Source organism: Fringilla coelebs, assembly GCF_963513975.1.
Source record: "Fringilla coelebs genome assembly, chromosome: 8".
Taxonomy (NCBI): domain Eukaryota; kingdom Metazoa; phylum Chordata; class Aves; order Passeriformes; family Fringillidae; genus Fringilla; species Fringilla coelebs.
Window position 1 is genome coordinate 36,744,103 of NC_140066.1, and position 213,165 is coordinate 36,957,267.

The window sequence follows — 213,165 nt, forward strand, 5'->3', positions numbered from 1 at the left end:
GCAGCAGGAGTGGCCCAGCTGGGCTGTGTGACTCAGGAGGTGAAGCAGTCTCAGGCTGAGCCCGTCCCTGCCCTGGCTGCAGCCACTGCAGTCTGTGTCACGGGGGTCCCTCGGGGTCACACCCCACCCTGTGACAGCTCCATGTGCCTTCCCCTGGTGTCACAGCTTTGAGAGCCAACTGCCACCTCCCCCAGGTGACACACTGGGGACAAAATGGGGCTTCTCCCCTACACCCTCCAGGGCCTGGGTGCCTTCCCCCTATTCCTGCCAGGACAAGAGATCTGGTACCACAGAGGGGCAAATCTTGAGAGCTGAAGAGCACTTCTGCCCAGAGAATGTGATTTAGATTAACTATTTTTAGCTGGATCTAGTGGGAGTTGAAGAAGGAGAGTGTCTTCCAGGAGATGCAGAATACCACGCTATATCGGGCGCCAAAATCGGAGCAGATGCTTCCAATTACACTTAATTCACCTCAATTATAGAAAAAGTAAAAAAGAAAAATTACATTTACACTAAGAATATCCTTCCTCTGAAGTTACAAGCATTTGGCACTGCAGACTGTCCGCATTGGAGAGCAGGGACGCTGTGACACAATCAGCCTGGGAGCAGCTTGGGACCCTCTGCAGACCCCTGCTGCTGCTGCTGCCCCAGGGACACGGCGCTGGCTACAGCAGGGTTCACTTCACACTCCTCTTTGGGACAGTTTATCCAGTGGCTGTTTCCTGGCATCAACCAGCTTTGTGGAGTATTAGATGTATTAGTACATCTGGAAAAGGTATTTTGTTAGAGTTCACACAGTAAATTGGTATGGTCTCATCCAGAGCATATGATGTGTCCGGTGACAACACCTTGTCAGCCTGTCCAGGTGACTAATGCTTGGAATCATAGCCCAGCTGGACTCTCCACCGTCACAGCAAACAGGAACAGTCTGCAATGTGCTTGAGACTGGGAGATGCTCCAGAGTGCCCCTGTTTCACACATGCATATCGTGCCTGGAGAAGAAGAGCTCTGCCAGCTTCCTGGTGGTGCACCCCAGGTGGGCAGAGCAGCTCCTGCTGGCACACTGTGACTGGTCTTGGATGGCACTTCCTCAGGGCCAAGCCATAAGTCACTTTTTCCTCTGGCTTTTCTCTCTGACAAGCTGTTTGCTGCAGTCATGCTGCCCTATTTATCAGCTGAAGGCAGAACATCAAAGCCTGGGGTTTGCACCCCCTCCTCACTCCTCAGGGAGGGCAGGCAGCTCCAGCCCAGGCACCAGGGTGCCCCTGGTCAGCTCTGGGCTCTGCTGCAGCCAGAGGCTGCCAGGCACAAAGGGTCCCTGGCCCAGCCCTGTGTCCCAGCAGATCCCTGTTCCCCCGGGCTCTTCCAGCTCTCCCCTGGGCCCAGACTGCCCTGGGCCCCCATCCCCGGGCTGCAGCTGGACAGCTTCTTGACATTTTGTCAGACTTAAGGGGGAGAAAAAGTCGTTCAGTCAGTGCTGATTTCCTAATTCAGTGTAACCTTTTCATATCCAGGCTAAGGACAGCTTGACATTTCCTCTGCATCCCAGAGAGAGGCTACAAAGCCTCTCAGCTCTGCTCCTGATGCTGCTGTCCATCTCTGCAACACATTGTGCATTGTCAAACATTTGGAAAATATTAAACTAATTTTTACAGCCTTTGTTCACCCACTTGAGTCACTGTCATGGAAAATATGCAGGGCATTCCACTCTGCTCTGCCCACTCCTCCCCAAAATCCTCCAATTTACAGCTTCCCTGGGAGGGTGGGCAGGCCCTGGCACAGGGTGCCCAGAGCAGCTGGGGCTGCCCCTGGATCCCTGGCAGTGCCCAAGGCCAGGCTGGACACTGGGGCTGGGAGCACCTGGGACAGGGGAAGGTGTCCCTGCCATGGCAGGGTGGCACTGGGTGGGCTTTAGGGTCCCTTCCAACCTAAACAGTTCTGGGGTTCTGTGATTTTCTCTAAAACATCAACAAAACCTTTTCAAGAGAGAAAGCAGGAAAGATTCATGTTATCGTTAGAGCACCTTAAGCACCCAGAGGAGCTCAGGTCCACTTAGATATCATTGTGCAAGCTCTACAGAAGGGGAAGGGAAAGCTGTCTTTCAATCATGGAAAAACACCAAACCTTGGCTCCCTTTTCCCAACTTCTCCTGCTGCCTGAGCACCCTCCAGCAGCTTAACTCATGGCCAGTGACTGCTTTGTCCTCACCTCTGCTCAAAGGCAAATGTTATTTAACATGGCAGAGAAGCCTTTGAAAAGAACATTTTGGATGAATTAGTGTTTCATTTCTATGCCTGATTTCTTGTCCCTAGATAATGTAATGGGAACAAGCTTCTGCCAGGCTCCCCCATGTATCCTTTATGGGATTGTGGGAACTTTTAAAGCCTCCCTTCATCTGAAAGTTCTGCAGGTGGTGTTGCTCCAAAAAGCAAAGGTATCTGTCACCTTGAATTAAATCACCATGTGGGAGATTAAAGAACAACTTTCTTTCCATGTTTCTCACACCCCTTTTTGTTCCAGAATCAGCCCGTGTCCTGTTCCCAACTAAGTAGATTTTTTTTCCCAAACCTTATAATTTGCAGAAACTTTGCAGGCTGATTGTCCCTCAAACTGGCTGGAGTTGTTTCTCTTTTAATAACCATTTTTCAAGCTGCCAGCAGCTCTTAAAAGTAGTTTTGGATTAAAAAGGAAGGAAGACATCCCAGGACTTCATGTTTCTAATTATGCTCCCAGAGAGCCTTGAAATGACTTTCATGAATTGTACCCAAAGCAGCCAAGTCTCTTGCTGCTCACCATGTTTCTGTCCTGATACAAATCTATTCCCTTTAATGGGACTATTACTGTTTTTAAAAGGCTTACATAAGTGTAAGCCAGTGGGTGGTCTCCAGCTCACACCTCTTCCCTGGTTTCAAACAGCTCCTGAAGAACAAAACCAAGTTAGTTAAAATAAGGCCAAAAGGGTTTCTTCACAAGTAGAAATAAGGGCAGTAGATGCCCACCCATCGTCCATCCTTGGTCCCCAGGATGAGATGAGCTCCAAAAGTGTTGAGAGCCCTGAGCTTTCCAAAGCCAAACACTCCTGGTGGGCCCAAGATTCCCATTTTCTGCAGGTCCTGGGTCTGTCCACTGCCTGGAAAGGGAAGTGAAATCACATTGGCCATGCCAGGCTGGAGCCCAGTGTTCCTGGGCAAACCCACAGGAGCCAGCTGGGTCAGTTTGGGGAAAAAGTTATTCCTAAATAATTGTCTGTATTTACAATTAAGGGAATTGTGTCCTTACAACAACTTTTCTATTAAAGACTGGATTAAAAAAAAAGGCAGTTTGCACTTAACCACATCCAGGTCTTGTCCATTCTTGTACTTCTCTGTGGCCCTCACCAGTAACAGGGGAAGTTCAGTTAGTCCATGTTGAAGACTGATGCCAACTCACCAGGTAGCCTACAAATATGATGTCTTGCGGAAGGGAAGCATTGGATATTACTCTCAGATTCACTTTCCTCTACTAGGCTTCTTGGCAAAAGTAGAAACAGGATCATGAGAACATTTTTCATCTACTTACCTGTCTCTTAACAGCTACTGAAAAAGAAAAATAAAGCTGTTTCTTTAAAGATGCAAACAATTTTGGCTATGAAAGGGGCATTAAACAATACGGGTTCATAAAGAAATTGAAATACAGCTCTGCAAATAAACTCATGGCGAGGTGTCTCTGTGGATGGCTTCTGGGGAGCGAGGGGCAGAAAGGAAGTGCTCACTGAAAATAATTTGAGTCTTGCCTCGAAGTTACTGCAGTTCCTGTTCCTGGCTTCCTGCTTTCATGTTCTAGGGCAGAAGAAATGCAAGAGTGGTGCCTGCATCCCTGCATCTGCCTGTTCCTCTTTGGGCAGTCCCTGCACCTGAGCTCTGGGAGCTGCCAGAGCTGGAGGAGCCGTGGACATCTTGTGAACAGGTAATGTGCTCTGTTCCTACTTCAGGAGATGAACAATCTTCTAAAAGCCATTTTCAAGGGTTTGTGTGAGGTGGAAGGCCCTGCTACCACCGGGCTGTGCTCAGCACTCACTGCAGGGTGAGTGGGGCTGGCTTTGGGAGCTGGGCTTTGCCTCAGGACTTGTCTGATCCCCAGTGACCGTGCCTGCTTCTGGGGAAAAGCTCTCCTTAAACCTGCTCAGAGCAGGAGACACAGAGGAGAAAAGGTGACTCTTTAGAGGAGTTGGGACTCAGTGTGAGATGCTTTTGTTTTGGCATGTTCCCTTGTTCCCTATCAATACAGCCATATGGAAATTCCCAGCTGGAAGTGCTGTACCTGACCTGGACTGTGCACCTGGCCAGGAGCTGCCACAGGATGGCAATTCTCAGCTCTCATGCTTGCTTGCTGAAACACAAACATGTTGCTGTGACAGTGGAGTTGGGTTCAGCTTGGCTTTGAAGGAGCCCAAAATCACATTGCAAAGGGAGATGCTGCTCCCAGCACCAGTGCTCCGGGTGCTGCCATCCCACCAGGGCCAGAGGCTTCCCACACGGCAGGGACATGGCAGGGACATGGCAGGACACCTGGGACAGAGGCACGGAGGAGTCAGTCCAGGTGGTGCCAAAGGAGCAGCCCTGGGGTACCAGTGCAGAGGGAGCAGAGACTGCCTGAGCAGGGCTGGGAGCCAGGGGGGCTCTGAGCAGGGCTGGGAGCCAGGGGGGCTCTGAGCAGGGCTGGGAGCCAGGGGGGCTCTGAGCAGGGCTGGGAGCCAGGGGGGCTCTGAGCAGGGCTGGGAGCCAGGGGGGCTCTGAGCAGGGCTGGGAGGGAGCTGAGCAGTCACTGCACTGCAGCAAATCCCACATCTGGTTCAGCTCCAGAGCTCTCCCCAGCGAAGGTGAAGAGTGGCAGCCACTGAGATCCACTAGTGAGGTTCCTGCCCTCTGACGAGTTTCCCTTTGGCTGGAAAAATCTAAGCTATTAAATAGAAGTTGTAATTGACACAGGGCTCCTGGCTGTGCACAAACAATAACCTTGCGTCTGTGTGCAGGTGTAGGGCGAACAAAACCCTCCCGTGGCGTTAATGTTTGCACATAGGGGACTGTAAGGAAAACCCCACACTGACTAAAGACACAGGGATTCAGGACTAGAGCAAATAGCTGTGAAGGCTGATTGAAGCAATCCACTGTCTCCACCATAGGCTGCATAGAAGTTCATCTTTGGCTCACTGTGAACTTTGTACTTTAAATAAAGCGGCACAGTTGAACCCAAACAATTCATGGGCATTTGTTGTCAGGATCATTGTAATTCTCTTCTTTTTAAAATTTTCAGGGGATCCTTGCTGTCTAGCTGTGGTTCCCAGCACAAGCAAGGTCTGCAATCTGAGGTTTTGGGTCTAAGACAGCAGCTGCCATCTGGGGTTCTCCTCCAGGGCACATTGCTCACTCAGTGCCCTGGCTATGGTGGATCCTCCTGTGGCCATTCACAGTTCCTTCCATGTGGTTCAACAGGTGTGTGTGGCTTCAGCATCATCCTCAGCTTCATCCTTGCCTTCATCCTTGGCTGTGCCTTCAGCTCAGTCATCTCTGGAAGACCTGCTTCCTCGCAGCTGCCCAGCTCCCCACTATTAACAGGATTTAGCTAATTAGCTGTGAGCAGGGCTGTTCTCCCTCACCAATGTAAAGCGTTTACTATTTTTATCTGACTCTGGATGGTTTTGGTTCCTAGGGGATTAAGGTCACAGGGCACATATTTATTCAGATGCTGGAATTCTTACATCGTTTTTCCATTACTCAGTTGGGAAGGAGGAGCCTCAGCCTTCAACTCCCTCTTCCTCCCCTCTGGCTGCTCACCCTCCCTGCCTCCCTCCCTGCTCTGCATGGGAAGCCATTTCCTCTGAAGCAAGAACGTTCTCTACTTTCACTAGTGGTGCAGAAACCAAACAGCTTATTTTTAAACACAAGTGGTGTCCAAGAGAGTGACAGAGCCATGCAGCTTACAGTGCCTGTTGTTTATCTGCAGCAGGAGTTTATTCTAACGCATTTTTGAAGCTATTGCTTCCATATGTTGCTGAAAAGAAGGATTCTGCCTTTCAGGACAACGCTGTTTTCCTTCAGGAAAGCTCTCCCTGGGTTCAGCCCCAAAAACCCTCCACACCCTGAACTCGCTCTGCTCACGGTATTTCAGCGATCCCAATGCTTCAAAGCACAGTCTGAAAACCTTCCTGATCCACACACACCTGGTTAGCTGGGTCCCACAGCACCTTCAGCTCCACTGCTGGAAAGGAAGTTTCCATCAGCAGTTTTAACACCAGTGCAATCAGAGCATCATTTCAGAAGCTGCCCCTGCATGGCTACAGCCATTTCAGGACTGGCTCCCTGCTGGTGCCTTGTGCAGCTCAGGAGGGGCTGACTGCTCTGGTGCAGAAATCACAAGTGCTACAAGGCATTTTCCTCCAGTGTGCAGTATTTAACCATCTAGGGGATATGACAGTACCCCAGTGAGGAAGGCTCAGCTTTAGAACTGCACCTTCTGCAAAAACACTGGGATTCCTGGTGAGCCTCCAATCCTGTAGGAATTTCTGCAAGAATCTCAAGCTGGTCCTCATAGTTTTGCTTTCTGCTCTTAAGTTAAAGCTTTACAGGTTGCCACCTATTTTCCAGATGAGCAAAGCTATTGATCATGACCTTCCCTGCCCATCCACTGATCTGCTGCTGTGCAGTGGAGGACCCTGCAAGGAACATGGGAATCCTGGCTTGATCGAGGCTCCCCAAAGACTCTGGTGGAGTGGGGGGGCCATGCTCCTGAACCCTGGTCAGACATGCCCTAGGACTCACCTTTAGGTAAAATTTCCCACAGGCTGATGGCTCTGGGCTCAGGAAAGTTGTGTTGCTGTAGCTCAGGCAAGATACATGTCTTTTGTAACACATCTTTGGCTGAGGATCTGAATCTCACCGGGTTTTGGTTTAGTCCTGATTTTCTGTTCATGCTGAGCTCATCTTTTACGGTAAAATATTTTACAAATTATGGCCCATTTTCTCCCATCTTCCCACATTGTAAAGGCCAGGTTGCACAGGGCTTGGAGCAACCTGGCCTAGGGGAAGGCGAGAGGACAGAATGAGATGAGTTTCAAGGTCTCTTCCAACTCAAACCATTCTGTGATTCTATGAAATAGAAATGGTTTTATGAAAGCACACAGGTTGTTGGTCTTTAAAGCCAGCATCAGCTCTGAGTCTTCTTTCTATCTCCTTCACACTGTAAAATATGCTACAAGATGAAAATGACTGGGAAAAGAAGGCAGAGAAATATGGTACACATTTAACAATAATATTTCTATATAGAATTCCATAGTGTATTGAATCTATTTAATGAGTTTTCTAGATTAAGTAGAAGTCTGGGGAATTTTTATTATAATGCCATATCCCACAAAAATATCTATGGTCCTGGGAGAACAGACACCATGTTAATCTATTTCTTTAATGTTAGGTGATTAAGTAATACCCTTTCTGCAGCAATGATATTGACACTGTTACTCCTTGTGTAATTTAGTTTGAAAGTTCTGTTCCTCCAGGCCCTCTGCATCCCAGCCTCAGGGCAGAGTAAAAAGGGTTGAAGTGCCAGTGGCCGTGCAACCTCCAGGCTGTATACCAAATTCAGGGTATTCCCCATTCTAAACTACATCTGGATATTTATGTTTTTATCTATTTTGTATGTGAGCAGCTCAGGGAGGGATGAAGAAGCTTCATGGGTAGCAGCTCCTGCTCTGTCAGCGTGCTGCTGTGAGAGGCTGAGGCTCCCTGGTTCTGCTGGGGCTGTGGGCAGGCACACCCCAGGACCCAGCCTCCCTCCAGGGGCTCCCAGAGCCCAGCAGGACTCACTCCTGCTGCCCTGCCTCTTCCTCAGTGTCCCACCCCTGTGCTTTACCCACAGAGCCTGAGGTTTCTTAACAGGTGTGAGGAAAATCAAATTTCTAAGAAAAGCTGGATGCAGAAAAAGAACTGGAGTCATTATGCTGGGTTGGGAAGCCTATGGAGACAGCAGGTTTGGTCTAATCACACAGACAGACACCCAAATTACACCATAGCTCTTGTTCAAAAGAAACCAAATTCTGAGAAACAGTAAGTTTCAATTATAAATTAGTTGCATCTACGCGTGAAGGATTTGCTTATGAGATTGGAAATGTCCTTGTCGTGACCTTGTGAAAGTCTGGGGAAGGGGCCAGGGCAGCTGCACAGATCCCTCAGCAAGCACTGCTGCCACCAGCAGCACCAAACCATGTCCTGGTGCCCCTGTGCAGCACCTGCAGGGTGTCATCCCCTGTCCCTGCAGGGTGTCATCCCCTGTCCCTGCAGGGTGTCATCCCCTGTCCCTGCTCAGTGCAATCCCTGTCCCTGCAGGGTGTCATCCCCTGTCCCTGCAGGGTGTCATGCCTGTCCCTGGCCAGTCCCTTGGTGGCACTGGGACCCCTCGGTGGCACTGGGACCCCTCGGTGGCACTGGGACCCTCGGTGGCACTGGGACCCCTCGGTGGCACTGGGACCCTCGGTGGCACTGGGACCCCTCGGTGGCACTGGGACCCTCGGTGGCACTGGGACCCCTCGGTGGCACCATCCCCAGTAGCTCCTGCCCTGGTGCCTCCCTTTGGCACACAGCAGGGTCACAAAGTGGCCAGCCCCGCTGACAGCTGGGCACCAAGATGCCTGAGAGTCCTCCACAGACATCCAAAATCAATTTAGTAATTTAAGATGGCCAAAGGAGGTTTAATTCTTCTTATCATGAAAATTAACAGCCTTCTGGGAAGATGGTTTTAAATTTTTTCATGAGGAAATTGCTCAGCATAAATCCTTAATTCCCTTAGTGTGCCACCATGCATCTCACAGACCTCCATGGTTTTCAAGGTTTTTTCTTTATTTTTAGGGACTTGTTTGTTCTACCAGATATAAATGGGCAATACAACAAATCCATATTTTCAAAAAATAGTTTATAAATATTGTGTACCTGCTGAGTGAATATATTCATTCTTAATAAGCTTTGCTTTCTCCTGTGACTTTTTCCCACACTAATCCCATGACACTGTGGTCTTGGTGGCTTTTTCTTACTGCTTTATATGAAAGTGAGGTGTTGATACCGTGGAGTAGAACTGAGCATTTCTTAACATTCCCTAAAGTCCCTCTTTGTCCACTTTCTGGTAGAATCAGCTGAAAGTCCTCAACTTTTCTTTTTACACTCTTTTCCGTCTTTACAAGAGATGGAGGGAATGGTCAGCTCACACCTTGTCTCACAGGCTGTTACTGAGCTCTGGGAAATTGTTTTGCAGGAGAATGACCAATGGTTCGCTGTTTAGATATCCTGCTTTCTCCAATCTTTTCCATATATTTATAAAATTTTCCATTTCACACCTTTCTATACATAGAGCTTTTTTGCAACAAAGACTAAACTTTAGCCAAGAGCAAAAGGAGACAGCACATCCCCAGCTGGCAGAGGCCCAAATCCAACTGTATTAAGTTTTGAACGCTCTCAGCAGAAAATCAGGGTCAGCACCTAGTGACACTCCCCAGCTCACTGCTGTCCCTGCTGTCACTAGGAAAGCTGAGCTTGAAGCACTCAGGGGAGCTGAAACCCACCATGGCAGCACCACATTTATTGTTTTGGAATAAATTACTACTCAATCCATATTTCTATGGAACAAGTAAATGGTGTTGCAGCTTTCCAGCAGCCCAGGCCCAACCCTTCCCAATTGCTGCTGCTTGGAACGTGGCTTCCTGCCACGAGGGTGACCAGTGCTGGGAATGGCACATGTGATTTCCCAGGCACTGTCCTCCTACCTGACACTGCTTCTGGAGGGTGATGGCCTTCTGAGAGCTCCTCCAGGAGCAGCTGTGCCTCATTTATGGAAGAAAGACCCCAAACCAAAGTCTATACAATGCTTTAGGATTTCTCAAGAAGTGTTTGCAAGGTGTGACTCTTTATGAGCTGTAAAAAGTAAATATTTGGATAATATTTAGCAGACCAGACGGATCTATCTGGGGCTAAATCCTCGTAAGGGAAAGAGCTGTGAGAAGAGAATAAATACGAGAAACACAAAGAGTAGGAAGGATGTACAAAAAAATCTTTTATTCAGCAAAATGTTCAAAAACAGGAGCAGCAAACAGTTTGGGGGCAGGGCTGTTGCTTGGCTTCTACAATAATACTTTTTTTGGCTGAAGTTTAAAAGCTCAAAACTCCCCGTTAATCTTTATTTGGCGAGTGACAGACACAGAAAGAACTATGTTAAACATGTAGGTTTCGTGTTGCTGTTAGAAGAATTCCAGTAAGTTTCATTTGGATGTGTGTGCTACAACACTAACCCATCTCAAACGCGTGTAGATTTTGTTTTGCTGTTAGAGGAATCCCGGTAAGTTTCATTTGTAAATGTGTTGGAGAACACAACAAAGGCAGCCAGAGACTAGGGACCCACCAGAAATTGATGAGAGCCCTGCGATGCTGTGAGAACAGCTGTGGGATGCCCCAGAGGAAACACAGCAGCACAAAGGCAGACTAAGCTCTCCTGGATGCCGTGGTTAGTCCAGGCTCAGGGGCCTTACGTGAGGCTCCAGGAAATGCAGGAACAGCCACACCACTGCCTGTGCCCCACAGCCTGGCTCCATATCCCACTGCGGGCAACCCACTGCGCCAGTAACCTCCCAGTGCTCATCCAGTGACTGCTTGGCTGGAAATACGTTTTAAAGGATGAAAAGCACTCACTTATTCGCCTCATCCCCCTCCCTGACATCGGCTGCTGGCAAAGTCTGCAGGGCATCCGTGTGCCTCGGGGTGCCCGTGCCCAGTGACAGCGGCCACGGCTGCCAGAGCTGGGCAGTGAGGAGTGCCTCACCGTGACAGGGACCTGCTCCACTGCTGGGGAGGAACTGGGGCCACACTAAAATCATCCCTGACCGGCAATGGCCTTTTGGCAACTCCTCTGCAACTGCCTGGGCTTGAGAGTGAGGAATGTGTGTCACGGCTGCTGCGCAAACACCACACACCCAGGCACGAGGGGACGCGGCAGCGCGGGGCTGCTCTGCGCTATCCCGAAACGCTCGGAAGGGAAGAATGGGGAAGGTGACATTACTGTCCCTGTTGTGCACCAAATCTTCACTGAAAAGGTGGTCAGGCATCAGCAGGGGCTGCCCAGGGAGGGTTGGAGTGCCCATCCCTGGAGGTGTCCAAGAAATCTCAGGAGGTGACCCTCAGAGCTCTGGGCTGAGGACACGATGGAGATGGGGCACAGCTGGGACTCCATGGGCTGGGAGGGCTTTGCCAGCCTCAGGGATTCTGTTATTCTATGAATACAGCTGACATAGTTGAAGATGATTATCAGTGTGAACTTTTCTTATTGCTCAAGACACTTTGGACACAGGTCCTTTAGCAAGCTCTATGTTGCTCAGAGAAGTCATCCCATTGATCTGATGCCAGCAATGCCTCCCTGAGAGCCCCTGGGTTATTGCTGGGTGTCTGTCTCTGTCTCTTTCATTACTATAGAGATGCCCACAAGCTGTCCAGGCACCACCTTCCTGGGGATTACATTCTGGTTCTCACAGAGTGCTCGGTGGTACAGGAGAGTGGACTCCTGAGATACTGTGGAGATGCTGCAGAGGCAGTGCAGATTCCTGCTGTTACTGGAGGGGATTTGTGAATGCTCAGTTTTATTCCTATGTGCACCATTCCTTTTCCTTAGGATCCCTTTTCCTGTGTACTTTGTCACTGAGGGTGACAAACACTGACACAGCTGCCCAGGGCAGTGAAGGTGCAAACTTCACCGTTTGCCCTTTCCCCACCTGCCCCAATGTTGTTAGCAGTGGGATGAGAGCTGCTCCCCTGGCCTCACCTCACTGCAGGAGCTGCACGAGGCACCCACTGGGCTGCCCCTGCCAAAGAATAGCAGCAGCAGCATCTCACTTCTTGAGCAGCTGGAAGAAATAGAGCCTCAGCCTGAAGACACCAGCCTGTGATGTCCTTTCTGCCCTGATTTACTCCTGTATGCTCAGCATAAAGTAAATAATATCCTACCCACTGCAAAACTCACAGAATGGTCAGAAGGGACCACCCCTTGCCATGGGCACCTTCACCAGACCAGGCTGTTCAGTGCTCCACCCAACCTGGCCATGAACATTTCCAGGGATGGGGCAGCCACAATCTCTTTGGACAATCTGCTCCTCAAAGTATGCATTGTCCCTCCTGTCTCACCCTGGCTGTAAACACAGAACAGAAACATCCAAATAGTTTCAAGCACACTGGGAAACACTGTGGTGCACCTGAAAATTGTTTTTGAATAAAAAATTCAATATTTTATTTACTTGTTTTAAAGCAGTGTTTTCAGTGCATAGCATGGACTGGTGCTTGTTGGGGCAAGGAGCATCCACTCCAGGAAATACAAAGAATCTTCTTATCTGTGTCACAGACCTGATCAAATGCAGCATTTTGAAAAAGTTTTAAATAAAAGAAATGGCATTTGTAATGTTTATAGAGAACAGTCCATGTCTGTCAGAAGTTACTTTTCCTTGTTGCCTCCCTCATGGCTTGGAGTGTGAGCAGAAACCACTGGTCTCTGCCATCCTCCAGAGACAAAACAGGCAGCACGGGTGTGCTGGGCTGTGAACAGCTCCACTGTGCATCACCTGGAATTTCTGTGTTAAACTCATCAGTTGCAGCTGCCCAGAATCACAGCAAAAGGCTTTAAATACAAATGGCACTGCAGCTGTGGGACACTGAGATGGGAGTTTCACCCTGAGGGAAAATCTTGACAGCTCATAGGACCAATCATTAGTGATGGTTAAAGATATTTAGGATCCATATCTAAGCCAAACCTGCAGAACATTTCCCCCTCACTGTTGAAAAGCTCCTTAGTAAAAACTAACCTGATTCTTGAGCTCTCTTGTTCAATCTTAGCATTCAAGGCAGGCACCAAGACTGGAAACACTCAGACTACACTGTCTGGGTTTTAAGTACTGGGAAAGGAGTGTCAGGGAACTTGAGGCAGCCTTAGCTAGCAGTGGTGTTCCCCCTACAGTAACACACCGATCAGCTCCCACCGGCCTCCCACCTCTGGGTGGGGAGGAAGGGAAATATCTGACCTGCATCTGACCCTTGAGCCTGTGGGACTCAGTTCAGGGTCAGAGCTGGGAATGCTGGAGCTGGTGCAGACACAGCTGGAGGCAGCCACAGCCCCTGCTCACTGAACAGATGCGAAGTGGCATTTTCATCCTACTCCCATTTTCCCACTGTTATACTGTGCCATCCCCTCTGAGAGTTATCCTTTGCAGCAGATGAAAGAAAGCATCAACTCTGCAGCACCCACTGAGGTTTAACATTCGCGTCAGGACACAGAACTCAGCCCTCACCTTTTATGAGTGCTTTACTCACTGCTCGTTTCCCCATTGCCACGGGCAAACTTTCATATTCAAACGGATTTGCCCAGTTATTTTGCTCCCACATAGCGCAGGTACAGATCTTGTTCATCCAAATTTAACAAGTACCAAAGTATCAGCCCTGCACAATTTGCCTTGCAAACCAGCTCATGTCCCCTCTAGCCCTCCCCTTTATCTTCCATCATGTTTGCACTGGCTCCTGTGGCAGCCCAGGCCGCATGTCTGGGCAGGTCCTGTCCCCTTGGCTTCTCCGTGGGCATGTGGGATGTTCTGTCTGCCCTGTGCTTCCCTACAGCGGCTGCTCTCTGGTACCACTGCACCTCACTCGCTGTTCAGCGTTCCTTGCTTTTGGAAACAGCTTCCGTGATAATCCCTCATCGGACCAAGCAGGCTCTTGGGAACTCATTTGAACACGCTTTGTGTGTGCTGTGATTCTTTATGTTCCTGTTTCTAAGCTTTTACCCACTCCTCTCTGTGCAGAAGGAGTGGGGCTCACAGCCATCAGCCCGGGCTGGTCGGACACTGCTCGACTTGTGTGCAGCTGTGATGCTCTCACACTGCAGAGCTTCCTCTGGCACAACAAGTGGCAAAGTCCCTGCACAGCGCAGCAGCGATTCCTCACTGGGTTCTTCTCATTCTAGTTTCCTGTTCTTGAGCACTGCCAAACTTTTCACCTGGATGCCATAGGGCTTGGGATCCCTTTCCAGCTGGCGTAATCTGACACCGCTCCCTCCAGCATACCCTGGCTTTGATGTAATCGTTGTTGGCCGAACGCTGTAAGACTGTGCCAAAACCACAACAGCAGCAAAAGTTTCCTTTCCCGTTTTATTTTCTTTTTCCCTGTCTGTGGATATATCAAGGTACACCAGGGAGGTGTATTGGATCGGCTCGCTTTCAGCAGCTCTGATGGCTGCATCCATGTAAGATCACTGTATCTGCAATGCAACTTTATGCAGCTGTCTCAGGAGCTGCGCAAAACCTTAGAGAAGACTTTCCAGAGAAGTCCAGCACTGTTCTGTGTTTCCGCATTGCATCTGTGTGCCACAGTTCAGCACACAGAGGAGGTCAGCAAGTATCCCATGGATGAAGCAGAATTCCAGAATTTCAATATCCTTTTCATTTAATTGTATATTTAATTTGCACCTTCCGACAAGGAAGGCCGGTGCAGCGGATCTGGCAGAGCTTTTGCCATTCCAGTCGCATCCCTGCCTGATAGTTTGCCACAGAGGAGACTGGAGAGGACTGTCCCCTCAGCTCAGCGTCGCTGGCGCCCTGCCCAGGTTCCCCAGCTCGGGCACGGGGCTTCCATGCCTTGTGCCCCTGTCCCCGAGCAGCCGACACACGGACCGCCACGGGGGATGTTTCATGCACAGCAGCAGTGACTGAGCTGTCATTTCTCGGGTTTCCCTGGCAAAGTTACCGGGCAGGTTTCTTCCGCAGCGAGGGTTGGCGTGAGCTGAGGAAGACTCTGGGGCGCCCGCGGGCTCTGCCCGGACACCAGTCCTCCGCGGGGTGCTCGCTCCCGGGGCGAGCGGCGGGATGCTCGTCCAGCATCACCAACCATTTCGCCGTCCCCTTGCGACAGAGCCCTATCGCGACACGCGCCGGGCCCCTCCGGCCCCGGTACCGCTTCCCGCGAGCCGCGCTCGGGCGGTGGCACCGCCGGGGCCAAAGGCGGCTTATCTCATTCCATCCCCGGGGACAGACCCCGGTTGCCGAAGGGGCCGCCGGGCCTGGGGAGCCGCTCCTCGCGGGCGGCAGCGCCCGCCCCGCCTCGTTCCGAGCCCGGCAGCGGGCGGGCAGCCCCGCTGCGCGCAGGTGGGGCAGCATCGGCCGCGCCGGGTCCCCGGGGAGCGGCCCCCTCCGAGCAGCGCCCGCCGTGTCCCCCGGGCCGCGCTCCCCGCCGCGGGCACGGCCGGGCCGCGGGACGGCGCCGCCGGGCGTGCGCGCGCCCGCCGCGGCTGGCGTTGCCCTTTTAAGAGCGGCGCGAGGCGGCGGTGACGTCGCGCGCGCAGAACGCTAGCCCGGCGCGCCCGCCCGCCCGCACAGCCGGGAGCGGCGGCGGCACCGCGGAGCCCCCGGACCCGCCCCGGCCCCGCCGAGCCCCGCACGGCCCGCACCGCACCGCCCCGCCGGCACCGCTGCCCTGCCATGCGCCGCGGCCCGGCGCCAGCCTCCGCCGGCGGGAGCCGTCCCGGCAGCAACAGCAGCAGCAGCAGCGCGGCGGCGGGCGAGCGCTGAGCCGCGGCCCCGCAGGGCGCGGATGTTCGCGGGCTGCCCGCGCCGGGAGCTCTCGCTGCGCTGACGGGGCGGGCCCGGCGCCCCGCTCGCCGCAGCGCCCCGCGCCCGCCCCCGGGCTCCCCGCAGCGCCGCCGCTCCCGGCCGCGCTTCCGCCCGCGCCATGGCGGGGAAGGCGGCCGCGGCCGGCGCCGGGGTGCTCCTGGTCACCGCCAACGTCGGGTCCCTCTTTGACGACGTAAGTACCGCGGGCACCGGGGCGAGCGGGTCTTCGCGGGCCGCCGGTCGCAGCGCCGCCCGCCCCCCGTGCTGCTGCCCCGACCGCGGGTGCCGGCGGCGCTGGGGGCCCGGCGGCCGTCCGGCCGAGCCCCGGCGCCTCCCCGGGGTGGGACGGCTCTGGCGGAGCCCGGGGCGGCGGCACAGCCGGGGGAGCGCCGGGGGAAGGGGGCGCCGCTGCCGTGTCCCCGTCCCCAGGGTGGTCGCCGTGTGACACCGTCCGCAGCGCCCGGGCGCCCCTCGGGGGCGCGGCACAGCCCCCGAAGCGCCTTGCCCGCCTCCGGGCGCTCTTCCCTGGCCACCGGGCAGAGTGGGGCACGAAAATGTAGCGTAATTTCTGCTCGGCGTAGTGAGCGGTCAGAGCTCCGGAACGTTTCTCATCGCTGCAGATAAGGCGAGAGCCGCAGCTGGCACGGGCGAGCCGGGGGAGGAACGCTCGGCTCGGTGCGTGAATGAAGGCAGATACTGATGACCGTCGCTGGGCTCCCGCGCCCCGGACGCTGCCCCCGAGGCTGCTGGAGCCGGTAGCAAAGCCCACCTGTGCCCGAGCAGTGCGGACACGTCCCACAGAGCAAGGGGAGCATTTCCAGAGCTTTGCTCGTTATAAAGTAATGCACCTCTGGCAGAGAATTGGGTCCAGGCTTGCACTGTGTGTTAGGAGGGGCTTTGCTCTAAGCATGATGCACAGAGCCCCGAGGTGCAGTAACCCAGAGAGTTTTTTTGGTCTGGTCTTCTAAGTCCACTTTGCTTTTTTGTCACTTTAAAGGCTGTTCTGGCGTTCACACTTTGATTGTAACTGCTGTAGTCAAAGGATGCAGTTCACGTTTTCTTCAACTTAAGTGGACTTTTACTGTTATCACTACAGTTAGTTTTTCACTTAAGTGTGCCGCTTTGTATTAAAATAACGTTGTGAAAATGTTCATTTCCTTGTGATTGCCATGGTTGTGGCCTTGGGCATACCCAGCATCTGTGTGTGAATGATGCCCGTGTGTTCAGTAGGGTTTCAGCAGGTGGTTCCTGCCTTTTTCCTACTCCATGGCTGGAGCTGAGGGGTGACACCTCTGTGCTTGCTGTCCATGAGCCCTGTGACTCCCTGTGCTCCTGTGCCTTGGCAAGAGCCAGCATCTGAAGCAGAGTCCCTGTAGAATCCCCGGCTGTCAGACCCAGCCCTTTCCTGCCTGTTCCTGGCGGGCACTCGGGCTCCAGGCGCTCCTGGAGCGTGCTCGCTGTGCCACAGGGAACACACTTCAGTTCTAGCCAGCAACTGCCTTGCCATGAGAAACTGAGTTTTCTGCAGCAGCGAAACTGGGCTTGTTTGGATCAGTTCCACTGCAGGGTGGGACATGGAAAGACTGCTGTGAACGTCTGTGGTTGTGGTCCTGGTGTGTGGCTGTTGGAGTTGGGACTGGTGGCTGCCTGGCCGGGCTTCTGGAGTTACATTAGTGCAGTTTGGGTGCAGGAAAGGTGACATGAACTGGGTCTGGGGACTTGGCTCTCAAGTTATGTGTGGGAGCTGTCAGTGGCTGCTTCTGCTTGCTGGGCCCTTCCCGTGCAGTCGAGGAATATGTGTCTCTGCTGTGACCTGGAATGGTTTCAGTCCTGAACAAGGACTTGCTTTGACGGACTGCGCCAGAGCTGGGCTAGAAAACCACTTCCCATTCCTTTAACTCATGTTTTCTATTTCTGATTTCAGTGGGTGATATGTATTTTAATTGAAGTAAGTCAGATGTAGCCTGAGCTCCAGGCCGTGTACCAGCATGTGCTGTCACAGGGCAGTGCAGGGCGCTGGCAGATGGGGTGGCCAGGCCAGGCACCCCCACTCACACACTCCTGCTGGCCCTGTGCTGGGCTCCCATCTGCAGTGGCCAGAGCCCTCTGGGAAGCATGCCTTTGGAGCTCCGGGGCAGGTGCCCTTGTGCCAGGCTGCTGGGGGCAGGCTGGGTCTGGGCAGGGGGCTCTGGTGCTGGGGGGCCCTGCAGGGGGGGCTTCCTGCCCCCTCCCACCCAGCAGACCCCTGATGGCTCTGGGCTGCTCTGTCTCCCTGTGCACCCTGAGTGGGGCTGTGTGGCAGAGCACGGTTTGCACTTCAGGTGTGTTTTGTGTGAGCACTGTTTCCTTGTGCGTGCAAATGCTCTTGAGGCCAGCGTTTCATAGCTCAGAACACCTTCGGTAGGCAGGTTGGCCAGGGTGGGACAGTTCTTCCTAGTTCAGTGGTGTTGCTGACCTGCCTGTACTTTTGCAAAGAGGGGGAAATTGCTTTTTTTGCTCTCCAGTTGCCAGAAGCAGGTCAGGATAACATATGAGTTTGCTCCCGCCAGCCATCCCCATCCACTAATTACCTGTTGCAGTGGTGACCTGGGAGCTCATGAATAAATATGTGAAAGTGAAGAGGGACTGAGCTGGGTTAATTTCATTCCTCTAGCAGTTTTATTGCTTCGTTAAAAATATTAATGGAATATTAGATTTTAAAATATTCTTCCAAGTTACATGAACATGTGCATTTCATGAATATGAATGTGTATGATTTTTGGTATCTTTGTGTTTACTTAAGCATTTAATGCTTTTCTTGCTGTAGAATAATTTCCTGGTTTTATCACAGTATACACAGTAACAAAAGATGGAGTTCAGGCCACCCCTGAGTCACTCTTTATCTTTTCCCCCTCCTCAGATGCCCCTGACTATGGCAGGGGAATTCAATTAGATGATCTTTAAAAGTCCCTTCCAACCCAAACCTGTGATCTATCCTCTCCCTCCCTGATTTCTTGCTTCCTCTGTCTGCATTGACAAAATTTCACATGTACCTTGTGAGCTGAGTGCTGTGGTGGGCACAGAATCCATTTGCCTGGCACTGCGCTGCCTTTGTTGTACAGGGGTTTAATTTATGTCCTGTCCTTTTTTCCAATCTGGTATATCCCCTTCATTCTGTTCAGGTGCTTCTAAAAGCTCAGTGCTGCCTCTGCTGTGGCAGACCCCGGAGAGGGCTGTGAGCAGCAGGTGAATGGAGAAAGCTGCCCTCAGCACGGGGTCAGTGCAGCACAGGAGCTGCGGCTGCCTCTGCTGCAGGGGGGCAGCTGGACACCTCTGCAGTTGTGGTGTTGTGGCTGCCCCAGGAGTTTTGTTACTGCGTGCTGTGTGTTTGTCTGGGTGCAGCCACAAACCCTGGAAAACCACCTTGGTGCTCACACCTGAGAATCATCTCTTGTTCCAGGTCAGTTTCAGGTGTTTTGACAATCTGTGTAGGTTGTCTCCATGCAGGTCTTTAGGGAAAGGATTTCCAAGATGCCCAGCAGACTTAGCTGTACAGGTTCTGACATTTCTCCCCAGGTTGGAAAATAGTTCATTTGTTCCAGTTGTTTTTGAAATTGCAGTGTGTGAGCCTAAATCAGGTCAGAGCTTGTGAAACCCTTCGATCTTCATGCACTGGATGTATGTAATCCTTAAATTCTCAGGACAGGTTTAGTCAGAATAGATGTGCAATGATGACAAGGTAGGTAAAAATTAACCAGAACATGTTATTTTATTAGCTTAAAAGAGAAGGAGGGGAGAAGTGTGCCAGGGAATTGCTGTATGGTGCTGATACCCAGAATTCTGAATGACTGACAGCATTACTGCCCTACCTGTGCCCCTGTTTTCTTTGTTTGTGGAACACTGGCCTTCATGTGACAGTGCCATGGTAGGGCTATAAGCTTTGACATTCCAAGGTGGCCTTCACCTATCCACAACTGGGTGAAAGTGTTCCTTTTTCATACAGTACACAAAGTGGGCAGGGATGGAACTTCCTGTTTCAAGTCCCGTTTGTAGTATTATTATAAATAAACTTACTCTTTAATTCTGAGGATGAACTTGAAGTATTCTTTACTTCTGTTAAAAGCCAAAGTCTATCAATTGAATTTGAAGTAGAAATAGTTCCCATAATAATTTTTCAAAACAGCCTGACCTTCTGATGAGTGGTGATCACAGCGTCATGTCTGATCCTAATTTTCTGATACACATTATCATGTCTGATACACATTATCATATCTGATCCTAATTTTCTAATTCTGAAGCAGTGGGTGTAGGTTTGTTTTGGTATTGGACATCTGTGTATTTAGTATTAGCTGATAACTATAAAAGGTTTTTTGGCTTTCTTTTTTTTTTTAAATTTCTTTCCCCCATGAATAATTATTTGAAATTTGTGGAACGTTTCAAATGTGGTAGGATGGGAAATGTATTTGTTTGGTTTTGATTTCTAAATAAGCATTAAGAGTAGCATGTTGCAATTCAAGGCAACCTCTCTTCAAACTCCAGCTGTGAGATTGATTGAAAGGTAATGTTTGATTCATTGTGACTTTTTTGAAGAAACTTGTTATTCCACTGCTGGGAAACACTTGTCCCATCCTTAGGGTCAGGTTGGGCAGCGTTGGTGTTGTCTGGAGTGAAGATGAGAGTAGCCCAAGCTGTGCAGGTTAGGGTGATGTTTCTCTGGGATGCTTCGGTGTGGGGGCGTCCCCGCAGGTGGGCTGGGCTGGCAGCTGGTGGGGAGGGACAGAGGAGCCTGGGCTCCTGTTCTGGCCAGGTGAGGGCAAGAGCAGCAGAGCTGAGGAGAGGGGAGACGCTGGCCTGGCTCTGCCACTGGGTCCGTGCTCCTTGCTGTGCTGCCCAGTTTGGGGGAGCTGGGGCTGTGGCCAGGTGGCTCTGGCAGGCTGGAGACTGGCAGGGTTGAGCCTGGCACTGAGCACTTTGGCTGGCTTACAAGGGCCCCAGATTTGGGGAGTTATTGTCTTGCTCTCCTTGTTGCTGCAAAATTGGGTGCTCACAGCTCAGACTTGCATTTGAGGGCTATGTAGTTTTTGAACAATAACAGAAGGCCAACAGAAAAGTATTTTTCAGTGTTCTCTATGATGGGAACTGTAGAAATAAGTGATCTCCAGCTTCCCTTTCTCTGATTCTGCACTCTTTGCTTTCTAGTTTCTGGTTGTTCCGGTCTGCTTTCTGGGTTTGTTTTTTTTTTGTTGTTGTTGTTGTGGGAGTCGCCCTGTTAATTTCTTAAATATTGTTGCTGCCTTCTGTTTGTTTGGTTTTCTGTGGCAGACTCTCAAGTGGTTTTCTTTCAGTTTCTTCCATACTCATGTTTATGTTGTATTTTAGGAGGCTATCTTGTTTTACTCCTTCCTAAACTCCCTGTGCAGCAGGTGGAACTTTGAGGTAGACGTGGCTGCAGAATAGCCCTGGCTTTGCGTGCCCTTTAGGTGCTGTGGAAGGGGATTTTGGTTTGGCAATCCTTCCTGCTGCTTGTGCTCTGCACTGGGGATGAGCTGAGGGTGTGCGTGGGCTGTGCGGTGCAGCTGCAGCAGCAGCAGTGCCCAAGCTGCTGGGCTGTGCTACACAGGTGCTTTTTCCAGGTGTCTGGGCACAAGGAGCAAGTGCTGGTACCTGGAACAGCTGTGGGCTGGTGGGGGTGGTGCCTGTTAGAACCCCTCTGTTGTGGGTCTTTGGAGGGTGATTCCCTCTCAGCTGTGCAGTTCCACAAGGCCAATGTCAGTCCCTCGCCGCCTGCTTTGGAGGAGCTGAATGCTTGTCCTGATTTCCAGCTCCCTGAGTGCCAGCTCCCGGAGGAGCCAGCTCTTGGCATCCCGAGGACAGGCTAAGGACTCCTGTCAGTGTGCTGGGGGTCACTGGTAACCACTCGGAGCATCCCCAGCTCATGCCATGGTCCAGGGTGCGTGTCCTGCTCACCAGCAGCCCCTGGGGTGTACTCAGAGTGACAGCTGAGTATGAGCTGCAGAGAAAAGTCCTCTTTAAAGTATAAATGAGGAGCAAGACCCGAAGCAGACATGCAAGAAAGCAGGGACAGGTTATTGTGCATCCACATACTTGTAAAATTTAAAGCTCTAATTTGCTGAAGATAACTGGAGCAGTAACAGTACTGGTAGCACAGAGGGTGGAGGTTTCCTCCAAGGTGGGGTTTTTCTTTAGCAAAAATCCAGCAATTTTTTCTTTTTAGCAGATAGTTTTACAATTCTCTGAGCAAAAGAGTTTCCATTAAGAGCTGGTACAGTGTCTAGCCTTCCTTAAGAAAGATGCTCAGAGGTTTATCTTCTAGACAATCTTTTTTTTTTTCCCTTTTGATTAAGTGTTATCACTGACAACAAGAGCACATGGAACACCAGGAGGTAATAGTGGCAAAGCACATTATAATTACACCTTTATTTTAATGCAGTTTTATAGCAGTAGAGTTGGCGCTTTGCAGCTTGTCAGGCTTCCCCAAATCATCAGTGTATCAGTGTGAGGTTTTAAAAGGACTTAGTTCCTATTTTATTTCATATTTGAAAATGAAATTATGCAGTGTGGGTAGGATACCATAGGAAGAAAGCTTTACACACAGGTCTGATAGTTTTTTAGCTAGGACAAGTGCTATGGCATATTTAAAAGCTTTTGTTACTGTTTGAAAGTTCTCATCATCAATTTTTCTACCACAAAATTTGACTTCAAAGACACAGAATATGAGTCAAACCCTCAGATTTTATGATTTACATAAAAAGCTGATCTGGTTTTTACTTACTATTTCTCTCTTTCCCCTTTTCTATTATTTACTTAGTCATACCGTTTATATGTTCTACCCCCATGAATGTGTTTCCTCTTTTTACCTCAGACGCTTTCTTTCCCTTTCTGGTACCATGTGTACTCACCTCCTTCTGAAAGCTCTTCCCTTATGATTTCAAGTGAGTCCCTTGAAGGAGTGTTTTTGATTTGTAGTTTTGTTGGTGCCTCGTACGCCATCAGGAAGGTGAGTGTGGCTGCTCTGAGTACTCTTTTCTCTGCTGAAGAGGGGATCCCACCAGGTTAAACCCAGTTTCCTCCACTATGGGCATGCCATGCCCTGGCATCCCAGTGGGAAGAGGAAATCCAGTGACTGAGCTACCTTGGAAGGCAGACTGGCCATTTAAGTGTGGCTCTGGAAGGTTTCTCTTCCACCACCCTGCAGATCAGCCACTTTGGCTGCTACTTTGCCTTCTTCTCTGCCCCTTAAATCTTACCTTAAATTGGAAGGAAAAAAAAGGAAAAAAGCAGCCAGGTGTGATTGCAAGCCAGTTGTGTGCTTTTATTATGTGGAAGCTCCCAAAATGTATCTGTGTTAGTGCAGGTTAATACTTTATTTGATATTCTCTAACCATCTTTCTCTCTCTTTGTGGAGAACAGGAGGTGGTCATGGGAAAACCGGACCTTCTGACTTCAGTGGCTGCTTGAATGGCCTGTCAGAGTCCTTTAGCATTCTTTTGGCATCTTTATTACTGAAGTGGCATCTTCCCTTGCTGAAATTTCCATGGAAATATGTTATTTTTCATAACGTGGAGTAGGTCACATTAAGCACAATAACCATCATTCTGGGGAAGAGTGATTGTTAAAAGTAAAATGTTACTTTGGCTTCTTTTCTTCCAATGGTGTGTAGTAGTTATTCAACACTCTTAACACTACTATCAGTATTAGTACATCATTTTTAAATGTAAATATTTTATTTAATCACTTTAATTTCTAACACTTTTCCTGTTATCGGCAAAACTTGAAGTTAAAGCACGTATTGAAGCAAACAAAAGTGTTCGTTGTTCCTATATGATGTTTGAAGTCAGATATAATTGATGGTTTTCATTAATGTCTTCAAGTTGTTAAGCACTCATCTTCATGAGTCAGTCAGCTGTATCAAATGATATCCTTGAAAGCAGAATGTTAACGCTAAGGAAAGCAATTTACCTGTGGTGTTGTCACAGGTTTTGTTCTCTGGTGGCACCTTAGGGTCGGTTCCAGCCACTCTTGGGGGTGTGACTGTCACTGACACCTGGTTGTTTGTTACCCTGCAGCACAGCTGAGCCCTCTGGGCTGTGCTTCATGGGACCATGGCTCAGGGATGTGGCTGCAAGTGCCAGGGTGCAACATGGAGAGCTTTCCTTTCGCTTGTGGTTGTGACTGTAAGGATTTTCCCTTCAGGTTTTGGTTTGTCTGCAGTAAAACTGTAAGGATTTTCCCTTCAGGTTTTGGTTTGTCTGCAGTAAAACAGCTTCTGATCTTTTCTTGTGCTGTTTCCCAAGCTAGTGGAAAGCTCTCCCGCCTGTATTCCTTGCCTGCTGTCCCTGCCTCTTTTGTCTCTTCTTTTCCCTGGTTTCACCTTTGTTTCCTTTCTAATACTGTTCACATCCAGAAGCTCTGGTCCGGAGAGGCTTTAGTGTCACACAGAATTGCAGCAGAGCCAGAAAGAAGGCGATGGGTGACGTGGGGTGCCTGCCCTGGGCAGAGGCTGGCCAGGGGCTCTGCTCAGCCAGAGCTTTTGGATAACGTGTGGCTAAAGGAGAAGAAGTCCTGACCTCTCACACACAAGCTTTTTTCTAAGACAAACACACGTTTTTGCCTTTGCCTGCTTCCTGCATCCATGCTGGAGGCTGCAGTCAGCTGGCCAGCTCTGGGCCATGCGTGGCCTGGCCTGCTCCTTGCAGGTCACTGAGAGCTCCAGAGGCACTGGACACGTGGCATTTGCTCATATCCGGCTTGTGCTCAGTCTTTGAAAGCCAGAAGGGAAAAGTGTTGATTGGGGCGGATTTGCATCTGGAAGCCATGCACTGTTCCTCTTAGAGATGCCCAGGGACACTGTACTGAATGGTGCTGGAATGAGGTGGTTTGGAGGTTTTCCCTTGCAACACAAAATGTCACATTAAATTAGGCTCAAATTTGGAATCCATGGTGTTGGACTGCAGCACCCGTGGCTGCAGATCACAGTATGGGAGACCAGTAGCTACCACAGTTCAGACAGTGACTGTGTGCCTGTGTTGTGCAGCAGCTGCCCTGGACTGTCCAACCCTCAAAACAGCCTGGAGAAAAAAATAGCTGCCTTCAGGGCAAAAGGGGTGTTCCAGGAGGAGCGTGGTTAATGGTGGGAATGCTGGGCTAGGCTCTGGAAATCAGGGCTCAGTTTGCATTCAGCCACGAGCATCCTGTGTGACCCAGAGCAGGCGGCAGCGCATCCCCTGACAGAAGCATTCCTGTGCCTGGGACAGACTGCGGCCACGGCGTCTCGGCCCTCCTGCCCAAGAGCGGAGGGTTTTGGAAGGATGCTCTGGAGGTTCTGATGTTGAAGCTAGAGCAGTGGAGGGCTGTGATGGCAGGTGAGCATGGCTCTGCAGACGGAGCAGGTGTGCAAACGAGGAGCTGGACTGTGTGGGCCATGGAAGAGAGCCATGGCAATGGCTTGTTCCTTCAGCTTTAGCTCGGGAAAGGCAGAAGAGCACCTCATGTGGACTGCAGCACAGCCTGTGTGGGCATGCACCACCCTGGGTTGCTGGAGAAGCTCCTGGCCAAACAAAGGCTCAGATAATCTGAGCTGTGCAAGCCTTATGCTTAACCAGAGGTTCTTGGCTTGCACAAGCTCAAAGCAAAACCAGCTCTCTTTAGTTACGGGAGTAAGTACAAGCAGGGAGAGCTGCTCCGTGTGAGTCTGTGCTTTGGTGAGGCTGGCAGACAGTGTTTACAGGATGTGGAGTACATCACCTTCTCTAGAACATTCACCCTTGGTGCAAGGCCTCGCTCTGGGTACCATGGGAACACACAGGATCCAAAACCTGTTTGTTGTACTTTGCCTGAGGTGGAGCTGCCTCTACATGTTCACTCCTCACTTCCCATTTTCCACTGCATTCTTGAAAAGAAATTTTTTTTTAAATTGTCTTGGAATGCTTGAATGTGTTGGCAAGGCTCTGCATATTAATGGCTGGGCTCTTTGGAGCACCTCTGTGCTGGGCTGGTGGCACTGTTGGCATTGCAGTGGGTGAACAGTAGAGCTACACAGACATTGGGAGTGGGACCTAATTCTGAATTATTTCATTAAAGCTTTTAAAGTGATGTGGTGGGAGCTTGTTTTGAAGCTTTTTGTTTTCTTGGTGTGGCAAACTCTCTAAATTTAGAGGCTTTACTAATCCTTTTGGAAAAGCAAAGCTAGTTTTCCTGTAGGAACAGCTCAGAACTCTATGCTGAACTCTGTGTGTCAAGTGAATATAAAACGAAATGCTACAAAAATCACTTGAAAATCTGTACTCATCAAATACCATCAGCCAGCATTGGCTCTGTTTTAATTACTTCAGAGTTTTTATTTAAGGACAGATTTTGTGTTTTTCTCAGACTCTCTGGGCGGAGAAGACCTTTCCGTGCGCTCTTGGGCTGACAGCTGTCATTGGGTCCAGCACTGCAGCAGATTTGCACAAGGAAGGTTCCCTTTAACAAAAGCATTGGCTCTTTGTGTCCCTCACCTGACCATTCAAAATGTTTTTAAAAAGCATCTGTTCAAAGTGAAAGTGTTGATCTACAATTCCTATTGTGCTTTTTATTGGAGGAAGAAGTTGAAAAACTGTTTGGGTATTTTTGATATTTATTTTTAACTTCAAATGCTGCCATGCACATGAAGAAGCCAAGAACTGGGTGGGACTGTATGATAGGACCAACCCACGCACTTCAGAGAACTGGATGTGACCCAAAAATCCTCTGCTAAAACAAGTTTATTTTCATGAACTGGCAGTGTTGTTTTTCTGGGCTGGGAGGACAGGCTTGATTCTGGCTCCACTGCTCACCAGACTCTGAAGCCAGTTCTCATTTTTCTTGTTGGACAGCCTTCTAGCAAAGAGGAAAAAACCCTTTTCAGCTGTCCTTACTAAATATTAAAGTATTTATTTATTACCGTTGTGCACCTTTTACTTATCTCAGAAAGATCTGTAGTTCCTTTCCCACTTTTTTGCCAATTATATGAATGCTGTGTATATCTGCTTGTCCTTGTAGGCTGTTACTATCGTTGTAGTGTCACTGAGGTGTGTGAACAGATAGCTGTCTCCCAGGATGGATGAAGACGCAGCTGTATCAGCCAGGTGAAGGGAGACATCCTTGATAAGCAGGTGAATTTCAGTGCAAGACTTGCTTGTGGTTCTTAAAAATAATGAACTGAGTGTTGTATAAGGAAAGTGCATATTGAACAGATAAGGGTAGAAACTGCTGTATTCGGAACAGTGCAGGAAAGGTCCATAAGGACATGCCGGAGAGCTGTGGTACCTCCATCGCTGGAGGTCCTTGGGAGCCATCTGGACAGGGCCCTGAGCCCCTGACTCTTGGGAGACTTTGCTGGAGCAGGCAGTGGATCTCCAGAACTCCAGCACATTCTGTGACTCTGTAGCCAGACATAATACATTTTTCACTTGGTTTTATCTTTGTTGCTGATGCCATTGCCCATTGCCTTCCAGCACTTGCTAGAGATGACAGCATAGTTCTCTGTCCAACATCTTGTGGCAAATCCTCATTCCCTTTTTATCTGCATTTCTGTTATGGATGTAGACCATTTCCAGATGTTTGTGGAGTGACTGGTTCAGGAGCTAGAACATGTGCATGTTTTCCTAAAAATTGGAGGAAAACCATTCATGTTGTCTGTCAGCTTATAAAGTCTCTAAATATTGGGAAAGCTTCCTCATGCTCTCTTGGTGTGTGGGAACTGGAATCTCCAAGTCAGGCTTGCAGCTCTGATAGGTTTTGTTTGCTTTTCTGTTGACATTACAGTAGCAAATAAATACGCTGCTCCCAGTTACTTCAGAAGTGGGAAAGAGCCGGAAGAAGGTCCCAAGTGCCTGGGACCGTAAGGGCAGTGGATCCAAAGGGTTTACTGGCAGCTGATGTGGTATTTACCCCAAAATGAAGCTGCAGCAGAGGAACGTGCTGGGAAGTGATTCAAAAGCAGAGAAACTGCTATGGTTGTATGTTTCTTTTCTACCTACTCCTGTTCTTGCAGCATTGCTGGTTTTTACCTGAAGTATGATTGGTCCAAACAACTGTGCTGAGAGCTGGGAAAAGACGTCATAGGACAGAAAGTAAAAAGAAATGTATGGATTTATGTTCTTGTTCAATCCCCATGTCATGTACAGCACAGAGACCCGCCGTTTATTTTGGAGTGATTCACCTGGTACAGCCCGAGCTTCTGCGAGCCCTGTGAAGCTGTCCGGGGCTCGGCAGGACCGGGCTCGCCCGCTGCGCTGCGGCGGCAGTGCCGCCTCCCCCGGCAGCGGGGCAGGTCCGGAGCCTGCCCCGTGCCGGGAGCTCCACACCTGAGCTCACAGCTGCCTCCCGCTGGCTCGGCGCTCCGGGGCCGGGCTCCCGCCGCGGGGCTCCGGGGCCGGGCTCCCGCCGCGGGGCTCCGGGGCCGGGCTCCCGCCGCGGGGCTCCGGGGCCGGGCTGCCGCCGCGGGGCTCCGGGGCGGTTCGTGGGCAGCGAGTGGGGACAGCCCGAGGGGACAGTCCCGGCCGAGCAGGGACAGCACACGAAGATGGGGCAGGGTCACGGTGCTCCGGGAGTCACGGAAGCAGGCGGGGCTGGTAGCGTCTCTTGAGGCCGTGGTTATGGGTTATCGGCAGTGTTGTCTTTCCATCCCCCCGTCCCTTCTCTGCCAACAGAAAGCAGCTTTGCAGCTGTGTGAGCTCTTTATTGGAGGAGTGTCTGTCTCACCTGCTGCTCGAGGTGGTGGGCATGCGTTTATCCTGAACGCCTATGCAGGGTCATGTCCTAGAAACTGAGAGACCCATCTGTGCCTCTCACCATAAACACACTGCTCGGTTTTGAATGGTTTGTGACTTTTAGGTTCACCTCTGTAGTGGGATCCAGAAATGGGCACAAGGACTGGAGCAGGAGAGGATGGACAGGGCTCTTATCAGAATCACAGCCATCTCCCTGGGATGTCACACAAATACTGAAATATTAACGTATATCCTGCATGAGACAGTTGTTTAAAAAAAGTTTTAAAAAATGGCAAACAAATAAAACCCAAGAAAAAAACTCAAGCAAATTCCCAAACCCCCAAACCCTCAGACAGTTAAAAGTGAATGTTATGTAGCCTCATACTTGGCAGGAACGTTGTTACTGTTTTTACTTCCAAATACAAGAATAAGCCCATGGTGAATCTCAGCTTCAGTGAAAAGCTGGCTTTGCTGAGGAATCTGGAGATGCTTGGGTCATGTTACCGTGTTCCTTAGAGCTCCTCAGAGCTTTTGTTGAGAATTGGAGAGTATGTTAGACAGCTCTTTAACTATGTTTGCATGAAATGTGCACATGCCGTCGCTTTCGTGCATCACACTGTCCTAGAGGGAGATACTTGCAGCTGCTCAGCTTTTCCAGAAGGTTCAGTAGTATTTTAATTAATTGAAAAATGTGAGGCGTTGTCCTGAGATCTTGGCAGAACTGAAACTTCACAGCACTTCTTACAAAGCCTCTTAATTAAATCCATGAACCTAAATGCTTTAAGAAAATTGAAGTTCTCATTAAATGGCCATATAAAAAAGTTGGGAAGCTTACAAAGTTGTTTGTTAAAGTAGAAATTTCCAGTGTTTCTGAAATGTGACATGCACAAAGTCAGATTATTAGACTATTCCATGTGTTCTCTTAAGTTTTTCATGCTTTTTCTTGCTTAAAATGGGTATTTTTCCCTTAAGTACATGTTTTAACGAATAGAATAGGAGGTGTATGGTGTCAGTGCTTGTAGAGGACAGGTGCTTACAGCCTTCCTAGGCTGTTTGCCTGATGTTTCAGGACTGCGTATCCCTTTCTGTTGTGTGCCCACCCTGAGGTACATCACTGTAAGTATAATCCTGTGTCCTGTAAAATATCTGTGGGATTGTGCAAGTGTTTCTTCTGTAGAGCATAAGCAAATCATAATGTGAAAATTCAGTAGGTGGATTTGCCAAAACCCCGTCTGAAACTGGGGGCTTTACTTAATTTGACTTTTTTGAGTGTCTCTAAGCACTAGCTGTGACTTGTCATAGGAGACAAATGGGTGCTTTTTCCAAATAATTTAAGTAACCGTGAATTCAAATGGCATTCTTCAATGCATTTTGGAAATAGATGTTAGATCTCTGAGAAGAGAGAGTACGAGCTGCATTCTTCCCAAAGCACTCAGTTCTGTGTGTCAGGGCAGATGCTGGTTTGAGTATTGTGCGTGCAGTTCTGTGTGTCAGGGCAGATGCTGGTTTGAGTATTGTGTTTGCAGTGCTGAGCCCTTTGGTTCAAAGCCCTGCTCACAGCTCAGCCTGCTCTGGGGTTCCTGGCCTTTTTGTGGAGCAGTGGCCCTTGATGTTCCTGGGGGGTGCGGCCCTGCTGGGCTCGTCCCAAAGGGGGAGCTGGGTGGATCTTTGCCCCACTTCTCGTCACATTTTCCCTCTGATCCCTGAACCAAGGGCAGGCAAATTGGCCTTTGTAATAAAGTAAGCTTATGGTAAGTCATAAAAAATAGCTGGAAAGGCTGCTCGCCTTCTAGCTTAAGGTGATTGATAGAGCTATTGAAACAGTCTGGACAGTTTCCTAAGAGCTCTCTGTTCAGAAAACCCTGAGTTGCAGGGTGTTTTGGGCTGGGACTGGCGTGGGGTGGGCTGCAGTGGCCTGAGATGTGCAGGAGGAGCCCTGACCCAGCACTGCTCTCTCCCTCACACCACTGTCTGTCCATCGGTGCCTTGTGCCACAGCACCATCCCCTCAGGTGTGCTCCAGCTGCACTGCTCGCCAGAGGTTAGAAATGCAGTTAGCTAGTTGTGTGATGGGTGTTTTTTTTTCTTTGTTTGTTCACTGGGGTTTTTTTGTGGTGGTGGTTTTTTAATGGTTTTGTTTTGGGGGTTTTGGTTTTGTGATATTTTTTTAATTTGTTTGTTTAATATATTTTGAAAGGAACTGATTTCTGACAATGATCTTGAAGGAAATGTGATGTGAACAGGTTGCAATAAATACTGCCCCAGTGAACTGTACCTGAAATGAGTTATTAGAGTGGTGGTAAATCTCTTTGGTCTTTTTAATCCTCTCCTAGGTTTGGAAGGGTAACCCAGGCGCCATGGTAATGAGTTTTCTTGGAGCACTGTTCTCTCTTCTGTCTTGTACCTTTCTCCTCTTTTTATCATTACCTGTGCTTCAAAGATGGATAAAAATTGAAGTTCTCGTGTCTAAAGCCATGTTGCATAAATACTTCTGTATGTATATACAGAAATCTTGTATATAGCAAGATGTATTGGCTGTTTAGGGATCTCAAACAGGAGCAACAGGTGAACTGAGCTCAGGTAGTATTTATGATTAATTAATGTTATGGTGCCTGGAGAGCCCTAAGTGCAATTGGCAGTATAAATGCATTGTAAATGATAGTGTGTACTGAGAAGACAAGGTCTCAATATGGGAAGACAAACTGTTTTTAAAACCTCCCTAAAATTCAGTGCCTGGTACAGATCCTGGACTACAGCAAGTATCTTACCTTGTGGAAAAATAGAAAGCAAATGCCAAAGGACATGGTTTTAACAGAGATTATTTAAATGCCTGGGGCACCTGACAAACAGTGGCTGCTGTGTGAGCAGAGCTGGAGGTGCCTGTTGCTGGGAGTGTGGGCTGGGTTTAGACAGCCTGCTCTACAGCTTTGCTGCTCCTTCTCATCAGATGCTGCATATGCTTAAATATTGTAAGTAGGAATAGTGGTGAGATTACTTCAGGGAATGTTGCACCATCAGCGAAGTGGCCATGCTCCGCACGCTGTTTGTTTGGCACATTAATTCATTAATTGATTAGTTATTTAACTGGTTCCCCCCGTTAGTTCCCGTGCTGTTGGGTAGCTCAGTACTGGAGAGGCTGCTTGGTGCTGGGCACACTCTGCAGAGGAGATCAGCACACAGCTGGGTTTACTGTGGAAGTGAAGGATGGCAAGAACCTGTTCTGGAAAAGCCAGTGTTCCTCATGGGACACTGGAAATGTCTGTGATGGGGGGTTTTGACCCAGTAGGTGTGGTGAAAATTGAGAGACACAGTTCTATGAAGTGTCCACTCTCCAGACTGCCTGACATTTATTTCTTTGATAATTTGCAGAGCACAAACCAAGGTAGGGAGCAAAACTGGCCTGCTTTCATTGAGCAGTTCTTCAGATCTTCGCTGGAATTTATCACTGCATCTTGTTTACTTCTTTGAGTGTTCTTTGCAAACACAGCAGTGTCAGATTTGGCCTTAAAAAAAGGAGGCAATGTGCAATTTCTGTTCTACCTAATTTTGTTTAATTGAATATTTTTTGAAATGTGTCTGCCATCCTTGCTTGCCAAGGCCCCCTGAAATCTCTAGCCACAAGAAGCTCTGCTTGCCATCCATGAACTGGATTTTCTTTCTCAAGTTGCTGTTCTGTTTTTAAACTCCGCACAGACATTCCCAGCAGTTGGGTTTGTGAGAGCAGCCTCTGTGAGTGGATGTGCCTGTGAGCAGAGTGTGAGCCCAGAGCTCTGCTGCTCCTTTGGAGCACTGCAGATAACACGGAAATGAAAACATTCCAAATTCTGGATTTTTACCAAGTAACTGTGAATTTTTGTAGTTCAGCAATGTTTAGGACTAGCATGTCTAGAATAGACCTTTTTTAATTTGTTACAGAATATGTAATTTTCAAGATAAACCAAGTTTAATAGTCTGCTAGTTCTGAAACCTGATGAATAGAAAAAGGTAAAAACCCCAAGCACAATTGCTGTATTCTTCCTTTAGAATGATTTTTATTAGTTGATATGTTGCAGCAATGTGTTTCTCTTATACTGATGTCAGTCCTTCCTACCTGTCAGGGAGAGGAACCGTCACATCTTTATATTTAGTGAGCAAAAAGGTTAAAGTGCACTTCTCAATTCATGGATTTTCCTCATGTGTTGAACCTGGTCTTCATTGTTTTAGAGCTGCTGAATCTCCCAGTTGAACAGATGGCTGTGTCCCAAGGCTGGGCCAGAGGCGGGCGATGCAGGTGTTCCATGTTTCTGGTTGGATTCCCAGCAATGGGTGGAAGGAAGGAGCAGTGTGCTGCACCACTAGGACACAGCCCTGTGAGTGCTCGTGTGACCCTGGCATTTGTGTGCCAGGACTGTGTTTGAGGGGTCTGGCCTCAGCTTAGGGTGTCTCCAGACATGGGTCCAGGTGCTCACCTGGCTGATTCCTGAGAGCATCGTAACTTGGTACTTGGAGGGTTAGGTGTGAACTTGTAATGACGGTCTTAATAAAAATGATGTGAAATTATTTATCCAAGTTTTGACCTTAATGTGGCTGCTTCAGTTTCTTGCATAAATTAGTGTGTTTTCATTAAATATCACACAAAAATTGTAATTGTGTGCAAGGAAACAGAGGAGTGGAAAGATGGCAGGACTAGTATCTGTAGTATTTGTTCTTACTTTCTTACTAGTTTATCAGTTCTGTTAGTTTTTGTTTGTTTGTTTGTTTGTTTTTAATAACTTGGCTGATTAGTAGGATGCTGTTACTTCCACTGATTTTTTTTTTTTTTATGGGAGATTTCATAGGGTTTATCTATGTAAGTAACTTCATTGACTCCACAAGCCTCTTGGTGCAAAGAAAACAAAAAGGATTTTCCACAAATACAAGCAATAAAGCCAAAATAGCTGTATTCAAAATGAAACAGCTGAGGATTGGGTTGGAGGATAAGGTGTGTATTATTCAGGAAGGAAGTAGGAAGCATTGGAGTGAAGCTGTGTGTGAATTCTCTCACTCTTCTGTATAAGGATAACCCTCAAAGGTGATGTTTTCCTATATCTGCAAATATTTATTACATTAGATGGATTGATGTTCTAAGCAAAGTAAAGCCCTTGATGAAATTTAGTTTAAGTTTCCATATGGAAACTATGTCAAATATAATCAAAGCAGACAGGCAAACTGTTAATAACTGTGCTTAGCAAATCTTTTAAGGTTTTGATGAGACCTTTATGTGTTAAGGATTAATAGGCTTTTTTTCAGATACTCACTGAAATGAATTTTTATTCTCAAATTGTAGTAACTACTGGAAAAGTGATTGTGTGAAAATGATGTTGCTGTGTCATTGGCTGTAAAGGACTGGCCATGTGTGTTTCAAACTCTGCCATTCCATTCCCACGCTCCTTGGGATCCTCTCTCGTGATGTTCTGTGTCACAGTGCAAATAATGTGGATTTCCAGCTGATCCTCAAGCACAAACACTGTGACTGCAGTTAACAGCTGCCTGAAAGTGTTACTGGATTTTAATTTTTTTTTCCCTGAACCATCTCCTTGGACAGCTTTCTGAAAATTGATAAACCAAGTTTTACACTCCAGTGCAATATTTTTATTATATTTTGTTTGCCTTCATCAAGTATTGTGCATGGATGTATATAAACTGAGGGCACTGTGTCTTCAGGTTAAGGCTGTAATGATGGAAACATATATGTGCCTCTCAGGTAAAACAGAGATGGAAAGAGTAACCAGAAGGCTGGGTTTTGAGTGACAGGGTGCAGGGTTTACTAACTCTTACAGTGGAGCTAGCAGGATAAAAACTGCCATTCTGTTTTTTTTTTTTTTCATCTTTCATAAAGGTTCTTTTGTGCCAAGGGGCTGAAATTCTGATAAATCCTTTGGAAAACGGTTTCAGCAGCAGCTGTCTGTGAGACATGCTGCATCTTAAGAGGTGAATTCTGCAGTGAAATTATTCTGAGCCAAAGTTCCAGGTAAAGGCTTTTTGGCCAGTGGTGTATGTTTGGGGTGCGCATTGTGCAGTAGAGTTTTGTTGGGCAGGAGACAGCCTCTGTCGTTCAAAGCTTGGACATGATACGATTGCTGCTTTTTTTCTCTTCCAGCCTTCTCTGGCTTCTCCCTTCTGTGTATAGCTTTGCAAACACATCAGGGCTGTGCTCTGCAAGTGGATCCTTTTATTTTCCCTTGGTCGAAGCACAACAACCAAGATGGCACAAACAAAATGGGTGCAGCTCTCTGAAACTCTTCCCAAGCTTCACCCTTAAGATGCAGATTTCCATAGCAGTGAGGGAGGAGATTGGGACCAGAGCTTTTACTGAGGCTCTGGTGAGGGCGTTGGACAGGTGAATGTTGCTCCTTTCAAGCACATAGCCCTGGGAAAGCTCCCACGGAGAAGCTTTCTCGGTGCTGATGAAGGGAAGAGCAGATTCCACTTGTCCTACAGGCTGTTCCCAGTGTTCCTGACCTGCCTGTCTCTCAGATGCCTGGCCAGCATGTTTTATTCATGTGTTTGGGGGCTAAGCTCGATTCCAGGTGTGCCAGCAGACAGGTTTTGCTCTTCAGTGTTCCCTTGATTTGCAGCAGAGCCTGTGGGTTGCTTTATGCATCATCTTAATTCTTATCTCACCTAATTAACTCCCAGGCACTGCAGGAGCCCTTGGGGTTAATGATGCTTCCAGCTCTCCTGGCATCTGCTTTCTCTCAACAATCTAATCTGCTGAGAATAGAAATATTTAATTTAAAAGTTCTACAGCCAGTGTATGGGAATGTAGGTGAAATTTATCAGAGGCCAGCTGTGATGTTGTGGTTCCTTTTGAACTATGAAAGCTATTGCAGAATGTTTGTATGTACTGACAGGAATGAGAAATGGGCGGGGGAAGGAGAGAAAGAGAGAGAGACTGCCTGTTTTAAATTATTCAAGAATGAGAACCTCACAGAAACAGAGCTGCTGGATTTTTAGAATCTACAGAAACTCCTGTTAGTTGGTATAATGTATGAGATTGATTTGAAGATGTCCATTAAGTATGGATTTAATAACTGGTTCTGGCTGCTGAGTTTAAGACAATCTTGGCTCTCTACCTGTTGGGGTTGGTGGCACTGTTCCTGTGGGCAGTGTGGAAACCATTGGGAAACCAAGGGAAGAAACAATACTGGCAGGTGTGCCCTGTGTGAGGATGTTACCTGTTCTCCTGTGCACAGGGAACAGATCCTGGGGAGCAGCAAGCAGGTGTGACCCTGCTTTACAGTGTCAGACTGACTTGCACCCTTGTATTCAGTCAGAGAGTCACAGGATGGCTTGGGATGGAAGTGACCTCAAAGCTCATCTCATTCCAGCCCCCGCCATGGCAGGGACACCTCCCCCTGTCCCAGGTGCTCCCAGCCCCAATGTCCAACCTGTCCTTGGGCACTGCCAGGGATCCAGGGGCAGCCACAGCTGCTCTGGGCACCCTGTGCCAGGGCCTCTCCATTCCTTTGGATGAGGAAATGTACAGTAAACTTTTTAAGCTGGAGAAATTAATTTAAATTACTGCCACTCTTGCTACTGATGTACATCCTTAAAACTGGACTGATTAAGAGTCTTATGAAATCAATGAGTTTATTAAAACCAGGTCCAGTAAATGGAGATAATATACTTTCTTCTCTAAAATACAGGGCTTGGATGGAGAGTGTCTCTGTCACCAGCTGTGTGAGGACATGTAGAGGGATCTGACTTGGGATATCCAGCACTCAACTGCTGACAGTCATGGGTTTGAGGAGAGTGGTTTGACTTTGTATTCTTTGCTTTTCATACTAAGGATGTTCTTGGGGAATTTGGTGGTTTCTTATTTTAAAACCACCCTGTTGCCTGATCTTTTAATATCTCTTACTGATGGCTGGAATATCAAGCTTCCTGCAAGGCTGTGCAGAGAATGTATTCATCTGGTATGATATTTTGTTAAGTCCTCTATGCAGGGATATTTCTTTTCTCTTTTTGTCTAGGTATCTTCTTTCGTACATGTCCTCATTTTTACACTGTACCATCCTTTTTCTTAACATTTTTCCTGCTGATCACATATCAGTAGAGCAACAGAACTGTAATTTTCAATCCCTGGTACTAAAATAAGACAAATCTTTCCGAAACATACCAATGACATTTTCTTCTCGGACTTTGAAAGATTCAAAGCAGGCTCAGCTTTGCATCATGAGGAACACTATGGCTTGTTGGATTTTCTGGGAGCCTATTGGCAGTGTCAGGAGGGCTGTGTGCCTGCAATGTTCCTGGCTTTGAAGAATTGCTGTTTGATGGTAAGATAGAAAATGGAATGAGTTCTTAATAGTTGTCTCATCCATAAGGATTAATTGTTCATAAGCAAGGTCATGTGCGAATGAATTGGTGCTTAAATGATGCTTTATGGAATACTGTGGAATATAAGGCAGTGGTTTCTGTGGATGCTTGCTCTAAAGAGGGAGTCTCCTCCCCTCTGGCAGTGCTGTCAGGCAGCCAGGCTGATAGTCAGGGGTGAGGGTCACCAGCCCCTCTTGGGGCACCTCTTGCAGCTGTGCTGACCGTGGGAGTGAGCCTGGCTGCAGCCGTGATCTTATCCTCATCAGGAGGTTATTTGGGAGCTCCGTGCAGCCACGGTGATGTGGAGTGATCTGTGGGGATTGCGTGGTGCCATCTCTGTGGTAACCACAGCTCCGCCTCACATGGAAAAGGGATTTTTAGAAAGTAAAGTATTTTTAGCTTCCCTGACTGAGCTGCAGCAGCTGGGAAGATGGAGGGGCCAAACCAGCATAGGCAAAATCTTTTCAGGGTTTACCTACTCTGGATTTGAGCACACTGGATGCCAGCCCTGCCAGTGCCTTCCATCCCTCCCCAGGCTCTGGGTGTGCTGGGTCCCAGCAGCACTGCAATGGCTCTGCCTCTGGCCAGCTGTGCAGGACATCAGCTTTGTGCTGGCTTTAGCTGTGGTGGAGCTCAGGTTTGTGTATAGCAGGATCAGAAGCTGTTGGGACACGAGCTGCCTGCTGGGTGTTGACATCGGAAGGCTGGTTCTCTGCTATTAATAAATCTGAGGAGAAGACTTTTTAACCTTGAGCTCAGACTCTCAATGTAGTAATAAACTCCAGATCTGCCTCTGTTACATTTATGTCTTCCTCTTGCTCTTGTACAAAAGATGAGTGAGGGAGATGCTGCTGCACGTACCAGGGAACAAATAAATCATCCCTAACTAGGGTGTACAGCAGTGCCAGTACCAGAGACTGGGACAGAGCTGAGGGCAGTATGGGAGGGAATGGCCTCCTCCAGGAGGTGCCTGGGCTCATCTGGCAGCAGCTGGCATTTGGCTGTGCTTTGCACTGTGAGGTCTGTGTAGTGTCTGCCTGCTGTTCCAGGGCGGCTCTGTGTCCCTGGAGCCCAGGCTGGGGTGGCTGCACATCCCAGGGCACGTGGGCAGCTCTCATGGCACCTGGGCAGCAGCCCTGAGGGACATCGGGGTGACTCCACGCAGTGTGCAGGTGGTCATCTGGTCAGCATCTGGACAAACCAGTTCAAAAGTTTAGTGTTTCCACAGTTAGGAAGCCCAGGCAGATATTGTCTGTTTTCCCTGTAGAATTCCTCTAGATACAGGGCACAGGTGGGGATAAGCTGCCTGGTGCTAGCTCACAGAGTGGGATTTGGGACTTAGAGAAAATTTAAGCATTTCATGAGATATGAAGTAAGTGGGGAAGTGTTTGGGGGTTAATGCTCTCTAAGGGAACACAGAAGCTGTATTTCATGGCTTGCATTTCCCTGTTTTCCTGGATGGAGCAAGTTGGAATGCACTGCACTGCTCTCCTGCTGGTCTGCAGCCTGACAAAGCTGTTTGCTTGGGAACAGCAAGCCTGACATTCAGCATCTGTTCGAGCTTTGCCTTGGGCACTGTTGAGGTCTGCGCTAAGTATGTTCTGTCTCTGCGGGAAATAATGTATCTTGGATAATACAGGCTGAAGTGCAGCCTGTATTTTGAAAATACTTCAAAAGCTCCAAAATGGACTTGGAGACCAATTCCTGAGTATTTTTATTGATGTTTAAAAATTCTTTTAATTGGTATATTTACTTTATTTCCTGTGGTGGAAATGTCTGTTTAATGCATTAAGTCACACAAGATATGACACTTCAGTTTAAAACGCTACATCTTTGCACTTTTATACCATTTGGTAGCAGTAGTTTTGGAAAGAATCTGTTGATTTTGAACAGCAGTGTTCAGACTATCTCGAGTTTGGTCTTGAGGGCTAAATACCTGTCTTAAAGGCTGAAGTGCATCACTCCTGGTGGTTTCCTTCAGCCGGCTCACTCCTGTCAACAGTAAGGGGAAGAAATCAGGATTTTTTCCTTGTTTTGTCAACAAGAAATTGATAGGAAGGGATGTTTTGGGATGTGAGAGCCTTCTGAAAGGGAGGTAAGGTGTCCTGCTATTAAGTGTTCTAACGTATTTACAGTAGATGCAAGATTTGGTCAGTGTGGGAACAATGATGCCTTTCTTTCTCACTGTTCCTTTCTGGTAATAGTTGGTGTGTTCAACAGACCCACTGAAGAGCTCTGAATAGCAGGCACTTGCCTTCAACAATACACTTCTGTTTTGGCAGCCTAGGGCTGCTTCCAGGATGACCTCTGATGGAATTAGAAGGTATTTCCTGAGTAACCTTGACTCTGAATTTTCAGGCTACTGAGTGGTTTTGTCTCTAGTTTTGTGGTTGTGTTGGAACTGCAAATGAAGAATTAAAAAAAAAAATTAATCCAAAATTATCCAAGTTTTCTAGGGAACTCCATAAAAATACTAATGAAGCTGAGGGTTTTGTAATTAAAAAATGAAAATATTTCCTTTTGTAAATATGGAATGATACTTTTAGACCATTCTTGATTATTATACAGCTATAATACTTCAGCTGTATAATAATCCAACCTGAAATGGCAGATAATTGGAGGTAAAATGGATTTAATTAACTTTTGACCCTATCAACTTGTTTGGCTTTTAAAAGTCAGTGAAGTCTTCACCTTGATATTGGCAGTGCTAGTTTTAGTGCACACTTGTTTCTGCTGCTGTTCGCTGTAAACTGCACGTTTGTGCTGTCTCCCTGCTGTATAATTAACTCCCAGCAGCACCGTGGGTTGTCCGGCTGTTACAGCAAGAGGTGTCACTCAGTGCCAGAGTTTGCACCTCAAGGACTTTAATTCCTCCTAGCAGACAGAGAGATAGATATGCAGGTATATAGGCATAGTGTTGCTTTGGGGTCAGTGAATTTGCAGCCTGTAGCTGGAATCCAGCCTGCTTAGAGCTGGTGGCTGCCCTGAGCACCATTTCTACCAGCCTGTAGCAAGGTACTCTTGGTTAATGTAATGGGTGTGCTATGGCCTTGTCTGGGGTTTGAGAATCTGCCCATGTACACTCCTGTTATTGGGTTGTAAATGTAATTACAGCTTAGTCACAGCTGAAGTGGAGAACCAAGCTGAGCATGTGTAATCTGGGTCACTTCATTAGCAGCCCATCTGTGTGGGATGGTGCCAGGGAGAAGCCCAGTCTGAGGGATGCTCAGGGAACCCCAACTGGGATTTGGCTGTGAATCTGTTGTTTTTCATCCGGAATGCTTTCTGGCTGCAAAGATGCACAGAAGGGTGTGTGGAAAGTTGCTGATCAGAGCTGTGCTGTCCCACTGCAAATGGGGCCTCTTCAAAGGTCTGCCCTGGCTGCAGCCCCCACGGCTGGGGCCTGGCTGTGGGACAGGGCCAGCAGCTCCCCACACCAACCAGGGACAGGGCCAGCATCTCCCCACACCAACCATGGACAGGGCCAGCATCTCCCCACACCAACCATGGACAGGGCCAGGGCCAGCAGCTCCCCACACCAACCAGGGACAGGGCCAGGGCCAGCAGCTCCCCACACCAACCAGGGACAGGGACAGGGCCAGCAGCTCCCCACACCAACCATGGACAGGGACAGGGCCAGCAGCTCCCCACACCAACCATGGACAGGGCCAGCAGCTCCCCACACCAACCATGGACAGGGCCAGCAGCTCCCCACACCAACCATGGACAGGGCCAGGGCCAGCAGCTCCCCACACCAACCATGGACAGGGACAGGGCCAGCAGCTCCCCACACCAACCATGGACAGGGCCAGCAGCTCCCCACACCAGCCATGGACAGGGCCAGGGCCAGCAGCTCCCCACACCAGCCATGGACAGGGCCAGGGCCAGCAGCTCCCCACACCAACCATGGACAGGGACAGGGCCAGCAGCTCCCCACACCAACCATGGACAGGGCCAGCAGCTCCCCACACCATCCATGGACAGGGCCAGGGCCAGCAGCTCCCCACACCAACCATGGACAGGGCCAGGGCCAGCAGCTCCCCACACCAACCATGGACAGGGCCAGGGCCAGCAGCTCCCCACACCAACCATGGACAGGGCCAGGGCCAGCAGCTCCCCACAGCAACCAGGGACAGGGCCAGGGCCAGCAGCTCCCCACACCAACCATGGACAGGGCCAGCAGCTCCCCACACCAACCATGGACAGGGCCAGGGCCAGCAGCTCCCCACACCAACCATGGACAGGGCCAGGGCCAGCAGCTCCCCACACCAACCAGGGACAGGGCCAGGGCCAGCAGCTCCCCACACCAACCAGGGACAGGGCCAGGGCCAGCAGCTCCCCACACCAACCAGGGACAGGGCCAGCAGCTCCCCACACCAACCAGGGACAGGGCCAGCAGCTCCCCACACCAACCATGGACAGGGCCAGCAGCTCCCCACACCAACCATGGACAGGGACAGGGCCAGCAGCTCCCCACACCAACCAGGGACAGGGCCAGCAGCTCCCCACACCAACCATGGACAGGGCCAGTGCCAGCAGCTCCCCACAGCAACCAGGGACGGGGACAGGGCCAGCAGCTCCCCACACCAACCAGGGACAGGGCCAGCAGTTCCCCACACAAACCAGGGACAGGGACAGGGTCAGCAGCTCCCCACACAAACCAGGGGTGCTGCTGGCCCTGCTCTGGGGTGAGGGAGGCACCAACACACTGCTGTAAGGAAGGGGCTGCAAATGCCCAAGGTACTGCTCCCTGGAGAGATAGATGCCTTGCTCCACAAGGACCTCCTCATTCCTGTCACATGCCCTAACTCCAGGTTGGGGGCTGTGGCTGGTGGCTCTGCAGCAGCCCCTGGCAGCTTCAGGCACCAGTCAGATGAGGAGACTCCAGCCCAAGGGAGGCTGCAGTCTCCAGAGCCCCTCTGAGCCTCAGGAGCGGTCACAGCTTCGTCATTTACTGTGCTTTGCACTCTAATCTCTATGAACTGTGAAATGATCACCATGGCTAATATACTCTTGTAATTAAAGACTGGAAATTGGAGAATGGGGGGAACATTCTGGAGTTTTAACATGGTTCAGACATTTGGTGTGCCTTTAAGATCTCTGACAGGCCGGTTATGGTTGAAAACAAAAGTAGGTCTATTTTGCATGTATTAAGCTGTGCCCTGTCACTCTTAACTATCTGTTCTCAAAATAGAAAAAGTGGCAAAGCAGGTGAGCTCACACTGAGTGTACTTGTCACACGAGGACACCTGTGCTGGCAGCTCGTGGGGAAAACTGAGCTCCTGAGCCCCAGAAAAAGAAGTATAAAAAGCTTGATGTTTTGCTGTGGAATTTGGGAGGAAGTTTCAAGCTTCTGTTTTGATGTGACTCTGGTGACTTCTGAAGTTGGACAATGTATGGGGATGGATGTAGCTAATCCCAGTATATCAAACCTTTTTAGTTTCGAGTAGAAATATAAACCAGGTATTTGACAGCCTGTACATACCAGATACTAAGAGTGCATTAATAAGTAATTCCAGTTAGTTTTATTAACCTGTAACTGCAGTTGAGTAAATTTTGTGTTACTATGGAAAATATCTGGGTGAAAACTTAAGAGGGAAACAAAATCCAGTTGGGCATGTAAGAAGGCTTATAAGCACAGGATGGGAAGAGAATTTTCACTTGTTCAGTTGTTTTCTTAAAATACTGAGTGAAGTGCCCTCACTTGTACTTGCTTTATGAATAAACAAAATATTCTAGCAGTCGAGTAAAGGTCTTAGCTTTTCTGAGGGAGGAAATTCCATTTCTCATGTGGATCTGAAGTTTAAGTCAGCATTCAGGTCACCTATTAAAACTCCTCCTTGTGCCTTTGTGTGTCAGAGGGGCTTTTGGGAGGACACTGGGTGCAGCCAGGCTGTGACCCGTGTGGGGTGACCCATGTGAGGAGACACTGGTGACCTGTGTGGGGTGACACCAGTGACCTGCAGTGGGGCCACTGAGGTGGGTGGCTGTGAGTGTGTTCGCAAATAGCAACTGCTGTGCTCTTCCAGGAGGGCTGGTGAGAGACCAAGTTTTTAGTGCTGAGCTGCTCTGAAACATGAAATCTGTTTCAAGGATGGAAATAGTTGCTATTGTTTAAACTAAATTAATGTGATGGTGAATTATTTGCTGTAGATTTTGACAGTTTCCATAACTCTTTTCCTGTGGAATGGGCTGTAGATTTTGTTGGTGTCACAAGGTAGAGAACAGTTTGTCAATGTAGAAAAATGTGGCACACAGAAAAAAACACAGTATAGGAAGTCTGATGCACAGAGTTGCTGGAGGGTGGTGGTTCCTGAACAGCAGCCTCCCTTCTCCCTCTCATGCTTGCCTGCAGGCTCTCTCTGCTGGGAGGCAGCAGCTCCAGTCTGAGGACTGTGGGGCAGTTTCCAACCCAGGGGAATGGCAATTGTGTTGATAATCCTAATTCTCAATCCTGAATTTAAGGACAGTTTTACCCTTGCTTTTTTAATAAAGTTCACATATTTCAGTATAAATATATGTTTCTGGAGCTCTCCTATAAAGCATGTAAAAACAGGTTCAGCTGTCCTTTTGAGTGTGTCCCCAAATCTGCAGCATTATTCTGAAATGCATCCTTGTGCCCTGGTAGCCAGTGATGAGTCCCTTGCAGTTTCATCTCTTTTAGGTGATCAGAGGAAAACTCAAGGTGGCTTTCCTCACTGTAACCCACAACTCATTTGGGATGTTTAAAATACAAAAAAAATTTCATGGAGAAAAAGTCAATAAAGTTATCCTTACTTTTTCTCAGAGTTTAATTGAAGCCTGAAGCCCATTTTCCTAAACAGGAAAAGAGCCATTCCAGCGCCATGAGGAATGTTGATACTAGGTGAAGTGCACTTCCTTGTGACAGAGAAAAATAGAGGTGTTACCTCACTGCAAACAGGATATCTCTGAATAGTTAGGTTTAAATATACAATATTTTCCATAGTGCCTTTGGATTTCTGGAGCCATGGACACGGAATGAATTTTGGCTGCAGTAGTGTTACTGCTGGCTGGTAGCTGGGGGGTTTCCACTGGTACTTCACGATGCCACACATTTGGTTTCAGTGCTTGATCAAGCCTGGTTGAATAAATGTGTCCACAATATGTTTGTGGAAATGGTTTTTGTGCTTGGCTTTTTAATTTCTCATACATAGAATAGGGTTGACTGACCCCTTAGCAGCAGCAGTGTGACCATGCCAGCTGCCGGATGTTCCAGGGGAGTGCAACTGCCCACCAGCGTGGAGTGACCTCCCCTCCAGGGCCCTTCCTTGTGGCAGACTCACCCTTACTTCTAATTACTGAGGGGGGTTGGAGGTGGAAAGTAAGTTTTTCAATTGAGAATGTCTTCTCTGTGTTCCCTCCAAAGTCTCTCTTGTCAGCAGCAGTGGACGGTGAATGTTGTGTAGCAAAAGGGAGTGATTTTCTCTAAGACACTTTTCCTTCTGATAAGCAGGTCCCAGAGTACGTGCTCTTGCAGTGCTTGACTTGCATTTTAATTTTCAAACAGGTGCTTATTCGAATCCAGTGTGGCAGACTGTGTATGTACAGTAGGTTGGGAAGAGTTCAGCAGTTCTGGGGAAATGTATGCATCAATTCTCTTGCTGCAGTCTTGTCTCTTATCTGAGCAAGACATGGTTACAAATGAGAAAAAACATTCCGGAGATGTAACTTCTAAATTGGAAGTCTCTCTTTCTGGCTATATCTTGTGATAAATTTTGTAGATGGGTGTAGAAGAGCAAAGTGCTATTTAATGAGTTGGGGGAAAACACTTCTAGGTGTTTCGCATGTATATATTTTTTTTTGTTCCTTTACCTGTGGGTTTGTATATTGCTAAGCCTTGTCATTTTTGTTCTGCTCTTTTTATCTGTGAAGGTTTCTGCCAGCAGCAACTTCCCCATGAGTGTAAGAATCTCTTCACGAGTCCCACAAGAGTGGTTCTCCCAGCCCCAGTGCAGACAATGTTTTTCTGGCTCCTCAAGTTCAGGCTCAGTCGTGACGTTGCTCATCCTCTGCCCAGACCGATGGTCAGCCCTGCTGCTTGCCTTGCTCAGGTTGTTGCTTTGCACCTGGTTACTGTAAAAGTCTTTCCCCACCTTCTGTGTCACATTTATCTGGGCTGTGCTCACACACAGATCCTGTCTGGCCTGCCACATTCAGTCTGTCACAGGTCCTTTGCTCCTTGGCATGTCTCTTCGTTTAGTTCACATTCTATTATTTTGAGGATAAGCTCCCTAACTTCATGTAAAGCCCCGTGGCTTGCTCAGCCTTGCCAAGACATTTTGTGTCAATAGTGGGAAACTGTACTTCTGGTTGCTTGGTTTGTTTATTTGTTTTTGGCCAAAACTTCCTGTCTTGATTGCTCTCACACTGGATTTGCCAGGAGATGTTTTTGCTCTATTGCAGGACAAAGCTGTGTGGAAATCTACAAAACTTTGAGGGGGACAGTGTAAAAATTTGAGAGGTGTTGAACAGCCTGTGTGCTCGAACAACTGCTTTCTGGGCTGGCTTCTAGCCTGCTGAGCTCCATGTACTCTTACAGTCTGCACAGCTGATATAATTTTAACATATATTTGCATATATAAAAAACACTTATATGTGTTTATACTTAAAGAATACATTGGGGCCTAGGCTGCAGTGCCTGTTGTGGGTGTAGTGCCTGGCACACTGGGTACCACTGTGGGGCTGGCACCCCTCCTTGCTGTAATTCGGGGTGTCACAAGGACAGGGGGGCTGAGGTAGCTTGTGCTGGAGTGAAAGCTCCAATGGAAGATGCAAATAGGAACGAACTGCCAGGTATTTACCTGTGAAATGCAACATGAGAACCTGAGTCACACTGAGGGGGGATGGTGAAGGTGCCATCAGATGGGGAGCAGATCACAGGAGCCTTTGAGGAAAGGTGCCCTACGGCTCTAAGTTGGGCGGCAAAACTCGCTGCTCACCCTCTGCCTGAGCAGTGAAGCTTTGTTGTCCCAACCACTGTGATGCTTCACATTTCTGCCATTATGTATGGAACTGCAATTTATTCTTGTTTGTCCAGCTCACTGCCCTGCTTTACCCTTTGCTTGTGTGAAACTAGTGCTGCTTAATATCAAGCACAGATACAAAAGATGTTTTGTAAAGCACAGCAAATAAATTTGCTTTTGTCTTTTACAAGAATGACACTTTGAAAAGTAATTTTTCAGCACCTGAGTCCTTTGGAGCTGGTTGCAGCTGTGCAGTCTGTCGGATCACTGCTCATGCAGTGAACAGAATTTCCTTCTCACACCTGGGGTTGGAGTTTGAGGTGTTTCTGTCCTTGTCATGGCATGATCAGGGGCAGCATTGCAGGAGCTGCCAACTCCAAGCCTGGTACTAAAACTGTGGCAACAAACCTGAAATCAGGATATTTGACGTCTTACTCATTTGCTTCTGGTTGTTATACCTTAAAGAATGATTGACTCATGTATTCAAGTTCATATAGCCACAGAGAGAGAAATTGTGAGAAGTCACATTATTCATAGGAATGACATCTGAGGTACTCACCTGGCCATTGGAGTTTTCTTTAAAAATAATCTAAAAAGGTCTAAGTCACAAACACAAAGCACAAGTTTTGAGTGCTGAGGCAGTCAAAGCAGCTGTAGGAGCTGACTACACAGGCTATATACTCCAGTAAATGCCTGGGAAGGGCTGCATGGCAGGAGCCTCAGTTCCCGCAATGATCTCCTGCTTGGCAGGTACTTGGTTACCTTCAGCAGGTGTATTCTGAAAATGTGGTCTCATTTCAGCACTCTTCACTTGCTGCCTGATGTGATCCTTCTCTTTCACCAGTGTTTGGTGAGAAGCTGCAGAAAGGTGGTTTGAGCCCTAATTCTGCCACACCTAAGCTTGAGGTTAGCTGTAGGGCAGGAATCCTTCAGCTCAGTTGCCGTTTTTGTTTTGCAGAGTTATATTGAAAATTGTGAAAATAACACACATTACCCTTTGTTAATATCTTTCCCTGTTTTCAGTTAGTTTCAAACAAAAAGCCTCTTGCCTAAAGCCTGGAAAATTGTGCAGGAAACGCAGATAGGAAGTGATGGAAGCCCAGCAGCTGTTCCAAAGCTTGCTATGACAGCTTTTCTCTTGGCAAAAGACTTGTGGTAACAGCTACCATTTTGGTTTTCAGCAGCCCCTTTGCAGCCAGGAGGGTTTAGATATTAAATACCTTTTGCATCACTTACCACTGATCACACTGGTTTGACAGTAACTTAATGAATCAATTAATCTGTTCACAACTGTAAATGCATATTAGAAGTAAACCTTTATTCAGGTGGAGCTGGGAATGTGTGTGCCCTGAGAGCCATGAGAGCTTTGGTGCTCCCCTCTGGGCTGTTACATCCACAGTGATGCTGGGGGAAATGATCCTGGTGGAATGTACTGTCCCGCCGAGTGTAACAGGCTTGGAGGAGCTTGATTGGGAGACAAATGGAAATCGGATAAATATGTATTGACACTTAATGTGACAAGAGGGATAAATGTAGAAAAGCTGTCTGTAGGGGCAGGAACAGGTAGCACAGCATTTGAGCTGTGCTGGGAGTGCTGCCTCTCATGTCAAACTGTGCGTGTGTTCCACAGCATAGGGGCTCCTTTGGCCATATGCACCAGGACCAGGGAACAAAGTAAGCTTTGCTTTCTGACTTCTGGTTGTACTTGAATAACCTTTATTGCACTTCTTGGGCAAAAGCAACGATTTTTGGACTGAGTCTTCAATTTGAGTTTGTTGCCATTTGTTTTACACAAGAAATGTACTCTGTTTTGTTTTCCTTGTTCAGGGATCTTGGCACATACAGCTGAGGTGTGGGAGCTCAGAAGTCTGTGCAGGAGAGGAGGTCGCTGCAGCCAGAGACAGGATAGTCTGGAGGCAGCAGTGGGGATGGTGCCTGCAGTGGGAGCTGGTGAGAGCCCAGGCTTGGTACCTCTGGAAGTCCCAGTGTGGGAGCTGGTGCATTGGCAAGCTCCAGCATCCTCCTTTCCCAGCCAGATGTTTGAGTGGAAATGATCAAAGGGGTGCAGCAGCTCCCAGTTTGGGTTACACTGCTGCTCACTGGTGCCTTGTGTCATGAGAACAGCACAATGGTTTGAAGACAGAGGTGGAATTAGATGTTCGTGTTGCAGGTTCTCACATGGGGTTGGGCTCACAAACTCCTGAGGCTGTGTTTGGGATGTTATGAATAAGGTTTCGCTTTCCCAGGGAAAGCTGTGAGTGGCTGGGCTGAGGAGCTGTGGGGCTGGGGCAATCAATAGAGAAGGAGCACCAGGTAGGGTATGCTGGGTTCTGTGCCGTGTGGGATACCTCTCAGAGTAAAACAACGTGTAGGCTTTTAGTGCTGAGCAAATTCTACGTGCTTAGAAACATAATGGTTGCATTCGCTTGAGAATTTTAACATGAGGAGGAGCAGTCAGGATCCTGTGAGGTTGGAGTGCTGGCAGGGTGTCTTTCTGATCTGTGCATGCTTTTGTTGCTTTAGGTCTTTTTAAAATTTATTTTCAGCAATGGTGGATGTTTTTTTTCCTGCAAACTCAAGAGAAGCTGTGATCTCACTATTGGTTATTCTGCAGGTTTTGTGTTAGCAGAGTGTGTTCATCCAACACTGCACACTGACACTCCTCACTGCTGTTGTCTGCCTGATGTTTCCTTCCTTCAGAGTCTATATTTAGTGTTAAACAGCATTCACTGTGGCACAGGGCTACAGGCAGTTTGCTTTCAAGACAAAGGAAATGGTTCTCTTTAAGGATAAGAGTGAACAAGGGGCAGGATTTCCTGTGGAAACGCACCCACAGGAGAGTTGACTTTTACTTTGAAGTTAATGGCAAAAAAGGCAAAGTGAAACCCTGAAGAGTTTATGTGCACAGAAACAATATTTCTTTTTTTTACCTGATGAAGGAAGCCTGAGTACAGGGAGGGGTGGGGAAGGGTCTGAGCAGGGGGCTGCAGGTCTGCATCCTCGGGGATGCTCCAGCCCCTGGACATGTCCCTGAGAGCCTGCAGTGGGGACCTGCAGAGTGGACAGAGACCCCAGCGGCTGCCACCCTGTTCGCCCCATTTCAGGTCACATGGAGCACCTGTGGCAGGGGTCACCGAGCCTGTTGGCTGCTGTGTTTGCAGCCCTCAGTCCTCATCCAGGACTGGCTGGTGCTGCAGAGGGGCCGGAGGGCCCCTGGAGGGAGCAGAGCGGACATGGAGCACGTCCTGGCATGGAGCTGCCTCTGCCCTGTGTGGGCACGGAGGGACTAGTGCCTACCCGGGTTGAGGGGCAGTGGGGCAGAGCTTGGGCCGACACACAGCTGGGGCCTTTCTCCTGCTTTAGCTTCCAGGGGGAGCTGAAACTCACAAAAGCAGTGGGAGAAGGAGGATTGCTCCATGACAGCAGCGAGTTTCACTTCTGCCTCTCCCCCACAATGAGGGAAGCTCTGTGCACGTAGCCCACCAGCTAGAGGGGCTGGGGATTGACAGCTGCTTGCTGTGGTTGTCCCTTTCCAAGGTGAGGTAGGTGTGCTTTCAGGGGTGCTGCCCACCCTGCTCCTGGGCAGTATTGGACACGTGTCCTTCACAGGAGTGCTGAGCTGCTGCCCATCAGTGCTCAGTGCAGTGAGGGGTTTCTGGAATTCCAGAACTGCCATCAGTGCTGCCTTTTTTACACTGTACTAACCTCATATGAATTAATATAATGTTGCACAAATCGGTTTGGAATGTATTTTTTGTTTCATGTGTTTACTCTTTATTTTCCCTTTTCATGAAAGCTGCTAAAATTCCATTGTACGTTATAAAATGCATTTTTTTCTGAGGGGTGGGGGAATAGGAAAACATTCTGTTTCAAAACATACTGTATTTGGGATTTTTGCTTGTTTTTCCACTGTAACAAAAGGATTGAGCCCTGGTGTATTACTGGAAGGTGTATTCTGACCGAAATCAGATATACTGACTGTACATCCAATTTTTATGTGTAGAAGCCCAAGGATCTTACAACTGTGAATGGATCAATATAACAACAGGCTCTTTTCTGTAACTGGGGCCCAAACACAACTCCTAAGATTTATATACTCGAATAAATATGTGGCAATGTCAGCATTCCAGACATCTAAAAATCACTGTTTCAGTATTGCTTGTTAGATAGGTTTCCAAATTAATATAAATGTCAGATTTAAAGTACATCTGTTTTAAAAGCAGTAGTAAAGTATCTGTGTATTTCATTTAAGATTTTACTTCTGCTGGAGCCGGCTGGATGAAACACTTTGAGAAGGGCTGCACACATCTCTGCCAATTTATTTCTTTCTAAGCTTGCCTCTCTGCCAGATGTATTATGGCTTTCTGTGAAAACTTAAGGGAATACTGAGGATGGTTATTTCCAGTTGCATATATCAGTTCTGGTGCTTTGTCTTACTTGAAACTACGTCATCAGTGTTTTATTAATTGAGTGAAGCTGTTTTCCTTTCAGGACTTTGTTTCTCTAAATTGTTTCTTCTGAGTTGTCCATGGTTTTGAAGATTCCTATTTCTCCTTGTATGCTTTATTTTTACCATAAAGAATTATCTAGATAGTTTCTTCATAAATTTTTGCTCTTATAGCAATTGCATGTTAAGTGCAAATGTAGCACCTAAACCTTGTTCTGGGCTATCCCAAGGGTGTAGGAGGGAAAAGGGTTTGGCTCCCGAATAACCAAGATGTCAGTAATAATATATATGGGACAATGGAGGCTTCCTGTGTTCAGTTGGTTTGTTGGTGGGTGGTTTCCCCCCATCCTTCCTGTGCAAAGCAAACCTGAAACCTTTGCTTTAGCTCGAGCACACCTGGTTGTGACACACAGCAGTGGAGGAGGCTGCTTCAGTGTCACCTGTCAGGAGAAGAGTTCAAGTCCCTTCACCTAAGCAGAGCAAGCTGGGACCATGCTGCTCTTCTGCGTGCTGCTGTCCTGGTATCGCATGTGCAGCCTGCCCTCAGCTCCCCAGAGCTGTCTGCCACCAGTCCCTGACGGGCAGCATCGGCAGAGACTCCCTTCCCTCTGTCAGGAGCAATGCAGTGGGGACAACATGTAGTGCCCAGCACTCAGCTGCCTCCTGACCCCCGGCATGGCCAGGTGTGCTCACCAGGTGTGTTCCCTCGGGACTGGGCACCCAGAGCTCTGTGCCATGGCATGGCCAGGTGTGCTCACCAGGTGTGTTCCCTCGGGACTGGGCACCCAGAGCTCTGTGCCATGGCATGGCCAGGTGTGCTCACCAGGTGTGTTCCCTCGGGACTGGGCACCCAGAGCTCTGTGCCATGGCATGGCCAGGTGTGCTCACCAGGTGTGTTCCCTCGGGACTGGGCACCCAGAGCTCTGTGCTGTTGGAGCCCTTGGCCCTCCATCCTTGCAGTATGTGCTGGGGCCGCGTGTGGCTCATGGACCCCTGACAGGTGGGTTTGGGGCTTTGAGCTCTGGCTGGAGACTGTGGGACTCCAGATCACTCCTGATGATTCCAGAGCTCCTTCCCAGCATGAGATGCTTTGTCTAAGCTGAGCATTTTGCCATGTGTTTGTGGGAGCCTTGTTGGCAGAGGATGTTATCCCATAGGAGAATGCCATCAGTTCCAAACCACCTCTGCTGGGCTCACCCTCAGCATCACCAAAACAAGGTTGGTGTTTTCATGTGGCAATTCTGCATAAAGCTGAAAATAAGCTTTGTGGACTATTGGGCCATTGGTCAAAGATGCATTTATTACAGAAATTTGCATAGCAGCTAGGAGGAAGAAAAAACCCCAATCCTGAAAACCTATTCTCTAGATAAAATTAAAATAAATTTCCAAGTATCTCCCTTAGCACTTTGTTTTTGAAATAGCATGTACACCTGTCATTGTCTTCTCTGCTATCAAATACATATATTAGATCACTCTGTATCCCAAGAGTGTGTTGAACTCCCCTGGGATTCATCTGCTGGTAAATTCCCAGCTGTCTTGCGACTGTGGTATGTAGTGTGAGGGCTCTTTTTTTCTAATAGAATATAGGGTGTGTTGGAGCTACCTCACTGACAGCTTGCACTCTCCTGGCATGTTCCTCCTGACACTGATTCTGCAGCCATTCTGGGAAAGGCTAGGACTTTCATCCCTAGCAGAGCAGTGCTTCATCACATGGCATTTGGCACATAAATAAGGATATATACCTTCTTGAGGAAAGAGCATTTATTACTCAGAAGAATTGATAGACACTGCTTCACAGCAGGCCATGCAACTCATGACCTTTAGCTCTTGAGCTTTAGGTCACAGAAGTTACTGTCTGCAAACATGAGCACTTAGATAAAATTACATTATTATTTTTATTTTTCTACAGAGCATATTGTACCTTATTGATTTAAGGCAATTTTTTCTGCAGGTCTCCTGCTCTGCAGTTACTCCCTGAGCTGCTGGGCTCAGATGCCCAGAGCTGTCGGTGTGTCAGGCGAGGAGCACATGTCTGTATGGAATGACTGACCTGTGGTGCTATCACCAGTCTGTTTACTTGTTGTGGAGAAGGCTCTGTGAGTCTGGGGATGTTCTGCTTCACGGTGCCAATACAGCACGGCTGTGGAAAGCCCTGCAGCTGACACAGACCACTGGATTAATAACACATGTGGGATGTTTTCAAGCCTTCATAAAACTCAGCCCACAGGAAGAACCGTTTGGATCACTGGCCTTCAGTTTCCGGGAGATGAGAGTCTGGGTGGCGCTGCTCCCCTGTGTGTGTTTCTGTACCGTGCAGATTTAAAAGAACAGTTGTAGCTATCCCCCTGCTCAGCCTGGGGGAGTTTTAAAGATTTCACTTCAAACAAATACAGAAAGAAACCCCACAAATACACAGGACAGGCCATGGTGGTGGTTGTAGGTGTGAATTTTGCCAGAGATCTATTTTATCTATCCACATGCAAAAGCAGATTAATTTGATTTAAACTCTTTCCATTTTCCCTGTGTCATTCCAAAAGCAGGATACAAACCAGTGGAAAACCAGTGTATTAATGTCTTTGATCTTGCTATTTGCTAACAATTATGGTTTGTGTGGTGTTGGATTAACTCTTGTTAATGCTCTTAACACGTTGATTATTCAAATATCCAGGAGCTTTCAAGCTTTCAGTAAGATGTCAGTAATAGAAGTTAAATTGGAAGTACATGGGCAGTTCACTGGGGTCAGGAGATTGAAGATTCTGGACTTCTCTTATTCCTGTACTTGTGCCTGTCGGGGTTTATCCAGTGTGTGGGCTGTGGAGAGCAGTCAGCCCATAGAGGCTGTGCCCTGGCCCTGCTCCTGTTTTGTTGTGTGCCCGGGGACAAACCAGGCTGAGCTTGCTGGGTGCCTAAGGATAAACGGTGTCTGTGTGCTGCATACCTGCAGAAAACATAGATAAACACTGTTCAGCTTCATGTTTTAAAGGTGTGTCTGTATGTGTGTTAGACCTATGTAACCAGGTGGTCGCTGCTATCAGATCCACTGAGTTACTTTCTACACCAACAGTTCTGAAGATCTGGAGCTTTTGTGTTGCTCCATCTCAGTATAATCTAATGTAATGCTTAAGAAAATTACCTGTTTTGTAGACTCTACTGAAAATGTGTATCTTCAATTAATTGTTCTGTGGGAATGTTACAACTGAAAGTTGAGCTCCATTAGTGCTTAGAGAAGTGTTTTTCTTTTGTTCTGTGATGCTGGATTAGCCAAGAAAGCAAAAGACTTGGGACAGACATTAATACTTTGTTTGGAATATTGTAGAATCACAGATGGATTGGGTGGGAAGGGGCCTTGAAGATAATTTCATTCCACCTATCTGCCATGGGCAGGGACACCTTCCACCAGACGGGGGTCTCCAAGCCCTGTCCAACCTGGCCTTGGACACCTGATGCTGGCTCTAAAGCTCCAAAGCCACAAGGTACTTGGAGTGCAGTTTTCATCTTTCTACTTGGGAGTTATATTGTGTTACAAACTTGGGTATTGTATGCAATTGATGAACTTCCTGAGATTTAGTTGTTCTTATGAATGGCAGATTGCTTTTAGTCACTGCCCTGAATCATCATGTATTAGATGCAAACATTATTTATGCTGAATTAGGTGACAGTTTCAAATTTGTCATGTAAACTTCACTTTTTCCATTGGTAATGAGTAGTTTTCTGATTTTATTTTTTTCTTTCCTGATTTCTTTGAGGGATATTTTTGAGTTGACCTTGTTCCTTTGTCGCTAGAGTTTAGGTGGGCTCCCGAATAGCCTCACTGAGAACCTGAGACAGAGCTGCCCTTTGGGGCAGCAAAGAAAATGCACGATCCTTTTGAACAAGCAGCATGTTTGTGGTGTTCCCTGCTCGCTGTCCTGCCTGCAGGGAGCAGCTGTTCACCTTCCTGGCACCCTCAGGTCACCCTCTCCTGGCACCTGCGTCCACTGGGCTCAAGCTGCAGGAGACTCTCTACATCCCAGCCCCGAAATTAAACTAAACTGTCAATGCTTTTACTGACACAGATGTTCTTTATTAAAAGGCATTTGTTGTTCTAACTCATTTTTTCACTTACATGGCCAGTGGAGTTTGTTTTACATGGGTTCAGTAAATGGCCCTGGGCTCATGGGCTCTGTCCTATCCAGGGGTTGCTTTAAGTGCTGTTGCGGCATTGGCCTCATCAGCTGAAGAACTAGAGCTTGTTCCAGCTGCTGCTCATAAGCTGTCTGCCCCCAGCCTTGCTTTTGGGGGCATCTGTGTGATTCTTTGGTTGTTTTAGAGTCTTATAACCTGTAAGATTGGTCAGTGGGTTGGTTCTTGAGGGTTTGAAAGATCTTGTCCAGATGGGAGTACTGACAGGACATGCTACCATTATTATGTAGACAGTAAAGACAGGTGGCTTTTTTCCCCTCCCCGTCCTGTGTTGTTTGAGGAGCAACTACTTATGATTGTGGTATGAACTATGATATGTTTTACATACACACTCGGATCTATGTATATCTTTACATCCAGATATTTTGAAGCGGTAGGGACTTGCTTCTCCTCACCCTTGCTTCTCTTATATTATTCCTTACATTTCCCTCAGATGTGGCCGGTGTAGTTAATTAATAGATCACTGTTTGCTGTTCCCGTTTTAGGCTGCGTTTCCTGTGCTTCTGTGCTCAGAATTCAGCATCCCTGGCCGGGCAGGGCTGCCTCTTGGTCTCTTACAGTCTGGGACAGGTGCTTTCGGTTGTTTCAAGGGGTGTTGGTTCCTCCTGTGTAGGCAGACACCAGTTCATAGACAGCTTTGGCTGTTCAGAAACAGAGAGCCTCCGAAACAAGGCAGCATGTGCTGAGTCTGTTTCTCTCAGCGCGTGCTGTGTTGTGCCAGGGGGCTCAGGCCCCTCTGTCCCCGCGGGTCCCGTCCCGCGGTCCCCGCTGCCGGCAGAGCCGCTTGGGCCGTGTTCGCTGCCGTAGTGCGCAGGAGCCGGCCCCGCGTCGGCTGCTCTTTGTATTCCCAGCGAGCATTGTCTTGGTCGAGAGGCGCTCACGGGAAGGGAGATCAGCCGGAAAGGTCAGCAGCGAGGGATTGGTGTTTGCAGCAGCTGCGGCCGTGCAGCGCGGTCAGGCAGGGAGAGGGAGCTCGTTCCCGGAGCTGCTCCGGACCGGGCCTCGCACGCCAGAGCGGGCCTGGGGCCGCCCGGCTCTGTCCGAGGCTGTCGTGGTGATGCCCTGGCCGCTGTCACCCTCCCCGGCAGGGGCAGGGGCTGTGCCTGCGGACGCGTCCGGCCCGCGGGCATTGTCCGTGCTCCTCCTGCTGTTCCTGGTGATGTCTCCCTGCCCTGGCCGCTGTCACCCTCCCCGGCAGGGGCTGTTCCTGCGGACATGTCCGGCCCTCGGGCACCGGCCGTGCTCCTGCTGCTCGCCCTCGCGGCCGTGCCGTGCAGCCCCTGTCCCCTGTCCCAGGAGGAGTGGCAGCAGCGCCTTCCCCATCCTCGCCGCTCAGGCCCTTCTTTAGAACCCCGGGTTACCTGCTGGCTTTTTTTCTCCGTTTCTCCTGGTTCGGCGTCCCACGAGCCGCTGCGTTGCTCAGCCTGGGAGTAAATTTGCCATAAACTCCTGGGTGACAGAGGCGTGTGTCCAACCCCTGTTTTACAGTCTGTGTTAATTGGGCTGTGTTGTGTTTTTTTCCCCTCACCTGTTCCTTGATCCTAGTGACTGTCACTGGGCTGTAACAGCCCCAGGATGGGACTGTTCTTTTTCTGCTGCTCCTTGGGAAAGCTGCGGGCTTTCGGAGATGCAGAACTAAGGGACATTGCAGTTGTGTTTGTAAGTTGTTTGTGCAAATGCATGGAACAAAAACACAGAGTTTAAGTAGAAGTTTGGATTTTGAAAAATCTGCATTTTTCTTTCAGTGTTTTTTCTTAGACTCGTAATTCTAGTTTTCCTGTTTGGTCTTGGTTGGTTTGCCTACATGGGCTCTGAAATATTGTGAACTCATAATGTGAACAGAACATGCAGATTATCATCTTTTTGTTTGTCATTTAAGAGTGTAAAGTGGGTACAAAACACCACATTAATAGAACCCAGCTGATGGGGGGGGGAGGCGGGTTACCAGTATCATCTGTGTAATTCAAGAGAGCATAGCAACAGCTGTGCTTACAAGTCTATTTGAAAATTAAAAAAATATTTAAATCCAGTGCATCTTTGAATATAAATGTCTAAAGGGTGCCAGTAAATTTACAAAGGCAATATAAGAGATAAAAAATATTGATCAAAAATTCACCATATAAGTAATTCTGTTGAAACAACTGTAATGGTCAGCCATGTTGGTGGATTCAAAAGAAGTTTTTGAGTAAGCCTATTGCTGGTCAAACAGAACTTGATCAAAGGGTTTGCTTTTCATCAAGTAGGTAGAAAACCAATTATAGTAAAGGCAGGGGAAAATAGCCTGTAGTTTATATTTATCTTCATGTGTCTTGAAGTAATAAGTGAAAAGGCTCTGGGTCTTGCCTGGGACTGCACCCTAGGAGTCTGTGACCGCAGCAGGGCCCCTGTGGTGCTATGGGATGCCAGGAGACTTCTGGAACTCAGACAGGGTTCCAGTGATCCCTCAGCCCCACGTGGGGCTCTTGGGGCTGTTTCAGTCAGGCATGTAAAAATTTGGGCTGATTGTGCCTCGTGTGTTCAGGCAGTGTGCAGAGTCCAAGTGGCCAGTTGTCCTCTGACTCATTTTGGAACTTGGTTTTCACAAAGTGAGTCAAGATTTTTTTCCTTTTAGCTTAAAAAATGAACCTATTCTTTGCTAAAAATAAACTTCACAAAATAGAACCTGCTTTCTATAATTCATTGGCTTTCTTCCATTTCCCTCTGTACAAAGCTGAAAAGAAATTTTCCAAGCTGTTAATTTAGTTTCATTTAGTTCTTTTGCTTTTTTCCTTTTGAATGAAAGGTTCCTTACTCTGTCTAAATATATATTCTCTTTCTTTTTCTTTTGAAACGACTCCTTCCCCATTGGGGTATATTTTTGCAATAGGCTTAAAGCTTTCCTGTTGGCTGTTGAGCGTAAATTTGTAGGAAATAGAAGTACTGGGGGGAAGAGAGACTACTTGTATGTTCGATTTGAAAAGCCACTTGTTTTTTGGGCTATTACCAGCTCATGTGGTGTTCATGTGTTCACAAGCTGGCTGTTTTTTCTTGTAAACCTTACCATTACAGTGACCAGTGTGACATAAATAGACTTCAAGTGGAAACTCGTCATGAAAAGGGATAGTTTTAGTGGGATTTGAAATTCCAGGAAAACGTCAAAACTGCTTTTAATTGAGGGGAGCAGTGCATGCAGGATGCATGTCCTGGTTTTTTAATATGGATCCCATGTGGTGTTGCTGTCTGGAAGTTGTGCTTGTTTGAGGCGAAGGGTTTCTATTTGCGGCTCAGTGGAGTCAAAATGTGTGCCTGAAGGGTGGGATGAAACCAGAGCCTGTGCTCCTCCAGGCACAGGGGCATTTGTTGAGCTCTGCCTGCAGAGTTTGGTGGTTTGAGGAGCAGCCTGCGGGTAAATGACCCTGAGCAATCTGTGCTGGCCAGCCTTGTGTTCCTGGGCAGGAGGGTGTGCACCGGGCAGGGCGCCCTGGAGCCCCGAGCTGCAAGGGCAAGGGAGGATGGAGGGAGAGGGAGAGCCCTGGGCCCTTGGGGGGGACACCTGGTGCAGAGACCTTTCGATGGCAAGAGAGCTGGAGAGGGACTTTGGACAGGGGATGGAGGGACAGGGCACAAGGAATGCTTTCCACTGCCAGTAGCCAGAAAGGGAGTGATAAAATGGGGTTTGGATTAGTGACCCGGGAGAAATTGGTTCATCAGTGAATGGGTATGAAAGGATTTAGCATCAAAGAGGACAGGGAAAAGATTAATTTCCATTATGTTACAAAAAGAATGAGATAATTTAATGAAGGACAGAGTGCAGAGAGAAAGGATAGGAAGAAGTCCAAAGTCTGTGGAAGTCATGAAATATAATGTGCCTATTTTTAGTCAGAAAAATAAGAGGAAGATAAATGATCTTTCTACTTGATTCTTATCTCCAGTCCTTCAAAAGTTCAAATTGTTTCATTTATGTGAGGTGGCTGGAGAGGAGTCCGAGGTGAGGGCTAGGTTACAGAATTGTACCACAGAGTGGTGAAAGTGGAAAGAAAAGATGTGGTGGTGCCAGAGGAGGGACTGCTGGAGGAGGGCACAGCAGTGGGAGACAGGGCTGGCACGGGCTGGGCACACGGCCAGGGCGAGCCACAGCCAGAGACAGGGCTGGCATGGGCTGGGTGAGGAGTCTGTGCTGGCAGCCCCAGACACCTCCTCAGCACCCTCTTTCTTGGAGCTGGTTACAGGAACTTAGTGGGCACCTTCCAGTGCTGCTTCTCCTGCTCCAGTTTTTGTTTTGAAGTTGTATCCAGCTCTTTGAAAATAGCACATTTGATGGGAGAACAGAGCAGAAGGTTGGTGCCTGTGTGTTTGCCTCTGGGCAGTTGGTGTCAGAGCTGTTTGTCGGGGATGAGCTGTCTCTCTGTTTCTAGTTTGATACATTTTGCTGCCTCCCGCCGATTCTGGATTTTCCTGCCACTGCTGTGACAAGGAAGTCTGATTTGTATTGTTATTCCTTGCTAGGATGCAAAAATTATCCAGAAATCTTGTTGTTGAAGATAAAGCTCAACAAATCATTTCTCTCCCTCTGAGATCCCTTTTCAGCCCTCTGAGGCTGGGATCTGTTGCTGAAAAGACAGAACTTAGCACTTAACTGCAGTTTTGCTGTTTCAGTTTTTGTAATTTCTGGAGCAATCTGAAAATGCTTCTCCCAGTTTGTCCTTAGCAGGAGGTCTGATGGGATGGAGCATCCTCAAAAGCACTGTCATTCCTCTGAACCAGCTTGTGTGAAGTAGCTCTGGGTTAGTGGAAGCTCAGTCGCAGCATCTGGGTGTGGGCAGGCTGGTGAAGTTTCTGATCCCCAGGTGATCAATATGCCCTTCTAACAGGACATAGTTGAAGTGTGCCGTTGCCTGATAAACGTGTGGGTACGAATGCTGTGCACTCATACACAAAATGCACCTTTTTGGTGAGAATTAGAGGGGACTTGGGAATGAAAGGGCGAGGCCTGTCCCGTGGCATTATGGAGAAACATCCTTGTGTTTGTACTTTTTGCTTTAATTGTGAAAAAAAGCTCCCTTCTTGAATGCACTGAGGAAAGCAATAATATCAAGATATTGTTGTAAAAATTTTAATTTCTTGTAATTAATTTTTCCCTTTTATTTTTCAGCCAGAAAATTTACAGAAGAATTGGCTTCGAGAATTTTATCAGGTATGGTAAAGTTTATTTTCTCATGGAGTTTTGTGCATCTCTTTTAATTGACCTAATTAGTAATGTCAGGATCTTTTGCTCTGTGAAGTGAAATTACTATTTTATAGTGGTTTTATTTTATAGTAAAAGACAAGCCTGAAAATATGTGTCTTCCTGGATTTCTAAGTAATCACTATAAAAATTCAGCATATAAGCACAATTTGTTCTCGTCAACAGTTCTCTGCCTAAAAAATAGATTCAGGTTTTATAAAATTGACTTCAGTTTGGCATGAAATGGTCTTTTAAGTCTACTGAATAAGATAGATAATTGAGTACTTAAAAAAAAAAATCTGTTGGGTAGTCCAGTTTACCTTAAAATTAAAATATGACAGTTTTGGGCATTGGTTTGCAATAAATGAGTCCTCTCTGCTCTTCCTTAACAATTTTCTTGTTTGGTAATGTGGAAGTGTTGACACTGAAGCCATATTATAAAATGTGCTGTAACCTTCTAGTGTGAGGGGGTTTTAAAGTATGAAAGCCCCTCTCACACACTGTGTTATTGTAGTAGACGCTTAACTTGAAGTCTTTGTGCAGAAATGTGATGATAAGCAACAGGAAATGAGCACTGCTGGGGCATGGAGGTGTCATCCCTGGGCAGCAGCTGAGAGCTGCTGTCACTGTCGAAAGAACTGAGGCAGTCTGGAGTCCCACAGTGGTTTGCATTGGAAGGGCCTCAAGGGACCTGAAAGATGCACTCCCTGCCAGGGGCAGGACACCTTTGGCTAGAGCACGTTGTTCTTGACCTGGCCATGGAAAAGTGCCACCTGGTACTGAAGGGCCACGGCACTCCTTTATCCTGTCCTACATCTCTCACAGAAAAATAGTTAAACAATAGAATTGTGCTGTTCAAATTGTACAGTGAAACTGTGTGCAGAAAATATGATTAGCAGAATTTCATCTTTTCCTTTTGTAATTGAAAGTATCCCACGAGTCTTAACATTCTCAGGTTGCCAGTGCAGTCTGTGACCGTTATTACGTTGATGTAAAATACTGCAATTCACTTTTACTGGCAAATGTAAGAGATCTGCAAAAATCCAAGGTGAAGTAACCACTCTTACATTCTTTAGTATCTGCCAGCTTCATATTCATCTCTTTATTTTTCTTCTTCCACCTTGGTTGATCGCTGCTGTATGTACATGGTGCTTGCACTACGCAAGCATCTCAGCTAGTTCTGATTCCAACCCTCCGCAGCTTCAGGAAAAACTCTTCCTGTGCAGGAAATACAAATAAACAGGGAGAACTCTTTATTTTTGGGTGGTTTTTTTTTTTAGATGGCTGCATACTTTCCATCACCACGTGACTGATTTACATATCTTTATCAAGGAAACTCCTTCTATGTTCATTTGTTTTCTGAAGTGGGATGAGCGCTGCAGAAACACTTCTGAACAGTTTGTGGAAAACAGGAAGAGGCGGGGAAAAGAACGAGCTGCTGGTATCTCAGGGCAGGGACCACTGACACGTGACTGAACGTGGTCCGTCTTTGGCCCAGTAAATATTGTGTGTACAGAATTCCAAAGAGGAATACAATTATCCATTAATACTCCATTATGCCAGTCTACTGCAGGGTCCAGACAAGGGAAAGTGTTGGTGAGGTAGACCCAAGCCCATCCCTCAGCTGGAAGTGTTCTGCTCTGTTCCCTCTCCCTCTCCATACCTCTGTCCCTGCAGTCTGAGAACTGTATTTTTAAAAATAAAAAGAAAGGAAAAGTAGACAAAGGACAAAGCAGTGCTGCCCATGGCTGCTGCTGGCTTTGTCCTGCTTCCCCTCTGGGTCTCAGCAGCAGGCTGGCTGCTCACACCACACTCTCCAGCACAGTAGGAAGTGCAACAAAACCTGACAAAAAGCTCCTTAGGGAAGAGACCAACATGTATGTACCAAAAGTCACTTAGCACCATTCTGGCTTTGGCTTCAGAGAGACCCAACAAATGTGAAGCCTCAGAGAGATTATTGTGTTTAATTCCACACGCTCTGTGCGAAACCTCTGTGAACTGAGGTTCAGCAGCAGCACTGGAAAATGACTCTTCGTGCCTCTTTGTAAACTTGAAACCAGATAAACCGCAGACGGCAGTTTTTTCCATTCTTCTGAGGAATTCAATTTGCATATGCAGTTGTGTCATGGCGGTTTGCATAACTTCTGAGGATGAGGTCCTTGTGTAAGCAGTCAAAATGTTCTCCACAGAAAAGGAAGAACCATTACCTCTCTAAGTTTAAAATGTTTCTAGAAATAAAACCTGTAATGTCTTTGAACTGATATCAAAGAGCATATTGGTTAAAGAGCATTTTGTGAACTTGTTTATAAATTCCAGTAAATTAAAATAAGGGATTTTATTTGCTGTCATGGGTGAATACAAGTTGCTTATGTGTTACCATTGGCTTACATGCTATACGCATTTCCAAGGACATGGTAGCATACAGAGGGTTAAAATAAGATTCAAATCACGTGTTCAATTTTCTAAACTTCTGCCATTGACCTACAAATATCCTATCCTACATCATTAACATGAAAAATGTGGCAGATCTAATGCTGGTAAATGAAAAAGTTTCTCTAAGAAATGCAAACGGGAAAAAAGATATCTTCAAAGACCCTTTCCAGGCTAGTTTTAGCAGCAGCTCCTGGCATAGCTCAGAGAGCAGCATACTGGCACTGTGCTGTGTGACTGTGGGCTCAGGGTGACAGCATCAGGGTGTCTGTGTGCTCTGGCATGGCGCAGCACATGCTGTTCTCTGCTTGGCTTGGTGAGCTGGAGAGATGGGTGCACGTTTGGTCAACATCAGCGGGATCGGTCAGGGGGAGGGTCAGGGGGACAGTCAGGGGGATCGGTCAGGGGGAGGGTCAGGGGGACAGTCAGGGGGATCGGTCACTGGGACAGTCAGGGGGATCAGTCAGGGGGATGGTCAGTGGGACAGTCAGGGGGATCGGTCACTGGGACAGTCAGGGGGATTGGTCAGTGGGACAGTCAGTGGGAGGGTCAGGGGGATCGGTCACTGGGACAGTCAGGGGGATCGGTCAGGGGGATCAGTCACTGGGACAGTCAGCGGGATCAGTCAGTGGGACGGTCAGTAGGACAGTCAGTGGGATCAGTCAGTGGGATGGTCAGTGGGGCAGTCAGCGGGATCAGTCATTGGGACAGTCAGCGGGATCAGTCAGTGGGAGGGTCAGGGGGATCGGTCACTGGGACAGTCAGGGGGATTGGTCAGGGGGATCGGTCAGTGGGACAGTCAGCGGGATCAGTCAGCAGGATGGTCAGTGGGACAGTCAGGGGGATTGGTCAGGGGGATCGGTCAGTGGGACAGTCAGCGGGATCAGTCAGCAGGATGGTCAGTGGGACAGTCAGGGGGATTGGTCAGGGGGATCGGTCAGTGGGACAGTCAGCGGGATCAGTCAGCAGGATGGTCAGTGGGACAGTCAGGGGGATCAGTCAGTGGGACAGTCAGCGGGATCAGTCAGCAGGATGGTCAGTGGGACAGTCAGCGGGATCAATTCAGGAGCTGGAGCTAGTGAAAATCTGCATTGATTTTAGTAACTATCGTTTTGTGTCACATTTGTGGCACATGGTCATTTTAGATGCAAGCTTGGAGCCAGAGGGTTTTTTCCCCTAATGCCATTTTCCACGTTGCCTGATGTGTTTGAGAGTATTTTGAGCTTTTATTTGTAGTAATACAGAAGTTAAAAGTTTACCTAATAGCTAAAGGTCATCTTGGTATAGCTGCATGGGAACTTCATGTGTTACCCTTCAGAGAGAAGGAAGAAAAACAAACAAAAAAGGCCCAAACCAACCAAACAAAAATATCACAAACCCCAAATCACAACATAACCGCACCCAGCCGCTAAAAGGTTGTTTAATTATTTTAGTCGACCTAATGCTGCTTTTTTAACTAGAGGGAGCGATTAAAGGTTTTTTTTAATTAGAGGGGGTGAAAAAACTCTGTTGCAGCTCTTCCAAGCTGAGGTCTTGGCCCTTTTCCAGAGGATGTTTTACTCAGGTGGGGGCTCTTTGGGCTGTTTGGTGTTGGTTTGAATCCATGGGCTGTGCCAAGGGTAGGGGGCTGCGGGCCTGGGCTGCTGGCTGTGTGCGGCTGAGTGCTGCAGACCTCTGCGTGCCTGTCCCCAGGAGGAGCCTCTTCTTCAGGCTTAGAGAAATTGAAAAGACTTGAAGTGCTTTAAGACCACACATGCTAAATTGTATTTCACAGCTCATATCTTGCTGTCTTTTTTTAAGCAATCCTATTTGCGTGCTATCAAGGCTCGAGCTCCTCTTTTGCTTTGCTTTGGTTGAGGTCTGACCCTGGTGCCCTTGCCCCTGTGCCCCTCTCCAAGGGGCCTGGCCAGCAGCGTGGGGCTGTGTCCTGTCCTGGCTGTTGCCACAGTTCCAGCACAGCGTGGCCCACCCTTCCCATCCCCTGCCCAAACAGGCAAACACCTGTAGCAGGGAGAAGATATCAAGCTTGTACGTTTTACCGGTTCTGTGTTCATACTCAGCTATGCTGGAGCATCTTGCTTGCTTACCCACATCCCCCTGGTTGTGGCTTCCTTTACGCTATTTTTGCATATCCCAAATTGAAAATAATGCCAAACTTTGTAAACACACTGTGCTGCTGTGGATGCAAATTCATAATTTATGTGGTCTCATGCATGATCTTTAACCTCTGGCAACTGGGAGTTTTCAACTCTGAAGTATTCATTACTCATTATTATGTACTGTTTGTTCTTCCATAAGAGTAGAAAACTAGTAAAAGGTAATGAAGCAGAGCCAATTTGCTTTTAGTTGGAGGGTACTTATTATATGAGAGGATGTAACTAATATTCAGGTATGTTCTAGTGGCGTAACCTGCAAGGACTGCCACAAGGACCTCACTGCTATTAAGCCAATGCTGTTTCCCCATCAAAAATGACATAATTTAATTTTTTTTTTCTTTTTAATGCCCACTATGATTTCAAGTTCTTAAGGATGTTTATACAAACAAAAAAACCTGTGTCCTGCATCTTCAGAGCCTGGAAGTGTTTTCTGTTGCTGCTTCAGCACAGTAGAGTTGTTCTGCAGTATTGTCTCACTGCAGGACTCCCTGTTCAAGGCTCCCTGTGACTGATGGTTCCTAAATCTTACTTTAAATAGTTTTTGTCTTACCAGTTTATATTTTCATGGGCTGTAGAAGAAGAGCTCTTACTGAAGCAAACTCTCAACAGTTAAAATGAGTCACAGGATGCTCAGCAGGTTTCCTGCTGCATGTGCTGCCCTGAAACAGTGACAGCAGGTGTGTTGGCTTTACAGGATTAAATAGTTACACTGCTTTCTGATCATGGTGTCTTCATAGAGCTCTCCATGTAGATAAGATCAGGACTTGGAATCCAGAACTGCTTGGGAGCAATGGAGAATTGGGATGGCCTGATGTTAGGGTCCACAGATGAGGTCTGTTCCAGAGCTCTGCTTCATTGGCTGTGTTTGGTTAGTATTGCTCTCCAGACAGCCAACAAAATGAACCAGACAGGTTCAATCAAACTTAGTGTTGATTGTCATTCGCTGCTGCTGGCTGTGATGGCAGCCTGCTGCCAGTGGTCCCTTGGGCAGCACCTTGGGAAGAGAGGAACACCTGTACAGGGGCATCTCAGCAACTGTGTCTTAGTTGTTTGTAAATCTATGATAGGAAATATATATCAGAGGAAAAGCATGTTCCAGTTTGGTATAATTTCTTGCATTTCAGATATGGTTTTAGATACTTGCTTCTTAACCCACCACCCCCCCCCACCTTCTTTCCCCCCAATTAAACTTACTCTTGGGTCCTGCTCTGGCTCATTCTCCATCCCTACCAATGGTGGCATGCTTTAAAGCAAGTTGCTGATGTGCCTGTTGGCAGGAACCAGCATTAATGATCTAATGGAAGTGCTCAATCATCATCAAACACCTGAGTGGAAGTATTTACTTTTTCCCTTTATCCAGTAACACTGCTAGCAGCAGCTCACCTCAGAATGCTTCACCAAGCAGGTCAGTGCCAAGATGTTTCAATGACCAGGAAGCTGAGGCGCAGAGGAAGTGGCTGTTGGAAGTGACTCAGAAACCCAAGGCAGGACATTCCCTTCTATCTGCAGGGGTGACCTGGTGAGGGCTGGCAGCGCTGTAGCTCACTGTGTGACCGGGATGTGGCAGCACACCGGGTTCTCTTGGCTTTGGCGTGCACGAGCCACTGCCAGGCTCTCCCGCACTGGCTCTGGCTGGAGTCCCGCTGCCCTCTCCTTCTGGAGTCCCCTGGCCCACCGGCAGGGGCTGTGCTGGGCACTGATGGAGAGCAGTGTGCCAGGAGTGTCCCTGAGGAGGGACATGCTGCCAGTGCTGCTGACTCTTGCTGGCACTGGCCCTGCTGTGCTCTGAGGAGCCAGGGCAGGTCTGGCACTGACACCTGTGGATGCCCGTGGGCTCTCCCTTCGGCTGTCCCCGAGCTGGGCCGCTCTGCTGCTGTCACAGGAAGGTGCCAGTTCAAAGCAGGGACCTGTCGCTGCCTCTGGCTCAATGGAACCTGCTGCAGTTCAGATTTTGCTGATCTTTAATTCATTGTCTTTGAGCTGAATTGTCTAATTAGGTTATTTGTGTAGTCAGGAGTGAAGGATTTTGCACTCTGTCATGACATCAAATGGCAGTTTCTCTCCACTGTTGTTTAAAAGACACATCCACAATTTTGAGGTGTCCCCTCCCTGGAAGTGTTCACGGCCAGCTTGGGCAGGGCATGGAGCAGCCTGCTCGAGTGGAAGGTTTCTCTGCCAATGGGGTGAAATGAGATAAGCTTTAAGGTCTCTTTCAACTCAAACCGTTCTGTGATTCCATGATTCCTAAAGGCCTTTTAACAGTGATATTAGTCACTGTTGATTTAAATAATTAAAAGCAGGACTGCAGAAGTTTACCATGTCTGTGCCTTTTCAGAGTCACAGGGCTCCAGCAGCAGGACTATGAGCAGAAAGGGGGAGCAGTGCCTTTTTCCCAGCTGTGTGTGTTGAGGTTAGAGCTCTGCAGTGTGAGCGGGGCAGACACTGTGACCCCGAGGGCAGAGCACCCTGAGCCCTGCCCAGGAGCTGGTTTCTGCTGCTGCTGCAGGGGGCTGCAGCAGCCCCCCACTCCCCCTGCCAAGGCTGCACGGACAGCATGGCCCCTGCTGGCTGGGGCAGCCCAGTGCCACCCATGAGAAATGAGGGAATCCCAGTCTGGAGTTTAACAGTTCTCTCCACGTATGCTTGCACGGGCACGTCATTGATTGTTTCGAACTGTTCCCTTTTAAAATGGAAGTTGTTCTGGAGCTTGTGTCCATTAATTCACAATAAGGCATGGAATACAAGGTATAGAGATTCAATATTAACAGACGCATTTTGGATGTGCTGTTTGCAGTTCTGAATAGAGGCAAAGCAGAGAAAATTCCGTAGTACAGAGTAACACGGAATGCATGTTCCAAACAGCAGCAAATTTATAAACTATATTTGATTTGAGGTATGAGGAAAGACAGATATTCTAGGGTTTTGGTATGGTAATTGCATCCTAGTGCTGACTATGTAGTATCGAAGATGTTTGCAGTGTTCAAGACTAACACCTGGAATAGCGTGACGGATTTCCATGTCCCCAGGGTTAACAGGTGTGTATGTGCATCTGTTATTTAAATATTTTTGTAAATAAGATACTCCATAAATAAAAATATCAATCACAACTGCTAAAGTGCTGCTAAACAGTACTGAGAAATTTTGTAAAAGTTGAAAAAAAATCCAGTCTAGCAAATGAATTGTTTGAACTCTTCTGCCTCCCAGACAAGGAAAGGTTTGGATCATCTTAATCATGTCAAGTCATCTTTGAGGGGAGTTGGAAAACTTTATTTACATTTTAAATATAAATACTAAAATATATTTAAAATATATATACAGCCCAGGAACTAAATCATAGTTTAAAAAAGGAAATATTATTTAAGAATATTTGAGGTCATAATTGTCTATTATGCATCTTTTATGTGGATAGCAAATGACGCTCCCCTTGCTGCTTGCTGTGCCAGTGACCTCTCAGGTAGTCCCCCCTGAGCACCCACATCCGTGTCATTCTTGCTGTGTGCTGAGCTGTGACACAGCTGCGCTGAGCGTTAACACTCGCTTTCCTCTCTGTTCCAGGTTGTCCATGCACACAAGCCCCATTTCATGGCTTTACACTGTCAAGAATTCGGAGGGAAAAACTATGAAGCTTCAATGTCCCATGTGGACAAGTTCGTGAAGTAAGTGGCGGAGGCCATAGCCTGGCCGCTCGAGCCGGGGACAAGGGCAGGAGCGGTCAGTCAGCGGTGGAACGTGCCGGCATTATTTATCCCGGTTTAATTGATCCCGGTTTAATTGATCCCGGTTTAATTGATCGGGCTGGGAGGGAACGCGGGCAGCGCCCGCGAGCCGCGGCCGCGCGCGCCCTCTGCTGGCGGCGGCGGGCGCTGCGGGCTCGGGGTCGCGCTCGGGGTCGCGCTCGGGGTCGCGCTCGGGCTGCGGCACCGGCAGCGCAAATCCCCCAAATTCCCCGAGTGTTGTCGGCACCACGGACCCGCGCCCTTCCCAACCTCGTCCAAATGGCCCTGGGAAGATCGCGATCCACGCAGAAGGTGCGGCTGCTGAGGGCAGCTCTGGAGCGGGCAGGCTGGTGTCAGGGGACAGCCGTGTCCCTGAAATTCCCCCCAGAGGAAGAGGAAGGCCCTGGGTTCCTTTGGGTGATGCTGGGGATGTCACAGCACAGAGCAGTGCTGAGGCAAGGCGGTACATTTGTATCTCCCTTTACATGTTCAGTCTTTTCTTTCTCTTTCAGAGAACTGTTATCAAGTGATGCGATGAAAGACTACAACAGAGCTCGAGTTTACCTGGATGAGAACTATAAATCACAGGAACATTTCACGGTAAATTTCTCTATTTCATGAGTGTAGTTTAGCCGAAGGTGAATTTCTTCTGTTTGGGATTTTTGGCCCATGTGGGACTGTGAGCTGTTTCCATCCTGCTGATGATTATGTTTTTCCTATTACTGTACTTTACTACTAAGAGTGTTTATTCTGTGGCATGTGTACCTGCTGATTTCACAGAGGGGCATCTATGTAAAATGAGCAGAATATCAGTGTGCAGAGTGTCTTTTGTTCAAAAGGTTGTCTAAGGTCTTTTTTCCTCCAACACTAACTTTGGTGGCTCAGAATCACCTTCCGTTTCAGAGCCTGGCAGTGGGCCGTGGGAGGTGGTGCCAGCACTGAGTGTGGTGAGCTGGTGATGAGCTTGGCAAGGGTTCCAGGCTTGTGTAAGGGATCTCCAGAGCTGGCTCACAGCCTCACTGGCCTGAGGCATGGTGGCAGCAGCCAGAGCACAAGTTTGCATTAGCACACGAGTGGTGTTGGGGTACATGTGAAGTGATGTGTGCAGGGCTGCCTTTCCTGCAGAGCAGAAAGGCTTCTGTGCTTGTTGCCAGGGCTGTGCATTGTGCCAGCATGTCTGCTGTGTGTCCAAGAGATTACTGCTAGGCTGTACAGGAGAAACCAACCCTTTGGACATCTCCCTTCTTCGCAGGGCAGAAGCTTCCTTCTTGTCCAGTATGCTGCTCAGAGGCAGTGGTGGCTCGGAGGAGCCCGGCTGGAGACCTGGTGCTGCCCAGCAGCCAAAGACAGCAGCTGGGACAGTTCAGACAATAAAAAAAACAGGTACCCAGCACACACACACAAACCCCAGCTTGGAGGCATGCAAGCTCAGGGAATAAGAACCTGGAAAGGTTTCTATTTCTTCATTTTTTTACTAACTCTGGCTAGAAGCCCAGCTAAGATGAAACTGGAGGAGCGGAATCAGTGGGTTTTTTTCTCTTGCTCATTGGAGAAGATAAAAACAAGATTATCAGCTTTACTGAGCCTTAGAGCGACAAACCATTAGCGTGTCACTAATGTTGAAACTGTACTCTGCAAACGATCAGAAAGTGCTAGTAGGTAAAAGCAGTAGGACAGAGCTGCATGGAGTCACTCACAGGTGTGAGCTGCATCCAGATGATCCCACACACTGGTGGAGACCCTGTGGGGCTCCTGCAGCGCAGATCTGATGTGGGCAGGGGAGCTGCAAGAGGCTCTGCATTTGCCTCATGTGCCTTCAGCCAGGTGAGTTCCAGAGCTCCCTTCCAGCCAAGACTTTTCTGTGATACAGGAAAAAGGGTTAATCATCTGTAATCTTAATTTGGAAAACAGCATAGAAGATGAATGCAATCCATAACAAAATACAACTTTTTTGTGTTTAAGAATAGTCACATTCCTCATAGTATTGAAGTTATTTTATTTAGCATGAGGTACATTGATTGGATTTGATGGCATTCCTGTGGTGGATAAAAAGGCTCTTAGAGAGGTTGAACAGGAATCCCAGTCAGAGCACGTGCTGTTTGTTTCTCTGTGAAGAATCCTGTATTTTGCAATGTCCCCAGTTCAAGAACTAATGTGGTTTCTTGTTTCACATACCAGCATTATTTTCTAGGCACTGTGTTTCTTGCAGTATTCCCCAACCACCTTTGTATTTCTCCCTTTCTTGTCATAAATATTACTTTGATTTTTTTTTCCCTAATCCTTCATTTACTGAAGCTGGGCCTTCTGAGGGAAAAAAAAAGTTCTGTCAACATATTGATTCAATAAAGGGGAAAAGAAAAAAAAGACAGCTAGTACCAATGTTATTTTCCATGGAAATTGTGTAACCAAAAACATGTTCTTATTATTTGGTTAAATTACCCTCTGTTGAAGTGGTGACTATAAAGATACAAAATGGGTTTACAGAAGTGTTTGATGTGTACTCCACATGATAGCTGTTTGTAACTTTAAGAACCTTTTAGAGCTGAATCTGCTTAGTGTGGAAAAGGCAGAACCCAAAGGAAGAGCAATTATTCAATGATGTTTTGTGTTACTATCACTGGGAGGAAATGCTGCATGCTAGAGGAGTGTTTTATACCTTCATTGTTAGACTGTAGTAGTAGTGGCTTGGAACCAAAGCCCAAAAACCTAGAAAGGAGAGAGGGTGCACTTTCACGTTGAGCTCCTTAGCCTTCTGACTTCTTATAGTCTGAATGCTCCCAGTCTGCATTCACAGATCCTGGCACTGGTGTCAGGAATGAAAGATTCATAGAAATGGTTTTTCACACTTGATTTGAACTGGCAGATCTCCAGCTCCTCTGCTCAGTGTGTGTGTATGTGTGACTGTGTGAGCAGGAGTTTCACGTGTGGTGTGTCCATTTAGGGTAAAGTTTTGGTCTTATCTCCAGTGTGGTTTGCCCTGTACGATGTCACGTGTCTCTGTGTTTCCTTGTTAGTTCTATTTGATTGCAAAGTTCTGTAACTTCTGTGGGCTTTTTTCCATCCCTTCTAAGGCACAGACTTGGCAGCAGATGGTAGCTTTGTATTATTACCTCTCTGAAATAGAAATGTTTATCATATATTGTTGTATAATGCTATTTGCTTTAAAAAGGGAGAAGCCCAAGTAGTTACAGTTTGGCTAACCTTTATCCCTGCTCCCGCTGCTCTCACATCCCCTTTTTTACCAGTTTTGGCATCACTTCCTCTCTAAGGCTCTCCTCGGCTTGGCTCCTGCAGAACTAAACCAGATTTTGCTGCCCACAGTTACTCAGCTTGGCTGCGATAGGAGTGGCAGCAAGATCTGAGACAACACTGGCAGCAGCCTCTGTCTCCAGCTCACAGCAGCACAGGTGCAAATTCCACATGAGAAATAAGAAACCAGGGTAATAATGAGGTGTCTCTAGTAGAGCCACTTGGTTTTAAAAACTAATAATCTACATTGTATGAAGGATCAAAATGGATCGTTTTGCATCATCCCAGACATAAATCTTAATACCAGGATTTGTCATTTATGGTCACATATACCAAATCTGGTGTACAAGCAGTTGGTTTTAGGTCTGGGGAGTAGGGTAGGTGCTGTGATGGGGGAGAGAGTTGTGTTTGTTCTGCTAGGAATGCTAGGGTGAGACTGTGTGGGATTTTCTTGCACTCAAAACTTATTAAACACATGCCCAGAATAGATCCCAGACCAGTGAGTGCAAGGCTGGGGAAGGTGCTGGGGTAGCAGGTCCCTGTCCTGGGGAAGGGGTCAGCCCGCAGGGTCAGGCTGGGAGTGGCAGCCTGGGGCAGTGACTCCTGGCCCTAGGCTTTCATTAGGGCCAGGCCTTGGGAGCAGCAGGGGTGTCACAGGGTGCACAGGGATGAGGTGGTTCGTGTCACACTTGGGAGAGGCACAGCTCTCTCAGATTTAAAAATGATAAAATGACCTGAAGATGAATCTCTTGGCAGAGAGCTGCTGCATTAGAGCTGATGCCTGTCAGCGCTGGGAAGGGGGCAGTGCTGGAGCTCAGAGCTTCCAGCAGTTATGGATGAGGATGGTGGGTGACAGCCTCTGCTGGGCTGACAATGGCTTCCCAGAAATTTCAGATTACCTGAACTGGCAGCTGTGCTGCTGTTTCAGTTCTGACTGGAAATACCAATAGCAGTCGAGTGTGGATAAACTGGTTCATGTGCTAAATTTCAGACACTCAAATAACTTGGCAAATCTTTGTGAAACACAGCCTCCTGTAAATCCCTGTTTGAAAGTATGGTGCTTTCTTTTGTTGTATAAAACGTTACGTAGGGGGTAGGTCTTGATATCTGTTGAAGAATGTACAATTAATGAAGACAGATATAAGAACACTGAAATAGGTAAAAATCTGAGAAGCTAAAAAATTCGGTACATTGTGTTTTTTATTTATGACTATACTGAATAGACTTCACTTGTAGTAAAACAGGTGTCTGCAGTTCCATTGATTTTACCGAACATCCCTTTATTTACATTCTCTGTTAATTTTATTGTGCTTAGTATATTTCATGTAAGGGGTAAATTATAAATCTTGCCATTTTTCTATGTGAAGAATTACTCAAAAATAGTTGGGTGTGTTGAACTTTTGCGTGTCAATACTTCTGAATAACCCAAGTTAATGGTAAATAAGGTGTTTTTTTCTGGAATAAGAAAATGTATTGAAGGTAAATATCAGTCAGAAATACATTGATGTTTTCATCAAATCCATAACTATTTTTATATGAAAACACATCCAGTATAATCAGTGACATTTTTATTCTAATGGGATCAAGTCTAGTTTTATTTTGTGCTGTGTATGTATTGATTTCTGGAGTACTCAGTTAAGGTTTTACCTTCTCAGCAAATCCTTGGCTTCCTTTTCATTGTTCAGAGAAGGCAGAGGAAACTCCTATGTATCTTAAAGCCTTCTTGCTGTGTTGGATGTGTGGTTTCTGTAGGTTGGGAGAGAATCTTTCCTGGAGTACATCAGGCAAACCAGACCTCCAAGGGCAAGCTGACCACCAGCTCCTGCCCGGAGTGTTCAGGGAGCATTTTGGGAACTGTGTGGTTGGCACAGCCCTTAGCTGATGGGCAGAAGCATCTGTACAGTGGGGTAATTGCTTTACTTCCCAGTATAGGTGTATTTTAAAAAAATAAACAGAGTCCTCCATTGTCTGTGTGCCTGCCCAGGCCCACAGGTGGCCTTGCCATGAACAAATAGAATAAATAGCCACTAGAATAAATAGCCACTGGGCTGTACATGTGATATGCTCAAGCTCCAGCCTCCTCCTCCTGGTAATGGTGCCGTGCACTGCAATTAGTTCATTGCATAGCAGGGTTACATTGAAATTAAAAGAAACAAAACAAAACCTATCCTTTCAAAACCATCGTTTCTGACATTAGAGAGATGTGTTTAAACAACACCAGAGCCTCAAGGTGCAAGCAGAATTTTATTAATACCAATGGATTGAAGGGAGAGAGGTTGTTGTGCTTGCACAGCTCCTCATGTTTGTGAGATAATGACTGAAATGAAACTTCCCTGCAATAACCACCTGGGGGGTGGACAAAGTGAGTTATAAATAAAGAATACAGTGGTAACTGGCATTTTGCTGACGAGCTTTCTTCTCACACCCCTGCACTTCTGTTACTGCGGCAGAGAGGTTTGGGATGCTGAAGGTGGCAGAGGCAGCAGTCAGTCAACGCCCATGTGGTCTCCTGCCATCGCACCCCTCTCCATGGGCACGGATCCTGGGGCATGTGGGGAGCTGAATGTCCCTCTGGCCGTGTGCACTGGCACTTGGTGGTGCCCCTGTCCGAGCCGTGTCCCTGCAGCCATGGGCTGCATCGCTGTCCCAGGGCAGAAGGGGCTCAGTGGTGGCCCCAGGCCACGGAGCAGCCAGTGCTCCTCACTGGGGGTGGCTGGCACCAGACTGTGGGAACAGTGAGGATAGAGCAAGTCCAGGCTTTGCCAGAGTGTGCGGGAAAAGGTTGCGCTTTTTTTTTTCCCCCTGGATGGTTTTTAATTCACGCACTTTGTACTGGTATTTTTTTAAAATGTAAAATGGCTCTCACTCCAGGGTAGATAATGCGCTGGTAGCTTGCAGCAGCATCCAGGGCAGACCTTTGCTTCAGTCACTATCCCTAACAGCAATAACCTGAGCCAGCATGACAGGGGGCTCCAGTGGGGAGCAGTGGTCCTGAGAATACAGATGGGCTACATGTTATTCACGTGTGTTATTGTACCTTAAAATTATATCTGCTCGTTACTGAGAGAATAGTAAAGTTAATTTTTGTTAGATTAATGATACTTGAGTAATATTTTTGGTTGAGCTGAGTTCAAATAATTGGCCATTAATTGAAAAAGGAAATTGAAATTAATTTATCTTACACATAAATCCTGTCGTAGTTATTAATGCATCTTAGAAAATATCGTCCTGTTCCCAGAAATGGATGGTGTACACTGATTCTCCTGAGCTTATTAGCTCTGTCAATTTAGAGTTTGGTTAAGTAAAAAAGATGATTTAGGAAGAGAGCTGTAATTGAATTGAATATTGAGGGAATTCACATGGTGATGAGTTCTCAGCCCACTTCTTCATTAGCAGTGTTACAGGAATGTTGAGGCTTGGCAGAAAGGCAGAATTTCCCCAGGAGATGGAGCTGGAGCTCCAGGCTGCAGCGCCCAGCTGCGGACGCTGGACATCCTGCAGGAGTCCCCGGAGCCTTGCACTGCGGCTGGGGACACGCCGGGGACACATTGCCACCGGCCTGGGAGGGCACGCTGGGGACATGCACACACACACAGGGTGTCTTTCAGGGGCCACACTCTGGCCCTGGGGAGGCTGGAGAAGGGGCTCTGCTGCTGCTGGGATGTCAGTCACAGTCTAAGATTGGTCACTGCTGAACAGGAGACTTTAGAGTGTGTTTTCTTGCTTCTCGATTACTGTAGTCTTGAAGTGAATTTTCTTTTATTACTCACATGAGCCTGTTTCCATCTTATCCTTTCTTCCTCCCTCTCCTTTCTATTGAAAGATAATTTGTATACCAGTGTTTATTTTTATACTGTTATCTGTAAAAATTGTGCCAGGCCAGAGAAGTAGGAATGTGTCTGAGTGGGTGGCAGCAGCACTGCTTGGCAAGATGTGATGCTCTCTGGAGGGAGGGTTGGAGGCCGCGCTGTTCTGTAAGTGCGGGTGATGCCACAGGAGCTACGAGTGTCATTCAGACTCTCTTCTCAATTAACTCCTCTGAGGTTCATCCAGGGAACAATGTTCTGGGATAGAGAAAAGTCCAGACTCCTTTCTAAGAGGCACATATGAGAAACCTGCAAGTGTTCTGTCATCATCAGTCTCCCACGTGCTCCTGAGCAAATGCTCCCCTCTGTCTCGCTGTTGGTTTTTTTTTCCCTAAGTGATAGGTTAGTATAAATATTTTTAAACAAATCTGACTCTGCCAGTCCTTTGGGATTTTTTTGTTGGTACTCAAGCACGTGGAAGCATGTGTAAGGCTAGTGGCAGCGAGAGGGTGCCCAGGTGCAGGGCTGTGTGGCAGCCTTGGGCAAGAGCTGGCAGCAGAGCACTGGTGGTGTGCAAGTGCTGGCTACTTGGATACTTGTGTGATCTTTACTTTCTCCTAGCTCCGCTTCCTAGGAGAATAAAAGGAATAAAACCGTTTGAAAAACATGTTAGTATTCCTTATAAAGGCCCTAAAATGACAGAAGCACATCTCCAGCCATGTGCTTGCATGCACAGAAGTGCTTCTAGTGAGGTGTGTGTGGTAGAAAAATGGAAAAATGAGAATTTTAATCCTGTTTGTAGGGAAAATGCAAAGCAGGATGGAGCCTCGTGGTGGCAGTGCCTGCCAGGGATCAGAGCTGGTACTGCACTTGGTAGAGACTCGTTCTGCACATGTTCCAGCAGTTCTTACCTCACTGTGTCCATCCTCATCGTGTTCATCATTTTCATTGTAACTCAGAATCCTTTCCTTTTACAGCCTCCTGCTTTTTCAGGAGTTTTACTGAAAAACACGGTGGGAGCTTCTTGAAATGTGCATCATGAAGTTTGACCTCTTCATTAGCTTCTATCTTCTTTTAAAATTTCATTTTAATTTAATGAAATTTTCTTTTTAAATTTCATTTTAATTTAATGAAAATGTTTGTGAAGAAGGCTGGCGAATGTCAGAGTTAATCCTACAGCTTCTAAATAAATCCTGGAAGAATGGTTGTAGAAGTACTGTCATTCTGTGACATGGACATTTACTTACAACCACCTGAAATGAAACCTCCCACTTAATTTCTTAGGGAACTAAGTTGTCTGTCAGGTAATATCTTCCAGTCTCTTCTGGGTGGGAAATAGAATTTGAAAAGTATTGCCACAAGCAAGAACCTTCCTCTGGTTGTGAGATGTCTTTTTTCCTATGCATTTTTGAAATATATCTCTTAAGCCATCAACAGAGTTCTTGTTGGGAGGGCATGGTTCATCTTCCACCTGTTTTCTGAGACTTTTATATAATTGTGAGAAGAGGAATAATTACAAAACAGTGAGGGATTTCACAGATCAGTAGCTCAGTAATACAGCCATGTGTACATCTCTGTTGCTTACAGATGTGCTGGTGCTGAGGAAATCCAGTGATAAAGCGGCTTCTTGACCACAAAATTGTTACACTCTTTTGTATCAGCTATGGAATTTGTGTATATATAATTGAATTTTCTATGGGCTGTGGATTTTATATTCATCCTGCAGTTGTGCAACGGAGTACATGGTTAGGGAAAAAAACTATTTGTAAAGAAAAATCACAACCTGTTTTTGTAGGAATACATCTATCTAAAAACCAGCTGCAATACTTGAAATTAACTTGTAGACTGTAGTCTCTGTACACAAGAAGAAATCTTGTAGAAGTATTTTAAGCTTTTAAAGGTTAAAAAAAAAAAAGACTTTTTTAATTGCTGCTGGAGAGGTGAGGCTAAAGCAAAGCCTAGCTCTCCTTTCCGGCAGAGCCTGCTGTGGCTGGCGGTTCTTGGCCGGCGCTCGCCGCACACGGGCAGCCCCGAGCCTGGTGTCCCCGCCACCGTGTCCCCGCTGCGGCTCTGGGGGACCTGTGCGGGGCTGGGCTGGGAGCGCCCGGCCGAGGAGGGGCGGCTGCCGGAGAGCGGCTGAGGGCAGAGAGGCGGCCGCGGCCCCTGTCCCCGCTCCGGCGGGCCCTGTCCCCGCTCCGGCGGGCACTGTCCCCGGCGGCCTCTGTCCCCGCTCCGGCGGCCTCTGTCCCCGCTCCGGCGGGCCCCGTCCCCGCTCCGGCGGGCCCCGTCCCCGCTCCGGCGGGCCCCGTCCCCCTTCGGCGGGCCCCGTCCCCGCTCCGGCGGGCCCCGTCCCCGCTCCGGCGGGCCCCGTCCCCCTTCGGCGGGCCCTGTCCCCGCTCCGGCGGGCCCCGTCCCCCTTCGGCGGGCCCTGTCCCCGCTCCGGCGGGCCCGTCCCCGCTCCGGCGGGCCCCGTCCCCCTTCGGCGGGCCCTGTCCCCGCTCCGGCGGGCCCCGTCCCCCTTCGGCGGGCCCTGTCCCCGCTCCGGCGGGCCCTGTCCCCCGCCTGCCCTCGGTCAGCTCTGCCCGCGGCTGCTGGAGGGAGCCCGCGGGCCGGCAGGGTGCCGCACACAGAACGGCACCGGGGATGTTTCGGGACGGACAGTGTTTGGGATTTTGTTGTGCTTGTTTTGTTTGCTGTGTGTTGCAGTAGTGGCAGCAGGAAGCGCTGAGTGCTGGGGCCGTTCCTCGCCCCGGGCGAGGGTCACCCCCGGCAGTGGGTCACCTGTGGCACTGCCGCGGGCTGCGCGGGGTGAGCTGCTCTCTTTCAGTGCACGAGCAGGTGGCATTTTTGTTTGCTTCTGGCTTGTTGCATATTTAATTACTGAATGTTCTTAAAGTAATTTGACCAAAGATTTATGGAAAGAGTTATTGGTTGGCTCCACACATACCTCAAACAGTAAATCTTCTCAATCATCTGCCATTTGTTTGACAACTCTGCTTTTGACAGTCCAGTGATACTGCTGACATACTTCCAAAGCTTTAGCTTGGAGTCCATGGCAGCTTAAGACATGTTGTCTGCCTTTTGCATGAAAGTTCTCAATTTTTACTTAGCTTTTTCCCTTTTGTTATAGTACATAGTACTTGAAGAACATAGAACTTAAGGAAGTGCATGTCTCTTGAAGAATAATTCAGTTTGATAAATTTGTTCTATTCAAACAGCAAAGAATATTGAGGCAAAGCATGACTAGTGGAGATGCTCACATATTGTGAATGGAATAAAAGTTTTGATTTCATGCCTATTATTTTAACACAGTTTCTTTGCAGTCCAAGAACACAGCAAATTTTCTGGAGGTGAAAAGAAGGAAATTTCTGTGGCAGGGGAGCTGGGAGCCGGCTTTGCAGGGTTAAAGCCTGTCTTGGTACAGGCACAAGGCTCATGGCTTTGATTGTGCATCCATCCCCTCCCCGAGTGCAGGAGCAGATACTGCTGTGCCCCGTCTGTCTCTGCCTGTCCCCAGGACCCTACTGTGTGGTGCTGGGTGCAGCGGAGCAGCACCAGCCCGGAGGTGCTGGCACTGCCCTGCTGTGTGCGGGCCAGGCTTAGGGCTTAGTGCAGGGACCAGTGCTCAGTGCCAGCCCTGTGCTCAGCGTGGATCCGGTGCTCAGCGTGGATCCGGTGCTCAGCGTGGATCCGGTGCTCAGTGCAGGGACCAGTGCTCAGTGTGGTTCCGGTGCTCAGTGCAGGGCCCGGTGCTCAGTGCAGGGCCCGGTGCTCAGTGCAGGGCCCAGTGCTCAGTGTGGTTCTGGTGCTCAGTGCAGGGCCCGGTGCTCAGTGCAGGGCCCGGTGCTCAGTGCGGGGCCCGGTGCTCAGTGCGGGGCCCGGTGCTCAGTGCGGGGCCCAGTGCTCAGTGCAGGGCCCGGTGCTCAGTGCAGGGCCCAGTGCTCAGTGCAGGGCCCGGTGCTCAGTGCGGGGCCCAGTGCTCAGTGTGGTTCCAGTGCTCAGTGCAGGGCCCAGTGCTCAGTGCAGGGCCCGGTGCTCAGCGTGGATCCGGTGCTCAGTGCAGGGCCCGGTGCTCAGTGCAGGGCCCGGTGCTCAGTGCGGGGCCCAGTGCTCAGTGTGGTTCCAGTGCTCAGTGCCGGCCCTGTGCTCAGCGTGGATCCGGTGCTCAGTGCAGGGCCCAGTGCTCAGTGCAGGGCCCGGTGCTCAGTGCAGGGCCCGGTGCTCAGTGCAGGGCCCAGTGCTCAGTGTGGTTCTGGTGCTCAGTGCAGGGCCCGGTGCTCAGTGCAGGGCCCGGTGCTCAGTGCGGGGCCCGGTGCTCAGTGCGGGGCCCGGTGCTCAGTGCGGGGCCCAGTGCTCAGTGCAGGGCCCGGTGCTCAGTGCAGGGCCCAGTGCTCAGTGCAGGGCCCGGTGCTCAGCGTGGATCCGGTGCTCAGTGCAGGGCCCGGTGCTCAGTGCGGGGCCCGGTGCTCAGTGCGGGGCCCAGTGCTCAGTGCAGGGCCCGGTGCTCAGTGCAGGGCCCAGTGCTCAGTGCAGGGCCCGGTGCTCAGTGCGGGGCCCAGTGCTCAGTGTGGTTCCAGTGCTCAGTGCAGGGCCCAGTGCTCAGTGCAGGGCCCGGTGCTCAGCGTGGATCCGGTGCTCAGTGCAGGGCCCGGTGCTCAGTGCAGGGCCCGGTGCTCAGTGCGGGGCCCAGTGCTCAGTGTGGTTCCAGTGCTCAGTGCCGGCCCTGTGCTCAGCGTGGATCCGGTGCTCAGTGCAGGGCCCAGTGCTCAGTGCAGGGCCCGGTGCTCAGTGCGGCCCCTGTGCTCAGCGTGGATCCGGTGCTCAGTGCAGGGCCCGGTGCTCAGTGCAGGGCCCGGTGCTCAGTGCAGGGCCCGGTGCTCAGTGCGGGCCCGGTGCTCAGCGTGGATCCGGTGCTCAGTGCAGAGCCCGGTGCTCAGTGCAGGGCCCAGTGCTCAGTGCAGGGCCCAGTGCTCAGGGGCCTGGCTCCCCAGCGGGCACTGTGGGCACAGGGGCTGTGATTCCCCACCCGCGTGTTCACTGTGAACATCTCCGGGCCGGGTCAGGGGCGAGGGAGCTTCCCAGGAGCGGAAAGGAGAGCAGAGGGTTTCTCAGTGTCCGTGGTCAGCAGCTCATCCTTGAGCACTCTCTTCCCCCACCGCTGCCCTGCCGGCAGCGAGTGTTTCGGTTTGTGCTGTGTTCAGTTCGTGCACAATGGAGGAGACGTGTTGGACACTGAAGTATTGTGGGGTGTATCCACTCGGACCTGACCCTTCCCTTTCACTTGGGCTGCGGGGCAGTGCTCAGCAGCCCCGCCGTTTTCCCCAGCCCTCGCTGCCCGCTGCTGCCCGCTGACCAGGCTCCCCAGGCATTTTGACTAAAGGCTTGGTAAGTGCTCAGGAGGATGCGGTGTATTTAATAGAACAGAAGGAATGGTAATGGAAAACAGTGTTATCTGCTCAAGTAATTGATCTGACACAAATAATACTGGAAATACTTTAAGTTTTCAAAGCCCCACGTGGGGGTCCTCTTTAGAAATTTGGGCACCTAGTTCCCAAGCTTTGTCTTTTTACAGAAAAAAAAGCCTAAGGTATGGAGCAGTCAGAAATCCTGTTTGCATTTGTGTGTTGTAGGGTGAAGGGCAGGGCCAGTTACACAGAGCCTTCGTGTTATTAACAGCTTTTTTCAGGTAATGCATCTGTGGAATTTGGTTTGTGTGATAAAATGTTTGATGTGGAACAGCTCTGGCTTTTAAGAAAAGATGTGAGATTGGAAAATATGAAAATAATTGCTTGAGAAATTATGAAATGCTGCTTAAGGCACTTGCTAATGTGTTTGTCTGAGGCACTGAATTAATACTTAAATAAGATCAGTATGGCTGTAGAAAAATCAGATGTATGGTGTTTACTGACAGAAATTAATGGGTTTATTAGTGTTTGAAATAATGTTATAACGCAGCATTTGTAGCCAAAGAGAAAGCCGTCTGTGAGGCTGCTCACACCCTGACTGTGGGCATCCTATGGCAGTTGGGTTTCACTGCACTGCTCACCCACCATAGCACGCAGAAAGGCTGGGAACGCAGCTGTTATTTCACAATGAAATCAAAACTAACGGGAGCAAAAGATGGAGTTGTATTGTGTCACCTGATCATATCTCAGGGTATGGCTGTTGCTGTGAAGGACACTGAACATGCAGTTTCCAAAAGAAAGGTGGTACGGTTCTGCACAGCTCTGGAGCGGTGCTGCGCTGAGGTGAAGCCTGCAGGCTGTGCTGGTAGAGGCCAGTGGGTTTCGGCAGTGGAGCCATTCCCAGGGACAGAGGCCAGTGACAAAGGCCCAGCAGACAGCGTGCTGTGCCTTCAGGAGCTGTGAGTGCTCAGAGCTTTGGACGCGAGTGTTGAAATGCCTCAGACGCACTCTCACTGCTCCGTTACATTTAGCAATGTTTGCAGCGTACAGACCCAAACCAGAACCCTCTGACACTGAGGAAGTGTTTCCACTTCGTTTTAGAGGGCTTTCCAAGTATCTATTGATCAGTGTTCCCTAACAGCACAGAAATAATGTGTCTAATTTAACTGGCCACATGGAAGAGTATAGAAAAAACATTAGTTATCCCTTGAAAGGCTTGGAACATCGATAGGAGGACATAACATTAATGACTTTCCTATACACAAGCTTCAAAAATGGCTAAATGAGGAAGAAATTACAAATTTATTTTCCTATAATTTCAGGAGTTGTCTTGTTTTACTGCACCAGTAAAGCATTAAGCAATGAAACGTCAAACAAGGAGTATTTTCCTGATAATTTGTCTGACATGCAAAGTGTGTGAAACAAAAGAGGAAAAGGTAGAAATGTGGGGTTTTGTAATTTTGACAAATTTAGTGATTTTTGCTCATGAATTCTGGCTGAGATACTGCTGCCTCTGTCCAAACAGTTCCAAAAATTGCTGTTTACTGAGTGGCTCACTGTACAGGAGTAGCTTTGTGTCTCAATTCTGGCCTTTACACTGAACACAGATTGCCATATTGGTGGTAATTTATTAACATAAATAAATGTAGCAAAGCAAAAGCAACTGATCATACAATTTTTTTGAATAAACAGGATAAATACCAGGACTCCAGAGGTGGAGTTGAGTTGGGAAGGGTTGTTATCTGTTCCCTTCTTTTAGTTATGCATACCAAAAATGTAAAGGATTTTGGGATTGGTTCCATTCTGTTCCATGTTTTCCAGGCAAAAAAAAAGATGTTGTTGGAGAAAAACATAAAATGTGATTTCTGAATGAAGTACAATCACCGTGAACATTAGTTCTGGGAGTGATGGGCATTACTCCTGGTACCCACAAAGCCTTCCCAGTTGGTGTGTCCTGTGCAGGGGTCCCTCCCTGGCAGGGGTGATGGGGCCAAGTGCCCTTGGCTGTTGGGGAGGGCAGGTTTGCCCATGGGGTTTGGGTGTGCTTGTGTGACCGGTGGGCTCGGCATCCTTCCAGTCAAACTGTTAGGGTTGTGCATCTTTTGTCTCTTAGGTTTAGTGGAGAAGCCCTCATCCTAACATTTGGAAAAGGCTCCCATCTCTCACAAGGAGGTGTGTTTTTCTTTGCTGAAAGTTGTTGCTGTACCAGGGTTCTGAGACATCACATTCATGTTATTTTTCCTCAAACTAGAAGGTTTCTCTTACACCTGCTTTGTAATAAGCATAGGAAAAATTGTGCTATAAGCAGGATTTGGCATCTGAAAAGTAGATTCCGTTTCTTCCAAATAACAAGGTCAGTGAAGGAGCAGAGTTTTATTTGGGGCAGGAAAGGGAATCAGCTTGTCCAAGTGGGAACACCAAATGATATAAATACTATGGAAGGTGGAAATCTGTCTTGTACAGTGTTAGGGCTGATCTTTAATGTCTGTGCAAGTCAGGAGATGTGCCAGTGATGAGCCAGTTCATGTCCCCGGAAGCTGGCTGGGACAGTACATGCATGTAGGTACAGCTCACGGTCATGGAAGTTGTGGGAAATAGGGCTGCTCAGAGACTGGGCCAGAATTCGTGTGGCCCTCATATTAAAATTCATAGTTGATGGTTTGACCACTTACAGTAGAGCAGTTTTTGGGGTTTGGACCATGGAGTAAGGAATCACGTAAGGAAGGGAAGTCTGCGTGGGTGGGTAATGTGTGAGAATGTTGGAAACAAAGTCCTAATGATCATTAAATATATGTACCCTGGCAGGGTAGAAGAAGACAAAGTAAATCATAACTTTAATCTAAAAAACCCAATCAAACCAAAACACACACAAATACCAAAAACTCACTACTACTCTAACTCATTTTGCAGGAATTTTTGTCTCTCTCAGCTAATTACAGTAATGGCTTACTAAACCTAGGCTCGGAAGGCTGCAGTCTTATATGCCTTGCATTCCTGAAAAGGTCTCCAAAAAGGATGGAGTATTTCTGTACTCAAAGAAGAGTGCAGATCTCTGCATTGGGATGCTTAGGCTGAACCAGAGCTTATCTGCTGCACACACTCTGGACCATCACTCCTTGGGTGTTTTCCTCTCTCCAGACTCAACCTCTAGCCAGGAGCAAGGACTCCTTTCTGATGGTACCTCTGTTTAGCTTTTGGGCAGCAGTGGGAGAACACTTGCCTGTGGGCCAGAGATATCAGAGGTAAATGGGGAAGAAAGGGATAGAAATATAATTTGGAAGCTGTTGTTTTCTGTGGAAGTGCAAAACAACTTCTTTGCTATGAATTTGTATTGACTGGTAATTTCTCCATGTAGACAAGGTTATTCTTCTGCATATGGAAATGATTTTTTGATGGACAAAAAAAAGGTATCTCCATGGTCCTGAAAAAGTGAGAAAAATCTGAGCTAAAAAATTAGAACACTTGGAAAATACAAACTTTAAAAAACTTAGATGAGCCAATCCTAAACTAGGCTGTGAAACTGAAGACAGTTGCTTGGCAGTCATTTCTTTGGATTTCCAGTGCACCAGATCTCTGCTTCATTTTTGTGCCTTTAGCTATAAGCCAACAAAATACTACTTGCATAGAGTTTGTCAGTCTTCTCCAGAGATGCAGCAGGTATTAACGGGCCAGTAAAATGCTGTGTGTCTATACTGGCTGAGCTGGAAGGGTGTGTGCCTTAGCAAGGATGGTAGAGTGGAGAAGTCTGGGGAGCATTGTCCAAGGTATGTGTCTGCATCAAAGCACATCCAGTGATGGATGTTTTTCCAGAGGCCTTGGACATGACCTCTGTTCTCAGCCCTTCTCCCAGGTGAGAGATACCAACTCACAGACTTGTTCCCTGCAAGGCTTCCAAATAGCCCCTGGGAACACCAGGATCCTAGGGCTAGTGTCAGCTAGGTTTTAGTTTTTGTTTTCTGATCTCCTGAAACTAACATAAGAGTAAAAAATGTAATTTGTCAGCCTGGATCCCCTTGGTTTCTGACTGACAGAGATCTGCAAACCAAGAATTCTCACTGAGTTGGAAGATTTAATTGGGAAATTGGATGCTTTGCAGTGAAATCCAAGGACTGTTCCTTCTGAACAGTGTCACAAAAACACAGGTGACCATCCACACATTTGGATTATTTGTCAGTCACTGCAGTTCTCCACTTCTTGAATCTAGAAGGACTTATTGACTGGAATTTAGAAGTGGGTATCAGTCCCTCTCCATACAGAAGAGGCGTATCAGGGACAGCGTGCTTGGGTGCTGTGCATGTCCCCGCGAGTCCGAGGAAGTCTCCTTACCCTGACTTTGCAGTGCTGCTGTCACTAAGCCAGAAGCTGCTGGCTTTCAGTTAATGTCATTACATAAAGCTGCTCCTTTAATATGACCTTTAGCTCAGATACATAATTTGGAGAAATAGTCCTGCATTTACTTTTCAGTTAGTATTCTGGAACATACCCCAGGAGGATGACTGTCATTTATCACTCTTCCAAGCACAGGACTTCATGAAGGCAATTTTTTAAAGAGTGAGTTATTAATTATGCTGAGAAAGAATGTGTTCCTTGGAGCAGCCCATCTTGCAGAGACACATTTCTTCCTTGTCTCTGCTGCTTGTGTTCTAAGATACACTAAGAAGAAAGTGTGAGATTCCTCATAAATACTTCTTAGTGGTAGATGCTTTTCCCATTTTGGTAACCACCTGGTTTCAAGTGAGCTGTGCTTATAAGGAACTGATTACTGCACTAACTAACAAGTAACAGCTATGTTATTGTATCACCAATGACTTCTTGGGGCTGGACATCACCATTTTGTTACAAAATCACTTGGGGTGTCCAATTAGTGCTTGGGTTTGAGTGGTGGTTCTGTGATCATGAGGGTACTTTTTCCAGACAGCATAGTCAGCCTGCAGCAATTACCTGTGCAGTGCATGCATGCCCAGGTAAGCTTGAGTCTTCCAAGCTCTGCCAGCCACAAGTCCGACAAGCCTGCTCTCATGCCACATACATCCCATCCCTGACCTCCATGCCACTGACCTGTGTACAGTAAAACCTGCAGTTAATGCTCTTCTCAGTATTTAGAAACACTTGTCCTTTTCTGAAGCGATGTTGGTGTTTGTGCAGCATCTGAGTCTCCTAGCCTGGAAGGGTGATGCTGTTGTGGAAGGGAGGTTTGGAGCCCGGAGACTGTATGTAAAAGGTGCCTCTGAAGCTGCTGCGTCCCAGTGGAGGGCAGGCAGACCCAGGCCAGAGTGCTCAGGGGGTGGCTGTGGCTCCTGGCGCAGGGCAGGAATGTGGGCAGCACCCGCCAGCTCTGTGGCTCTTCCCAGCCCTGCAGCGCCGATCGATGGAGCCACCAGAGCCCACGAGCAGCTCCTCGTGCCACAGGGATCCTCCCTCCTGCTTCCTCTGTGTGCTACACTTCTTCCAGCCACCAGAACAATATTTTGAAATTTATGGAAAATTAATTATCGATTACAGATGTGCCCTGGTTCAAGGAAGGTAAAAACGAATGGATGCATTTACGATGAGGGACGTAATCCGCTTTGTGAAACTGATTGTCTTCAGCTCTGCTCCTGCCCTCCCTCTCTTTCCCTTCTCTCTCATCCTGCCCCCTCCCCCTTCCCGTACACCGGGTAAGAGACAGGCCTGATAAAGTGGGAGAAGCAAGATTGGTTTTCTGAGGGCACCAGGCCCTTCATGACCAGGTAAATCATGGGCTGTCTGGAGCTGGGGCTGGGTGATGACCTGCTCCCTGTGCCGCGGCACTGCACCCCCCTGCGGGACGTGATGATGTGCACCGTGTGGCTGTGGGGGGCTGCAGTGAAGGTGAAACTGTCATATCGATCTTTTTAGCACTAAAATATGAGCCACTTTACTCCACTCCCCGATGCTGTGATGTGAAAAATAATAACTCGGATCCAAATTAAAAATATTGATCTCTGGAAGGTGTTGAAAGTAAATAAACACCTTCCGAAGTTTTCGGGTCAGCCAAGAAATGGTATTCAGCAATAAATGTGTCGGCATGTCAGAATCCAGGGTTCTTGATCTGTTTTTCCTTTCAAATTGATTTTTCATTACTTACTTCCTAAAAGTGTTGGAATTTGGTCCTCTACCGTTAAATCTCAGTGTTTGGGCAAATTATTTCTTTGGGGCTTATGAGGTGCTCCTAATCCACTCGGTCATTGATTGATTGATTTTTGACTCAATAAACTTGCATTACCCTTGCTTTATTTAAGGCTTCCATCATAATTTTTTGTACATTTAGGCTTGACTTTTTTATTTCCTTCTAACAGATGAGCTGACATTGGTCTATCAAACATGTGGGAAAACAATTGCCACAAGGTTAATTTTATTGCTAGCTCCATGCATTTTAAGTAGGTGCCAGGTATTTTCCACTCCAGGCTGATAAATTGCAGTTGAACCACTAAAGCATACGAATGAACAGAAGCACTGTAGCAACAACAATAGAAACCCCATAGAAATGCATCACAGAGCATAAGCATTAAATGGATTATTTTTGCTTCATTGGTTTAACTTCATTTTACATCCGACCAGCAATAGGTATGCAGCAGTGTAATGAGCTCTTTAAGTAGGACTTGCTCGGGCCCTGGCACTGCAGCATTGTGTACTCTGAGGGTGGAGGTATTTAGGTCTTCCTGGTTAGTGGAAAGGATAAAATACAGTCACCTGCATTTTCAAAAAGTCATTTTCTCTTAAAAAGCAGCCAGTTGAGTTTTAGATATCAAAATGTTCTTCTGAACAGGTTTAATGATGTTGCTGTTCTCTGGCAGCTGTTGCAGCAATGGCAGAGCACGGCTCAGTGCTGAAACGTAGCAGGAAAGGAGAGTTGCAGTGGGCATGTGAGGGGCCTCTTCCATGAACAGAGAGGAGTTTGGTCAGTGTTAAAAAAACACCCTTAAGCCGTTGGGTCTGTCCTGCGGAGCCGTCACTGCACCCCAGCCATCCCCAAGTCACTGTTCACACCTTCATGTGTTTCCATAGCCACAAGTTCCCATTTTGCAGCGTTCCTTTCCTGGATCCACATCCTGGATCATGTGTTTATTCTGTTTAATTCAAGGTGACATCATCAATTAAGAGGAGTAAAACTGGATCTTTGTAAATTACTTGTTGGAGCTAATGGCAGTTTTGGTCATTGTCCACTTCCCTCCATAACTGCATTTCTTCAGCCAGGCTATTCATCAGACATGGTTAGTGTGCAGGAGTTTGATTGAAATTTCTGGGGTTCATCCTCTTTGGTTTTTTTAAACCTGTATCTGTTTTTCTGGTATTCCTGTGACATGGCACGTAAGTGTGCTCCCGGGGCTGGAAGGCTTACGCATAGGAATCTGTAGGTACCACCAGGTCACAGGTGGGGTTCCCCATGTCCTGGCAAATCTGGCAGTATGTTTCATGTCCTTTCAGATCACTTGTGGTGAGGGCAAAGGGAAAAAAAGAAATTTGATTTTTTACTAATGTGAGTATTGTAAATGCAGTTTATAAACCTGATACTCTTTTCTTTGTGTGTGCTAAATAGCAAAGATCCTGTGTTTATTTTCAGGGACATTTTTAGACTGTGGGTTAATGGATTACTCTTAGAGTTTATTCATAAAAGATCCAGTTCAGTAATCAAAAAAATGGGAATGGGCTGTCTTTAAGAGTGTAGGCCAAGGAAACAGTAAAAGGGAAAAAACCCACAGGTTTACATGCAGTGATGTAAAGATGGAAAGAAAGAAAGAAAGAATTCCTAACAGTCTTTAATTGTTGTCTCCCTCCTTCATATCTTTGCTGTCATTGTCCTGTGGGCATCTTTGACAGCTGGGTCTAACGCAGCAGCACTAAAACTTTTCTCTTTTCCTATTTAGGAATATTTCCAAGTGGAAAAGCAGTATTAGATTCTGTTTTACTTTGGAAATTAAAGAGAGTACAGACCCACTATCTATTTGGGTATTTTTCTCTATTTTCAAAAATGTTTCTATTTCACTGGCAAAAAGAAGAACTTTGAACATTGTCGTCATCCTGATACCTGAAAATACCAGTGCCAGGGTTAAGAGATTACATGGCAGGAGCATCCTCAGCTACTGCAGCACTGTGGTGTTACCCTGGTCATGCCACATTGTCTTGAGCAACCTTCCCTGGCTGTGGTATTAAAGAAAAAAGTCAGTAGCTGTTTAGGTCTTGCTAGTTGTGTTTAGTTTGTTGGTTTATGATAAGATCAGTGTTATTCCCAGATTGTCTTTAAATTCAATCACTTGTTGCTGGACTTACCTAAAGAGCACGAAAAATTTGTAACTGACAGGCTGACAAAGGTTTGACCTAGTGTACTGTGGTTGGACCGTATATCAGGGCAAAAGACAAATATGATTGAGTGCTGTGTCATGGCACCACATGTGGGAAACAAATATTCTGCACGAAATCTATAGGAGCAAACTGAAAATTTGTTAAGCTCTTATAGAGCTTAAAGGCTTGTTAGCATTTCCTGACAGAAGCCCACTGAAGCAGTGAACAGAAAGAGCCAGAGTCACGATGGCTGATTGGGAATTCAGATCTGCAGTTCTGTTCAAGATCCTGCTCTGTACAGGCACTCATGTCTTGTGCTGGGACTGGGACCAGCACCAGCATGGCACCTGGGAGCTTCTTCATTCCATGGTTTGAGACCCCCTACAACTGAACAACTGTCATCTGTGTTCAGGGAATTCATCAAGTTCTTTTTTGTCAAACTGTAGAAAAGTGTTAGTAATTTCGTATAAAATGCTGCTGTCCTTTGTGTGTTTGGAGGAGTTCTGCTGAAGTGGCTGAACTCACAGTGTTTGGGTCTAACATAGCCATCTGCTGCCTCACCAGAAAGGGTTTATTTGGGTTTACTTGGCCCTGGATGGGTACCTGATGGGAACAGCTTTTTGTGGAGCTGCCAGCATAGGACGAAGACCCTCCATCACCCAGATGAAGCCCCTCATTACTGCAGGTACTAAATGAAGCAAATATGCATAGGAGGAATGATGATCAAGTTAGATTTGTAATCTGTTAAAGCACTTGGTTTTCCTTATCTTCCTAACAAAGGCCTAGTTGAAAAAAATCAGCTCATAGTAGATACAGTATTAAAAGAAAGAGTTGTTTTCAAATAGAACAGTGATGAGGATAAATAAATCTGATGGACTCCCAGTAATGTTTGGTTTGTTTCTACTGACGTGTGTTATTTCTTTAAAAGCCTGCTAGTGCAATTTGAAAAGCAAAGTGAGGTGTTCTATCTTCAACAGCAAAGGTTTGTTCAATAATTCTGAATGAATCTGTCGCTTGGGGAGAATTTTACCAATGCTTCCTTCATTCTTCAGGCACTGAGATCAGTGATGACTATTAAGCTTTGCAAAGCCAACATGGGTCAACACGTGCATGATAAATGGAGCTATTATTGTACATAGGGAAACAATTAATGTGTTGCTCCATACCGTGGGATGTCCATTAACACGCCCTACTAGTAATGCAAGCCAGAAAAGCTGCAGTAGCGTGTGCCTAGGTTTTAGGTGAGGTACAAAGGGAAATATTCGAATAGTCTATTCAGGCACTAATTTGAAAGTTGTATTTTTATTTTTTTCTTTCTTTCCCTCCAGCCAGCAGACAATGAACTCTGTGCTGAACAGTGAGGTTAGGCAACTGTCCTCATTTGTACCCTTGGCGAGCTGTGCTCCCTGCTCTGCCTTGTGGGAGCAAGCTGGGTGCTTGAGGAGAAGTGCCTTGTTAAGTACTCTCAGCACATTACTCCTTTTTAATATATATGCTATGAATTCAACTAGCTAGCTGTGGAGTCCTTTTGTGGTCTCATGTCTGGATTAATTTTTTGTACGGCCTAACGGGAAATATTTCAAGCTGTCAGTGCAGATACTGCACAATAATGTTAGGGGTGATAATTTCTGTGGTATAAAAACAGTGTTACTTCATATTTCCTAATTTAATTTAAAAAACCCTCCAAAAGATGTATGTTTAATTTCCTCTTTCAAGTTTCCTGAAAAAGAGTAACCCCTGCCAACACATGCGTGCTTCCATACGCTATGGCAGCAGCCAGGTCTTTAGGCCTGTCACTGATGTGAGAAGAGAGAGGGTAAAGCAGAGTTTGAAGGAACTGGGGAATCCCAGAGTAACAGTGGCCTCACTCATTTGGTGTGCTTTCTGGTCATTTTTTAAAGATAGCGGTTTGGTTCTGTTTTGGTGCAGAAGCTTTATAATCTAAAGACTTCATTATCAGAGCAAAATGTAATTAACTCACATTAGCAGCATTCCTGTAGCCTCCCGGTTTCGAATCTGCAGCTCTTCCTGCAGGAGACAGATCTTTCTCATTACATCAAACAGCACTCCGGGGCTTGGGTTTGAGCTGTGCCGCGGCAGCAGCTGCTGTGTGTAAGGAGTGAGCAAGGGAGCACCAAGCCTACTGCAGCTCGACTTAATTTTCATTTCAGAACTCTGTGCTAGAGTTAATGAATTTAATTTAAAAACTTAAGCTTGTTTTTAAAGCTCAGTGCTTTCTTTCCATTTTCTTCATCACTGTGAATAAATTTTAATAGTCTTTGGTTACTCTTTCAGGGTTCTTTGTTAGACAGTTCATCTAAGAAAATCTGCAGGTTGATAGATTTTCTGATTAAATACTTGAAACACAGTAAATGTTTTAATTGTCCTGAGATCCATTTTTCTTGAGTCTGTGGCAATGTGCACTCTGCTTTTTAGAAACACTGATTGATGAATTCTGCTGTAATTTAAAGTAAAAGTTAATAAGACAGGCCTACATGGATCTGATGCAAGTTATTAGACCTGTAAGGCACTTTAATATATGCCATTTATTATTCAAAGAAGTGAAAGCCAAAAATGTTTCATGTGCACTAATAAAAATTCAATATAATTATTTCAGAGAACTTCGGGAAATGCAAACGGTCAGATAAACGGAATTTATTAAACAATATCCAGTGACAGGAATGCTGATGGACCTCTCAGGCTGGTGGTACCTTTGCACTAGGAGTGTGATGCTATTGAAACTTCCTTTGCATAAGAGGTTTTTGACTTTTTCTTACCAACGAGTTAAAACCATGACATTAAGTGTTTCACTTTTGCTCTCTGCTTCAAAATATAAAATGTTAATGTCTCTGTCCAGTATTTTGCCTAAATTGCTGTGGATTTCTGTATCCCGAGGTTAAAGAGAGCTCAGGTAACAATAGCTTGACTGCACTTTCCACTGGTCAGGGCTGAAATCCAAACCCACTCCTATGGCTGTCTCTTAAAGTTTAGGGTTTTCTACAATTAAAATCTTCCTTTGAAATAATAAATGACTACATGCTGTCAAGGTAGGGTCTGGAAAGGCCAGCACGTAGAAAGGGCTGAGATTTCATCTGAGTGTAGTTGAGTTTTATAGATCTATTTATGAGATCCAATACTGTAACGATGTAATTTTACTTGTCTAATAAATGTAGCTGTACAACGAAGGATAGCAAACATTTCCATTGTGACCAAAATCCTTTAAACTGCAGCCACTTTGATCTTAGAGCTCATGCTATTTAATAAATGCTGGCCATTCTTCTAACAATCACAATTATTTAAAGGGTTTTCAAAAGGGATGGAGCAAATCAAATAAAACAATTACTGTTGTATCTCATTCTGAAGTTAAGTGTATTTTTTATGTGAGTCTTGTTTAGTGTCTCCTCCCAGTTTTCATCCATTATCACAATAATTGAGTTTGTAGCTGGAATTAAATTTATCAAATTGTGTTATCCTCTTTTGAAATTGGATAGGTATCCTGGCAGTGGGAGCTAGAAGTTAATCTGCTTTGCTAAAGCCTCCAGTGGCACAGCGGCAACAGGATTGAGAAGGCTCAAACATTTTCCTGTCACCCTGGACACGATGTAATTTCTCCTCAATCCCTTGTGCAAATAATGACATTTGAATCGAGCATTAACAGGCTTAATTACTTTAAAATTGTCATTTTAATTTACACTGATATAGTATTGATCATACAAGCAGAGATTAAGCTGTTCAGTGGAGCAGATGATGGGGAATTAAACATTAAAGGGTCCTCGTGGGGCTGAGAGGCCGCCCAGAGAGTGCCAGGAGAGGAATGATATTTCTCCGTAATGAACTGGCGGCATGCAGGGACATGAATCTTTGGCCTACTGGAAAAAGGGAAATAATGGGGTTTGGGAAGCATTTGCAGGTTATTCATTCGCTGCCATGCACCAATTCTCCAGTGATTCATCCACCTCACCAACATTTATTTATCTAGCAAATTCAGGAGCTCTGACCTTTCTGCTAAGTACATTTAACATAAGACCGAGTGGAATATTTCAGGTGTAACTTTTTACAAATATTAGTTATTGTTTCTTATTTCTGACTAATATTAAACAGAGTTATTTAATCTGCCATCCATACTTGCACCCATTTGTGTGACTCATGATGAGCAGATGGACTTCATAAAGAGATCCAGGTATTGTGGGACTCGATGAGGTCCTCAAAGTCCTTGACCTCATTTAGTTACAGTCTGATTTTCTTCTTTGGCAAACCTGAATTAAAGTTAATTTAAGGCAAGCTGACATGAGTTTACATGGGTGATTATACAGCATATAATAGGAAAAATGATGACTAATCCTTGTAAAACCTCCAAACAAAAAATGTCACCACTCTGGTAGGGAGCATGTTTTAAAAGACCAGGCAGATATATATACAATATTTTAAGGCTAAAAATTTTATTTCAGTGATTTGGATTTGTCTAATAATTTATTGAAATGTTGCTAGGAAACAAGTATTGCTGTTTTGACAATTTACAGTTTAAAAATTCAAAACTAAATGTGAGTACTAAATTGCACAAAATCGATTTTGTGTTTTTATACATGGCAGCAAAGTTATTTTTTTCCCTGACTTGAGCTAGTAGGCTACTTTTCCTTATGCCTTACATTTTATTTTTATCAGGGAAAACCAGAAGCAGTAGTGTAGCTATACAGGATACTACGTGAGTCAGGGTACTTGCAGTCATTGCAATTCAAAATCAAGAGTCTTCTTTCTGCAGATGGATATTTTTCTTACTTAAGAGAACAGCAGGGCCAGATCACCACGATTGGGTCCAGGCATTTTTTGGGGGGGTTTTAATTTGGTAAATATGTAAATTCCCAAGGAAGCCCATTGAAGTCAATAGCATCTGTGCACTTGTTAGTGTAGCTTCCGTAGGAGGTCATTTCTCTTGCCTGTAACCAAGGGGCTGGTCCTTAAAATTGAGGAAGGTGATGCAATGTAGGAAGTTGAATTTTCTTATGGCTTACTTTTTTTTTTGCTTTTACTGGAAAACGCTTTGAATAAAATTGTAATCTGTTGCTAGTCAGAAAAAGGCGTGGTGTTAGTGTTCTGAAACACATAGCAATGATTTGTCTTGTTTTTTTAAAAACAACTTCCTTTTGAAACTAAGGAAAATTTTATTTACCTATTTTTTTATTGGAAAGGATGTTTTGATTGGAATTTGGGGGAAGATCTTTAGGTTTGGGGTTTTTTTGAATGACAGACTTAGGAACATACTTGGTTGCTGTCTGTGGATTTGGCTGATTTTATAGGTTTAGTAGTTTTTGCTTTAAGATGTTCCTGTTTTCTTTGAATCCTGCACTGCAAGTGAGGGGGGGATGTGCAGGCACAGAGCTGCCCCAGCATGAGCAGCCAGGTGCTCACTCTCTCCAGGGTGCCTGGCAAGAGCTCCCTGCCTGACATGTGTCCGTCTGTCTGTGTGTCCGAGTGCCCATGTGTCCGTGTGTCCCCATGTCCAAGTGTCCCTGTGTCTGTGTGCGCCTGTGTCCGAGCGTCCATATGTCCGTGTCCATGTGTATGTCTGTGTGTCCGAGTGTCCATGTGCCCATGTCTGTGTGTCTGCATGTCTGTGTGTCCGCATACCCCTGTGTCCATGTCTCCAAGTGTCCTCATGTCCTGTGTCTTCATGTCCGTGTGTCCAAGTGTCCCTGTGTCCTCATGTCTGTGTCTACGTGTCCATGGGTCTGAGTGTCCTCATGTCTGTGTGTCCATGTGTCCTCATGTCCATGTGTCCTGTGTTCCTTTGTCCTATGTCCTGGGTCCCCGTGTACTCATGTCCATCATGTCCATGTGTCCTCATGTCCCTGTGTCCTATGTCCACATGTCCCGTGTCTGTGTCCCGTGTCTGTGTGTCCCCTATCCATGTGTCCTGTGTCCATGTGTCCTGTGTCCATGTGTCCGCGTGTCTCGTGTCCGCATGTCCTGTGTCCATGTGTCCGCATGTCTCGTGTCCGCGTGTCCCGTGTCCGTATGTCCCATGTCCGTTTGTCCCGTGTCTGCGTGTCCCGTCCATGTGTCCATGTGTCCCGTGTCCTGTGTCCATGTGTCCCGTGTCCATGTGTCCATGTGTCTTGTGTCCACGTGTCGCATGTCCGTGTGTCCCGTGTCCATGTATCCACGTGTCCGTGTGTCCCGTGTCCGTGTGTCCCGTGTCCGTATGTCCCGTGTCCGTGTGTCCCGTGTCCGTGTGTCCCATGTCCGCATGTCCCATGTCCGCATGTCCCGTGTCCGCGTGTCCCGTGTCCACGTGTCCTGTGTCCATGTGTCCGCGTGTCTTGTGTCCGTGTGTCCCGTGTCCATGTGTCCGCGTGTCTTGTGTCCGCGTGTCCCGTGTCCGTGTGTCCCGTGTCCGCATGTCCCGTGTCCGCGTGTCCCATGTCCGTGTGTCCCGTGTTCGCATGTCCCATGTCCATGTGTCCCATGTCTGTATGTCCCATGTCCGTGTGTCCCGTGTCCGCATGTCCCATGTCCATGTGTCCCGTGTCCGTGTGTCCCGTGTCCGTATGTCCCATGTCCATGTGTCCCGTGTCCGCGTGTCCCGTGTCCGTGTGTCCCGCAGAGCTGCCGCGGCACGTGGCCGGGCGGCTCGGCAGAGTTGGGGCTCCCGTCCTGGAGGGACCCGTGCATGTGCTGCTGTGTGCAGGCTAACGTATCGCTGCAGACACTGGTATAGACATCTGAAATACAATTAAATGGCAGGAATGCTCTATTTGTCTAAACAAGACAAAGCATGGAATGGGTTCATTTGACTTGAAACATGTAATTAGCATAACCCTTCTGGATGCTTGTTTTATCATTTGCAATATAGTAAATGATTGATTATTGTACTGTACCTTTTGAATGTCATTAACAGAATTGTTTTGTCCACTTGATTAATATGTTGCCTCAACCTCAGAATAATCAGATTAAACTATGTTGCCTTGTTCCTTCTGACTTGGAACATTCCTATTTCCATGCACCATCTTCTCACAAAGGTCCCATGTAGATTGGTGCATTTTGTTAACTCCAATGTTTCAGGATATATCCACCTGGGATTCTCTTCTGATGTATGGAATGGGTGTTGCTATAAAAATATATTTTATAAGTTAGCTAACTACTGTCTTCTAAGTTCAGACAGTGGAGGGGGGGAGGAATTGGGTGTTCTCGTTATAGTTACTGTAACAAATCAAACATCTGGTGTCCATACATATCTTTCACATCGAGGATCTCCAATTTTAAATGTGTGAGCCATAAAACATTAATGGTTTGGTTTATTTTTTGCCGAATTTTCTAAACCAAACCAAATTACACAAAAGCCTGAGCCTTGTTCTTTGCAAGAGTCAGTATTACAGGTTTTCAGTTGTGCGATAAATCACATTTGTGATCCGTAAACTGTTGTCTGCATTAAATTGCTGACATCCAGCAGCTGAACAGCTTCTGCTGCAGTGATATTATCTGATCTCAGATTAAGGAATGTTTCTTTTCATTGAACACGTCTATTAACATATTTAGGCATGAAGGTTGTTTATCAGAGCTTAGCCCTAAATCCAGAAGAAGTGGAAATGTTTGAGGACAGGGCCAGTTGGTGCCCAGCAGAGGCCAGGCTGTGGCTCAGCCATGTGCCTTGGTGCTTGTGTTGGGAGAGCCTGCTGGGATCTCCTGGGCTGGGCAGAAGCCAGTGGGATGCAGAGCCTGACCCCAGGAGTGGCAGGCCTCTCTCTGGGTGGAAGTAGTGTGCACTACATGCACAATTTGTGCACACACATGTGTGCGTGAGGAGATGTAAAAACATATGAAGATTCAAAATGCCTTGACAACAAAATGTGAATGAAGCACAAACTTATGCTCCGGGATTAAGATTTAAGCTTCTGTCTATCTGGGTCAATGTTTGAGGTTACTAAGTGTTTGAGTCATTGAACTTTAAGACTGCATTCATCACAGCTTCCTAGACTAATATAAATTTCTTCCCATTAAGTCAATAAGCGTGGTTACATCAGACAGCAGTTCTGTCTAGAAACTAAGATTAATGTCCATCATAAAAGTGACATGAAGAGACAACTTGCTTGATTTATACAGACTATTTTTATCTTCCTAGTTTTAAAATAAAATTCAAGTTATTACTTCTATTTATATAGAGGTTTTCTTTCTCACTTCCACTATTACTGAAATATTCTTTTCAGATGGTGGCTACTTTGTCATCCAGGTGTGAGCCTGTAGGACAAGAAGCCCTTCTTGTAGGTATGCTAACAGCAAAACTGGCTGATACCTTGCACTCCTTCGAAAGAGCCCTTTTTTTTTTTTTTTAGGCTTTTAATTCATCTGTTTTCTGTAAGAAAGTATATTCCAGTTTAAAAGTAGAAATTTGTTTCCATTCAGTTGCACTCAAATCGATGTGTAAAAGCAGTAATCCTGGCAGTGCAGCAGCGCAGGGTGGCTCCTGAGCCCAGCTGTAATTCCGGGCTGGCTGAGCACATGCCTCCCTCTTCAGGGTTGTCAGAGCTGTTGGCATCATCCTGAGCAGGAGCAGATCTGCAGTTAATGCCCTTGAAAACTGTAATAAAGTCAGGCCTCAGCTGCAGGTTTGGAGGCTTCCAGCCCGCATCACCAGAGCTCCCTTTTATCAACCTCCATGTGATCAAGAAGCACGTTACAGAGCCTTGAGCTTTATTTGTACAGTGGACTTCTTGTTATTGATGGATCAGCTTCACAAAGTATGTTACAATGCTCTGCTGTTCTTGAAATGTTTAAAATATATTTTCTTTACCATTTTCTAGCTCAAAGCTAGAAAACGATGGTAATATGGTGATACTAGCAAGGCCAAAAACAGGCAAGCAAAAACCTTGAGCAAGGCAGTGGTGACGGGACTAGTAAATGAAGTAATCTTAACTCACCTTTCATATGGTCTATAGAGAGCTTTGGTTTTGTTTTTCTTTTTGAAGTTATTTTTTAGAAGTCAGGAGTGCACATTGAAATGCTGCCTTTGTAAGCTGGGCCCCCACCTGAAGCTGGTAAAGCCTTTGGGCACAGTTGTATTGTTTCTAGTTCAACACCTTGAATTCATTTGTGGCAGTTCAACAGCTGAAGTTCATCTGAGACTTCCAAAGGAAAAGCATTAATGGAAATGATGAATTACACTTCCAAGCAAAATATGGCAAACATTTCTAGCAGGCTCTTCCTAAACTGTTTATGATGTTTCGTTTGTGAAATGAGCTTCTGCAGCAGGGAGAATGGCATCCTTCCAAGTTCCCCACCTCAGAGCTGGATTTCTGCTTCAGGATAAATCTGAGCTGGCATGACTGGGCAGCTGGCAGATATGGGCACTTCCATCCTAGTGCCCTGTTCATCTCCAGGCTCTCAGCAGGACAAGCAGATCAGGAAGAGTGAGCCAGCATTTGCTTTCTGCTCACTGTTCAAGTGACGTCTGTTGTACAGGAGCAGCCTCACAAAATGAGTTCCATGCACATTGCAAGTGTCCTGCCTGCAGCCACAGAATCACTGGAGCTTCTTTTCCTGGCATGATGTAATTTTTTGCGGATTTCCAAAGTGAGAAGGTGCCTTTGCTGGGGGCCCAGCCTTTGCTTGTTCCTGCTTCTCACAGCTGGTGCTCTGGGACTTGTCAGACCTCCCCGCAGTGGAACAAGGAGGAGGCAGTGGCAACAGGTCATAGCAAGCCTTTCTTTCAGACTTTGTAGGATGTTGAGGCAAAAGAGCATTAAGGAGTCCTGTTTGATGTATTAGACATGAGTCAGAGAGTGACAGTTTGTTTGGTTTTGAGCAATTTGGTTGGATTGCCAGAATTTTCAGAGAACAGTGTTCCTGTCTGCCATCAGAGCAGTGGAACCTGCCTGTCTGTAACAAACTTCAAGGGAGTGTGCTAAATGCCTTCTAATTGTAATTAATCAAGAACGAGTTCCTTTAAAATATTACTATCTTAAAGCTATTACTATCTTATCTAAAAAAATAATTACACCACAAAAACTGGGTATTTGTTCAAATTGAGATGCAGGCACGGCTGGTTTGGGGTGCACAAGGCATGTCAGCTTTGCTTTGAACTTTAAATCCAGACTCTGCACTGCCCAGGAGTTTGCAGTGGTGGTCCCAGCACTTCCTCTAATGCTAAAAATCACAGCCCAGGCAAAGTACTTATGAATGTACAAAATGTATGGTATTATTGGAATTTTAAAAATCAATTAAAGCTTTTTTGTAATTGCCCACAGACATTGCATGCTCTGGTTGAATGGCAGTAGGTAATTTGTAAACTGGTTAGGTTCATTGTTGGCCATCTCTTAGAATTGATTGTCCTTTAATTAACTTATCTCTATCATGCATGTAATGGGATTCCCAATAAAAATTACAGAATTTTAATTGAAATTGAAAAGTTCTGAAAGGTAGAAATATAAATAATATATATTATATATGTACATACTCCAACTTGCATGGACATTTTGAAGAGACTTTAATAACAAGGCAGGTTTTCCATGTGATTTAATTACCAATAGACTTAACTGAGTATTTAGATTAGAAGAGTATAATCTGGTTTATTTAATAAAGAAAGGCTTTACATCTTGATGTCCTTATTGATTTGCCAATACCATTTAATGAGTGTCAGTTCACAAAAGTTACATTAGTTGAAATACATCTTTGAGTTTGGTCCATGTAGCTTTATTTTGGAAATGCAACCACTTGAAGAAAATGCTGAGCATAATTTAAAGTTAATAAAATAAAATATTGCTCTGAAGTGTACATGAAGAAATGCAAAATGGCAGCACGCATTCAATTATTCTGCATAATGCAGTTATTCTGTTTAATTCCAGAAAAATTAATTTCTTGTCAGTAATCCTGATGTTTTCTTATGTTTGCTAAACCAAACATGCTGCATGTGTTCATTTATACTTTTATTTTTAGTTTGCATACACTGAAATTTTTTTTCAAGATTCTTCGTAACTCGGTTTTCAGTATTTTTACTGAACTGTGACAGAGTAAGCTTGAATTGTTCTACTATTGGTGCTTTGGTTTATATTGCTATTCCTGTATGGAATCAGTGCAGTAACTGGTACAAAGGGCATAAGGGCTTAAAATATCTAATCACATAAATCACATTGCTCTTCATTTCAGTGAAGTGAAGCCTGTTAGGAAATACCAGATTTGGTTCCTTGTTAGCAATAATAATAATTTTTTAAAGCATATAATCTGCATCTTTGTCTCTAGCTGAACTGGCATCATACAGAGCAGGGCAGTGCAGTCACTGCACTGGGTCAGTTTTGTTTGCTCAGTCAGTCCAGTGACGTGTGCAAGGTTTAACACAAAGTCTCTGTATTAACAGCATCCAATAAAAGACAAAGAAAAGCTGGGAGATAGACTTTCTGAATTTTACTGTTGAATATTTTGTATTAAATTGGAAAAAGTTAGTAGAGATTGCTTTTCAAATATGGGCAATTCTCATTGTATTTGACACTCAGTATGTAATGATAGTGGTACGAGTAGGCACTGAAAGCCTGAGGTTTGGATAGTGTTTTGGTGGTGTTTGGTAATGTTTGGTAGTGTTTGATAGTGTTTGGTGGAGCTTGGTAGTGTTTTGGTGGTGGTTGGTAGTGTTTGGTAGTGTTTTGGTGTGTTTGATAGTGTTTGGTGGAGGTTGGTAGTGTTTTGGTGGTGTTTTCAGAGGTTTCCGACTTCTGCATGTTGCAGAGAAGGCTGAGAAGGCAGGTTGGGGAGGGTGTTCAAGGGGTTACAAGCACACCCCCTGGCATGCCCTGTGCTGGGGCACTCCAGGTTTCCCCTGTGCGTGTCAGGTCCCTGGTGCTGCTGTCAGTTAGCAGGAGCTGTGGGTGCTGTGCACAACTGAGCCAGCACGTCCTGATCCTGGCTGGAGCTGGAGCTGGAGCTGGCCCTGAGGGGGCTGTGCAGGGACAGCTGCTGGTATTCTGTGCCACCAGGGACAGCTGCTGGTCTGGCTGTGCCACCAGGGACGGCTGCTGGCATGGCTGTGCCACCAGGGACAGCTGCTGGCATGGCTGTGCCACCAGGGACACCTGCTGATGTGGGTGTGCCACCAGGGACAACCACTGGCATGGCTGTGCCACCAGGGACAGCTGCTGGCATGGCTGTGCGGCTGTGCCACCAGGGACACCTGCTGATGTGGGTGTGCCACCAGGGACAACCACTGGCATGGCTGTGCCACCAGGGACAGCTGCTGGCATGGCTGTGCCCCCAGGACCACACAGCCAGGGCTGGCTTGGGCTCAGCCCTGGAGCAGAGCCAGCCTTGTGCTGCTGGCCGGCACTCCCAGCTCCAGCACTGTGACACGGGCAGTGCCAGGTGGGATTACAGAATCCTGCAGGAGTCTGTGTTGGCAAGGGCCGTCCAGTTCCAGCCCCCTGCCACAGACAGCCTAGTGCAGGCTGCCCAGAGCAAGGACTGAGGTGAGAAAGACTGGGTCTCCAAGGACGTCAGCCTTGGAAAGCACCTTCGTTCTGGATATGGAAAAGAGTGTACTGAAGCAGGACTTTGTGCAGGGCAGTGTGCTGAGGGGTTCTGCTTGACCTCGTGGTTGAGTAGAACAACCATTGTGAAATCCTAAACCACACACTGCTACAAACCATGTACAAAAATAGTAGAGAGAGTATTTCTTCTCACATGTCATGTAGGCTTTGTGCTGGGTTCTGGCTTTGCTCATGATGGTCAGTGCTGTCACCAGCAGCATTCCTGGACAGCAATCTTGCTGTAGGCGCTGGATTTGCAGCTGTGTTAACTTCTGGCTGTGTGGCTGCCCAGGACTGTTGCAGAAGTACCGGGTCAGGGTAGCTAAACCAAAGGCACCAGAGGGGTACAGCTGAAACTATTAATAATCCCATCTTCTCCAGCAGATTGCCATAGCATTGTGATTTCCTTCTTCATCTGTGTAAGAATGAGAAACAATGATTTCAGTGTCCTCAAGGTTGATGCCCTTGCAAGAAGCTCTTCTGTTACTCAAATCTGTGACCCTCTTTTGAGGCTGCCTTGTTCTTCTGCAGTTCATCTTTGTTATGTTAATTTAAAAATTTAACAGGTTTATTAATCCTGCAGAATTATTATAGTCAAACATGAGATATTATTAAGTTGCTATTGTACAGAGCATTTACCTTTGCTTTTGGAATGACTTGTCCTCTGCATTGGCAGACGCAGAAACATTCATTTTGTTTCCTAATTAGGAGAGCTGCAATCAGGAACCATGACAGGGTTCAGCTCCTCAGTGTACAGCATGCCAGGTTCCATAGTGCAGGCTTTATAAAATTCTCTTTAATTCAAGAACAGAATATCATTAACTTTGTAAGTGGATGAATACAATGGACAAGCAATTTAATTAACTTCTAACATTGGATGTTGGACAGGAGACAAAATGAAATTATGCACATATTTCTTATGCAGGCAGTCAACCTTGAAAGGGGCTTGATTGTGATGGGTCAGACAAGGGGACAGCTTTGTCCAATTATTTGATGTTTAGTCCTAGAATATGAAATTTGAAATTTGGTACTTTGTAAATCAATCATCTCTTATTTTGAAGCAGCTACAAAGGTTCTCTGGGATACAAAACAACCACCAGTGACTGTGATACGCTAAATACAACCTTTTACCACATGGTACTTTCCTATTTGTAGATGACCTGTATAATGCTAAATGAAATGGGCATTAATGCCTCCTCATCAAATTGAATTTGTCATCTTGAGTGTATTATGTAAGAACATATCAATGAAATACTGTATTGATGTAAAGTTTTCAAAATTAAAATTATTTAGCATCAACTCAATGTAGTAGGAGTCACACAGCTTACCAGTTTTCCCCAAAATAATGTGCCCTTTTTTTTTTATTAGAAGAAAACTGGTGAAGTGTTGAACATCCATCCGTCAGTCTTTCCATCTGCTCAGAATCCATGCAGGCTGGGTGCCAGTTGCCATTGCGCTGCCGAGGGCACACCCTGTCAGTGTGGCAGTGCCAGCACTGTCCCCTGCACAGCAGGATGGGCTTTTACTGATGCTGCTCTTCCTGCCAGCTGGCCCTGGCTGCAAAAGTAAATGGGAAACAGCAGGTACAGTACAGATGAAAAATAGCATTCTGCACTTGCATATTACTTTCTGTAACCTGAGATTCAGGCTCTGTTTATTGAAATTCAAGAAGTGCCGCTATCCACATGATAAATCTGGATCTTTGGATAATTTTTTGATCTTGTCAAGAATTTTTAACTTCCTGGGGAATAGTTTTGGTTCTCCATAAGATTCAGCACTGAAATAACTGTGAGCATTTACCTGGGTGTCTTTTGAGGAGACCTTATGCTTATCCTCTGCTGTGCTCCCAGTTAGAAATTAGACTTTCTTTCTGTCCCTTCCCATCCCGAGGAGCTGGTGAGTATTCTGAGCGTGGCAGGGGGTTTGGCACTGGCTTTGAAGCCCTCAGGGCACCCTCAGCAGAGGTTTTGTCTCTCTGAGCACACTCAGCCCTGGCTGGGGTGGCTGGGGCTGCATGCAGAGCACGGCCTGGGCTGCAGCTCTGATCCTGTATTCCTGCAGCCTCCCTTCTTCACTGGGGCACAGCCAAGCTGGGAGCCTCTTACCCTGATTGGGGCCTCCAGAGTGCTTGAGTAATAGAAATATTAAATAACAACGTGATTAATGGCTTTGTGAAGGCTCTACTTTGCCTTCAGGAATATTGATAAGTGGTGCTTTTTATAAGTGCTCAGCACACATACACTTCCTTTAGCTTGGGTTGGTTCCTTGGGCTGGCACTAATCTCGGTTTTCAGAAAAGAACCTCTGTCTGATATTTTTTTAATTTAATTGATTTGTAATCAAAGTATTAAATCTTTTTGTGAAATATGTCAGTATCAAAAGTGACATTAAATATTCTTTGTCCATGCATTAGGTTGCATATAGGTTATTCATTTACTTACTGGACATGTTTATATAAAGCTCAGAGGTTTCGTATGTTAATTTTTCTCTTCTTAAATTAACTGATCTCAAATAATGTTTTTAAATTGGGTATGACTTTTCATTTGCTGTAACAAAATTATTAAGAGAAGGTAATCAACATGGATTATGTTAGCTGAAGAGCCCTCATTTTTCTATTAGTATTCAGAATAGGAAAATTAAAACTCCTGGGGCTAAGTTTTTGTTACGGAAAATGTGCCATGCTGGCTGCTGTTAGCAGAGACCTCTCTGAGGTATCTGTAATGACCAGAACTGCAAGCAAGTTCTTTTTTATGTTGATCTCTTGATTAAGCATTTAAATGACTTGCCAGTCTGTGGTACAGACAAGTCTCAACCTTGAATTAAATCTAAATGGAAGAACCCATCTGAATATACCAAAATCTTGTGAAGGAGACTAGAAATAAACAGTACAAGATAAAAGGCTATGTATGAACACTTACGAATCAGTTCTTTCCTCAATTACATTTAATTTGACTATTATAAAAGCAAAACAAAAAGAATTAGAATTTTTTTTCATTATTTGTATTGTTTTAGTGGTAAATTTGTAGTGATTATCCCTCTGTTAGTTCCCCTGTTATTGGCCTCACACTTGCAAGGGCTGCTCTGAAGAAAAGAAGGAAGAGTGAGGAAGCAGTGCTGCATGTTGCAGGTATGTCTGCTGGTGCTCAAGGACTGCACAGCAAAGATTGTGGCATTCAAATGAGTCAAGGATGTCTGGAAACCACAGTGAGTGTTCTGGCAGCTCACTGGAGCTGGGAACATGGGCAGTGAGAGGTGATTCACCTGGCACAGAGCAGTCTGAGGTGGAACTTCCCAGCCTCATTGCAGATGTACAGCTGGAAGAGTCGGTCTGAAAAACGGGCAGATCCATGAAATAAATGGATTACAAATAAATTAGAACTTTTAAAGGCAGAAGAACTTTTAAAGACAAAACCAGTATGTGGAAGTTATTTTAGAAATGCAGAAGGATATTTGGAGGTATGGATCTAGTACAATTATAGTCAAGAAATTCCCAGGATTTAGGGACTCCTAGAGCTGGACACCCTTTTTATCCCTATCAGCTGCATGTGCTGCTTCCAGAATCTAATAATCCAGCAAAATTGTCTTAACTGGGAAGTGGGCACTGGAGACACTGCTAAAATACAGCTGCAGGTGGCCTCTTCACAACATGGGTATTACAAATAAAATATATGTATTATTTATATATGGACATTGTATGTTTAGATTATGATGCATAATACTGGCTTAGGCTTTATGGAGTAAGAGAATCTGCAGTACCAGTCCTGCCACTGGTTCTAGTCCTTCTAAGTGGACAGTACCATTTGGTTTAATGGAAATATCACATGTAACTGAACAGGTGTTTTGAATACAGACCAAGGTCTGTTTTGAGAGAGTTTTTGAAGTTTGTCAGTGAGTATTTGGAGCCCACTCAGTCTGACACTTTATTAAAGGCGTAATGATTCAAAGGCTGTTGAAATGCAGCTGATAGCTGTGTTTGCAGTGCAGAGCTGCAGGAGCGGGGTGTAATTGTTTGGAATGGTCAGATCAGGCTCCGTCTGTCTGCGCTTCAGGTGGAGCAGGGCTGTTCAGGCAGCCTCAATGGCACTTTAATTGTATGTGCTTTAGCTGATAACTCTAATTCAGGAAATGATAAATTTCTGGACACCTAATTTGTTTGCAAATAAGAAGTGATAGAGTATTTTATAATGACTTGATCAGTGTACCCAGTCTGGTTTTTTAACCTTGAATGGGTATTAGACGGTTGGTGTTAATTTGGCTGTAGTGGATTGAGTGTGCACAGAACCACAGGCAAAAATTGCACCATCCCTTGTGTGTACTTCATCACTCACTGTTCAGGTGCGCTGGATCCAGCCTGTACTGCAGCCCTTCCTTTATTTTTGGGAAAGTGGCAGTTGTATCAAAACCGACATTTTATGGCAAACTAAGGGCGGGTGTTTTTACGAAGTGTTTCCAAACTGCCACAGAAATGCAAGATAGCCATGGTTGTTTCCGAGCAGAATTTTGGAGCTGTTTTGCTGTGGTTGTACCCCTGTCAGGGTACCTGCAGACCAGGTGCCCCATCAGCTGAGGCCGTGCTCAGGTAGCCCCCAGTCCCTGGGAAGCAGGGTCTGGCCTGGGGCAGGAGAGCACCCACAGCCCAGCCAGGGCAAGTAGCCCCTGGGCACGGGGGCAGCCACCGTGCTGGTCCAGGCCCCCGCTTTCTCCCACTGCAGGATTTTCTGTTTGAAGTCTCTGAAACGTCTCTGTGACATGAATGAGCCCAGACTGGGAGTCTCCGTGGCAGCTCCAGGGTGACATTGCTGTCAGCCTGTCTGGGGTGGCAGCCACCACCAGTGCTGGGCTGGCCCTGACTGAGAGGTGGCCACTCACAGACTCCATCTCACTAATGGAAAACTAATGCCTGCTCTTGATGTTCGAGTTTATAAACATGTGAAATACTTTTTTAATTGTTGGTAGCAAAGCAGGCACACAATCAATAGAGTCAGGCGTGCCAAACTCACTGTTGACATTCAGCAGAGCCAAAAAGGCTGGTAGGAGATAAGGGCTTCCTGTCAGCAGTGCTCGTGCTAATTCATATTCAGACATTGTCATGTTCCATGATAAATGAATTCCTTGAACTATATTGATATAGGAGGTTAAACATTGAAAAAGTTGGGCTGAACTTTGACTTTAAATATTCATTAAAGCTAATTATGGATTTTATGACTACATGAATTACAGTTTCTGTGTCATCATTGGCAATTTATTTTAAATATATTTAAAGCAATCTTTATATATTAACTGTCACATTTAGTGAGGTAATGCAGTAAATGTTTACTCTGTACAGTAATTAAACTTTTATTCATCTATTTCCTTTTTGCATTAAATACACACAGTTGAAATAGTAGACTTTAAAAAGAAATTATGCCAATTAACTGTTTAAAAAAACCCTATAGCTATTAAAATGTTCGCATTTTTGTGGCAAAATTCCTGTATAATTAAAGGAATAGTGCTTTTATTAATGCTGGATGTGTAATCCATCAGAACCAATTGTTTCTCTTGCCACAGCACTATTTTTCCCAGAGGTTTTCTGTATGGATTAATGAAAGAAATCTCTAATACCACAAAGAGTATCATTCTGGAACCTAATTAAATGCAGTGAATGTCCAACTTCAGTGTGCTAACAGGGCGAAGATGCCTGTTTTTTTCTCCATAATACTTTTCTGGAGAGATGTGAAGCTCTTCTAATGATTGTGCTCCCCTTAGATTGAGCGTGCTCTCTGTGTCTCCAGCTGCAGTACAGGTGTGCACGCAGGTGTGGTGGGAATGGTCAGGTACGTCTGTCAGCCCGGAAAAAGCATTTTGTTAACAGCAGCATTGCCTGAGATAAAATGCCTGGCCTTTCCCTGAGTCCAGAGCGTTTCCATAAGGGCCTTTCTCACAAAAGCCAGGATGTGTTTGCCTGTGTACTCTGCAGTTAGTGACCGTGATATCGAAAGAGGTCCTGGGAGTTTACAAAGGAAATTTTCCCTGCTGTGCCTACAGGAGCTTGGGTGCTGGTCTGACTGATTTTAGGGGTGTTAAAGCCAAGCTGTTGGTTATAGTGAACAGGGGACAGCAGAAGAATCAGTTTTACTGTCTTGTGTGTTTCTTAAGAACGTGGCCGAGCTACAAATGAGTATTTATGACTGTGCCACCTGACTTTCTGTTTTGGCACTGAGTTACTGGCAGTGAATGTGTGGTACTTCCTCGGGGCCACGGGTATTGCTCTGAAGTGCCCATGTACTTCTGGGTGTAACTGGGCACCTCAGACTCTGATGAAGTCCTTTCTGTCTTGTCAGATCCTGACTTTATTAGTAAGGTAAATCAAGGATTCATAGAATCATGGTTTGGGTTGGAAGGGAGGTCAAATCCCACCCAGTGCCACCCCTGCCATGGCAGGGACACCTTCCCCTGTCCCAGCTGCTCCAGCCCCAGTGTCCAGCCTGGCCTTGGGCACTGCCAGGGATCCAGGGGCAGCCCCAGCTGCTCTGGGCACCCTGTGCCAGGGCTGCCCACCCTGCCAGGGAACAACAACTCTTTCCCAGTTCACCTGGCTGATCAGTCCTGGCAATAACATGGGCTGTCCCTGTATCCCTGAGGCCAACAGGTTGGGCTGGTCTAGAAGCTTCTGGTGGTACTGAGTACAATGACCTTGGTATGGTTACAGACCCAGGGGCTGCCAGCTTGTCCTGATGAGTTGGGGAATTTCTGATCCGAGCCTAACTGTGAACCACCCATTCATTGCTCTGCCCTAAAGCTGAAGTAGAGTTCATGACTGGTCTGTGTTTGCAGACTGCTTGGAAAATCAAGCAGAGAAGCCTGTGGCTGCTGCCTGGACTTCTTTCCAGTGAGCCATCTGGTGAGCAGAGCGTGTGCCATCCCCTGGGCAAGCCCTGGGGCTGCAGTGCTCCGTTCAGGTGGCAGGTGCTGGGCTGAGTCTGAGCCCTGGCCTCAGAACCGGGGCAGCTCTGGGTGCTGGGGATGAGAGCCTGCAGGCTGTTCTGCTCAGGGGGGATGCAGCCCTGGGGCACAGCTGCAGAAGGTGCTTCGTCCCTGACACGTGGGGAAATCAACCTCCGTGGCCCCTGGTGTTATGGTCCAGGTTTCTGCTCCAGAGAGGCTGTCCTGGAGAGGGCTGCAATGTTCCTGGGTCTGCTGTGTGCTGTGGTGCAGCCACTGATGTCCCTGTAACTGAGGAAGGGAGGGACGTTGCACAGAATGACCGCTGACTTCCATTTCAGTACCAGCACCTATTTACAGCTGGTGTGGAATTGCTGCTAACAGCAGCAGTCATCCATCTCAGCAACTTTTCGAATGGAACAAATAATTGCTTTCTTTCCTTATGTTTGAGATATTTAAAAGTTAAGATGTTTGGGTGGTTTATAATCTATAATGTGTTCCTGTGTTGTATCACTTAGATATTTTATGTGCTGCTGCTATATGCACCGGTTCTGCTTTTTCCAAAGGATACTGAAATTGTAAATAAGAAAATAAAGCAAAGTTCTTCAACTTTTAATTAATCTCATTTAACTTTATTGTTAAATTGGCATTTTATGAGAAATAAATTGAATTAACATAATCGCCTCAACAAAAGGGCCTAGGCAGTAGGCTCTGGAAGGTTTTTTAAAATATATTTCATTGTGTTAGAGCACAGAATTATAAGTGCACTCCATCATTTTTGCAAGTTTACTTTTATGTACCTAAGCCTGATTAAGTCTATAATAATGTGGAAAATAGTGATAGCTGTAATTTCCATTCCATTATAGTTTTGATTCTTTTTAGTAGGGTGTTTGGAATTGCACAGTCCAAGCCAGTCTGAATGTTAGTGATATCAGCTCCTGAAACTTGACAGAGTTACTTCATCACTGTCACAGATTCATTGTGCACAAGTAGTTGATACTCAGTGCCACAAGTGTAGACTATCAAACTGGACTTCTGCTGCATAAGTCTTAAAAATTAGTTTTTTAAAAAATGAGATTAAAACTGTACAAAGTCAAGCAATTAATGAATTGTGACACTCAGAAATGAAGTTGTAGCTTAAGTATGAATGGCAGTGCTGTTTTTAATAGAGTTATGACACCCTAAACGAAATGGGATTTAGAGCATCTGTTTTTTTCTTGGTTTACTTGTTATGCTACATAGAGAAGCTTTGGAGTTCACAGTCCTGTCACCTAGATTTAAATGGTCACCTGTTTTTAGTATTATTTGTACCTGAATTGGATCAGTCACTATTTCCAATTACTTTCTTTTACTCAGTCATAAATTTCCATCTCAGCTGAGGCATGGGGAATTCCAATGAAAATGAAAGGAAAAGTTTATCAAGAGGGTGGTCAGACCCAGGAGCAGTAGCTCAGAAGGGAAGGCCAGAACTCTCCACCTCAGGAGAGTTCTGAGTCTCCTGGACAGTGCCCTGAGCAACCACAGGACAGGGGTGGGACAGGGTTTGCACTGGAGACTCAGAGGTCCCTTCACAGCATGGTTCTGCTGTCCTGCATTGTGGGTATAAAGGAAAAGCTCACTTAATACCATCACTTAGATGTTACAGGTAGGCTGGATTACCATGTGTTACTGACATAGCCTAGGATTTCCCATTCCATGATCTCTTTTTCATTTGCTTTTAAATTTTCCAGACAGGATGCATTTGGGATGATACTTTCCAGATGCTTGCCAAGGCTCCTTTCTTTTTCCTCTGAAGGCCATGTAAGAAAAAAAGCTTTATCCTTATACTGAGTTCTCAAAGAGTATTATTATATAGCAAATGTTACCTTTTAATATGTCAGATTTTGCCCTACACATTGAAGAAAGCGATGGGCCAGATGGGAATATCAGGTGGCAGTGTTTTTGTCTTGTACCAGGATTTATTTTCTCCTGGCAATGTGTCCTTGTTGCAGCACACTTAACCTTGAGTCCTTTCCAGGGATGTCTCCTGCAGTTCCTTGTTCACTTCCTCTATGTTATAAAAACGAAACCCAAAGGCCTGAAGGAATCTGCCTGGGTCACAGGGATGTGTACTCATCAATTAAACATGTGGCACTGCTTTCTGTTGGATGGACTAATATGTCAAGGAGATGGGCAGGATCTCATGTTTGTGCTTTTGACAAATCAGCAAATGTCTAATCTCTGGATGTGCAGCGTCTCATAAATAATGCAGCAGTCACCAGACCGGGCACTGCTGTGCTGGGAGGGGCTTTGTTGTTGGAGAGGAAAAGATGCAATGAAACTAAATCATCCTTTTTGGTTAATGTGTTGCTTCTTTTATCCTTCTTTATAAGAGTTTATAAGTAACAGGCTGGGTTTTTTTCAGTTTCTTTTGGGCGCATCAGAAGTATCTAAAGGCTCATCAAGTTGTCCTGTAAATTTTTTTTGTTGTTTTGGGTTTTTTTAAAATATTCCAGCCTAAAATCTATTTGCCCTGTTTTTGGGGGTTTTTTCTTACTTGATTTTCATTTGCTCTCTTCTAACATGTCATTTTCCTCTCATTAACTGGGGAAAAGCAGTAAATGGCATGTCTGTGGCAAAGACACAGCCAGCAGCAAGCTCACGGTCCCTGTGTGTGCCATGGCAGAGCTCCCATGACCCCGGGGAGGGACTGCGAGCCCCACGGGTGGGCAGCCCTGCAGGGGCACGGGAGAAGGGGCGCGTGGAGAGGGGCCTGCTGCGGGAAGGCAAAGGGCAGCTGTCCCTGTTGTGGAACTATTTCACTTTCAGGGTAGGGAAAAACCACGTCAGGCTGTGTGGAGAGGTCGTGGAGCTTCTTCTGCAGAGGCTTTAGATGCAAGTTAGAAAACTTCAAAATTGCCCTTGTTTCCTGTACCACGTGCTCTAGAAGCTTTGGTTTTGCTTTGAAAGTGAAGAAGAAATGGTCAGGTTTCTGTAACAGAATTGAGGGCCTGTTTTGGGGGCTCAGAAAGGCGTCTGTCTGTGTCACCGATCGCATCCATCCATTTGGTGCTTCAGTGTACACCTGGCAGTGCCCTTATCACAGTCAGCTGCTAGAGGTCATCTTTATAATGACTGATGAAATCTCAGAGAAGCAACAAAAGAAATTAAAATTTTTATAGATCTTAGAAAATGTAAACATTGGTTTATTTATTAGTATTTAATTTCTTGAGTTTGGGTTTTTTTGTGATTGTAAAGCCTGATGCTCTTTCGGGTTTGGTTAGCCAAAGTACATATTTTTATAATTCCATGTTTTATTGGGTTTTTTTTACAGGCCCTAGGGAGTTTTTACTTTCTTCATGAATCTTTGAAAAACATCTACCAGTTTGATTTTAAAGGTAAGCAAAGGAATTAAATGTTTTTAATGGTTAGTCGGCTTTATACATCAAGGCAGCTTTTCCATCCTCTTTTCTGATGGTAGTACCTGGCAGTGTTTCTGTGTTATGTAGGCTCCTGTAAAATGCAGGCAGGTCCCTCAGTGACAGGTGTTGCTTTTCTTATCTTTTATAGACCTTTTAGAAAAAGTCAATGGACTGGCCACAGGCTGCAAGCCAGAGCATTAATCATTCCCATGCACCTTTAGGTCCATAGTGATCCCTGAGGATTTCAGAAGAACTGTGAATGGCCACAGGGCTCTTCCATGTAGATCAGATACAGGACTAAGACCTTAACTGTCCAACAGTGATGGCCATTTTGCAAAGCAGCTGAGGTAGATTTATGGCTTAAATTACTTGGGAGCAGAGCAGGTCAGTAGGAGGGTGGCACTGTTTAACCCACAATGATCCTTCAGGTTGGAGGTCTTGCTGTGTCTCACAAGTTTGAAAGTAATGCTGGGCTATATATGTTAAATATTAGAAATATCATAGAAAATTATGGAATGCTTCCTGAGGTGAATATGGAAAAGAATATATAAAATTTATGTTATTTCAGTTGAGAACTGTATCTATTTAATACAAAAATATCCTGAGCTTCATTTAGCTTACTGAGCTGAGTCACATTAATACTATGTCTAGCATCCCATTAATGTGAGAACTGTTGAAATGGTAGTGACTATGGACTGAACTAATTGTCATCATTATATAGATTAATTTTTTTGTTCTCAGCAGATTCTCTCAGCTCACATAATTGAGGGTATAGGATCTTCCTGCCCTGAAATATTTGAACAGTAGTTCTGTATATGTGCAATTCAAGACTTAGCCTACAAAAGTCCTCCTGTTACCACTGGTTTCAGTGCTGAAGGAACATTTTTGCTGTAATATGACAGACAGAGTGATTTTATTTCTCACAAACCATATGGGAGCTCTCCCCAGCAGAGCTGGCGCTCCTGAGAGCTGGTACCTGGGCTTTGTCCCTGAGAAGAGCAGTTCTGCAGGTGCTCAGGAGGGAAGTGTGCGCATGGTGGGGAGGCTGGGAGAGGCTGGGGGTTCCCGGGCGGTGCCCAGGCCCTGGGTGGGACAGTTTGCTGTCCTCTCGTTGTGTGGCTGCTCGCTGATTCTGCCTGCAAATGCCTTTGATTTGGGAGCTGTTTCCGCACACCTGAGCCCTCTGCTCCATCCCATCAGCACCAGAGGAGCAGCAGCAGTTTCGCCTCAAACCCCACCTGAAGGTCCCTCCCAGTGGTCACCGACAGATGTCCTGCTCCTGACAGGGAATTGACAGCTGCCTTAGGAAAAGAGGAGGTTTCTGCATTTATTAGTCCGTTGTGGCAGCTTACTTGCTACTGTACAGCTTGTAAAGAAAGCGTAAGAATTTGTAAAAAGTGAGAAAATGGAAGAAAAATGTATTCGAGGAAAACACTTCATAGAAAAACAGTAAACAGATGCTTGTTTCAGAAAACAAATGCTTTAAATGGTCGCTGCTTTGTTTTGCATGGCAAAACCATAGCAGAGCCAACTTGCCAATATGAAACATGCTCACAAAGATGGGTTTGGCCCAAACATCATTTAGAAGGAAAAAACTCTTAATAAAAATCAAGGAAATGGGTGAATGGGTGTTGTAAGTCACACGCTGTTCTTGTCAGAGCAGAATCCATCTCCCAGCATAGGGTTTGTAAAATATGACCCCAAAGGCTCCCATCTTTCAGGAGAAATGTAAAACTTGCCTCTTCTCTCATGACTATTGACATTTTCACAGTGTATTAAGCTCTTAAATCAGAAGAAAAATCCAGATGGATACAAACATTCTCTGCACAAAAATCATTATGAAATTCTGGTTCTACTCAAAAGCATGCAAAAAATAGATGTTTATACACAATTCAGTATTCCTGGAACATCACTGTTGCTTTTCAAAATTCACTGCACAGTTGGATATGACTGAATACAGACTGGAAAAAAAAGATTGTCGCTGTTTTTCAGATCTCTGGAAGACATATCTCCATTTTGAAAAAGGAACAGTTTCCTCCTTCAACCTCACGTATTATATGCTGTAGTGTAGATCCCTTGAGCTGTTTTCACAGTGGTCAGAGGCCCAAAAGTTTGCTTACAATTCAAAATAATGCCAAGCTGTCTGTTCTGAAAGGATATCCTCTAAGAGAGGGGGTTTAGGCCAGTTCCAGTTGACTACTTGTATTTACAGAATAAATCTTGTTCTCAGGTGTGAAGTCAGCAATGGAGTGTAGCTGGTGTAAGTTGCAGCAGGCTGTCTTGCCCCTGCATGCTCTGCTCTGCAGTCCTGTCACAATGAGCCTCTGGCTCACATGGGGGATGGAGAGGTGCCTCCCTGTGCCAGCTGCTGCCTGTCAGTGAAGTTCTCCCAGCAGATGCCTTCAGTCCTTGCAGTTCTGCCAAGTCTTTTCTGTAACTCAAAAGGCATCAGGATCTCTTTGCTGACACTGTTAAACTTGCTGAAAGAGTCACATCCATCCACAGTCTACTTAGAATGATGCCAGATCAGTTTATCAGGATATTTGTTCAATCGTCCCATGGGAGCCAAGCCTCAGAAGGGTTGACACATAAAGAATGATACTTTTTTTTTTTCCCCCAAAGACATAGGGCATTACAGTAAATGCTTCCTCAGATATCCAGTAGGACTGAACAGTTTAGGAGTCTTGATAATACTTGGAGTTTTGCTCTTACACATTCCCAGTTGAAACTGAATGCAGTTGAGTAGGTGCAGGATAATGGCAGGTGAACATTAGCTGCCCAAGCTCCTGTGTCAGAGGAGTTAAACTAAGTCAGGTTCTCACCTTAGATATGCCAGTACCTTGTTCTCAGAGGTGAGAAACCGAGTATAAAGTGGATCACGAAGGAGAACCTCTCATTCATGACTTGAGTAGATCCATGGGAGTCTGTGCTGTTTCTGTCTGTGATGAAATTGTTCATTAGAGACTTTGGAAAGTGATGTGCATCACCACTGAGTCTCTTGTACTAGTCCAGCACCCATTCCAGCTGTAAAAATCCATGCCTCATGTGCTGATGGCCAGAAAGGGTTGATCTGATGGAGCCTGGGCGCTGCAGGGTCTTAGAGCAGCTGAGGTGGAATTTGAGTGCAAGGGTGTACAGAGGCCAGGCTCACGATTGGAACTCCAATACTTCATAGGGCTCTGGATAGTAAAAATGACAATATCATAACTGTGCAACTTCAAGGTGTCTGATGTAAACAGGGGTGTTTATTTTCCCCCAGAACAGTTCAGTGCTGCACATTTTTTATAAGATCCTGTTGATTAACCATCTGTTCTGCCAATGCTGCTGCTTTGCCAATAAGTGTGAGAAGATGCTCCTAATGTTGAAGTTATGTCTGTTAATTTTGGTTTATCTCTCTTCCTAGCTAAGAAGTATAAAAAGGTTACTGGGAAAGAAATCTACTCTGACACTTTAGAAAGCACACCCATGCTGGAAAAAGAGAAGTTTCCACAGGATTATTTCCCTGAGGTATGTACAGAGCTGTGAAGCATTCCCAAATACTAGGTTTGATTCTGATTTCCTCTGACTACTGTTGAGCAGCTCCTCTCAGTGATAAGGGCAGAATGGAGTCTTGGAATTTTGTCTGTCTGTTTTCTTGACACCTGTAATACATGTTTTAAGTCATGGCACGATGTACCAAAATCCAGTATGAAATCCTTGTGGAGGGTGAGGACGGTGCTGAACAGGCTGATTTGTGCCGTCGAGCCCCGGCAGTGTGGCAGTGTGGCAGTGTGCCGTGGCAGGGCTGTCTCAGGAGCTCCGTGCTGCTGGGCTCTGCCAGCCCAGCTGGCACAGGGAGCTCACCCTGCTGCCAGGGACACTGACCCAAACACCACGGACACTGTCCTCCAAGGCTGCCCTCACTCTCCCTTTTGCACTTGTTCTCAGAAGAACTGGGGGTGCTGCACGTTTGAGATTGCTGGTCTTGTCATAATCAGAAACACAAGCAGAGCTTAGGGGTTTCTTGCACTGCACCTGAAAGTGCAGACACTCTCTTCTTTGATGTTTTCTTTCATTTTCTCAATTTTTATTTCTTAAGAGCATCTAGAACATGGGTGTTTAATGGTTAATGTTCTCCTCAAATCAAGTGAATAAATTTGTTGAACTGCTGTAACATTGTGGATCAAACAGGCATGTCACTACTTCAATAAAAGGAAGAACTAAATAAACTCCTAAAATTAATTTAGAATTTGTAAATATACAGACTTAGAGATATTTACGCAGTGCTTGTGTGCTTGGCAGAGCATTGCATAAATAGTTATGGGGTTGATAGGATGAAGGTTGGTCTTTTTCTTGACTTTGATACTAAATTATTTACTTTTATATCTCAGTACTGGAGGGAAAAGTGCCTCTGACATAATTTTGCAATGCATTCACTTCCTATGAATAAACATGCCAAATAGTTTGAAGCTCAGTGTTAGATCGCTCTGAGGGAGCTGGAGCCATTCCTCAGGTGTTGGTTTTCCCCTCCGTGGCAGTGAGCTGTGCAGTGCCTGGCAGTGCTGTGCCAGGGCAGAGAGCACTGCCCAGCAGCTGAGTGCTGCCAGCCAGCCTCACAGCACCAGGACAAGCTGTGCCTTGCTCATTGACACCCAGGGAGAGCTATTTCCTCCTTCATTTACTTCACTGCTATTGCTTCATTGTGATGCTGGCAAAGCTGTAAGTTGTTCAGCGTTGTTTATTACCCCTTTTGCATCAACAATTCTTCACAGTCTCTTGGAGCAGTGGTTGAGTCTTAGGGCTCTCCCACCCGGTTTTGTGGAGCAGGAATGGTGCTGGTTCCTTGTGGGGGATCAGGTGTTCTCACTTCATTAGCAGCTGCAGCTCCCTCTCCATACACGCTCCTGTGCTGCTTTTGGGATGGGACCACAGGGACTGTGGGGACTGGAACCTGAGGAGCAGCCTTTGGAGGCTGTGACACCCTCTTACTGCTCCCGTTGGTGCCAGTGCCTTAAACAGCGGTTCTAAGCAGAAACCTCTGTGTGTTGGTTGTCAGGGATAGTGTTTACCTGGAGGAGGAACAGACAGGAAAAGAGAAAATCTGCAAATACGTGCAATTAAGTAATGAACTAATCTCTGAAGTACCTTGAAAGTTCAGTTCTGCTCCTGCCCCCGGCACAATTCCTGGGAATGCTGTTGCAGCCAGACCATGGAACAGGCTGGGGCCCTGCTGTTGCAGAGCTTTGCACAGGAGAGGAAAGGGACACGGGCTCTGCAGGTCTGCAGTGATGTGAGTAACAGCAGCATCCATACTGCAGCTCTGGACCTCGTGTGCTCGCCTGGCCTGCACCCTGGCACTTGCCAACCCAGTATATTTTCATGTGACTTGAAAAGTTAGAAAGTATTTGCAATGATTTTTAGACCATGCTGCTTTTCTTTGGAACTGGAGACCGAAAAGTGTTTCAAACACACAAACGCAGCAAGAGCAAAAAACAACAGGGAGATAGTTTTGGTTCTCAGATGCATGTTTCTATATGTAAAGCTAAAATTAATCTTGCTGTCATGTTTTCTCTCTAGACAAATGTTAGTAATAGCGATTAAAAGGCCACAAAATAGTGTGTATTTTGGAAATTGGGGTTTACCCAGCAGAAGACATGAGAAGCATATTTACCCAAATATTGCATTGACATGCTCTTATGTATTTTAGCCAGACCTTTCATATCACATCTTCAATTTTTTGTGTGAGAAATGTTTAAGACTGATTTCTTTTTATTGCAGCTGTTTAAGGATGATCTAAAAGTAATTACAGTGATTGAGGCATAATGCAATTCAAAATAATTACAGCCCACTGCATATAAAACTAACAAAACTTTCTGCTTTGATTTATGGGTCCTCTTGGCAAGGCATAAACCTCAAATGATGCCTCTGGGAGCAACACTCTAGATAATGTTAGGCCATTTTAAAAAAAGCAGATTTGTGTAGTCTATCAGGCCTGAGTAATTTTTTTTTCTCATAGTGAGAAATTGGTTGTTATCATAGATCACAGATACTGCTCAAAGCTCTTATGAAAGATGAATTAATTTCACTAATGCTTTAATGCAAACCTTTCATGGAGGAGGCTGTATGGTGATAACCTTACTGCGGTCTCTCCTTTCTCAATTATGATTTATGTTGTCTTTTAGTAGATGAAACTGCCTGTATTCACAATCCATCTGCTGGCTAAAGGAATCCTATTAACAGAGGATCTGAGAAGAGACTTAATAATATAAGGTGAAAGATGTGGTATCCCCTTTCTCGGACATGAAGTAGGATTTTTTTTTTCCTATTTTAAAATGTAGATCACTCTCTGAGAGCATAAGATGGCCTATGTCATCTCCGCCTGGTTTTATGCCGGCTTACAGATGGTATAGCAGCTAGTGACTATTTGCTAAAGCAAAAATAAAGATTGTTGCTTTGAAATCTGCAATAAAAAGGAAATTTCTCTTTCCTCCTTCGCAAGCCATAACGCTTTTTTACATTCAGTTTCCAAAACTTTCTGAATTCCAAATACTTCATTTAGAAATACTAAAACACATGCATGATCCAAAAGTACATGAGGCATGTTGTTCAGCTGCAGTGTGTACCCAAGGCTGAGGATGACTCTTCCTATCAGAGCTGTTGAGCTCCGGCTCCTGGGCTGCATTAGGAGGCCTGAAGCCTGCTAACTTCTGCCTTCCTAATGTTAAATAGACAAGTTATTGATAAGTGAATTATTTAGTGAAGTTAAAGGAATTAAGTGTGTTCAAGTTATGAGTAGCTAAAGGTAGTTTGCAGGTTGGGGTATATGCCAGCTGCACAATGAAACAAGTGTTATTTTACAGCACAGAGGCACAGATGTTCCTGCTTTATTCAGCCTCAGCTGTGCGAACTTTTCCACTGTGAGCTTTAGCTCCTTCCTGCTCTCCTGGCTTCTCTCTGGGCCAGGGAAAAGGCCCAAAGCCTCGTGGCTCCCTCCACCACTTGTTGCTTTTTGGCAGTGACTCAGTCTGGAGTATTATGGAGCTGCTGACTTCAAGTAGTTGCTGAAGCAACTGGTCTAAGGGAAGACAGGCAGTATTTTGAGGTAGGAACTACATTCTCTATTGTTTTCATGGCAAGTTGCCATAATTCAGCTGTTTCCTGTCCACTGAAACCCTGAGTGTGTCGTGAGCAGGGGGATGAGGGCTCCTGTGTAAGGCTCTGAGAAGGAGGAGTTCTCACCAGGGCAAGGAAGCCTTGTCAGTGCTGGGTATTGCTCAGTACCTCGGTTGCTCTTGCTGCCAGTATTTGGCTGATTCCTGTTTCAGGTTTCCCTCTGAGTTGTGGTGTTCCTTTAAGGAGCTGCAATTACACTGCAGTCATCACCACTTTAATATGTCTTTCCTTCATGCCCTGCTTTGTATGGTTGAATAAACCCTTTCTGGGTCACTATTTAATTTGATATGGTCCCCCTCAGTAAAATGATGGAGAAAAGATGAATTAAGGCTCTGTGCTGGTCATTATCAATCATGGTTTGTGTGCATTACTTATTGCTCACAGTGCTTTTTGACATTAGCCCTCTCTAACCTCTCTCTTCATGTTAATGCTGCCTGGAGGTCCTTTCCCCCGATGTAGCAGGGGTTATTTATGTAGGTGGTGGTTCTGGGGGGTTTTAAAGGTCAGCACAATCTCTTCAGGGACTCTATTCACAAAGGAAAAGCTGGCAGAATGCAACTGCCAGTTTTCAAATTGGGATTTTAAAAACTGTGTTTTTTGGTGGGGACTTCTGCTAGTGAGGTGTCAGAGCTCCAGTTGTGGGGTTGGACCAGATCTGTGTCAGGACACAGCAGAGAGCCTGTCTGTGCCCCAGGAGAGGGAGGGGACAGGCCCAGAGGACAGCTGCCCTGGGGCTCTGCCGAAGCAGGACCAGGGGGAGCAGTTGCAGCAAGGGAAAATGTGATTTAATCTGGAAAACGCTTTCACCATGAGGTTAAACAGCAGGAGATGGGCCCAGACAGGTTGTGGAATGGCTGAAATGCTCAAAACCCAGCTGAGTATGACTCTAAGGAAGATGATCTGGTTGAGCCTGTTTTGGTGTTGCATCTTTTGAAGTACCTTTGCCATTTTGCCAGAGAGGAAAATAGCAAATGAGAAATGGCAGCCTGATTGAAAACATTATCTTGGACCACATCATAGGCTTGGGCTACTTGATTTTAAGTTCTGTGTAGTTTTTTTTAAGAAGTAAATGACAAAGCTCCCTTTTTAAATAAAGATAAAATTTGATCCAATTTTGAATGTTTTTAGCCTTTTTTTTCATTGATTTCCTTCTGAATAAGTGTTGACATCTCTACTTGTAACTGTGCCCTCATGAGCATCACAGAAGACACCTTAGTGTATTGTGGGATTTGTAATCCAGCTGTGGATCATGTTAGGAAGGGTTAGAGTGTTTGCTTCCCAGCCAACCGTCCCCTGAGTGCTTGCTGGACCTGCAGAAGAGGCTAATTTTTCACTGTTAAAAAAATTTTGCAATACAGTAGATTGTTATTTGAAATATTATTATTATGGTGTTGTTTCTGGTTGGTCTTGGCTGCAGTCACTGTGCTTGTGCCTAAGGAGAAGGGGAGGGAGATGTGTCCCTTTTCACTGGGGGATGGTCAGAAGATGCAGACTAGGTTGGACAGGGTTGGAGCAACATTATCTACTGTAAGGTGTCCCTGACCACAGCAGGGAAGCTGGAACAAGGTGAAGGTCCCTCACAGCCCAACCCATTCTGTGATTCATTTTAAGTCAGCCTGGTTTGGTTTGTTGAGGCCCTTCACTATCTCAGCAGAGTTTAGGACAGAGGACTGTCTGTTTTTAAAGAGAATAAATCTCCTGGCCAGCGCCTCAGGAGAGGTTTGGGGGAGTGGTACCTCTGACTGAGGATGCTCTGCTGGGACTGGCAATTTATTCACAATAAGGAATCACAGTCTTTAGCTAAAATCATTGGCATCATTATTTAAGCATCATTAAAATCATTGGCATCATTATTTTGGCCTGTGTGGTGCAATATTCATTCCCAGGGCAGATTAGCCCAGACGCACATGCATTGTTAACAAGGAATAAATAGGATGCAGAATCCTGTATTTTTATGGGAGGTTGTGGATTGTGGCAGTGGCTCGGAAGTGGTGCTGAACAGCCCCTTCTTGTGTGTGAGTGGCATGTATGGGCCTGAGCTGAATTGTGGCTTTCTCGCCCATGGTGTGGCTGTGATGAATGGAATCTTTTACCACTATTTAAATTCTTACCTTTTATAGAAATATTGGGTGCCTTGGCTCGGCAAGAGAAATAGCTTTCTAGCAGATCTCATTCATTTTAATTTGATGTAAATCTCTGATGACATTTTACAGTTCAGGTAAAATTACAAAGAAAACATTTGTGTATAGGCAATAAGAATTTGCTGGTTTAAGCTTTCCTCTTTGGTTATCTTTCATTTGTGAACAACTGCCAGGGGTTTTATTAATTTTACACGTACATTTGTAACTGCTGCAGGATCAAAAGATAATTAATTCCAGGATTTATAAAAGACACAATATCTGTTTTAAAGGTACCTCAGCTTGTGTTCAGTGCTTCTTGGTTATAATGTATGGATGAGCTCTGCTTCATTTTGTTCTTTGTGTCAGTACATTTCACTTTCACAGTCTTCTTTACCTAAGGTGATTGGTTCTTATTCACTTGTTTTTCAGTGCAAGTGGTCCAGAAAAGGTTTCATTCGAACAAGGTGGTGTATTACTGATTGGTAAGTTGCATCTTAAAGTTGTTTCTGATGACGTTTGTTTTATGTACGTTTGTTAACAACAGTTTCAAGCAGGTATTTTCATGTATAGATTGGTCTGTTCATAGAGCAGGTAGGTTCCACACCTGCTTTATTGGCTGTTGAGCACGGCGTGCTGCTCAGCAGATTGTGATGGTGCCTGAGCAGATGTGGCATGGGTGTGACCCCATGCAGCCAGAGGAGGCTCTGGGTCAGGAACAGCTCAGTGCCCGAGGGCAGGGCACGGGGTCAGGCCCAGCGTGGATCTGACACTCTCCCTCTGCTCTGCCACCACTCCTGGTGCTGCTGGGGCTTGGCAGTATCTCACCTGGGTCAGGCACCACCTGGCTGTGCGCAGCCCTCACCTCTGGGGCTTCTGCAAAAAGAGCGTGTTCTGTGGGCACTCCTTCCAATTTCTCTGAGCCTACCTGGAAATCTGGCCTTGCTTTTTTACCATGTGGTCACAGCTTTGGGCTTTACTGCTTCCTTATATTGTAGTCATGAACATTCAACGCTTTTCCCTTCCTCGTGTGGTTGTTTCACATCTTACAATTGAAAGCTTGATTTTGAAATCTCATGAATGTTCACATTGGGCTGACTTCTGAGTACTGAACAGTGTTCTGGCTTTGTTGGCATAAGCATGTTTATTTAATTAGGCAGCTTGTGAAAACAGAAAAGGTACTAGGTTTGTTCCTTTTATGGGCTTCTGACCCAGAAATTGTGCCGGCAGTTATGTGATGGTGTAGGTTGATGTTAATTTTTCCAGATCCATGTGCATGGGGTCTGATTCCAGCACTAGATAATTGCAGAAGTGGGCGTTAACATAAGATGCTAATCTGGACTTTGCTCTTGCATCGTGACTTCCCTAGGTTCTGTCTCTTCTGCACTCTGGGATTTCCTCTCTGCTGAAAAAACAACATGAATTTATTTTTAGGCCTTTCCAAGAAAAAAAGGTTCTTCAGAGACAGATTTAAGTGTAATGTTTTCTTGTGGGGGGTATTAAAAAAGGACAGTCCTTGGCTGTAGGGGATGTTTGGGTGTGTTGGGCAGTGAGGATAAGGAACCTCACAGCTTCTCCTAGTTTGTAATTAGCTGTGCCATGGTGATAGTTCTGTCTGGAATAATTTGCAATTATGATCCATATGATCTAGCAAGGTCTCAGATGTTTCTAATGGGAAATTGAAGGGGTGGGTGACTATGTACAGTTCCTGAAGAATGAAAGTGAAATACTATGGAAAATGCAGAGGGTTATAAAATACACCAAAGGAGGTCTGAGTGCATAATGTGACTTTTCAGGGTGTGATGAGTGTTTGCACTCAGTCTCTGTGCATGTGAACAAAGTTCTGCCCATAGTCATGAAAACCAATTCCATAAATCATGACTTTTGATCAATGCATTTCTAAAGTCTAATAGGTCAATAAAAATAGAGCCCAGGCGCTTGTTGTTAGTACTTCTGTGTGAGACCTTGAAGGGAACTAATAATTTTCCCTACCTAGGAACACATTGTTACAGAATGTATCTCATGCCAAAAACAGGGAACTCCCAAAAAACCAGAAAAGTGACCTTAACAGACTTCAGAGAACTGTCCTTTTTCTTCCTCTGTGATCAGTGGTCTGCCCCAGTTGAATTTCTCTGTGAATCCAGATTTTTCAAATCCATTATTCTTCATTAACTTACCTTTAGAACTAAAGAATCCTAGGGCACTCATGAGTTTTCACATTATGCAAAAACGAAAGAGAACTACATAATTCATGCACTTTCATTTTGTGGGGTTTTTTTAGTATCTTGACTATAAGGTGAAGATATTTGTTTCTATTTGAATAGTTCTTAGTGTTTTAGCAGGTGCAAGATAGTGCACCAAATGCATTACAGTCTTAAATATAGTTTACATATGTAGTTCATATTTGCTAGTGAGAATGGAGTAGAGAATGTGCTTACAGCATTTAGATGGGCACTAATCTTGGGGATGTTTGCAAGTGTATCAGTGGTCAGGATCAGCAACCAGAATCATTTTGATATTCTCGAGGAAGTAGTATGGGAAGATGACAGTCAGGGAAATGCAGAACATTGCACTTCGAGAGGAGAATTTAAAACAGGAGTACTATTTTGGGAATAACTGACTCATTACCCTGCTGTAGAAAAGGATCAAGGTAGAAGGAATTGAATGTGGGTCATTATTATCTTACTGAGATGTGTTAATAGGTAGGTGCTGTGAAGGACACGAAGGGAGAAGGCACGGTAATTATTTGAGTGCTGCCAAGCCTGTGAGAGAGTTTTCTGTTTGGCTTTGAGTGTTGTGCTCTAGGTATGCTGGAAAGAGGACAGCAGAGTCAGGAATGGTGGAAGGGCTTGGCTAGGGGGTGAGAAACTTGGGCTGACCACAGCAGGGAAACTGGTTGCTGTCAGCCCTCCAGAAAGGGCAGAAATCAGTTTAATTCGCAGGAAAATAGGTAAAATAATGAAAATCTGAGTTTAAGGACAAGGAAGTTGCAGGTGGAAAGTCCTTCATCAGTAAATTTTAAGAGTAAGTATGTTTTATACACTTGGGGGTGGGTTATAGATAGCTTTACACATTGGTGAGCTGGGACCCTTCCTGTCCTACAGGGATTCTTTCTGTTTGTCCTTCAGACAGACAGGATTGGATATCTCAAACTGTCATGCTTTGTCATTCTGTGATCATTATCTCTTTATAAGAAGGGCAGTGGGACTGCTCTCCATCAGTGTGGGTTCAGTGGACAGGATGTGCTGCTCCCTGCAGCCAGAGATTTTCCCCAGGATCTCTGGCAGAGCCCTTTGTGCTGCGTGACCTGTGTGTCTGACCGTGTTCTCACTGCCCTTGTTGCTGTGCCCAGGTCCATCCCCAGCTCTGCCATGGTCTGGGAAACCTCCCTGAGCATAGCTAGGGGTTTCTGCTTGGTGTCTGTCTCATCCAGAGCCTGTCCGTGCGCTCGCTGGCAGGCTCAGGGGGCCTTTCTGGCCTAAACAAATCTGTGGTTCTGTGGCCTCGCAGGGGGGGCCGAGAGAAGCAGCAGGTGTCCTCTTCCCAGCTGGACATGGTGTGTGTACTGACTGCTGCTGTCTCAGCATTCTCTGCACAGGGACAGATGAGGAGTCACAGTGATTTAGTCCTTGATGACAGCAACATTCTCCTCTCAGTAGCTTTTCGTGTTGTTTATTGCAGAGCCACAGTTCTGCTTGACACTTAGCTGCAGCTTTGAAACTGGAAGTTGTTTGTTTACACATTTAATTTTGTTTTAAAAATATTTTAGTGAAAGGGTACTGCCTGATTTCTGGAATTGTAACTGGCAAATAGCTTTTCATTTTCATGTTATACATCCTTTATGCAAAAGACTTGATGGAGTCTTACCTGTGGATGAGCTGTAAGCTTGATGGCAGTCTGAGAATTTTCTGATTATGATAGCTTAATCTGCACAGTTCTTGTGGGTAAATATTAAGGTAACGTAAGAGTGAATACAGTAAGTGCTGTGTTGAATGCTTTGCTGATGCAACAAATGGTTTTTTTCTTTTATCCTGAATCATTTTATTTTTTTCCTTTTTTTGTCATAGTGCCTTTGACTTGGTAAACATTCATCTTTTCCATGATGCTTCCAATTTAATTGCTTGGGAAACAAGCCCATCGGTTTACTCAGGAATACGGCATAAGGCTCTTGGCTATGTACTTGATAGGTATGTATTAGCCTTTCCTGGCCTCTTTCAATCTCTGTGTTCATAAGCAGCGAATGAAGGATGTTTCAAACGGCGCACTCAGAAATGCAGAGGGTTTTATTCTGTCACCTGAAAGTGGTTACTGCTTGCCAGAGTTTTCTAGACAGTGCTGGTTACAGATCACTTTATGACACTTATTCTTTAAGGCCAAATAACTGATCTCAGGGAGCCACTCTGAAGTCCCCAGAATTGCAGAGTAGGAGCCACACTTATTTTCTAAATGTGTTCGGTAGATTAGCTTATATGTGAGCTCTAATGGATTGCATTCAAGTGCATCTTCAGTTAAAGAATAACAGAATAATTCCAGTTGGAAGCGACCTCTGGAAGTCCCTTATTCATCCCCCTGTTCAGAGCAGGGCTGGCTTCAACAGCTTGTCCAGCTGAGCTTTGAGCAGCTCCAGCATGCTGGTTTGTAGCTCCTCTGGGCCACATGTTGCTGTGTTTGACTACCCTTGCTGTGAAACTTTCTGTCCCTATTATCCAGCCAGAATTTCCCTCAGAGTGGTTTGTGTCCATCACCTGGATCTTTTGGCATGCACTGCTGAGCAAAGTCTGGCTTTTTCCTCTCTGTAACTACCAAACAGGTAAAGCCAGCAACAGAGTCCTCATGTAGACAACTCTCCTGCAACCTGAACAAGCCCAGGTCTTTCAGCCTTGCCTTGTGAGTCCCTGTGCACAGAGCTGGTGTGCTTTAATCTCCGTGCCAGCTGCATTCAGCAGGCAGCTCATCTCTGGAGCAACACAGCACTTGCCTAGAGTCACTGCTGGTGTTAGTAGCCATGTGGGTTCTGGTGGTATTACAGAGCTGCTTCATCTGATGAATGGTACAATACAGAGGAGTCCCAGAAATACCCAGAAATTTACAGCTGCCCTAATTTAAAAGTCAGGAAGACAGCTTTCTCTTGTGTAAGAAAACAATGTTTCTGTGTGGGCATCGGTGGGTTGGCAGAATTTCTCTTAGAATTTCTCTTAAGAATTTCTCTTAGCAGGTGCCAGCCGGCTTCATGTTTGCCTGAGAAACAGAGCTTTAACATGTCCCTTCAGAGCAGCCGTGGCACACACTGCAATCCATGGCCTAATGGGGAGCTTAAAGCAGACTGCTGAGCCTGGAAGGAGCACAGAACCAGAGCACTTGGTGTGCTGTTCCTGCCCCGAGCCCTGCTGTCCAGCAGCCCGTGGCCATGAGCCAAGTGCTGGCTTCAGAGGACTCTTTACCAGGACCCCCAGTGAGCATGGGACCACTGCTGCTGTTCCCTGGCCAGTGTCACCTGGTCAGTGTGACCTCTGTCCTTCCCCAGGGTGAGGAGTGGGGGTCCCAGCCCAGCCAGGGCTGTGGAGCCCATCCTGCTGCCCCACACAGCCTTTTGGCTGAGGCCACACCGCTGGCCAGGGCCAGCCCCTTGGTGGCCGAGGGGAGCACGTGCCTGGCCCGTGGGCAGCCGCTGCCCAGAGCAGCCTCTGCTCCTCTGCTGCCTGCCATCTGCGCCCTGTGCACGGCACAGGCATGAGGCATCCGTGTCCACAAGCAGCTGTCTGCTCTTCTGGCTCTCTCTGGCAGCAGCCTGGAAGTACAGACACTCCTGAACAAAGCAGTTTATGTGTTGGAAAATATCTCGTTGCCATTTTTCCCTATGTAGCTTTTCACTGAAAAGGTTTTGAAATGTTGCAGTGGCATGAAAGTGCCTTTCCAGTCATGTTCGTTCTCAACTTTCCTTCCTCTGTGGGTTTTCTATCCTGTAAGGGCGGGTAGGTGGGATAGTAGAGACTGCCTTTCCCCCAGCAGGGGGCTAAACAGGAATTTGCCATCACCTTTGGGATGACCCAGGGGTGAACAAGAAAAAGCCAGTGTTGCCTTTCTCTTGTATCACTTGCAAAACCTGCTCAAACCATTTGGAAATGCTGGAGGCAATTGGAAGGTTTGCATAGATAGCATATATATGAAAGAGCCTTGATTTACAGAACAGGGGCTCAGGAAGATTAGGATCTCCGTGCAGTCTGGGTGCATATTCTCTTGAGTTCTGTTGCATAGAGCAGTATGGGTTTTTTTTTAATTTCTGCTTGGCTCCACTGGTCTCTTTTCCTTTTCTAATGCTTTGCATGAGGGAAACCTGTGCAAACCTTTTGCATTATTTATTGCACCCTCGTTTGCAGCATACAGTGTGCTTCATTAGCTAATTTTGGCTTTGGACCTCCCACGATGCCCTGGCAAGGGTAAGGTAATAAGACTGTAGTATTAGTGTCAGCTGTGGGTCAGGGATGTCACGATGGTATATCATTAAAATGTGACACTGCCAAAAACTGCCCCAACTCCGCTGTCCTTAGAAAAGGAGCCCTTGGATTTCGGGTTGCACAGTGCCACAGCGAGCTCGCCGTGGATGAATTGTTCATTTTGAGGGAGCAGCCAGCCGCAGATCCGGACCTCCACAGTGCGGTGAGGGGCTGGCGCGCACAAAGGGGGAGTTCTGTAGCCAGTGAATAATGGGAAGCCCCTTTCATCGGCAGGACTAACCTTTTGGCAGCCACCAGCACACTCTATTCTGATCTGCTGATTGGGGAGGACAATACACTGAAGCTTACTTTGAATGAATGCTGCCACCAACAGTGTCCCCATTCAGGGGCTTTGGGAACCATCTTTGGCCATTGTCCCCCAGCACTCCCTCAGACAGCAGGAAAGGGGAAAGTGAGAGCAGCTATAGGGGGAAAAGTACTTCTTTTCTTGGCTTTAATCTCTCTTTAAAGCTTCATAGATCTACATTTCCAGCTGAGCTACTGGAACTATGCAGTGTCAGATAAATACAGAAAGAGAGAGGTTTCAAGCTGAGCTTTCAAATCCCCTTATCTGCATGAACTAATAATGCAGATTTAGTGCTGTTAAAAAACAGAGACTGATAAGTCTTTTCCTTTAAAGCCTTTAAACTGCTAAAGAGCATTTAACAGCGATGCAGTTCAAACCCAATGAACAATGCTGAGAAGGAAAACAGTTTATTGAGCTAAACCTTCACTGAATGAAACAGAAACACCTTCTCACAGTTGATTTAGGTCACTGTGGGAGTCAGTGAAAGCTCAGTTGTGTTCACGCTGCATCTTCATAAACATGAGTTATGTACAGCCTTTTATCTGAGCAACAGCTACCACAGGAGTTTGGGATGCAAACCAGAAGAGGGTTTGCAAATAAAGCTAAAATGAATCAGTTTAACTGTTCAGATTGCCGGGGAAGTTGCCATCTCCAAAAATATTTTAGTCACAAAGTTTTAACGCATAAGAAAAAAGCTGTGCAACATCACAACATTGCTGAGCAGGGGGAGGTTGGGGGGAAATCAAGGAAAAAGCATTGGAGGAATGATACAAAGTTGTGCTAAAAGTTTTCTCCTGGGGAAATCCTAATAGCATGTTTGAGAGTAGAAGGGTTTGTTCTTCTAGCTTTAATAAAGCTTCTGCTTTAATAAAGTTAATCCTGAAGTGATTTAGCTTTAATAGCATTAAAATTAGTTAAATAGAAAGATCACTTTTAAAGGCAGCTCACCGGTATGTGCTGAGCCAGATTGCATTTAATATTTGCCATTTTGCAAGGGAGAAGATGTGGTGTCAGATTGTTGCTTTAAAGACCAAGAGGATTGGAATCACACTGCTGTTGAACAAGTATTTGCTTGTAACTTTATGAATACACATGCAGTGTGTATGTAGAAAATTGAGGTGTGTAATGAGTCTCTGTCAGAGTGTAAACCCAAACTGAGCCCCCAGAAGGCAGTGGCATTGTTCCAGGTAGGCACAGGTCTACAGTCAAAACTGAATTTGCTTTAAAATGAGATAAGAACATCTGCTTTATATTTTGTGGGGGGAAAAAAATCTTCAAAGCCTATTTTGGATAATTCCCATGTACAGTTAGCTCTATATGCATGATACCTGGTTTTTTGTATTTTCTGAAGTTGGAGGGTGTAAACTATACGTGCGAGTAAGTAAGAGAGGAAAATAGTTTACATTTTGGTTTAATTTTTCATGCATCTGTTGTAACTAATGCTTGTGCATATTTCATATTAATTAACCATATTGGCATATTAGTCATGTCCTTTAGCCACTTGGTGGGGAAAAGTGTATGAATGCAATACCCAGGCTTGGGAATGAGGAAAAAGCTGCAGGATGGGGCCCTTCAAGAGTGGGAAGGAGAGTTTGGGAAGGACAGGACGTGAGGTGTTAGCTTGATCCCTGGCTCTTGGGATGTGCCAGCCATCTAAACTTCCTGAAATTATCTTGAGCATTGAGATCCATAAAATGAGTGTGTTTTTTTTTTTTTTAATGAAAGTGACAGTGCTCCTCTGTTTTCCTATTGAAATGTTCCCTGGCCTAGTTCAACAGAAACATTTTTACATTACAACTGTGAAATCTTAGCATAAAGCTTCCCTTTGTGCCCTTCATTATTTTCTCACAAATATAGTCCATTGTCACATAGCTGAAGTTAATTTGATCAACATTGGGACATTTAACTTTTATGTCCGGTCAAAGGAGCTGTTTCATGCTGATTTTGAGTATTGAAAAGAAATGATTGCCAGAAAAATAATGTTACTATTAACAATTCAGAGCAATTAGTTTCCCAGGGAGAGGCGATGTGATGCACCGGCTCCACACAACTATTCTTTGTCATTTTATGGATGCTCATCAGTCAACTGTCACCTCTTCTCAAAGACCCCTCCAATCTAAATGTTTCTCTTTGGGCTTTTCCCAGAACTAGCAGCTGAATGAGCAAAAGAAAAGCCACTTAGTTTCTAGGCAAAGGAAAACTTTGCTCTAAAGATCTGGGTCATTTGGGAAGATCCTCAAAGCAGCTCACTTTAGGAGGGCTTGGGATTTTTTTGGTTTGGTTTGGTTTCGTTTTTACTTTATTTGTTTTTTGCCGCAGTGATTTTAACATGAGCCTTCAAATGCATAGTGAAATTTCTGTGTATTCAGATAAAAAGCACTCTCAAGGCAAATAGACCTTCCAGCCAAATGTCTTCTAACAAAGGTTTAAACCCCTGGATCACATTCAAATCAACAGCTTTTCATTAAACACCCAAAGCTCAGCTCATTAATATTCAGTCATTCTCCTCCTTAAAGGAAGGTTAAGTGCTCTCAAAATTAGCGTGTTTGGATAATATGCTCTTTAAAGAGTAAATCCAGCAAAATTGTCTTGTTACTTTCAGCCTGTCAAATACAGCCAAAGTCACTTTTTCTTGCTCCTTGTTTTTCTGCTGGCTTGAGCGTTAGCGTCTTTGATGCAGCTGTCAAAAATTCAACTCGTGTGTCCTTCCTGTCTGCACAGACACATTGTGAATTTTACCTAGATTGTACTTTTAGCAGGAAAATATTTTTGTACTGGTATGCATTGTAATGGAAAGCATATGCTAGTTTAACTTGAATGACACAATAATTGCAGTTCCGTATTAAGTGAATGATAATTTTTGGCCATCCTAATCACTAATTTTGCCCTTATTCTGTTGTTTTCACATTTGGAGCTCTTTTTTTTTTTTTTTTTTCCCTTTTTCTTCTTTTCTTTTTTGGCATTATAAACTGAACAGGTTATAATAAATTTTCAGTATTCATTATTCAAATGGTAAATATCTGATGTTTCTCTTGTGATAAATCTGTGTGAACAGTACCAGGTTTGGAAACGATGATCTGAAATCCAAAATCCAGAACTTTAGATACTTGCAGGTATCACAGAGAAAGGTGTCATTTAAAGAAAAAAATGGAGTAGATGCACTAAGCCAGTTTTTGCTGTACCTGGCCAGTGTGAATAGAATTGTGGCTCTCTCAGAAGAAACGTTGCAGTTAAAGCTCTGAGGATTCCTGCAGAGGTTTGTCAGTTGTTTGCCCACACAGTCCCTGTCCAGCAGTGTGGATGTGGATCGTGGCAGTCTTGTGGCACTCAGAGCCTCCACCTCATCTTCCCTAAGGGCTTTACTCCTTTTTGCCTGTTTTCCATTAACAGGATCTCCTGGAGCTGCCCTGTTGGCTGCTGAGTCTTTCCAGTCGGATGTAAGTGTTGTAAGCACAGGCAAGGTTGGGTTTACTGCAACAGTCCCTCTCGCAGGAGAGGGTGTGTAATTGCACATGTGAGGCAAGAAAAGAAAATGCCTCTTAGGAAAGAAATTACTGTAGGTAACTTGTTGCCTGCTTGATTTTGCTCAGAAAGCGGCTTTCTATGAGAATGTGACACTCTGCACGTTCTCATTGAGTTATATTTCTCTCTTTACTGTAATTTGTTCCTTAGAGAGCCCGGAGCTGGAAGAAGATAAGTCATTAGTGTCCAGCTAAAGGTGACACTGACATCAGCATCCATTGTGGTCTGTGCCTTTTCAAATCTCCTATCCTATGGCCATATCTTCTAGAATAGCTGTGATTCAATTAAAGAGAATCTATATGGGCTGTTGATCCAATTCTTACTCATTTGCAGAGAAATGAAAATAAATTGCTATTGTGATTTTATTTACAATGCTGGCTGTGAGCTGATGAAATGGAGAATGGTTGAAAGAGCCCCATTCTGCTCCCATTGGAGCCTGTGGGCACCAGGCCAAATAGCCACCTTGGAGATTTTGACTCCCATAAGGTGGGAGCACTGTGGGAGGAGGTTGTGGGCTCTGCATCCTTTGTTCCATGTCCTGGAAAGATTTGGATCATCCCTAACGGAATACTCAGATGGGAGGGACAGCGTTTGCAGCCACTGGTCTGCCTGTGCAGGAGCTGGAGAGGATGTAGTTGGCTGGGCAGACCCTGTTCAGGGCTGGATAGGTCAGTTGATGTGGCTGCCTCAACAGTTGTGGAGCTTCTTTATGTTCATTTCATCAATGCTGGGTTTAAGATGCAACCAAGATGAGTCAGTTTCTCTCTCCAACAAGGAAATGGGTCCTACTGCTGTTATATCCACTAGAATTTTCATTGTTCAAAGGTAATGCTGACAGCTCTTAACTTTCTTGATCACCACGCTCTTTGGAAAGAGGGTTGTTCCCTTCTCTTTAGCACTTCAAACGTTTCTGTCCTCACCCCTTTTTTGTTCGCTCTCTTAGCTCCTGGTGCTCCACTGTAGTGTGATTTTCAAAGGGGTAATGTAAAATTGGTTGCTCGTGAGCTGTTCTCAGCATCGGGCATTGTTTAGTCCTTTGTTAGTGAATTCTCTCTGGGTCTGAGCCATTTGCATTGCCCTTTTCCAGAAACATTTGGGTTTATTTTAAATTCACAGTTGCCCTGAGCCCAGCTGTTACCCACTCCCGATGGTGGAGCTGCAGGTCCCCATCCCTGGCAGCTCGCTGTGGATGACACGGCTCTGCTGCCCACACAGCAATCACAGGAGATGGAGCTGGAAAAGATGCTTCTAGTAGTCTGGCAAGACACAAATCTGACAAAATTCCTTAACCCTTGCACTGTCATTCCTGTTAAAGAGCTGTTTAGGACAGACAGTGTCTTTGGTCTGAGTTGCTCTAAATATGTCACAAAAAATACTTTTATAAGCTTAACAATAATCAGTATCCTGTTGCCGCGTTTCCTGGTTATTTCTGTCCTGCTGTTTGTGCTTTTGACACTAAGTGACCGCAGGATTTTGGCTTTGCTCCCCACATTTGAGCCCTGCAGAAGAAAAAGCAAGAACTGGGAAGTCTTGGGCTTCATGCAGAAAGATTGGGCAGTTACCTGCTGTCGGCTGAGCACCAAGTGTCACCAGCACTGAAGAGCTCAGAAACTATGTGGGAGGACGTTAATATCCCATGATAAAGCAAAGATCCAAAAAACATCCCATCTCTCTGTTTTCTTCTTGTAGTTTTCTCTTGTATCAGCTGAAGAGCATGAAAATTTCTTTGTATGGTAACACCGGTGTTGTAGTGCTGTGTTGTCCTGTAGCAGAATTGACAAGTCCTTACATCATTATCTAGGGCTGCTATTTCATTAGGCGAATGTCAGTGTCAGGTAAGATCATGGGTTTGTCAATATAATGAAAATACCAGTCAAGTGAGGAAAAAGTCACAATTTTCCAGCTCTAAAAATTGATTTTTATTGCTCTTCTTGTAATCCTTTCTTTGGATTAAGTATTTATTATTGATGTGGTCTTTCTTTTAATCTTAATAGCTGCTGACATTGTAATTAATTAAAAAATACAACATTTTTGCCCAAATGGCACTATATTGAAATTAAAAGGGAACATCACATATTAGTTAAACAGCCCTGGCAAATGTCTTGAGTGCTAAGATGATTGCCTAAGCTTCTTGACAATTCCCTTCATCTTGCTATATGGTGCTTGACCTTTTGAGATATTTTGGTGTTATTAATAGGTTTTAGCCATTATATCAGAAAGAACAAGGCGCAAAAATATTATAAACTTTATCTTTTTAATGACAGCACTATACCATCTTGGGCATGCCAATGAAGGCACTTCTGTTATGGCTTTTGAGGCACATTTAAGCTATCAGTCAGCAGGTAACCTGTACTTGGAATTGATGGGGATTTTTCTGGAATCTGTCTCCAAATATGTATTTGAAATTGCAAAAGTGTGCAAGCTGAGCACTGTCGGAGCTGCAGAAGGGAGGTGGTACACAGGAGAAGACAGGGTTCTCTTTCAAAACCTGTCTCTGGAACCTCTGCTGGAGGGGACCAGTTCTCAAGGTGCAGGTGTTTGGGCTGATCTCTGATGAAAACTTTTAAAAAGAAAAAGCAGTGCAGGTAGGAACAACAGAAATCTGAATGGTCTGGGTTGGTGTAAGCCAAAACCTAGTATTTCCATCCTCTTGATCTTCAGTGCCTGGACGTGGCTGTAGCAGGAGACAGTGTTGTCGTTCCTTAACTTTCCACCAGAAGTCACTGCAGGAGTTGTTACTACCTCTGGCACTCTAGATCCGTGGAGAACAAGGTGTTGTATAACCTTGTTATCCATAGGTCACCTGCCACCTCCCAACCAGCTCTTGGCTTCTGCCAACAGGATGGCCAAGCCACTTTTCTAAACATTCCCTGTAGGGGTGAGATCCTGCCTGAACAGGGAAGGTGAGTTGATGATGCCTCTGGCAGTCACTCCTGCCACGGGCAGGGTCGAGGGTGCAGGTGCCTGTGCTGTGCACAGCGAGTGCCCCACGGGTGCCCTGAACACTTCACCCAGTGGGAGAGAGGATTTTCAGAGCCCCTCTGGGGACACAGCCCAGCGCTGCTTCTGCTGCATCAACCCCACACAGAACCTGGTGGCTCCAAGCTCTGCACAGGTCAGCAGTAAACAGTGAGCAGTTTGTCCTGAGAAATGATGGTCACGCCAGGAGTGAGCTGATCCTCTCGTCTCGGTGTGTTAGTTGTGATCTTCATATTCCTTCGCTTAGGAGAGGACATTTTATGTCGGCAGTCATATGTTAAGGTCCCTTCCAACCCAAACCATTCTGTGGTTCTCGCTCCTTTGTAAAAGTTTTTGTGTCTGTAGCTCCCATGTGCAGATTATGCCCAGAAATAAATAGGTTGCGGAGAGACGGTATCTTACCCCAGAAGTTGTGCGAGAAAGATGGAAGGGCTCATATTAGCTGGTATTTATCTTAAATACGTTTAGTTATTAGAAAAATTTGCTCACTGAATAAAATATGGCTTGACCTTTGGATTGTTTCTTCCCAAGAAATGTGACAGTGTCCCTCCTTCTCCCCCATTCAGCCTGCTTGGCAGAGCTGCACGGTTTTTGTTTTGTTTTGTTATGTTATTGTTGTGTTTAAAAAAAACCAAAACCCTCAAGCCCCTCTTTTCAGCAGTGTCAAGTTAGGATGAATTGGCCAGGGAGGCATGTTTATAGACTGTGTGAAGAACTTTGTCTTTGTGTGGGAATGCTGGTGACACTGGTATGGCTTGCCTGAATGAACTGCGATGACGCGGCTAATAAGGTGTCCTGCTGAGCGTCGCTGCAGCCTTTCTCAGACCTCCCACCTAATGCCATTCAGCTCCAGCTCAGTGTAGCTAATTTTTCCCATTCCCTCAATTCTTTAGGCCTCCTTACAAACAGAAAAGTCAACTTTCACACCGAGGCGAAGATAAGTGCTTTAGGAAATAATCGTGTAAACAGAATGTTACCTTCTGACCTGATGCTGATACCTTGGTCTGGGACAAAACCCAGCTGGCTATTGCATTCGACATGGCTATTAAAGGAATAATGCTGCTGATCCTCCTTACAAAGTGCCCTGAGAAATGGTTTAGCCAAATCACAGTGCCTCTTGTCACACTGAATCATGTTCAGCTGCTCTCTTCCATGACCAGATTGCTGATATTTAACTGCTTCCTTGTCTTCTCCATTCTCTGAAGGGGGGACAGTATAGGAGAGGGAAAATATGAAAGGAAGGGAATACGGATTCTCTAATTTTCTGGCTGAATTTCAGTGCTTTGAAGTATGTATAGAGGGCCCCATACAGCATTTATAAAAAGAGGTGCATTTCATCAAGTAACTTTATTTTTAGCTACTACAAGGAGTACTTCAAAATATATTGCAAAAGGATTTCAGCGATTCTAATGACACAGAATTGTTCACTTTAGGACTGCACTGAACCCTGCTGTGTGTAGCAACTGAAATTAATAAATAGGCCCAGATTTCAAGTAGTATTAAGAAGATGAACTGCTCTCTCTTCCTTGTTTTTGTCTTGGTCGGGATCTGACATTTCCTAAGTGGCTTTGAGAAACCTTTGTTTTCACAGTCAGCATAGCTGGCACTGCCACCCAAGCTGAGAGGTCTGTCCTTATGGCAGGAATTCGGGACACCCAGGCTCCCAGAGCAGCCCCTGAGCACAGGCTCCTGCCATGGCATTTGAGTGACCTCTCCCTCGAGCCCCGCTCCCATCCCAGGCAGGCTGGTCAGCCCAGGCTGAAACTGTTCAGCAACACAGCTTGGGGAGGTCAGAGGTTCCTCATAATTCACCTGATGCCCCCAGAATAACAGATGGTTTTGTCACAGGACAGTGTGTCAGGGTCTGCCAGGCCAAAGGCTCTGCTGAGGGAACGAGGTTTGCTCAAAGCCTGACTGACACAGCAGAGCATGGATGTCTCCAGTGCAACACAGGAGCTTCTTTCTGGGCCTGTAAAGCTCTTGCTGATATCCAGAGTGAGCCAATTTGCGGTTATTAGACCAAAATAAGAATTATATGTATTTATTTTGCAGCAAAGAAATTGTAATTTAGTGTTAATTTGCAGTGACAGTCAAGTTTACTGCTTAAAAAAAATACAGATCGTGTATTTAACTCATCAAAACATTTCAGCATGGGGATCATTTGGACTGTAAACTCCACTTGAAAGTAACAATTTCTTGAATGTTTCCTTCTCTTCCTCCCCTGTCATGGCTAAAATGGTCCTTGGCTCATTCATTCAACTTGTCTGCTACTTCTCAAAATAAAACAAGATGTGAAGACAGACACTTACCCATTCAGTGCAGAAAACTTTCAGTGTAGTGCCATCAATTAAAAATGTATCGTGTGTTTGAAACTGGCAAAATAATTCAAGAAATGTGTTCCAGGTGTAAAGAGTCTGTTATCAAGAACTCTGTGCAATTGCAAGTTCTGTGTTTTTGGAACTGGTAGAGGAGAAATCATCTGTGGTGTTTATACTTGTGTGCTCTAAAGTTTACCAGGGACAGCAGTAAGCCCAGATGGGAGCATGCTCTTTTCCCAGTGCAGCTGATTTTTCCAGTTTGTTATATTGATTGATTTGCCAATTTGTTATATTGATTTCCAAAACATGCAGAAGTAAAGATCTTTCTTTGGTATGTTTTAAAATATTAAAAAATTCTTTTCCTATAAGCAGTTCCTTCTGGAGCAAGAGCAGATGATGAGGTGGGTGAATGTGTTCTTCCACCCTTTTCAAAATGAAGACTTCTCTTTCTGGAAAGGAAGAGCTGTCTGTCATCTGTTGGAAAAGTTTTCTGCTTCATTTGCATTTGAGTTTTGGATCCACTCTGAACCCCTGTCCCCTCCTGATGGCCTTGCACAGGTCCTGAGAAGCAGCATGGCCAGTGAAGGCATTGATGACTTGTGTGTGCTGGCATGTAGAATTGTGCAAGGGAAATACCTGTGCCTTCTGTACAGTCATGAATAACTGAGTCACCTGTTTTGTCATAAGCTATCTAAAGTTGTACAGGAATAGAGCCTTCAGCTGTGCTGAAACCCTTTGGGATGAGCTGGTAAAAGTTGTTAAAGGAAATGGCACTGGGTCCTCCCACTAAAACCATTGGATTTATACCGGTGACACGGGCTGGCTGCTTTCTTTTTATATGGTTCAGATTTATCACTTCGTTGAGGGATTCATTGTGGTGTTTTTAAAGGACTATTTGATTCGTAGTTGAAGGATATTTTTTAGAAACAAAAAGCAAAGGAGAATGACATTGATTTGGAAGCCTTCCTAGTTTTTCTGCAAGCGCTCATTCTTTTTTTTAAAAATTTGTCTTCTGAATTCTCAGTTGCCTGTGCACATGTTGATCTGTACATTTTTATGGCTTGTAACATGGAAACACAAGGAACAGAGGACTTCAGTTTAGATCTCACCCCAGTCCTAACACCTTCCCTGTGTCCCTGGCCAGACTGGCTGTGTTTGCAGTGCCTCATTTCTGTCCCAGTGCCCTCAGTGACAGGCAGCTTTTCTGCACGTTCCCAGGGGAGGGGACATTGCTGAACTCTTCTTTATTGCCATCTCCTTTGCAGACTTGGGGTCTGACTATGAAAGCACAGTCAGGAAAACTGGTTCTTGTGCCATTGATTCAGGGCAGTTTTAGGTACCAGGAGGCATTTCAGCACAGAGCTATCAGAGTTCCAAACTGCTGAAAAAGGTCTGCGATTTGGGAGTTCTTGAACTAATAGTAAGTTCCACTTATTAATAGTAAGTAATGGCAAGGACATTAGGTTACATACATGTATTAAGTTGAGTCACTTAAAGGAATTTTCATTGTTAGGTATCCCACATCACTCAGTAAGTACATAAATGTGTGCATCCTTTGCTGTGCCACCGTTGCGAATTTTCTTGTACACCTGAATTAATGTCACCACCTGTGAAAAGAGATGTGTCAGAAGCCACTTGGAGCATCATTCTGGAGAAGTAACATTTGGGCTCTTTAATCTCTCATGAGACACTCTTTCTAAGAGGTTCAACAAGACAAGCTACTATGGGAGAAAGTGGACAAAATTATCAGTTGTAGAGCTGACAATGATTTGTATGCAAATCACATTTAAATCAGGTAATGTGCAGAACTAAGAAATGGCTGAGTTTTCATTAATTGGTCAGAAGCAGACTAATTAGCTGGTTCAGTCATCAGTTTGGAGACATTTTCACAGACTATTTTTTGAATAGTCTGTTTATTTGGAAAATCTGTCTTTGCATAATTCAGTCACAGGCATGGTTCTCATAATCCAAATTTGTTTCAAGAGGCCTTCAGTGGACCTTGATGTCACTCCTGCAATATCTGTCATTCCTCTGTCAGCAGTAAATGGCAATGAGCAGAGTCAAAGCTAATCCTTGAATCAAGACAGTTGGCAAAGCAAAGTCTTGTTCTGATGTGTAAGTTGTGGATGTGATTTTGCAATGATAGTGCTAGCAAACTGTGGCAATGTAAATGGTATAACTTTTAAGTTCTCATTTTCCTTCAATTTTCCATGAGGGCACTAATCAAACTAATGTTTTGTGCAGGTCAGGAGTGACAGGTTTTTCTCAGGGCTTACTGGGAGCTGACAGTGGGCAGTATTTATTAGCAGTGCCTGCAATAATCTGTCAGCTAAATGGAGGATTGGAGATTTTCATAGCGGAAACAGATAAGTCTTTGCAAGAGATTTTCCTCAAATGATCAGTGTCTTAGGCCCAATGCACATAATTTTTTCCATAGAATAATATTCCTTATGTAATAGATTACTGTTGATGAAAACTGTGAGATGTTTTCAGAGGAGAAGCAGTATCCCATTACAGATCCGCTGTTACATCTTTCCTTATAGCTTTGAGAATAAATGGGTGTAATGCATTAGAACTTGTAAAGGCATCTGAAACAGTTGCCTCCTACTGGGGCAGCAGTGCCTCCTGACCAGCTCTGCTGGATAGTGCTTCACCTGTCCGTGTTGGCTCTGCCCAGGCTCACCTGGAGTTTCTGACAGTAATGCTCACATGTTGATGTATTCCCAGAATGTTCACAGGGCATTGCCTGCATTCGTTCCTTAGTTCTCTCATCTTGCACACCCAGGGGGGTTCTGTGTATTTTGTCTGTGTAAATTCTTGGTGACTGTGGCGGTTGAGTTCTGGGTGTTTCACACCTTCCTCAGCCACTGATAGAAGATGAATGATATTGATTCCTGGTTTGAAAATAAGCGTGACTCGGTGGATTTCTAAATGCCAAGATCTCTAGAAGCTGTAAAATTTTGTATTGCGAGAGTACCTTACAACTGTTGCTAATAATAGATTAACTAATAATAAAAATACAATAATACAAGATTTGAAAGATGGATAGTAATGCCATATCTCCCTGGGTAGGACTGAGCAAAGGCTTGAGGAAAAGTCAATCTTTACAGCTGGAGCAATTACTTGTTAGGTGTTAGCTACAGCCTCAGCAAAAATCTGCTGTGAGCAACACAGAGAGCTGTCTTGAGGGAGCTGTAGCTGGTCTGGGAACCTTGGGGATGCTCCGTCTGTCAGATGGGATGATTGATGTCTAGCCCAACCCTGTCACTTCTTGTGTGGTTCACAAAGTACCCCAAAACACGGGTGACATTGCTTATATACCAGTAAACTCAAACGTACTCTGAACTCATTGCTAATTCAGCTTTCCTAATTCTTACCTGCTCAGACCAAAGCTATATCCTTAAACTTTCCAAGGTGTGAAGGACCTCCGTGATACCCTCAAGATTTCCACGGTCCCCAAGGGCCACTTCTGCAAGATTTGTACGAACTGTTGCTTTCCCCAGCTTGCTCTGTCAGCCAGGCGTGGGAGATTAGATGCACTGTTGTACAGGGGATGGAGATAAAATTGCCTAAGCAAAGAAAATCAACTGAAAAATATGGTTAATTTATTGGTTCAATATAAACTGGTAGTTTTGATGGTTCCAATAATTATTTCTGAGACTGTGCTAAAGGATAACATGTGTGTCTTTGTATATTCTTGCATGTTTGTAAAGCCAAACCAAACAGGTTTGTTCTCTTTTCATTTTTTTCCAGAATTATCGATCAGCGATTTGAGAAAGTTTCATATTTTGTCTTTGGAGATTTCAACTTCAGACTGGATGCCAAAGCAGTAGTAGAGGTAGGACTTCTCTTTTTCTTCTGTTGTAGACCCTACCAGGTTTGATTTATCTTTTTTTTTCCTGTAGAAAACCTAAAAGTGACTTGACAAAGTAATGTTAATATTGGCATCAGACTTGCCCAAGACTGCTTCTTGCAGGAACATCCAACGAATAACTAATATTGTGTGCTTGTGACTTTTGCCATCTCCTTATACCTCACAGTGAATCAGAATAATTACCTGCAAACAGAGGAAGTGCTGCATTACCTTCCTACTCTGAGGAAAAACAAGAGGCATTTCCTCAATGTCTGTGGTAGAGCTCCACGCTTTAAAAGTACAGGCAGTCATCAGTACAGACCTTTGTGCCTGCAGCATCTTGACGTGGAAGGGTGACTAGGAGATTTGGGTAAAGCCAAAATAATGTACTAAACCTTTTTCATTATAAGTTGAGATAACCCTGACCTGAATGCTGAAGCTCCAGGTAAGGTGGTGTCAGAAGTAATACCCAGATTGAAATGGATATTTAATCTTACGGTTTTCACACTTTAATTCTCTGAGGTACTGCAATGTCTTTTTTGTGTCCTTGAGGGCAGGCATGTATCTTTTGAGCCCAAAGTTTTTATTTTGTAAATCTAGCTGTGGGAAATGTCCTGTGTGCCAAAGGCCGGCATCCCCCCATTCAGGTGCAATGCTGTTCTCCCTCCTTACACGATCAGTAGTCCATCCATTGAAAAACTGGAGTTTGATGTTACAACATTTCGTAGGGAACTCATAACTTCTTCTTGGAATCCTTTCTGTGGTGCAGTCAGTCAGCCAAGAAGCTTAAAGCATAGTTGAAATGAAAGTCAAGTCGCTAATTCAGAATATGCATCTTCATACTGCATGTGTTAAGGGTAAAACCTGCTCTGCTACCCTCTGGCTGCCGCTAGTGGTGCGATGGTGTTCCTGAGGATGTTGCTGTCTGAGAACCCCTGTCAGTCACACCGCAGCAGAGTTGCCTCCTGCACTCAGTACTGATGAAGGGTGCTCCAAGCTTTTCCTGACTCACATACTGCCAGCAGTCTGCAGGACTGAAACTGCAGAGGGTGTTTGTTTTAGCACCAATAGATTAAGATTTCTATGTTTATATCTGTTAGTTTCAAAGTAATCCCCATCAAACAAAATAGTATCACTAACCCCAAATGATGGAAACTGAGCGAGCTGCAGAGCAAGCAGGGTGAGCCCAGAGGTTTCTGAGCCTGACACAATACTCTGCATCTTGGGAGTGTTTTTACCCTACTGGTTTATGTTGCTGCATGTGAGGACAAAAGGTGTAATTGGAAGTTGAATCTAATTAATTTTCTCATTCTTCCTACCTAAGATGCAAGCCTGTGTGAGTCTACAAAGCACTAGAATAATACAGATTTTTCTATTGTTTTTTTTAAGAAGTAGCGTAGCCCAGTAATCAGAACTTCACCCAGCTACTCTGCAATGTTAATTAAGCATAACTGAAGCTGATTCAGAAACTTTCACTTCCAGTTTATACATGGACAGCTAAAGTCACAGTAAGTTTGTTTCATAGTGTTTTGTACTTGGTGTAGTTTATAAATCTGTATGTCAGCAGACCCCAGAGCTGTAAGAAGCAGTTGTCTGATGTGTCTGGGACTGCCTCTAGGCAGCAGGACAGTCCTGAGGGAGTTAATAGTCAGAGTACAGCAAGGGCTGGCTCCTAGGTGACAGATCCGTTCCTAAAGTATAATTTGGAAGGACAGAGCTATAGGCCACCTCTAGAGGGAATTGTACTAGGTAGGACTTGGTGGTCTGATTGTGTTCAAGATCCAGGCCCAAATCACCTCACAAAGTATCTTGTGACTCAAACGTGCTGTGTACAGCTGGCAGTGGCAGAACAGGAACAAGAGCAGGCAGAGGCGTCTCTGTCCCAAACGCTGAGTGCCAGCCCCAGGGTGTGCCTGTGCTCAGCTGGGAACCTCCCACTCCAGAGGCTGTCCCAGTCCCTTCTGGTACTTAAATGTGTGCCCATGCAAATGGATATTAACCACTCTTTGGACTATTCAGCAGTGGAGTTAATACTGGGAATTGTAAGGGTTAATCCATTGACCTGTCATCTTTGTGTACGTTACTAAATTTATCTCTGCTTTTCTTGCTGACCTTTTGAATTCCCTCTTGAGACCACAGCTGCTGAATGCTTGAACACTGAGATGCTACAAACAATACTTGTGTAAATGCAGACTGTGCTTACATCAAACATAAAGAATAAAGTGTGTTTGTAAATAACTTCCCAGTTAAGCCATTTAAAGGGAGAATCTGAGAGCTGTTCAGAATGTAGAGTCCAGACCCAGATGTGCAGGGTCCTAAATCAGATGCTAAAAATGTTGTGCATATTAATTCATAATTAATAGACTATAAATCATTAATATGTGATTTATTGAACACTTATGGGAGCCTTAATTTAAAGTCGCATTGATTTCCTTGCTAGGAAAATCTGCTTTCCTGTTGTTGGAGTCATGCAGGGGGAGGTTGTTACTGGCACATGGGCAATGCCAGGTGCTGTTGCTGAGCAGTGCCAGTGAATTTTCCGGGAGTGTTTGCTGGTCAGTTCCTGACCTGCCTGGGCAGCATGGCTGGGGCCAGGTCCCAGCACATCCCACTGGGACTGTGCAGCCGAGCAGGGCGCCAGTCTCTCGCTTTGAGGAGGGTGAATGCCAGTGCTTTATCCTTGTAGGACATCCAGAAAATCTTCCATTAGGGTCCAGCCTTTTGAAGGAACCACCCTGCTCCAGCCGGCAAAAATAACCCTTACAGTTGCAAAATGTGTTTAGTAAGGCAGTAACTGCAGAAGGAAGCTCTACATTTCCTTGGGTTTTGGTCACTCTAAGATGTGCTGTAAGACCTAAAGCTTCTGTCGGACAGCTTGGCACCCAGGTAAATTCACTTAATCTTATATTGTCAAAGGTGGCTGAGGATTTACTGCTGTTTACATTCAAAGTTTTGCCTACTAATTTTTTTTTTTATGCTAGACTTTTTTGGGTGTTACAGCATTCTGATTATTTGCCACTGCTTTCAGATACCTTCCAGCACCTCTATTCCCAGCACAATATGGAAGTGTTTGCAACATATTAAAAATGATGCAAACTTTTATATTGGTTCAAATATGAATTCTAGTCTATATCTATAGCTTCTCTGCAGTGTCTCTAGTACCAGTATTGTCACAGCATTTCACAGAAATGTGAATTTGTGATGTTTCTTCATGTAGGAGACAGCTTTCCTATAATTTTTTCAAAAGTTCTGATCTCCCCTTTCAGAGCTAACACACATCACTGTAATCTTTGCCCTTACCAGAAGTGCACTGCAAATTTGTCATTGCATGTGTGACAAAGGTACTTTTTCTGTTTCTGGAAAATTATCTTCTAAAATTCAGTAGAAAGAAGATTTGATGAGGTGGCTTCAAAGAAATCTGCAGTGGCAGTGAGACATACTGTTGGCTGAACTTGAAGAATGTTCTAGAAATTTAATAATTATTATGAATTAGTGTTTTGGTTCTTTTAAAGGTAATACATTACATGCTTGAAAGTTCTGAAATAGGACGGCTTGGCTGTCACCTGAATAAAACCAGGATACTAAAATCTCTGAACACGTTAAGAGTAAGAAGAGGACATTGTGGGGGGATGAATGAGGGGGTTTATTACCAAGAACTGAGGAGGTCAGGTTATTTTTGTTTGAGGGAAGAAATTAGAGAAATGAAGAGACTGTGAGTGACCACATGGAAGGAGTAAGTTAATTCTCTCTGCTGTGGTGGCTGCTGCAGAGCTTATGGGGTTTCATGCTGTGATGGGCCCAATGCCATTCTTGTTATCTCTTTTTTTAATGTAAATTAAAAGCTTACTAGCATCTGTTACTTTCTGTAAACTCCAGAAGCACTTGCTGGTGTAGGTGTGGGAGCAGAATTGGTCTTGTGTCTCTCTGTGTGGTTCCTGGTTCCTGGAGCTGTGGCAGAGCAGTGGGAGGGCTGTGACTGCTCCCGTTCCCACGCACGGGCTGGCACCTGGGGCTTCCACAGGCAGGGTGCCCTTCCCTCTTCTTTGTTAGAGAACGTGCTAAATAAAGAGAGATTTCCCATTCCAGCTGGCCCAGGCACTGTGCTGGAACTTGGAGCTGCTTCTCTCCTGTACCCGGCCCCAGCCCAAAGCATCTCAGCTCCCAGCTGTGCCTGTGCTTGTCCAGAGTATTTCTCCTTCTGTCTGTGAGCCAGTTTGCCGCTCTTGCTCTGTTTTAGTCACCATTCAAGTGTTTTAGGTGGGTCTAGACCAAGGAAGAGCATTTTTTCAATCAGCTGACCATAGTAACAATCTGTATTAATCTCTGAGAATTACTTTATTTTAATATTTAAAGAAATTATTAATTGAATCTCCATACTAGAAGTCTTCCTCATGCACTGTGTCCATTTTAGGAAGTTATAAACAGGCTTAAGAAACTGAGCTTATTTTGACTGTTTGGGAGTAAAACCCTCTTTCTGAGACTGCTGATTCAGGAGTCTCTTAGAAAAGTACCTTGTAGTTCCAAGAAAAAAAAAGTAAAATTGTGTGCTCCTCAGTCCCAAGAATGGGAGCTCCGTAATGAGTTCAGTTTGTCAGGCTTTAGGAGAAAGTCACATTAATCACAAAATCCATTTGCTCAAGGTAAACCATAGCCTTGCCTTGTATCCAGGAAAAAACGGGAAAAACCCTTTTTTTTTCATTACTAAGGCCTTGTTAGGGTTGGTGGCAGTTTGGTAGTTGGGGAGGGATTAATTGTATCATATATGAAAATTTATAAAGGTAGCAACAGAAGTGGTGTTTCAGGATTCCAGACATGTTGGCCTACAAAAAGCTTTCAAGCGCTACCTACAGAAAAAAAAAATTATGTCCTCATCTTAAAAGTCAAAATTAACCTTGTCCACCCACTCTGTGTGCTCCATGGGTTGCAGTCAACCAGAATATTTCCTTGCTAGACTTCTGCCAAGCAGCCCTTTGATAAGTCAGGACTGGAATTGCTGATTAAATGTTTTTTAAAAGGTAATAACTACTCATAAGGATTTACATGTCTGACTCCATCATTCACTTGCACTGTGCCTCTCTGCCACCTCTGACCATGTGATTTTATATTATCTGATAAAACAGGAACGACTTCATTCTGGCATGACTTTTTAGCTGCCGCTGTATTGCTGATGCTACAGTGAATCACGTAATTTGCATTTGATCACACTGTCTTGGCACAACGCGATCTTTCATTCTGAGCAAGCCGGTGGGGGCACGGTATCCCTTTATCCAGCGTGCTCGTGCCAGCAGAACTTGGAGGAGCACTTCTGGCACTGCCACGGTGTGTGCCTGCAAAAGGGGGACCTCTTCCTCTGAGACATCACTCGCTCTCTTTTGAACAAACATCTCTTGTTCAAAAGAAAAGCTGATGAACATCTTTTCACATCTGAATAATTGATTTAGATCTTACTCAAATCTGAAGAAATATTTTAACTTGAAATTGTTTCATCCCATGTATTGGACACTAGCAAGGATCCTTGCAAACTCCAGCCAACAAATGATCCATTAGTAATTGTCATGAAAAAGATTAATAGTTAATTAGACAATTATCACTGATTTGAAAAGCTGATTCAAGTGAGGTAGTCAGGTGATGGATGGATGTGGAGACTTAATTATCTCCTCCTTGGTACAGATGTGCTTCCCTGGACAGAAACAGGTCACCTGTCAGGATGAGGCTCTTGCTCTCCTTGTGCATTCAGGAGACACCACCAACCACCTGTCTGTCCTGTCAGGTGCAGATATTTGTGTGTGTGTATTTTTTAATTTAAGTAATATTTGCAGAAGGTGTTTTGAATGCATCAGGAAAAGGGCATGAAAGAATTGCACAGTCTTGTTGTTACAAAGACAGCAATATTTTTTTTTTTTAATTCTGACTAATTTTGCTTTGAGAAAACAGTGAAGTTCCTTTGCATTAAAAATACTGACATGGCATATAAAGCAAGTGTATGTAGCTGTAGGCGTAGTCAATTGTGCCTCCCTATTCCAAACCAAACCAGAGTGTTTGTTACCTTTCCTGTGCAGTGATAACGTGCAGGTGCCCACATATCCATTTGGGATATCAGTGCAACCATTGAATTCATGGCCAGGTGCTGAGCTCCGGGAGGTCCTGCTCCAGAGTAGCTGGTAGTTTAAAACTGTAACAGGGTCCCCTTCCTCCTGCAGTAAAGTGATACTAAACCATTCTTGTAAGAGAAAAAACACATTGCTTTATTTCTGAGATAAACCAGCACATCATGGAGTAAATCAACAGCTTACAATTTTCAGATCATGTTTTCATTCCAGTTAGGAAAGCATGTAAAATCCTGGATTGGTTTTATAATTTCAAACAGTTTGCTGTAAATACCTTCCTCTCATAAAGATTTTAACGTTTTTTACAAGCTCAAATGTTTCTAGGAAATGCTGGAAACAGCATCCTTTGTAAAAGGAAAGTGTTATAAAGATTTGTTAAATTAAAATGCATACAACTTCAGTTCCAATAAGGAGAGCTTTATTAATGTAGGTAAATTGCAGCAACACATCTGAGGCACCTGCTAAATGTTCATTATAAATTACTCTCATAGACGTTGTGATGAGTTTTATATTGTAGCCAGACTTAGAAAAGCATGCAGATTACTTCCCTGAGGGACTGGATATATTTACTTAACAGTGTAGTTAATTGCAATTATTTATTTTCCAGCGATTGCAAATGGCCTCTGCGTTAAAGGTACATGTGGCTACTAGGAATTATTCAATTACCTCTCTTCTTAGTAGTCTAAGGCAAACCAGAGCTCAGATTCCCAGAGGCCAGACAACAGTATTAACTCAATCTGCTCCGCAGCTTTCTGCTGGGGCCAAGCTCTGTAACCATGAATCCTCTCAGCAGAGCAAGCTTGAGAAATGCTCATTACCCTGCAGCTGATTTTTTGACATCTTTCATTCCATACTGATGCTGCCACACGTATTGGCAAGATTCATTGGAGGTTAATTAAATCCATCTTCAAAACAACGAGGGGCCAATGAGCCATATCCCCGTTGCAACAGTAAATTAAATGATGCAATTGTTTCTACTTCCATCATAGATAAGGGGAGAGATGAGTGAATGGATTGTTCTCTGGCTGCCTCCTCCGGGGCCCCAGAGGGTCTCGGAGCATGTGGTCATAAACCTGCTTTTAATTTGTGGCTGCAGGAAGGGATGGCCCTGCTATCAGCAGGCAGAGGTCCCGCACGGCGTCATCCTGTGAGGGATGACACGGTAAAAACGGGGCCTCTTGGCAGCAGCGCCGAGCGGCTCCTCCAGCCTCAGATGCAAATTAACACAAACGCGGTGACAAAGCAGAACGGAAGAGATGATACGTTCATCAAACTTGGCACTGCCTGCTCCGTAATTAAAACGTACACAAATTAAATACAATTATCTCGTGCTTTCTGATAGGGCTGGGCGTCATTAAGCTAATGAATCCCGCGGTCTGTGCCGCGGCTGGCGCGGGGCACGCTCGCTGCGGCGGCAGCTGTGCCCTCAGCTGGCGGGGACAGCGGGGACAGCGGGGACAGCAGCGCCCGCCCCGCACCTGCCATCCATCACCGTCGCCGTCACCTGCCGCAGCGGGCCCGGCCGGCACGGGCATCCTCGCGTCGGGCAGGGAAGGACGGAGCCGGCAGGCTGCTGCGGGCGAGCCGCTGTCAGCGGGCCCGGGGTGCCCGAGCTCCTGGCACCGGGCTCTGCGGGGCACGGGCTCTGTGGGGCACCGGGCTCTGTGGGCACCGGGCTCTGTGGGCACCGGGCTCTGCGGGGCACCGGGCTCTGCGGGCACCGGGCTCTGCGGGGCACCGGGCTCTGCGGGGCACTGGATCTGCGGGCACCGGGCTCTGTGGGCACCAGGCTCTGTGGGCACCCGGCTCTGCGGGGCACCGGGCTCTGCGGGGCACCGGGCTCTGTGGGCACCGGGCTCTGTAGGCCCCGGGCTCTGTGGGCACCCGGCTCTGCGGGGCACCGGGCTCTGCGGGGCACCGGGCTCTGTAGGCCCCGGGCTCTGTGGGCACCGGGCTCTGTGGGCACCAGGCTCTGTGGGCCCCGGGCTCTGTGGGCACCGGGCTCTGTAGGGCACCGGGCTCTGTGGGCACCGGGCTCTGTGGGCCCCGGGCTCTGCGGGGCACTGGATCTGCGGGCACCAGGCTCTGTGGGCCCCGGGCTCTGCGGGCCCCGGGCTCTGCGGGGCCCCGGGCTCTGCGGGCACCGGGCTCTGCGGGGCACTGGATCTGCGGGGCACCGGGCTCTGCGGGGCACCGGGCTCTGCGGGGCACCGGGCTCTGTAGGCACCGGGCTCTGCGGGGCACTGGATCTGCGGGGCCCCGGGCTCTGCGGGCCCCGGGCTCTGCGGGCCCCGGGCAGCTTTCCCCGCGCTGGCAGCTCGTGCTCGTGGGAAAGCGGGCTCAGCAGCGGCTCGCACCCTCGGGCCAGGGGCGGGTGGCCACTGCAGCCTGCCCCGGCCTGACCGTGCCTGTGTGTGTGCGGGGGGCAGGCTGGTGGCTGCTGGATGCGCTCTGAGGTGTGGCTGTCACTTTTTGACGTGCCCGGGGTTTTGCTCCTGTACCGTGGGCAGCGTTGGAGACACAATATGGGAAGCAGTTCGTCCCGTGCTCGCCTCCAAGCACCGGCAGGCAGCCCTTCTCAGGCCGGGCAAGAGGATGCAGCAGGGACTGGGGCTGGAAAAACACACATATAACCAACCAGTAATAATATCTGGACTTTAAACTTATTCTTATCTAGGCAGGTGTAGTCTGCATAATTTAGTGGAGTATTGCAATGCGTAATGCAAATCTGTAATAAGTACTTTAATAAAGCCACCTGTTAACTGGTTTTTTGTTTATTTCTAGACTAGAAACTTATCACCTCAAATGGGGCAGAATATCACCTGGGAAGGTGCTATAAAATCCCCCTTTTTAAGAATTATTTCATTTTAGAAGGAACAGATGCACCTACAAAAAAATGCATTCTTTCTAAATTTAGTTTATTCCTGGGTATTATTGCAATACAAATTTTTTACATCTATTTATGAATTGTGCACTAGGTATTTAGATCACCTAATGATGATCTAAAGCAAAGGGCAGGGGGAAGGAAAGGTTTACACTCTGCATATTTGCAGTGTAATTAAAGCCTGTGAATACCTATTTTCATTGCCATAAATGGAAGCCTAAAGGGAGTTTTTTTCCAAAAAATCACACTGTGTATTAAGGAACAATATTTTGCTTGCTTATCAGAAACAAAATTGGGTAGAAAGTATTTGGTAGCTATCTGAAAATCAAGGAACAGGGTCATCAGCAACTACTGCTGCGATGGCAAATTTTATTCTTGAGTAGGAGTCAGAAATACAGTGAGAGTTGATGAACTGAATGCACAAAATCTCTGGATGTGTGTGCAGCTATGTTAAAACATTAAAAAATTTCTTTATTTTACGTGAAAATAGTAAGTCTCAAAAGTTGTAGAAAAGAGCACTAAGAAACCAAGATGGATATTTTGTTTTAAAAACCACTTTATTTAGATTTGACCAGTGGTAAATGTGGTCAACCTCAGGGAGAATGGACAAAGGTGTTGCCTAAAGTATGTGAAGCTCATTTGTGGTAGGATATTGCATGAGCTGGGCAGCAAATGATGGTGGTGAGAGACACCAGTTGCCATTGCATTGGATCATTTGGCTTGTAATTGAAATCTTGATCACATCTGTTCCATTGCAGTGCAAGCCACCTTATCCAGGGTGTGATTGTCTGAGCTGTCCTGGCAGGTGGAGCCCCTCAGGCTCCCAGCTGGGGCTGGTGCTGTCTCAGTGGGACAGAGCCCTGAAGGACAGCACTGCTGTCCTTCCCTGAGGCACAGGCGGTTCTCAGGGGGATCTCTGCCGTGGAGCTGGCAGGACAAAGGTGTTCAGAATATTGATGGATTGTACCTTACAACACCGGCATACACGTACATACATCTATTCCTCTTTGGCAGACAGATTTTCTGTTTGTTCCTCTTTCTTGCAGCTTCTCCAGCCCTCTCTACACTAACACAGGCAAATGGACCTGGTCCTCCTTTCATTGTAAATTAGCATAGTATGAATTTTAAGAAAGTTCAGGAAACACACCCTGAACTGCTTAGCACCATGGAATAAGCACTTGCAGCCTGTTACTTTTCTCTCTTTCATGGTTTTTCCTCTCACAGTTCTGTAGCAGAGAGGCAAAAGAAAGAGGACAGCAGCTTCTGTTCCTCAGCCCCTCTGAGGAAAGCTCACACAACGGTAATTTTGAAAAAAATTATATTGGATGCTGGTCTCCACTGTATTTTATCATGTGCATTATTAAAGGAACTTTTGACTTTCTGATCTACATGATGTGTCCACAAATCTGCCTTTATTAATATTGATAATTCAGACATCAATGTTACCTTTGTCAGAATAGGATTTTCCCTCATGTATCATTTTTCCCAGTACCAATTTGAGATGAGAATTTGACATCTCAAAGCAAAATATGCAAAGTGGCAATCTAGAAATCTCAAATCAGCTGTAATAATTGCTGTAACATTTAGGTTGCTCCTTCTCCAAGGAAAGAAAGATAAAGCTTCCTGGCCCTTTATGTAGTCGTGCAGAAATGGGTCACCTTTGCCTGGTACCACATGGCAAGAGAGGTCCTCTATGTCCTGCACTGCATGAAATACCTCCTCAATCTGCGCCCTTACCAGGAAGATCAAACTCCTTTCTTCTCACACAGAGGTCAAAAGAGTGGGAAGGGGGCAGGATGCAAGTTCTAGCAGTGACTGGGACATCACCTCCTGTGAAAATTTTATCATCCTATCTCCACCTTATTAAAATCTAATCCTGAATTCTCTCATTATTGCTTACACAAGAAGTGTGTTAGGATGTAATTTACAGCTCTTTCATGCTTTCACAAGGGTCATCACTGTGTAGTATTTTAATTTGTAAAGCTGCTAAAGGGTTAAAATCAATTGTATGAAAAGAGATTATAGGATCTTTATCACATGTTGTTTATCTGATCAACAGTTAACAATTTAAGACAGTATTATCCTAGTAAAAAGAAGATTTGTTTCAGATACTGACATAAACATCCCCTCATAATAGTGGCTTTTCATTTACTGCGTTGCAATGTACCATAAGCTTAAAGGCACAACAGCTTCTTTGTGTGTCTCAATAATGCCTGTCCAGAGTGATGTCAGTCAATTTTTGACCTATACAGTCTGATGTTATTCTCAACGATCATGGAATAGATTTTTTTTTTTATAATGAGTGAAGAGTATGCCAATAAAATCCTTGAAAATTATTTTATTTCTTCATGGCATCTTCCTCTGGAAGAACAAGGTATATTACCACATAGGCTTTTCTGTGAAGTCGTGTTTCTTCTGGCTTCTGCTGGTTTTTGTTATTTTCTTTGCAGCTGACTTTCCACACTTTCATGCAAGTCGCCCTTTCAGTGAGACAAATCAACAGTAACAATTAATAGCACTTTCTGGTGGAGATAGGAAAAGAAACAGTATATGTGATACAGCCTCCTGGTAGGAGCAGATTCTGAGTTCAGCCTGTGTGGTGACACTCCTGGAGTCCCATATAAAATGTGTTTGACAAGTCAGCTTCCTTGTGCTCCTTGGAAACTGCTCCTGCAAGGTGGGGGAAAAGGCTGTGGAGTGGGCCAGGGTTCATTTAGGGTGCACAGAATGCCTCGGGGGGATTCCCCTCCTGGCACAGCTGTGGGGTACTCCCCATCCCCAGCCAAGGCAGTGGGAAGAGGCAGCGCACTGACCCAGTATCACAGAGAGATATGCTCATCCTCTGCTGCTTCCCTGTCATAAAAGGGAGGAAATCAGCTTCCTGGGGGAAAACATCTTTCTGAGCTTTTAGAGAAGCACATCTGCCCAGCCCTTGCCTGGCAGGAACACAGACTGAGGCCCCCGCTCAGTTCTGCCTCGTGGTTCAGTGCAGGGGGGCGTTCAGCAGCTGTGGATGATTCCCATAATCTCCTGTCCAGCTCTGAGCACAGCAGACAGCTCTCTGACAGGCAGAGGCTGCTCGTTTGCTCTCCAGCCTCAAGAAGTCTGGGCTGGATTAGGGTGCACTGCTGCTTGTTGCATCCAGCTCTGCTCCTCACGGTGTTCTGGCAAGCCTGCTGCATGGCACTCAGATCCCCTTGCTCCCTTAGAGACAGGAAAGAAGTGCGTGTACTGGTGAAACTCCTTATGAAGATCACATTGTGCTTCTGAAATGCTGCTTCTAGATTACTTTTTATTCATATAACCCTAATGGTTCCCTGAAGATTAAACCAAAAGTATTTTTTGTTTGTTTTCAGCTGAATGCAGTGTAACTATAGTACTGCCACTAAGCTTGCAGAACATAAACATAAGCTGAATTGAGTTGGACTTTAGTGTGGGTCCTGTGTTTCCCCATCAGTGTCATTTGGGGCTTTTTTAGTCATGGAGTCTGCAGTGCAGCCCCTGAGCTGCTCTTGGAGAAGCATCTCCAGACTTCAGCTGCACTGCTGTCTATCTCTTCCCTTCAGTGGGAGCCGAGGGAGTGTCACAGGAGGTGGCACTGTGCCACCCCATCATCACCTGCTTCAGAGTAGAGTCAAGGGTGTGCTAAATACTTGAGCGACACCAGCTGAACTTAAGCAAGCCCAAAGTCCATAGTATACAAGAGATTTAAATTAAGATTGCCGAAGTGGGATGGAAATTTGTTTTTCTTCTGTCCACTGGGTATTTTACATTATGTAAAATGAATACTAGATGATAATTGCCAGTGTGGTATCTTGTATTGATTTAATTCAATAAGCAACTTCACCTCCACCTTTTGCATGCACTTGCCTTAAAATATATTCATTATGAAGGCAGTGATTCAAAGGCTTTAGGAAATCAATACCCAGACAGGATTCTGTTCTTCAAATATTGACAGCAGAATAACTCTAAGAAACAATGACAAACAATAAAAGCAGGGTTAGACAAAATGAAGGCTGCAATTCTTCTGTTGTTAGTCTGTGTGGAGGGCTCACACTGCTGCCTGATGCTGCATATTATACGTGCTTCAGCCAGCAGCTGATGCTGGCCCTTTGCTTTCAGAGTTTCTGGTGAAACCTGTGACCATGGAAATAAAAGCCAGTTTCTGCCCATGATTCCTATACAGATGGCTGTTTCACCTGATGTTTTGCCAATAACTCACACAGATTTCTTTCAGCGATGTGTGTGCACAGGTGAGATACAGAAGGGTATATATATACTGTTAGCATTAACATCGTTCCCACCTTTGATAATTTCTGTAGAACTAAATGGAATTTGCACTGAAGTTGGTGAATTACAGGTTTTTAACTGATCATATCTGTGTACTAGTTCACAGTGGGTTTTTGTAGTGGTAATTTTAAAGTCCTGTAGTATGGGCAGCTCAGCTTCCTGCACACTGAGTATAGTTCTCAGAAGTTAAAGTATGTCCTTGATGGAATAAAATGTACCAAGTTAGTGCAAAGTGCACTGGTTGCTCAGTTGATAGCAGTTCTGAAATCACATTGCTGTAGATCGTTCAGCACTGCAACTAGAAGTAATACTACATTATTAGCACTCATGCAGAAATCTCTGACAACAGTCCAAAAATTCAAATGAATGTAAATTCTCTTTCCCTTAGATGTGGAAGGCTTATGAAGGGTAGCTCTTTACAGTATTACTTGACTTCTAGATGTCATAGAAAGAGCAAGACTTATTTTCGTTTCTATCCTTTATTTTTGTAGTTTCAACAAGTGCTCAATTTCACAAGGATGTCAGTATTGTAGCCATAAAAGGTTCAAGAGCTCTGTTCATATCTGGAAGTAAAAAAATCATTAGGCTTTTCCTTGAATGTACTGGAAATTTCCTAAACTTGACATACTTATGTATAATTTAAAAATGAAGGAAAGCTTTGGGACACCAGTGCCTGAGTGATGTTTCCTGACAGATCAGTCAGGAGGAACTGAAATTCATGGGAGTCAGGAATTTAAAGAGTAGGAATGGCCGTTTGTAATTGCCCATCTGTAACCAACATGTTTGAAAGTTGGTCTGGAACAAATTGGTGTGCCTGGGACATTACAGAATTTTAGAAGAAGAATAAATTTGTTCCTGTAGTTAAGGGGGAAGAAATGAGGGAGACACCAAGCAAGGTTCTCAGTAGCTGAAGGCTCATTAGCTTGACATTCATTTCAGACAACCTAATGCAAGAGTTGGTAATGAGAAGAAAATTGAGAGAGAAAATGCAGTCACAAAACACGCTTGGACAAGGCAGTTTATCCTGAGATTAACAACTTAGATGAAAGTGGTGAAGTGAAATCAAGTGATCCTATGGCAAGATGAGTTTGTTGAAAACACTAGTGTTTAACTTTGCATTTGTCTGTGTTGCATTCACATGTAGGAGCACTAAGGTGTCAGTGGCAGAGTGGTGGGAGACACCAAAGGCAAACAGCTGCCAACAGTTGAACCTCAGCTCCCACAGCAATGCCATGGCATAATCGTTCAGGCATCTTTAGGTAAATTTATTGTAATTGCATATTTGACTTTACGTGTGGCTGCTGAGCCTATGCACTGAAATGTGTTGCACACCTCCACTCCAGGTATTGCAAGGTCACAGTCTGGTGTGAGAGGAGAGCAGGGCCCTCTATCCTCTTACCTAGACACTGGGCCAGATCTGAGTGCCAAGGAGGAGTTGTTTTCAGAGTTTGTAGGTCCAGCTTTGCTGAGCCGAGCTTCCTTAGAGGTCCACTCTAGTTAACTCAAACACCCCTTACCAGTAGGTCAGAGGGTTTCCCAGGAGTTTGCCGTCAGAAGGCTGCAGTTTCATACTTTGCTGTGTTCACAGCAGTGTCCACCTTCCTTTTGGGTCTAAGTGATGTTTAGAAGCTGCTAACAGACAATTTAAAATGAAAAATCATATGTGGGAAATCAGCTGCAAGAGTGATCAATAAATAGTTCTGTTCCTGGAGTGGCTGCCAGAGGAATTAGTGAGTGTCCTGTGTGTTATCAAGAGGTCATGCCTTTCTGAAGGTTTGTTTTAGTCAAAGAAGTGCCATTTGCTTCGGTTGAGATGAAATCAGTGCCACATAGGATACGGTATGCATGATTAGAGTAGACAAATGCACAGTCACTTCTGGATGGAGTTTCAAGCTGTAATTTCTTAAGCTTTCTAAGCAGGCTTAGATACCTTCAGTCTCAGCTTTGTTTGTCATTAAAATAATTCCTGCTGATTGTGATGCTGTGGAAAAAGATTCCACTTCTTTATTTCTTTACTGTGTGAGTCTCATTGATGCTAATAACTATCAAATTAAATCTGCACCTGACCACAAGCAGCTGATGGAACATTCTGTTTAGCCATCCACTGTATCCCTGATAGAGACAATCAATAGGTAAAATCTATGCAAATGAGCGGAGTTCAAGTGAGGGCTACCCTAAACAGGACTTAAGCTATGCACCCGCCTTTGTGCCAAATTTTTCAGGGTTTTTTCTCCTGTAATGAATACATGTATTTTGTGCATTGGAGCATGGCACAGGGCCTTTTGGATGGCAGGCTCTTCAAGAGAGAGGAAGAGAGTTTTAATCACAAAAGCAGAAACTTCAGTCAGAGGAATGATTCCACACTTTGTTTCATTTGTAAATGCTGCGTTTTGGCTTTTGTGAAACACAGCCCAAGTCCAATTCAGGACAGCGCTTCAAGGATTCTTTCCATGAGGCTTTTTGAGTCTGAAATAGTGTGCATGAAAAGAACAGGAGATTGAACATAATTTGTTCCAACAGCTAGTCTAAGATTTTTTCCAATCAAGATTCTTTCAGCATATTCCTCTTTGTTGAGCTGTAAGCAGCTTTTAAAATAATGGCATTAGCCTATATTTCAGGGCTTCGCTGGGTGTTTCCAGCTCTGGTGATTAGTTACAAGAAATAGAAATGCCTGTATTGTAACCTTTTAATGGCTGTGGGAGACTTGTAAACTAAGTTGAGATTTAAGCAATTTGTAGATTTCAAAATGAGCTGTAGAGTTCATTGAGAAAGAAAAATGCATCATTGAAATTCATGGTGCCACTTTGGTTTTCTTAGCTGAGATTTATCAGTGAAAGCCATATTGCTTTCCCTTTGCCTTTATTTTAAAGCTGTTCAATACATTGTTTTTAAGGTCCATTTCTTTTACAAGCTTTTCCTTTCAGCTTGCTCAGGGTATTGGGCCCTATGAACATCTGTTTGTGCCTAAAATCAGCCAGGACCTGGACTGTACCCTGCCTCCCTCCTCCCCTTTGTTTCCAGAGGCTATTGTTTCCGATTTCATGCTATCAGAGGGGCTGCATGTTTTCCTGTGTGAAGTTGTCAGACAGATAAAAGCACAGGAGCAGGGTCACATTTCGAGGGATGGGCATGAAAAATTGGTAAAATGTATCTTGAGGGCCACCCACAAGACTTGCCTGAAGAAATTCAGAAGTAGACAGGAAAATTGTAATTTTGTGTAAATTCCAGGGTGGAATAAGCAGTGATAAAGTAAGTGTTTAACTGGCAGAAATCTCTTAGTCAGATTTACACTTGGTTGACTTACTCCTGTTAGGTAGCTTGAGAGCCTCTAGTTGGACTTAGTTACAAAGAAAATACCATCATCTTCCCTGCAGTGCCTGCCCACGTCCCCTCAGTATGACAGGGAGAGGCCAGAAGATTTAAAGCCAGTGTGTTACAGCTTTCAGCCATCAGAGTGCATTGGGGAAATGAGGGATAGTCCTGGAGGTTCTGCCCGTCCGAAATTTTCAGTACAGAATCATTAGCTTGTATGATACAAGACCTGCAAGGAGTACAGTAAAGATGATGATGATGAAAGAAAGACAAATTGTGCATCTTAATTAACCTAATGAAACACATCTTCCAGTAAGGAAGCAGACTACTATCCTTGTACCTATGGCTGTGGTTTATAGTGCAGCAGACCATGGTCAACCAAAACACACCCTTTTGTCTGACATGAGTTCCAGAAGTGGCACCCTGCTTTGGAAAAATGCAGAGTGGTTCATGTGGTGGCAGGAGGGCAGAAGAGCTACAGTCACACACAGCTGAGCCCCTTCCCCACCTGCAGGAACCCAGCAGGAAGAGCTTGCAGGTGTCTTACAGGTGCTCCTCTAAAAGCACTAAAGAGCCAGGAACGAGTTTTGCCTGTCCCTGGCTTAGTGTCAGTAGAACTAATGCGGTGCCTTGCTAGTTTGTTTGGTTTATGATTCCAGCTCTTCAGTTGGGTCTCTGCCAGGTATGAATTGAAGAAAATGGTTTAACAGTACTGGTTTAGGTCAGGGATTCACTAAGACAGTTACTTTTGTTTTACTTTAGAAGCTTGTAATGAGGTTTTTGTTAAAGCAGATGATGAGAAAACAAATGAAATATGTAAGTTGTATTTTTTCCACAGCAACTGACAGATAAGGGATGCCAAGCAAGGTGTTATCTTGCTGCCATATGGCTTCTGAATTACTAAATGATAAATGTGATACGAATCAGCCCAATACTGGAATTTCAAGGAGATTTATTTTTTCTATTTTTTTTCCCAAAGAGAAGTTAATTCTTTTTTCTTAAATACATAAAATTATTTGCAATATAATATGACAAAGTAAATATACATTCTGAGTTCTGCTGAATTTAGCAGCATTTTTGGCTATGGAAATTCAGCAGGAAAACATATGCAGACATTTTTCCATTTTGCTAATATAGTAGAAAAAATTACTAAATATGCTTTGAATATTGTTGAATTTATATCCTTTATGGTAGCACTTTTGGATATTAATTTGTCCATAAATAGACATAGAAGAAAGCAGCAACACTGCAAAGTGTGTAACAGTTGTGTAGGTGAGTTAAAAGAAGACGACTCAGTGAGTATTTTTCACTTATTAGCACTTGTATTGTAGCTTGCAGTGACTGTGGTCAGGGTTCTGGGTCCCACAGCAGGAAGGGCTGTGGAGGTGACATCCCCTGCTGGCACAGAGGGACCTGCCCCTCTGAGTGCCAGGCCAGGGTCCTGACAGGTTCCTGTGTGGCCAGGGCTCCCCCGAGGGTCCTGCCAGCCCCCAGCCCCACAGGGCCCTGCCTGTGTGCTCCTGTTGAGGCAGGCAGCAGAGCACACACTCCTCAGACCAGGTGTGCACCACCAGCTGTGAGGAGACATCTGGGCAGGAAGTCTCACCAGCACAATTCCAGTTTTGAGGGGAAAAGGATAATCTGTTCCTTTCTCAGCATGCTGACCACCATGTTTTAATGTCTTTCACCTCTTCAAGTACTACTTGAAGAACTTAAAAGTGCTGCTAGCATCCATTGCTGGTCTTAATAGGTATAAATTCTTTTTAAAATCACAACTTTCTTACACCAGCAGTTTTCTTTGGCATACTTCTCTAATTTTAGATAGGTTAAAGAATTTATTTTGTTTAGCTTTGTCTCAAAAAGGAAAAGAAGAAAAATTGACAGCGCATCTTAAAATCTGTTACAACATCTCCCTTTTTTCTGACTAAAAGTGAGTGAAAAAGGCCTCTTTAGAGGAAATAAAGAAGTTATTACAACTTCTACTATTTTGTAGAGTATGAAAAAGCTTTCTGTATGTTAAACAGTCTTGTGGACATCTGGCATGATTGGTTTTAATCTGCTGACTAAAAAGTCAGGATTAAATCTTGCTTTACACCTCTTTGTATTGCGGTCAGTAGAGTGACAGAGCTGCCCTGAAACAATGGCACTACTTATTCCACCCAATATGCCATGTGGTAGATCACCCCCTTTTTCAGCACCACTTCTCTGCAGAGACAATGAAGCATCTGGTGGGGTTTTCCTGTGTCCAGGATATTTTTTGTCAGTAATTTCACTCAGCCGCTCTGCTTAGCTCTCCCTCGGTGCTACTTTTTGAGATGGGGTTTGCCAAATCCAGTGGCAAGAGGTCAGAAGGCCAAAGTGATGAATTTTTATGTGCCTGTTCCTTGTGTTTCTGCTCAGTCATGATTCTTTGCGCGCTGTGCTGCCTCTGAAAGGGAGCCACAGTGAGCAATTTGTCCTGCCGGGCTGGGGAGAATGGGGAGGCAGATGAGTTAAAGTGGCGTGTATGACTGCGGACAGAGCTGCGCACAAATGTTTTCTGATGGCAGAACAGAATCCTCCTGTCACTATTCAGTGCGAGAGGGGCTTGGGAGATTTGTAGCCTGTTGGCTTTCGATCAAGTGACAAATGAATTTAACAGCACTTAAAGATACAGCGGAAAGTATAGCACTTCACAAGCCAGCCCCAGCTGGGAGCTCTAAAATGATGCTGCATTAACTCTTCTGTACTCACGTGTCTCACATATTTAATTCTCGGTTTGCGTAACGAAAAGAAATTAATTTCTGTTTCAGAAACTCTGTAGAATACACTGTCTAGTTGTTTGTCCCAGTCAGGTCCCATGCCCTCTGGGGGGTTCTTTGGTTGTTACAAGCAGGAGGACCCCGATTGTCTCATTTCTTGCAGAGCTTTCTGTCCTCACTCAGTGGTGCCCTCCCTCAGTGATGTGGTCGAGTGAGCCAGGGATCAGCATTCACTGTGGGGTTAAATCCCATTGAATGCCCAGCCAGTGCTGTGAAGTTGCTGTTCCTCCAAGTTGTTCTCTCTCTGATCAGCTGTGCCCCTAGCTGGCCAAGGGCTGTTGGTCCCAAGCCTTGAACCTGCCAGTGGAGACCATGTCCCGGGGGTCCTGAACATTGCTGTACTGCACAGCACCTGACTCTCACACCATCACAAACCAAGCCAGAAGGAACTCAGAGCTGCATTACCAGGGTGCTGAATAGAGGCAGTACATGGAATGTGCCACCACCCTGTTTCCTCTCTCCACACTGACTGTTCTACCCCATAGCTGTTTTTATGTGATGCCAGTCTTCTTTGGGTGTGTACATGTTCTGATCTGTCAGTCCATCTTAGCTTTCATCAAGGAGAATATACCAGACCATGGGTACCCACCTTGCACATTATTTTACAAAAATATCCTTCATTCATTTAATCCAAAACTATTTATTTTAATGTGTGAATATGGGCTCCTGGAAATGGGTGACCTGGGTCTTGTTGAAGAAGCACCGGCCTGCTGGTGGGCAGTGTGCCTGGGGACAGCCCAGCAGCTCAGCTGTGGCCAGGGCACTGTAGCAGCCAGGCACCTGCATGACCACAGGGTTGGGAGAGGGGCACTTTCGCAATCCCACCTCATGGCTCTCAGAGCTGTCTGAGCATAACCAGCTATAAAGGATTATTTGAATTTACAGGCTGCTGATCTCATTCCATTTCGAAATTTCAAAAGTGAGTAAAGCAGCAAATGATGGTGAACCAGACAGGGAGTATGACAATGAGAAATGAATGAAATATGGCAGGATAAAAAGGCATAGAGTCAAAGAGGCTGGACAAACAAATCAACAGGGAAAAAATACAGTAAAGGTTCACATGCTGCATCAGGAAGACATCACCTGATCAGCAAAGTTTTAGTCTCACCATAACACCATGCAGCATGTTTCAGTTAACACAGTGAATTTTGCATTCCCAGCTTGTTCAGGACTGGAAACCAGATGCAGTGACTTAAAGATTACTTTTCTGTCACATTTGTTTCCTTAGATAGTAAAGTTAACTTGGAGTAGGGTTTTTTTCCCATAGATAGAAAACAGTGCAATAACATGGGCATCTCTTCTACTTTGCTGTACATGCCCATGACCACTGTATGAGCTGGAGGGCCTTCGGAGGCGCATGTCCATCCTGGAAGGCATGTGTCCATCCGGGAGGGCACCCGTCCATCCCACCGTTGTGCTTAGGCTTAGCAAGAGTCCAAGCCTGAGCTGCTGGCAGCCCACAACACACTTGTGCTTCATGCAAGTCACTTACCTATTCCATGTCTCAAATCCCGTCTTTGTTAAGGTACTATGGAGTTTTTTGCTGGTTTGCATAATAGGAAGAATTAAAAAGTTTTATTATTTCTTTATTATTTCTAATTTTGTGATTAAAAGTATTCAGTGCCTGCCTCAGGACATATAGATTTTAGGTACATACATAATTTGATTTCAGAATTGCCCAACACTACATGTTTTGAAAGTCAACTCCTAATTATACCTGCTGCTGAGAGTCTACTTTGTGGGAGCCAAAGGGTCACACTCTCCAAAGGTTAAGCCTTGAACTTGAGCTGTGTCACACCATTGATCTTGTAAAAAACTCCCCATTATTTTAAAGGGCAAACTCCTGAATTTACTCTGTTTGGCAGTGTTGGTTGGGAGTGTTTCTGGGCTTGCAGTTAGTTCTGAGGTCAGGTGGGAGCCTGGAGCACTCCCATGGGCTGGCCATGCCCGTGCTGTGCTGTGTCTGGACGTGTGCTCCCTGCAAGGTTTGAGGAGAATGAACCTGACAGACTCCAGAGACTGCAGACCCCAGTGCTGGAAGTCAAGAAGCACCAAATAGTTTTCTTAGGTGTTGGCTTAAATTTTTGCTAGTTGATGTTACTGCTCCCATGTTTCATTTCTTGTGGCTGTAAGAAACCATGAAGTTTGGAGGCAGCAGAAACACAAACGCCATCAGTGCGCACACGGGGAAATGTTACTACTCAAAGCAAAGGCAATTGCAAGGCACACAGGAGCAGATGGGGTTCACAGGCTGTTTAGCTTTTAGAATGAAAATAAATAGAGGTTCCTATTCTGCAAGTTAGATAAAAGCAAATTTACCTATAAGGAGAGAAGCTGCTTCTTATTCCGTTCCTCCTGATTTCAAGAGAGCAGGAGATTTTATGTTTCTCTGCAGAAACAGATTTACATCACAAATTCTGTGTGCTTCATCAAAGTCTTTGCTGAACAGAAACAATACACCCAGTCCTCTGCCTGGTCAGCTAGAGTGGAAGAATGTAATTGCTCTGAAGGTTTCCAACAAGGAATTTCTCAAGCTGGCATTACTGCACAGCCAAAACAGAAAAAATAATGAAAGATAAGTAACAGAACATCTGACTAGGTCTGAAGAGGATCACACCTTTTGGAACAAGACACATATACTGTGTTTATGCAAAGAATTTCCTTAGGAACAGTTGGACTGTCCCAGTTTCTGTAATTAAGAAAAAGCAAATATTTCTCTTAGAATACCCCTCAGGACTACTTGACATCGAGTAGTAATACAAAATTATTTAGAAGGATAGACAGGAGAAGGGAAGGGATTTTTCTGGCAGATTGCTTCTGAGTTCTGATCTTGTAGTGCTGTGAACTTATCTGGATCTGATCAAAATGCTGAATGCATATTATTGATGTCTGATGTCAGCAAGTGAATTTAAACTGAGGCCTTAAAAAGTGAGCAGGGGAGCCCTTTACCTTTGTCCACAGAGACCCTGCGCAGTTCTGTGTCCTGATTCACACATGTGCCAGACAGCTCCAGGTAAATTGTTTGTGAATCACCATGTAGACGCTTCGCTGAACTCAGGCTCGAGGTCATAGTCAGGAAAATGAAACAGGAGAGTACAAAAAGATGTGCAACCTGACCAGAGAGACAGAGAGAGAAAATAAAAAGGTAATCAGCATGCAGGGGAATATGGAAAAGGAGTTCTAGCCTGATCTGTAAACTTGGAGAATCTGAGAGGCAGAGGCCTTTTGCAATTAATTCAGATTCTTTTCTGAAGAAGAGAATTTAAAAGAGCCATAATTGCCACCAGCTGTTGGCACAGAGCAAAGCTGCTGAGGCAGAGGCCACAGTCAGGGACCTCAGGGCTCTCTCCAGACCTGGAGAAGGGCAGGCTGTGCCACCAACACATGGCACTGAGCCAGCCACTCTGGCACCGGGCCAGCTGTTCCAGCTGTGAGCTGGACATTCCCTGCCCATCCCTGCCTGGGCCGGGGTCTGCAGCAGCATGCTGTGCTAAGCCTGGCCTACTGCCTGCTGAGCAAACAAGCACAGGAACCACTGTGCTGCCAGGGATGACTCTGTAGGAGCTGGGTGGTGCTTTGGGCAGTGCCAGGGCAGGGGGGCCACCCTGCCTGCTGTGCCGCCAGACAGCGGCCGTGCTGTCACCTGGACTCTCAGGTCACTTAGCACAGTGCTTGAAAAGTAAACAGGAAAGGTTTGGCATTGCCTGGTGACACACTGTGGTAGCCTTGTCATGAATTATCTCCTTTTCTGGACAAGAAGATGCATTTTATGATTAACCTAGCGTTGCTGTGAAATTGAGACGAAAGTAAGGCAGGTTGTTTCCAGCAGGGATCATCTGTTTTAGGGAGGCAGGGGATCTCTGGGACAATGGGAGCATGAGGATAGTGTTTTGGTGCTGACTTTTTGGTCACAGACACCACCCAAAGAAGCATTTTAAAATATCCCAGAGTATCCTTGTGCCACAGTTCTGTAGCGGAGCTGCATGGAAGGACCACAGCTCCCATAGGTCCTGGGCAGCTGCTGGGCCAGGTGCTCACAGAGGTGGGATTGGTGCTTCTTTAACCTGCCTGTGAGGTTAAATCAGTCCCAACATGGGCGCTGGCAGCAGGGTCACATCAGTGGTAGTGATGTGCCCTCGGAAGAGGGGCCGTACACAGGGCACATGAGCAGTGCCACCAGCCAGGGGCAGGGCAGTGCTCTGCGGGCACCCAGCTCCGCCACCACTGCCTCCCCTGGATATGAGCTGGCTCCTCTGGAAACATCCAAAGAGAGAATAATTTTATTGGTACTTTACGTGGATTCTCATTAATACTTGTTTGTGTTTGTTCTTTATTCAGCCAACACTTACGTCACTGCTGAGTTCAGTTCCTGCTGCTGGAAAGTGTAGTAGCTGTTCTGGGATATTATTGCTATTTGCACACAGTTAAAGTTAACACAAGGTAATATATTGTCTAAAGGATATTTTTTTCAAGAGAAGTGTATGTCCTCTCAGACAGGGTTTGGTTGCCGTACCCTAGAGACTGAGCCCTGGGATGCCCTAGATTTTTTGCAGCAGCTGTGAAGCCAAAAACTTCTGTGGCTAAGCCTCCATTTCAATGGGAAGGTGCAGTTTAAAAAGCACCGTGTTATCTGTCCCATAGCTAAATGCGCAACTCTCATTGACTCAGAAAGTTACCTGTAACTTTGTTTTTCTCACTTGAAAATTTTAATTCTCTGACATCATTTGACTTGGGGAATTTGCTGCTATCGTATTCCCAATATCCAGGAAATCATGTCATCTCCTCAAAGGTAAGGAGGAGCCCAGACAAGACAGATGCTTCTGCTATTCCCAAAGTAACACATTTTTTACCTCGCTGATTATTTCAAATACAATTTGCATCCAGATTATAATATTTTTTTAAAATTTTATCCTAGTTTAATAAGTGTCAGATTGATTTTAGGTCTTGAGCAGCATTTCAGAAGTATTTCACTTTTACAGTTAGATGATACATGTATGTCTGTCTTTTCTGTCATTCCAGAATCCACAGAGTATTTAACTGGAAAAAATTTAAATATCTTAAATTTAGCTGATTTGATTGCTCATGTGCTCAAGACCTTATTTTGCTTAGCTTCTGTCAGGAATCTTCAGACTCCTCACTTCTCTCCTAGCACTCACAACCACAAGCACATCTGTGTCAATCTATGCAGCTTGCTGCAAGTTCCAGTGGCAGCTATTGCTGAACTTTTTTATTGTAAAGGAACAATGTATATATTCTATTTTCTCTTCTGTTTTTTTTAAGAAGAATTCAAAGTGATAATAAGTCCTGAGTATTCAAATAATAGAGAACAATAATGCACATTTTTAGCATCAGTGGACAGATGCAGTAGGACAGAGTCTGTAGGTGTTTAAATACCCCCTTTTGGGGGGTTTCCCTCCTACCCCCCCAAAATTATTGAGGGACTTACAAGCCTGTAATAGCTCACACATCAGGAGATGGACTCAGAATCGAAAGTGTGGAATCAATGAAAAATCAGCTGCAGTTTCCAGCCAAGCAGGAGGCAGCAGTGCAGTCCACAGCTGCCCACAGTGTTCCCATATAACCACGATATAAAGTGTATGTTACAGACTGTTGTGTGTTTTATGCATATAACAATTGTTCTAATGCCTGTATCCCATTTACTCTAAGTACAAAGAAATGCAGTCTTACACACTTTGATTTGTGGTGTATATGGGGGAGCAGAAGGTGTGTTATGCTGTAAATCAACAGTGTAATTCTGAGAATTGCCGAGTTTAGAAGAAGTTCCAGATTTGTCTCTTGTAAATATAAAAACCATTTCCTCCTGGCTTTGTATAACAGGATGTTATTATTACATTCCAAGGCCGTTGTCAGGAAAGTTGTTACTATGTTTTGCAATTCAGTACACATAAGTTATCGCAAAGGGCTATTTCAAAAGTGCTACAAAGCATCTACCTGTGTATAGTATGGGAAAACAGGAATAAGATATGGCTGTGTTTGCTAGGGAAAGGCTGGCTACTGAGCTCTCTCAGCTCTGAATACAGCCCTCCTGCAAGCTTTTTAACCAAATCTTGTTTCCAAAGAAAAAAAGATGTTTTTTTTAAAAGAAGTTATAAGTCGAGTTATGATATCTGATTTTACCTCTTCTGCCCTTGTAAAAATATACCTTTGAGGGAATACCCAGCAAGGAACAGTGAGTTTTCATAGCATTTTGATTTTCTTTGCTAGCAACAAAAAATCCCTTCATAAGCAGGCTTGCCTAAAAAGGCACATGGTCCTTAAAGTTTTCTGCTTGGGTGATTACGACTGTGCAGAAATTGAAAGGAGGAGGAAAAAAGCCTCCAGCTTGTATAAGAAATGAACCTTTGCCCAATCACTTTTGTTTGTGAATAAGGTAACTTTTTGTGTGTGTGAAATTTGAAAGCAATAAGGTATGTGGGTCCTTTCTCTATATTGGTTCTCAAGAGTCGATCGCAGGGTTTTTCTTTTGGAGCCGGCCTGACGTTGTGAGATAAAGCAGCTCAGGGAAAAAAATGTTCTCAAGCAGATGCCTTTAAGAGACAGAAATCATGAATTTGTTGAATTGCAACCACTCTGGGGGTGGCTACAATGACTTTTTGACAGTGACAGTAACTCTGCCGTGTCTTTTCGAGCCCTTCTTTGGCCCATTCACTCTGGAAAGCTGCTTAAGCGCACTTAAGCGCATTAGCATTTGGATGCTCGGGGACCATATTGACCCTCATTTGGAAAGTTTAAATGAGTGAAAGATGGAGCGATTTGTTAGAGCTTTTGAAACCAGCTTTAGAGAGCTGCGGGTTTTCCGCTCTGGTTTGTTCGGGTGCTTGTTCTAATCTGGTGTGCTATTTGAAGGGACCAGACTGATTTGTGACACATGAGCCCAAAGCCTCTTTTTTTGGGCTTGACCCGATTATCTGATCTGTGCTCTGAATTTCAATCACCCGCGTGGAGGGAGCGAGGTTGGGAATGGCTCGCTGCTGGATTACCTCACTAGCTCCCATGGACACAGATGGCAAAACGGCCGCTGCATGTCCGAGCAGACAAAGGGATCGTCCCCCTGCCTTGGGTGCGAGGGAACAGGTAGGAGGTCTGTGCTAAAAAGTAAAAGGTCCCGGAGGTGCAGCTCCACCAGGGGTTCAGCATGCCACTCCTCCTGCCAGGCAGGGTGGCGTTTGACCAACATGTTACCGCTCTTCTCCCGAGGCTGCAGAAAACCACCTTAAATCCTGCAGATCAGATGAAGGACTCGCAGAGCAGCCCGTGCCTGTGCCTGTGGGGCCAGTGCTCCTTGTGCCACTGAAACCGGTGACTGCACACAGCTGCAGCGGTTCTGGTGCCGCGAGCATGCCGTGTTCTGGGATAAACCGAGTCAGATGGATGTGGCACTGCTTTTGGGGACGGAGGAAACAGTCAGGAAAAGTTTGACAGAAATGGACATCATTTTTTCAGTGAGATGGGGAACCAACACCTGTTTCATTCACAAACTTGTAAGAAAAATAACAATTTGTGGGTTTTTACCAAATCCCATTCAAGTTACTTGTTAAAAATGAAAGCGCTCAACTCACTGCATTTTATTTGTACTGTGCCAATAGGCGAGGGCCTTTATCAAGGACCGAATTTTTATCAAATGGGAGCAAAATGTCCATTGGCAGATTGTTCCCGTTCTGGCACTGAGATCCTCAGCTGAGATCTTAATTATTTGGAAGCAGATGGATTTTTGTTTAAATACATGTTTGACATGAATTCCTGCCTTCAGGAGAAGGCGAGAATGGGGAAAGAAGTGAGCTGTAGTTCATGGTGTCTCATATACGCTGCATCTCTGATAATGAATCCAATACAAGTATTTTTGTCTGTGAGAGATAGAAGCACGTAGTAGGATGTGAAAGTCTGTACCACAGAACATATTTATTTTACAAATTAACATTATGCAAAATGAAAACCTTGTCTGGTTATTATGAAAAGGAATGGGGTGAGCACCTCATTCCTTGTTACCTCTTTACTTCATTACTTCTCCTTGACTCAGTTACTTTCTTTAACAGAAAACACTTTTCTTAACAACCTCTAGCAAAATATTTCAGGACGGTCTTTGGCAGTATCCATATCCACAGGTGTGCACAGATCCTGTCAGCAGCATGTGCCTCAGCAGCAGCCATGGATGCTGAGTTGCCTGTCAGGTGTGGGGACACATCTGTATCTTTGAACAGTGCCCAGTTTGAACAATTTCCTCAACTCTGCTTTTTAATTCCTTGTGGTTCCCAGCAGCCAGGCAGAGGGACACAGGTAGCTGCAGAACAGCCAGCAGCCTTGCCCAGGCAGGGAGGCTGCAGAGCACTTAGTGAAATGTGCCCAGTTAAGATGGAGATGCCTCCATTTCAAAGCACTTAACATACTTAAAGCTTCACTAACTGCTTTGCTAAAAGCTGTAGATTTTTACCTGTTGCCATGCGGTGGAGCCAACTCTTTGAGCAGCCCATTTCATGTTGTTCCCCACTACCTGTGAACCGGGTCCCAGCCACGCCAGTGGTCAATGGATCAAGTCCCAACACTTTTGTGGAAATTCATACTGTGCCTGATATTAAGTTGTTCATCTGTGTTCATCTGTGTCTGATAAAATGTTGGTTCATAACATGTTTTAGGCACCCAGTCTTCAAAATATCTAGGGACATGATGTCTCTTATTTAAAAGAGAGAAATCGCTATGCAAAGTAAACTGTGAAAATTGCTGTCAGATTGTGTAAGCATTTCTCGACTTGCAAAGTGTATTTGTAACATGAATTTACAGGCAGATGTTTTTGCAAACAAGGGTTAACTCACAGAACGGTAGTGTCAATGCAGTTATCAGCTCTTAAGAATCAGCACAAAACCTGGTCATTATCTGTAAGCAGTGGCTTGGAGGATGTTTGCAAGTAATGTGTTATACAGCATACAGTGATACCACCTGTGAAAGAACCTGTCTACATGGTACAAGCTGAATGACTATTTGCCTTTCCTGATTGATATTTTCTTAATATTGCCTGTTTCTCTGCAAGTGGTAATTCAGTTTATTTTTTTCAAGTCCATAAGTGGAAGTGACTTAAATTAGCAATGCTTTTATTTTGACCTACAGCAAATTATATTTGATGGGGGGCATTATCTATTGATAATGTTCAGTTAAATCTGGTCTTCTGTTGCATATAAGTTTGTTTCCCTTTCTCCCCTTATGTTTTTCTTAGACACTGTGTGCAAAGGCCACAATGCAGACCATCCGGGCAGCTGACACAAATGAAGTAGTCAAGCTAATATTTCGTGAATCTGATAATGACCGAAAGGTAAACAACTTAATGCCCTTGGCACCCCTGTGTAAATAGAAACAGTGTTGCATGTTCATTTTCTTTTCTACAAGCATGAATATAGTTGTTCCAAACTGATAATGTAAAGGGAGGGGAGGATATAGATTGTCACACCTAATGCTCAGTTAATTGGATCTGTTTAAGTGATTGCCAGCCAAGCAAATGGGCAAGCTGACAAGGGGCTTTGGACATGAGGAAATGTGTGGTTTTAAAGGGCTGCTTGTCTCTGAAAGGGTCACTGCCAGCAGCTGGGTGTTGAGTTGCTGAGTCCAAGAGCTTTGCTGACCTTTCTCCCTATTTTTTTATTTAGGTTATGCTGCAATTAGAAAAGAAGCTCTTTGACTATTTTAATCAAGATGTATTTAGAGACAACAATGGCACTGCGGTAAGTTCATTGCTACACCTTTCAAAGGAGTAAGTTGGGAACTCACATACAAATTGCATTTCTCTAACCAGCCCTTTATCCTTATCACCCCTCCTGTCTGCAGAATGAGAAGAGATAATTCAGCCAACACAATAACTGCTCCAGATTTCCTCACCACTTAGCCAGTTATTTTGTGTACAGATTCTTAACTTTGGCATGTTTACTTTCTTTTTTATACAAATATATTGTAAATTAAATGTACACAACCATTCACTTTTCTTGTCTGTCCTCTAGTCTGCATTTCTTCAAGCATCCTGTTTTTCTTCCTAGCTCCTCGTTGTGCATCACACAGTAACTTAGGAAAAGCCCTTAAATGCAAAGCCCTTCTGAAAATACCTGGGTCTTGTAAGTGTACAAAAATATACTAGAAACACAAGAGTAATTAGAATAGCAATCTCAAGCTCTGCAGCAGATTGTCACTATTTGGACAAGAGTGCAGGGCTTCCCAAGAGGATTAAGCAGACAGGGGAACACTAACACTCTGATTTGTAATAAAGAATCTGATTTTTATGTGGAGACAGGCATTGTAGTTTCTTTAATGTGATTTTATTTCAAATGGTAGCCACTTCATTTTGGAAGAGCTGTGTATCACTGCTTGCAGCTTCCTCCATTTCACCCAGGGCTCCTAGGGGCTCTGTATCCAAGGGAACGCAGAGAGGGCCCTCATCCCCACCTCCCACTTCAGCTGCACCTGAACCAGTCACGCAGTGTGCCCACTCACAGGGCACATTGCTGCGTGGCTCTCCACCTCTCTCCTCTTCTCCCCTGCCTGCAGCTCATTCTCTCACTGCTGACAGAGAGCCAGGCTGTTGGAGGGCTGTCTGCAGGGCTCTAGGATATGGAGGGCAGCTGAAGCCCTGGTGCCCTCTCTGGTTTTAAGTTGGCTTCACCTGGGAGATTTATTCCATGTGAGAATCTGAGATTTCACTCATTTGTTGAGGTCAGAAGAGTTTGATGAGTAAGATCCATGAGGGGTTAAGATCTGATTCCCCTTCTAGTCGTTGCTGCTGTCCCACAGCGTGTGGCCTGTGTGCTCACTCCAAGAGCTACCCCTGTGGTACCTTCAAATGCAGTTACTGTCAGAGCAGTTTGGGGTTCTTTGGTTTCAGTTTACAAGGTGAATGCATCCTCAGGAATGCCTAATGTTTCTTTCACTGATGTTTTGCAGTTTTGGGGACATTTAATTCAAAGCAATAAGTCTCCTCCCAATTCCTTTTCCCATATTAATCACATTCCTGTCCCAAATTTTTTCTTCTATATGTACAATTATAATAACTTTTCCAGTTTTTTTTAAATAACTCAAGTATTTGTCATTTGTGTTTTCCCCCAGTGCATTCCTGAAGCTGTGTAAAGCTGTTCTTGGTGCTTGTTTGCCTTGTCCTAGTGGTATTTTGGATGGCTGCTGCTTGATTTGCGTACAGGGCTGTGGGGTGTGAAGGTACAGGCAGAATCCCACTTAAACACATTCCATTTCAAAATCAGTAGTCATTTCTTTCATGCATCAAGAAGTGGGAAATCTTCCAGATCAAACATGGAAGAAAGAGATAAACGATATAATGAGCCATTGGAGATAATCTAATCTTCATGGTCTAGTTAAACACGCAGCACCATGATCACTAAAAACAAACTACCTATCTAAAACGATAAATGTCTCTGTGCCGAATTCAACCCAAAAAATCCATCGCATCCTTCATCAACCGCCGGTCTTGTACCAGCCTGACAGAAATTTAATTCAAGCTGGCTCCTGAAAATAATTATTGTATTTTAAGAGTAGTAATCATTGGTCGGGACATGATTGAATGTGTCCATGCCTATTGACTTTTTCTATGATTTATAGCTTTGTGCAGTCGATATTCCCATCGAAATTGTATAATTAATTATAAGTGGGGCTGTCAGGTCTGCAGGATGGAGTGCCCTGATGAGTATTTGGGAAGATTAAATTTTCCTTAGCTGTACCAATGCAAGGCTTGGGAATTTTCACAGCGCTGGGGCTGTTGGATAAAGATGTTTTCTGTGTGTTTAGCAACTGCTTTAGCTCAAAATCCATTGATTTTTCAGAGGGTATTTTTTTATCAGTGCCGTGTCTCTTCAGTAACATTGGAATGTATACGGATACGACAAGACCTGACAAATATTTATTATCAACAGGCTACTTTTTCATTGTCCATAGACAGTTATTCTTTCCTTTTTACTTTGTAATCAACAAAAAGAATCATAATAGATATTTATAAAAATGATTATTTTTTATGAAAAATCTGATATAGATACAAATCACCTATTTAACAGAAATTCAGTTTGAAATGCATACTGTAATCTGTCGGGTCTAATTTTCCCAGACTAATCTGTAGCTTATTCAGACTTAGCTGTAGCTTATTCCAAAGTTGGCTTAGCAATTACCTATATTGATTACCCCAGAGTGCAATGACTGTTCTGTATCATTGTAATTCAGAAACACCCATATTTACCCAGTTCTGTGGTGATTGGAAAGAAGATAAAGCCTATTTGAAAACAGGTGTTGCAATAATGCAGAACTGTTTCATTATTAGATTGCTGTGTTCTGAATTGTACGTTGGAGTTGTGGTCCACCCAACAGACCAGGGTGTGAGTCCATGACCACACAGAGCTGTCTGTGGGGAGGGTGTTGCACTGAGGGGTGTGGGCAGGAGGAGCAGCAGCATGCAGATTCTGCTTTGGCATCAGACAGGTCCCAGCTAGGTGTTCTTTTCAGTTAGCAAAAGCTCAGCATTTCTGACCTGGATGGTAGGACACAGGCAGGCTGTGCTGGTTGGTTCCATGGTGTCATCATGCTCTGGGGGCTTGTCCATGCGTGGTGGAAAAGCACAAATGAGGCTTCTCATTTTGGAGTGGTGGACAAATGAGGGCTCTCACACCTTCCCAGAGGCAGCAGCCCCTGAACAGGAGCCACCACTGTGCCCCCATCACTCCTCTCCTGCTCCTCCTCTGCCCAGCAGGTGCAGAGAGTGCCCTGGAGCCTTGCACAGATTTCCTGTGGGGTCTGTGGTGCTGCCCGTGCTGCTGAGGTCACACTGGCTCACCAGCATATCACTCACACAAAACACGGTTGTAGCTTTAGATTTCCAGCCCTTGAGTAATAAAAATCATCCATGCTGGTGCTTCCAGAAGAGGGGAAGGAGGTTCTTGAATAAACCTACACTTTTATCATATATTTGAAGATGCTTTAATTGTTTGTGATAGATCAGGCTATAAGTGAGTTTTTTTCCAAAAGGAGTTCCCTGTTAATTTCAAAACAATCAAAAGAAAAGCAAGCCAAGAGTAATTATGTAATGAAAAAAATATAATCAGGTTATTGACTTATACTGAAGAACCACAAACTAAATTGTATTTCTTCAGTAGTCAATTAAATAAATATGTAGTAAGAATGTAAAAACCTGTAATGACTACAGAGGAATGATTTAATCAGGAATCATTTTATAATCTTTAACTTCAATTAGAAGTGAGGAATGGTGCCTACATTCCTGTCTTTCCTATGATCTGTATTAAAGAATCAATCCAGGAAGAAGCTAATGCACTGTCCTTAGGATTTGGACCACAACTGTGTAGTAAAAGTGATCAGTGAATTAAATTGTCTTAAGAGTGGAACCTGCTGATATTCCTGGTAAAATCACGATCTCTTTTTTCTGTTGATCTTTGTGGAAGCTGGTGAGTAGTAGTGAGGTGGTGCTGCATCCTGCTGTCGCTGGGTCCTGCAGCCCACCTCCCACAGAAACACCGAGCCGCCCGTCCCTCGGTGGTTTGGGCTGCTCGGGGCAGAAGGATTAGCCCAGGGTGCTGCTGCATGCAGCTCCAGCACCACCAGGGGCTCAGAGGGCCCTGGTGGTGTACCAGCATTCATTCCAAACCAGAGCCAAGAGCGTTATGCTGAAAAGCCCAGTGATTCCAAGCCTGGATTTTCATGGAATGGAAGTGATTCTGTTTCTCATTTTAATTGTGCAGCAGCTCTCTCGGTGCAGACGACAAACAGTGAACTCTTACGGAGATTATGTTCTGACTCAGTTTCCCTTCACAGAATAAATTCTCTTTATTCTGTGTGTGTTCAGCCTCAACTGATATGGTCTGAGAAAAAAGTTATAATGTGCTCTAAGTGCAGATTGAGTTAAATGTCTTGTTTTCCCTCTGAGAAGTAGTGATTTAAAGTCATGTGTTATCATGCTAATTAACTTAGAGATGTTATTGCAAACAGTACAGGCAAACATACTTCTAAATTTTAAGCAATATGTTTGGGGGGGTATTGCATGTATTCCCAGGAAATCCTGAAATGATACACAAATTGAGCAGAAATATATAGTCCACAAGGGACCTCTATTAAGAGTTTGGTGAGAATATGTATGCTTATGAAGATTAAGGATCTGGCGTCACTGAAAATGTATTAATCAACAGACAAGATATAGCACAATGCACTCTTCCCAATGGCCTTGGCTCTGACCCTTTTAAAGATAATGGGAATACTGTCCACTAGGAACTAGATTAGGACGATCAAGTGCATTTCATCAGGGTATGACTTGAACCATGATCCCAGAGGTGAAAAGGCAGAGGTTTATCCACTGAGCCAACCAGCCCCTGTCCAGATAAAATCTTGAATATGATGTATAAGGGCAAATTAGGATAGAGAAAGGAAATTGATTGCTTGGGACCATTGCTACCTCAGACTGATCATAAGGAAATCCTGCCGATCCTGAAACTGCTTCTTTTATTTAACATAGTCTTCTGAGATGTCTGATTTTCATAAAGTATTAATAGGAAAATGGCTTCATGCTCTGCATCTTTATTCAGAAGCAGCATTCTTGTGTTTAGAATTGCATTTGCTTAAATGAGCGATTAGTAGATATGCCACTGGATAAACTGCAAAATGAGAAATGACAGAGATAGGAAATATTACAAATAAATTGTTCTCACTAGCAAAACATAAATGCAAATCCAGATTACACAAACAAGTCAATCCAGATATGTTGGGTGAGCTGTTTACTACGAGCTTCAAATAGATGCATTATTCTTGTGTAAAATTTGTCCATAGCACAAAGTTACAAATATTATTTAATGACCTTTTCCCCCACCCTGTTCTATACAGGTGCTGGATAATTCAAGTGTACTGTGATATATTTATTTTTTAGGCATTGGCTCTCGTTTAAGTCTTACCGTAAGAGTAGGTTCAGCATCTATACTTGCACTCTGTAATCCAGCCTGTAGTGTGATCTGCTAATGTGCTTTGGCCCTTTTTAACCTGTGTGACATGGAAGAGAATATCCAGGGAGGCAACGTTTGCACCTGCATTCCAGTCCCCAAGTTTGTGGATCTCACCATCATCCCTTACGGTTAATATCTGTGCACACAAGCGCCATACCACAACTTCCACACCTTGCCCGAAGTCTGTGGCAAGCCACCTGAGAATAGAAAGGTGCTTAATTGTTTTTTCACCATCTCTGTACAGTAGCTCAATCCTCCTGTGCTTTCCAGGTACCCCTGATAACCTCCCAGATGAATGTCTGCATGCACAAAAGATTGCACAGAGAAAAGCAAATGCTAAGTTTAACTTGAAAAGTTATACTTGAGGACATTTTCATACAAAAGGCACAGCTAGAGATGGGAGTGGGGTACCCAGGTGCGAGGATGGAGCGATGGGTTCTGTTCCTGGTCTGAGGCCTGTCTGTGCACTCTTGTTGTAACACGAGGTCTGGGAGGCACGGGCTGCAGTCCTTCTCTCCGCTGCTCCCAGAGCCCCCCACACAAGGAGGGGGAATCTGAATCCCCGCTGGAGGAGCAGCACCTCCGTGTTAGGTGTCTGGAAGTTCCCAGGGACCTTGGGAGATGCCTGACTCCCTGTGAGGGCAGCAGGGGGATCGATTGGAGCTCCCCACACCCCTCAGGGGCACAGCCAGCATTGATTTGCCTCTGTGCCCTGCTGTTCCCCAAAACACTCATGCCAGCCAAGCCTCGGGGAATCTTTAATCCACAGTGCGAGTTTTGCCCGAGTAAGAAACATTTCATAGAAGTTCCTCAAGAAAACTTCATTTTTAACCACTCTACAAGTAATACTAAAACTGTATTCTCTATATTTCATGCTTTTGCCAAATTGCAGCTCACAAGTAACTGTTAACAGGATAGTGCGTGGGGGTTTGGACTCCCAAGTGGGACAAACTAATATTTCACAGTAACAGATACATTAAGTTTAATGAAATAATCCATGGAGTGTGTCATATTTGCAAGTAGGATATTCCTAATTAAAGTCTTTCAGTTTTAAAGACAGCATCCACTCAGTCATTCCTGACATTTTGAAGGAGCTTTGTCACAAGCTGTTGTGCACAGTGTATGAATTACTGCAATAACATTTAGTGTTTGTCCCAGCAAAGTTGTGAAAATGGCAATTTGCATGAATACATTCTTCCAGAGTCAACTTTTTTTTAATTTGACGTAAGCACTGGAATCCCAGGAGAGTGAGCAGAAAAATGCAGTTTTCCCATCAGCAAATGGAAAGCTGTGAGCAGCTGGTAGTCACAGGGCACAGCCTCTGGCCTGTGGGCCCCGCTGCCCTCACATCAGGTTGTGTACTGGCGAGCAGGTCCCGTCTGCTGGAGGAGCTGGCTGCACACTGCTGTTGGCCGGGGCCCTCTGGTACCCCTCAGGTGCTCCAGGCTCTGCTGGGCACAAGGCAGCTGAGGGATGGGGCAGCGTGTGGGCAGGGAGCCCTCGGGCTGGGGAAGGAGCTTCTGTGCTCAGCAGAAGGTTCACTGCTGCTGCACGAGTGGAAGTCCAGGCTTAATCTGTGTCGGTGCTTTCGGCTTCTTCACTAGTTCATCCTTTACTTTTACTCCAGTCTTCTCATTGAGAGCTAATTTCCTAAATAGTACCACAGGTTCTGATTTCTGAAGTTTTTTTCAAGTAACGAAAGCCTCACAGGATAAGATCTGGATTCTCTGTTGGGTGTTGCAGAACAGAGGGGTGGCTGAGCCCTTGGAACTGTTAGCAGGGTGTTGGACTGACAGCCTATCCATACCAGTCATGTCAGCCCTCAGTGCCACTAGCACTGTGCTGTGCCACCCCCCTAAAGCTGAGAACAATCTCTTTGGTGCCATTTCTCTGTGGCCATAAATCCAGCTTTCTCTGTGTGCCATAGATCCACATTTATGTGGGCGTTTGTGATTTGACAACGCTGCCATTCAGGATATATAGATATGTGCAGAAATATAATGTTGTACAAAAACAGCATAAGTGGTACATTTATATTCAATTATTTGGGTTTTTTTTTCCTGTGAAACATGATTTTAAAGACTGGCAATGAGAGAAAGAACAAATAAGATTCGAAATATGTAGTAATATAGATCATTTTACATAGTCTTTGTTAGAGAAAGAAGTAGCTTTAAATCAGGCAGAGTTATGTACGGCATTTTCATGGATAAGTGGGAAGGATCAGCGTTTCCACAGGCTTTTACCTAAGTCAGTAGACTGCTGAATCAGTTTCTAAATAACTTGCTTGGACTGGAAAGATGGATAAAATTACTGCCTTTCCAAAGTCTCTTGGAAAAAAACGTGTGCTCCACAAGACTGGTAAAGGAGGTTACAGTGACCAGGGTCCACATGTTTTAATTCTCTGAGGTCACTTCTGTATGCTCATCTCCTCTTTTTGGTCTGAAACTTCATTTCCCTTTCACAGCTGTGAATTCTCTTGTGGGCCCTGCGGATGGATTTGATAAATGCTGCTAATATCACCTCCTGATCTACCAGGGCTCTGACTTTGGTCTGTAGGTCTTGATGAGTAATTGCCGTTGTTCTACTCCAATGACTGAATTAAGTTGCCCTGTTTGAAGGGGTTCATACGTGTATGATTTTAGCCAAGGTGGCCCGTTGCAGTGTACCCAATAGATGCTGACCTTTTACCAGTGCTTTAAATCGAAGCAAGCAGAACCTCGGTGTCTGCAACTGCCTAGACTCTCTTATAACCCTTTGATTACTGTGAAGCTGCATAATGTAGGAATTTAGAATTTTGTGCATTGCTTTCTCCTCTACCCCAGCACATAAATGCATGTTACAGCGCTGCCCAGAAAAAAGGAGCAAAAAGTGAGACTCCCTTCAGCAGGTTTTGCAGAATACACAGCACTGCAGAGAAGCAGCAGTTCAGATAATTCCCTTAGGAGGTGGTGGGCACTGCAGCTGACACAGCCATCAGTCCTGAAAGCTTTTAATTCTCCTCAAAATAAATAGGAAATATCCTTTACTGCACATGCAGTCATTCCTACACGTACTGCGTGGCTGCATTCCCAGCAGTGTGGGGTCACAGTAGCTCACAGGTAGTAGCTAACTATTGATACACTACCTGGATGGATGGATGGATGGATGGATGGATGGATGGATGGATGGATGGATGGATGGATGGATGGATGGTATTTTCATTCAGGTGCTCATCAAACATTCCTGTTGGGCTGGTCACTGGACATTGTAGAGCATTGTAGAGCAAAAGAGAGAGGTATAAATACATTGGTGAAACTGACTAGGAGAAAAAACCAGTCTTCTGAAAACTGCCTATGACATATAATTCTGGAATCATCTGCCACTCACAGCATTTTAAAATCTCTGTGTAATTGCTCCAATTACCACAGCATGTCATGTAACACCTTAAAAATTTGGTTCTTAAAGATGATCTTATTATGAGTAAATTAAATAGAACAATATATCGATTTCTGGCATTTGAACTTAATTTTCTTTTATTAATTTTAAGGCATTTAGACTGACAGACATACTCATGTCTCCTGTTCCAGCAATGACATTAGTCACAGTGCTGATTGGTGTACAGTATGGAAATGAGTGAACAGCTTGTGGTGAAATTGCCATGAAAGGAGTATGTTCCAGGTGGGGTTTGCAAAAGACAATGTTAGATGCTTTAAAAGTAAAGGCATTGCCCTTTGAAATTCTGACTGCTCCTCAGTATCATCTTGCCCATGTTAATTTTCATTCATTTTCTGTCATGCCAGGTTGCTCCAGGCACCTGTGTACCTGTAAAGCAGATGGAATTGACTGATGCCCATGTCAAGCCCTGTGCCTTGTCTTAACTAAAGTTGCTTTTAGGGCAAATGGCATTTGTAATTCATTGTGACAAGGCTTGGTGAACACTTTGCATTTGCATCAAAAATCTCGCATTTTGAGATTACAGGCTTAAATGAGAATACAAGTGCTTTTCACACCAAAAAATAATAGTTAAAACATGGTCTTCTACTGAAAAGAATAACTGCAGTTTTCTCAAAATGCACCATTCAGGTTTTCATCATCTCTTCCGTTCCTCTCCTCACTGCCTGCAGTGCTGCCAGGTAAACACAGAGAGGTTGTAGCGGGGTTCCCACTGCTCAGCCCTGAGCACACAGGTAACCTGTCCTTGCCCTTGCAGGAGTGAGCAGGTGTCTGTCTGCACACTCAGTGGACAAGTTTGGACAGAAGGTTACAGGTGCTGGAACCCAGTGACTTAGTAATTAGGAAAAAATAATTTATAAAAGGGCATTATTATTTAATATATAGCAGGAAGTAAAAGCTTTTGCAAATAATCCAGTAAAAATATTTGGCTGTTTACTTGGCAGGATGAATTCTTCACCATGAGCATTCCCTAAATCCTTCTAGGCACCTAGCTGGGCTTTGGCTTCAGGTTGAAGCTGTCCCTTTACCTGGGGAAACTTGGGAAACTGGCAGCACAGTACACAATGCTGTCTTGTTCCTGTTATCTGCACCAGTGTCATCAGCTCATCTGCATAGCACAGACACTGCATACACAACTGCAGCAAACAAACACAGCAGAAACTTATGAGGATGATAATGCACATCCAAATGCTTAGTCCTCTAAATCCCAGGCCTCACTGAGTTTGCAAATATCATCATAGTTAGAATAATCTGAATGTATAAAATTTTGAAAATGTGAATTGATGTGAGAGGACAATGCATCTATTGAACTTCGCCAACCCTTAGGATGCCCATGAGTAATTTATACCATTGTGTTCTGTGGAGCATTGTTCTTTCATTCAGTCCTTGCAGTTTAACACTTCAGAAACAGCCTTTCTCCTGTCACCTCCCCTTCCCTACTCTGAGCAGTTTACTTGGAACAGTAGGAAACATGTATAGACATACATTTCAATTAATAGCTTTAACTGGGGATCACAACTTGTTTTCCTCTCCCAGATTCACATAGGGTGGCTGATATCTCTAAAAGGGAGACACATGGAGCAGGAAAGGGATGGTAACATTTGTTTTCATAGCCAGTGTGTATGTATTGTGGCTATCAATCTGTTCTGCTTACTGAAATACAGAATCAGAAACATTCATGGTGATGGAAACATCCATTTATTCTTCAAGTGCATTGAGATTGCTTCAGTTAGACCAGTAAGTGCTGGACCAGCCCAACACTTTTAGTATTGAGTATATTATTAGATGCATACTGTAAGTTTCCACACAGATATTTTGAAATATTTATCTAAACAAATTGAATTCTCAGTCTTTCAATCAGATGTTAAAACAAGCACAAATTGTCGCAGTTATTGGTATTGCAGAATCTTTCCAGCAGACTGTCGCAGAGTTTGGTGTCGAATGAAATAAAGCGGGGAAAGCTGCCCATCACCTGGCATCCTCATGTAAAGATACCTACATATGGCAGGAGAGCCTGGAGAGAGCTGGGTGAGCCATGGAGAGGGAGCTAATCAGCAGTGCAGGTGGTTCAGGTAGCTGCTTTTCACACAGATAATTAATGTGTACAAGTAGCTGCTAATTGCACATTTCAGGAATGATTTATGAGGTGACAGAGGGGAAAGGGGGACACGATCTAATTTCTTTGGGAACCTCTGCCATTCATACAATGGTATCAGCACAGCTGTGAGATGGGACATGATTAATGAAGGGTGTGCAAACACGGCCGTGGCGTGGGACAGTGCCGGGACGCTCCTCAAAACAGCAAGTGGCCCTCAGAGCCAGGGCCAGCAGTGTGGGGACGATGAGCTTTTGTCTTTAGCTTGCAGTTCCCTGGGACATCCCGGGGCTGCACCCTGCCGGGTTCTGGACTAAGATCGTTTGGGTCCATCATGACAGTTACAGGTTTAATGGGGACAATTATCATTAAGTTGTGAGGGGGTTTGTGTTTATGAACAAAGACTGTGGATATTTATTCTTTCTGTAGAGGTCACGGGGAAAACAAATGTGGCTGGGACTAATATTTATACAGGACATTAAACCTGTTAAACACCTGCTTCTGGTGCTCTGTCTTGGCTGCTGCTTTACCTACTGTCACATATCCCTCTGTCTGCTGTCTGCCGTGCACCATCCAGAGCAGGGGTACAGGAACTCGTCTTTGCTGGGGAAGAGTGATGTGCACATTGTGATCGTTGTACCTGCTTATCTGCACTAAAGATAATACAGAGTAATATGATGCATTTCACTGACATTCTAATGGGCTGCTTAGCATATCAGTTTGCTGTTCTTTTTTAATGCTAGAATGGTTTATCTCTGAAGAGACTGCTAACGAAATTTCAAGAAATGTAGCCTTCTTGTGGTCTAAGTGCACCGACAGGGCAGTGTTGTGAAGAGCCAGTGTTACAACTTTCACTGAGGAAAATGAGTGTTTTCTACACTTTTCTCAAGGCACTGTTTATGTGTCAAAATAGTCCAGTTTTGCACTGTGTTATAAAAACTATTCTACAAAGGCTATACCTCAAGCTGTGTGTGATCATAGTTTTCTTTTATTTCCTTTTATATAATGTAGTATTTTTAAATTGCTGCAGTTCAACATTAAAGAGTGAAAGCATTTATTTCTATCTTTTATAGCTTTTAGAATTTGACAGAGAGCTGTCAGTCTTTAAAGACAGATTGTATGAACTGGACATCTCATTTCCTCCCAGGTAAGATTCATATATAATCCATTTATTTAACTAGCTACAACATAATTATTACTTGCACTGTTGCTAAAATGTGAATGTTCCCATATTTATTGCAGAAATTATAATGATGTCTGTTCCTTTCATGATTGTTTATTCTCCCCACATCCCCTTCCTCACTAATAAACCACATGCCAGTCGTGCTCCATAGCTCATCATGTGGGTTCCGCTGATCCTGTCTTTTATAGCTGCTCTTAAAACAGACCTGACAGGAATGTGTGCTCAGAGGTGTGGAAGCGCTGGGCCCTGACCACCTGTGAAATCACATAATTGCAACCATAAAGGCAGTCTTTGCCTCAAGCTGTTTGATGACTGCCAGCAGTGGCACTCAGCAGGAGTGCCGTCACTGCCATCACTCAGGGAAATCCAAGAGGGGTATCGGGAACGCGGGCAGGAACTTAGATTCTGCTTTTTCAGTTTCACTAAACATCATATAATTACTTCAGACTGGTAGAATAAATTGGCTGGCTTAATACATATGCATGATTTTAGTCAGCAGTATCCCTGAGGTGTTTTAGCCATGAATGGACACTATTGCTATCATACAAAACCAAGCATTTTGCAAATGGCAGTTCTATTCGGGAGAAATCTGTGGAAGATTTGGTGCCATTCTATACTTGTATGGTCCCTTTACAAGAGTGAGGAAGTCAAATCTCACAGTTGCTTTCAAGGGAAAGAAATGATGCATTCACAAAGAAAAAGTTCAAAAAACAGTAGAAAAAAAGCAGATAAAACTATGCTCTTTATGTACTTTCTTGTTAATAGATTTAATATGTTTAAATACTACTGTTTTATGCTTCATGGACAGAGAGAAAAGTATGATGTTTTGGCATACACTAAGAAAAAATTTGGGAAGCTTGCCTTTTGTGAACATAATCTCATTACTTCTTACCAGCCAGCTGCAATACTGATTTGTATTGATCCCCTGGGACCCTGGAAGTATGCACAGAGTTACCACCACTCTAAATTGTCCTTATTGATTGAGTATGATAACAGTAGGCCAGCAGGGTGTGTACACCCCTAAGTACATCCCTAAGTGTCTCACTCCTCATGTATCTGGTCAGGGTAGATGAAGGTGAGGGGAAGTGATACAATTTTTATACCATACATACTCTTCTACTTTCTCCAACATTAGTGCTTTCAGCCAGAGCAAGGCTTACCAAAAATACATTGTTCCATGAATAGTTTTCAGCTTCTTCAGACTCTCTAAGAGCTTTTCAGTGTCATGCTCCCCTCAAGCAGAGTTCAGAAATTAGGTGTGAGTAGTCTCTGTGTGTTTTAGTTCTACTCACTCTGTTTCCTTCTCAACAACTAGGTAATAGTAATAATAATAAAGGGTAAAAAAAAAAATATCTACTGAGAGATGGCATGTATATATAAAGAGCAAACTGGCTTTTTATTAGGGTGCTTTTTTCACCCTTCCCTCCTTGTTTTCTGTGTCATAAGGCACAGACATCCTATTGCCCCTCCTGTGGTCCTTGAATGGCCATAGGCTCAGTAATGTATTTTTAACAGAAATATATTACTATTTTTAGTCATACATAATTTTTGGTGTGTATAAATAATTACTTCTATGAGATTTATAGTTACAAATTGAATTTGTATCTGTAAATAGAATGGTATTCAGGCAGTACAGCAAATTAATGTTTCTGCGCATCCAAAGGAGTTTTCTCAGGGTCTTGACAGATTCTGTGTTACTGCACATTTGCTTCAGGATTTTTTCGTTAACTTTGAATGTGGGAAGGATTGGAGAACCACTTCTTAGCTCTCCTACAGCCACATCTAAACCTAGCATTTCTGCAGGCATACCTAGGGAACTCAGAACTAATCTATTGTTCTTCCCTAGTGCAATACTGTAATTTAAGACCAAATGTCTGCTTGATCTGCTGTGAATTCTTCCTGAGGTGGGTGACCATCATGATGCAGTGCAGAGGGAAGGGTTCTCAGGTAGTCATCCCTTAGAACCATCTAGAACAAAGCCTTGACTGAACTCAAGGGTTCCTCCAAGCCAAACAATTCCTTCATTTTGTGATTTTATAGCACTGAGAGCATCTGCAGGCCTGTCAGTTATCTCCTCTCTGTTCAGCAGCCCTAAAGCATTTTCCAAACTCATCTTCAATTCTGAGTTCCTTTCAGTTCTCTAATGTGTGTGCATAAGCCATATCAGCTCAACACCCTGTATGCCTGTGCCCAGAGCAGCATGCCAGGGATGCAGTGAATGAACTTCCAGGGGAAAGAGGCTCATCCCACCTGTTCTGGACCCGGATCTGCTGATGCTGTGCCACAGGCCTCCACACATTCTGTCCAGGGTCCTTGGAGCCTGCAGGGCAGTGGCAGGAGGACAGCTGTGGCCAGGCATTCCTCTGGCCCTGTCCAGAGCCCACCCTTCCCTCACAAACCCTTCTTCTGTCCTGCTGAGATGTGCCAAAGGTGAAGGCAGCCTGGGAGGGCAGCCACAGTTTAACAAGAGACCACGGGCTATGTGGCAGGTCTGCTATGTTAGAAACCTGTAAAAAATCATTCCAACCGAGTATTCCTCAGATATTATTCACCCACTCCTATATTTTGTGGTCTTTTATTTTGTATAGTGAATATTCATGTTTTCATCTTGTTACTCCCTGTGATCTAGGGTAGCCTGTAGCAACCCAATCCGCTGGAGACTAAATACAAGTTAGAATTTTAAACTCTGTAAACTCTGTCACTCAAAGGCTGAAGAGTCTAGCCATGAGCAAACAGCCCAGTGCAAGGCTGCAAAGGGCTTCATGGTAGTCAACAATCACTCCAAAAGGCAGGAGGTGTGAAAAAAAGAAGTAAAAACATTGTAGTGTGTCAATATACAGGTGGGCAATTGTTACCTTTATCACTGCTCTCCATTAATTATTATAATTATTCTTGTTGCTGTTGTGTAACAAAGATAGGAGCTGACTTTAGCAAGAGTTCACACCCACATACAAGGTTTGCTCTCAGATAAGGCTGCATGCACAGCAATCTCATGTATTAATCATTCTCTTAAAGTGACCTATTCTTGTTTGTTATTGAATTAGGCTGTCATGTAATTTACTGTTTGGACATATGTTTGTGTCTTAGATACCCTCTGTGTGATAGTTGTCTCAGGCAGACCCTCTGCACTGGCGGTGTCTTGGCTTTTGATGCCTCTGAGCAGGAGACAGGTTGAATCTCATTTACTCTCGGCAGAGTGTTCCTCCTTTGGAATTCTCTCTAACACTGGTTCATTGTTCTGCAAAAATCTTATTTAGTCCGTAAAATATTTTTTCTCTCCCTTGTATTTTGTCACATGACCCTTCTCTGTTCTCGGAGGTTGCACAATGACACATGTATTTTTGTGGTCTGATTTACACCGAGCCAATCTTCTCTTCAGGAAGCATTGCCCAGAGTGCTCCCTTGTTCCTTCCCTTCTGCAGAGACTCTTGAGAGCAGAACCTCTGGGTGCCATTGCATAGAGCCCCGATGTCACCCTTGGCTGTGAAATGGGAGGACAAGATGATGGTTTAGGTGTCAGCAGGCTGCTCTTCCTTTCCAGTGTTCTCACTGCATCTCTGCATGTTCTCAGATCATACAGACTGCCTGCTGACAGGGCAGCACTCCTGAAGCAAATGGGATTCTCATCTCCTAGAACACCTCCTCAGTAATGCTGCTGGTCCTGTCATCTCACAAAAGGGGAGTTAGGCGCTCAGATGAAAAAGCCCTAGGTTATTTTTATGCTTGCATTATCAGTTACTTTTATAACACTTTTTTTTTTTTTTGGTCATCTAAGTATTTTCTACTGAACAGAAATACTTCAGACTCACTCATGCACTGTAAAACTCCTTCCAGGTATTAGTGAGGTATCTGAAATCATCCATGGATCACTCAGCCCCCAAGGAACAAATTCCCACCTGACATGATGCAGTTGTCTGGATGCTTCCAGCGTCTAAGGCTGAAGCACAGATACAATTTCCCAGCTGGAAACAGAAAGACAGTTGTCATTTCCTCAAAACAATTTGAATTTAATTATTACAATGATTTTTCAGACAGATCTTGCCTCTGTGTTTCCACTCACATTAAACCAGTGCCTCTCTCACCAATTCTCAATTTTCAAATCGAAATTGGGTGTTTCTTTATTTTGTGAGGAGCCAGACAGCATTACCCAAAGCCTGGTTTAAGGAATTGTGGGAAAGGGGAAAAGAAAGGACCACAAATGAAGTAAAAATGTTTCAAAGGAATACGCTACGCCATGTGTAAGGTAAGGACTACAGACCACACTGCAAGCAGAAAATAAAGCATATTCTAAAGAGCTTATGGTCCTTGCCAGACTGTCCCACCTGAATGTACTGCTGAAAGGCCCAGTAGTTTGGAGCCTGAATCCTGACCCATTTCTTCCCTCAGGTTCCTCATATTGGGTTTTTTTCCCAATATGAGATTTTGTAAAATTGAGCCCCAAAGTAAGGTACTTTTGAGAAGTACAGGTAGGCATATTCCCAGAAAAGACATCAAGCTCAATCACAGTCATAGATAGTAACATCAGGCTGTTCTGGTGCAACAAGTCAGCACTGGGTCCTTCCCAACAAGTCAACATTATTCATCATTCCATTTATCCACTTGCAATAGTAGCAGTATTGCATATATTGCGTGGGGTACAGCGTTACTGGTATTAAAGCGATAGAGTTCATCACTCAGTGTTCACTTGCTGAGGCACTGGTATTGCCAAATTATCCATTTTTGCCATCACCTCGGCACAGCTCTGGGGTCAGAGCAGAGCACAGTGTGCCCATTGCCATCAGCCATGTGCCAGCCTCTGGTCCCGGGCAGGTCCTGGCACCGGAGCGAGTGCCAGCACGTGTCCTCCTGTCACCAGGGTTTGGCCACAGGTTGGTTTTCAGCAGCACCCTGGACACCATTCTGGGTGAATGCTCTTCACAGAAAGTGAAGGGTTGCATTATGCTTTCTGGGAAAAAAAATGGGCTCTGGGTTTATTTAATTTTTAAACTGAAAAAGGTCTTGCAATGCTGGTGATACCTGAATGCTCACTCTCAAGCATATTACAGACCATATTACAGTATTTTCTAAAGAAGACTGTTAAGCCAAAAAGCATAAATCTATTAAAAAGGTTCTGATAAAAACACCATGTCATTAACCCTCCTGTTTTGTGTTGTGCCCAGACTCAGGGCTCAAGTCCTGTTTACCCATCCTGCTCTTTGCTGCTGGTTTGCCCGGGTGACCCCCTGTCCCATTGTCACCTTTGACTCCAATTGTTAGTACTATCACCATGGTGTTGGCGTAGCCTGTGCAAGTAGCAGCTGTTTAACACATTGCTCCATAACTACTGTGTTTGCAGGGCTCTGTTTGCCCTCCTGATTTGGCTGAAGTGAGACACGTATCGTGGCCAGTTGGCTTGCAGAGCATCACCGAGGCTTATTAGTGTTTTGGTACCTATGAAGCAGATAATCTAATTCAAACACCAGTGTGTCTTACTGCTTAGCTTAGATCTGCTGCCTAAGATGTGCATATGAAGATAAATTACAGGGGGTCATTTGTTAGGAAGAGATCTAGGGAATCCAACTCCAACTCTCCCTTTCAGGTTCAGGGAAATAAAAAATGTTAATTCAATTTTAAAGAAGAAACTAACACTCTAGTAGCTGACAAAAATTAGATGTCACCCTATGATTGGTTGAATAGCATTTTGTTGAAATGGCATTTTGTTTAATAGTTGGTTGAATAGCATTTTGTTAATTTACATTTACATACCAGCTCACACTAGTGCTGACTGTAAATTAAAAATATCAAAATAGTTTTATCTTTGGCCTTAAAACTCTCAGAGCACCCAAAGGCTGTATTGGCAGACCACATTCACCATCCTTTCTTCAGGTAAAAGTATGTTTGACAATCTGAGAGCACATCAGAGCTGAAGGTAAATTGATCCAACATTTTCTCAGATAATATGAAAAGAGTAAATAATTTTCTGATGAAGAGTGGTTGGTGTTTTTCCCCTTTTGAAGTTAAAAGTGAGAAAAGGTTTAGTAAATATGAGGATTCATACCTAAGTTCAAAAATAAAGTGAACCAAATGAAAATTGTCTCAGCTCTTCCCATAAAGAGCTCAGTTTCCATTGATGCTTTATAGTTCCATCCCATCTCAAATATTTTGTATTGTAAAAAAATTGGCGATATAAAATGTGGGGACAGTTGACAGATGAGTGAGTACAAGGAGTTTTGAACAGGAGGCATTTCCACTCCCTGAAATGTGATAAAGTTTGCTAAGTGATCTGCATTTGAACCTAGATGTAGGCTGCACAGTTGTTCAGAATGACCTTTACTGGAATAGAAAGGATTAAATAGCTGAATTTTCCCCACTGTTGCCTAGTGAGTGCTGCCACACTTCCCAGAGCAGCACTGGCAGCATGGTCTGTACAAGGCAGGGTCTCATAGCAGGACCAGGTGTCCCCCAGCACAGGCTGTCCCAGCACTGGCTGTCCCCAGCACTGGCTGTCCCCATCACAGGCTGTCCCAGCACTGGCTGTCCCAGCACTGGGTGTCCCCATCACAGGCTGTCCCAGCACTGGGTGTCCCCATCACAGGCTGTCCCATCACAGGCTGTCCCCAGCACAGGCTGTCCCAGCACTGGATGTCACCAGCACTGGCTGTCCCAGCACAGGCTGTCCTAGCACTGGGTGTCCCCATCACAGGCTGTCCTAGCACTGGGTGTCCCCATCACAGGCTGTCCCCATCACAGGCTGTCCCCATCACAGGCTGTCCCCAGCACTGGCTGTCCCAGCACAGCCTGTCCCCATCACAGGCTGTCCCAGCACTGGCTGTCCCAGCACTGGCTGTCCCCAGCGCTGGGTGTCCCCAGCACTGGCTGTCCCAGCACTGGCTGTCCCCATCACAGGCTGTCCCCATCACAGGCTGTCCCCATCACAGGCTGTCCCCAGCACTGGCTGTCCCAGCACTGGGTGTCCCCATCACAGCCTGTCCCCATCACAGGCTGTCCCCAGCACAGGCTGTCCCAGCACTGGCTGTCCCAGCACTGGCTGTCCCAGCACAGGCTGTCCCCAGCACTGGCTGTCCCCAGCACTGGCTGTCCCAGCACTGGCTGTCCCATCACAGGCTGTCCCCAGCACAGGCTGTCCCAGCACTGGCTGTCCCAGCACTGGCTGTCCCATCACAGGCTGTCCCCAGCACTGGCTGTCCCCAGCACTGGCTGTCCCAGCACTGGGTGTCCCCATCACAGGCTGTCCCCATCACAGGCTGTCCCCATCACAGGCTGTCCCAGCACTGTGTGTCCCCAGCACAGGCTGTCCCCATCACAGGCTGTCCCAGCACTGGGTGTCCCATCACAGGCTGTCCCAGCACTGGCTGTCCCCAGCACTGGCTGTCCCCATCACAGGCTGTCCCCATCACAGGCTGTCCCCATCACTGGCTGTCCCATCACAGGCTGTCCCCAGCACAGGCTGTCCCCAGCACTGGCTGTCCCCAGCACTGGCTGTCCCCAGCACTGGCTGTCCCAGCACTGGCTGTCCCAGCACGTCCCACGCTGGGTGCGGCACAAGCCGGAGGACACTGCCGGTGGCAGCTACAGGTAGCAGCCCTCCGGAGGGAATAAATTGTTTCCTGTTAAAAAGTACATTTCACCCATCTCACTAACAGATTTTTTCCATGCTTGCACACGAGAAGAGTTCATTAGGAGCGTTTTTCCTAACTGGAAATGCCAGTTGAGGAGACATTTATATACACAGCATTGTTGGCCTGTGTTTTGAGTTAAGGCACTGCTGACAGGATGGCTTATGATGTCGGACAACTTTTCACCCTGCAGTAAGCATTTTTGCAAAGGTGTCTAATCATCTCTGACAATACCTGTCAACAGTAGTAATGCTCTGATATTACTGACCCTCTTAATGGTTTATTTTCTCCAAACAATTGCCAAGTAGTTCTCATCCTTATTGACTGTGACAACAGTAGTTTATTGGACGGCCTGCTCCTTATTAACAGAGTAAGTTAGTAATTCATCAAAGTGTTTGGTTAAATTTCAACAGTATTGAACATTATATTAATGATGTTGCTGGAATTTTTATTCAGAAAACCCACCTGGCAGTAATCCTGATTAAATAAGTCGAACTCAAACAGAAGTTTGTGAAATAGGATGGAAAAGCAGCTAGAAGCTGCATCTTCAGAAGGAGTAAGTCCTAAACAAGTGGAAATAAATTGTGCAAGCTTTTCACATGGATGCTCCAGAACTGCCTGTCTGCACGTCATCCAGGGGCATGCAGAGTCAAAGTGTATTTTGTATAAATTCTGCTGGCTGGAATACACAGAGAGTAAGAGTTTCTTTTTGCTATTTATTACCCTGCTAACATGAGTGGCTAAGGTCCTAAATTCCTAGAACTTTAAAACACTGTTTTAAATAGGGCATAAAATTTGTTCCACAGGGAATTCCCCATTTCCCTATTTTATTTTTAAATAGACGTAATAGAGTGTGTGTAAAAAAGTGTGTAACTGTACAGAATACTATGGAAGTGTGTACATCCTTACCTTACTCTAGCACCTGGACGTGTTAGCATTATATCTATCATTTATGTTTCAGTGGTACCTAGAGGCCTTTATCTGTTATGTCATCATTTTTACATGAGCACTCCCTATTCACTTCTGTGTATTACACAAAGTAGATTGTGATGAAGGCAGAATGCTAATGAAAGGAAAAAATAATGCATTCTTTCCTGTGTAATTATTGGGATAGTGAGAGCTGGTTTTCCCTTTTTCTCTGCCGCAGTCATTGTCCTGGTAGCCAAGACTAATGATGGAAGCACAGAAGGATGGCACAATACTTCCCCAATGGGAGATTGATATTTGAATTTCAAACTTTTGATTATTTGGTATAGAGTCCTTGAATTTCTTTTTATCTGACCTGCAGTTGTTTTTATCAAATCCGTAATTATTTCTACAATTCACAAAACAGAAAATCTGTTGACTTAGAATTACTAAGTAAGTTTTGAATTAAGAACTGGTAGTTCCTTACTTGCCTGGAGTGAATGTGTTAAAAGAAGCTGGAGATGTCAGCAAAACAAATCTAACTTATTGCCCTTGATCACAGACAGTCTTATTCCTAATGTCTTTTGGAAGATACATATTATGAGAATAGTTCCGCTTTTTTGCATGTACACAAGCTTAAATTTACAGTAATTTTAAAGAGATTATTTATGCTTAAAGACAAAGAAGCAGTCAAGAAGTGGGGTTGAGAGGAAGGAAAAGAGAAGGGAAATCATGAAGCCAGCTTAGAAAGAGTGAAAAGTGAACGGTCAAGTAGAAGCATGTATTGGTGTCTCTTGTTCCCCGCTGCAGCAAGTGGAAGTATTTTCCAGTTTCCTGAGTCCCACCATGGGATGGTATTTTCCAGTTTCCTGAGTCCCACCTGGGATGGGTTGGTGCTCTCAGGCAGTGGCTGTGTGGGCAGGCAGGCAGGACAGCGCTGTGCCTTTCGGCGCGGCTCCCGCAGCCGGCGGTGCCTGCCGCGCGCGGCAGCCCCGAGCACGGGGCACCCAGGGGCTGAGTGTGAAACAAGTGCTGCCTCAGCCGCTGCTTTGAGCCTTTGGGCCTTTTCCCCAAGTCTTTAATTCTGCAACATCTGTCTGTTTTGGCTGCATCGGAGCCGTCATCCTTCCTAAAACGCCTGTGCATCTGGAGGCTCCTCCTTTCATTGCTGCTCTTGACTGGGTTTAAATCTGATCAGCTGGGGAGAAGACATCCAGAGGAAGTAACATTATGTAAGATACCAGAGTATCCTTGGGGACAGGACCCTTAAAAACGCACCAAGCAAGCAAAAGTTTCAGAGTTCACATGCAGATGATTCTGGAAGCAGTCACACTATTTTCATGCCACTGTTCACTTAGCTATGGAACAGGATGATAGCGACAACTTATGAGGTGTTTTTGTTCTGGAATAGTATACATTCAGCAGCCTGTCTAACGAAATCTTCTTCAGTGACAGTTATATTCCAGAAACATCTAATTGAACTTTTATTTGCTAAAATCTATTTTAGATCAGTGACATATAATAAACTACAATAGCCCTACAACCCAGGAAGTCACAAAAAAAAGAATCCCTCATGGGAATTTTGAGTCATATTTAGCTATGGCCACGATTTGGGCCCATCTACAAAAGAATTTTGCTCTAGAGCATGAAGGAGAGCTAACAGTTCTCCCAATTTTGGGGGCATGTATCTTGTTAGGATATTTTATTATGTTAGTGTCAGCATTTCACTGAGATTAGGACTTCTACACAGCAGAGTGGATGGAGGGAGGGAGCTTTATTTATTGGAGGGCAGTGAGACAGAGCACTCCATGCTTCTTGCTTCCTTTGAAGGATTCTTTCTTATAAAAAGAAGAGTTTGCCTCTCTTTATTATATTAAACTATTACCTACAGGCCATTTCGTCTGGACAATTTTGCAGCATTTATTTTCATCTCTGTCCCAGCCATTAGAAATCTGATTTGTCAAAGACACTTGTAAACTACAGTAACTTTTTGACTGGGTGATCAGTGCTAAGGACCTTGAAAAATTGGCAGAAGTTTTCCCCCTGTGAAAACGTTAAAATAAATAAAGCAAATTGATAAATACCATTTAATAGAATATAGGCTCTAGGATTTAATGCTTTAGCACATAGCAGTAACAGATCATTCCAGGTATGGAACATCATATTTCAAAAGCCATACAGTTTATGCTGTAAAAGGAAGGATTATATGAAATGTGATTGATTCTTGTACCTTTATGTCATAAAAAGTAGCTTCAGTTATGTGGGGTTCTGTAATAAGTAAAGTAAGAGGTTATGAGAAAAAGTCAACCCTTAAGTTGCAGACAAAGAGCTTCTACTACCAATATAGTATTACATCATCAAAATATTTCACAGACACTCAGAAATAAGCTGTACTTCTGTATGTCAGTGAAGCAGCAAATTGAATTCTCATAATATGTTTTGAAAATGAGTCTTGTTAGGTTTGATGAGGTGGAAAACGTACTGAGATCACTGGTTTGTTCCAATACATTCAGTACGCTTTTCTTGGATGTTTGCCATGGCTAATCTTTTTAATGGCAGTGTAGCTTGTAAACCCATTGGTAGAGAGCTGTATGTCTCCGTTTCAGAGTATCACACCAAACAGGATGGTAAATAAGTTTCTCTTCAAGCATGCAAACCCTTTTTTACAATACTAGAAATTTTATTTTAAGACATATCAGAAAAACCTCAGTATTTCCTTTATTAATTCAATGAGGAGCAGAATAAAATGCAAATGTCATTTCAAATACACTCACACATACATTTGTAGATGTTTGGGGGTTTTAAGAGTTTTATCAAGGGCAAATTTCAGTTAATTCAGGCCCAGTATTCAAGAAGTTGAGCCTGTCACAAACCCTCTGGATTTCTACAAAACCCCTTCTTAGCTACTCACACATGCCATTTTGGAAATGGTCTACAAAAGCACTGGGCCTTACAGTGTGGTGAGCCACCATTGAATGCAAAGTTCTGTCTTAGTAAACTGATGAGAAGATTTGGATGAGACATGAAAAATTCTGGCCTCAGCTTATTGAGGTTGAGCCAGAGGTTGCCCTTCAGGTGCTTCAGATGATCTCAGCCCATCGGCTCACATTGGTGTGTTACCTTTAGCAATATTCTGTAGATTAAAATAAACACTTTCTGCTGCCCTTTAAAGCTAAGTTAGAATGCACTGGAGATATCACAGCATGTTTATGATGGCCCCAGAGTGTAGCTACCATTTGATCTCTTCTATTCGAGTTGTCTTTACAAAATAATATATTTTTCCTTAACACAATTTCATTAGTACGGGATCTTACATAGTCAGCATCACTTTCTTTAAACCACGTTCCTGATTCCTTGGTTCTGAAGAAATCTCCTGCAAAGCCTGCTGTCTTGTCCTGTCTTCCTTTCTGTCGCCCTTAAAGAGTACATACAAGAGAGGTTTGTGTACAGCTGCAGTGGTCCCAGCACTCTGAACTCTGTTTTCTGTTAAATTATTCACTAATAACTCCCCTTAAGAGAATCCTGTGAAGAAATCACATAAGATGAACTTTTTCTCCCCTAGGTTTCATTTTTCAACTTCTGCATGTACATATTCCGTAGTCTCTTGTCTAATTTCAAATCATTGAACTGATTTTTGTGCTTCACACAGATAAACAGTTTGCTGTCTTTAAACACTCTCACAAAAGCACAAGGTAGGAGGGGAGAGTTTTTAAACTGTGTGTGTCTTAACTTCTTAGCCATACAGTAGAGTTGTAGATCTGAGAAGAGACATAGAAAAAGAGCACATGAAAAGGAAAGAAGGAGGAGAAAAAAAACAGTGTTTGGAAGAGCTGCTTTTTAACAGTGACGTTTTGTAAGTAATATGGCCCTTTGAGCCAGAGGTTTCAGACTGCTTTGCCAAGAGTCATTGATGGTTGTGGATGGGATTTGTTTGCAGTTATCCCTACAGCGAGGACTCTAGCCAGGGAAGGCAGTACATGAACACGAGATGTCCAGCCTGGTGCGACAGAATCCTGATGTCCCACTCAGCCAAGGAGCTCATTCTGAAAGTAAGTACAGACCTGCAGCCCCCTGGTGCCTCCACACTGCATTATCTGCACCAAAGGCAAGTATGGCTGGAAGACTCTGCCTTTGAGTTTGCCAAGCTGGAGACAGCACACCATGGTAGTAAATGGAGGGGTGTGCCTCCAGTGCTTTGCACCCAGGAAGGGGGATTTGTCCCCATAAACCTGCTGACAGTGACTAAAAGATGAGCTTTCACAAGCACTTCTTTTGGTATCTGAGCTGCCAGTGGTGACTGACCGTCTTCTGTCCTGTGCCTCTTCTGTGCAAGGATGAGTGCACAGCACTGGGAGACTAACTGCTTGCTTTAAAGAGAGTAACAGAAAATTAAAAAGCCCCTATAAAAACCCTACAAAAAGTCTCCATTGGTCCCCCAGCCCAGTCTACCCTACAGTGACACAGGCGGCAATGCTGCCCCTACCAAGGATTCAGCAGGGATGCAGACAGGAGCAGATACAAATGGCTCCTGGCTGAGGACTCACACAATTGAGAGAAAAGCCTGGACAGCAACACCTGCAGGCACCTGATTTACCAGAGTGGTAGATTTTCTAAAGTACTCCCAAGAATATGTCAAATCCTACGTAGGCCAAATCTATCACTGTCCCCTGAACAAGGATGGTCTCCAGCAGGTAGGCTCCTAACTTTGGTTCACCAACTAGGTGCCTAAATTCAGACATTCCATTAGAGCTTTAGAGATACATTTGTGCAACGTTTTTAAAACATATAATTCCTCTTGGGGTTTAGTGTTTATAGATAGGGTTAAGGTTAGTTGGTGATGTTCTGTCCAAGGTTAAATGATGTAAATATGGTTCAGGAGCCCTCCAGGTTTTTTTCCTGTCATTTGCTCTCTCCTCCTTGTTCCACTCTGCCCTCCTTCTTTTCTTGGGAGCACTGGACTGGGTCAGCTGGTTACCTGTGCCAGCTTCCACTGCCTCTGTCCCTGTGTGTGTGCTCCTGGCACCTAGACACCCCATCCTGCTGACGCTGGTTGCCAGCTGCTCTAGAGGACCAAGAGCAGATCAGGAAATGGGGATGTGATAGGAGATCTCTCCCACCTCTCTCTGTTCTGAGCTGGCCAGCTGGCAGTGGCCATGGGCAGCTGCATGAATGGATGTGCTGCAGTGAGGCTGTCTTGGCTGACCAGACTGTATGACTCTAACAGACTTACTGAACCCAAAATTGCCAAAAGTCATGTGTCTGTCTGTGTGCTCCTATATAATTAATGCAGTTTAGTGGGAGTGAATTACAGAAAATAATCTTCTAAGTAAATCAATGTTCTATAGCTTCTTAGCTTTTTTTTTTTCCAGTTTAAATTAATTACACCCTTGAAACTTGCTCTCCTGAAGTTTATAACCTTCTTTTTCTCTCTCATCGGGGTTATTTATCTCGTGATTAGACTGTTTGCTTTGCAGTATATAACTCACTGAAAGGCTGGGAATGTGTTTTCCACAGCTACTTGAATTTCAAGTCAATGCACTTCCTCACACGTTTTAATGTGTAGGAAGTGTCTACGTGACATCATGAAATTTCACCCAAAATTTTAGACAATGCATGTACTGCAGTATTCAGTAAAAAAATGTGAAGCCTAAGGGCAATACAGGCTTTATAGTCAAATAGTAATGTCAAAATCAGTGTTACTTATTTTTGTTACTTAAAAATGTGTGAAAAAGTGAGACTTTACCCAAAATGTTACCAATAGTGCTTGGTGACCATGAAATTCCTAAAGAACAAAGGATTAAAACCATGAAAAGAGTGGCCAATGAGGGAGGATTTTTTTTTTTAAAGCTATGAATAAGGAGATAGATGTGTACACAAAAGCTTGAAGAGTGTAAACAGTACAGAGGGAAAGGAATTCTTTCTGATTATCTAGAGGGCTATAACTTGGATATAATGGGAGAAAATTCAGCAAGGGAAAACAAAGTTACAGCACTGAAGGAGTTTGTAACCGTGAGGTCAGTTCCAATTTCCAGTCTCGTGTAACAGAAATCCCATCAGTTGGATCCTTCAAAGCTCACCTTTAAAAGTGCAGAGAACTCTGTCTCTGGAGCTTTGCTTTGCAAATTGTGGTTGGGCAGTTTGGGACATCTCCAGAAGCTTGTATGCAAAGTGACAGGTGCTGCTGAGGCCAGACTGGGCTTTGACTCAGTGAGTCTGTAACCAACATGGGAGTTAGCTTATCCAGCCCAAAGCCAAACCAGCATTCTGGCCCATAAAACCTAATGAAAATAGCTGCTAGAAAAAATAATGCTGGACTGATACAGGAAAGGGCAAAATGACCCTACAGGTTTCTGTGGTATTACACAAGAAGCAGTGTTGGTATTGACTGAGAATTAACTCCACAGCAGAGACCTATACTTTAAAGCTTTAAAAGGACCTCTGAAGAAAGTAAAAGCAAATTTTAATTAACTGATTACACTGTAACAAATCCTTAAAATAAAAATGTATATGAACTTTAAAGACTTTTGAATCATAACTATCTATTGAATATTCTTATTCGGGTAATTATTTTGCTGTATTACCTTTTCTTATAGGCAATTAAAGTGTTTCTTTTTCTGCCTAGGAAATTCTATATTTTATTTTAAACAAAAATTGTAGCTAATCTGCATTTAATCCTAGGTAAAGAAAGGATAGGGTGCACAAATTGCCACTGTACAGTGTGTTCAGCTACACAGTAGGCATTACAGATTGTACTGACATGGGGCTGTAAACAGCTTTCATGCAACATCATCTATCATGCCATGGTCGGTTACCTCACCATCATGTTATTTTATGCTTCCTGAGCCCTAAACCACCAAAGGTTGCCCACTGCTCGGGAGCTGCGCTGATGCCTGATCGCATGAAGTAATGAATGCTCAGCCAAGTGTATATTGTTTCTGCTTGTGCACTGCTGTAATTTGTTTATCTGTCTAAAGATTATGCAGTTGAAAATCCACAATTTTATGCTGCCTTTGTAAATTATCAAGTCGCTTTTGATGAATGTATCCCCACTTCCGATGCTGGTGGCATTATGATCTTGAAATATTGGAAAGTGCTCATGCATACAATGCAGAAGGTTATGTTTTTATATTTTTGGCAGACAACCGTGCTGTAAAGTAAATCTGACCTTAAGCTTCCTTACTGCATTAAAGATAATTCAGTTTTAACTTTATAGTCCTAAATGCTACTGTTTATATAAAGTTATTGCCCAGTCAAACTTGACTGATTACAGATGAGAAAGTCTTGGCTGTTTCCTACAAAATAAATTAGTATCGCCAACTAGTTTAAAGCACATCTACGATTGCATTAGAGACTGGAGAGTGTGCAGATTACAGATTTAATTAGCTTATAGAAATTGTTTAGCACAATAAGAAATCATTTTGTATGGCAATGTATTTGTATTTATTCCTGAAGCACTGTGCTAAAGAATCAAAATATCTCCTCCAAATCACGTTTATTGCAAACAGCAGAAAGATGAGTACATTTTATTATTCTTTAAGATAAAAATGCTAAAGTCAGTGTATAAGGGTAAAGTTCAACATGGAACAAAATGAAAGCAATTCATAATGGAGACCAGAGGAATGTCATCCGTCATTTGCTGCTTTTCTTAAAATCCCTGAATGCTTTTTTTCAGATGAAGAAATTTATCTCAGAGAAATGGTTAAAGATTATGCTCATAACCTGAAAATAATCATTCATCTCTCTGACCATTTAAACTCCCCTATATGATGAAATCAAATGCTGTTATAAGGCAACATGGATTGCATTTAATTCCAAGAACATTTGTCTCACCTAATTCAATAAAAATTGTGTTGTTCTTAAAAAAGGACTGGCCAAATGTGCTTGCTGCATTTTGCAGCAGAAGCCTGGAATGCAGCTACGAGTCACTCATTTCACTTAGTGCAGCGTTAGCCACGAATATTTCCCAAGGTCCCATCAGCAGGGAGGAGGCATAGAGATCTCAGGGGTTTTTTATGCAGGCAAAATGCACAAATTACTGCAAGCAGTACTGGGCATTAAAGTTCATATTACACGTTCTTTCTCTGGAGAAGCCAAGCAAAGATGTGCTAATATCACCTCATTCAGAAACTGGTTTCACCTATTTGTACAATATTTCCAGTGTTCCTTTCTCTGTTTGTGTAATCTGGAGAATTCTTGAACTGACTAGTGTTTTGTTGTTTTTTGTTTTTTTTTTTAAACTAGTCAGAAAATGATGAGAAGATAGTAATATATGACCACATTGGGCCAAATGTCTGCATGGGGGATCACAAGGTAATTAAATTGAACGTTTTAGTCTTTTACCTTCTAATTTTTTCATTAGGAATGAGAATGTATGCACTAGGTTGTACTAATTGTAAGAAGTCAGCTATATCTCTGCCCTGTTTTTAATACCTTGAAAATGTTTCAAAGTCAAATTCAGCTGCAGTCAGTCTGTCTATCAGAATGGCTGCTTGTATGAAATCAAAGAACAGGATGGGTGCTAGAATGAAAGCAGGATACGATGCAAGCAAAGAGGAGCAGCCATCTGCACGCTTAAAACTCTTCTAGCAGAACACAAGTGATTTCATTGGGTTATCAACTATGCTTTCAAAGCATAGCTTCAACTAGGTTGATGCATAGGTGTTTATTAGTAAAAGAATATATTGGCAGTTCCATGTCCAAACAACAAGTGATAAAAAGAATATAGAAAAAGGATAAAGAATTATGAATAAGTAAATACCAGTTGTTTAAATTAATAAAATACCCGAATTCTATGGTCTTCTTTGCTGAAGATACCAGATGGAAACCTTAGAAATACAATAAAACAAGAGTATTTGCTTTCTTTGAAAAAAGCCAATTGAGGAGTAGGAGGTAGCCTCTGAAAGCTTATCTAAAAACAGCACTGAGGCTTTTGAATGATAATTCAGAGGGATAGTGGGTAATTGTATGTGTGGATGCATGTGTACATGCAAATCTGAACTCACAAATGCATACCCCTATTTAATTCCATGCTCAGAGTTCTGTGTGAGACAGGGAATTGTTTTCTAAGGAAAAATGCACTTAGGGCATTTGGTCCAGAATCATCCAAGGTTTTAAAACAGAGCAACTTACTAACTTATCCAGTAAACAAAAAGCTCTGGGTCAGCCAGTTCAGAAACAGCAGGTTTTTGTTTCCTTCATCACAAAAGTGGTGCAGCATTGTTACAAAAGGGAGATGTGTATGGGACCTGAACCTCTTCCCACAGAAATCTGTGGAAATTTTTCCTTTAGGTTTCAGTGGGAGCAGAAATCTGTGAGGAGATTATGTTGTTCCCTTATGCATTTTGTAATTATATTAATTCAAAAACTTGTTGCGGTATTTTGTTTCCAGTCATAGAGAATTTTTTGTTGTATTTACTACTGACTGTAAAGAAAAAAAAAAAAAAACAAAAACAAAACACGTATGTTTCAAACATGTAACTTCTATTTTTCCCTAACTTGCTGCAGCCTGTGTTCCTGTCCTTTCGAATAGCTGCTGGGGCAGGTAAACCTATTGCAAATGTGCACAAGTGTTGTGTCGTGCAGTGATGTGGTGGTAAATATCATCTTTTTTCTTTACGTTTCTATTACATTTTCTACATCATTTCCCCTGTGTTTATCTTTCTTTTTAAAAAAATGCCAATTCTGCAACAGGAAAAAGATGCCTACGAAGTGAGAAGATTTTCCGTGAAACCACACTGTAGCCAGGAGGGAAGGCAGCACACTGAAATCTGTAATCCTAACAGCTGTATTGATAAATCCAGTCCTGAGTGCCACATTTTTAGACTGCTGATCGTACACTATGCTTCAGCATCTGGACTCTGTTCAAGAGACGCCTCACATACCTCACTGTCTTGTATGTTCATGTGACATCAAGTAGAAATGTGGAATTATTTTTTATATACATGTCACAGTTCTGTTGCCAAAACTCTAAATAGACAGCAGAGATGTTATGTATTCTAGATTTCACAACTTTCAACTTTTAATAAGTGTTTGTCAATGTGGAAAAGCTATTTCAGCATATTATAAAGTTTTAAAGGTATCATACCCATTATATATCTTTACCACTTTGGGATTTTGTACATTGGATTGTATAGATAGAGATATTGATGGTTTTAAATGGTATTTTCTTTTTTGACCAAGGCTTATGGTTTGTGTTTTAGTTTTAGTATTTTGGTTTTCATTTTTTAAATTTTTTTTCTCATTTTATTTACTATACTGCCATGTTACATGGTTTTTGAATCACACAGCAGCTGCTTTCTATACATACATATATATATATGTGTGTGTATATATATGTATGTATGTGTATATATACACAGATATATAAATAATTTATAAACCTGACCAAAACTTATGCTAAATATACTTTCCAATATGAATGCTTGAGAGTGCCATATCAGCAGTAAGTATTGGAGTCTTAGCAGGTTTAGTTAAGTGTACATCAACAACCAACATTTATATAATAAATAATATATAGCAGTGCCATCCTTGATACAGATATATAGCATACTATATAGCACATATATTAGCAGTTTCACTTTGTTACTCCTATAATCTCTTCTTTCTATGTAATATTAAGGATTGAATGTGAAGTTCTTAGCTAGGTTTGGGTGTAACTTTCCAGAATTTTGTAAACTGTTTTTGTCCGTCTTTTGTTACTGTTTTATGGTGCCATATTCTATATTGAAACAATAACAACACGGGAGAAGAAAATAATAGTCTGCTTCAAGTAGCAACTGTATTGGACACAGACTGTATTTATACAGTATTAAAGAAAAAAAAAAAAAAAACATCAACCCAACTGTAAATTTTCCTGGTCAGTAGCTCAGTGCAGCCTACAATATAGTCTTGTTACAGACATTTTCCTCCCACCACTAAATACAACATTAAAAGGTGATTAGGGAGTCTGTTGATGAAACACAAATGTATGTTTTATTGATTTAATTTAGAACACTACAGAGTTCATGGACTGCGCGATGGCATTAGATTGATGCTTGATTTTGGTATAAATCACTACCATTGGAAATGATTTGATGTCCGCTTGCAGAGTTTTCTCAACAGTACAGCCCAGTTTATAGCAAGTATTGTTGCCCAAAGGGTGTCTGCAGCTCTGTATTGTTACTGTGCCATGTTGCATTATAACCACACAGTAATTCTATTTAAGCGAACTCAACTCATGATAACTCAGAAGGCCTTTAGAAATGAGTACTCTGGTTCTCAAGCAATAAAACTAATCATGGTGAACATGGCTGTGTCTGCCCCTTTAATGTGGTGATTACAGGGAAATTACTAAATTGTTACATTTCTTATTGAGATACCTTTGACTCTGCCAAGCAACAAGAGTATTTTTCACATGAAAACTTCTTCATAGGATGCAGTTCTGGTGTTAATCAAAACACAATACAAACCGAGTAAAAGTCACTAAGGAGCTGGTATGGGAGCCCTGGTGAGAGGAGGGTGATGCAGCTTTACGAGCTGTTCACAAGATGCTAGTCCTCAGCAGGTCAGTAAATGTGCCACCATAAACTCCTTCGTGATTATCCCAAGTTTCAGAAGAAACCTCTCCAGGCTTTTCCAGCAGGGACCGGGGCCCGAGTACAGATGAACTCGATGCAGCCTCCAACCGCGGGCCATCCGGAGCCCGAACCTCCTCGGGGTGCAGGGTGCACCGGTTACCTGCCGGGGTGAGCTACTGAGAATGCCCCAAATTGAACCCTCAGAAATTCACGAAACTCAACTTTTGCATTTTAACAGCCCCGGCGTCGAATCCGGAGGCGCGGGGTGAGCCGGGCCGGGCCGATGCCAGCGGTCACCCCGCCGCAGCCCCGGGACAGCCGAGGAGCCACGGGTCCTGTCAGCTCGCCCTCTGCCCGGGGCCGTGTCTCCGGGCTGTCAGGCCTGCGGTGCCTCGGAGCCCCTTCTCCCATAAGGCCCCCTCGTTTCGTTTAAGAACCGTGGGAAGAGGCAGGTGGGAATGACTAGCCTCGAGCGCAGGTGCTTTTATCCAGCCACTTCCCCTCAGGAGCCCGAACACCGGCCGGGCTCAGCGTGCTCACAGCCGGGCGAAGACTAGACCCTAAACTCGACTGACTCCCTCTGTAACCGCGGCATAACTGGGCGCGGCCCCGTTCTGTGAGCAGGGACCTGCGGGACTCCCCACCCTCCCCGGGACGAGGAGCTGCTCCGGCAGGAGCGAAGGGGATCGGTCACAGTGAGCGGGGACACCGGGACCCGAGAGGGGCTCCAGGGGGAGAGGTCCGGGCCCCTATCCGCAGCAGAACCGCGCCGACGCGGGCCGGGCCGTGCCGTGCCACGGTGGGGACGGCGCCGTGCGGGCCTCGGCGCCGGGAGAGAGGGCGAGCGGAGGAGGCTCGGGCGCGGCCCTCCGCGGTGCGGGGAGCCAGGGCGCGCCCGCTGGGCCCAGCGCTGCGGAAGGCGGCTGTAGAACGGGGGCCCCGCGCTGCTGGGTCCCGCTGGCTGCTAGTCAGGGGCAGCAGGAGGGCCTGCGGTGCAGCCGCTCCCGGCCTTTGCTCGGGCTGTGAAGCCATAGCTGAGACACGGGGGAAAGACGCGCTCTCGTTCCTTTAAAAAAGATAAACAAAAGCAGGAAAAAAAAATAAAGGCACCTTAACAACGTGGGTGGCTCACACCCACCCGAACATGCGTGTGCCGAGGGGGGAAATGTGGAGTCTCGGGTGGCTGGCAGCGCCTCGGCGGCCGCGGAACCACACGGAGCCCGGCTCGGGCACGGGTGCGGCCGCAGGTGTGGGGCCGAAGCACGGCCCGGGAGCCCGGCGGGAAGGTACGGGAGGGTGGCGGAACTCGCCGGCCGCCGCGGCGGATCTCAACAACTTCGCCCCCGGGTTTTTGCAGCGGTCAGTACTCAGGCAGCGCAATGGGGAGATCTCCTCAGCCCCTATCTCCCCTCTCCGGAGCGGACCCTATCACCCGCCCGAAGCCGACGAGACGCTGCATGGGCAGTTCGGGCTGCACGTTCAGCGCCGGGTGTCTCTCCTCTCCGGGGCTGACGGGCAGTCCCACAGCGCGGGCCCGCCCGCGGCATTGACCGCAGCCCCGGCCCTGCCAAGGGGGCTGCGGCTCTCCCGGCTCAGCCCGCCGGCCCCCGGACGCAGCGGCTCCTTTTCCCTTGAGGAGCAGCATCGGGCACCCTGCAGAGGCTCTGGTGACCCCGGCCCCTGGCATAGAAATGCTGGAAGAAACTCACTAAAGGAGGTTGTTAAATAATTTATTGATTTATACAAAGTCTTTCCAACACGTGTGGAGACATTCTAATGTAAAATCAACTGTCCGTTTTCCTCTCGTGCTTTTTTGGGGCATTGGTTTGGTTTTTTGGTATTATTAAGCATAAAATCCGGAGGCAGGAGAAATGAAACTGCCAAAACACTGAGGGACGGAGTGAAGGAAAACTGCCGTTTTTACACTAGAAATATACATCACAAAATCTGAAATTACTATATACAAAGTGGTTGAGCTTGGACTTAGGACCCATAGAAAACGTAACAAAACCTGATTGTTAGGAGCAGGAAATTAACAGGAAGGCTAAAGGAAAGAGCGGGAAACCTTACAGGGACACAAAACCCAAAAAGTTGAAAAATTTTCTCTGAAATTTACATCGATGAGAAAGAAAATAAATTCATAACTTATTCTGTAAAAAATATATACATTTCACATACATCTTAGGCTGTACAACACACCACTTCAAACACCCAGTTACACTCACCCCTGCCGCGCTGCCGGTGTGGCCATCGGCCCCGCGCCCTCACAGCGTATCCGAGCTGGTGCTGCAGGGGCTGACGAGGGACAGGTTCGTGGATTTGTGCTTTTTCAATAGCCTCGTGATTTTTTCATCGTCTGAGTTGGGGTCCAGGGGCTTGTTGTATTCGTCATCGTCCTCATTGTCCGAGCTCTCCTTCAGCTTCTCCGTCTCCGAATCGTGCTTCTTCTTTGCCGAGGCCATTTCTGCTGCGTGTCTCTTCCGCCACTTGGTCCGTCTGTTCTGGAACCAAACCTGGGCACCGGCACCGGGCACAGCTCAGCTACGGCCTCGGCCCCGGCGCCGCGTCCGCCCCCGCCGACCCCGTCCCATTCGCAACGCGGGGCTGCGGGAATTCGGAGCAGAGCCCGCATCAGGCAGAGCCCCGGACGGCTCCTAGGAAGGGAGCGCCCCGTTGGGGACACCTGCCCGGCTCTGCGAGGCTGCACAACGCTTAAATCATCAGCTTCCCGGAACAGTCGTTTGTTGAAAACAGAATACGATACCCAGGACAAGTAAGTATTTTTGGCTTAGGGTACACCCCAACATTCAGCTGCACCTGCAGGCTTTGCTAAAAAATGTACGGGGTAACACAAGGTAAAATTGCATCACTGGACATGATCGTCGTGGAAAAGTGGTCCTTTAAAAAAAATTACCTGCGGGGGGCTTTTTGTGCTTGTTGTGATGGTGGTTTATATCAAATATAATATGTCTACTTCTTTTAAACCTTTTGCAGCACAGAGAGCTCTAAGCACAAAATAGGTAGAAATTACCCTAAAATCTATCCAAAATCGAAATGCAACTTAAATTCTAACTGACTAAAAAAAAAATCCCGGCATAATTGCGTAGTTTTCGTGGCTGCTAGTAATTACCGACATGGCAGAAAGCGGCCGCGGCAGGGAGCGCGGGAGAGGAGGGAGCCCGCGGGACGGACCTACCTTCACCTGGCTCTCAGTCATCCCCAGGGAGTAGGCGAGCCGGGCGCGCTCCGGTCCTGCCAAGTATTTCGTCTGTTCGAAGGTTTTCTCTAAAGCGAATATCTGCTGCCCAGAGAAAGTCGGTCTAGAGTGTTTCTTCTTGCCGTCCTTGTCCAAAACCATCCCCGTCTGAGCTAGAAGCGGAGAAAGAGCTGCGTCAGAGATGAACTCTGCACTGCCCCGGTCCGTAGCCGGGCCCCGCCAGGCCCTGCGGAGCCGCTTCGGGTGTCCGCCGGCTGTAAAGCAAGGCTCGGCTCCGGACAGACCCGGGACCGTGAAGACCGACTGACCCGCACCGGGCCTTCCTGCCGCCCGCCCCGTCCACCGACTTGGGGCCGCCCCGGCTCTGGATCCCAGGCCGCCTGCTCCCTGCGCCCTGCAAGAACCGGCTGCACTTACCAGGACAGGCGAGCCGAGGATCTCTCCAGGGAGAGCCTTGCACCACTCCCGGCCAGAAAATGGGCGGCCGTCCCGGCAACTCCGCCAGAGGCTTCGGATAGCGGGACACGGCAGCGGGGCTGAAGTACATCCCGGCCGAGGCTGCCAGCCCGTTGATGCGAGGCAGCCCGCCCAGAAGGTTACTGGCACTGCCCACGGGCCGCCCCAGGATGTCGCTTATTCCGTGCGGTGTCCCCAAGGGGAGCTGCGTGTTGAGTCCGCCCAGGGCCGGTGCCTTGAAACCGGAGGGGTTCTGCAGGGCGTAGGGGAACAGGGAGGTCTTCATCTCGGCCATGTTGTGCAGCGCGGCTAGCGGCGCACTGCTAAGGACGAATGCGCTCTGGCGATTAGCATCCATCTGTCCCACCGCTAACATCTGCGGGCATCAGCGAGCGTGGGTCCTTCCCAACCGCACCGCGGCCGCTCCGCTGGGGACCCTTGCCGGAACCGCGGCCGCGGGCGGGACGTGTTCCTCGCCGCTCGCGGGATCTCAGCGACAGCAAGTGCCGAAGTTTGCTGGGAACAGGAAAATCCCGGCGCTAGCCCGCCCGCTCCCGCGGCGTGCACCTCCGAAGTCCGGGCTGAAGAGCAGCGAAAGCCGAGCTGGGGCAGCGCGGTGAAACAACAGACTGGGAGTCCCGGGAGAAGAAGCCCCCACCGGCGGCGCGTCCCGGCGGACTACGGGCAACGCGCTCCACGCGCGATCCGGCGGGAAGGGGATGCAGGACCGGCAGCTCCGCGCGTCGCCCCGGCCGCGTGTCCGGCGGCCACGGGGACGCTCCGCGCCGCGCCCCGCGCGCAGATAACCGCGCGGGCACCTGCGCGCCCCGCGCCCATTGGGCGGCCACCGCCCCGCGCCGCCAACACCGCCCAATCGGCGGGCGGCGCGCGCCTCCACCCCGATACGTCACGGCCGGACCGAGCCGTGGGAGCGCGCGGGACTGCACGTGGCCGCGCCGCGCCCGACGGGACCCCCGGGCCCGCCCGCCTGGCCCCGCCGCCACCGCCCCGGGCCCGCCCGCCTGGCCCCGCCGCCACCGCCCCGGGCCCGCCCGCCTGGCCCCGCCGCCCCGGCCCCCGCCGCCCCGGGCCCCACCGCCGACCGCTCTGCCCCCGCCGGCAGCCAGCGGCTACACCGGAGGCGGTGGCGCCCCCCCCACTCGCCGCGTCGGGCCCCTCCCGCCGGGCGGGGACCCGACGCGAAGAGCGCCGGCGCCCCATCGAGCGGTCGGGAAATGATCGCGGGGCCCCGGAGGATGCGCTGCCCCGGAGCACTGAGCTGTAATGCCCGCCCCGATCGCTGTTCTTTCGGGTAACTGGCTCCGTCTTCAGCTGCTCAGCGACCGTGCCCTCGCGTTAGAGCCCAGCGTTTTTAAAGCTGTTGTAAAAAATTATCTTAAGCCCTGTGAATAACTGTTTAGCTCAACTTTGTTGCCTACTCTGAAACCCACTGGCGTCGCAAAGGGTCCCTTTCTTCTTTCCTCCCTCCCTTCCTCCCGACCCGAGGTAGGGATAGAGCCCCTGGTCTTTAAAGGGAGAAAAACTGCTATTGGATCACCGCGGAACCAAGCTCGTTCGAATAAATAAAATGACCAGAGATATTCCTAATCGAAAGCATGATTCACTGTCAAGAAATAACAATTCGGATTTGAGTCTTATACAGAAAATTATTCCAGAAACTGGGTTTTTAGCCTGTTTTCCGCCTTGCAGCTGCTTTCTCCTGCGGGTTTGATACATTGTTATCGAAGGAAAACATTAACCACAACAAGCGGGAAACTAAATATTTTCAAAGTGTTCATAAAATAAACACGAATCAACTTGATTATATCAGAACAATTACTAAAAGCGTGGTCCTTGGGATGTGGTCATGTCTGTCGTCAGAATCGTTTGCAGGTGAACAGAGTTTCGTTTAATCTGTAACAACACAATGTAGGTCAACTTTGGGAAGTAATTATTCGGCCTCGTCCGTGGTCTTTATTTTCAATGGCTGGAGTTACGGAATGTATAACAGTCCGTGCGTCTCGTTTTGCGCATCCTTGTAAAAAGCTTAACGTACAAACGTGAGATTTAAAACGACGCTGCGCTAAAGAAGGTTTAATAAACGACTTCGTTGCTTTTCCCTCTGTCTATTGCAAACATCAGCAGCGGAGGGAACAGTCACGGTGTATCGGGCTTTGTGAGGAGAGCTTCATCAGCTCTGTGCAGGCTCGTTTCCGCGACGCCTGCGTGCGTTAGGAAGGGGCTGGCAATGCCACCTGCTCCCTCCGCCTCTGGCGCGGCCCCGGCTCACGGCGGCGTTGAAAGCTGCTGCAGGTGGCCTCAGACGGGGCTGATCGGCCCTTCCGGAGAGTCGTGCCTTCAGCCGAGGATCGGGGACCACCCGTCCCGGGCAGGCAGGTCCCGGCGCGCAGCCAGCCCGCGGCTCGGCTCGGTCTCTGCCAGCCCGTGCCTCTCCGGGGCGTAGACCGCCGGGTTTGTTCGCGTCCCGCCGGTCTGCCTGCCCCAGTGCGGTGCTGGGGGCCAGCAGCGCCTCTGCCCGCCGAGCCCGCAGATCTTGCGGCTCTGAATACCGACCCCGCGGCGCTGAGCGGTTCGGTTCGGCTCGGCTAACGGAGGGACACCTCCCGCCCCGCCCGGCCGGGGGCCGGGCGCTGATCCAGACACAGGCAGCTGGTAGCCGCTCACCGGGGAGCGGCCGCGCCGAGACGCTGCTTTCTTGCGCGGGATCGATGGAACAAGGTAAGCGTGCGGCCTCCGCCATCCACACTGCGACCGGGCGAGACCGACCCCGTCCGCCCTTGACGGGTACGCTCGCCGCTGGGCTGCCGTGCCGCCGGTAGGAGAGGGCCGTGGCGGAGCGCAGTGTCCTCCGCGCGCCTGCCGCCTGCTTCCCCGGGACATCCGAGAGTGTCCGTGTCCGTGTCCGTGTCCCGCCGCCGCCCCGCTCCCGCGCGGCTTCCGCCGCAGCCAGGAGCGCGCAAAACTCGACGCGCGTCGCCCCCGGCGGTGGCCGTTGGTCCGCGGGGGGCTGCTACCTCGGGACACTCGCCCATCGGCGTGCGGGTCCCGGGGGCAGAACCAAAGCCTCCCGCTCCATCTAAAGCTGCCCTCGGAGGCCTGTTGGCAGTTTGTATGTTATCAGTGACACTTGTTGCACATCAGTGGCGCGTTTGTTCATTCACTGACTTTCCTGAAATCTCATACTCTCATTTTCCCATCTGGAAATATGTGGGCTTTATTTCTGTAGACCCCATGGAGTGATAAATCTACTTTTGCGTCTGTTCTTCCGATAAGGTGTGGCACCGAAAGAGGGGACCACAGGCAGGCATCCCTTGGTGTCTCCGGCTCCCCACTCGCGGGCTGCTCGCGAATCCTCTTTCCGCCCCGCCGCTCCCTCTCCCTGATGCTGTTGGGTCTCAGGCGCTGCCAGGCTGCTCCGGGGCCAAGGACTCCCCCTTAAGCAAACCGCGTTCCGGGTGCAAAGCTCGTTCCCCTCGGAGACGTCGCAGTGGCCGGGCAGTCCTCCCGGAGACTGCACCGGCCGCTACGAGCGCCCTGGCCCCGGCCCGGGCCCCGGACATCTGACTGCTCGCCCCCGGGCTCGGCGCAGCGCCCGCAATCACGCCCGGCAGCCTCTCGGAGTGGTGGTCTCGGTAAAATAAATCGGTGATACCGTTCCGAAGAGTCAGCGGCTCATCGGCTGCTGGAGCGCTCTCTGTCTCCGGTGCTTCCTGTGGCCGAGCAGAAGTTACTGATGGAGGGCTTACCCGAGCAGATATAAACCAGCTCGAGGCATTTGTGACAGCCATGCGGGCGCGTTCCCAGGTTAGTCCGGCAGCGCTGCAGCGCGTCCCGTCGGGCGGACACGCCACCGGCACTGCTCGTGTCGCCGCTTTCGGAACGTTCATTTCGGCGGAGGAGAACAGGGCCGGGCCGCGGACAGCGCGGTCACCTGTCCGGGCCCCCCGCGCCCTGCCCCGCGCCCCGGCGGCCCGCCCGGCCTCCGCCTCCGCCGCGCCCTGCCGGCGCCCCCTGCCGGCGCGGGGCCGCTGCACCGAGCGCCTCGTCCGCCCGCCCGCCGGGCCCGGTCTCGTTTCCCCCGCCGGGCCCGGTCTCGTTTCCCCCGCCGGGCCCGGTCTCGTTCCCCCGCCGGGCCCGGTCTCGTTTTCCCCGCCGGGCCCGGTCTCGTTTCCCCCGCCGGGCCCGGTCTCGTTCCCCCGCCGGGCCCGGTCTCGTTTTCCCCGCCGGGCCCGGTCTCGTTTCCCCCGCCGGGCCCGGTCTCGTTTCCCCCGCCGGGCCCGGTCTCGTTTCCCCCGCCGGGCCCGCTGCCGCCGCCGCTTCTCTCCGTGCCGGATATGTTGTGGCAGCGGTGGGACGGGGTAAGGCGGCCGTACGGACGGGGCTCCGGGAGCCTTGCGCGAGTGCCCCGGCGCTGTCCTTGCACAGTCCCGGAGCCGTGACGCGCCCGCACCGGGCCGCGGGCGGTAAGATCCGCGGCACTGACGCCCTCGCCGGGCGTAGTTACAGGTAGGACAAAGCACGAATTCCCGCCGTCTGAAGTTAACGATCGTTTTGCTTTGCCCGACATCACTAACATTTCTTGCAAATGACATAGAAACAAAACTGATATCAGTAACATCAAATTCGTATGGGACTTACACATTCCAGCATACGCAATGAGGAGAAAGAGGAGTATTGCAGTAAGTGGACCAGAATTAAATTCTACAGTACAAATAACTTCAGACAAGTTTTGTTTCGCCTGCTTTTTTTTTTTTTTTTTTTGTGTTCGTTTTTTTGTTTTTCTTGTTATGCACAGAACCAAAGTGCCTTTTCTTGTAGCTTATGTGCAGCTGAAAATGTCTCAGAGGTTGTGGACTAGAAGAAAATAAGTCACTAATAGATCCCCCCACTGCCTTATACATTATTCCAAAGTGCAGCTGTAAAGTCCATGTAGAAACAGAGTGATTGAGGAAGCGGGAGCTCAGAGCAGCTTGCCGCACAGGTTTCCTGTCCCGAGTCACTCTGCGGCTAATGGAGGTACCAGGGCAGGAGCAAGGGAAATGATACTGTTACACGGAGTTACATAGAGCAATAGTGACAAGAGGAAAATCCATGTCCTGGCCCTGTGATGATGCTGTCTGCCTGTGTTCCTGGCAGTATGGATGCTGCTTCTTCACAGCATATCTAAAAGAGATCCTTGTGTTTAAAAATGAGGGGTATTTTTGCCTAATATTGTAGTCACTAGAAAACAAAGTCATTTTAGACTAAGTGATCTCTGTTGAAACATCTTCACAGGATGATGTATGTTCTGAGAAAGGCCATATTTAATATTTTCCATTATGATCCTTGGCACAAAAGGTAGGAATCTGCTAATGGTGCAGAGCTGAGTGTCCATAGTCTAGAGCAGGAACAAGAGAAACTGGATGACCTTGAGAACAGTGTGACAGAAATGTGAAGAAATGTAAAAATTCTGTTTCTAACTGATGTCTTCCTGGGAAGCTGGTTAACTTCAACTACCAAGCACAAAAATGAGACTGCTTTTTAGTCCTTTCTAGAAAGAACAAATCAAAAGGCTCAGTATGTGTTGTGTCTTGTGACTCTCTAAGGTTTTAATCTCTTTAGCTGTATGTATGCATCCTTTCAAAATAACTTATTCCTGCTGAAGACTAGAGTGAGATTTTAAAAGTATCATGACGAAATTTTCAGTGCCTCTGTGTGAATTGGTATGCTTTGGATTTTAAGCCACAAGTTTTGAAGCTCTGAAAAACATGAATTAGGTGTAAGAAAAGCTTCTGATGTTATAATCACCAATCATAACTGTAAATATTGATGGAAAGTAGCATGAATATAATTTTATGCATATTTTTGGGGCAGAAATGAAAGAATTTTTGCAGGTGAAACTTCTGAGAGATTTAAGACAAGCAGCTATTAGCATTAGTTTTGTTCTCTCTGTTGTGTATCTTGACAGACACACTTAACAAGGATATGGTGGGCAGGGAGGGGATGTTTTTTTTGGCTTAATGTCCTTATCAAAATGAAGGGCTTTTCTTACCCTAGTTGATCTAGGAGTCAGTTTTTGGTGGACTGAATTTTTGGTGCTGTTTCCAGCAGATCACTGGTATTACTGAGATTCCCAGGACTGTGATTTTTTTCCTCTCTTTCTGGGGAAACCGTGGTTTACCTGTCTCTTTTCTTCTGCCAGTGGCTTAGATGGTTGTTAGTATTAGGAGCATTTAGAGTTTTTATATTGTGTTAAACTTAGTGTCCCCCCACCAACCCTCTCCCACTTCTCTTGTTCCTCCAATGCTGTTCTTTTCCTACTTGTCTCCTCTCTAATAGTTTATCTTTTTAATGAGAGAAGGCTGCACATTGTTCTTTCTAAGTAAGATAAGCCCTTGTGAGCTCTATTTCATCTAACCAACACTGGGAAGTCATTTGCCCTTATTTGTATTAAACAGATATATATACTTTACCGCAAGTCATTAGTGCTATAAAGAGATTGCCTTCCTATTGATAGCCTGGATGGGGGAACTCAGGAGTAAGTTGCCAATAAATAAAGAGTGTGCTTATAAGCAGTATTGATTCTCTCTGAGCCACAGAGAATTGTTTTGTTAGTAAAACTCTTCCTGAATATGTGAGAATAAGAAAAAAGACAAGGATTACTGAAAGCAGAGAGGACTGGGGTATGACTTGGGATGAGAACCTTGTGTGACCAAAATGTGACAAAAATTTTTCTGGCCATCCTCAGCAATCTCAAAGGCAATCTTCAGAAAACTGAAGGGTTAGCAGAGCACTTCATATGGCACATGATTTCAGAGTGATCAGAGAGTTCCCCAAATCATCATGAAAGAAAATGAAAGTATCATTTGCATAGGAAATGAAAGACTGGGGCAATTCAATTTCGTTTTTTCCTGTCTGGGTTTTGCAACAGTTTGAAAATGCTTCTCTGAGCTATTTGGGGAATATTTCAACATATGCTGTTAGGCAGCTATTAGGAGCCAATTCAGGAGCAAATAAGATAAGGGCAGTGTGTTTCTGAGCTGTAGGACAGCAGAGTCCATTTGCTGGGAGTTGGAACAATAGTGGATTACTCAGGTTTATGATGCTTGTCTTGTATGATCTTCCATATTCACAAAGCTTGCTAAAAATATATATTATTTACATAGCTGTTTTCCAAGACAGATAACAGGACAGAACTGGATGGGCAGCAGGATAAAGCTACAGTGCAGTGGTGTTCTCTGTGGAGCTATGTTCAGTGGTAGCATTCCCATAATCTTCAGTGCACATATTCTATGATGTAATTTATATTTTTCAGCTGACAGGCTATTCCTTTAAGAGTATCTTGAAAGAATAACAAATTGCATTATTACTTCAGCTTTGACAAATCTTTTAAACGTGTTAAGTTAGAAGATTCTCCTGGTGATGTCTTGATCTTCCTCACATTTTTTTGAAGAAGACATAAAACAGTGATAAATGATGGGTATACATCAACCATTTAGTTACACAAGACAAAATATTGGAATTACCCTGACTGTGGAGCAGTAGATCAGTTAAATAATATCCATTTTTTATTGTTACTCTTAGTAACAATAAAAAAAAGTTATTGGACCGATGCACATTAAAGATATACTGTGTCTTCAGGAAGCTGATCCCTTCAGACTAAAATGACTATGAATTCAGAATATTCTGAATAACTAATATTTCTTCAGACTAAAATGACAGTATGAATTCAGAAAGTTTCAGGTTATATTACAAATGCATCATATACTGCTTTCTTTATGCAATTTTCCTCATCATTAAGACATACATGAATATAAGAAATTCTATGGTATCTGGGGGAGGGGGGGGTTGCTTGGTTGGTTGATTGATGGTCGTTTTTACTCTGTTTTGGTTTTTAAACACCTATCTCATCTTTTCTTCTAAAAAGCTCTTACAGAATTCATTATGTCTTCTCTTAGGTTTTACCTTCTTTTTTAGATCTTTTTCCCTCTATTGGTTTTTGATCTTACATTCAGTGATGATGCTATTTAAGGGTTTTTCTGGAGATTTGTTTCATGTATTCCACTGTATTTAAACATTAAAGAATGCTTTTTAAATGTCAGGGGTTGTCAGAACACTCAAGAAAAGAACCTTCCTTGGGAACAAAACTGCTTATGC

At 45.6% G+C, this 213,165-nt stretch overlaps 2 protein-coding genes across 3 annotated transcripts; one reads left to right on the plus strand and one right to left on the minus strand.

Annotated features, from left to right (window-relative positions):
* The first annotated feature begins 15,417 nt into the window (after positions 1-15,417).
* INPP5A (inositol polyphosphate-5-phosphatase A) lies at positions 15,418-201,053 on the plus strand. Of its 2 annotated transcripts, XM_084209868.1 has the most exons (16): positions 15,418-15,842; positions 59,464-59,505; positions 67,677-67,777; positions 68,350-68,437; positions 111,335-111,398; positions 114,826-114,929; positions 121,124-121,176; positions 124,759-124,878; positions 140,065-140,149; positions 168,785-168,880; positions 169,212-169,286; positions 181,149-181,222; positions 193,718-193,829; positions 198,022-198,090; positions 199,285-199,372; positions 199,471-199,609. In XM_084209868.1, exons 1-15 carry the CDS (start codon positions 15,768-15,770, stop codon positions 199,363-199,365), a joined length of 1,239 nt encoding a protein of 412 aa, XP_084065994.1. In that variant the 5' UTR covers positions 15,418-15,767; the 3' UTR covers positions 199,366-199,372; positions 199,471-199,609. The 2 variants fall into 2 exon arrangements, with proteins under 2 accessions (XP_084065994.1, XP_084065993.1); XM_084209867.1 differs by lacking the exons at positions 198,022-198,090; positions 199,285-199,372 and having other exon boundaries at positions 199,471-201,053.
* Positions 201,054-203,599: 2,546 nt separating this feature from the next.
* Positions 203,600-205,384, minus strand: NKX6-2 (NK6 homeobox 2; the record flags this gene model as incomplete). Its single annotated transcript, XM_084210585.1, has 3 exons — positions 203,600-203,848; positions 204,532-204,704; positions 204,970-205,384. 3 exons carry the CDS (start codon positions 205,382-205,384, stop codon positions 203,600-203,602), a joined length of 837 nt encoding a protein of 278 aa, XP_084066711.1.
* Positions 205,385-213,165: the final 7,781 nt, after the last annotated feature.

Bases quoted from the DNA above. Each gene is read 5' to 3' on its own strand.
- INPP5A (XM_084209867.1), top strand. From the start codon at position 15,768: ATGGCGGGGAAGGCGGCCGCGGCCGGCGCCGGGGTGCTCCTGGTCACC. The intron at 15,843-59,463 runs GTAAGTACCGCG...TTTATTTTTCAG, and splicing joins TCGGGTCCCTCTTTGACGAC to CCAGAAAATTTACAGAAGAA. The intron at 169,287-181,148 runs GTAAGTTCATTG...TATCTTTTATAG, and splicing joins GAGACAACAATGGCACTGCG to CTTTTAGAATTTGACAGAGA.